At 34.3% G+C, this 277,363-nt stretch overlaps 23 protein-coding genes across 24 annotated transcripts; 10 read left to right on the forward strand and 13 right to left on the reverse strand.

The window, feature by feature from the left end:
* Window positions 1-2,723: 2,723 nt before the first annotated feature.
* Window positions 2,724-7,282, reverse strand: LOC146730127 (uncharacterized). The gene is made up of 6 exons (XM_085494442.1): window positions 7,135-7,282; window positions 6,519-6,701; window positions 5,889-5,987; window positions 5,623-5,706; window positions 5,106-5,208; window positions 2,724-4,961 (listed from the first exon to the last, which is right to left on the reverse strand). Exons 1-6 carry the CDS (start codon window positions 7,280-7,282, stop codon window positions 4,025-4,027), a joined length of 1,554 nt encoding a protein of 517 aa, XP_085350568.1. The 3' UTR covers window positions 2,724-4,024.
* Window positions 7,283-15,784: 8,502 nt separating this feature from the next.
* On the reverse strand, window positions 15,785-16,970 carry LOC146730128 (kremen protein 1-like). The gene is made up of 2 exons (XM_085494443.1): window positions 16,665-16,970; window positions 15,785-16,119 (listed from the first exon to the last, which is right to left on the reverse strand). Exons 1-2 carry the CDS (start codon window positions 16,930-16,932, stop codon window positions 15,785-15,787), a joined length of 603 nt encoding a protein of 200 aa, XP_085350569.1. The 5' UTR covers window positions 16,933-16,970.
* Window positions 16,971-20,316: 3,346 nt separating this feature from the next.
* LOC144355705 (uncharacterized) lies at window positions 20,317-29,678 on the forward strand. The gene is made up of 11 exons (XM_085494444.1): window positions 20,317-20,435; window positions 21,518-21,661; window positions 21,822-21,998; window positions 22,727-23,059; window positions 24,543-24,863; window positions 25,730-25,921; window positions 26,783-26,965; window positions 27,409-27,504; window positions 27,686-27,814; window positions 28,526-28,619; window positions 29,095-29,678. The coding sequence occupies exons 1-11, from the start codon at window positions 20,357-20,359 to the stop codon at window positions 29,471-29,473; spliced, it is 2,127 nt and encodes a 708-aa protein (XP_085350570.1). The 5' UTR covers window positions 20,317-20,356; the 3' UTR covers window positions 29,474-29,678.
* A 1,277-nt stretch (window positions 29,679-30,955) lies between these two features.
* On the reverse strand, window positions 30,956-33,106 carry LOC102804394 (uncharacterized). The gene is made up of 4 exons (XM_085494727.1): window positions 32,972-33,106; window positions 32,651-32,785; window positions 32,400-32,502; window positions 30,956-31,828 (listed from the first exon to the last, which is right to left on the reverse strand). Exons 1-4 carry the CDS (start codon window positions 33,015-33,017, stop codon window positions 31,525-31,527), a joined length of 588 nt encoding a protein of 195 aa, XP_085350853.1. The 5' UTR covers window positions 33,018-33,106; the 3' UTR covers window positions 30,956-31,524.
* A 1,960-nt stretch (window positions 33,107-35,066) lies between these two features.
* On the reverse strand, window positions 35,067-40,337 carry LOC146730129 (scavenger receptor cysteine-rich domain-containing protein DMBT1-like). Its single transcript, XM_085494726.1, has 6 exons — window positions 40,234-40,337; window positions 38,907-39,050; window positions 38,572-38,748; window positions 37,834-38,166; window positions 36,408-36,728; window positions 35,067-35,311 (listed from the first exon to the last, which is right to left on the reverse strand). The coding sequence occupies exons 1-6, from the start codon at window positions 40,310-40,312 to the stop codon at window positions 35,067-35,069; spliced, it is 1,299 nt and encodes a 432-aa protein (XP_085350852.1). The 5' UTR covers window positions 40,313-40,337.
* Window positions 40,338-42,295: 1,958 nt separating this feature from the next.
* LOC146730130 (scavenger receptor cysteine-rich domain-containing protein DMBT1-like) lies at window positions 42,296-48,116 on the forward strand. The gene is made up of 6 exons (XM_085494445.1): window positions 42,296-42,397; window positions 43,485-43,628; window positions 43,783-43,959; window positions 44,677-45,009; window positions 46,486-46,806; window positions 47,800-48,116. Exons 1-6 carry the CDS (start codon window positions 42,319-42,321, stop codon window positions 48,042-48,044), a joined length of 1,299 nt encoding a protein of 432 aa, XP_085350571.1. The 5' UTR covers window positions 42,296-42,318; the 3' UTR covers window positions 48,045-48,116.
* Window positions 48,117-48,140: 24 nt separating this feature from the next.
* LOC102802358 (uncharacterized) lies at window positions 48,141-90,126 on the forward strand. Its single transcript, XM_085494446.1, has 6 exons — window positions 48,141-48,168; window positions 49,231-49,413; window positions 49,858-49,953; window positions 50,135-50,263; window positions 50,969-51,062; window positions 89,574-90,126. The coding sequence occupies exons 1-6, from the start codon at window positions 48,141-48,143 to the stop codon at window positions 89,959-89,961; spliced, it is 918 nt and encodes a 305-aa protein (XP_085350572.1). The 3' UTR covers window positions 89,962-90,126.
* LOC144355706 (uncharacterized) lies at window positions 55,082-62,626 on the reverse strand. Its single transcript, XM_085494686.1, has 9 exons — window positions 62,520-62,626; window positions 61,296-61,439; window positions 60,843-61,019; window positions 59,677-60,006; window positions 58,759-59,079; window positions 57,062-57,151; window positions 56,749-56,883; window positions 56,497-56,599; window positions 55,082-55,961 (listed from the first exon to the last, which is right to left on the reverse strand). Exons 1-9 carry the CDS (start codon window positions 62,596-62,598, stop codon window positions 55,472-55,474), a joined length of 1,869 nt encoding a protein of 622 aa, XP_085350812.1. The 5' UTR covers window positions 62,599-62,626; the 3' UTR covers window positions 55,082-55,471.
* LOC146730131 (uncharacterized) lies at window positions 86,255-89,211 on the forward strand. The gene is made up of 5 exons (XM_085494687.1): window positions 86,255-86,282; window positions 87,345-87,527; window positions 87,971-88,066; window positions 88,245-88,373; window positions 89,078-89,211. The coding sequence occupies exons 1-5, from the start codon at window positions 86,255-86,257 to the stop codon at window positions 89,209-89,211; spliced, it is 570 nt and encodes a 189-aa protein (XP_085350813.1).
* Window positions 90,127-95,846: 5,720 nt separating the features above from the next.
* On the reverse strand, window positions 95,847-103,466 carry LOC146730132 (uncharacterized). Its single transcript, XM_085494234.1, has 6 exons — window positions 103,324-103,466; window positions 102,189-102,377; window positions 99,284-99,406; window positions 98,833-98,931; window positions 98,426-98,525; window positions 95,847-98,287 (listed from the first exon to the last, which is right to left on the reverse strand). Exons 5-6 carry the CDS (start codon window positions 98,476-98,478, stop codon window positions 97,345-97,347), a joined length of 996 nt encoding a protein of 331 aa, XP_085350360.1. The 5' UTR covers window positions 98,479-98,525; window positions 98,833-98,931; window positions 99,284-99,406; window positions 102,189-102,377; window positions 103,324-103,466; the 3' UTR covers window positions 95,847-97,344.
* Window positions 103,310-106,058, reverse strand: LOC146730133 (kremen protein 1-like). The gene is made up of 5 exons (XM_085494447.1): window positions 105,926-106,058; window positions 105,690-105,833; window positions 105,357-105,533; window positions 104,764-105,096; window positions 103,310-103,644 (listed from the first exon to the last, which is right to left on the reverse strand). The coding sequence occupies exons 1-5, from the start codon at window positions 106,056-106,058 to the stop codon at window positions 103,310-103,312; spliced, it is 1,122 nt and encodes a 373-aa protein (XP_085350573.1).
* A 4,280-nt stretch (window positions 106,059-110,338) lies between these two features.
* LOC146730134 (kremen protein 1-like) lies at window positions 110,339-120,742 on the forward strand. Of its 2 annotated transcripts, none has more exons than XM_085494183.1 (8): window positions 110,339-110,420; window positions 113,867-114,010; window positions 114,156-114,332; window positions 115,054-115,386; window positions 116,826-118,400; window positions 119,585-119,642; window positions 120,373-120,462; window positions 120,639-120,742. In XM_085494183.1, the coding sequence occupies exons 1-5, from the start codon at window positions 110,342-110,344 to the stop codon at window positions 117,209-117,211; spliced, it is 1,119 nt and encodes a 372-aa protein (XP_085350309.1). In that variant the 5' UTR covers window positions 110,339-110,341; the 3' UTR covers window positions 117,212-118,400; window positions 119,585-119,642; window positions 120,373-120,462; window positions 120,639-120,742. The 2 variants fall into 2 exon arrangements, with proteins under 2 accessions (XP_085350309.1, XP_085350310.1); XM_085494184.1 differs by lacking the exon at window positions 110,339-110,420 and adding an exon at window positions 112,676-112,778.
* A 4,764-nt stretch (window positions 120,743-125,506) lies between these two features.
* LOC146730135 (uncharacterized) lies at window positions 125,507-130,175 on the reverse strand. The gene is made up of 5 exons (XM_085494212.1): window positions 129,998-130,175; window positions 129,006-129,143; window positions 128,503-128,649; window positions 128,168-128,270; window positions 125,507-128,029 (listed from the first exon to the last, which is right to left on the reverse strand). Exons 3-5 carry the CDS (start codon window positions 128,555-128,557, stop codon window positions 127,084-127,086), a joined length of 1,104 nt encoding a protein of 367 aa, XP_085350338.1. The 5' UTR covers window positions 128,558-128,649; window positions 129,006-129,143; window positions 129,998-130,175; the 3' UTR covers window positions 125,507-127,083.
* Window positions 128,861-177,946, reverse strand: LOC144346275 (kremen protein 1-like). The gene is made up of 8 exons (XM_085494448.1): window positions 177,813-177,946; window positions 176,945-177,087; window positions 176,614-176,790; window positions 171,434-171,778; window positions 170,557-170,877; window positions 129,998-130,180; window positions 129,006-129,128; window positions 128,861-128,886 (listed from the first exon to the last, which is right to left on the reverse strand). Exons 3-8 carry the CDS (start codon window positions 176,774-176,776, stop codon window positions 128,861-128,863), a joined length of 1,161 nt encoding a protein of 386 aa, XP_085350574.1. The 5' UTR covers window positions 176,777-176,790; window positions 176,945-177,087; window positions 177,813-177,946.
* Window positions 177,947-181,404: 3,458 nt separating this feature from the next.
* LOC144346287 (kremen protein 1-like) lies at window positions 181,405-183,662 on the forward strand. Its single transcript, XM_085494232.1, has 2 exons — window positions 181,405-181,723; window positions 183,298-183,662. Exons 1-2 carry the CDS (start codon window positions 181,456-181,458, stop codon window positions 183,630-183,632), a joined length of 603 nt encoding a protein of 200 aa, XP_085350358.1. The 5' UTR covers window positions 181,405-181,455; the 3' UTR covers window positions 183,633-183,662.
* Window positions 183,663-183,770: 108 nt separating this feature from the next.
* Window positions 183,771-189,587, forward strand: LOC144348768 (uncharacterized). Its single transcript, XM_085494231.1, has 6 exons — window positions 183,771-184,878; window positions 185,206-185,388; window positions 185,894-185,995; window positions 186,177-186,305; window positions 187,031-187,127; window positions 187,608-189,587. Exons 1-6 carry the CDS (start codon window positions 184,629-184,631, stop codon window positions 188,023-188,025), a joined length of 1,179 nt encoding a protein of 392 aa, XP_085350357.1. The 5' UTR covers window positions 183,771-184,628; the 3' UTR covers window positions 188,026-189,587.
* A 2,858-nt stretch (window positions 189,588-192,445) lies between these two features.
* LOC146730136 (uncharacterized) lies at window positions 192,446-196,287 on the reverse strand. The gene is made up of 4 exons (XM_085494450.1): window positions 196,182-196,287; window positions 195,916-195,999; window positions 195,401-195,503; window positions 192,446-195,247 (listed from the first exon to the last, which is right to left on the reverse strand). Exons 1-4 carry the CDS (start codon window positions 196,285-196,287, stop codon window positions 194,314-194,316), a joined length of 1,227 nt encoding a protein of 408 aa, XP_085350576.1. The 3' UTR covers window positions 192,446-194,313.
* A 1,961-nt stretch (window positions 196,288-198,248) lies between these two features.
* On the reverse strand, window positions 198,249-204,920 carry LOC144355704 (scavenger receptor cysteine-rich domain-containing protein DMBT1-like). The gene is made up of 6 exons (XM_085494451.1): window positions 204,791-204,920; window positions 203,623-203,766; window positions 203,300-203,476; window positions 201,508-201,840; window positions 200,076-200,396; window positions 198,249-198,702 (listed from the first exon to the last, which is right to left on the reverse strand). The coding sequence occupies exons 1-6, from the start codon at window positions 204,861-204,863 to the stop codon at window positions 198,458-198,460; spliced, it is 1,293 nt and encodes a 430-aa protein (XP_085350577.1). The 5' UTR covers window positions 204,864-204,920; the 3' UTR covers window positions 198,249-198,457.
* Window positions 204,921-215,551: 10,631 nt separating this feature from the next.
* Window positions 215,552-217,370, forward strand: LOC146730137 (uncharacterized). Its single transcript, XM_085494327.1, has 2 exons — window positions 215,552-215,641; window positions 216,110-217,370. Exons 1-2 carry the CDS (start codon window positions 215,595-215,597, stop codon window positions 216,519-216,521), a joined length of 459 nt encoding a protein of 152 aa, XP_085350453.1. The 5' UTR covers window positions 215,552-215,594; the 3' UTR covers window positions 216,522-217,370.
* A 1,077-nt stretch (window positions 217,371-218,447) lies between these two features.
* Window positions 218,448-220,390, forward strand: LOC146730138 (40-kDa huntingtin-associated protein-like). Its single transcript, XM_085494648.1, has one exon. It carries the CDS (start codon window positions 218,465-218,467, stop codon window positions 219,416-219,418), a length of 954 nt encoding a protein of 317 aa, XP_085350774.1. The 5' UTR covers window positions 218,448-218,464; the 3' UTR covers window positions 219,419-220,390.
* Window positions 220,391-223,369: 2,979 nt separating this feature from the next.
* On the reverse strand, window positions 223,370-245,303 carry LOC102809484 (uncharacterized). The gene is made up of 6 exons (XM_085494321.1): window positions 244,851-245,303; window positions 242,882-242,938; window positions 230,609-230,810; window positions 229,638-229,813; window positions 228,711-228,801; window positions 223,370-227,496 (listed from the first exon to the last, which is right to left on the reverse strand). The coding sequence occupies exons 1-6, from the start codon at window positions 245,031-245,033 to the stop codon at window positions 226,397-226,399; spliced, it is 1,809 nt and encodes a 602-aa protein (XP_085350447.1). The 5' UTR covers window positions 245,034-245,303; the 3' UTR covers window positions 223,370-226,396.
* A 3,617-nt stretch (window positions 245,304-248,920) lies between these two features.
* Window positions 248,921-251,597, reverse strand: LOC102802284 (uncharacterized). The gene is made up of 2 exons (XM_078012166.2): window positions 251,302-251,597; window positions 248,921-249,681 (listed from the first exon to the last, which is right to left on the reverse strand). Exon 2 carries the CDS (start codon window positions 249,532-249,534, stop codon window positions 249,031-249,033), a length of 504 nt encoding a protein of 167 aa, XP_077868292.2. The 5' UTR covers window positions 249,535-249,681; window positions 251,302-251,597; the 3' UTR covers window positions 248,921-249,030.
* Window positions 251,598-257,599: 6,002 nt separating this feature from the next.
* Window positions 257,600-269,133, forward strand: LOC102802596 (uncharacterized). The gene is made up of 2 exons (XM_085494452.1): window positions 257,600-257,674; window positions 265,672-269,133. Exon 2 carries the CDS (start codon window positions 265,691-265,693, stop codon window positions 268,808-268,810), a length of 3,120 nt encoding a protein of 1,039 aa, XP_085350578.1. The 5' UTR covers window positions 257,600-257,674; window positions 265,672-265,690; the 3' UTR covers window positions 268,811-269,133.
* Window positions 269,134-277,363: the final 8,230 nt, after the last annotated feature.

Below are 277,363 nucleotides of genomic sequence, written 5' to 3' on the forward strand. Positions count from 1 at the left end.
GCCTAATATGTCATACAAAGTATTTGTGTATCTTTTCATTACAAAATAGCCATTGTCCGAGAAAAAATCGCAGCATAATTTGTCCTTTCCTGAAAAGAAACACTGAAGGGAATGAATATTTCAACATAATACCAACACAATTTTGTTGAGTCTAAGTGGCCTTTATCACAAGCATGATGAAGATTAGTAGCAATAGCTGATATGTCACCATGTCTTGTATGCTCTTTGATAATATTTGCTACAAAGTGCGCTTGGAATCTGACCGGGCAAGTTTAGAGAATAATCACAATATCATTAAACGTTGTTGTATACAATTAATCTTATATTCTGTTTTTGCTTGTTTGGTAAAATTTAAATATCTGTTGTTTACAGTGTTTGAAGATATTAGAGTAGATCCAAATAGTGATCTTTTCTTGGTAGAAATGGACTGCACCTTTTTGGGTTTTGAACTACGCCAAACAAGATAACGAAATATTTTAAGTTTTGGTAAACCTAAGCATTTTTTTACATTGTATTATTTATCATTGTATGCCACAGTAATTCTATGAAATTCATAGCATGGAAATATAGGCGATCCTTGTCCCATTTTACTACTAGTCTTCGTATGTTCTGACAGGTTAGAACTTGAAGGTGATACAATACTCTCATCAAATAATGGTGTCACCGATTCTTGTAATTTTGTTGATGTCTGTGTGTCTTCTGGGCGATTATTATTACCTAAACATAAACAATCACAGTGGTAAAAAAATTAAAAAATAAATTTTTCTAACTAAGGCTAATCACAGACCCTGGCTTGAACTATGGTACTGTAAAATAACAATCACATAGAACCTTTTGTTCCCAATTCTGTATATTATATACTTGTTTTTGTCGAATTTTAAATGAGGCCAATGAATGAATGTTTGTTTGTTTTTGTTTTTTTTTGTGCGTGTATTGAATTTATGTAACATTTGCTCTAGGATATAACTATAAAATGACTGAGCATCGAGTATTTATCACTATTTCCTTATAATTGATATTTTAGCCAAAAATACTGTAGACAATTTTATTTAACAAATAGTTATTTCTTAATTGCATTCTTGCTGAACACCAGGTTTCAGTGCTGTGGCACAATGAACATTACATAAAAACTAGGAACCAAAAAATGTATTTAACCAAATCAACAAAATGTATATTCATTCAGGAATAACACGTTTTTCTAAAAAAAATACTTGTTTTGCAGTGTGATTTTATTATGTTTTCTGGAGGCTAACACGATCATGGCCTAAAAATATGCGTCAGTCAAAGCTGCGAAATTATTGTAGGTTACCATGTGGTACCAATATTAATTTCTGAGTTACTACTATGATATTACTCACAGCATAATCTTAAAAATAATTAAATATTTGGGTCCTGTACAATCAAAATTTATATGTGTCAATCATATTTGATTACATGAGAAAATCATCAGCCCACACTAATTGATTTTTCTCGGACGTTTTGCATGCAAAATAACCTCCTCGTAATTATACATTGCATCGATATTACGTCTCTATTTAAATCCATGATCGTAGAGAGAGTGGGAAATTAATAATTCGAAAGTCCGCGTGCCGAAAGTACTTGCTGTCTGCAAGAGTCGCTGGGATCATCAACGCCGGCGACCAAAAATTCGACGGATTGCATTTTGGCAATTTTACCGGAGAAAACTCGCAATATGCACAACACATTCTGTCATCATCCATCTCGAACTTCTCGCATTCATTAAATTTGAAGCATGCACGACGTAAAACTTCTCTTTTGTCCAGCCCCATTTTGTCCAGTAATCCCGCAGAATAATAACGAACGTATTCGGAACCCGGAAGCACGCCCGATGGAAGAACAATTGGAAACAGTTGTCGAAACACGCAAACTTTTTGTCACCACTTTTTTTTTATTTTCTTTCGTTTTTCGTTTGTTTATTGTGGGGAAAAATGTGAGTTGACAGCCCGAGAAATATCCCATTTTTATTAGACGCGTTGCATCTCCAAGACAAGTGAAAGTAGACCTTTTATTTATAAATTTTAAAATATTCGACCCTAAACACAGTACACTCGTATAAGCGTAAATTAACTAAATAACACCCCCTTTACGCGTTTTTTTTACTTCAGCTTGCGTACCATATTTTTTTAAGAAAGCCCCCCCCCCCCCACCTGGAAGAGTATCAACAATATTAAAAATTACATTCTACATCTGGAGTATTGGGAATTTTACTCAAATCTTCAAATGAATCTATAGAAATCCGTTACTGAGACATACATTGCAATCAATTGACTATGTTGTCCCACACAACGATAGAAATCACATAAGCTGATGTATTTTTTCTCTTTAAACAATATTTAGTCTGTCTATGTCCTCCTTAATTGTATAGAACCTGGAAATATCGACAACGCAGATGACTTCATTAAAATGGTCTTTATTAGGCTGGGGAGTTTATATGAAGCATGAATAACTAGTATGTTTTTATTGATTGATAACTCTAACCTTTGACATAATACTTGTCCAGAAAATAATGAGGGGGTACTGTTGCAATAAAAACACATTCATTTTGCCCCATTAGGTTTTGTAAATCAGTCAGATGCAATTAACATCTAATGTTATTATACATTGTAATATAACAAGATAATACTAAATCAGCAGTCATAATGTACAAAGATGTAGTCAACTGTGTAATACAAAGTACTCAACTGTGTAATACGAAATGCCAACTGTGTAATACGAAATACACAACTGTGTAATACGAAATACTGCTGACTCGTCACAACAAAAACAGAATAAATATTAGCATTTACTTCTACTGACAACAAGTCGGGAATGTTGTAAAAATGAAAGATATAAAAACATTTTTCCAATCTTTTGGAACCTAGTAAAATACAATAATTACATTATACTTGTTTAATCTTTAACAGACTAAAACTGCATATATTTATTGCAAATGTCGATTAATACCGACAAAAAATAGGAAATTATTTTCATTTCGTTCAAAACTATAACAAAATTCATGAAAATAGGCAAAATGTTTTCAAAATTTTTGGTGGGAAAATTATGGCACCCAAATTATTAACAATGAGCGTTATGGATTGAAAATCGTCGAATATATTCATTTCAGAGATTTAAAACGGTATATGTCAACTTTACAAATCTATCCATGAAAAATACAATACATATAATTTAAATAAACCCAAAGGTTATACACCCGCATTAACAATTGCTATATAGGATTTAGGTAGCAATGCACAGGTTTCCAGCACAAAATATATATCGGAAAGACCAAGTCATGTGTGGCATCGTGGGAAGCATGACCACAAATTAATGTGATGCTATGATGAAATAAGTACAGATTAAAACATCATGTGTACCAGATCGTGTTAAATGTGTATATAGTTAAATGTACAACATATATAAACAGATTTTTACACGAAATACGTGCATCATGGCGAGCACTATCTTTGTAACTCTTAGAATAATATAATATATTTCGAATTTCGTTCAAATGACATACTATAATATTTTTAATTTATTCATTTGGTAATGAAATCGATTAAATTATTAGGCATATTATTACTTTAAATTGAAAAATTGGCTTCGTTTCGATGGTAGCGAGACCACTCTCTGTCTCTCCCTGTTATATCATCTAATGCATCGTTGCACAGTATTTTCTCGATAACATCCATATTTTACTCCATTCAGCCAGACATTGAATTTACATGAGTGAAATACCACAATAGAGCCGTTTAATCTCCATAAAGATACAACGGACCATGACGTAAATACTGCGAGGACAGTCATAGATAGTTCTCACTCCTCTTCCCCAACACTGTCACAAGGCAAAACCCACAACTTGTTACTTTCTTGATTCTAATTATTTTGAAGAAATTTGCTAACATATCATAAGCTAAAAACAAATAGAAGCCGAAATTGTAAAACATTACCATATGTCATCATGAATCATCACACATAAGTTGAACCTATTTTAAAAGTTATTCAAGCACTCGGTGCAAACTAATGTCTACATTGACTCATAGATGACATTGTCAACAAAACCCTCCTGTGATTGGCTGTTATTTGCATCATGGTCGGCACCCTCAGCTGACTGGTAAATAGCACATTCTACAAATCCTTCATAATCGTCTGTCGTCTTCTCAGTGATGCGTGCGCCTCTATTTCCATCCTTCAGTGGGTTTGGTAGGAATAAAACGGCATCATCAACATCGGACTCCCCAGTGGACTGGTAAATGTCATTTTCTACAAAACCTTCTTGCTGATTGTTCCCTTCAGATTCTACCAATGACATTCTCCTAGGGGGTACTACAGGCACGTTGTTATCATCATAAACTGACTCGGCATCAACCGGTCTATCTGTTGGCATCGTACGAGATCTCGCAGAATTTCGCTTGTCAACGAATGCATACATGTCACTTACTTGCGTGGTCGGAATTTCGTCACCAACACGACTTACTTCCCTTGTGGTCGGACGTGGATTTACAGTAAAATCGACACTCAGTCTGATAGGAATCAGTTGTTCTATTTGAACATCATCGTATGCAGATACGCTTTCTACCTCAACATTACGATTTCGTGTCAGTCTTGTCTTGGGTTTATTCACACACGCATACATGTTAGCCAGCGTGGCTTCAGCTTCCATATTATTAATTTCTTCAATTCCAGGATCGCACTGTTTTTGAACACTAGTTGCAGGTTTCCCATCGTCTGTTACATTTATATCTCGAGAGAAAGGTTCAACAACAGCGATGGTAGGAGTGATATTTCTTTTGTAATTTTTGTCGATCACATCATAGTCAGCCGTGTCCTCAGATGCAAATTCATTCATACCTGGACTATGATCTGCATCTGCACATCCTTCTGTGACGTCAATGTTTCTGTGAGATGTACCATGGGTGTTTTCACCAACCTCGATCAGTTCATGGTCTCTGCTTGTTTTAATTCTGTAAAACGAAATGAAGTTATGTTTTAAAATAACCCTATTATTAACCAAGGTGTAATATATATCCCAATGCGATATTTTGGTCATACAACACCGATATGTATTTTGTTGTCATTTGGATCTTAGAATGATACAGTGATATTACCTCTTTCGCCGACAAAGTATCACTGATATCAAAATTAATATGATTATTGTCATGGTAACAAATGCAGCAACGCCTATACCAATGTACATAGCCATGTTGGTATCTGTAAAAGATTGTCACAGTTATAGAACAATACGATCTGTTGTTTAAAATATCAGAAATCATTGCAGCGCAATAACCAATGCCTTTAAATGTGTACACTGTAAAAGAACAACACATGTCATGAACATTATCGGAACAAGTAAATATATAAATGAATTGATCTACTTTACGCAATATATTAATTGCTAGGACAATGAGTCAATATACTGTTCGTAAAACATATGAGAATGACCATCATTGTATCTCAATATATTTCACATAATATTTAAGTAACGTTAGAGAGGCACACATATATGGTGGAAAAAGACATGTTAGTTGCCTTGGCGTGAAAATGTCAGTTTTCCGATTCAATTTAAACTATAATTATTCATCAGATAAATTCATTGCGTAGAGTAAATAACAATTTCAAAATCACCTTTTTTGATTTGTTGCTTTCTATTTGGGTTCTGCATACCACCACTTGTGGACTCACTCGAGTTGGGAGTATTATCGTGACTGCCTGTAAATTCCATACTTGAAGTCTGAATATATTTGTAATGATAGGAAGTACCTATTGGGGCTTGAATTACGTTTTCACAAATTAATGGGATAAAGAAAGAAATATTAAATACATTTATTAATTTTATAAGAATACATGAATTACAAAAACAATGAACGAATATTCCTTATTTTTTCACTCACCAGTTGACTGCAATGTCGTGAGTGAATACTCTTTATGACTCGTAGAATGAGTTACATCAATTGTTCTGTCGAGAATTGTAGAGCTCACCGTTGATATAGCTACCATATATGATGTGGTTGTGATTTAAATAAAACATTTTAATAAAATTAATACTAGTATATCAGATGCATACATGTTAGGTTTTCTCTGTCTTAACACATCATCAATTATGAATTACAACTTTAAACAAATGCATTCCAATATGTGTGGCAATATGTATAACGTACGTTTAAAGTTTGAAAGCAATCATTTAAGAGACATGTAACAGAAGTACTTAAATAATATGACCTCCAGTGGGCCATTTTTAATCAAATTCACAAATACATTCCCAGATCGACACCATATATTCAAATGACATCTCTTTGTATTTGTGTTTTAGCTGTTGTCACAAAACATTCAACTACTTTGGACTCTGCCCGATTACTTTAATATGACATATTAATAATACCTACTGCAAACCATTAACACTTAAATGAATTCAGCTACATAATTTGGTTGATTGAATTGCTTCAATTTAAACCGGGAAATTATAAACTGCATTGTGATTTTATGCTTGATTACTATGTTAAGTGAATTAAAATCAAACCAACCTGTACATTGTGGTTCTATTCCAACTGACCATCTACCAGAATCTAGACATTGTTTATATGGTGTACCATCACCACTATGATAGTAACCATCATTGCAATAATAGTACACCATATTTGGATAGATATTTGCAGTATTCGTATGGTAGGCATTTGGAAATGATGGTGGAACACCACAAGATACAGCTGAAAATAAACACAAGGTTTAGTTCTAAGTATATTCATTTCACACGTGGACTAAATTACCCGATTATAGGGTAAACAAATACATTTTTACCATTTACCATTTTAATTTCCACCTGTGAATAACGTCATTAATGTAATATGGCGATAAAAATAAATTAGATAGTGTGACATAAGAAATCTGATTATATAGAGTGTAGAGAACTACAGATTACAATGTTAGCGGTTGGGTTAATTTAAGCTCGTCGAAACTACATGCATGTGTTGTAGGAAAATCAGCCTAGTTTTCTGCTATGTAAATGCGAGCTAAATCTATAAATAAAATTGGCCCGACCCATGGTCGAGCTTAACCAAGCCAAGTGTTGCATTTGCTTTGTACAGCGTATGATGTGGATATTTGCGTATGAATGGGAATGTAAGGTTGCATGCGTCTTGCAGGTGGCTTTGTTATGTAAATTCATGTGAGTTGTGTGGTGGACGTGGTAAGTCAGTACACCACGAGCCGTCGAAGTGTGAGCACCGTATTCAGCTCTGCCTAGCAGCAGTTTGTAAGGGCATTTCAGGCTCTTCGTCACCTTGCTCATGCTGCAGAACCAGACTAATAGTCAACCAGCGGTACGTTTATACCTGTGTACAGACAGGGCGAGATGTTGGTTTCAGTGGTTCTGTCCTTTGCTGAATGGGACAGGGGGGAGTGACGGCATATCAACCTTGGCTTGGTAATTGTGAACTGGTGTATCGTGGTCGTGTGGACATACGTTAATGTTGGCAACTGGTGGTGAATGGTTTCTATTGTATCAACCCGGATCGGTTACTGGTGGCACAGGCAGTGTTAGAAGCTCTATGGATTTGATGCGGATGGTAGCTGAAGTATTGTCGATGCAAAGATTTGAGGAGCATAACAGAACACTGCAGGACTACAATAAGACACTGATACTGTAAACTTTATCAAAGTTTTGCTTTGCCTTAATTCCCTGACCCGAAGGCCTTGTATGGCTCAACTTGGTTTTACGTAACTGTGTATTAAGCATATTGTTGTATTTCGCATAAATGGATAATAGATTGAAGTCGTTGATTTGTTGATTAACGTGATTTATTAGTGATAAGTTCTTGTGCACAAGTTTCATGTTAATTTCTGAGTATGAATATCTGTTGATGAGGTTTAGAGAATAAAATAGCTTAGTTAACTGTATGCACTTTGTCATCACCATTCATTGTGTGCTCCCGCGTGCTTAGCCAATCCTCGGATCTTTGACATATTGGCGAGCGTGCCAGGATTGGCTTATACAAAAAAAAATCGAGCACGTGCATCTTAACGGGTGACCCGCACTGATTGGCGTTGTCTCACGGTGCTTATAACTTTTCCTTTTGCTGCATAAGTAATTTTGTAACTTTTCATTTACTAATATATTGTCTGGTTTTATCTTAGCTTAGCTTATTTCAGATATCCGTTCTCCTGGCTATCCACTCGGCAAGGGACAGTGCCGTCTTCATGTATACAGGCGTGGGCGATCTGGTTTGGTAGATGCTCCCATCGTATTTCAGTTTAGATTTGCAGGCTGAATCCGGCGCCTGATATGGAGAAGTGGCTAGACTTTGGAAGAGAGACAGGACTGACAGGGGCGGATTTGCTTGAGTTTGCTAGAGAGAGGGAGAGAGATGCTAGAGGTGAACGAGCGGAGTTGTTAGAATTGAGGAAGCGTGAGCTGGAGATAAAGAAAAAGGAAAGAATGTTGATGGAGCTACGGGTAAAAAGTGATGTGTTGAGGAAAGGTGAGAGTGATGAAAGTGGCAGTGAGAGTGATGAGGATGAGCACAAGCATAGGCCAGCCTATAATGTAAAAGCCCCCAAACTCCCCATGTTTCAGGATATTAAGGATGATTTGGATTCATATATACAGCGATTTGAAAGATATGCTGTGTCAGTCAGATGGAAGAAGGTAGATTGGGCTACTAACTTGAGCACATTGCTCACAGGTAAAGCTCTTGATGTTTACTGTCGTCTAGCAGTTACAGAGATAAATGATTATGAAGTAGTAAAAACGGCGTTGTTCAAACAATACAACCTAACAGAGGAAGGGTTTCGTACCAGATTTCGAATGGCTAAACCAGACCGTGTTGAATCAGCAATTCAGTTTGCAGCCAGAATAGAGAATTTGTTTACTCGGTGGGTTGATCTATCAGAGATTGACAAAGATTTTGATAGTCTAAAGAACCTTCTCTTGCAGGAACAGTTTTTGAACAGTTGTGGTCAAGACCTGGCTATTTTTGTGAAGGAGCGATCCCCTAAGACACTGACTGAGATGGCAAGGTTGTCAGAGCAGTTCGTTGAGGCGAGAGGTTCCTTATTCGGGCGTTCCACACAAAAGCAGTCGTGGAGTGGTGGAAAGGCACCACAAGCTGCAGTAGGTAAGCCAGAGACTCCTACTCCACCATCGCAATTGAGTTCAGCAGCTGGAACTAGGAAGAGCCAGCTTATTAAAGATTTGACCTGTTATGTTTGTCATCGCAAAGGCCACATGGCTAAGGATTGTAACCACAGAGCGCCTGCTAGTCTGAAGGCATCCAGCATGGTTTCAAGTAAGTTCAACCAATCTGCACCACAGGGTAATGGTTTCAGACATGTGCCACTAAAGACAGGGGACACGGTCAAGGGGACTGTTAAGGGTAAACCGATGAAACGGGGCAAACAGCCTGCCAAAGGGCTGGGAAGTGGTACAGTATCAGGCCCTCTGCAGTCGCCAGCCACAAGTATGTCATCTCATAAGCACACCACAGGAGCTATGCCAGTGCTAAGTGGGTTTGTTGGTAAGACAAAGGTGTTGGTTCTTAGGGACAGTGGGTGTAGTGGTGTTGTTGTTCGCAGGGATTTGGTATTTGACAGCCAACTTACAGGCGAGCATCAGTCATGTGTTCTGATAGATGGAACAATTAGAAGGGCTCCAGTAGCCACAATATACATTAACACACCATTCTATGTTGGTACTGTAGATGCCCTATGTATGGAGAAGCCAGTATACGACCTAGTGTTGGGGAATATTTAAGGAAGTAGAGGACCTGAAGACTCTGACCCCAAGTGGACTGAAGTGGGTGTGGACACTGAGTGTGCGAGGAAAGTTAAGGTCACATCTTCAATGCAGACACGAGCACAAAAAAGGGCAGAAGGTAGGCTGACCAAACCATTGAAGGTACCAGATGACTTCGCTGAGGTCATTACACCACAGAAGCTTAGGGACGAACAAGGAGATGATGAAACCCTCAAGAGATGTAGGTATTTGGCAGATCAGGGGCATGAGAGGATAGACAGAAACGGCCGCAAGTCCAAGTTCATTGTTCTCAAGAATGTGTTGTACAGGGAATTCCAGTCTCCAAAGGTTGGGAGCAGTGACTGCATTCACCAAGTTGTAGTTCCCTGCAGGCTTCGTCCTATGGTTATGAAGATAGCCCATAAGTCACTATTAGGAGGACACCAAGGAGTTCAAAGAACTGTGGATAAGGTACTCACTAGTTTCTTCTGGCCTGGTGTTCAGTCTGATGTGAAGCGTTATGTCCAGTCGTGTGATATTTGTCAGCGAACAAGTCCAAAGGGTAGAGTAGTAAGGGTACCCTTGGGATGCATGCCATGTATTGACATGCCATTCAGGAGAGTGGCAGTAGATATTGTGGGACCCATCTTCCAGATAACTGACAAGGGTAATAGGTACATACTCACCGTAGTAGATTATGCTACAAGATATCCGGAGGCAGTGGCAATGAAGAATATTGAGACTACTACAGTAGCAGAGGCACTGGTGGATGTTTTTTGTAGGGTTGGTGTACCAAGGGAGATCTTGAGTGACCAAGGCTCCCAATTTACATCGGGTATCATGCAGGAGGTGAGCAGATTACTTTCAATAAAACAGTTGACTACAACACCCTACCATCCTGCCTGTAACGGACTGGTGGAGCGTTTCAACGGCACACTGAAGCAAATGTTGAAGAGAATGAGTTCCGAGAGACCCAAAGATTGGGATCGCTACCTAGCACCACTTTTATTTGCATATCGTGAGGTGCCACAAGCTAGTCTTGGGTTTTCACCATTTGATCTGATATATGGGAGGAGTGTTAGAGGTCCAATATCCATACTTAAAGAGCTGTGGACTGGCGAGGTAGAAGAGACAGAGGTAAGGACCACCTACCAGTATGTTATCGATCTGAGGGACAGATTGGAAAAGACGTGTGAACTCGCACATGAGAATCTAAAGAAGGCACAGATGAGACAAGAGAAGTTTTACAATAGAAAGAGTAAACCACGTCAGTTTAAGGTGGGTGATTATGTTCTGCTACTACTTCCCTCTGATAGTAACAAGCTGTTGCTGCAGTGGAAGGGCCCATTTCCAGTGGTGGCAAAGCTCGGTAATGTGGATTATCAGATTGACATGGGTGGTAAAGTAAAAACATTCCATTCAAATTTACTAAAGTTGTATGTTTGCAGGAAAGCAGAGGATGTAGTTGGCTCAACGGCCCCCAATGAGAAGGATGATGTGGAGGTGACGGCGTCCTCAGCACTTCTTGACTCAGAACCAGACCCGGAACAAGGGCACGAGGCTGTACAACCACATGGCGACTTGTTGACAGTGCCAGTCTTACAGCAAACGCAGACTGCTAATGATGTGAAGGTGAGTGACAGCCTTACTTTGGAGCAAGGTGTTGCAGTGAGGCGGCTACTTGCCCAGTACAGCGAAGTACTCACAGATTTGCCAGGGAGGACATCACTATATGAACATGAGATAAAGTTGACTACATGTGGGCCAATCAGACAGAGACCCTACCCCATAGCACATGCTTTAAAATATACAGTGAGAGATATTTGTATGGCCGTATGTTTACTCTTCAGACAGACCACCGATCTCTTATATACATGCAGAGGGCCAAAATGGTAAATGCAAGGGTGATGCGTTGGGCTTTGGCATTGCAGTCCTACAGGTTTCGTATTGAAGGTATTAAAGGTTCTGAGAATGTTGGGGTCGACTATCTCAGTAGAGTTGAATAGGTACATTTGTGAGGCTCTGATTCCCCTGTGGAAAGTGTATCATGAGTAGATACATTTCTAGAAGGGGAGTCAATGTTGTAGGAAAATCAGCCTAGTTTTCTGCTATGTAAATGCGAGCTAAATCTATAAATAAAATTGGCCCGACCCATGGTCGAGCTTAACCAAGCCAAGTGTTGCATTTGCTTTGTACAGCGTATGATGTGGATATTTGCGTATGAATGGGAATGTAAGGTTGCATGCGTCTTGCAGGTGGCTTTGTTATGTAAATTCATGTGAGTTGTGTGGTGGACGTGGCAAGTCAGTACACCACGAGCCGTCGAAGTGTGAGCACCGTATTCAGCTCTGCCTAGCAGCAGTTTGTAAGGGCATTTCAGGCTCTTCGTCACCTTGCTCATGCTGCAGAACCAGACTAATAGTCAACCAGCGGTACGTTTATACCTGTGTACAGACAGGGCGAGATGTTGGTTTCAGTGGTTCTGTCCTTTGCTGAATGGGACAGGGGGGAGTGACGGCATATCAACCTTGGCTTGGTAATTGTGAACTGGTGTATCGTGGTCGTGTGGACATACGTTAATGTTGGCAACTGGTGGTGAATGGTTTCTATTGTATCAACCCGGATCGGTTACTGGTGGTACAGGCAGTGTTAGAAGCTCTATGGATTTGATGCGGATGGTAGCTGAAGTATTGTCGATGCAAAGATTTGAGGAGCATAACAGAACACTGCAGGACTACAATAAGACACTGATACTGTAAACTTTATCAAAGTTTTGCTTTGCCTTAATTCCCTGACCCGAAGGCCTTGTATGGCTCAACTTGGTTTTACGTAACTGTGTATTAAGCATATTGTTGTATTTCGCATAAATGGATAATAGATTGAAGTCGTTGATTTGTTGATTAACGTGATTTATTAGTGATAAGTTCTTGTGCACAAGTTTCATGTTAATTTCTGAGTATGAATATCTGTTGATGAGGTTTAGAGAATAAAATAGCTTAGTTAACTGTATGCACTTTGTCATCACCATTCATTGTGTGCTCCCGCGTGCTTAGCCAATCCTCGGATCTGTGACAGCATGTAATACAATTCTGTCCAGTAAAAGACATGTTAGACAGCTCAAACTCATACAAAATGAATGTAAACAAAACACAGATTTGTCGGGCTATATACTTTCGATTTCTCAGAAAATCAGCAGTAGTTCGGAAGTGGCTAAACGAGAGTTGTCTGGATCCATCGGTACTAATAACCAATAGACAAAGCTACACACACATGCCGAACAGCTGGCATAGTCGAAGTATGCCCTCACACGTCACGTTCAGATAAAACTCGGTCAGAGGAAACATCCATTGGTTAATAACAACTATAAAATTTAAATGTTATGAATTTTGATAGGCTAATTGGTGGAATGAGACCTGTAGCCTTTTTTTCAAGGAACTTGTATACTTTGTTCTAGCATCAGCCGACGTGAACTTGAAGTAAAGGAGCTTGTCAATCTTTCCAAAGGAAATCGATATACTAATTCAATTCGGCAAATATTAAGGCTGGTGTCATTTTTATCTCTAATTGACACTTTTGACATGAAACATTTGACTAAAACCTTTGATATGCGAAATCAACTCATGACACTCAAAATGATGTTACATATGTTTGAACTGGAATACAGTATAAATGGCAATACTGGTGTTTGATGATGTTTATGTTCTTTTACAGCATAATAGATTTGGGAAAATTCAAGTATTTACGTGTAATAGCATTGCCGGAAACAATGAGTTGTCATAATTTTAGATCAGCGAGGAAACAAGTATCTTAATTATTTTTATCTAACTGTATGTCCATATCAGGGTGAACGAAGTAATGTGCATATATGAAACATTACACGAATAATAAATTATACTGTACATCGAAATGTAAATGCTATATTTATCATCTCACCTGTACATGTAGGTAGGTACACTACTATTCCACTGTCCATCATCTTGACATGTTATAACACTTACTCCATTCAATATATAACCAGTTGTACATCTAAATGTAATGATATATTTATCATCTCACCTGTACATGTAGGTACACTACTATTCCACTGTCCATTATCTTGACATGTTATAACACTTACTCCATTCAATATGTAACCAGTTGTACATCTAAATGTAATGCTATATTTATCATCTCACCTGTACATGTAGGTACACTACTATTCCACTGTCCATTATCTTGACATGTTATAACACTTACTCCATTCAATATATAACCAGTTGTACATCTAAATGTAATGCTATCTCCAGGATTGGAATGATTATGAAGTGGAGATGGAGTCGTTATCACGTTGGAGTACGATGGCTGTGGTTTACTGCACTGAGGTAAGGCTGTGGAAAATACACATTGATATGTTACCAAAAATAACTGTTTAGCAAATGTTTAGATTAATTCAGATGTAGAAGAAAGAACAAGTACAAGCAAAACTCGTTAGATATTCCCTGCAGTGCAACGTGAGTGTACCAATTTTTTTAAATGCCAGTTATATTAACAAAAATGTTGTTAAAGTCGTTCACTGCATCGCGTAGTTCATGGTTTGCGTAAGCAAATGCGGTGTAAAATAAACTTGAACTATTATGGAATACAATTATTTCAGTAGTTGTGTTGTAAAATGACACTGTAAATTGGCCTTTACTTTTACACACGTGACCGGGACAGTATCGCCGCCTACATCGTATAATCACGTGAACTGTGACAGATTAGACACACTGCACAGATTGACGGGCTGCATGGATACCAGGATTAATTCAAAGTAAGTAGAGAACAGGAATTGTAGTTCCATGACAAATATATCAATGGTAAATAGTTTAGTGGGTGTACTGTAGGTCAATTGGAATTACTATACAATGATTTAATTTTAACAGCTGAACAGATAATATGACACAAGCGACACATTACATTATTTGCTAATATCTAGGGGAAGTGATACAGCGTTTACTAGTATGCCTTTACATCATGTCCATGTAAAACGTACATAGGCATACTGGATATATACAAACATCTGACGTATACAAGTAATAAATTGCCTACAAATAATCCTTTTTTATTTAGCTTTACATGATATTCTGCACTGAAACAAATCGTTAAAATATTAAGATTATTCATGGCGATTTGTTGATTTTAGGCTCACAGAAGCCCCATTTGACAATAACTACTACGCTAGACAATAGTGGAAATTATTCAGCACATATAAGTAAAACATTGCAGGAACATTCGAGACTCATATGAGTAGTTTCGATTTAAATTTACTCTGTGAATGGACAACACCCAACTCCATAAATCACGCATGCCACTCCGTTTTTCACACGCGGATATTTTTAGGTGACGTGTACCGTTTGGATCACACTCCAGTTTAGGATGCCGGGATTAATTCAGGACAGGTTCATATAACCTCTGAACTTGTTTACTATACCTGCTATCCAGAAACATTTAGATTATACATTTTATTTTTTAATGATTACCTAGTATTATTTGAACCATGTAAAAAAGGGGACACTTTATATAGTTGTATAATAAGGTCGAAGATTGTATACATTCATTGAATTTATCAAAACTATTTCCACTGTATTGTTTATTATTAGTATTATCGAGTGGTATACATGACAGCTCATTGCTATTTTAATAATTACGTTTCCACATGACAGTTTGTTGACCGACGTACACACTTCAATTTTAAATGCTGTTATTTGAATAATAACTAACATTCAACAAAACATTAACAAACAAACATTATTGCAATACATATTTCATGTAAATGTTTCATACATGGTTTCAGTTAACATTAAAATGAATTCATTCCGGACTTGCAAACATTGAAATTGTAATATGATACGCTCTCCGGTAAAATAATCAGTTTAATCCTGTCATTGTTATGACTCAGCCTTGCAGAACATTAGTATTTATCAACGATCCCTAGCTATTGCGATTATCGATTGGGTTAAATTTGCAGAAAGGATAACAGGCGAGAATACAGGAATGGAACTTATTTTCATTTGCATTTCAAGTGATTGAAAACAAACATGGTCAAAATGATTTACCTTTGTATGTCAACGCAAATCCCAAATCTGTGTTCGTTTCTGAATTTGAATAAAATTGTAACCACAATACATATCCAGTACTGTACACTGTCATGCTGTCCCACGTAATTTTTGGTGCAGTTACGTCATCACCATCTCTTATATCCAGGTAATCACCTGTACTTATCTTATACATCAATATACTAATCTGAATTATATGGTTGTCTTCAACTGTAATCGTCCATATACAATTATGGTCAAGTGGATACTTGCCAGGGAAGTTTGGGGAATATATATAACCACTATGACCAGTGAACTGCCCTCCACATGCACCGATAGTAGCTGTAAAGGGATTGATGTTGACATACATTTAATATTACAATAATTTTCAGGTGTTAAGTAGCCAAAAAGAAATTCGTACAATTCACATGTATAAGTCATAACTAAACAAAAAGATGGATTTTAATTTTAAACGAAAGAAATGTGATATGAATTAAAATCAAGTAACTGTGTGAGCCGCTACTCTAAAAAACATTGTACAAGTACGATGGACTGTCAGTCCTACATGTCAACAAATAAACAATGGAGGGGTTACAGTTGTACCGAATTATATGTTAGTAATAATATAACATTTTTACGCAAGGAAATATATTTCGAATACTCTAATTTGAATAACCCAGAGTGACATTAGTGAAGTTGATAATGAAAGAGAGTTTAAACATTTGTTTGTCATTTACCTCATAATTAACATATCTTGCATTAAATGGCAATACATACATTGTCTACACATTTGTGAACAAAAACCTTGAGGAATTTCGGACTTAACTAAGTACCCAAATAATAAATTGAATTTATTTCCATTGGTGTTCATTCAAAAATAAACTTACTATCATATACATCTAATTGGCAATCACCACCACATCCTTGTATGTAAGGTTCAGTACCGGTATCTCCACTACATTGTTGAGTACCATAGGATACAAATTCGTTGATCATCTCCCCAGGTACAGCTTCACCGTATTGCTGGTAATCAGTGTCGTCATCACCACAGTAACATTCATCTTTACTGGCAAGTACTGCTATTGGTTTAGAGTTGTCTCTACATGTCTGGATGCATCCTTGAATTGTGGTAATAGAGTTTCCAAAAGTGTACATCTTTGACGATGGTGGGAATATTCTGTTTGGATCTATTCCTTCTTTGTAACGACCTAGAAAACCTGGAACTAAAATGTAATTGTATGTTGTGTTAGCGATCTATGCGGTTAAATTTATTAATGCATATACCGTGACCTCACTTGTTGAATGGCAGTTGAACTATATATTGAGATTTGCCTGTGTTGAGATGTAAACACACATTTATTTATATTTATTTTGATTTTGCAAAAATGAGGTTGTCAATCGATAATGAAACACTTCCATAAAAGAGAAATATGTAGTTTTGAGCAGATGTTGAACTGTCCTGTTATTTTAGCTCCCATGTTATAATAGTGGTATTTTTTAAATATGTACTCCAAAAATCAAAAACTGACAACGTGGCATATAGAGCACAACTATGAATCCAGAGATAAAGTTAAGATTTCGCAACCTTGCCAGTGTTAATTACTAAAAGCGAAGTCTACGGGATGACGTTTAGACGATTCTATTCTCAAATGTTGATATTCTATATATGACCATTCAAAATTATTCTTATTTACAAAAATGAATCAAAATCATATCCTTATTACTTGCAAGATATCAGAAATAGTTTATCATTCGTTAGTTGTTCGACCATAATCAACACGTCAAATATTTGCGTATTCCACAACAATAACAAGTACGTTTTCTGAAGTACATGCACCGGTGATACCGGAGCTAATGTGTGGCAATGTGTTTGGAGCAATATTGATATTTTTTCTCACACTACTACTCATAATGCCAGTATTTACCGTTCACTACGAGATACCGCGTTATGTCTGATGATGGTCAACTTTAATGAAATGAAAAACAAATTTCTCCATCTCTCTGACAGATGAAAATTTCGACATTAAAATTTAGGAATTCAAGTTTGTGGCAGACGTTCGAACCGCGTCTTTCACAAATTATGTGAGATCTGACAGTGAACGAAATATTACCTATTAGAGAGGTTTAACAGACTGAGCGTAATACGCAGATTAAAACGTCAAAAATTGTTGTTACAAGGTGAGTAAAACATTACGATGCAATGGATTTTAAGTTATTCGTAAATAACCTTAAATGTCACCCACAGTTCAACTCGTCAAAATATCTCACAATGATATTAAATATTAACACTCTCCTGTTGTGGGTATGCGTAGGCTGGAAACCGTGTATTTTTCTTGTACTGGAGGACAAGAAGACACTATTTAATATTTGTCTTCGATAATTCCTTAAAAGGGAAGACTTTTTATTCATACAATATGACATTGTCATAAATACAGCCAAGGGATATCTGTTTTGATTTTATAGCTCAAATATTTCCAACACGTAAATATGATTTTCAATTTCCTACTCAACATACAATCAATTTATAATACTCAGAATATATAATATACTCGTGACATAAATCATACCATCGGAACAATTATAAAAACTACACGTTTCTGATTGTGACATATTTAGTCCATTTAGTCCTTCCGTCATCCTCACTCAACTACAAATTATAATTACTGTTTTATTCACGGAATTCTAGAAAACTGGAAGTAGTGAAACTTATAGACACAAATACATATGACATTGCGTTCAAGCAATCTTAAATCAAATCGTGTAAAATGACCCATACATTTATTTAAAATTTAAAAATACTTACAATAGCAGGTAACACCAGCTTGATTATCTTGACAATTATTACAAGACCCAGTACTAGATATTGTACAATCATTAAGTGACGTGGCTGATACGTCACAACTGATATCACATACACTCACTGGTAGATTACTGACACCATATTCACTGTTACTCCACTTCCGCATTACATCAACAAAACCTAGAATCAAACACACATGATATTGCCGAGTTAACACAATTAAATGTCTGAGTATGAAATCAATTATACAATAGATAAAATAACAGTATCTGTATGTCTAAGGAGGCATATACCAAATATTCAGTTCATCATATTACCTAATTGTTTACAAACAACCCGTGCCTCCATCAAATCCCAGTTTTGTGCACTCTGTGCACATACCAATCGCCATTCACCATTGTCTCTTTTTATCTCTACTCTCCCTTCAAATGGTGTAACACCTCCTGATAGTCTCACGTCAACTGAAACATAAAAAGTGGAGTATTAATATAAATAGTATAAAAGGAACATGTGATTACGGACTAATCACATTGGTGAGCGATTTTACGAAAGTTCATATTACCCGGAAGTGGAAACAATATTAACTGATGATGTAATTGTATGTTCACATCTCATTCAAGGTACTAAATAACAATATTTCGAGTACAGTTTCATTACCACAAGTTTTGAGAAATTGCATTGTTATGTAAGATTCTGGGATTTTAAAAGTAGTCGATATGACATGTGACCTCATTTAGGGGATAAAGTAATAGTTAAGCAGCGCGCGTGTTCGTACCTGGAATAATGTACGTTTCGTTTTTTTATATTTGGAAATATAAATAATTCGTGTCAATAAAAGTGAAATAATTACTATTGTAATGGAATTTGGAGACCACTCCTCCTTGACTTTTCATTGATATACTTAAATGCAGAAGTAAGAGAACGGTGACAAACTGAACTAATTTACACCGTGTAGTTGAGCGGGGATAAATACGGTGACTAAAAAACGTCAGCACAACATAGTTATTACTTTTACAATGTTTTAGTTTTAACAGGATAACTGCGTTTAGAAATAATGCAACAATAATTCAACAAACATTTTTACTTCCTCATGCGGATTCACGTTCGCGACGTTCCCAACAAGTTGATAAATACTGACATAATTGTAAAATACAAAGAATACATAGTATTACCTTGTGCATGTACTACAAATATACATACATATATGATGGTTAATAACAGTGAATACACACGTAATATCGTCATAATCATTACACTGTACAGTACTGAAGTCAAACCAAGGTATTATAACCACAGTTCGTATTGACTCTACAGTGTGACATACCAACAATAGAAATGGATTGGTGCTATTCATATGTTAATATATATTCTTTTTGTCATGTCTCGCCTTGCTGGCAGTGTTTCAAGGTTACGGGGTAGACGGTACATCGTCTTTATGACTCCCGACTTCGTGAATGATGATCGATGATTCAAGGAATCGAATTTCTTGTTAAAGTCTGGCAAAAGTAGCACACATTTTTATCACTAGCAATGAGTCAATCCCTATGAAAACAACCGTTCACGAACGCACATTGACCAGGATGACCAGTATTTAATACCCTAGCCATACAGTAGCCTTTTAGGAATATTGTCCCGATTAGTGAATTGTGCCGAGTAGTTTTGTCAGCTGTCGACTGTTCAGTCTTTGTGGTAGACCGCCAGGTGTCAAAGGTCAACACCTCGTCTCGATTTCATTGTATACCTATTTATATTGTATGCTGGTTAACGACACACCGCACTATGTGTTTCACGAGACTACGCTTGATTGTGTGCATATTAATCACCATGTACGTGTGTATATCCACAGTCTATGGACAAGGTATTGTTTTGTTATCTGTTTTGAGAATCATTTGTTATAATTTTAGCACCAGCTTTTGTTCAGTGACAGTACTTTCTTATTTATTGATCACAGTGTACGCAGGTATTTATTTAAGAATACACCACAAAACGTGACAATAATAGTTAAGTATGAGACGATTTTTTGTTTGGGTTGCGTCTATTTTTATAAATTGCTCGTACCACATAGCAAGTATGATATATACCTGGATCCATGGGGTCTTAAGAGTGAGTATTATTTAAATTCTGTCGCCAGTTGTCTACTGCTGCTGTTTGAGAGGCAGTCAACGACATAATGTAAATATCACCCACTTTTACAAAACCATTGATCTATGGCTAGGTATGATCGTGATAACGGTAAGCACGATGAATATGTAATAATTCATCGAGATCAAGATTTAGTATATGCCCGAAATGTTGCTGTGAAAACTTGTCAAATCTGTTAAAACACGACGTCACAAATTTATGATTACGACAGCGCATTGTTTATATTGCCGTCACCACCCCAGTAGTGTGACGCATTCTTCCTCGTCTATTTTTTTCAATTTGCTAGCATGCTCATTAACATAAATAATCTAAAATGATTTAAATTATCAGTGTTTATATATTGTGGTTCACTGATGAATCACGTGGAATCACAGTGAGATCACCAGTAACAACATGACGACTAGCGAAGCAGCTGGATTTAGAAATGGTTACTAGATAAATACATGGCTATGAAGGTCATGTGTCTTTGTCTCGTTCATGAAATAGAAATAACAAGGTATAAAATGACATTGAAAAATCTATACTCTTTGTATATGAATAATTTCTGATAAATTAAATTAAAGTACATGATATATCGGGTATCAAATTCTAAAAAAAGGCTTTAATAATTATATATAATTATTCCATTCGCACTAAAGTGAGTATTTTTCATGAGTATACATTTGATATTATGGGAAAAATTCATAAACGTAAATACAAAACACAGTCAGGATACTATTTGTATTCAAAACTTCATGAAAACACTTGATTATACTTACTTCAGGCTATTACCATATTACCATAATTTGTATCTTATAGTTGATGTGAGATTATCAGGAGGTCGGACACCATTCCAAGGAAGAGTAGAGATAAGAAGAGACAATGGTGAATGGGGATTGGTATGTGCTATGAATTCACAGACATGGGATTCGGTTGAAGCACAGGTTGTGTGCAAAGAATTAGGTAATATGATAAAGGTAAACTGAATATATATATGCAATACTGTTACATTATTTATTTATATATATAGTATATATTATTTATGTTATATAAACTTGTGAACCTGTTTTCATTATTTTCTATTATTATTATCAATCAAAAATTAATATGTATTCGATTTCAGGTTTTGTAGATGTAATGTGGACGTGGAGTAACAGTGAATATGGTGTCAGTAATTTACCAGTGACTTTTTGTGATATCAGTTGTGACGTATCAGCCACGTCACTTAATGATTGTACAATATCTAGTACCGGGTCTTGTAATAATTGTCAAGATAATCAAGCTGGAGTTACCTGCTATTGTGAGTATTTTCAAATTGTAAATATTGCTTCTGGATCGTAAAAACATTTATTCGATTTGAGTTACGATTGGTTAAACTCAATGTCATATGTATTTGTGGTAGTAATTACTATAATACAGTAACTATGTGAACTACGATTTCCAACTAACCCAAATGGAGAGACCAATAATACTAATATATAGTTGATGATGTGAGGGAAGATGGCTGGAATCAGACTTAGCCTTTTACAGAATATTATATATCGTTTGTAAGATGTTTTTCCTCATTTGTTTCCAGAAGTTGAATGATATATTATTGTTTTGTATCGTATTAATGTACCTTGCAAACCTTAAGCGATATGCGAATTGCATATTCCTCCACATATTTAGTATATAAGTGTGTCATCGATCGATCCCGCCATTTACGATATCGACACTGTCACCCCCTACTGTAACCAAATAGCCTATTTTACTCAAAGTTTTTAACACATTTATGTTATAGCTTATATACACTTTTTGGCTGTAGTGGATAATGATAACATTCTATTTTTTTTAATAGATGCAGAATTTGCATATTCATTCAGCAGGATTCCAACAAAATCGTTTTAAAATGAAAACAGACAAATCTTAATTTATATGAGTAAAGTAACGATATATGTGTAAATATATTTGCTTAATGCGCTAAAACAATATTATTCATAAACTGTAAAGTTACTGAAATTAAATTGATCACATACTATTACATTATAGTTCCAGGTTTTCTAGGTCGCTACAAAGAAGGAAATCCAAACAGAATATTCCAAACATCATCAAACATGTACACTCTTGGAAACTCCATTACCACAATTCAAGGATGCATCCAGACATGTAGAGATATCTCTAAACCAATAGCAGTACTTGCCAGTGAAGATGAATGTTACTGTGGTGATGACGACACTGATTACCAGCAATACGGTGAAGCTGTACCTGGGGAGACTATCAACGAATATGCATACTACGGTACCCAACAATGTAGTGGAGATAATGGTACTGAACCTTACATACAAGGATGTGGTGGTGAATACCAATTTGATGTCTATGATAGTAAGTTCATTTGCTTTTATTTTTTGTAAGATGAGCACACTGATGGAAACAAAATTAAATTTCCGACAAGAATAACAAATAGACATGTTGCTATTTGACTATCATCTCCTTAGTTTCGTTCTAGATTCCCCAGTTTCCTTTTCTTGTTAAAATTACAGTAAACAATGTACATTACACAAACGTATACTAACAATACAACCAAGTTGAAATTGAGATGCCATACATATCTCACAGAATACACAATTTCAAAATCTTTAATTATCAACTATATCTGTGAGTTATCACTATCTATTATTCAAATTGGAGCATTAGAAAATCACATTTTCCTGCGAAAACATTGAACAGTTATAAACTATAAACTGAACTGATGGGTATTTAATATTTGTCTCCCGATGTACTGATTATTCATAGAAACACAGCCAATATTAATAAGTGTAACATCGGGAGGGAAAATCTTTATATACCCCGAATTTTACAGTTAATAAATGTATTATCATCTCAAAATCGGGAGGGTACCTGTACATCAGAATGTCTATAGTTTCTGTTGCAAGGACTGCAGACGTGACGTCCAACTATTTGGCACAATAGTCGAGACAATATCACTATACAAGATATTTATCCTACTAGTATTTTCAATGTATCTCGGTTGTCAAATATTCATATACTGCCTCAAATTCAACCTGGCTGCGTTTTTTTACATGTTCACTTTAAGATCGATTGAAGATGATGCGACATTGTGGTTTTCAGCATCTTTATTTACACTATTGTTTCGACTATTGCAGTAATCGAGTTTACCGAACCTGTCCGTATTTGGACTTTCATCATTTTGCACGTGGAGAACAGTACATTGGTAATAGTGATTATAGCGACACATATCTGCATACACTATTCACTGTTTAGCATCTTGGTCTTGGTGGTGTTTGGAATAAATAACTCAAAGATTTCGAACACTGTCTCAAAATATAGAACTGGTCAAGTTTCGACTTCACTGTTTACTTAATAATTCGATGACAGTTCTTATGCTGTGATTGCATTGTCATTTGTGTCGTTTTAGATATTTATATTATAGGACTTTTTTATGGATTTGATATGTTACTTTCACTTTTCCGAGGATTAGTGTCAGTTTATTCCGAAATTACTCAAATAAATTATTTCACTAATGATTTATCAATCCCATTTATTAAACAAAGAGATCTTAAACTTCCAGATTGCATATACAAGTTTAATTCAGACCCCCTACTGACAAATTATAAATAGTGTTTAAAGCGCAAATCAAGGAGTCTGCATAATTTAGTGGTTTGACCTACATCATTAACATAACCCAACTCTTGAGACATAATTTATATAAAAAAAATCGGTTTAGAAATCAATTTTTAAAGATAATTGTTAATGGTACAATTGAAACAAAGTTATAAGTTGCGTATCAGTTGAAGACAAGTGGAGTGTCAACATTGACAGCTTATTAATATTGATACATTGACAGCTACCATTGGTGCATGTGGAGGACAGTACACTGGTAACACTGGTTATATATATTCCCCAAACTTTCCTGGCAACTATTCAGATGACCAAAATTGTATATGGACGATTACAGTTGAAGACAACCATATAATTCAGCTTAGTCTATTGATGTATAAGATAAGTATTGGTGATCATCTGGATATAAGAGATGGTGATGACGTAATGGCACCAAAGATTACATGGAACAGCATGACAGTGTACAGTACTGGAAATATATTGTGGTTACAATTTTATTCAAATTCAGATATGAACACAGATTTGGGATTTGCGTTGACATACCAAGGTAAATCAGTGTTAGTTGTGTTGCTTCCTAATAATTCATTTTATATCAAATAATCAGTCAGGTTAGGTCAAACTGACTTACTACAGGTAAAATGTATCCTCGTACTACCTGCCCCCTAGCCCTGTTGTCCAAGCGACTGAGCAGCAGGCAACTCACCAACCCACACGGTTCAACATAATGACGCTGTTGGGGAGGCCACACACCAGCAGTGGCGTAAAAAACTGAAATGATGATGATGATAATGATGATGATGATGATGATGATGATGATGATGATGATGATGATGATGATGATGATGATGATGATGAAGAACAGATGAAAGCAAACATTATGAACTTATAAACTTGTGGTGGTCTGTTCAATTACAATCGCTTATATTTGTATTTGTTAGTGTCATTGCTTACTTGCAAATCGTTCTCTAATACCGTAGGTTAGAGATGCGTTCGATTGTTGCTCGCATAGAAATTGCAAAATCGTTAGATCTTTATCACATATCAACGTGACAAGATATAAAGTTGAATATCATAAACTTATAAATAAATTGTTTACATCGAAGTTCGTGTAATACGATGTAAGAACTGCTAAGAGTATTGACTGAAGTTGGAAGACCTCAATAAGAATTTACATAACCTTTACAGGTATTGTAATAGGGGGATTTATAACCCGACGCTCAATTTGATGATGATAGTAATTCACTTTAAATTTTGAATCCATATTATGACGGGTATATATAAGAAGATATACAAATATCGTGTAATAACATGCTGATGGTAATGTCATTGCGATTTTCTCACACTATTTGCGGTGTGATACTCTGAGACATCTCTACTTACCGTTTTTTTCAATCTTGGTATTGTGTATTTTAGCTCTACCTCAGTGCAGTAAACCACAGCCAGAGTATTCACATGTGAAAACAACACCATTTACACTTCTTGATCATTTCAATCCTGGAGACATCATTACATTTGAATGTGAAACTGGGTATATATTGAATGGAGTAAGTGTTATAACATGTCAAGATGATGGACAGTGGAATAGTAGTGTACCTACATGTACAGGTTAGATGATAAATATAGCATTACATTTAGATGTACAACTGTATACAGGTGAGATGATATGATGAACACTAGAACATATGCATTTCTATGCTTATAAAACAACAGTTAGAGTTACATAGTAATTTGAATCCATGTTTGTTTCTTCATATAACTTGGTTATTTATAATGAATATTTCAATTGTCAAATGGAAATATTTACCAACGAACAATTTGTTGGGTTAGGTTGTGCTATGTTATTTGCCTGTACTACTTTTCAGTCAGTGTGATTTTTGTCCATAATAAGGTAAATGGTACATCATTTGTTGTACGGGGAATACTAACCTAATACCATCTCGCAATCATCTTCATAAAAAACTTCGGATAATATTTTAGGCTTTGTTTGAACAGCGGTACATTGTTTGAGACCTTGACACATACAAAAATCACAATTCTTCATTTCTTTAAATTGCACAAACTACTAATTGTTTACAATAACTTTAAAATAACAGTATTTAATTGAAAAACAACCAGAATCACGCAGCCGATCCCTTTAGCCCTTTGATTAATTTTAGTAGTGAGTTTCTGAATTATGCCTTGAAAAAGTATCATGAGACTACTAGTTTATCTGAGGGCGTACACTAAGACAATGTTTACGGAATTACTGAGATAAAGTTGTTCTTTTTTCAACTTAATTTGATATACAACATTGAAAACATTAGCGTATGCCTTATCAATGAATATTGCTTGAATTCTGTGTTGTGTAAATTTAGGATTTGTTCCATGAAGGCGTATAAAGGGAGGATTGTAGTTGTAGATGTATTAGGTAAGACAAATGATAAATTCGATAGTGTAAAATTGACTGTAACTTCTGTGTATTCTCAGCTGTGTCTTGTGGTATTCCACCATCATTTCCAAATGCCTATCACACGAATACTGAATATATCTTTCCAAATACTGTATATTATTATTGCAATACTGGTTACTATCCCAGTGGTGGTGGAACACCACATAAACAATGTCTGGATTCTGGTAAATGGTCAGTTGGAATTGAACCACAATCTACAGGTTGGTTTAATTTTAACTATGTATGAATCGGAATTGATTTTTATTGTTTTATGTAGTCCATATATTATGCAAATTATTAGATAATTTCAGATAACATGCAGTTGACAATTGCGATAATTCCTCACTATACATGCATAATAGTTTTTTTACATAAATGTACATTATTTTACATATATGAAGTTACTGCAAGTATTTTATCCCTGGTCACGTGTTGAACAAGAATGACCTTCCATTACGTTCGCAGTGTTCTTAGCTGTGACCAAACACGACTCATGTTTTCTGTTTTAAATGTTGCCTTTGATAATAATTAGTTTTGATCTTCACATATTTCAGTGACTATTTACCCAAAGTATATAGTGTCCAATGATTTCCTCTAGGATTTATATTTTTATGTATATTAGAAAATATTCATATTGTCTATAAAAATGTTTACTGCATTTCAGGTATAACCAGTATATCTACGTCCAGTACAAAAACTCCTGATAGATCTGAGATAACTAAAACGACTCGACAAAACGTACTCAGTGATGAACCCACTGGTAAGACAATATCCTTACTCCTCTCATTTTGCAAGTTTCAGCTTTTATAAAAACTATTTACTGGTATATCGCATGTATTTCGTTGTTGACAAAGTAAACATGGAAACAATGAGTTCATTGTTTTGTATGTAACTTACATGGAAATAAATAACATTCTAATGATTTTTCTATATAATCTTAGGTACTGGAGATACACTAAAGTACAGTTCGACAACCAGTGAGGGCTGCACAGTTATTTGTGATTCTACATTAAAACCAAGTGTATCGTCAAATGGAAATGAGGAGAAGATAGAACAATGCAATCAGAAAGGTAAAACGACTATCAAATCTAAACGAGAGATTTACATACATACAATATGTTTATGATATACATGTATGTCTTTATGCCAGTATTTGTTAAATCCGGGTTCACCAAATATTACGAAAAGAGCGTAGTGATAGGGACATCGACCCACATGGCTGTTGACGATTACACTGTAAAGATAACTTGTTACACCCAAGGCAATACATCTTAGTTCATTACAGATAGTTTATTCATCTAAACGGTCGGCTGAGGTCGCGCTACGCTGTCTATTCTCTTCAATAAAACTTTACGGCGTGGTAGAGTAAACATGCAATCAGCTAATGCCTGCATTACCAGGTGCATTAAGTGATTACCGGGAATGTGTCTCAAAAAATACAGAATTGTATTTATAAAATTCTATCATAAACCTGCAAATTGTTTATCTTAAATAATACTGGAATGTCATGTGATTCAAACGTGCATACGTGATGTGATTGTGATAACAATATGATGTGGCATTGGTGGACCATTTGAAATCATAGGGCTGGCTTGAAGATTTGAAAAATCCCAAGCTAGACACAGAGAGAGAAAACAATTCATGCATGGTGTTGCAGAAAAATGTACAGACGAGACAACGCGAATAAAAACAATTACTGGTCACACTCTTTTAGTCTCCCCTAAATCCAAACGTTTGACCGCTTACACTTATTCGACAATACCATATCTAAAATATTGCAGGTGCTAATCCGGGTGTGTATGTAGGTTTTGGTATTGTTATTGTCGTCATGGCAGTAGTCATAGTAACGTTGGTATTGTTGTATAGAAGAGCAAGGTAAGTTGCATTGTTGAGTCAATCATACCAATTATAACAGACAATTTGTGAGTTTCTGTGTGACGTGGAATTATTGTCTAAATACGTCATAATTATCCGCCATGTTGTCATCCTCGTTCGCAATTGGTTATTATACAAACAACTAAAATATTCTTCCACGTATCCAATTGGATAAAGCCGATAAACGTGAACTCTTGGAAACTTGTAGTCCCTTTGAATAAATTTGATTAAACATGAGTCATTGACGGTGCGCAACTTGCAAGAACTTTGAACGAACCTGCACTGCTACTGACGTAATCAAACAACATTTTGTTACTGTAAACAACATTTGACCCTGTATCTATCAAGTACATGTTCATCTTGAAGAAACTATCAGTATTAGAATGAAAGGATCCCTATATGTCTAAATATAAACAAATTGGAACGTCATACAATGAACTTACTTTCAGTTCATCATTGTTACTTTATCCAACAGACTCAAATCTACCCAGACCGAGGAAAGAGAAATTACAAACTTGGATAAAAGTAATGATCGTACATATCAGGACCTTATCACAACTGACGGCGTTAACAATGCATACCAGGCTTTAAATTATCACGACGAGAAAAATAAAAAAGAGATGGATTATGTTAATACTCCTAGACCTGGTTGTTATGAGGAGATTGAATTAGGACAAGATGTATCGAAACAAAAGAACGTTGTGCAGCAACAAGCAGATGACTCTACTCTAAACATGTCGGAAATTCAGGAAGCATTGATCGTGTTGCAGCAATGTGTTACTGCCTATGACGTAACAACTGATAACGAGAAAAAGGGGGAAATGTCAGATACACGGAAGGCAATGACAAAGTGAGTCAATTACGTAAATGCGCGTAAAACAAAGTGAATATGAAGAAATTGAACGGAAGTTTTCACAATAGTAGTTTGTTCAGCACTACGTCGATGATCTCTTGTCAACATATGATAGTTGTTTGGGCTAACCTCATTATACCACGCTTATATTCAATATTGTGCTCATTTATGGAATTTAATAACAATTATATTACATTAACGAGAAAGATGAGCCATAATATTACATACAGAATGGTTTTTAGTTTAATGTGTGGTGTTGCGGTGTTGTGGAGCTAATCTCGTGTAGGTGTAAACAATATTGATATACAATTTGTTTACGTTTACAATATTAGAACAAGTACGAATGACATGCTACAAATTACATGAAGGCGAAACAAGGTAATACTGTAATTTTGATATATTCTACGTAAATCGTTGAATATTCTAAAACGTATTTCGCCATAACTCGCAATTTCTTGCTGTAAATATGGAGAGAGAAGTCTACTTTCTTGGAAAATGTCGCGCAGTTTCTAGTAAGTTGAAAAAAACGTTTTTTTAAGAAAGCCAAATGTAGCGGAAGCGAGCGAGCAGTTTAGAACACTTGCGAGGACCCTTGAAAACCAAGAGTGTTCCCAATATGCTGGTCTGTGTCGCTTAGCTCAGGCGAGATGCAAACAGACGCTGGCGAATTCACCCGGGGAGGCACACGCATTATTTCTACATACTGCCGAGAATGATGACTGCTTGTACTGCACTCATTTTGATTACAATCTTACGGCCGTCATCAACTGCCATAACCACACAGTACGAGTTCTGACTGAACAGAAACAACCCGCCCTAGCAGCTGTTCACATAATATAAAAGATGATAGCAGACTGTACAACTCAAACGTACATTATGACTGTCTGAAGTTTACAGTAAGCTCTGGTAGTCTCTAAAAATGTATGTCCACCGCTGTTGGCGTGTACATTTGTATTATTATAAATCTGGAGCACGTGGAATGTTACTGAAAATGTATGGGAAATAATGATGGCGAAATCGAAATATTTTTTTTGTCATATAGTCTAGTAGAGATGTGACCTTTGGAAATTAGTTTCGTATGTTCATGGACGTTTGTGTTTGCCGAGACACCGACCGACTAGATATTATTATATTTAAATTAAATGAATACAATCGTGGCTGGTCAATGGTGTAATTCTCACGTCATCATACGGGTACCAACATGCAAACTAGTAAGTACAACAATTGAGAATCAATCACCTGATGTCATTTTTCTTGTTCTCAAATATGGCCTGATAATGTTATCTAGAACTATGAATTCCCTATAATGCCATCTTTGTGATTACTTTTTCTTAGAAAAAAATATTTAGAAAGTCACTTGTTTATTATTAGTATTTGCAATTCATATTCCGGTTCGGAATACTAACGATGATCATGCTATATCACAAAAAACATGTTAAACACACCGCTATGTAAATCAAATCACTACAAAACAAATTACATCTTCTGGCAACCAAACTCCTTTATTTCGCAATACAGTTCTGCATATACAGAGGTATTGTTACATAATAAATGCCATGAATCTCAATGAGGTAACTGATTAATAATTATGTAAAAAAATAAAGGAGTACAATTATATATTACGTGAAGTTCGTGTTCTTATAATCTTCTCCTGTCAATTATGGTAATTATTTATGATATAAAATTAAAAAATAAGCTTTGTTCGATGTACACAAAATTATAGAGTGAATCTTGCATTAAAACACACAGAGCACGTTAAAAAGACGCTGCTTCAAAATCGCAATTGTGTCATATTGAAATGATCAGTATTTGATTGGGTCGGGTTGTACATGTAACTCCTATTCTTGTCCGGTAAACTCTGCTTCATTTTAATTTCTTAATATCAATCTTTATTAGGCGTGTTTACATGGTGGACCAATGTTTGAATTGCCTGTTGTATTTCAGACATATCCCACGTAGTCTTGTCATCAGTAGATGTAGGATTGGTTACATCATATACGTCCAACCATTGTCTTAAAGTGATCACTGCCTTCTGTACATCGGCCACTCTACTTATCTCACCTTGTTTGGTGTTGATAGAAGTGTTAACGTAATGGCCCACTGCACGTTGCCTACATCCTTCTTTTGTTCTATTACCTCTGATCGTATTGCCAACTCCTCATAAGCACCAGGTTTCGGTGTATTAACGTATTCCATCTCTGTCTTATTTTGTTCGTCGTGAATATTTAAAGACTGGTATTCATTTTTGTCCAAATTATCGTTGTCATTAGGATGTACATCTGTGATAAGGTCTTGATATGTACGATTACTTGTTTCTCCCAAGTTTGTCATTTCCCTCTCATCTGCAGATTTGAGTCTGTTTGGTAAAACAACAAGAGAAAATTGTTTAACGTGTGTAAATAGGTGGTTTACCGTTCACTGCAAGATCACGAGTAATACATGAAAGACACGGATCGAATGTTTGATTTTGAACTTGAATTTCTCATTTTTTATAGTTCAATGTCGAAATGTCCATTGAAAAACCCTTACATCATCATAATTGAACATCATCAAATATGTACACCAAATTATTAAGCGGGAAAATTGTTTCTCGTTTGTCGAATTCCACGCGATGTTTTGACGCCACTACGAAGTTATGACTTTTGTTTGTCCTGATTTCACGTTCACACATAACACGGGATCGCACAGTGAACGGAAAAGATTTGACAGTATGTTCACATATTAATGAACTTTTCATCCAAGTAATGAGGGTCCATATATACTGCGGAAATACAGATCAGACCAATGATATACACAAAAGTGTCTAAGGCGGAAGCACTGATCACACCAGTGACATGCACTGGACTGTTCTATATTTTCTGTATCATATGAACATACATGTTGCCATGTCACCATTTATTTATGATTGAATCAACAATTCAACTTACCTTACCCTTCTGCACAGAAATATAGACATCAATACGACTATTGGTATGATAACAATAATAATAAGAGCAAAACTAACACCCACGTATACACTCAGACTCGTACCTGTAATAAAAATACAAAATGTATTGAGTATCACAGTGGAAGAAGAAATATATCTAATCACAAACATTGCATGATATATGCCAGATAACGCAGAATTAACAAATACAGACATATAAAACATGAATTCAATTTATGTTTTAACAATCACCTGTCTGATTGAATTGCTTCTCACACATATCTTCATTGCTCTCACTTGACGAAACACTCGGTTTGAAAGTGGTATCATGAACAAATGAGTTGTCTCCACTCGGTGTCGAACTGTACTTGGAAGTATCATCAGTACCTTATTAGATGACATGGAAGAATTGTTTCAAACAACAGCATAAAAACAAATCAATAGATTTCGCGGTAAGTAACATAAAAAATAAATAAGTTGTTGAAATATTAACATTCTCAAGAATGAAAACACGATATTACAACAAAAACAGGTCTGAAATTTGCAAAAGGAGAAATGCTGTTGCATACTTACTTTTGGATTCACCATTCAGTTCGCTTTTGTGAGTAGTGTCAGTCATTTTAAGTATAGTAATTGATGAAGGTGTAGATACACTGGTTATAACTAAAATTCACGATTAAATTACATTATGGGTCATTTACGAATTTTATAATTAGCACAGTCTAATATATGTAGAATTGTGTGATATAAAATATAACAATGTATAAAAAAGGAGCAATGTATATTGTGGTGGTATTAACTCAACTATCGGAAATTCGTACAATGATTCACTCAATTACAATGTGAAACATAAATGCACATTGTTATATTCCGCCAAACTAAAAAATCTAACTAACTAAAATTCTTAACTAAATGACAAGAATGCAAATAAAAATAAAAAGATGTTACAATTAAAATGATAAAATGGAATTCATTACGTTCACAGTCGGCATGATATTATAACATATTGTATAAAATTAAAATATCGCACTGGATACTTAAATCGTAGTAGTCGTAACCCTAGCGTGTCAGTATTTACAAACAGGCCTTTTTGTTTTTAGCATGCGCTGGTATTGTCGCTTGGTACTCAATTCCCACGTGTGTGCAAGTGACGACCTCTCCGCTTTAATAGAGAATATCATAATTTTCTTTTATTGGGACACTATAATTGACAACTGTTGGTGTTTTGTATATGAATTTCATAAGTTTGACCTTTCAACTGAATAATGTAACATTGAATAGATTAATGAATTTTATTTTCGACTCAAAAGGAATTGTGACACATAAATAAGGATTTTATTTATATAACTCATTACCTTGCCATACAATCAAATCCAGCTTTAGTATTGAAAACATATCTCGCCTGCACATGTAGGTACACTACTATTCCACTCTCCATAATCTTGAAATGTTATAACACTTACTCCATTCAATATATAACCAGTTGTACATCTAAATGTGATGCTATATTTATCATCTCACCTGTACATGTAGGTACACTACTATTCCACTGTCCATCATCTTGACATGTTATAACACTTACTCCATTCATTATATAACCAGTTGTACATCTAAATGTAATGCTATATTTATCATCTCACTTGTACATGTAGGTACACTACTATTCCACTGTCCATCATCTTGACATGTTATAACACTTACTCCATTCATTATATAACCAGTTGTACATCTAAATGTAATGCTATATTTATCATCTCACTTGTACATGTAGGTACACTACTATTCCACTGTCCATCATCTTGACATGTTGTAACACTTACTCCATTCATTATATAACCAGTTGCACATCTAAATGTAATGCTATATTTATCATCTCACCTGTACATGTAGGTACACTACTAGTCCACTGTCCATCATCTTGACATAGTATAACACTTACTCCATTCAATATATAACCAGTTGTACATCTAAATGTAATGCTATATTTATCATCTCACCTGTACATATAGGTACACTACTAATCCACTGTCCATCATCTTGACATAGTATAACACTTACTCCATTCAATATATAACCAGTTGTACATCTAAATGTAATGCTATATTTATCATCTCACCTGTACATGTACGTAAACTACTGTTCTACTGTCCATCATCTTGACATGTTATAACACTTACTCCATTCAATATACAGTTTTGTATAACCAGTTGTACATCTAAATGTAATGTTATATTTATCATCTCACCTGTACATGTAGGTACACTACTATTCCACTGTCCATCATCTTGACATGTTATAACACTTACTCCATTCAATATATAACCAGTTGTACATCCAAATGTAATGCTTTATTTATCGTCTCACCTGTACATGTAGGTACATTACTATTCCACTGTCCATCATCTTGACATGTTATAACACTTACCCCATTCAATATATAACCAGTTGTACATCTAAATGTAATGCTATATTTATCATATCACCTGTACATGTAGGCACACTACTATTCCACTGTCCGTCATTTTGACATGTTATAACATTTACCCCATTCAATATATAACCAGTTGTACATCTAAATGTAATGCTATATTTATCATATCACCTGTACATGTAGGTACACTACTATTCCACTGTCCATCATCTTGACATGTTATAACACTTACCCCATTCAATATATAACCAGTTGTACATCTAAATGTAATGCTATATTTATCATATCACCTGTACATGTAGGTACACTACTATTCCACTGTCCATCATCTTGACATGTTATAACACTTACTCCATTCAATATATAACCAGTTGAACATCTATATGTAATGCTGTCGCCAGGATTGAAATAATCAGGAAGTGGAGATGGAGCCGTTAGTACATTGGCATACACTGGCTGTGGTTTACTGCACTGAGGTAAGGCTGTGGAAAATATAAAAAAAACAGAATTGAAATGATCAGCATGTGGAATTGAAGTCACCAGTCGATATGAGTGTATCGCGTGTTTACTACACTGTAATATAGCTGTGGGGAATTCAAACTTACATGTGACCAGGTAAATGTAAATATGAAATGGTTTATCAAGGATTGAAAAGATCATGAAGTGAACATGGACTTGTTATCACCGGATACATTGAATATGATACTGTACTGAAACACAGCTGTCAAAAATACACATGCTAGCAACAAATAAATGTCATAAACATGTACATTAAGGAGACTGCTATGAAATGGTTATGTTTCAGTAGTTTCGACGAGACTATCAAAATCATGCATGTTATCCCTGTTTTCAATTACGTGGATATTCGTAGGTGACAGTATATTCACCGATGACAGTTAACACACTGCATAAACATTCTGACCAACTAATAACATCATAATATACTATTCGTGTAATAAATAATCTATCACACATATTTCCAGTTGGTTGCAACGTGGTGAAAATTTTAAATAATTCACGTGTGAAACTTTGAAATTGTAACACGAAAGACCGGCTTGTACACTCTCCAGTCAAATGTTGCGTTTAATTACGGCTATATTTTGGCTCTAACCGAAATAATCTGACATTACGCACAATATATGCTATATTCACTGACTATCATTGCAGGGTATTAGTATTTATCGACGGTCTAATTGTGCGTTAATTAGTCATTTTCATTCCATAATCTCATTTTCTGTGTTAATCACATAATCAAAGTCACATTGAATCATTTGCGACTCGTTTGAGGACCATGCTTTGTATGTGGTTTAGCAAACTACGTATAGAATCAGGGAGAAAGGCGGAGGTATAAAAGGAATACCCATACACACCACTGAAATGTGTTATTTCCCATGAAGAATCCCAGATTGAAATTTGGAAACATTTTAAATGATGTTTGACAGACAGATCGCAAGCTAATGCGATTGTCATTTGAGTAAAATGTTCTGTAACATTAGCAGGGAAGAATACACAACTTTATCAGCATTTTCTATAAATAATCAATCACTAATCAATACAAAAATGTTTAAAATGATTTACCTTGGTATGTCAACGCAAATCCAAAATCTGTGTTCATATCTGAGTTGGAATAAAATTGTAACCGCAATATATTTCCAGAACTGTACACTTTCATGCCGTGCCATGTAATTGTTGGTGCCGTTACGTTTTCACCATCTCTTATATCCAGGTAATCACCAATACTTATCTTAACCATCAATATACTAAGCTTAATTATATGGTTGTCTTCAACTGTAATCGTCCATATACAATTCCGGTCAACTGGATACTCGTCAGGAAAGTTTGGGGAATACATATAACCACTGTTACCAGTGTACTGGTCGCCACATGCACCGGTCGTAGCTAGAAATAACAGAATATACGGGAACATACATTTAATATTCACTATTTGCAGACATCAATTATTCAAAAAGAAATAATTTATAGGTATAACACATAGTTAAACAAATATGATAGATCAATTCTAATTTGAAAACAAAACAAAAAAACTTTATTGGGTACCATTTCAGACTCAGCAATTTACAGTGTATTGTGAAAGGAACAAGTGCTGCGAATTGTCATGTAATTAAAGGTACATAGACATGGCATGGGGCACTATTGACTGGCATTTTATGTGTTTGAAGGACAGATTCTCTCAACTAATGAGAAATTTTCCCTGCGGTTGGATGAGGATTGCAGCTGTTGATTTTTATAATAACTTTTGTCATTTCTCATGTTCTAGTACTTCAAGCTGATTGGAGTCGGTCACATGGAATGGAATAAATCACAGTTTATCTCTCAATTTAATGAAATCATGCCGTCATTCATCTAATGAACGTCTGTATTTAGACGAACCACGCGACCACACCGAGCGGGCTGCCGAATTTAGAGCGCATTTGGATATCAAAATAACAAAATTTTGAAAGTCCAAATACGTTACTGCGATAATCAAAACAATATTGTTTACACGGATGCTGAAAACTACAATATTATCTTACTTGCGAGCCGCTGACCAGTCGTGGTCCACTCTAATCGATCTGATTGAATACGAAAACATATGCAGCCAAGTTGATTGTGGGGCAACAAATGAGTGTATGTCAATAAACACGTTGAAAATACTAGTAGGTTAAAATTCTCCTAGTAAAATGATATTGTCTAGACTATTTTGCCAGATCGTTGGACGTCGCATGCTTTTCTAGTGCTCTAATTTGAATAATGGGCAGTCATGACTCTCTGGTATACTTACTAAGATCATTTTAGATTATGATAATTTGCGTTTGTGAGATGTAAATTTTCTGTCGTTTGATTTGTTTTACAAATAAAGAGAAATTGGAATCCAAGACGAAACTAAAGTAGTCTCACAAGATGATAGTCAAACAGCCACATGTACATTTGTCTTTTCGAAAATTTAATTTAGTTCCCATCAGTGTGCTCATCTTGCAAATAGAGATACACCAAATAAACTTACTATCATAGACATCTAATTGGTAATGACCACCACATCCTTGTATGTAAGGTTCAGTATCATTATCTCCACTACATTGTTGGGTACCATAGGATACATATTCGTTGATCATCTCTCCAGGCACAGCTTCACCGTATTGCTGGTAATCAGTGTCGTCATCACCACAGTAACATTCATCTGCACTGGCAAGTACTGCTATTGGTTTAGAGTTCTCTCTACATGTCTGGATACATCCTTGAATTGTGGTAATAGAGTTTCCAATAGTGTAGATGTTTGATGATGACGGGAATATTCTATTTGGATACACTTCTTTGTAACGACCTAGAAAACCTGGAACTAAAATGTAATATTATGTGATTAATTTCATTTTAATAACTTTGACATTTATGAATAATATTGTTTTAGCTCATTAAGCATATATGTTTACACATGTACCATTACTTTTATTTATTTATTTATTTATTTATTTATTTATTTATTTATTTATTTATTTATTTATTTATTTATTTATTTATTTATCAAGTATTAATCAAGTAACAATAATGCGTTTTATCACTCAAATATTTCAAATGTTGGTATTATTGATCTCTCCATTGAATTTAGGAGAGCTGGAAATCGTATATCATATAGTTACTGTAATATAGTTATTACGAACACAAATACATATGACATTGCGTTTAAAAAATCGTATAATTGTTTTTCACGGTCCAGAAGCAATATTTACAATTTAAAAATACTCACAATAGCAGGTAACTCCAGCTTGATTATCTTGACAATTATTACAAGACCCAGTACTAGATATTGTACAATCATTAAGTGATGTGTGTGATACGTCACAGCTGATATCACATACACTCACTGGTAGATTACTGACACCATATTCACTGTTACTCCACGTCCACATTACATCAACAAAACCTAGAATCAAACAAACATTAAATTGCTGATTGAGAATAAAACAAAATTTATATGCATATGAGTATGAAATAAATTTTACAATAAATAAAATAACAGTATCTGTTTACCAATATGTCTAAAAATAAAGCGTATAACAAATATTCTGTTCATCATATTACCTAATTGTTTACACACAACCCGTGCTTCCATCAAATCCCATGTCTGTGAATTCATTGCACATACCAATCCCCATTCACCATTGTCTTTTCGTATCTCTACTCTTCCTTCAAATGGCGTGTAACCTCCTAATAGTCTTACATCAACTGAAACATGGTGATTATTATATAAATAGTTATAACACAGGAGTGGAGTTGTGGCATGGAAGAATAATATATATCTGTTTTTTAAAGACCCACGCTTAGTGTAACTAGAACACACCCTATCGTAGTATATTAAACAAAAGTCGTATGGGTCCAAAACACAAAACAAATGACGACAAAAATATCCAACCCAGGCGAGGTCGTAGCTGTATGCTGTATGTTTTGCTATAAGCCATGTTTAATTATAGTTTTGAAACCATCAAGCTCGTAGTGCACACGGGGTCATAATCCACCACCAGTGAAAACCAAAACAGAGAACTGAAAAAAAACAGTTCATTTTAAACATAGCCTGTGCTTTCGGTCCTTGGGGTTATTGGTAACATTAATCGCTCGTATTGTTAAACAGAGACATGTCTCTTCAACTGCACCCATTGTATGTGTTGTGCCTCCATTTATGCTATCGATTTTGTGTTGCGAATTTAAAAAAACCCTATAAAGTATACCTGCAAATATCAAAGTTAATAGTATGTGGGGCACGATCACAACACGTGAATTGTTATGGAATCTACACTTTGTTCAAAAGCTTGGCGTTTGCCCTCAACTCAGTCATAATTTAAGTCAGTGTCTGTGTCGACATATTATTGTCTATTGTCCATCTCGTTCAGTTTTACAAAATTCCATTGTTATCTGAGATTCTGGGATCGAACAGATAGGCGACATTAAAAGTAGTTCACATGACATGTGATCTCATTCGGGGGATAAGGGCGTAGTTACACAGCGCGAGTGTTCGTACGTGAAAGAGTGTACGGTGCGGGTTTTTTTTAATTTGGGATTGTAAATAATTCGTGTCAATAAAAGTGAAATAATGGAATGTGGAGACCACTCCTCGTTGTATTTTCATTGATATACTTAAATGCGGACGTAAGAGAACGGTGAAAAACTGAACTAATTTACACCGTGTAGTTCGGCGGGGATAAATACGGTGACTAAAAAAACCTCAGCACAACATAGTTATTACTGTCACAATGTTTTAGTTTTAACAGCGATACTGCGTTTAGAAATAGTGCAACAATAATTCAACAAACATTTTTACATTTTTACCTCATGTAGATTCACGTTCGCGAAATCCTCAACAAATTGATAAATACTGACACGATTGTAAAATACAAAGAATACATAGTATTACCTTGTGCATGTACTACAGATATACATACATATATGATGGTTAATAACAGTGAATACACACGGAATATCGTCATAATCATTACACTGTACAGTACTGAAGTCACACCAAGGTATTATAACCACAGTTCGTATTGACTCTACAGTGTGACATATCAACAATAGAAAATGGATTAGTGCTATTAATATGTTAATATACATTCTCTTTGTCATGCCTTGCCTTGTTGGCAGGGTTTCAAGGTTACGGGGTAGACCGTACGTCATCTCTATGACTCCCGGCGTCGGGTAAACACATACTTATTGTGTTGTATGTTTGTCTTAACTTTCTCACATATCTTTGACATTTAAAATGTTCCTTTCCTATGTCGAAGCTGATCAGAACGATACAATATTTATAAGAAAGTATACATTTATTTATTTATTTTGGAAGAAAATAATTTCTCATCGTTGATATTTGTCTACTGATGTGTCACACAACGCTGTACTATAGACATTGTTATATAGAATTGCACCGTCATCGACCGTGAGATACTGTACAATGTTGGAATTAGTGTATGTCATTACAGACAATATTATGTAAATGTTATTATTATATTTTAACTATGGTCGTTTGAAGAATGACAAAATGAAACAAAATGTACGATTCAACACGCAGGTATTAGTACGGATATAAATAACAATACTCACTATCAAATAAACTACTGTTATAGATATAGTTGAATTTATCATAAAGAAAAGATTAGTAACGTTTTAACATATTCCGCTATCACAATTCAGTTTGGCTTTGCCACAATAGTCGTTACAATCGACTTAACAAACGCCGCCCATATGCATCTCTTAGCAACCTGCTGTTTATCATTGGTTGAGACTTCAACATGTAGGGGTAGCGGATTATTGACGCTAACTTTGGAATCGACATATAATTTCACGATGTGTTTTTTTATGATTTTTATGATTTGTTAGGATTACCTGAGGTTACCAAAAAAATGTTTGTTTTTTTCATTTCAAACATCCATACAAAAAATCAATATTTTCGTCTGTTCCAGGCAATTTATGTAACTTAAACATTTTTTACATGTTACCCTGTCTGTTGACTGTATACACATACACACGTATATGGTAATTAATGTGTTTGCAATCCAGAAGTGTCTTGTAAAACGTATAGTGTGATGTGACGTCAACCAGCATACAATATGGAAAAGTGTACAATGGAAAGTGAGTTGTTGACTTTTGTCCCTTGGAGGTATGCCACACACACAAGAAATGCAACACAAAACAAGCTACGCAGAGTGCGATGACACTCTGAGAGCTGGTGGTGGCTGGTGATATGTCTCGTGTATAACCCTTGCATGACCTCACACTCATCCATTCAATGTAATTGTGACTGAAACAAACCATCAGTTTAAATGTAAGAAGTGTTTATTGACGTTAAATAGTGTTTTTAAATCTTATTTGTCAACCAGCAGGGCCACCCTTCGTAAAACTTTAAATCCATTTGATAATTTGTGATTACGCATATGGAAGAGTGCTTTGATTGATATTGAATTAATAATATTAATAAACTTCTACATTTGTATTGTTACAAACTGAGATTGCTAATTTCAATGGCAGCTACAAAAAGTTAAGGGGATAGGGGGTCGACCTTGCGGATCTCTATATTTACATATAAATTATTAGTTGTGAACCCAAAGTTCTTGTCACAAGACATGGCCCCATTTTAGAACTTTCTCGTCCAACTAGGCCCCAAAATTCAAAACTCTGAATGATGATCGATAATTCAAGAAATAGAATTTTTTGTTAAAGTCTGGCGAAAGTAGCACACATTTTCATCACAAGCAAAGCGTCAACCCTTATGAAACCACCGTTCGCGAATGCACATTGACCGGGATGAAATACAGTATTTAATAGCCTATAGCTATAAAGTAGCCTTGTAGGGATATTGTCCTATTATTGACTTGTCTGAGTAGTTTTGTCAACTGTCGACTGTTCAGTCTGTGTGGTAGACCGCCAGGTGTCAAAGGTCAACACCTCGTCTCGATTTCATTGTATACCTATTTATATTGTATGCTGGTTAACGACACACCGCACTATGTGTTTCACGAGACTACGCTTGATTGTGTGCATATTAATCACCATGCATATGTGTATATCCACAGTCTATGGACAAGGTATTGTTTTGTTATCTGTTTTGAGAATCAATTGTTATAATTTTAGCACCAGCTTTTGTTCAGTGACAGTACTTTCTTATTTATTGATCACAGTGTACGCAGTTATTTATTTAAGAATACACCACAAAACGTGACAATAATAGTTAAGTACGAGACGATTGTTTGTATGGGTTGCATATAACTATATAGATTGCTCGTACCATGTACCAAGTATGATTTAGACCTTGATCCATGACGTTTTACTAGTGGGTATTATTTAAATTCTGTCGTCGGTTGTCTACTGCTGCTGTTTGAGAGGCAGTCAACGACATAATGTAAATATCACCCACTTTTACAAAACCATTGATCTATGGCTAGGTATGATCGTGATAACGGTAAGCACGATGAATATGTAATAATTCATCGAGATCGAGATTTAGTATATGCCCGAAATGTTGCTGTGAAAACTTGTCAAATCTGTTAAAACACGACGTCACAAATTAATGATTACGACAGCGCATTGTTTATATTGCCGTCACCACCCCAGTAGTGTGACGCATTCTTCCTCATCTATTTTTTTCAATTTGCTAGCATGCTCATTAACTAACATAAAGAATCTAAAATGATTTAAATTATCAGTGTTTATATATTGTGGTTCACTGATGAACCACGTGGAATCACAGTGAGATCACCAGTAACAACATGACGACTAGCGAAGCAGCTGGATTTAGAAATAGTTACTAGATAAATACATGGCTATGAAGGTCATGTGTCTTTGTCTCGTTCATGAAATAGAAATAACAAGGTATAAAATGACATTGAAAAATCTATACTCTTTGTATATGAATAATTTCCGATAAATTAAATTAAAGTACATGATATATCGGGTATTAAATTCTAAAAAAAAGGCTTTAATAATTATATATAATTATTCCATTCGCACTAAAGTGAGTATTTTTCATGAGTATACATTTGATATTATGGGAAAAATTCATAAACGTAAATACAAAACACAGTCAGGATACTATTTGTATTCAAAACTTCATGAAAACACTTGATTATACTTACTTCAGGCTATTACCATATTACCATAATTTGTATCTTATAGTTGATGTGAGATTATCAGGAGGTCGGACACCATTCCAAGGAAGAGTAGAGATAAGAAGAGACAATGGTGAATGGGGATTGGTATGTGCTATGAATTCACAGACATGGGATTCGGTTGAAGCACAGGTTGTGTGTAAAGAATTAGGTAATATGATAAACTGAATATATATATGCAATACTGTTACATTATTTATTTATATATATAGTATATATTATTTATGTTATATAAACTTGTGAACCTGTTTTCATTATTTTCTATTATTATTATCAATCAAAAATTAATATGTATTCGATTTCAGGTTTTGTAGATGTAATGTGGACGTGGAGTAACAGTGAATATGGTGTCAGTAATTTACCAGTGAGTTTTTGTGATATCAGTTGTGACGTATCAGCCACGTCACTTAATGATTGTACAATATCTAGTACCGGGTTTTGTAATAATTGTCAAGATAATCAAGCTGGAGTTACCTGCTATTGTGAGTATTTTCAAATTGTAAATATTGCTTCTGGATCGTAAAAACATTTATTCGATTTGAGTTACGATTGGTTAAACTCAATGTCATATGTATTTGTGGTAGTAATTACTATAATACAGTAACTATGTGAACTACGATTTCCAACTAACCCAAATGGAGAGACCAATAATACTAATATATAGTTGATGATGTGAGGGAAGATGGCTGGAATCAGACTTAGCCTTTCACAGAATATTATATATCGTTTGTAAGATGTTTTTCCTCATTTGTTTCCAGAAGTTGAATGATATATTATTGTTTTGTATCGTATTAATGTACCTTGCAAACCTTAAGCGATATGCGAATTGCATATTCCTCCACATATTTAGTATATAAGTGTGTCATCGATCGATCCCGCCATTTACGATATCGACACTGTCACCCCCTACTGTAACCAAATAGCCTATTTTACTCAAAGTTTTTAACACATTTATGTTATAGCTTATATACACTTTTTGGCTGTAGTGGATAATGGTAACATTCTATTTTTTAAATAGATGCAGAATTTGCATATTCATTCCAACAAAATCGTTTTAAAATGAAAACAGACAAATCTTAATTTATATGAGTAAAGTAACGATATATGTGTAAATATATTTGCTTAATGCGCTAAAACAATATTATTCATAAACTGTAAAGTTACTGAAATTAAATTGATCACATACTATTACATTATAGTTCCAGGTTTTCTAGGTCGCTACACAGAAGGAAATCCAAACAGAATATTCCAAACATCATCAAACATGTACACTCTTGGAAACTCCATTACCACAATTCAAGGATGCATCCAGACATGTAGAGATAACTCTAAACCAATAGCAGTACTTGCCAGTGAAGATGAATGTTACTGTGGTGATGACGACACTGATTACCAGCAATACGGTGAAGCTGTACCTGGGGAGACTATCAACGAATATGCATACTACGGTACCCAACAATGTAGTGGAGATAATGGTACTGAACCTTACATACAAGGATGTGGTGGTGAATACCAATTTGATGTCTATGATAGTAAGTTCATTTGCTTTTATTTTTTGTAAGATGAGCACACTGATGGAAACAAAATTAAATTTCCGACAAGAATAACAAATAGACATGTTGCTATTTGACTATCATCTCCTTAGTTTCGTTCTAGATTCCCCAGTTTCCTTTTCTTGTTAAAATTACAGTAAACAATGTACATTACACAAACGTATACTAACAATACAACCAAGTTGAAATTGAGATGCCATACATATCTCACAGAATACACAATTTCAAAATCTTTAATTATCAACTATATCTGTGAGTTATCACTATCTATTATTCAAATTGGAGCATTAGAAAATCACATTTTCCTGCGAAAACATTGAACAGTTATAAACTGAACTGATGGGTATTTAATATTTGTCTCCCGATGTACTGATTATTCATAGAAACACAGCCAATATTAATAAGTGTAACATCGGGAGGGAAAATCTTTATATACCCCGAATTTTACAGTTAATAAATGTATTATCATCTCAAAATCGGGAGGGTACCTGTACATCAGAATGTCTATAGTTTCTGTTGCAAGGACTGCAGACGTGACGTCCAACTATTTGGCACAATAGTCGAGACAATATCACTATACAAGATATTTATCCTACTAGTATTTTCAATGTATCTCGGTTGTCAAATATTCATATACTGCCTCAAATTCGACCTGGCTGCGTTTTTTTACATGTTCACTTTAAGATCGATTGAAGATGATGCGACATTGTGGTTTTCAGCATCTTTATTTACACTATTGTTTCGACTATTGCAGTAATCGAGTTTACCGAACCTGTCCGTATTTGGACTTTCATCATTTTGCACGTGGAGAACAGTACATTGGTAATAGTGATTATAGCGACGCATATCTGCATACACTATTCACTGTTTAGCATCTTGGTCTTGGTGGTGTTTGGAATAAATAACTCAAAGATTTCGAACACTGTCTCAAAATATAGAACTGGTCAAGTTTCGACTTCACTGTTTACTTAATAATTCGATGACAGTTCTTATGCTGTGATTGCATTGTCATTTGTGTCGTTTTAGATATTTATATTATAGGACTTTTTTATGGATTTGATATGTTACTTTCACTTTTCCGAGGATTAGTGTCAGTTTATTCCGAAATTACTCAAATAAATTATTTCACTAATGATTTATCAATCCCATTTATTAAACAAAGAGATCTTAAACTTCCAGATTGCATATACAAGTTTAATTCAGACCCCCCACTGACAAATTATAAATAGTGTTTAAAGCGCAAATCAAGGAGTCTGCATAATTTAGTGGTTTGACCTACATCATTAACATAACCCAACTCTTGAGACATAATTTATATAAAAAAAATCGGTTTAGAAATCAATTTTTAAAGATAATTGTTAATGGTACAATTGAAACAAAGTTATAAGTTTCGTATCAGTTGAAGACAAGTGGAGTGTCAACATTGACAGCTTATTAATATTGATACATTGACAGCTACCATTGGTGCATGTGGAGGACAGTACACTGGTAACACTGGTTATATATATTCCCCAAACTTTCCTGGCAACTATTCAAATGACCAAAATTGTATATGGACGATTACAGTTGAAGACAACCATATAATTCAGCTTAGTATATTGATGTATAAGATAAGTATTGGTGACCATCTGGATATAAGAGATGGTGATGACGTAACGGCACCAAAGATTACATGGAACAGCATGACAGTGTACAGTACTGGAAATATATTGTGGTTACAATTTTATTCAAATTCAGATATGAACACAGATTTGGGATTTGCGTTGACATACCAAGGTAAATCAGTGTTAGTTGTGTTGCTACCTAATAATTCATTTTATACCAAATAATCAGTCAGGTTAGGTCAAACTGACTTACTACAGGTAAAATGTATCCTCGTACTACCTGTCGCCTAGCCCTGTTGTCCAAGCGACTGAGCAGTATGCAACTCACCAACCCGCACGGTTCAACCCCACAACATAATGAAGCTGTTGGGGAGGCCACACACCAGCAGTGGCGTAAAAAACTGAGATGATGATGATGATGATGATGATGATGATGATGATGATGATGATGATGATGATGATGATGATGATGATGATGATGATGATGATGATGATGATCAATATAATGCAGATTACTATCATTCCATGGATGGTATCCAGAAGCGAGGGAGCAATGATGAAGAACAGATGAAAGCAAACATTATGAACTTATAAACTTGTGGTGGTCTGTTCAATTACAATCGCTCATATTTGTATTTGTTAGTGTCATCGCTTATTTGCAAACCGTGTATTACTCAGAGTTTGTGTTTTGGCATATGTTTGGCTTTCAAAGCGTTCTCTAATACCGTAGGTTAGAGATGCGTTCGATTGTTGCTTGCATAGAAATTGCAAAATCGTTAGATCTTTATCACATATCAACGTGACAAGATATAAAGTTGAATATCATGAACTTATAAATAAATTGTTTACATCGAAGTTCGTGTAATACGATGTAAGAACTGCTAAGAGTATTGACTGGAGTTGGAAGACCCCAATAAGAATTTACATAACCTTTACAGGTATTGTAATAGGGGGATTTATAACCCGACGCTCAATTTGATGATGATAGTAATTCACTTTAAATTTTGAATCCATATTATGACGGGTATATATAAGAAGATATACAAATATCGTGTAATAATATGCTGATGGTAATGTAATTGCGATTTGCTCACACTATTTGCGGTGTGATACTCTGAGACATCTCTACTTACCGTTTTTTCAATCTTGGTATTGTGTATTTTAGCTCTACCTCAGTGCAGTAAACCACAGCCAGTGTATTCACTTGTGAAAACGACACCATCTACACTTCTTGATCATTTCAATCCTGGAGACATCATTACATTTGAATGTGAAACTGGTTATATATTGAATGGAGTAAGTGTTATAACATGTCAAGATGATGGACAGTGGAATAGTAGTGTACCTACATGTACAGGTGAGATGATAAATATAGCATTACATTTAGATGTACAACTGGTTATATATTGAATGGAGTAAGTGTTATAACATGTCAAGATGATGGACAGTGGAATAGTAGTGTACCTACATGTACAGGTGAGATGATAAATACAGCATTACATTTAGATGTACAACTGGCTATATATTGAATTGAGTAAGTGTTATAACATGTCAAGATGATGGACAGTGGAATAGTAATGTACCTACATGTACAGGTGAGATGATAAATATAGCATTACATTTAGATGTACAACTGGTTATATATTGAATGGAGTAAGTTTTATAACATATCAAGATGATGGACAGTGGAATAGTAGTGTACCTACATGTACAGGTGAGATGATAAATATACCATTACATTTAGATGTACAACTGTATACAGGTGAGATGATATGACGAACACTAGAACATATGCATTTCTATGCTTATAAAACAACATTTAGTGTTACATAGTAATTTGAATCCATGTTTGTTTCTTCATATAACTTGGTTATTTATAATGAATATTTCAATTGTCAAATGGAAATATTTACCAACGAACAATTTGTTGGGTTAGGTTGCGCTATGTTATTTGCCTGTACTACTTTTCAGTCAGTGTGATTTGTGTCCATGATAGGGTAAATGGTACATCATTTGTTGTACGGGGACTACAGCGAATACTAACCTAACACCATCTCGCAATCATCTTCATAAAAAACTTCGGATAATATTTTAGGCTTTGTTTAAACAGCGGTACATTGTTTGGGAACCTTGGCACATACAAAAATCACAATTCTTTATTTCTTTGAATTGCACAAACTACTAACTGTTTACAATAACTTTAAAATAACAGTATTTAATTGGAAAACAACCAGAATCACGCAGCAGATCCCTTTAGCCCTTTGATTAATTTTAGTAGTGAGTTTCTGAATTATGCCTTGAAAAAGTATCATGAGACTTTCTCTACTAGTTTATCAGAGGGCGTACACTAAGACAATGTTTATGGAATTACTGAGATAAAGTTGTTCTTTTTTCAACTTGATTTGATATACAACATTGAAAACATTAGCGTATGCTTTATCAATGAATATTGCTTGAATTCTGTGTTGTGTAAATTTAGGATTTGTTCCATGAAGGTGTATAAAGGGAAGATTGTAGTTGTAGATGTCAAGTATTAGGTAAGACAAATGATAAATTCGATAGTGTAAAATTGACTGTAACTTCTTTGTATTCTCAGCTGTGTCTTGTGGTATTCCACCATCATTTCCAAATGCCTATCACACGAATACTGAATATATCTTTCCAAATACTGTATATTATTATTGCAATACTGGTTACTATCCCAGTGGTGGTGGAACACCACATAAACAATGTCTGGATTCTGGTAAATGGTCAGTTGGAATTGAACCACAATGTACAGGTTGGTTTAATTTTAACTATGTATGAATCGGAATTGATTTTTTATGTTTTATGTAGTCCATATATTATGCAAATTATTAGATAATTTCCAGATAACATGCAGTTGAGAATTGCGATAATTCCTCACTATACATGCATAATAGTTTTTTTTACATAAATGTACATTATTTTCCATATATGAAGTTACTACAAGTATTTTATCCCTGGTCACGTGTTGAACAGGAATGACCTTCCATTACGTTCGCAGTGTTCTCGCTGTGACCAAACACGACTCATGTTTTCTGTTTTAAATGTTGCCTTTGATAATAATTAGTTTTGATCTTCACATATTTCAGTCACTATTTACCCAAAGTATATAGTGTCCAATGATTTCCTTTAGGATTTATATTTTTATGTATATTAGAAAATATTCATATTGTCTATAAAAATGTTTACTGCATTTCAGGTATAACCAGTATATCTACGTCCAGTCCAAAAACTCCTGATAGATCTGAGATAACTCAAACGACTCGACAAAACGTACTCAGTGATGAACCCACTGGTAAGACAATATCCTTACTCCTCTCATTTCGCAATTTTCAGCTTTTTTAAAAACTATTTACTGGTATATCGCATGTATTTCTTTGTTGACAAAGTAAACATAGGAACAATGTGTTCATTGTTTTGTATGTAACTTACATGGAAATAAATAACATTCTAATGATTTTTCTATATAATCTTAGGTACTGGAGATACACTAAAGTACAGTTCGACAAACAGTGAGGGCTGCACAGTTATGTGTGATTCTACATTAAAACCAAGTGTATCGTCAAATGGAAATGAGGAGAAGATAGAACAATGCAATCAGAAAGGTAAAACGACTATCAAATCTAAACGAGAGATTTACATACATACAATATGTTTATGATATACATGCATGTCTTTATGCCAGTATTTGTTAAATCCGGGTTCACCAAATATTACGAAAAGAGCGTAGTGATAGGGACATCGACCCACATGGCTGTTGACGATTACACTGTAAAGATAACTTGTTACACCCAAGGCAATACATCTTAGTTCATTACAGATAGTTTATTCATCTAAACGGTCGGCTGAGGTCGCGCTACGCTGTCTATTCTCTTCAATAAAACTTTACGGCGTGGTAGAGTAAACATGCTAATGCCTGCATTACCAGGTGCATTACGTGATTACCAGGAATGTGTCTCAAAAAATACAGAATTGTATTTATAAAATTCTATCATAAACCTGCAAATTGTTTATCTTAAATAATACTGGAATGTCATGTGATTCAAACGTGCATACGTGATGTGATTATGATAACAATATGACGTGGCATTGGTGGACCATTTGAAATCATAGGGCTGGCTTGAAGATTTGAAAAATTCCAAGCTAGACACAGAGAGAGAAAACAATTCATGCATGGTGTTGCAGAAAAATGTACAGACGAGACAACGCGAATAAAAACAATTACTGGTCACACTCTTTTAGTCTGCCCCTAAATCCAAACGTTTGACCGCTTACACTTATTTGACAATACCATATCTAAAATATTGCAGGTGCTAATCCGGGTGTGTATGTTGGCTTTGGTATTGTTGTTGTCGTCATGGCAGTAGTCATAGTAACGTTGGTATTGTTGTATAGAAGAGCAAGGTAAGTTGCATTGTTGAGTCAATCATACCAATTATAACAGACAATTTGTGAGTATCTGTGTGACGTGGAATTATTGTCTAAATACGTCATAATTATCCGCCATGTTGTCATCCTCGTTCGCAATTGGTTATTATACAAACACCTAAAATATTCTTCCACGTATCCAATTGGTATAAAGCCGATAAACGTGAACTCTTGGAAACTTGTAGTCCCTTTGAATAAATTTGATTAAACATGAGTCATTGACGGTGCGCAACTTGCAAGAACTTTGAACGAACCTGCACTGCTACTGACGTAATCAAACAACATTTTGTTACTGTAAACAAAATTTGACTCTGTATCTATCAAGTACATGTTCATCTTGAAGAAACTATCAGTATTAGAATGAATGGATCCCTATATATGTCTAAATATAAACAAATTGGAACTTCATACAATGAACTTACTGTCAGTTCCTCATTGTCACTTTATCCAACAGACTCAAATCTACCGGGACCGAAGAAAGAAATGAACAATAAATGTAATGATCGTACATATCAGGACATTATCACAACTGGCGGCGTTGACAATGCATACCAGGCTTTAAATTATCAAAACGAGCAAAATAAAACAGAGTCGGACTATGTCAATACTCCTAAACCTGGTTGTTATGAGGATATTGAATTAGGACAAGATGTATCGAAACAAGCAAATCAAGACGAGTTAGGTAACGTGTCGAAAATACAGGAAGCATTGATCGTCTTGCAGCAATATTTTACTGCCCATGACGTAGCAACTGATAGTGGGAAGAAGGGGGAAATGTCAGATGTGCAGAAGGCAATGACAACGTTAGTCAATTACGTAAACGCGCGTAAGTGAATATGAAGAAATTGAACGGAAGTATTCAAAACAGTAGTCTGTTCAGCACTACGTCGATGACTTCTTGTCAACATATCATAGTTGTTTAGAATAACATCATTTTACCACGCTTATATTCAATATTGTGCTCATGTATGGAATTTAATAACAATTATATTACCTTAACGAAAAAGATGAGCCATAATATTACTAATATTACACACAGAATGGTTTTAAGTTCAATGTGTGGTGTTGCGGTGTGGAGCTAGGCTAGTGTTTTAACGCGATTAAGCGACAACAATCCCCGCAAACAAATTTATTTTCAATATATTTGGCTATTATTCAAACTAGGTTAATCTTTGGAAAAGCGTTCACATTTGTTATGAAACTGTAGCGTAATGGCAATGTGGTTACTTTTCGACAACACAGGCTGCTTGGGACGAAAATGGAACATTGATTTGCCACGCCATGCTGAGTTCAGTAAAAAAAACTATTCTAGATCAATAAACCATTTCGATTAATGGCGCTATTAGCGGTGGTGCGTTTTCCTGGCTTCAAAATTAGTAGTGTAAACGTTCATCATTTAGAATATAGTCAAATCTTTCAAAATATATTCTTTGATGATGTACGACTGAAGATCAGAGAGGTATTAGACTTTTAAATGGCTTTTGTGTCATACGTCATAGAAACGCTTCGTCGCCAGAGGGCGCGACTTATAGGAAAGGTGTATTGACGAACATTTTTGATTTTCGTAACAGTAGAACAAATATAACCATGGCACCATTTATATATTTCACCATCTGTTGTTTAGCTACAAACACAGAACATGTCAAAAATTAGGTATCACGCACTTGGCGCGTTCTATTATATATCTTACTTATTTTTGGCGGTAGTCACCATCCCGGTTCGCCTTACATACGGGGTTTGTAGGTCAATGCATACATACGGCTTTTAGTCTATAAAAGCGTTGTGGTAATAAAACAATAACAATGTTGAGTGCCTGGTATTGGCACAAGTTAGTAGATCAGACACTGGGCGACAAACACTTTCATCTGCAAACGCCACAATATGACATAACGTGACGAAATAGAGAAATAATGAAATGAATATTCTAGAAAATAACATAACCGTATTCAATTTTTTCACAAATAAGTAATACATCTCGCTTATTTATCGAGATGCGGTGTATTCTGCTGTACTTTCACTCGCTTCGCTCGTGAAAGTACGGCCGCAGGATACACCGCATCACTCGTGAAAATAACTTCCATACGCAACGAAAGCCACGGGGAGGGTGTGGGGTTCTGTCATATTATTATTAATAATTGTCATGTAAAAAAATATAGTATATAATTTGTATTGGTTTAGAAAAATACGTATTGTTTTGTTTTTGTAAGTTGCATTCCCACTTTGCAAAATACATTCTGAATACGGAGACTTTTTCCCTTGAAAGTCAGTTATATTAGATATGTTCACCCGAGGGATAAGACGCTCAACTACTCTCAAAACAAAATAGACGGGAAAATAGGAGACAGTTTTTTTATTATATCATATAATTTTTAGCTAAACCAGCATAGTTTTTATCACATTTTTATCTTCTTTTCATGTTTTTGCGGAGTGTAAATTAAATTTAAATCTTAGAAAATAAATATGTCATTTTAAACATGTCTTTAAATATTCTATATAGAATTTATAAAAATATCCGTACAGTGAAGCATATTTTTCAAAATAATCTTCTTCTCGTGAGAAAATGCCTTGTTAGTAAAGAAAAAAAAATTGCTGATTTGACCATTTTACTCACCCTCCCACAAATATATTATGTATATTCCCTAACTCGATATGCAGTCGCGTGTGACTAGCGCCACCAACGCCTGTCGCCGACAATGACTAGCAATTTTATAAACTGGCCATTCGTCCGAAACATTTTGTATATTTACATGTTATACCTACATTAAAATATTTAAAAATAAATTAAAATACCTAATAAATTGAATATCTGAGTATTTGTATATTTAAACTTGTCATAGACTTAGTTTTTTTGTAATATTAGAACAAGTACAAATGACAAGCTACAAATTACATAAAGGCGAAACAAGGTAATACTGTAATTTCGATATATTCTACGTAAATCGCTGAATATTCTAAAACGTATTTCACCGTAACTCGCAATTTCTTGCTGTAAATATGGAGAGAGAAGTCGAATTTCTTGGAAAATATCGCGCAGTTTCTAGTACTAGTAACTTGAAGAAACGTTTTTAAGAAAGCCAAATGTAGCGGAAGCGAGCGAGCAGTTTGGAACACTTGCGAGGACCCTTGAAAACCAGGAGTGTCCCCAATATGCCGGCCTGTGTTGCTTAGCTCAGGCGAGATGCAAACAGACGCTGGCGAATTCACTGGGGGAGGCACACGCATTATTTCTACATACTGACGAGAATGATGACAGCTTGTACTGCACTCATTTTGATTACCATCTTACGGCCGTCATCAACTGCCATAACCACACATTACGAGTTCTGACTGAACAGAAACAACCCGCCCTGGCAGCTGTTCACATAATATAAAAGATGATAGCAGACTGTACAACTCAAACGTACATTATGACTGTCTGAGATTTACAGTAAGCTCTGGTGGTCTCTAAAAATGTATTTCCACCGCTGTTGGCGTGTACATTTGTATTATTATGCCGAATAAATCTGGAGCACGTGGAATGTTACTGGAAATGTATGGAAAATAATGATGGCGAAATCGAAATCATTTCTTTTGTCGTATAGTCTAGTGGAGATGTGATCTTTGGAAATTAGTTTCGTATGTCCATGAACGTTTGTTTTTGCCGAGACTCCGACCGACGAGATATCATTATATTTAAATTAAATGAATGCAATCGTGGCTGGTCAATGCTGTAATTCTCACGTCATCATACTGGTAACTTGCAAACCAGTACGTACAACTAGGATTCAATTACCTAGTGTCAGTTTCCTTTTTCTAAAATGAGACCTTATAATGTTATCTATGCCACCTTTGTGATTTCGTTTTCTTAGAACAAAATATTTAGAAATATACTAGTGTAATATTGGTATTTGCTATTCGTATTTCTGTTCTGAATAAGAACCATAACCATGCTATATCACAAAAACATGTTAAACACGGCGTTATGTAAATCCAATCACTACGAAACAAATTGCATCTTCTGGCAACCAAAATCCTTTATTTCGTAATACAGTTCGGCATATACAGGATTATTATTACATAATAAATGCCACGAATCCCAATAAAGTAACTGATTAATAATGATATATAAAAACAAAAGGCCACGTTTATCTGTCTCTAGAGTAAAATTATTCATTACGTGAGATTCGTGTTCTTATGATGTTCTCCTGTCAATTATGGTAATTATTTATTCAAGAATAAACTCTGTTCGAATGTACACACACATATAGAGTGAATCCTGCTTTAAAAGACACAGGGCACATAAAGAAAACACTGCTTCAAAATCGTAAATGTCATATTGAAATGATCAGTGCTTGATTGGGACGGGTTTTTAAGGTAACTCCTAATCTTGTCTGGTAAATTATGCTTCACTTTAATCTCTTAATGTCAATTTTATTAGGCGTGTTTACATGGTGTGCCAATGTTTGAATTGCCTGCTGTATTTCAGACATATCCCACGTAGTCTTGTCGTCAGTGGATGTAGGGTTGGTTACGTCATATACGTCCAACCATTGTCGTAAAGTGGTCACTGCCTTCTGAACATCGGCCACTCTACCTATCTCACCTTGTTTGGTGTTAGAAGTGTTCACGTAATGGCCCACTGCACGTTGCCGTACATCCTTCTTTTGTTCCACAACCTCTGGTCGTATTGCCAACTCCTCATAAGCGCCTGATTTCGGTGTATTGACGTAGTCCGTCTCTGTCTTATTATGCTCACCGTGAAAGTTTAAAGACTGGTATTCATTTTTGCCCGCATTGTCTTGGTCATTAGCATGAACATTTGTGATAAGGTCTTGATATGTACGATTACTTGTTTCTTCCAAGTTTGTCATTTCTTTCTCTTCTACAGATTTGAATCTGTTTGGTAAAACAACAAGAGTAATTGTTTTAACGTGTGTAAATAGGTAATTTTCCGTTCACTGCGAGTTCTCGCGTAATGCATGAAAAACGCGGAATCTCTCTCCTTTCAGTTTTTAGTTCAATGTCAAAAATAGCCTTACTTCATCAAAATTGAACATCATCAAATGTTTACACCAAATTATATGAGCGTGAAAATTGTTTCGCGTTTGTCGAATCCCACGCGATGTTTTGACGCCACTACGAGGTTATGATTTTTGTTTGTTCTGTTTTCACGTTTGATTTCACACATAACACGGGATCGCACGCTGAACGGAAAATGTTTGCCGGCATGTTCAGATATTAATAAAATTGTCGTACAAGTAATGTGGGCCCATATATAAGGCGGAAATACAGATCACACCAATTACATGCACAAGACTGTGTTCTATATTTTCTATATTATATGATAAACATACGTATTTTCATGTTGGTAGCATATATTTCAGACAATGACATCATAAATATTAATGATTGAATCAACAATCCAACTTACCTTACTCTTCTGCACAGAAATATAGACATCAATACGATTAGTGGTGTGACAACAATAAGGGTAACAGCAACACTAACCCCTACACATACACCTAGACTCGTCTCTGTAATAACAATTCTAAAATGTGTTGAGTATCACAGAGGGATTAGAAATGCATCTAATCACAGACATTGCATGATATATGCCAGATAACGCAGAAATAACAAATACTGACATATACATCATGAATACAATTTATGCTTTACTAATCACCTGTCTGATTGAATTGCTTTCCACACATCTCTTCCTTGCTCTCACTTGACGGGAAACTAGATTTGAAAGTGGTATCATACACAAATGTGTTGTCTCCACTAAGTGTCGAGCTGTACTTAGAAGTATCGTCAGTACCTTATAAGATGAAATGGTAGAATTGTTTCAATTGTTTTAAATACAAAACAACACTTTTCATGACAAGTTACAGAACAATATTGCAGTTGTTTACATGGTACTAAAAACACACAATAAAATAGAACATATTTTTCAAAAGTGAAAAACATAAAAAAATGTCTGAATGTGAAATACTTACCTGTGGATTCCACACTCAGCTTATTTTGGTGAGTACTGTGAGTCATTTTCTGTATAGTACTAGATGAAGGTGTTGATGAACTGGCTATAACTGAAATACACATAAAATCACATTATGGGTAATGTATGCATTTTATAATTTATACAGTTGTATCAGTCAATAATTCGTGCATATATAGTCGCTGTCGTTGATTAAAAAAACGCAAAATTTTGTAATATGAAAAATATAACAAAACGCAACAGGAAACTTTGGTAACTATTGTACAACTTTTCTTGGCTAATATAAATTTTATGCTGTCATGTTGCTATGAATTACTTGGAATTTGTTATACTGTATGGTCATCATACTAGTTTAGAAGACACTGTCCAAGTGAACAGTGAATACATTATGGCATCATGTAGTGCCTTAATAGAATGTGATTAGAAATTTTGCATATAAACTGTTTCAGACAATTTCATTCATTAGATTCTTATAACTCTTTGTATACGGCTGTCAAGACTAGTACCGAAACAATTGATCTCGACACACAGTTGGTGTGAAATTGTATACAAGAGCAATATACAACAGTTGTAAATCAGACGACCCTCCAGTATCATGTATTTTTGATCAAATAATACACTGAAAGAATGCACATCAACACTCCCGATATCAAGTGCAAATTTTTGAAACGAAAAAGAAGTAAACCTTTAAAAACGCCTGTAAAAGTGAAACAAAGAAAACCAAAACTCGTACGCAGCGCCCTCACTGTCAGATTTGGTATCTTGAGGTGTGTGCAGCCATTTTTGATCCAAATTGATTCGAGTCTCTTCGTTGCAGATCGCCTGGTATATTTATGTTGATATGTTTATGGATGATATGTCGTTTATTGTGTGGTAGGCGATATTGGAATATATAGCTATTGGTGTGTCTTGATTTAGTCTAGAATGATGTCAGGCCTGTAATGTTTGTTGTAAATTTATCCGTAAACTCGCCACACTCGTGTCAGTAGTTTACAAGATTAATCAACCGTTGATGTATATAATATAATGTATGTTATGTTATAAAGGTATGTAACTTTATTATCTATTACCAATGAACGCTCTGAACAATACGATTGCAAAATTATAGGTGTGTAATAGGTGTGTACAACAACGCAAACCCGATTACGCGGATAAGTAAATAAACTTGTTCTCCCAGAATCACTCATTTGCATCACTAACAAAACCAATTGTAACAATCACAGCATTATGATGTTGTGGTCAGCGCAAAATTCTCCACTCCACTTGCAAACCATTTGTGAAATGTAAATGTTTGATTCTATATATCTAATGTGCAAACTGAAATAATGGAAATACAATTTAAACTTGCCTTTATCCACACTATAATATGTGTATAATATGTACCTATTAATTGGTATTGCTTGATTGAGTTTACATTGTCAGAAAATATCCTCTTTCTCATATTACATGCTAGGTGCTGAAACGTCTTGTTTACTTTTAATCTCCTTACATTGTTTTTTTCAAGACATACCACCTTTAGAACAGAATTCTTGTGAAACTGATAGTACACGTATTTCAACGCAATGTTGATGGTATTCGGCATTATTTACATTTGACAGTTTGTTGTAGAAGGAATAGTACTAGATAATAATTGCACATGTGTATGCACCTAAATGAGTTATTTTTCATGGCGAAGTACAAATGTCAACATCGATTTACCTTGGTATGTCAATGCAAATCCCAAATCTGTGTTTATATCTGAATTAGAATAAAATTGTAACCACAATATATTTCCAGAACAGTACACTGTCATGTTGTGCCATGTAATATGTGGTGCCATTACGTCATCACCATCTCTTATATCCAGGTAATCACCAGTACTTATCATAATCATCAATAAACTAAGCTGAATTATATGGTTGTCTTCAACTGTAATCGTCCATATACAATTCTGGTCACGTGGATACTTGCCAGGAAAGTTCGGGGAATATATATAACCACTGTCATCAGTGTACTGTCCTCCACATGCACCGATAGTAGCTGTAACATAATTGATATTGAAATTAATCATTCACTATTTTCAAATATTTTCAGGCATTAATTATTCAACGAGATGATGTTTAGTTATAACAGATAGTTTAACAAATAAGGTAGATGATTCTAATTTGATGAACATAACAGAAAAGCCATCATTATTTGGAGAATTGTCACCAAATTTACATCAGACAAAAGTTAAATGTTGTATGAAATTGAATCGAATACATGTGTGAGTCGCTTTTTAAATGTATAGAATTGTATATGTGTGATTGACTTCCGTGTGTCCCATAGAACATAACAAAGCTGTGCTGAATTAGATGTAGTAAAAAATAAGGGAGTTACAACTCCCTTTTTCATTCGTGAAAATGGTAATTATAGAAAATCTATTTTTTGAACAGTTACTTTTTAACATAACATATTGTTCATTACAATTCAGACACAAGTGTATTGTCTATAAATTCACAACCAAGAACATCGGGGAATACAGACCTAACTAAACTAAGGAGTTTCAACGGGTATACAAGTTTGTTTGTATCATAATAAGCCTTACCTGACTTCATGGGCTACATTCACATAGAGAGGTTCTACAAATAAACTTACTATCATAGACATCTAATTGGTAATCACCACCACATCCTTGTATGTAAGGTTCAGTACCAGTATCTCCACTACATTGTTGGGTACCATAGAATACATATTCGTTGATCATCTCTCCAGGCACAGCTTCACCGTATTGCTGGTAATCAGTGTCATCATCACCACAGTAACATCCATCTGCACTGACAAGTACTGCTATTGGTTTAGAGTTGTCTCTACATGTCTGAATACATCCTTGAATTGTGGTAATTGAGTTTCCATAATTGTACATATTTGATGAAAATATTCTGTTTGGATCTACTCCTTCTTTGTAACGACCTAGAAAACCTGGAACTAGAATCAGAGTTGAACTATAAAGTGAGGATTGTCTGTTTCGCGTTGTGCAAAAACTGTTCAAATATAATTTTATGGAATACATCTGATTGATGCAAATTCTGTATCCAGTGAATATTACAAAAAAATGTTCAGAAAAGCTGTATATTAATGTTACCGTCGAGTTTTGACATGAATTCGGTGGATATTGCTACATAAATCTGGATGCGCGATATTATTTTATGTTTATCGTTATTTCGAGTATTTAGTGAGTAAAGAAGATGTAAACTATGAAATTGACATATGAAAACGCTTAAGGACAAAGAGTGAATAGAATAGTCGAGGTTCGATTTTTTGGCTACAATGTTGGCGCGACAATGTTGATTTCGCACAACCCTTTCTTTCTGTCGTGGGTATGCGCTCTTGTAAACAACAACCCACGGTCCCGAAATTGGTCTATTGACAGCCAAGGGGTATTTGTTTTGTTATCGTTTACATCTCGTCAATATGATTTTCAATTTGCTAATCAACATATACATAAATGTTATTAAATACTCAAAATACAGACATTTGTGATAACAACCATATCACTGGATCATTTATATATACCTCAAGTTTCTTATTGTGTCATGTTCAGTCTAATTCTAGTCACCCTCACTCAGTTTAGTCAACTTTAACGTTAAATTAATATTATTGTTCACTTTGGATTTCGAGCAAGCAGGAATTTTAAATCCCATAACTAATGTAATGTAGTTTGTGACAGAAATACATATGACATTGAGTTAACCAATCGTAAATTAAATCGTGTAAATGTCCCAAACATTTTAGAAGCATATTTGTCATTTAAAAATACTCACAATAGCAGGTAACGCCAGCTTGATTATCTGGACAATTACTACAAGTCTCAGTACTAGATATTGTACAATCATTAAGTGACGTGGCTGATACGTCACAACTGATATCACATACACTAACTGGTAGATCACTGACACCAAATTCACTGTTACTCCACGTCCACATTACATCTACAAAACCTATTTGTCGATTGAGAATAAATTAAGCTATATAATTGAATTATCAATACTGCACAAATAAGTTATGATCGTGATCAATAGTGGTAAACATTTGTCTCGAGATTTTATTTGTATGTAATCGGATAAAATATTAATGACATATAACCATGTATATAACAAGCCAAATTTGAAATTACGACCATGACTTTAAACCATACACACAGTCTTACACACAGTATTTCATGACCAGCATGGCCTACCCCGTAACAAATAGAGAAATATCAATATTCATATTACCTAATTGTTTACACACAACCCGTGCTTCAATCGAATCCCATTTCTCTGCAGTCATTGCACATACCAATCCCCATTCACCATTGTCTCTTCTTATTTCTACTCTACCCTGGAATGGTGTCACACCTCCTGATAGTCTTACATTAACTGAAACATAAAAAGTGTAGTATTTATTTAAATAATACATGTATATAGCAAATAAAATATAAAACTAACAGGTGATTACGGATTCATCACATTGGTGTGTCATTTTACGAATGTTCATACACCCGGACGCGTATGCAAACAATATTGACTGATGATTTTATGTCCACAACTCATTCAAGGTACAAAATAATCATAATATGAGTCGTGTTTCATTGCGATAGGTAGAGTCGCGGCACGGAAGAATAGTATATATTGGGTTTTGAAAGACTCAAGCTTAGAGTAGTTGAGTCGTATGCGAAAGTCAAAAACAAATCACTGACAAATCCAACCCGGACAAAGTCGCAGCCGCTATGTAGTGTGTTGTGTTATCAGTCATGTTTAATTATTTTAATGTAAAAATCATCAAGCTCGTGGCGCACCCGGAGGTCACAATCCAACAGCAGTGAAACCCAAGACACAGAACTGAAAAAGAATCAGTTAATTCCAAACATGGTCTCAGCATTCGGTCCTTGAGGTTATTGGTAACATTAATCACGCGTATTGTTAAATAGAGACACGTCTCGTTCAGGTTTGCTAAATTTCATTGTTAACGGAGATTCTGGGATCGAACACATAGGCGCTATTAAGAGTAGTCGACATGACATGTGACCTCATTCATAGGCGTAGTTACACAGCGTGAGTGTTCGTACCTGAAATAGTGTATGTTGCGTTTTTTAAATTTGTGAAGAAAAATAATTCATGTCAATAATAATGAAATAATTACTAGTAAAATGGAATGTGGAGACCACTCCTCATTGAGTATTCATTTATACACTTGAATGCGGAAGTAAGGAAACGGTGCAAAACTGAACTAATTTACACACCGTGTAGTTGGGCGGGTATAAATACGGTGACTAAAACACTTCAGCACAACATAGTTTTTATTTGCACAATGATCTAGTTTTAACAGAGTTACTGCGTTTAGAAATAGTGCACTATAATAATTCAACAAACATTTTTACTTCCTCGTACGGAATCACATTCCAAACAAATTGATAAATACTAACACGATTGTAAAATACAAAGAATACAAAGTATTACCTTGTCCATGTACTACAGATTTACATACATATATGATGGTAAATAACAGTGAATACACACGTAATATCGTCATAATCATTACACTGTACAGTACTGAAGTCACACCAAGGTATTATAACTACAGTTTGTATTGACTCTACAGTGGGACATACCAACAATAGAAAATGGATTGGTGTTATTCATATGTTAATATACATTCTCTTTGACTTGTCTCACCTTGCTGGCAGTGTGCCGAATTACGGAATAGTAAATCGTCTCTGTTACTGAACTCTTGACTTTAGCTAAACACTGTCTAGCTGTATACAGTGATTATTTTAGTTATTCGACATTTAAAATGCCAGCTTTCGTGGGTCGGTCCTGGCAGAATAGATAGATATAATAGAGAATTATTCAAAGAGTTGCTGATTCGTGCCTTCCTGGGATGTGTTTACATGCAAGGTTCGCTACCAGAGGGAGTTGGGAATACATCATATATGAAGTTGATTACCTACCTTCATTTGTGCATTTATTTGGGTGAATCCCGTTGCACTATGTCAGGTCAGTTATATTCAGTCAGTTCTCTCATGAAAAATTCTGCTGTTCATGTGTATTTAAACCATGGAGATTTGTACAATGCTGCGCGCTTGCGCATAATGTGTGACATGACGTCAACAAACCGGAAAGTAGGATTGAATTTCGGATGTTCTAAATGCGCAAAGCTGCAATATACCGCTTCTTCGTGTTTCCAACAAGCAGTTAGAATCACGTATATATTTTTTTTTGTGTACCCCACGCAATATGATTGTCAATAATAGTCCAGAGCATCACGAATTTGTGTACCACGCTAGACTGTCGACAGTCCCTCTGGCCTTACGTGTGTGTGTTTTTTTTTATTAATATTAATATTAATCAAATGCCGTAGGCGTTTGCGAAATGCCGAAGGCATTTCAAGCGAGGGCCGTAAGGCCCGAGAGACTGTTATAGCCTGCTGCGCCACCACTCGCCACTGTAGAGAAATTCTCCTGTAGCGTACCATCATGATTGACAGGCAGAGTGATGTCATAAAAATGCTAACCAATCACAAGTCACGCAGTCCCAGGTCAACAGGAAGTAAAAAAAATTGAGCCACCAGACGACGCAATAGTTTATAAACTTCGTTCAGTGCACTGCTTTGAAGATGGCTTGTGACGATGCAGTTTCGCTGGCGTTGAAGAAACTTGGGTATGAAAGTATTCGACCAATCCAGCGACAAGTCATTGATGGCTATTTGCAGAAGAAAGATGTTTTTCTCACAGCGCCGACTGGCAGTGGCAAGTCGCTGACTTATGAAATGGCGCCATTCCTGCTGGACAGTATCGGTGACTTTGCAGAAAACGATCTATACTCGGCGAGACGATCAAAGTCATGCGTGAAATAAAAAAAAAACGCGATTTGACCTTTGCATAACAGTTTAACTCCGCCCATATGCAAATTATTACTACGTCATCGAGATGCATGCATAATTAATAGCAAGGCCAGTCCTGCAGGCTATAACAGTCTCTCGGGCCTTACGGCCCTCGCTTGAAATGCCTTCGGCATTTCGCAAACGACTACGGCGTTTGATTAATATTAATAATAAAAAAAACACACACACACACGTAAGGCCAGAGGGACTGTCGACAGTCTATACCACGCCTGAGCGTCGTTTGCATACTGAGATTTGGCGACCATCCTTCCTTCCATACACCTGGTGACGCGTTTTAACAATATAGGGTTAACTAAGCAATTGTGCATGCAATGTATTACACTGATGATGAAATGTTGAATTATGGGCACTATATGCTTGACACTTCCAAATAAAATAAGTGGCGATAGAGGGCGCGTTGCCACGAAGTTTTGTAGATGAAAGTGGTGATAGAGGGCGCTGTACTTTCGACAGTTATTAATTGTGTTGAATGTTTCATCTCGCTAGGTGTTTTATTCCGACCTTGTGGACATCCCTTATGATGGGTGATTCATTCAAAATTCACATGGACATGTCACATTTTTATAAATTAAAACAAACGAACTTTTTTCAAAGGCAAATTCGTGAAGTTGATAGCCAATCGATATGCTCAAAATATTGAAATTAAATGCCTTTGAAATTGAATGGTTTTTCAGTATACTAAATACGAAAAATGGTTATCTGACATGGATTGTTATAATCCCAAAAGATTTAGCTTTCTGAAAATATACTCGATCTCGCCATGCAATGTTATTTGAATTATCTTCCAATGATGGATTAATACATCTTATGCACCAATCATTGATTTCTGCCGGGGGGGGCTAAGTCGGAATATAAAACATGTCAACTATCAATAGATTGGTCGAGGAACGGGGTCAGGAGTACAATGCTGATTGTAAGAGAACATGTTCAGTATTAATGTTTGACACTGTATATCGATGAATATATTTGACTATTAGATATCATGACATGGAAAAGCTGTTTTTGTAGCACACATCGAGATTTCTATCGATGAAATGACACACATGTGTATCGGTTTTTTAGTACGTACAATGCCTTTCCTGTTAACGTAAGATTTGTAGTTCATGATAATTCTGAAATGTATTTATCTCAAGTATAGAGTATCAGAAATATTAAAAATTGAGAATTTTACTCAAATCTTCCATTCAATCTATAAAAATCATTAACAGAGATATCAGATAGTTGCAATCAATTGACGCTGTTGTCCGACACAAAGTTAGTCTAGGTATTTGACATAATTGTCCAGAAAATAATGAGATGGTACTGTTGCAACAAAACACATTTGAGTTGATAAACACAGCAAGTGACCATTTTTATCGTGACACTAAAGCCACATTACATTTTGAAAATTAGTCAGTTAGCTAATAACAACAATATATGATTATTATTACTAAATCATCAGTCACAATGTACACGTGTAATACGATGTACTCAATTGTATAATACGAAATCTACATACTGCTGATTCGTCACATGAAACAAATTACTAGCACAAGCAATTTTGTATGAAAAATATAAAAACATAACATAACAATAATAACATTAAATCTATATGTCAAAATCAACTTTTGTCATCTTTCACAGAATAAACTGACAGAATTATTTGAATTATAGTTGTGTATTCAGGCATGAGTACTACATGAGTCTGGAAATTCCGCAAGTTAATGGTACAATTTTTCACAGCACCATATTGCATTCAAAATATTATCACATCGTCAGTGGTGGTTTTGAGCGCAGGACTGCATATCGAGTTGATCCCAGCCCTTGACACATAGTCCTGTAGACTGTCGAATGACGATATGCTCTTCATTCCGGCACATCAAAGTGATGAAAGCAAATTACAACCAAATTTGTATCGTGCCATACTCGACATAAACCCATAGTGACCTGTGCAACGTATGTAAACAATAGATTTTGTACACGAAATTCGAATACGTACTGGGTGACGAGAACTACCTTTTAATTTAATTAAATTAACATACACTGTATTTCTAATTTCTTTCAAATGACAGACTAGACTATTTCTAACCTTTGAAATGATGTCGATATAATTATATACATTTTTGATCCTATTATTACATTAAATTTTAAAAAATTGCATTCGTTTAGCAGGTGATGAGAGTATTTTCTGTCTGTCCCTGTTATATCCCACAATGCATTGCTACTCGGCGTTCTTTTGGCAATATCCATATTTTACTTCTTTCAGCTGGACATTGAATTTACATGAGTGAAAGACCATACCAGAGCCGTTTAATGAACTTACAACGTTCCATGAAGTAAATACTGCGAAGACAATTTAGGTTATGCCATTTGAGAGCTTGATTACACTCTTGATTCTGGTTATTTTGAAGAAATTTTCTAACATATCATCTCTAATCACTCAAGTTAATGTGTTCAAAAGAGCTATTTTTTGCTCACTACCCTTCTTGGAAAGATGAAAAGTAAGACGTATAAAGCAAGTATCAGTTGAAGCATCACACATAAGCAATCCTAAAATGTGCGTAAGCACTCGGTGCAAACCAGAGTCTACATTGATTCATAGATAACATTGTCAACAAAGCCCTCCTGTGGTTGGCTGTTATTTTCATCATCGTCGGCACCCCCAGCTGACTGGTAAATAGCACATTCTACGAATCCTTCATAATCGTCTGTCGTCTTCTCAGTGGTGCGTGCGCCTCTATCTCCATCCTTTAGTGGGATTGGTGGAGATAAAACTGCATCGCCAACGTCGGACTCCCTAGGGGACTGATAAATGTAATTATCTACAAAACCTTCTTGCTGATTGTTCCCTTCAGATTCTACCAATGACATTCTCCTAGGTGGTACTACAGGCACGTTGTTATCATCATCAACAGACTCGGCAACCACTGGTCTATCTGTTGGCATCTTTCGAGATCGCGCAGAATTTCGCATGTCAACGATTGCATACATGTCACTAACTTGCGTGGTCGGAATTTCATCATCATCATGATTTACCTCATTTGTGGTCGGACGTGGATTTACAGTCAAATCGACTCTCAGTCTGATAGGAACCAGTAGTTCTGTTTGGACATCATCGTATGGAAATGTGCTTTCTACCTCAACATTACGATTTCGTGTCGACCTTGTCTTGGGTTTTTTCACACACGCATACATGTTAGTCAGCGTGTCGTCAGCTTCCATATTATTACTTTCGACAATTTCAAGATCGCGCTGTTTCTGGACACTAGTTGCAGGTTTTCCATGATGTTTTCCATCGTCTGTTACGTTTATATCCCGGTAGAAAGGTTCAACAACAGCGATGGTAGGAGTGATATTTCTTTTGTAATTTTTATCGATCACATCATAGTCAACCGTGTCGTCAAATGCAAATTCATTCATCCCTGGACCATGTTCTTCATTTGCATGTCCATCTGTGACGCCACTGTTCCTGTGAGCAGTGTGAGCTGCATCATGCGTGTTTTCACCAACCTCCACCATTTCATGGTCTAAGCTGGTTTTAATTCTGTGAAATGAAGTTTTAAAATATCTTAATTATTATTCAAGGTATAATATGTGTCATGCGATATTTTGATTTTACAACAATCATATGTAATTTGTGAAGATGTATAATTTATATCTAATAATAATACTGTGATATTACCTCTTTCTCCTGCAAAGTATCACTGATATCACAAGTAGTATGATTATCGTCATGGTAACAAATGCAGCTACACCGACACCAATATATATCACCACGTTATCTGTAAGACAAGCATGGTTACACAAGTTAGAGAACAAGATATTATTATGAGCTGCTTTTTTAAAGGTTAACAGTACGAAGTCAGTGTGTTATACAGCACGTACCGTGGAAAAATATCGGAGCAAGTAAATAAGCAAATGAATTGATCTACTTTATACCAAATATTAATATACGAACATACGTGTTGGTGAAAGGCGTTATTTGGAGCGGATATGTAATTAAATTGTAATGGTTCATAAGCCAAATTCATTTCAGAAGAGTAAAACGACCTGTTTTGCTCTTTAACCCGATATTCAGGTTATGCTTACCTCCACTTGTAGATACATATGGGTTTAGAGTGATATCTTGACTCTCTGTAAATTCTCCACTTGAAGTCTGAATATATGTGTGATGTTTGTAGGTAACTACAGTAAAAACGTTTTTAACTTTTCTTAAGAATATATTTATGCATTATCTGTTTCTGGTAAATTGTGGTCGGTATAAGGCAAAGTAATGACAATAACAGTGAAATCGACATTATAATCGACAGTAACAATGTTTTTAACTTTTACATAAATTTATCTATACATTGTCTGGTTTCCTTATATAACTCATACGTTATGTGTTTGGAGCTTAAATTACGTTAATATGAAATACGAAAAGATATAAGTGAGACAAAATTTACCGATATGTATCAAACAATCTCCATTCACCTTAACAAATAAATGATGAAAATCAATTCGAAGTCTGAGAAAACATATTTTCTAACTTTATACTTACTAGTGGCCCGTGTTTCGAGGAGTGTGGAGTCTCCGTGTCTTGTAGCACGAGTTACTTCAGTCGATCTGCCAAGCGTTGTAGTGCTCGGTGTTGATATAGCTACCACAGTTGATGTAGTTATGCCTTGAATATAGAGTAATAATATAGTTAGTATTTCGGAATTTACCTTGACGACCCCGTTGTGCAATTAAAAATCAAGATTAATTAAATCAGAAAATTCAAATTACAACATGTCATGTCAATAAAGATGACATTTGTATCGTTTATGTACTGTTTGACTGGAATCAATCAATATGTATAGGAATGTGCATGACTTCAGATCAGCATTATTTAAAAGAAAACATCAGTATGTCAACCAATTTTGATCCGATTTGTCGAACAAAATGACGGCAATAAGAATTCGTTATGTATGGATTCCTATATATGTGCCAGCACTTAGGTAAATCTGTTCATATTGCACTTATGAAAATGTTTAATATATGTATCAAGTTTGTGCGAAACACACAAACTAGTAATGCTTCCGAAATGAGAGAAATGCTTTGTTTTTCTATAGGTTGTTACCTATGTCAGTTTTCCAACAATTGTTCAGTGTATGCAGTTTCCTGCATGAAGCAGCTAATCAAAGTTGTCAGTTTTGAACAGGAAATATTTATATATCAGGTTGTTATAATATTATTCTGTTATTACCGACTATTTTTTAATGACAGAGCCATTATATAACACTATTTAAATCATTGGTACCGGAATTGATACCATGTATTCTAACGACACCTTTGTATTTGTGTTTTTATATTACAAATAAACTTCAACTTCATCATACACAATCAAAAATAACATACTCACATAAGAACACCTACTGTAAACATTAAAACTTTAGTTAATTAGCTACATGAATGTACATATTGAATTGCGAGTAACAAACAATGATGTTGGCAGTAGTTTATAAGAAATAAAATCAAACAAACCTGTACATTGTGGTTCTATTCCAACTGACCATCTACCAGAATCCAAACATTGTTTATATGGTGTACCTTTACCATCACCATTATTATAGTAACCATCATTGCAATAATAGTATACCATATTTGGATAGATATATTCATTATTTATATGGTAGGCATTTGGAAATGATGGTGGGATACCACAAGGTACAGCTGGAAATAAACAACAGGTTCAGACATAACTTTATATTATTATAACATGGTTAGGCTGTCCCAAAACTTAAATATATAACTGAATCAAAGACTGAGAGCGCTGGTGATTGTCGGTGAATAACCAACTGACAAATACAGTGAAACCTAGTACAAGTATTAGTTTAAATTATTATTGCTAAAAATCTTATCTTGTGCATTCATCTTCGTTCATTTATACGTATGTTCGTATGTTCTACGGTATGGGTTTTAGCCCTGGAATTTGAACACGAAATCTAGAACATGCACTACTCTGTGGTAAACTCCGGGTCTAACCCTCCAAAATGAACCAGAATGCCAGTTTACAAAACAATCCACGTGAAAATCATTATATAACAAGAACAGTTAAAATCGAGGTTTTATGTTTTCAGCTTTTCATTATCCATTAAAATAATAGTATAATTAATGAAAAACACGTTTGGAGAATTGGAAATGTACTCATTTTGTAATGTATTTGCTTGTTAGAGCATTACATGAGAGGTTACATACCGTAACGGTACGCACGGGTATTTGGTTGTAGATATACGATCTATCTCGGTAAAATTAGCTTACGCTCGGTTATTATCTCCAGCTAATTATCAAGAGAGATTTTATATTCGCTACCAAATACCTTCGCCTGCCATTTATGAAGTATTATTATAATTACTACACACGTGGATATGTTACCACTTTAAAACCTATTGTGGGTTAACTTGTACTTGAACGTAACAACATAAATGTACATTGGTTGTAAACATGAAGCAGATAGTGAGACATAAAACATTCTTACTGCATGGTTCTGGATATGCTTTCAATATGCAGGGGATATGACATAGATCAACCAACCAGAAAATAAACAACGGCGACAACGTAGTACTCACCCAGTCGCTATTTGGATTTTAGAAAACTTAGATTTTAGGAAATGAAGAAAACGACATTTTTGATAATCTGTAATTTCGGCAAGACTATCTTTTATTTTAACATTTGCATACATTACCATGAAATGATTATGCGGTTTTTCGTTGATATTTCAGTTTAACTGTGTTTCTGGCCGATTTCCTCCTCCGTTGTAAATATATATCGTTTGTATTTTATATATAGGTGATTTTAATTGACCTACATAGGAACTAATGCCATTTCCCACGTCGCACCAAACTTGCGATTCTTGTAGTTATGTTTGACAATCATGAATTTAAATGAGGCAGTATTTATGCAGTGTACCATGAGTTAACAAAAACGTTAAGAAAGAAAAACACATATTTTTTCCAACAAAATAAAAAAAAAAAAAAAAAGCCCTACCAACGATTATCCTCCTACCTTAATTAATCATTTTTTGAAACGACTACGTCTAGGTACATGTACATGTTAAATATAGAAACCTATAATTATGTTTATACATTCAAAAACATGTTTAATAACATTGCGTTCCCCAATTAAAATGAACATCTTTGCATCAGCACAGACGGTTATGTTGTTAGGAAGGTGTTACTGAAAGAGGACGAGGAGACCATCTGCCATGTATGTTGTTGTTTTCCAAACGAAATATTTATAATTGGGGATTTGAATAGCACTTAGAGAGTTTGGATATCAATATATATGTTTATAGCACTAATAATAATAAGGCGTCACAATTCTACATCAGGTGAAAATTAGTTTATATAATATTTTTGGGATTTTTTTTATTTTGCATCATCTCACCTGTACATGTAGGTACTATACTATTCCACTGTCCATTATCTTGGCATGTTATAACACTTACTCCATTCAATATATAACCAGTGTCACATCTAAATGTAAGTGTTTCTCCAGGATTGAATTGATCAAGAAATGGAGATGGAGTCGTCAGTCTATGCGAGTGTATCTCGGGTTTACTACACTGTAATATAGCTGTATAGATGTTGCCAGTTAAATATAAAGATGAAATGGTTAGTCAAGGATTGAAAAGATCATGAAGTGAAAATGGAGTCGTTATCACGGGATATATTGAATATATTACTGCACAGAAACACATATGTCAAAATTACACATGCTACCAACAAAATGAAGGTTACAAACATGTAAATTGAGGAGAAATGAGAAACCCGGACTGCTATGGAATGATAACGTTTCAGTAGTTTCGAGGAGACCACCAAAATCATGCATGTTACCTCGTTTTCAATTACGTGGATATTTTTAAGTTACAGTATATTCACCGATGACAGTTGACACACTGCATAAACATTCTAGCCAACTAATAACGTCATAATATACTATTCGTGTAATTATTAATCTATCACATATAGTTCCAGTTGGGTGCAACGTGGTGAAAATTTTCAATAATTCACGTGTGAAACAATGAAATGTAATACGAAAGACCGGCTGTACACTCTCCAGTCAAATGTTGCGCTCAATTGTGGCAATGGTTTGGCTCTAAACGAAATAATCTGACATTACGCACAATATATGCTCTATTCACTGACTATTGTGCGTTAATTAATCATTTTCATTTAATAATCTCATTTTCTGTGTTAATCACATAATAAAAGTCACATTTAATCATATGCGACTCGTTTGGGGACCATGCTTTGTATGTGGTTTAGCAAACTACGTATAGAATCCTGGACAAAGGCGAAGGTAGAAAAGGAATACCCATACACACGACTGAAAAATGTTATTTTCCATGAAGAACCCCAGATTAAAATTTGAAAACATTTTAAATGATGTAAGTGCGACAGACAGATCTATAACATTAGCAGGGAAGAATACATCAATCTAACACAACTTTTTCAGCATTTCTTATAAATAATAAATACATACAAGTTTAAACTGATTTACCTTGATATGTCAACGCAAATCCCAAATCTGTGTTCATATCTGAGTTGGAATAAAATTGTAACCGCAATATATTTCCAGAACTGTATACTGTCATGCTGTTCCATGTAATCTGTGGTGCAGTTACGTCATCACTATCTCTTATATCCAGGTAATCACCATTACTTATCTTAGCCATCATTATACTAAGCTGAATTATATGGTTGTCTTCAACTGTAATCGTCCATATACATTTCTGGTCTACTGGATACTTGCCGGGAAAGTTTGGGGAATACATATAACCACTGTTACCAGTATACTGTCCTCCACATGCACCGATCGTAGCTAGAAACAACAGAATTTACGGGAACATGCATTAATATTCACTATTTGCAGACATCGATTATTCAAAAAGAAATAATTTATAGGTATAACACATAAACAAATATGACAGATCAATTTGAAAACAAAACAAAAAACCTTATTGGGTACCATTTCAGACTCAGCAATTTACAGTGCATAGTGAAAAGATCAAGTGCTGCGAATTGTCATGTAATTAAAGGTACATAGACATGGCATGGGGCACTATTGACTGGCATTGTATGTGTTTGAAGGACTCCAGATTCTCTTAATCAATGGGAAATTTTCCCTGCGGTTGGATGAGGATTGCAGCTGTTAGATTTTTATAATAACATTTGTAATTTCTCATGTTCTAGTACTTCAAGCTGATTGGAGTCGGTCACGTGGAATGGAATAAATCACAGTTTATCTCTCAATTTAATGAAATCATGCCGTCATTCATCTAATGAACGTCTGTATGTAGGAGGAACCACGCGACCACATAACAAAATTGTGTTCAATTACGGTAATGCGATCATCAAAACAATATTGTTTATACGGATGCTGAAAACCACAATGTTATCCGACTTGCGAGCAGCTGATCAGTCGTGGTCCACTCTAATCTATCTGATTGAATACGTAAACACATGCAGCCAAGTTAATTGTGGGGCAACAAATGAGTGTATGACAATAAACACGTTGAAAACACTAGTAAGTTAAAATTCTCCTAGTAAAGTGATATTTTCCAGACTATTTTGCCAGATCGTTGGACGTCGCATGCTTTTCTAGTGCTCTAATTTGAATAATGGACAGTCATGACTCTCTGGTATACTTACTAAGATCATTTTAGATTATGATAATTTGCGTTTGTGAGATGTAAATTTTCTGTCGTTTGATTTTTTTTACAAATAAAGAGAAATTGGAATCCAAGACGAAACTAAAGTAGTCTCACGAGATGATAGTCAAACAGCCACATGTACATTTGTCTTTTCGAAAATTTAATTTAGTTCCCATCAGTGTGCTCATCTTGCAAATAGAGATACACCAAATAAACTTACTATCATAGACATCTAATTGGTAATCACCACCACATCCTTGTATGTAAGGTTCAGTACCAGTATCTCCACTACATTGTTGAGTACCATAGAATGCATATTCGTTGATCATCTCTCCAGGCACTGCTTCACCGTATTGCTGGTAATCAGTGTCATCATCACCACAGTAACATTCATCTGCACTGGCAAGTACTGCTATTGGTTTAGAGTTCTCTCTACATGTCTGGATACATCCTTGAATTGTGGTAATAGAGTTTCCAATAGTGTAGATGTTTGATGATGACGGGAATATTCTATTTGGATACACTTCTTTGTAACGACCTAGAAAACCTGGAACTATAATGTAATATTATGTGATTAATTTCATTTTAATAACTTTGACGTTTATGAATAATATTGTTTTAGCTCATTAAGCATATATGTTTACACATGTACCATTACTTTTATTTATTTATTTATTTATTGATTTATTTATTTATTTATTTATTTATTTATTTATTTATTTATTTATCAAGTATTAATCAAGTAACAATAATGCGTTTTAACACTCAAATATTTCAAATGTTGGTATTATTGATCTCTCCATTGAATTTAGGAGAGCTGGAAATCGTATATCATATAGTTACTGTAATACAGTTATTACGAACACAAATACATATGACATTGCGTTTAAAAAATCGTATAATTGTTTTTCACGGTCCAGAAGCAATATTTACAATTTAAAAATACTCACAATAGCAGGTAACTCCAGCTTGATTATCTTGACAATTATTACAAGACCCAGTACTAGATATTGTACAATCATAAAGTGACGTGGCTGATACGTCACAACTGATATCACATACACTCACTGGTAGATTACTGACACCAAATTCACTGTTACTCCACGTCCACATTACATCTACAAAACCTAGAATCAAACAAACATTAAATTGCTGATTGAGAATAAAACAAAATTTATATGTATATGAGTATGAAATAAATTTTACAATATATAAAATAACAGTATCTGTTAACCAATATGTCTAAAAATAAAGCGTATAACAAATATTCAGTTTATCATATTACATAATTGTTTACATACAACCCGTGCTTCAATCAAATCCCATTTCTGTGCATTCATTGCACATACCAATCCCCATTCACCATTGTCTCTTCTTATCTCTACTCTTCCTTCAAATGGCGTGTGACCTCCTAATAGTCTTACATCAACTGAAACATGGTGATTATTATATAAATAGTTATAACACAAGGGTGGAGTTGTGGCATGGAAGAATAATATATATCTGTTTTTAAAGACCCACGCTTAGTGTAACTAGAACACACCCTATCGTAGTCTATTAAACACAAGTTGTATGGGTCCAAAACACAAAACAAATGACGACAAAAATATCCAACCCAGGCGAGCTCGTAGCTGTATGCTGTATGTTTTGCTATAAGCCATGTTTAATTATAGTTTTGAAACCATCAAGCTCGTAGTGCACACGGGGTCATAATCCACCACCAGTGAAAACCAAAACAGAGAACTAAAAAAAAACAGTTCATTTTAAACGTAGCCTGTGCTTTCGGTCCTTGGGGTTATTGGTAACATTAATCGCTCGTATTGTTAAACAGAGACACGTCTCTTCAACTGCACCCATTGTATGTGTTGTGCCTCCATTTATGCTATCGATTTTGTGTTGCGAATTTAAAACAAAACCTATAAAGTATACCTGCAAATATCAAAGTTAATAGTATGTGGGGCACGATTACAACACGTGAATTGTTATGGAATCTACACTTTGTTCAAAAGCTTGGCGTTTGCCCTCAACTCAGTCATAATTTGAAATGTATGTTCAAGTAAAGTCAGTGTCTGTGTCGACATATTATTGTCTATTGTTCATCTCGTTCAGTTTTACAAAATTCCATTGTTATCTGAGATTCTGGGATCGAACAGATAGGCGACATTAAAAGTAGTTCACATGACATGTGATCTCATTCGGAGGATAAGGGCGCAGTTACACAGCGCGAGTGTTCGTACGTGAAAGAGTGTACGGTGCGGGTTTTTTTTTAATTTGGAATTGTAAATAATTCGTGTCAATAAAAGTGAAATAATGGAATGTGGAGACCACTCCTCGTTGTATTTTCATTGATATACTTAAATGCGGACGTAAGAGAACGGTGAAAAACTGAACTAATTTACACCATGTAGTTCGGCGGGGATAAATACGGTGACTAAAATAAAACCTCAGCACAACATAGTTATTACTGTCACAATGTTTTAGTTTTAACAGCGATACTGCGTTTAGAAATAGTGCAACAATAATTCAACAAACATTTTTACTTCCTCATGTAGATTCACGTTCGCGAAATCCTCAACAAATTGATGAATACTGACACGATTGTAAAATACACCTTGTGCATGTACTACAGATATACATACATATATGATGGTTAATAACAGTGAATACACACGTAATATCGTCATAATCATTACACTGTAAAGTACTGAAGTCACACCAAGGTATTATAACCACAGTTCGTATTGACTCTACAGTGTGACATATCAACAATAGAAAATGGATTAGTGCTATTAATATGTTAATATACATTCTCTTTGTCATGTCTTGCCTTGTTGGCAGGGTTTCAAGGTTACGGGGTAGACCGTACGTCATCTCTATGACTCCCGGCGTCGGGTAAACACATACTTATCGTGTTGTATGTTTGTCTTAACTTTCTCACATATCTTTGACATTTAAAAGCTGATCAGAACGATACAATATTAATAAGAAAGTATACATGTATTTATTTATTTTGGAAGAAAATAATTTCTCATCGTTGATATTTGTCTACTGATGTGTCACACAACGCTGTACTATAGACATTGTTACATAGAATTGCACCGTCATCGACCGTGAGATACTGTACAATGTTGGAATTAGTGTATGTCATTACAGACAATATTATGTAAATGTTATTATTATATTTTAACTAAGGTCGTTTGAAGAATGACAAAATGAAACAAAATGTACGATTCAACACGCAGGTATTAGTACCGATATAAATAACAATACTCACTATCAAATAAACTACTGTCATAGATATAGTTGAATTTATCATAAAGAAAAGATTAGTAACGTTTTAACATATTCCGCTATCACAATTCAGTTTGGCTTTGCCACAATAGTCGTTACAATCGACTTAACAAACGCCGCCCATATGCATCTCTTAGCAACCTGCTGTTTATCATTGGTTGAGACTTCAACATGTAGGGGTAGCGGATTATTGACGCTAACTTTGGAATCGACATATAATTTCACGATGTGTTTTTTATGATTTGTTAGGATTACCTGAGGTTACCAAAAAAATGTTTGTTTTTTTCATTTCAAACATCCATACAAAAAATCAATATTTTCGTCTGTTCCGGGCAATTTATGTAACTTAAACATTTTTTACATGTTACCCTGTCTGTTGACTGTATACACATACACACGTATATGGTAATTAATGTGTTTGCAATCCAGAAGTGTCTTGTAAAACGTATAGTGTGATGTGACGTCAACCAGCATACAATATGGAAAAGTGTACAATGGAAAGTGAGTTGTTGACTTTTGTCCCTTGGAGGTATGCCACACACACAAGAAATGCAACACAAAACAAGCTACGCAGAGTGCGATGACACTCTGAGAGCTGGTGGTGGCTGGTGATATGTCTCGTGTATAACCCTTGCATGACCACACACCCATCCATTCAATGTAATTGTGACTGAAACAAACCACCAGTTTAAATGTAAGAAGTGTTTATTGACGTTAAACAGTGTTTTTAAATCTTATTTGTCAACCAGTAGGGCCACCCTTTGTAAAACTTTAAATCCATTTGATAATTTGTGATTACGCATATGGAAGAGTGCTTTGATTGGTGTTGAATTAATAATATTAATAAACTTCTACATTTGTATTGTTACAAACTGAGATTGCTAATTTCAATGGCAGCTACAAAAAGTTAAGGGGATAGGGGGTCGACCTTGCGGATCTCTATCTTTACATATAAATTATCAGTTGTGAACCCAAAGTTCTTGTCACAAGACATGGCCCCATTTTAGAACTTTCTCGTCCAACTAGTCCCCAAAATTCAAAACTCTGAATGATGATCGATAATTCAAGAAATCGAATTTTTTGTTAAAGTCTGGCGAAAGTAGCACACATTTTCATCACAAGCAAAGCGTCAACCCTTATGAAACCACCGTTCACGAATGCACATTGACCGGGATGAAATACAGTATTTAATAGCCTATAGCTATAAAGTAGCCTTGTAGGGATATTGTCCTATTATTGACTTGTCTGAGTAGTTTTGTCAACTGTCGACTGTTCAGTCTGTGTGGTAGACCGCCAGGTGTCAAAGGTCAACACCTCGTCTCGATTTCATTGTATACCTATTTATATTGTATGCTGGTTAACGACACACCGCACTATGTGTTTCACGAGACTACGCTTGATTGTGTGCATATTAATCACCATGCATATGTGTATATCCACAGTCTATGGACAAGGTATTGTTTTCATTGAGAAATATCTGTTTTGAGAATCATTTGTTATAATTTTAGCACCAGCTTTTGTTTAGTGACAGTACTTTTTTATTTATTGATCACAGTGTACGTAGGTATTTATTTAAAAATACACCACAAAACGTGACAATAATAGTTAAGTATGAGACGATTTTTTGTTTGGGTTGCGTATATTTTTATAAATTGCTCGTACCACATAGCAAGTATGATATATACCTGGATCCATGGGGTCTTAAGAGTGAGTATTATTTAAATTCTGTCGTCAGTTGTCTACTGCTGCTGTCTGTGAGGCAGCCAACAACATAACGTAAATATCACCCACTTTTACAAAGCCGTTGATCCATGGCTAGGCATGACCGTGTTAATGGTAAGCACAATGAACATGTAATAATTCATCTGAATTATCCAGCATCATTTAAAACTGGTTTTAAAAAAATCGAGATTTAGAATATGCCTGAAATGTGTAATACATAGCCATTATATATATACATACAATTCATAAGAGTTGTTGCTGTGACAACTTGTCAAAAGTGTTAAAACACGACGTCAAAATTGATGATTGCGACAGCCCATTATTTTTTATTGCAGTCACCAACTTCAATAGTGTCTCAATCTAGTATTTCTAATTTTGTCAATTTGCTAACATACTCATTAGCATAATGAATCTAAAATGATTTCAAATTAGCAATATTTATATATTGTGATTCACTAATCTATCACGTGATCACATTGACATCACCATTAATAACATGACCAATAGGGAAGCAGCTAAATTTAGAAATCAAATAGTAACACATGTAAAAATCTGTTATACTTTTGTAATGTTGTGGATGAATGCAGCTCTTGTTTAGTCATGACACTCACCAAGCATGGTGAAAAATATTCGTTTCAACACACATTTTCTAGTACTTGTCGAAATAAATAAATACTATCGCTACTCACTATCAAATAATCTACACTGTGAATAATATAGTTGAATTATCATCAATAAAAGTTGGGTAACGTTTTCACATATTCCACTATCACAATTCTAAAAAATTTGCCCATATGTATCTCTAAGCAACCTGTATTGGTTTATCATTGGTTGAGACTATTTAACAAATATAGGAATAACACATTATTGAAGCTACATTCTAATTATGTGTATTTTTTCATTTCAAAATTCCGTTAAACAAACCAATATTTTCGCATGTTTATGTAAAACAATTACCTTGTCTATTGCACACACATACACACGTGTATGGTAATTAATGTGTTTGCAATCCAGTTGTGTCTTGTAAAACATATAGTGCGATGTGACGTCAACCAGCATACAATGAGGTAAAGTGTACAATGGAAAGTGAGTTTCTGACCCTTTACCCTTGCAGGTATGCCACACACACGAAAAACCCAAAACAAGCTACGCAGAGTGCGATGACAGTCTGAAAGCTGGTGGTGGCTTGAATATGCCAATGGTTTTGTAAAAGTTTAAATCAATTTGATATTTTGTGATTTGTGATTACGCATATGGAAGAGTGCTTTGATTGAGGTTGAATTAATGATACTAATAAACTTCTATATTTGTATTGTTACGAGCAGAGATTTCTAGTTTCAATTGCTGCTGCAAAAAGTCATGTGGATAGGGGGTAGGCCTGGCGAACCCATATCTCTACATATAAAATAGCAGTTGTGAACCCTTATGTATTTCACAAGACATGGCCCCATTATAGAACTTTCTCGCCCAGTTAATAGTTAACTAGACTCCAAAATTCAAAACCCTGAATGACGATCGATGATCCAAGGAATCGATTTACTTTGTAAAGTCTGGTGAGAGTAGCACGCATTTATTTTTGTTGAGAATACCACAATGCGTCAACCCCAATGAAACCACCATTCTACACATTTACCACGAATACACATTTTCCGGGATTAATATTTAATACAGTAGCCTTATAAGTAATCTTAACATCTACCTTAATCAGGAATATTGTCCCGATTAGTGAATTCCCCGATTTGTTTTGTCGACTGTTGAGTCTGTGCGGTAGACCACCAGGTGTTAAATGTCAGCACCTCGTCTCACTTTCATTGCACACCTATCCCCATTGTATGTGGGTTAACGTCGCATCGCACTATGTGTTTCAACAGGCAGCGCTTGATTGCAACAATAGTAATCACCATGCATGTATGTATATCCACTGTGAATGGACAAGGTATTGTTTTCATTGAGAATTATCTGTTTTGAGAATCATTTGTTGTAATTTTAGCACCAGCTCATGTACAGTGACAGTACTTCCTTATTTATTGATCACTGAATACGCAGTTATTTATTTAAGAATACACCACAAAACGTGACAATAATAGTTAAGTACGAGACGATTGTTTGTATGGGTTGCATATAACTATATAGATTGCTCGTACCATGTACCAAGTATGATTTAGACCTTGATCCATGACGTTTTACTAGTGGGTATTATTTAAATTCTGTCGTCGGTTGTCTACTGCTGCTGTTTGAGAGGCAGTCAACGACATAATGTAAATATCACCCACTTTTACAAAACCATTGATCTATGGCTAGGTATGATCGTGATAACGGTAAGCACGATGAATATGTAATAATTCATCGAGATCGAGATTAGTATATGCCCGAAATGTTGCTGTGAAAACTTGTCAAATCTGTTAAAACACGACGTCACAAATTAATGATTACGACAGCGCTTTGTTTATATTGCCGTCACCACCCCAGTAGTGTGACGCATTCTTCCTCATCTATTTTTTTTCAATTTGCTAGCATGCTCATTAACATAAAGAATCTAAAATGATTTAAATTATCAGTGTTTATATATTGTGGTTCACTGATGAATCACGTGGAATCACAGTGAGATCACCAGTAACAACATGACGACTAGCGAAGCAGCTGGATTTAGAAATAGTTACTAGATAAATACATGGCTATGAAGGTCATGTGTCTTTGTCTCGTTCATGAAATAGAAATAACAAGGTATAAAATGACATTGAAAAATCTATACTTTTTGTATATGAATAATTTCTGATAAATTAAAGTACATGATATATCGGGTATCAAATTCCAAAAAAAGGCTTTAATAATTATATATAATTATTCCATTCGCACTAAAGTGAGTATTTTTCATGAGTATACATTTGATATTATGGGAAAAATTCATAAACGTAAATACAAAACACAGTCAGGATACTATTTGTATTCAAAACTTCATGAAAACACTTGATTATACTTACTTCAGACTATTACCATATTACCATAATTTGTATCTTATAGTTGATGTGAGATTATCAGGAGGTCGGACACCATTCCAAGGAAGAGTAGAGATAAGAAGAGACAATGGTGAATGGGGATTGGTATGTGCTATGAATTCACAGACATGGGATTCGGTTGAAGCACAGGTTGTGTGTAAAGAATTAGGTAATATGATAAACTGAATATATATATGCAATACTGTTACATTATTTATTTATATATATAGTATATATTATTTATGTTATATAAACTTGTGAACCTGTTTTCATTATTTGCTATTATTATTATCAATCAAAAATTAATGTATTCGATTTCAGGTTTTGTAGATGTAATGTGGACGTGGAGTAACAGTGAATATGGAGTCAGTAATTTACCAGTGAGTTTTTGTGATATCAGTTGTGACGTATCAGCCACGTCACTTAATGATTGTACAATATCTAGTACCGGGTCTTGTAATAATTGTCAAGATAATCAAGATGGAGTTACCTGCTATTGTGAGTATTTTCAAATTGTAAATATTGCTTCTGGATCGTAAAAACATTTATTCGATTTGAGTTACGATTGGTTAAACTCAATGTCATATGTATTTGTGGTAGTAATTACTATAATACAGTAACTATGTGAACTACGATTTCCAACTAAACCAAATGGAGAGACCAATAATACTAATATATAGTTGATGATGTGAGGGAAGATGGCTGGAATCAGACTTAGCCTTTTACAGAATATTATATATCGTTTGTAAGATGTTTTTTCTCATTTGTTTCCAGAAGTTGAATGATATATTATTGTTTTGTATCGTATTAATGTACCTTGCGAACCTTAAGCGATATGCGAATTGCATATTCCTCCACATATTTAGTATATAAGTGTGTCATCGATCGATCCCGCCATTTACGATATCGACACTGTCACCCCCTACTGTAACCAAATAGCCTATTTTACTCAAAGTTTTTAACACATTTATGTTATAGCTTATATACACTTTTTGGCTGTAGTGGATAATGGTAACATTCTATTTTTTTAAATAGATGCAGAATTTGCATATTCATTCAGCAGGATTCCAACAAAATCGTTTTAAAATGAAAACAGACAAATCTTAATTTATATGAGTAAAGTAACGATATATGTGTAAATATATTTGCTTAATGCGCTAAAACAATATTATTCATAAACTGTAAAGTTACTGAAATTAAATTGATCACATACTATTACATTATAGTTCCAGGTTTTCTAGGTCGCTACAAAGAAGGAAATCCAAACAGAATATTCCAAACATCATCAAACATGTACACTCTTGGAAACTCCATTACCACAATTCAAGGATGCATCCAGACATGTAGAGATAACTCTAAACCAATAGCAGTACTTGCCAGTGAAGATGAATGTTACTGTGGTGATGACGACACTGATTACCAGCAATACGGTGAAGCTGTACCTGGGGAGACTATCAACGAATATGCATACTATGGTACCCAACAATGTAGTCGAGATAATGGTACTGAACCTTACATACAAGGATGTGGTGGTGAATACCAATTTGATGTCTATGATAGTAAGTTCATTTGCTTTTATTTTTTGTAAGATGAGCACACTGATGGAAACAAAATTAAATTTCCGACAAGAATAACAAATAGACATGTTGCTATTTGACTATCATCTCCTTAGTTTCGTTCTAGATTCCCCAGTTTCCTTTTCTTGTTAAAATTACAGTAAACAATGTACATTACACAAACGTATACTAACAATACAACCAAGTTGAAATTGAGATGCCATACATATCTCACAGAATACACAATTTCAAAATCTTTAATTATCAACTATATCTGTGAGTTATCACTATCTATTATTCAAATTGGAGCATTAGAAAATCACATTTTCCTGCGAAAACATTGAACAGTTATAAACTGAACTGATGGGTATTTAATATTTGTCTCCCGATGTACTGATTATTCATAGAAACACAGCCAATATTAATAAGTGTAACATCGGGAGGGAAAATCTTTATATACCCCGAATTTACAGTTAATAAATGTATTATCATCTCAAAATCGGGAGGGTACCTGTACATCAGAATGTCTATAGTTTCTGCGGCAAGGACTGCAGACGTGACGTCCAACTATTTGGCACAATAGTCGAGACAATATCACTATACAAGATATTTATCCTACTAGTATTTTCAATGTATCTCGGTTGTCAAATATTCATATACTGCCTCAAATTCGACCTGGCTGCGTTTTTTTACATGTTCACTTTAAGATCGATTGAAGATGATGCGACATTGTGGTTTTCAGTATCTTTATTTACAATATTGTTTCGACTATTGCAGTAATCGAGTTTACCGAACCTGTCCGTATTTGGACTTTCATCATTTTGCACGTGGAGAACAGTACATTGGTAATATTGATTATAGCGACGCATATCTGCATACACTATTCACTGTTTAGCATCTTGGTCTTGGTGGTGTTTGGAATAAATAACTCAAAGATTTCGAACACTGTCTCAAAATATAGAACTGGTCAAGTTTCGACTTCACTGTTTACTTAATAATTCGATGACAGTTCTTATGCTGTGATTGCATTGTCATTTGTGTCGTTTTAGATATTTATATTATAGGACTTTTTTAAGGATTTGATATGTTACTTTCACTTTTCCGAGGATTAGTGTCAGTTAATTCCGAAATTACTCAAATAAATTATTTCACTAATGATTTATCAATCCCATTTATTAAACAAAGAGATCTTAAACTTCCAGATTGCATATACAAGTTTAATTCAGACCCCCCACTGACAAATTATAAATAGTGTTTAAAGCGCAAATCAAGGAGTCTGCATAATTTAGTGGTTTGACCTACATCATTAACATAACCCAACTCTTGAGACATAATTTATATAAAAAAAATCGGTTTAGAAATCAATTTTTAAAGATAATTGTTAATGGTACAATTGAAACAAAGTTATAAGTTGCGTATCAGTTGAAGACAAGTGGAGTGTCAACATTGACAGCTTATTAATATTGATACATTGACAGCTACCATTGGTGCATGTGGAGGACAGTACACTGGTAACACTGGTTATATATATTCCCCAAACTTTCCTGGCAACTATTCAAATGACCAAAATTGTATATGGACGATTACAGTTGAAGACAACCATATAATTCAGCTTAGTATATTGATGTATAAGATAAGTATTGGTGACCATCTGGATATAAGAGATGGTGATGACGTAACGGCACCAAAGATTACATGGAACAGCATGACAGTGTACAGTACTGGAAATATATTGTGGTTACAATTTTATTCAAATTCAGATATGAACACAGATTTGGGATTTGCATTGACATACCAAGGTAAATCAGTGTTAGTTGTGTTGCTACCTAATAATTCATTTTATATCAAATAATCAGTCAGGTTAGGTCAAACTGACTTACTACAGGTAAAATGTATCCTCGTACTACCTGTCGCCTAGCCCTGTTGTCCAAGCGACTGAGCAGTAGGCAACTCACCAACCCGCACGGTTCAACCCCACAACATAATGAAGCTGTTGGGGAGGCCACACACCAGCAGTGGCGTAAAAAACTGAGATGATGATGATGATGATGATGATGATGATCAATATAATGCAGATTACTATCATTCCATGGATGGTATCCAGAAGCGAGGGAGCAATGATGAAGAACAGATGAAAGCAAACATTATGAACTTATAAACTTGTGGTGGTCTGTTCAATTACAATCGCTCATATTTGTATTTGTTAGTGTCATCGCTTATTTGCAAACCGTGTATTACTCGGAGTTTGTGTTTTGGCATATGTTTGGCTTTCAAAGCGTTCTCTAATACCGTAGGTTAGAGATGCGTTCGATTGTTGCTTGCATAGAAATTGCAAAATCGTTAGATCTTTATCACATATCAACGTGACAAGATATAAAGTTAAATATCATAAACTTATAAATAAATTGTTTACATCGAAGTTCGTGTAATACGATGTAAGAACTGCTAAGAGTATTGACTGGAGTTGGAAGACCCCAATAAGAATTTACATAACCTTTACAGGTATTGTAATAGGGGGATTTATAACCCGACGCTCAATTTGATGATGATAGTAATTCACTTTAAATTTTGAATCCATATTATGACGGGTATATATACGAAGATATACAAATATCGTGTAATAACATGCTGATGGTAATGTAATTGCGATTTGCTCACACTATTTGCGGTGTGATACTCTGAGACATCTCTACTTACCGTTTTTTTCAATCTTGGTATTGTGTATTTTAGCTCTACCTCAGTGCAGTAAACCACAGCCAGTGTATTCACTTGTGAAAACGACACCATCTACACTTCTTGATCATTTCAATCCTGGAGACATCATTACATTTGAATGTGAAACTGGTTATATATTGAATGGAGTAAGTGTTATAACATGTCAAGATGATGGACAGTGGAATAGTAATGTACCTACATGTACAGGTGAGACGATAAATATAGCATTACATTTAGATGTACAACTGGTTATATATTGAATTGAGTAAGTGTTATAACATGTCAAGATGATGGACAGTGGAATAGTAGTGTACCTACATGTACAGGTGAGATGATAAATACAGCATTACATTTAGATGTACAACTGGCTATATATTGAATTGAGTAAGTGTTATAACATGGCAAGATGATGGACAGTGGAATAGTAATGTACCTACATGTACAGGTGAGATGATAAATATAGCATTACATTTAGATGTACAACTGGTTATATATTGAATGGAGTAAGTTTTATATCATGTCAAGATGATGGACAGTGGAATAGTAGTGTACCTACATGTACAGGTGAGATGATAAATATACCATTACATTTAGATGTACAACTGTTTACAGGTGAGATGATATGACGAACACTAGAACATATGCATTTCTATGCTTATAAAACAACAGTTAGAGTTACATAGTAATTTGAATCCATGTTTGTTTCTTCATATAACTTGGTTATTTATAATGAATATTTCAATTGTCAAATGGAAATATTTACCAACGAACAATTTGTTGGGTTAGGTTGTGCTATGTTATTTGCCTGTACTACTTTTCAGTCTGTGTGATTTTTGTCCATGATAGGGTAAATGGTACATCATTTGTTGTACGGGGACTACAGCGAATACTAACCTAACACCATCTCGCAATCATCTTCATAAAAAACTTCGGGTAATATTTTAGGCTTTGTTTAAACAGCGGTACATTGTTTGGGAACCTTGGCAAATACAAAAATCACAATTCTTTATTTCTTTGAATTGCACAAACTACTAACTGTTTACAATAACTTTAAAATAACAGTATTTAATTGGAAAATAACCAGAATCACGCAGCAGATCCCTTTAGCCCTTTGATTAATTTTAGTAGTGAGTTTCTGAATTATGCCTTGAAAAAGTATCATGAGACTTTCTCTACCAGTTTATCAGAGGGCGTACACTAAGACAATGTTTATGGAATTACTGAGATAAAGTTGTTCTTTTTTCAACTTGATTTGATATACAACATTGAAAACATTAGCGTATGCTTTATCAATGAATATTGCTTGAATTCTGTGTTGTGTAAATTTAGGATTTGTTCCATGAAGGTGTATAAAGGGAAGATTGTAGTTGCAGATGTCAAGTATTAGGTAAGACAAATGATAAATTCGATAGTGTAAAATTGACTGTAACTTCTTTGTATTCTCAGCTGTGTCTGGTGGTATTCCACCATCATTTCCAAATGCCTATCACACGAATACTGAATATATCTTTCCAAATACTGTATATTATTATTGCAATACTGGTTACTATCCCAGTGGTGGTGGAACACCACATAAACAATGTCTGGATTCTGGTAAATGGTCAGTTGGAATTGAACCACAATGTACAGGTTGGTTTAATTTTAACTATGTATGAATCGGAATTGATTTTTTTTGTTTTATGTAGTCCATGTATTATGCAAATTATTAGATAATTTCCAGATAACATGCAGTTGACAATCGCGATAAATCCTCACTATACATGCATAATAGTTTTTTTACATAAATGTACATTATTTTACATATATGAAGTTACTGCAAGTATTTTATCCCTGGTCACGTGTTGAACAGGAATGACTTTCCATTACGTTCGCAGTGCTCTCGCTGTGACCAAACACGACTCATGTTTTCTGTTTTAAATGTTGCCTTTGATAATAATTAGTTTTGATCTTCACATATTTCAGTCACTATTTACCCAAAGTATATAGTGTCCAATGATTTCCTTTAGGATTTATATTTTTATGTATATTAGAAAATATTCATATTGTCTATAAAAATGTTTACTGCATTTCAGGTATAACCAGTATATCTACGTCCAGTACAAAAACTCCTGATAAATCTGAGATAACTCAAACGACTCGACAAAACGTACTCAGTGATGAACCCACTGGTAAGACAATATCCTTACTCTCATTTCGCAATTTTCAGCTTTCATAAAAACTATTTACTGGTATATCGCATGTATTTCTTTGTTGACAAAATAAACATGGAAACAATGTGTTCATTGTTTTGTATGTAACTTACATGGAAATAAATAACATTCTAATGATTTTTCTATATAATCTTAGGTACTGGGGATACATTACAGTACAGTTCGACAACCAGTGAGGGCTGCACAGTTATTTGTGATTCTACATTAAAACCAAGTGTATCGTCAAATGGAAATGAGGAGAAGATAGAACAATGCAATCAGAAAGGTAAAACGACTATCAAATCTAAACGAGAGATTTACATACATACAATGTGTTTATGATATACATGTATGTCTTTATGCCAGTATTTGTTAAATCCGGGTTCAACAAATATTACGAAAAGAGCGTAGTGATAGGGACATCGACCCACATGACTGTTGACGATTACACTGTAAAGATAACTGGTTACACCCAAGGAAATACACCTTAGTTCATTACAGATAGTTTATTCATCTAAACGGTCAGCTGAGGTCGCGCTACGCTGTCTATTCTCTCCAATAAAACTTTACGGCGTGGCAGAGTAAACATGCTAATGCCTGCAATCGTTGCATTATAACGTGATTACCAGGAATGTGTCTCAAAAAATAGAGAAATGTATTTATAAAATTCCTGTAATATGTGTTTATTACGTCTATCATAATACTGGAATTTCATGTGATTCCAACGTGCATACGTGATATGATTATAATAACAATATGACGTGGCATTGGTGGACCATTTGAAATCATAGGACTGGCTTGAAAATTTGAAAAATTCCAGGCTAGACACAGAGAGAGAAAACAATTCATGCATGGTGTTGCAGAAAAAAATGTACAGACGAGACAACGCGAATAAAAACAATTACTGGTCTCACTCTTTTAGCCTCCCCCTAAATCCAAACGTTTGACCGCTTACACTTATTCTACAATACCATATCTAAAATATTGCAGGTGCTAATCCGGGTGTGTATGTAGTAGGCTTTGGTATTGTTATTGTCGTCATGGCAGTAGCCATAGTAACGTTGGTATTGCTGTATAGAAGAGCAATGTATGTCACATTGTTGAGTCAATCATACCAATTATAAAAGACAATTTGTGAGTTACTGTGTGACGTGGAATTGTTGTCTGAATACGTCATCATTATCCGCCATTGTTTCGTCCTCGTTCGCAATTGGTTATTATAAAAACAACTAAAATATTCTTCCACGTATCCAATTGGCATAAAGCCATGTGTTTGCAGATAAACGTACACTCTTGGAAACGTTTAGTCCCTTTGAATAAATTTGATTAAACATGAGCCATTGACGGTGCGCAACTTGCACGAACTTGTACCTATCAAGTACATGTTCACCTTGAAGAAACTGTCAGTACATCTCTAAATATAAACAAATTGGAACTTCATACAATGAACTTACTGTCAGTTCCTCATTGTCACTTTATCCAACAGACTCAAATCTACCGGGACCGAAGAAAGAGAAATGACAAACTTGGATAAAAGTAATGATCGTACATATCAGGACCTTATCACAACTGACGGCGTTGACAATGCATACCAGGCTTTAAATTATCACGACGAGCAAAATAAAACAGAGTCGGACTATGTCAATACTCCTAAACCTGGTTGTCATGAGGAGATTGAATTAGGACAAGATGTATCGAAACACGCAAATCAAGACGAGTTAGGTAACGTGTCGAAAATACAGGAAGCATTGATCGTCTTGCAGCAATATTTTACTGCCTATGACATAGCAACTGATAAGGGGAAGAAGGGGGAAATGTCAGATGCGCAGAAGGCAATGACAACGTTAGTCAATTACGTAAACGCGCGTAAGTGAATATGAAGAAATTTTCACAACAGTGGTCTGTTCAGTTCTACGTCGATGACCTCTTGTCAACATATATATCATAGTTGTTTAGAATAACATCATTTTACCACGCTTATATTCAATATTGTGCTCATGTATGGAATTTAATAACAATTATATTACATTAACGAGAAAGATGAGCCATAATATTACTAATATTACATACAGAATGGTTTTTAGTTTAATGTGTGGTGTTCCGGTGTTGTGGAGCTAATCTCGTGTAGGTGTAAATAATATTGATATACAATTTGTTTACGTTTACAATACGTTTAACAGAGATGTTTAACATTGATTAAACGACAACAATCCCCGCAAATAAACTTATTTTCAATATATTCGGCTATTATTCAAACTAGGTTAATTTTTGAAAAACGTTCACATTTGTTATGAAACTGTAGCGTAATGGCAATGTGGTTAGTTTTCGACAACACAGGCTGCTTGGGACGAAAATGGAACATTGATTTGCCACACCATGCTGAGTTCAGTAAAAAAAACTATTCTAGATCAATAAACCATTTCGATTAATGGCGCTATTAGCAGTGGTGCGTTTTCCTGGCTTCAAAATTAGTATTGTAAACGTTCATCATCTAGAATATAATGAAATCTTTCAAAATATATTCTTTGATGATGTACTACTGAAGATCAGAGAGGTATTTGACTTTTAAATTGCTTTTGTGTCATATGTCATGGAAACGCTTCGTCGCCAGAGGGCGCGACTTATAGGAAAGGTGTATTGACGAACATTTTTGATCTTCGTGACAGTAGAACAAATATAACCATGGCACCATTTATATATTTCACCATCTGTTGTTTAGCCATAAACACAGAACATTTCAAAAATTAAGTATCGCGCACTTGGCGCGTTCTGTCATATATTTTACTCATTTTTGGCGGTAGTCGCCATCCCGGTTCGCCTTACATACGGGGTTTGTAGGTGAATACACACATTTGCACCCGAACAGCTTTTAGTCTATAAAGGCGATGTTGTAATAACACAATAACAGTGTTGAGTGCCTTGCGAGGACATTCCATCAAAATTAAACACAACCTGGTATTGACACAAATTAGTAGATCAGACGTTAAGCGGCAAACACCTTTATCTGCAAACGCCACAATATGACATAACATAGCGAAATAGAGAAATAATGGAATGAATATTCTAGAAAATAACATAACCGTATTCAATTTTTTTCACAAATAAGTAATACATCTCGCTTATTTTTGTCTATGGTATGTGAAGTGGAATATATTGTTTTTAAGCAAAAATTAAATAAATTATGGGCCATCAGAAGCTCAGAGGATGACGGCAAAAAAAGTGTGCAAAATATTTGTTTTCCTTTATGTAGATTTCTGATATGTGTTACATGATGAATTTTTTTCGAAGATTTAGGTGTGCAAATGTGTTTCCATTATTGATCCCTGCAAGATTTGTTTCCAATTCTGAACTCCACCTTCAGAATTTCAACTCACCATCATACAATTATTACCAGTATATCAGCAATTCTCGTAAACCACAATAGGCAAGAGACATCTACAATGATGTTATTTTATAATATGTATTATTATTAATAATTGTCATGTAAAAAATTATAGTATATAATTTGTATTGGTTTAGAAAAATACGTATTGTTTTGTTTTTGTAAGTTGCATTCCCACTTTGCAAAATACACTCTGAATACAGAGACTTTTTCCCTTGAAATTCAGTTATATTAGATGTGTTCGCCCGAGGGATAAGACGCTCAAGTACTCTCAAAATAAAATAGACGGGAAAATAGGAGACAGTTTTTTTATTATATCATATAATTTTTAGCTAAACCAGCATAGTTGTTATCACATTTTTATCTTCTTTTCATGTTTTTGCGGAGTGAAAATTAAATTTAAATCTTAGCAAAATTAATATGTCATTTTAAACATGTCTTTAAATATTCTATATAGAATTTATAAAAATATCCGTACAGTGAAGCATATTTTTCAAAATAATCTTCTTCTCGTGAAAAAATATCTTGTTAGTAAAGAAAAAAAAAATTGCTGATTTGACCATTTTACTCACCCTCCCACAAATATATTATGTATATTCCCTAACTCGATATGCCGTCGCGTGTGACTAGCGCCACCAACGCCTGTTGCCGACAATGACTAGCAATTTTATAAACTGGCCATTCGTCCAAAACATTTTGTATATTTACATGTTATTCTTACATTAAATTATTTAAAAATAAATTAAAATACCTAATAAATTGAATATCTGAGTATTTGTATATTTAAACGTGTCATAGACTAGCTTTTTTGTAATATTAGAACAAATACGAATGACAAGCTACAAATTTCATGAAGGCAAAACAAGGTAATACTGCAATTTCGATATATTCTACGTAAATCGCTGAATATTATAAAACGTATTTCGCCATAACTCGCAATTTCTTGCTGTAAATATGGAGAGAGAAGTCGACTTTCTTGGAAAATATCGCGCAGTTTCTAGTAAGTTGAAGAAACGTTTTTTTAAGAAAGCCAAATGTAGCGGAAGCGAGCGAGCAGTTTGGAACACTTGCGAGGACCCTTGAAAACCAGGAGTGTCCCCAATATGCTGGTCTGTGTTGCTTAGCTCAGGCGAGATTCGAATAAACGCTGGCGAATTCACCGGGAGAGGCACATGCATTGACGGAAGCAGCAAGGTGTTTCTACATGCTGCTGAGAATGGTGAAAGCTTGTACTGCGCTCATTTTGATGAACATCTCACGGCCGCAATCAACTGTCATAACCACGCAGTACGAGTTCTGACTGAACAGAAACAATCCGCCCTGCATGGGGTGGGGTGGTGAAGTATAGCTTTTCAAAAAAGCCTCTAAACACGTACTTATTTGTGTGAAATTGTACCCTTTTTCAAGTGCAGTAACTTGAAATAGATATCCTATATACATACTAAAATTATACTGTTTCCAAGTTGAGGTAACATGAATTCATGAGATTCTTATTTTTACACTTTATTACTATATTGTAAGTTACATCCGGCTTCCAATAGGATTTACAAGCAACCTATCCAACAACAGAACCAAAAAAAAGGATAACATTACAATGTATGCTACATCAGAGACCAACATTTTTATCTTAACTGTGCATTTTTGCAAGATCGTTGTGAACTTGATTAAACTGAAATTGCAGTAAATACCCAATTTTCTGCATTTTTGTTGTGCCATGTGTAGTCCTGCCTCCCTTCTTCGTCTTTCTAAGGTTAGGAATATTTTCTGGACGTGGACGATTATTTCCCTTATCCCAAATATTTTCTTGTTTTTTGTGTTTCTGCGAATTACTTTGAGCATCAGGATTGACTCTGAGCTCACTTGGGCTCACTTCATATTATCACTTTGCCAAATACGTCATACAAAGTATCTGTGTATCTTTTCATTACAAAACAGCCATTGTCCGAGAAAAAATCGAGGCATAATTTGTCCTTTCCTGAAAAGAAACGCTGAAAGAAATGAAGATTTCAACATAATACCAACACAATTTTGTTGAGTCTAAGTGGTCTTTATCATAAGAATGATGAAGATTAGTAGCAATAGCTGATATGTCACCACGTCTTGCATGTTCTTTGATATTATTTCCTACAAAGTGCGTTTGTAATCTGACCGGGCAAGTTTAGAGAATAATCACAATATCATTAAACGTTGTTGTATACAATTGATCTTATATTCTGTTTTTGCTTGCTTGGTAAAATTTAAATATCTGTTGTTTACAGTGTTTGAAGATATCAGAGTAGATCCAAATAGTGATCTTTTCTTGGTAGAAATGGACTGCACATTTTTGGGTTTTGAATTACGCCAAACAAGATAACGAGATGCTTTGTGCTTTGGTAAATATAAGCATTTTTTTACATTGCATGGTTTATTATTGTATGCCACAGTAATTCTATGAAATCCATAGCATAGAACTATAGGAAATCCTTGTACCAGTTTACTCTACTAGTCTTTGTATGCTCTGACTGGTTAGGTTGCTGGGAACTTGAAGGTGATACACTACTCTCGTCAAATAATGGTGTCCCTGATTCTTGTAATTTTGTTGATGTCAGAGTGGTAATTTTTTTTTTAAATAACCTTTTCTGACTAAGGCTAATCACAGACCCTGGCTTGAACCATGGTACTGTAAATTAACAATTACAGAGCACCTTTTGTTTCCAATTCTGTATATTATATACGTGTTTTTGTTGAATTTTAAATGAGGCCAATGAATAAAAGTTTCTTGTTTTTGTTTTTTGTGTGTGTATTGAATTCATGTAACATTTTCTCTAGAATATAACAATAAAAATGACTGAGGATCGAGTATTTATCACTATTTGATGTTTCCACATAATTGATATTTCAGCCAAACAAACAAATAGTTATTTCTTAATTACATTCTTGCTGAACACCACGTTTCAGTGCTATGGCACAATGAACATTACATGAAAACTAGGAACCAGAAAATGTATTTAACCAAATCAACACAATGTATATTCATTCAGGAATAACACGTTTTTCTAAAAAAAATACTTGTTTTGCAGTGTGATTTTATTATGTTTTCTGGAGACTAACACGAACATGGCCTAAAAATATGCGTCAGTCAAAGCTGCGAAATTATTGTAGGTTACCATGTGGTGCCAATATTAATTTCTGAGTTACTACTATGATATTACTCACAGCATAATCTTAAAAATAATTAAATATTTGGGTCCTGTACAATCAAAATTTATATGTGTCAATCATATTTGATTACATGAAAAAATCATCATCCCACACTAATTGATTTTTCTCGGACGTTTTGCATAAAGTAACCTCCTCGTAGTTACACCTTGCATCGATATTACGTCCCTATTTAAATCCATGGTCGTAGAGAGAGTGGGAAATTAATAATTCGAAAGTCCGTGTGCCGAAAGTTCTTGCTGTTTGCAAGAGTCGCTGGGATCATCAACGCCGGCGACCAAAAATTCGACGGATTGCATTTTGGCAATTTTACCGGAATTTCTACTTACCAAATGTCTTTAATAAGGCCTTGTACTTTTTCGGAGAAAACTCGCAATATGCACAAGACATTCTGTCATCATCCATCTCGAACTCCTCACATTCATTGAATTTGAAGCATGCACCGCCTAAAACTTCTCTATTGTCCAGCCCCATTTTGTCGAGTAATCCCGCAGAATAATACCGAACGCATTCGGAACCCGGAAGCACTCCCGATGGAAGAACAATTGGAAACAGTCGTCGAAACACGCAAATTTTTTGTCACCACTTTTTTTATTTTCAGTCGTTTTTTTGTTTGTTTATTGTGGGGAAAAGTGTGAGTTGACAGCCCGAGAAATATCCCATTTTTATAGACGCGTTGTATCTCCAAGACAAATGAATGTAGACATTTTATTTATAAATTTTAAAATATTCGACACAGTACACGCGTATACGCGTAAATTAACTAAATACCATACCATATATTTTTTAAGAAAGCCCCCCTCCACCTGGAAGAGTATCAACAATATTAAAAATTACATTCTACATCTGGAGTATTGGGAATTTTACTCAAATCTTCAAATGGATCTATAGAAATCCGTTACTGAAACATACATTGCAATCAATTGACTACGTTGTCCCACACAACGATAGAAATCACATAAGCTGATGTATTTTTTCTCTTTAAACAATATTTAGTCTTTCTAGGTCCTGCTTAATTGTATACAACCTGGAAATATCGACAACGCAGATGACTTCATTAAAATGGTCTTTATTAGGCTGGGGAGTTTATATGAAGTATGAATAACTAGTATGTTTTTATTAATTGTTAACTCAAACCTTTGACATAATACTTGTCCAGAAAATAATGAGGGGGTACTGTTGCAATAAAAACACATTTATTTGGCCCCATTAGATTTTGTAAATCAGTCAGATGCAAATAACATCAAATGTTATTATAAATTGTAATGTAACAAGATAATACTAAATCAGCAGTCATAATGTACAAAGATGAGTAATACTATGTAGTCAACTGTGTAATACAAAGTACTCAACTGTGTAATACGAAGTGCCAACTGTGTAATACGAAATACACAACTGTGTAATACGAAATACTGCTGACTCGTCACAACAAAAACAGAATAAATATTAGCATTTACTTCTACTGACAACAAATCGGGAATGTTGTAAAAATGAAAGATATAAAAACATTTTTTTCAATATTTTTGAACCTAATAAAATACAATAATTACATTATACTCGTTTAATCTTTATCATAATAAAACTGCATATATTTTTTTGCAAATGTCGATTAATACCGACAGAAAATATGAAATTATTTTCATTTCGTTCAAAACTATAACAAAATTCATGCAAATGGGCAAAATGTTTTCAAAATTGTTGGTGGGAAAATTATGGCACGCAAAATATTAACAATGAGCGTAATGGATTGAAAATCATATATTATATTCATTTCAGCGATTTAAAACGGTATATGTCAACTTTACAAATCTATCCATGAAAAAGACAATACATATAATTTAAATAAACCCAAAGGTTATACACCCGCATTAACAATTGCTATATAGGATATAGGTAGCAATGCACAGGTTTCCAGCACAAAATATATATCGAAAAGACCAAGTCATGTGTGGCATCGTGGGAAGCATGACCACAAATCAATGTGATTCTATGATGAAATAAGTAAAAATTAAAACATAATATGTACCATATTGTGTTAAATGTGTATATAGTTAAATGTACAACTTATATAAACAGATTATTTACACGAAATACGTGCATCATGACGAGCACTATCTTTGTAACTCTTAGAACAATATAATATATTTCGAATTTCGTTCAAATGACATACTATAATATTTTTAATTCATTCATTTGGTAATGAAATCGATATAATTATTAGGCATATTATTACTTTAAATTGAAAAATTGGCTTCGTTTCGATGGTAGCGAGAGCACTCTCTGTCTCTCCCTGTTATATCCTCTAATGTATCGTTGCACAGTATTTTCTCGATAACATCCATATTTTACTCCATTCAGCTGGACATTGAATTTACATGAGTGAAATACCACAATAGAGCCGTTTAATCTCCATGAAGATACAACGGACCATGACGGAAATACTGCGAGGACAGTCATAGATAGTTCTCACTCCTCTTCCCCAACACTGTCACAAGGCAAAACCCACAACTTGTTACTTTCTTGATTCTAATTATTTTGAAGAAATTTGCTAACATATCATAATCTAAAAACAAATAGAAGCCGAAATTGTAAAACATTACCATATGTCATAATGAATCATCACACATAAGTTGAACCTATTTTAAAAGTTATTCAAGCACTCGGTGCAAACAAATGTCTACATTGACTCATAGATGACATTGTCTACAAAACCCTTCTGTGATTGGCTGTTATTTTCATCATCGTCGGCACCCCCAGCTGACCGGTAAATAGCACATTCTACAAATCCTTCATAATTGTCTGGCGTTTTCTCAGTGGTGCGTGCGCCTCTATTTCCATCCTTTAGTGGGATTGGTAGAGATAAAACTGCATCGTCAACGTCGGACTCCCCAATGGACTGGTAAATGTCATTTTCTACAAAACCTTCTTGCTTATTGTTTCCTTCAGAAACTACTATTGACATTCTCTTAGGTGGTACTACAGGCACGTTGTCATCATCATCAACTGACTCAGGATCCACTGATCTATCTGTTGGCACCTTTCGTGGTCTCCCAGAATTTCGCTTGTCAACGACTGCATACATGTCACTTACTTGCGTTTTCGGAATTTCATCACCAGCATGATTTACTTCCCTTGTGGTCGGACGTGGATTTACAGTCAAATCGACTCTCAGTCTGATAGGAACACTCAGTTCAGTTTGGACATCATCGTATGCAGATGCGCTTTCTGCCTCAACATTACGATTTCGTGTCAGTCTTGTCTTGGCTTTATTCACACACGCATACATGTTAGCCAGCGTGTCGTCAGCTCCCATATTAATTTCTGCAATTCCAGGATCGCACTGTTTCTGGACACTAGTTGCAGGTTTCCTTTTGTATGTTGCATTTATATCTCGAGAGAAAGGTTCAACAACAGCGATGGTAGGAGTGATATTTCTTTTGTAATTTTTATCGATCACATCATAGTCAGCCGTGTCATTAGATGCAAATTCATTCATCCCTGGACCATGTTCTTCATTTGCATATCCATCTGTGACGCCACTGTTCCTGTGAGCAGTGTGAGCTGTATCATGCGTGTTTTCACCAACCTCCACCATTTCATGGTCTAAGCTGGTTTTAATTCTGTGAAATGAAGTTTTAAAATATCTTAATTATTATTCAAGGTATAATATGTGTCATGCGATATTTTGATTTTACAACAATGATATGTAATTTGTGAAGATGTATAATTCGCATCAAATAATGATACTGTGATATTACCTCTTTCTCCTACAAAGTATTACTGATATCAAAATTAGTATGATTATCGTCATGGTAACAAATGCAGCTACACCGACACCAATATATATCACCACGTTATCTGTAAGACAAGCATGGTTGCACAAGTTAGAGAACAAGATATTAATATGAGCTGCTTTTTAAAAGGTTCACAGTACGAAGTCAGTGTGTTATACAGCACGTACCGTGGAAAATAATCGGAGCAAGTAAATAAGCAAATGAATTGATCTACTTTATACCAAATATTAATATACGAACATACATGTTGGTGAAAGGCGTTATTTGGAGCGGATATGTATTTAAATTGTAATGGTTCATAAGCCAAATTCATTTCAGAAGAGTAAAACGACCTGTTTTGCTCTTTAACCCGATATTCAGGTTATGCTTACCTCCACTTGTAGATACATATGGGTTTGGAGTGATATCTTAACTCTCTGTAAATTCTCCACTTGAAGTCTGAATATATGTGTGATGTTTGTAGGTAACTACTGTAAAAACGTTTTTAATTTTTCTTAGGAATATATTTATGCATCATCTGTTTCTGGTAAATTGTGGTCGGTAGAAGGCAAAGCAATAACAATAACAGTGAAATCGACATTATAATCGACAGTAACAATGTTTTTAACTTTTACATAAATTTATCTATACATTGTCTGGTTTCCTTATATAACTCATACGTTATGTGTTTGGAGCTTAAATTACGTTAATATGAAATACAAAAAGATGTAAGTGAGACAAAATTTACCGATATGTATCAAACAATCCCCATTCACCTTAACAAATAAATGATGAAAATCAATTCGAAGTCTGAGAAAACATATTTTCTAACTTTATACTTACTAGTGGCCTGTGTTTCGAGGAGTGTGGAGTCTCCGTGTCTTGTAGCACGAGTTACTTCAGTCGATCTGCCAAGAGTTGTAGTGCTCGGTGTTGATATAGCTACCACAATTGATGTAGTTATGCCTTGAATATAGAGTAATAATATAGTTAGTATTTCGAAACTTACCTTGACGACTCCGTTGTGCAATTACAAATCAAGATTAATTAAATCAGAAAATTCAAATTACAACATGTCATGTCAATAAAGATGACATTTGTATCGTTTATGTACAGTTTGACTGGAAGCAATCAGTATGTATAGGAATGTGCATGACTTCAGATCAGCATTATTTAAAAGAAAACATCAGTATGTCAACCAATTTTGATCCGATTTGTCGAACAAAATGACGGCGATAAGAATTCGTTATGTATGGATTCCTATATATGTGCCAGCACTTAGGTGAATCTGTTCATATTGCACTTATGAAAATGTTTAATATATGTATCAAGTTTGTGCGAAACACACAAACTAGTAATGCTTCCGAAATGAGAGAAATGCTCTGTTTTTCTTTAGGTTGTTACCTATGTCAGTTTTCCATTATAATAATTAAGAACAATTGTTCAGTGTATGCAGTTTCCTGCATGAAACAGCTAATCAGAGTTGTCAGTTTTGAACAGGAAATATTTTATGTCAGGTTGTTATAATATTATTATGTTATTACCGACTAGGTTTTAATAACAGAACCACTATATAACACTATTGGAGCTATTGGTGACGAAATTGATACCATGTATTCTAACGACACCTTTGTATTTGTGTTTTATGTTACAAATAATCTTCAACTTTTTCATACACAATCTAAAATAACAAACTCACAGAAGATCAACAACTGTAAACATTACTGTAAACTTTAGTTAATTAGCTACATAAATGTACAGATTGAATTGCCAATAGCAAACAATAATATCGGCATTAGATTATAAGAATTAAAATCAAAATAACCTATACAGTGTGGTTGTTTTCCAACAGACCATCTACCAGAATCCAGACATGTTTTATATGGTGTATCCTCACCAATATTATAGTAACCTTCATTACAATAATAGTATACAGTATTTGGATAGATATATTCAATATTCGTATGGTAGGCATTTGGAAATGACAGTGGGACACCACAATATACAGCTGGAAATAAACAACGGGTTCAGACATAACTTATATTATAACATGATTAGGCTGTCGCAAAACTAAATAAAGTAAACTGGCTTAAATATATAACTGAATCGAAATTACAAGACTGAGAGCGCTGGTCATGGTGATTGTCGATGAATAATCAACTGACAAATACAGTGAAATTTAGCACAAGTATTAATAAGAATTATTATTACTAAAAATCTTATACTGTGCATTCCTCCTCGTTCATTTATACGCACTCCGCGGCGGGTGAACTCTTGGTCTAACCCTCCAAAATGAACCAGAATGCCAGTTTACACAACAATCCACGTGAAAATCATTATATAACGCAATAACAGTGAAAATCGATGTTTTATGTTTTCATCTATTCATCATCCTTTAAAATAGCAGTATAATCAAAGAAAAACGCTTGGAGAATTTGAAATGTACTCAGAGCAACGTGATAAACAGCGATTTTGTAGTGTATTTGCTTATGTGAGCATTACATGAAAGGTTACATACTGTAACGGTACGCACGGGTATTTGGTGGTAGATATACGATCTCTCTCGGTAAAATTAGCTTACGCTCGGTTATAATCTACAGCTAATTATCAAGAGAGATTTTATATTCGCTACTAAATACCTAAATTACACACGTGGATATGTTACCACATTAAAACCTATTGTGGGTTAACTTGTACTTGAACGTAACATCATAAATGTACATTGGCTGTAAACATGAAGCAGATAGCGAGACATTATTACTGTATGGTTCTAGATATGCTTTCAATATGCAGGGGATATGACGTAGATCAACCAACCAGAAAATAAACAACGGCGACAACATAGTACTTACCCAGTCGCTATTTGGATTTTAGCAAACTTAGATTTTAGGAAATGAAGAAAACGACATTTTTGATTTGCAAACATTACCATGAAAGGATTATGCGGTTTTCCGTTGATATTTCAGTTGAACTGTGTTTCTGGCCGATTTTAAGAGATTTTCTCCTCCGTTGTAAATAACCATCATTTGTATTTTATATATAGGTGATTGTAATTGACCTACATAGGAACTAATGCCCTTTCACACCCAAATTATAATTCTTGTAGTTATGTTTGACAATCAAGGATTTAAATGAGGCAGTATGTATGCAGTGTACCATGAGTTAACAAAAACGTTATGAAAGAGAAAAACATATCATTTTTTGAAACGACTACATCTAGGTACATGTACATGCTAAATATAGAAACCCATAATTATGTTTATATATTCAAAAATACAGAAAAAAATACAAGTAAACATGTTTACTGACAATAACATTGCTTGCCCTAATTAAAATGAACATGATGTATCATTTTATCTCCAAACATTGTGCTGCACATCTTTGCATCAGCACAGACGGTTATTTTGTTAGGAAGGTGTTACTGAAAGAGGACGAGGAGACCATCTGCCATGTATGTTGTTGTTTTCCAAACGAAATATTTATAATTGGGGATTTGAATAGCACTTAGAGAGTTTGGATATCAATGTATATGTTTTATAGCACTAACATTGAGGCGTCAGAATTCTACATCAAATGAAAATTAGTTTATAGAATATTTTTGGGATTTTTTTTATTTTGCATCATCTCACCTGTACATGTAGGTACTATACTATTCCACTGTCCATTATCTTGACATGTTATAACATTTACTCCATTCAATATATAACCAGTTGTACATCTAAATGTAATGCTATATCAATCATCTCACCTGTACATGTAGGTACACTACTATTCCACTGTCCATCATCTTGACATATTATTTCACTTACTCTATTCATTATATAACCAGTTGTACATCTAAATGTAACGATGTCTCCGGGATTGAAATAATCAGGAAGTGGAGATGGAGTCATCAGTCGATGTGAGTGTATCTCGGGTTTACTACACTGTGATATAGCTGTGGAAAATTTATATTGACATGTCACCAGTTAAATGTAAAGATGAATCGGTTAATGATTGAAATGATCGAAAAGATCATGAAGTGAAAATGGAGTCGTTACCACGGGATACATTGAATATGCTACTGCACTGAAACACAACTGTCAAAAATACACATGCTGGAAACAAAATAAATCTCATAAACATGTACATTAAGGAGAAATGAGAAACCCGGACTGCTATGGAATGGTTATGTTTCAGTAGTTTCGACAAGACCATCAAAATCATGCATGTTACCTCGTTTTCAATTACGTGGATATTTTTAAGTGACAGTATATTCATCGATGACAGTTGACACACTGCATAAACATTCTGGCCAACCAATAACGTCATAATATACTATTCGTGTAATAATTAATCTATCACACATATTTCCAGTTGGGTGCAACGTGGTGAAAATTTTCAATAATTCACGTGTGAAACAATGAAATTGTATTACGAAAGACCGGCTGTACACTCTCCAGTCAAATGTTGCGCTTAATTGTGGCAATGTTTTGGCTCTAAACGAAATAATCTGACATTACGCACAATATATGCTCTATTCACTGACTATTGTGCGTTAATTAATCATTTTCATTTAATAATCTCATTTTCTGTGTTAATCACATAATAAAAGTCACATTGAATCATTTGCGACTCGTTTGGGGACCATGCTTTGTATGTGGTTTAGCAAACTACGTATAGAATCCTGGACAAAGGCGGAGGTAGAAAAGGAATACCCATACACACGACTGAAATGTGTTATTTTCCATGAAGAACCCCAGATTAAAATTTGAAAACATTTTAAATGATGTAAGTGCGACAGACAGATCTGTAACATTAGCAGGGAAGGATACATCAATTTAACACAACTTTTTCAGCATTTCCTATAAATAATAAATACAAACAAGTTTAAAATGATTTACCTTGATATGTCAATGCAAATCCCAAATCTGTGTTCATATCTGAGTTGGAATAAAATTGTAACCGCAATATATTTCCAGAACTGTATACTGTCATGCTGTTCCATGTGATCTGTGGTGCCGTTACGTTACTACCGTCTTTTATATCCAGATAATCACCAGTACTTATCTTAGCCATCATTATACTAAGCTGAATTATATGGTTGTCTTCAACTGTAATCGTCCATATACAATTCTGGTCTACTGGATACTCGTCAGGAAAGTTTGGCGAATACATATAACCACTGTTACCAGTATACTGTCCTCCACATGCACCGATCGTAGCTAGAAACAACGGAATTTACGGGAACATGCATTTAATATTCACTATTTGCAGACATCGATTATTCAAAAAGAAATAATTTATAGGTATAACACATAAACAAATATGATAGATCAATTTGAAAACAACACAAAAAACCTTATTGGGTACCATTTCAAACTTCTTATTGCTTTCATCAGACTCAGCAATTTACAGTGCATTGTGAAAAGATCAAGTGCTGCGAATTGTCATGTAATTAAAGGTACATAGACATGGCATGGGGCACTATTGACTGGCATTGTATGTGTTTGAAGGACTCTAGATTCTCTCAATCAATGGGAAATTTTCCATGCGGTTGGATGAGGATTGCAGCTGTTAGATTTTTATAATAACATTTGTAATTTCTCATGTTCTAGTACTTCAAGCTGATTGGAGTCGGTCACATGGAATGGAATAAATCACAGTTTATCTCTCAATTTAATGAAATCATGCCGTCATTCATCTAATGAACGTCTGTATTTGGACGAACCACGCGACCACACCGAGCAGGCTGCCGAATTTGGAGCGCATTTGGATATCAAAATAACAAAATTTTGAAAGTCCAAATACGGTACTGCGATAATCAAAACAATATTGTTTACACGGATGCTGAAAACTACAATATTATCTTACTTGCGAGCCGCTGACCAGTCGTGGTCCACTCTAATCGATCTGATTGAATACGAAAACATATGCAGCCAAGTTGATTGTGGGGCAACAAATGAGTGTATGTCAATAAACACGTTGAAAATACTAGTAGGTTAAAATTCTCCTAGTAAAATGATATTGTCTAGACTATTTTGCCAGATCGTTGGACGTCGCATGCTTTTCTAGTGCTCTAATTTGAATAATGGACAGTCATGACTCTCTGGTATACTTACTAAGATCATTTTAGATTATGATAATTTGCGTTTGTGAGATGTAAATTTTCTGTCGTTTGATTTTTTTTACAAATAAAGCGAAATTGGAATCCCAGACGAAACTAAAGTAGTCTGACGAGATGATAGTCAAACAGCCACATGTACATTTGTCTTTTAGAAAATTTAATTTAGTTCCCATCAGTGTGCTCATCTTGCAAATAGAGATACACCAAATAAACTTACTATCATAGACATCTAATTGGTAATCACCACCACATCCTTGTATGCAAGGTTCAGTATCATTATCTCCACTACATTGTTGGGTACCATAGGATACATATTCGTTGATCATCTCTCCAGGCACAGCTTCACCATATTGCTGGTAATCAGTGTCGTTATCACCACAGTAACATTCATCTGCACTGGCAAGTACTGCTATTGGTTTAGAGTTCTCTCTACATGTCTGGATGCATCCTTGAATTGTGGTAATGGAGTTTCCAAGAGTGTACATGTTTGATGATGACGGGAATATTCTATTTGGATACCCTTCTTTGTAACGACCTAGAAAACCTGGAACTAAAATGTAATATTATTTGATTTATTTATTTATTTATCAAGTATTAATTAAGTAACAATAATGCGTTTTATCACTCAAATATTTCAAATGTTGATATTATTGATCTCTCCATTGAATTTAGGAGAGCTGGAAATCGTATATCATATAGTTACTGTAATATAGTTATTACGAACACAAATATATATGACATTCCGTTTAAAAAATCGTATAATTGTTTTTCACGGTCAAGAAGCAATATTTACAATTTAAAAATACTCACAATAGCAGGTAACTCCAGCTTGATTATCTTGACAATTATTACAAGACCCAGTACTAGATATTGTACAATCATTAAGTGACGTGGCTGATACGTCACAACTGATATCACATACACTGACTGGCAGATTACTGACACCATATTCACTGTTACTCCACGTCCACATGGCATCTACAAAACCTAGAATCAAACAAACATTAAATTGCTAATTGAGAATAAAACAAAATTTATATGTCCGAGTATGAAATAAATTGTACAATGTATAAAATAACAGTATCTGTTTACCCATATGTCTAAAAATAAAGCGTATAACAAATATTCTGTTCATCATATTACCTAATTGTTTACACACAACACGTGCTTCAATCAAATCCCATTTCTGTGCAATCATTGCACATACCAATCCCCATTCACCATTGTCTCTTCTTATCTCTACTCTTCCTTCAAATGGCGTGTGACCTCCTAATAGTCTTACATCAACTGAAACATGGTGATTATTATATAAATAGTTATAACACAGGAGTGGAGTTGTGGCATGGAAGAATAATATATATCTGTTTTTAAAGACCCACGCTTAGTGTAACTAGAACACACCCTATCGTAGTCTATTAAACACAAGTTGTATGGGTCCAAAACACAAAACAAATGACGACAAAAATATCCAACCCAGGCGAGCTCGTAGCTGTATGCTTTGCTATAAGCCATGTTTAATTATAGTTTTGAAACCATCAAGCTCGTAGTGCACACGGGGTCATAATCCACCACCAGTGGAAACCAAAACAGAACTAAAAAAAAACAGTTCATTTTAAACATAGCCTGTGCTTTCGGTCCTTGGGGTTATTGGTAACATTAATCGCTCGTATTGTTAAACAGAGACGTCTCTTCAACTGCACCCATTGTATGTGTTGTGCCTCCATTTATGCTATCGATTTTGTGTTGCGAATTTAAAACAAAACCTATAAAGTATACCTGCAAATATCAAAGTTAATAGTATGTGGGGCACGATCACAACACGTCAATTGTTATGGAATCTACACTTTGTTCAAAAGCTTGGCGTTTGCCCTCAACTCAGTCATAATTTGAAATGTATGTTCAAGTCAAGTCAGTGTCTGTGTCTGTGTCGACATATTATTGTCTATTGTCCATCTCGTTCAGTTTTACAAAATTCCATTGTTATCTGAGATTCTGGGATCGAACAGATAGGCGACATTAAAAGTAGTTCACATGACATGTGATCTCATTCGGGGGATAAGGGCGCAGTTACACAGCGCGAGTGTTCGTACGTGAAAGAGTGTACGGTGCGGGTTTTTTTTTAATTTGGAATTGTAAATAATTCGTGTCAATAAAAGTGAAATAATGGAATGTGGAGACCACTCCTCGTTGTATTTTCATTGATATACTTAAATGCGGACGTAAGAGAACGGTGAAAAACTGAACTAATTTACACCATGTAGTTCGGCGGGGATAAATACGGTGACTAAAATAAAACCTCAGCACAACATAGTTATTACTGTCACAATGTTTTAGTTTTAACAGCGATACTGCGTTTAGAAATAGTGCAACAATAATTCAACAAACATTTTTACTTCCTCATGTAGATTCACGTTCGCGAAATCCTCAACAAATTGATGAATACTGACACGATTGTAAAATACAAAGAATACATAGTATTACCTTCTGCATGTACTACAGATATACATACATATATGATGGTTAATAACAGTGAATACACACGTAATATCGTCATAATCATTACACTGTACAGTACTGAAGTCACACCAAGGTATTATAACCACAGTTCGTATTGACTCTACAGTGTGACATATCAACAATAGAAAATGGATTAGTGCTATTAATATGTTAATATACATTCTCTTTGTCATGTCTTGCCTTGTTGGCAGGGTTTCAAGGTTACGGGGGTAGACCGTACGTCATCTCTGACTCCCGGCGTCGGGTAAACACATACTTATCGTGTTGTATGTTTGTCTTAACTTTCTCACATATCTTTGACATTTAAAAGCTGATCAGAACGATACAATATTAATAAGAAAGTATACATGTATTTATTTTGGAAGAAAATAATTTCTCATCGTTGATATTTGTCTACTGATGTGTCACACAACGCTGTACTATAGACATTGTTACATAGAATTGCACCGTCATCGACCGTGAGATACTGTACAATGTTGGAATTAGTGTATGTCATTACAGACAATATTATGTAAATGTTATTATATTTTAACTAAGGTCGTTTGAAGAATGACAAAATGAAACAAAATGTACGATTCAACACGCAGGTATTAGTACCGGTATAAATAACAATACTCACTATCAAATAAACTACTGTCATAGATATAGTTGAATTTATCATAAAGAAAAGATTAGTAACGTTTTAACATATTCCGCTATCACAATTCAGTTTGGCTTTGCCACAATAGTCGTTACAATCGACTTAAACGCCGCCCATATGCATCTCTTAGCAACCTGCTGTTTATCATTGGTTGAGACTTCAATATGTAGGGGTAGCGGATTATTGACGCTAACTTTGGAATCGACATATAATTTCACGATGTGTTTTTTTATGATTTGTTAGGATTACCTGAGGTTACCAAAAAAATCTTTGTTTTTTTCATTTCAAACATCCATACAAAAAATCAACATTTTCGTCTGTTCCGGGCAATTTATGTAACTTAAACATTTTTTACATGTTACCCTGTCTGTTGACTGTATACACATACACACTGTCACAGGGTGCTAGTTGGGTTGAGCTAAGGTTTCAAATTGTCCCAAACAAATGACACCCATAACACCCCTGTGAACTGGGTCCTTTAATAATTCGAAACTTAAGACACGAGTAAGGCTTAAACAACGTACTTTATTCCACACACCTAAAAGATGGGCAGGAAATGCCTGACCCGTTACAAGGGGTAGTGGGGTACACGTTGTTTTGTTACACAAAAATATAACACTAGAAATATAATTCAGTAATAATATTGTAATATTTCCACACGGGAAAAGGGTAGGCAAGAAATGCCAAACCCTCTATAAAGGGGTAGTGGATTACGTTATACTATTACGGGGAAAAGCCTAAATCGATAACGTAAATAATTGTCTAACATAGAATCTTGCATGCATGCATAAAACTAAGAGACAAACGTACATAACAAACAACGGACGCAAATAATATACTGGCGATCGGACACAGCCCTACCTACATACAGTTTCTTCAAACTAGATGAAAACGGGTCTTTGCGTGATAACGGTGTATTTTCCAGCGAGTCTCTGCTAACGGTGGCGACGACGGTAATTACAAAACGCAGTCAGAAGCACTGTAGTCGTAGAATACACGCTGCACACTCAGTCGAGTACGATACCAATCAATTACAGAGTTTATCTGTCCAATATTCGTAACTTGTAGAAGGAGAGTGGTCCGGGTGGATTCCCTTGCACCGCAGTACACCTCCGTAGCCAGTAACATAAATTAGAAGGCACATCCAGTTCAGAACCAAAATCGGGAATGTCATTCACTGGCGAGTTTCCCCACTCGTTAACTGCAGTAGGCCGGAATTGGCCAATAGAATTATCTTTATGATGCACATTCCGTAGATCACAATACATTAATTTGTATGACAATACACAGTGTATTGTTCTAACGTTACTTGCAAACGCGTGATTAGTAGACACGTAAAAAATGGTATACTGCCAGCAACGGCGAACCGACGTCCTCCAGAATAGATCACAAACTCCCATGATGCAATATTACTCAATGGCTTACTGTGGTACCTACAAGATCGGACATCCACATTTGATCACATGAACGTTCAGATCGGGTTCTATCAAAGTCCGCTTCCCTAGTGCTGACTAAAAGAAACATCTTGCCACTCTATATTTAACAATTATCTATCGCCAAAAACAACATTGCCTATCTATCGCCGTAAGACAAACGCAAAACGCCACCATCACGACATACAACATAAACATGATTTAATGTTTGACATTCGTGACACACACGTATATGGTAATTAATGTGTTTGCAATCCAGAAGTGTCTTGTAAAACGTATAGTGTGATGTGACGTCAACCAGCATACAATATGGAAAAGTGTACAATGGAAAGTGAGTTGTTGACTTTTGTCCCTTGGAGGTATGCCACACACACAAGAAATGCAACACAAAACAAGCTACGCAGAGTGCGATGACACTCTGAGAGCTGCTGGTGGCTGGTGATATGTCTCGTGTATAACCCTTGCATCACCACACACCCATCCATTCAATGTAAATGTGACTGAAACAAACCACCAGTTTAAATGTAAGAAGTGTTTATTGACTTTAAACAGTGTTTTTAAATCTTATTTGTCAACCAGCAGGGCCACCCTTTGTAAAACTTTAAATCCATTTGATAATTTGTGATTACGCATATGGAAGAGTGCTTTGATTGATATTGAATTAATAATATTAATAAACTTCTACATTTGTATTGTTACAAACTGAGATTGCTAATTTCAATGGCAGCTACAACAAGTTAAGGGGATAGGGGGTCGACCTTGCGGATCTCTATCTTTACATATAAATTATCAGTTGTGAACCCAAAGTTCTTGTCACAAGACATGGCCCCATTTTAGAACTTTCTCGTCCAACTAGTCCCCAAAATTCAAAACTCTGAATGATGATCGATAATTCAAGAAATCGAATTTTTTGTTAAAGTCTGGCGAAAGTAGCACACATTTTCATCACAAGCAAAGCGTCAACCCTTATGAAACCACCGTTCACGAATGCACATTGACCGGGATGAAATACAGTATTTAATAGCCTATAGCTATAAAGTAGCCTTGTAGGGATATTGTCCTATTATTGACTTGTCTGAGTAGTTTTGTCAACTGTCGACTGTTCAGTCTGTGTGGCAGACCGCCAGGTGTCAAGGGTCAACACCTCGTCTCGATTTCATTGTATACATATTTATATTGTATGCTGGTTAACGACACCCCGCACTATGTGTTTCACGAGACTACGCTTGATTGTGTGCATATTAATCACCATGCATATGTGTATATCCACAGTCTATGGACAAGGTATTGTTTTCATTGGGAAATATCTGTTTTGAGAATCATTTGTTATAATTTTAGCACCAGCTTTTGTTCAGTGACAGTACTTTCTTATTTATTGATCACAGTGTACGTAGGTATTTATTTAAAAATACACCACAAAACGTGACAATAATAGTTAAGTATGAGACGATTTTTTGTTTGGGTTGCGTATATTTTTATAAATTGCTCGTACCACATAGCAATTATGATATATACCTGGATCCATGGGGTCTTAAGAATGAGTATTATTTAAATTCTGTCGTCAGTTGTCTACTGCTGCTGTCTGTGAGGCAGCCAACAACATAACGTAAATATCACCCACTTTTACAAAGCCGTTGATCCATGGCTAGGCATGACCGTGTTAATGGTAAGCACAATGAACATGTAATAATTCATCTGAATTATCCAGCATCATTTAAAACTGGTTTTAAAAAAATCGAGATTTAGTATATGCCTGAAATGTGTAATACATAGCCATTATATATATATATACAATTCATAAGAGTTGTTGCTGTGACAACTTGTCAAAAGTGTTAAAACATGACGTCAAAAATTGATGATTGCGACAGCACATTGTTTTTTATTGCAGTCACCAACCTCAATAGTGTGTCTCAATCTAGTATTTCTAATTTTGTCAATTTGCTAACATACTCATTAGCATAATGAATCTAAAATGATTTCAAATTAGCAATATTTATATATTGTGATTCACTAATCTATCACGTGATCACATTGACATCACCATTAATAACATGACCAATAGGGAAGCAGCTAAATTTAGAAATCAAATAGTAACACATGTAAAAATCTGTTATACTTTTGTAATGTTGTGGATGAATGCAGCTCTTGTTTAGTCATGACACTCACCAAGCATGGTGAAAAATATTCGTTTCAACACACATTGTCTAGTACTTGTCGAAATAAATAAATACTATCGCTACTCACTATCAAATAATCTACACTGTGAATAATATAGTTGAATTATCATCAATAAAAGTTGGGTAACGTTTTCACATATTCCACTATCACAATTCTAACAAATTTGGGGCTAATCTGCACTGGCTCGGAAGGTTGTAAATGATTAGCTAGTTTGAATTTGCATAACAATACTGACAATGAACGTGCATTCAACGCCACAAGTTTTTTTGTTTTTTTAGCCAATCAGAATTCATCTTCCAAGCCAGTGCAGATCAGCCGCAAATTTGCCCATATGTATCTCTTAGCAACCTGTATTGGTTTATCATTGGTTGAGACTATTTAACAAATATAGGAATAACACATTATTGAAGCTACATTCTAATTATGTGTATTTTTTAATTTCAAAATTCCGTTAAACAAACCAATATTTTCGCCTGTTTATGTAAAAAATTTCTCTTGTCTATTGCACACACATACACACGTGTATGGTAATTAATGTGTTTGCAATCCAGTTGTGTCTTGTAAAACATATAGTGCGATGTGACGTCAACCAGCATACAATGAGGTAAAGTGTACAATGGAAAGTGAGTTTCTGACCCTTGACCCTTGCAGGTATGCCACACACACGAAAAACTCAAAACAAGTTACGCAGAGTGCGATGACAGTCTGAAAGCTGGTGGTGGCTTGAATATGCCAATGGTTTTGTAAAAGTTTAAATCAATTTGACATTTTGTGATTTGTGATTACGCATATGGAAGAGTGATTTAATCGAGGCTGAATTAATAATACAAATAAACTTCTATATTTGTATTGTTACGAGCAGAGATTTCTAGTTTCAATGGCTGCTGCAAAAAGTCATGGGGATAGGGGGCCGGCCTGGCGAACCCCTATCTATACATATAAATTAGCAGTTGTGAACCCTTAGTCCATGTCACAAGACATGGCCCCATTCTCGCCCAGTTAATAGTTAACTAGACTCCAAAATTCAAAACCCTGAATGACGATCGATGATCCAAGGAATCGATTTACTTTGTAAAGTCTGGTGAGAGTAGCACGCATTTATTTTTGTTGAGAATACCACAATGCGTCAACCCCAATGAAACCACCATTCTACACATTTACCACGAATACACATTTTCCGGGATTAATATTTAATACAGTAGCCTTATAAGTAATCTTAACATCTACCTTAATCAGGAATATTGTCCCGATTAGTGAATTGCCCGATTTGTTTTGTCGACTGTTGAGTCTGTGCGGTAGACCACCAGGTGTTAAATGTCAGAACCTCGTCTCACTTTCATTGCACACCTATCCCCATTGTATGTGGGTTAACGTCGCATCGCACTATGTGTTTCAACAGGCAGCGCTTGATTGCATCAATACTAATCACCATGCATGTATGTATATCCACTGTGAATGGACAAGGTATTGTTTTCATTGAGAATTATCTGTTTTGAGAATCATTTGTTGTAATGTTAGCACCAGCTCATGTACAGTGACAGTACTTCCTTATTTATTGATCACTGAATACGCAGTTATTTATTTAAGAATACACCACAAAACGTGACAATAATAGTTAAGTACGAGACGATTGTTTGTATGGGTTGCATATAACTATATAGATTGCTCGTACCATGTACCAAGTATGATTTAGACCTTGATCCATGACGTTTTACTAGTGGGTATTATTTAAATTCTGTCGTCGGTTGTCTACTGCTGCTGTTTGAGAGGCAGTCAACGACATAATGTAAATATCACCCACTTTTACAAAACCATTGATCTATGGCTAGGTATGATCGTGATAACGGTAAGCACGATGAATATGTAATAATTCATCGAGATCGAGATTTAGTATATGCCCGAAATGTTGCTGTGAAAACTTGTCAAATCTGTTAAAACACGACGTCACAAATTAATGATTACGACAGCGCATTGTTTATATTGCCGTCACCACCCCAGTAGTGTGACGCATTCTTCCTCATCTATTTTTTTTTCAATTTGCTAGCATGCTCATTAACATAAAGAATCTAAAATGATTTAAATTATCAGTGTTTATATATTGTGGTTCACTGATGAATCACGTGGAATCACAGTGAGATCACCAGTAACAACATGACGACTAGCGAAGCAGCTGGATTTAGAAATAGTTACTAGATAAATACATGGCTATGAAGGTCGTGTGTCTTTGTCTTGTTCATGAAATAGAAATAACAAGGTATAAAATGACATTGAAAAATCTATACTCTTTGTATATGAATAATTTCTGATAAATTAAAGTACATGATATATCGGATATCAAATTCTAAAAAAAAGGCTTTAATAATTATATATAATTATTCCATTCGCACTAAAGTGAGTATTTTTCATGAGTATACATTTGATATTATGGGAAAAATTCATAAACGTAAATACAAAACACAGTCAGGATACTATTTGTATTCAAAACTTCATGAAAACACTTGATTATACTTACTTCAGGCTATTACCAAATTACCATAATTTTTATCTTATAGTTGATGTGAGATTATCAGGAGGTCGGACACCATTCCAAGGAAGAGTAGAGATAAGAAGAGACAATGGTGAATGGAGATTGGTATGTGCTATGAATTCACAGACATGGGATTCGGTTGAAGCACAGGTTGTGTGTAAAGAATTAGGTAATATGATAAACTGAATATATATATGCAATACTGTTACATTATTTATATATATAGTATATATTATTTATGTTATATAAACTTGTGAACCTGTTTATGTTCTATTATTATTATCAATCAAAAATTAATATGTATTCGATTTCAGGTTTTGTAGATGTAATGTGGACGTGGAGTAACAGTGAATATGGTGTCAGTAATCTGCCAGTGAGTTTTTGTGATATCAGTTGTGACGTATCAGCCACGTCACTTAATGATTGTACAATATTTAGTACTGGGTTTTGTAATAATTGTCAAAATAATCAAGCTGGAGTTACCTGCTATTGTGAGTATTTTCAAATTGTAAATATTGCTTCTGGATCGTAAAAACATTTATTCGATTTGAGTTACGATTGGTTAAACTCAATGTCATATGTATTTGTGGTAGTAATTACTATAATACAGTAACTATGTGAACTACGATTTCCAACTAACCCAAATGGAGAGACCACTAATACTAATATATAGTTGATGATGTGAGGGAAGATGGCTGGAATCAGACTTAGCCTTTTACAGAATATTATATATCGTTTGTGAGATATTTTTCTTCATTTGTTTCCAGAAGTTGAATGATAACCACATTATTGTTTTTATCGTATTAATGTACCTTGCAAACTTTAAGTGATATGCGAATTGCATATTCCTCCACATATTTAGTATAAGTGCGTCATCGATCGATCCCGCCATTTACGATATCGACACTGTCACCCCTAACTGTAACCAAATAGCCTATTTTACTCAAACTTTTTAACACATTTATGTTATAGCTTATATACACTTTTTGGCTGTAGTGGATAATGGTAACATTCTATTTTTTAAATAGATGCAGAATTTGCATTCAGCAGGATTCCATCAAAATCGTTTTCAAATGAAAACAGACAAATCTTAATTTATATGAGTAAAGTAACGGTATATTGTAAATATATTTGCTTAATGCGCTAAAACAATATTATTCATGAACTATAAAGTTATTAAAATGAAATTAATCACATACAATTACGTTTTAGTTCCAGGTTTTCTAGGTCGTTACAAAGAAGGCAGTCCAAACAGAATATTCCAAACATCATCAAACATGTACCCTCATGGAAACTCTATTACCACAATTCAAGGTTGCATCCAGATATGTAGAGACAACTCTAAACCAATAGCAGTACTTTCTGGTGCAGATGAATGTTACTGTGGTGATGACGACACTGATTACCAGCAATACGGTGAAGCTGTGCCTGGAGAGATGATCAACGAATATGCATTCTATGGTACCCAACAATGTAGTGAAGATACTGGTATTGAACCTTACATACAAGGATGTGGTGGTGATTACCAATTAGATGTCTATGATAGTAAGTTTATTTGGTTTTATCTTTTTTGTAAGATGAGCACACTGATGGAAACGAAATTAAATTTCCGACAAGAATAACAAATAGACATGTTGCTATTTGAAAAATCACGCACTTTGCGATGCCATCTTGGTTACCTTAATCGGAAACCCGATTGTCAGCTAGCATGCATCTGTAGCGATGGCGCAAAGTACGTTGTACGGCCGTGCTCGGCGACCTCTGGTACTAAGGCACTCTATGAATGAGCTATTTCCAGAGGTCAGGGTTGGTTTTAATTGTTATCGACCCGTCTCGTCTGCTCGTTGTTGAATGAAACCTGTTTCGATTTACAATAGTTGTCTTCCATTTCGACTTTTTCTCACCGGCGTTTGAACGATTGAGTACTAAAACTGAGAATAGCCGTTGTGTAGCAAAATATTACGGTCTATTTCAACCTGGCCGTCTAACTTCGCACGCTTCATTTCACCGGAGATCTGAAAAACTGCGTCATTTTTTTAAAGGTTTGAGGAAAGGTAAATTTAGATTCAACCCACCCAATGGCGAACATTATGTTTATATAACTGTTCCGATCTTTGAATAGGAGCATAATATGTTGAGATCTTACAGGGAACAGAAAACTTCCTATTTTACCGTCCAAAGTGCATCTGCGGCTAATGTAAGTTCTTTCTCATAAATGTCGACTGTGGATCATGAATCCCATTTATTCACCGCGGCTTTCAACTGTACTTATTTTTGGTAATGTACAAATGTAACCATCATACTCATTGTCACACATGTTATTATTTACTCCATTGAAACGTCTCGCCGCTTTCTGTCACAATGAGAGTGTTATCACGAATATATACATATTGTTTTTGTGTGCGATATGAACATGACTTTCAATATCCCTATTCTCGACCCAGGATTGAAGTTAAAATGTCCATCATACGATTACTCTAGTAGTAGTGGTGATTTTAAATCTGATATGGTGGTTTGCTATCACATTTGGTAGGGGAAACATCTGTCCTCAGTTTACCAATATTTGTAGTCACAGTGTTCCATACGAACAATGTCATCTCGTCTGGGCAGTCGTATGTAAACCATGCTGTCGTTTGATTCGTTTACTTCAAGTGAAGTTTAATTTCTATTATATACCGCGTTGAAAAAGAATTGGGCAAGGAAAATGCTATTTATTTGACAGATTATTAATTATATAATTAATGAAGTGAAAGCCGAAGTGTTTAAAGCGCAAATCAAGGAGTCTGCATAATTTAGTGGTTTGACCTACATCATTAACATAACCCAACTCTTGAGACATAATTTATAAAAAAAAATCGGTTTAGAAATCAATTTTTAAAGATAATTGTTAATGGTACAATTGAAAAAAAGTTATGAGTTGCGTATCAGTCGAAGACAAGTGGAGTGTCAACATTGACAGCTTATTAATATTGATACATTGACAGCTACCATTGGTGCATGTGGAGGACAGTACACTGGTAACACTGGTTATATATATTCCCCAAACTTTCCTGGCAACTATTCAGATGACCAAAATTGTATATGGACGATTACAGTTGAAGACAACCATATAATTAAGCTTAGTATATTGATGTATAAGGTAAGTATTGGTGATCATCTGGATATAAGAGATGGTGATGACGTAACGGCACCACAGATTACATGGAACAGCATGACAGTGTACAGTACTGGAAATATATTGTGGTTACAATTTTATTCAAATTCAGATATGAACACAGATTTGGGATTTGCGTTGACATACCAAGGTAAATCAGTGTTAGTTGTGTTGCTTCTTATTATTCATAGTATATCAAATAATCAGTCAGGTTAGGTCAAACTGACTTACTACAGGTAAAATGTATCCTCGTACTACCTGCCCCATAGCCCTGTTGTCCAAGCGACTGAGCAGTAGGCAACTCACCAAGCCGCACTGTTCAACCCCACAACATAATGAAGCTGTTGGGGAGGCCACACACCAGCAGTGGAGTAAAAAACTGAGATGATGATGATGATGATGATGATGATGATGATGATGATGATGATGATGATGATGATGATGATGATGATGATGATGATGATGATGATGATGATCAATATAATGCAGATTACTATCATTCCATGGATGGTATCCAAAAGCGAGGGAGCAATGATGAAGAACAGATGAAAGCAAACATTATGAACTTATAAACTGGTGGTGGTCTGTTAAATTACAATCGCTCATATTTGTATTTGTTAGTGTCATCGCTTATTTGTAAACCGTGTATTACTCGGAGTTTGTGTTTTTGGCATATGCTTTGCTTTCAAATCGTTCTCTAATACGGTAGGTTAGAGATGCGTTCGATTGTTGCTCGCATAGAAATTGCAAAATCATTAGATCTTTATCACATATCAACGTGACAATATATAAAGTTGAATTCCATAAACTTATACATGAATTGTTTACATCGACGTTCGTGCAATCTAGTGAAAGGACTGCTAAGATTATTGAAGGGAGTTGTCAGATTTCAGTATAAATTTACATAAACCTTGCAGGTATTGTATCAGGGTTATTTTTAACCCGTCGCTCAATCCGATGAAGATAGTAATTCACTTTCAAGTTTGGATCTATATTATGACGGGTGTTAATTAATTACAAAATTCAAATGATACTGAAATGCGTATATTTTTTAATATAAATTACAGACACGTTTACGAACATGTACAAATATTGTGTAATAACATGTTGATGGTAATGTCATTGCGATTTGTTCACATTATTTACGGTGTAATAAGCTAATACATCTCTACTTACTATTTCTTTCAATCCTGGTATTGTGTATTTTCCATAGCTCTACCTCAGTGCAGTAAACCACAGCCAGTGTATTCCAACGTGATAACGACTCCATCTCCACTTCCTGATTATTTCAATCTTGCCGACAGCATTACATTTAGATGTACAACTGGTTACATATTGACTGGATTAAGTGTTATAACATGTCAAGATGATGGACAGTGTAATAGTAGTGTACCTACATGTACAGGTGAGATGATAAATATAGCATTACATTTAGATGTACAACTGGTTATATATTGAATGGAGTAAGTGTTATAACATGTCAAGATAATGGACAGTGGAATAGTAGTGTACCTAAATGTACAGGTGAGATGATAAATATAGCATTACATTTAGATGTACAACTGATTATATATTGAATGCATTAAGTGTTATAACATGTCAAGATGATGGACAGTGGAATAGTAGTGTACCTACATGTACAGGTGAGATAATAAATATAGCATTACATTTAGATGAACAACTGGTTATATATTGAATGGAGCAAGTGTTATAACATGTCGAGATGATGGACAGTGGAATAGTAGTGTACCTACATATACAGGTGAGATGATAAATATAGCATTACATTTAGATGTACAACTGGTTATATATTGAATGGAGCAAGTGTTATAACATGTCAAGATGATGGACAGTGGAATAGTAGTGTACATACATGTACAGGTGAGATGATATGATGAACACTAGAACATATGCATTTATATGCTTATAAAACAACAGTTAGTAATTTGAAATTGCTCACTTGAGTCCATGTTCGTTTCTTCATATAACTTGGCTATTTATAATGAATATTTCAATTGTCAAATAGAAATATGTTACAACGAACAATATGTTGGGTTAGGTTGTGCTATGTTATTTGCCTGTCGGTGTTATTTTTGTCCTTGATAGGGTAAATGGCACATCATTTGTTGAACGGGGACTACAGTGAATACTTACCTAAAACCATTTTCGCAATCATCTTCATAAAAAACTTCAGATCAACTTTAGGCTTTGTTTGAACAGCGGTACATTGTTTGGGAACCTTGGCACATACAAAAATCACAATTCTTTATTTCTTTGAATTGCACAAACTACTAATTGTTTACAATAACTTTAAAATAACAGTATTTAATTGGAAAACAACCAGAATCACACAGCCGATCCCTTTAGCCCTTTGATTAATTTTAGTAGTGAGTTTCTGAATTATGCCTTGAAAAAGTATCATGAGACTTTCTCTACTAGTTTATCAGAGGGCGTACGCTAAGACAATGTTTATGGAATTACTGAGATAAAGTTGTTCTTTTTTCAACTTGATTTGATATACAACATTGAAAACATTAGCGTATGTTTTATTAATGAATATTGCTTGAATTCTGTGTTGTGTAAATTTAGGATTTGTTCCATGAAGGTGTATAAAGGGAAGATTGTAGTTGTGGATGTCAAGTATTAGGTAAGACAAATGATAATTTCGATAGTGTCAACTTGACTGTAACATCTTTGTATTTTCAGTTGTGTCTTGTGGTGATCCACCATCATTTCCAAATGCCTACCATACGAATATTGAATATACCTATCCAAATATTGTATATTATTATTGTAATGATGGTTACCATCATAGTGGTGGTGGTATACCATATACACGATGTATGGATTCTGGTATATGGTCAGTTGGAATGGAACCACAATGTACAGGTTAATTTAGCTATGTATGAATCGCAATTAATTTTTATTGTTTTTATGTAGTCCATAATAACTGATTTTTGAAACACAAACAACTGTATTTCTATATGACGTCACATATTATGCAAATTATTAGATAATTTGCAGATAACATGCAGTTGACAATTGTGATAATTCCTCACTATACATGCATAATAGCTTTTTACATAAGTGTAAATTATTTTACATATATGACGTTACTGCAAGTATTTCATCCCTAGTCACGTGTTGAATATTAATGACCTTCGATTGTTTTTGCAAAGTTTTTTGCTGTGATCAAACACGATTCATGTTTCCTGTTTTAAATGTTACCTTTGATAATAATTATTTTTGTCTGCACATATTTCAGTGACTATTTGCCTACAGTGTATAGTGTCACATGATTCCCCCTAAGATTTATATTTGTATGTATATTATAGTATGTATATATATTGTTCATAAACATGTACATTGTATTTTAGTGAAAACAAGTGTACCGATAATCACTACCCCTGGTAGATCTGAGATAATTCGAACTACTCGACAAAACCAGCTCAGTGATGAATCTACTGGTAAGACAATATCCTTACTCCTCTCATTTCGCAATTTATAGCTTTTATGAAAACTATTTACTGGTATATCGCATGTATTTCTTTGTTGACAGGGTAAACTTGTGACCATGTTTACTGTTTTATAACTGCATGTAAATAAATAAATAAATTTATTTACGGTTTATATATTATCTTAGGTACTGGGGATACATTAAAGTACAGAACGATAATGAGTGAGGGCTGCAACGTTATTTGTGACACCACATTGAAACCAAGTGTATCGTCATGTAGGAATGAGAAGGAGAAAGGTAATACGAATATCAAACCTAAAAGAGAGATGTAGTCATCAATATACAATGTACTTATAACATACATGTTATACTCTAAGCCCAACTCAAATTTGATTTCATCACGTTACAAAAAGCAAGGAAATATACCTTAGTTCATTAGTTCATTCATTCTAAACAATCTTACAAATTCTCCAATAATACTCTTAGGGGTGGTAGAGTTTACATGTGATCACCCAATGTCCGCAATCGTTCAATACAAGAAAGGTGCTGCAGAAAAATGTACCGACTGGACACCGTGAATAAAAACAATGCGACGGTCACACTATTCCTGAATTGAAATGTTTGACACCTTACACTGATTCTTAACACATATCTACAATATTACAGGTGCTAATCCGGGTGTATGTATGCTTTGGTATTGTTATTGTCATCATTACAGTAGCCATAGTAACGTTGGTATTGCTGTATAGAAGAACAAGGTAAGTTGCATTGTTGAGTAAATCATACCAATTATAACAGACAATTTTTGAGTTGTCCCAATACGTCATAATTATCCGCCATGTTGTCATCCTCGTTCGCAATTAAAAGAACTAAAATATTCTTCCACGTATCCAATTGGTATAACACCAAGTGTTTGCAGATAAACGTGTAGTCCATTTGAATAAATTTTGATATACATGAGCCATCTCGCACGAACTTTGAACGAGTCTGTAGTACTACTGACGTAATCAAACAACATTTTGTTACTTCAACAACATTTGACCCTGTATCTATCAAGTACATGCTCGCCTTGAAGAAACTATCAGTATTAGAATGAAAGGATTTCTATATGTCTAAATATAAACAAATTGGAACGTCATACACTGAATTTACTGTCAGTTCCTCATTGTCACTTTATCCAACAGACTCAAATCTACCGGGACCGAAGAAAGAGAAATGACAAACTTGGATAAAAGTAATGATCGTACATATCAGGACCTTATCACAATTGACGGCGTTGACAATGCATACCAGACTTTAAATTATCACGACGAGAAAAATAAAACAGACGTGGATTATGTCAATACTCCTAGACCTAGTTGTTATGAGGAGATTGAATTAGGACAAGATGTATCGAAACAAAAGAAACAAGCAGATGACCATTACACAAATCAAGACGAGTTAGGTGACGTGTCTAAAATACAGGAAGCATTGATCGTCTTGCAGCAATATTTTACTGCTTATGACGTAGCAACTGATAGCGGGAAGAAGGGGGAAATGCCAGATGTGCAGAAGGCAATGACAACGTTAGTCAATTACGTAAACGCGCGTAAGTGAATATGAAGAATTGAACGGAAGTTTTCACAACAGTAGTCTGTTCAGCAATACGTACGTCGATGACTTCTTGTCAACATATAATAGTTGTTTGGGCTAACATCATTTTACTACCCTTATATTCAATATTGTGCTAATGTATGAAATTTAATAACAATTGTATTACGAGAAAGATGGGCCATGATATTACTAATAATGTATGCAGAATGTTTTCAATGCGTTGTGTTGCGGTGTTGTGGAGCTGTTCCAGTGTAGGTATAAACAATATTGACATGCAATGTGTTACGTTTGACAGAGAAGTTCAACATTGATTAAACGACAAGAATCACTGTAAACAAACTTATTTTCATTATATTTGACTATTATTTAAACTTGGGTAAGTTTTAGGAAAGCTTTAACATTTTCATGAAACTGTAGCACAATGGCAATGTGGTTAGTTTTCATCAACACAGGCTGCTTGATACGAGAATGGAACATTGATTTGACACGCCAAGGCATGCTGAAATCAGTGAAAAAAAAACGATTCTGGATCAATAAACCATTTCCATTAATAACGCCCTGTAGCGGCGGTGCGTTTCTGTAGCTTCAAAATAAGTTGTGTAAACGCTCATCATCTAGAATATAGTCAAATCTTACAAAATACAATCTTTGATGATGAACGACTGATGATCAGAGAGATATTGGACGCTTTACTGCATTTGTGTCATACGTCATAGAAGCGCTTCGTCGCCAGAGGGCGCGATTCATAGGAAAGGTGTATTGACGAACACTTTTGATTTTCGAAACAGTAGAACAAATATAACTATGGCACCATTTCTATATTTCACCATTTCACCATGCCTCGTGTTGTTTAGCTACAAATATATAACATGCCAGAAATTAGGCATACATACGGGGTTTGTAGGTCGCTGACTTGGACCAAGTAGGTTTGAGTTTACTAAATTAGCAACTCTGGAACCTCCAAGTATACACAAGATTTCATAAAACCTTTGGTATAATTGCCATTTTTTTGCTTATGTCGATGAGAAAAACTTCAACATTTTTGTTGAGTCTAAGTGGCCTTTATCATAAGCATGATGAAGATTAGAAGCAATAGCTGATATGCCACCATGTCTTGCATTTTCTTTGATAATATTTGCTAACGAAGTGCGTTTGGAATCTGACCGGGCAAGTTTACAGCATAGTAACAATATCATTAAACGTTGTTGTTTACAATTTATCCTATATTCTGATAATTTTTGTGCCTGCTTGGTAAAATTTAAATGTCTGTCGTTTACAGTTTTTGCAGATATCAGATACGGCAAACAAGAACTACGGTAAATCTATTATTTATTACATATTCTACTTATAGTTCGTGTGATTATGGAACATTTAATACTTCTCAGTGTGCTAGTGTGACATACAGTACTGAAGCGGAAAGGAACAATGATGTCGTTCTTATACGTCCACAGTATGTTCCACTTCTTGTCTTTTGTCCAAGAGATTTTGTTTACATTGTATTATTTATCATTGTACGCCACAGTAATTCTATAAAATTCATAGCATGGAAATATAGGCGATACTTGTTCCATTTGACTACTAGTCTAGACTACTAGTATGTTCTGACTGGTTAGAACTTGAAGGTGATACAATACTCTCATCAAATAATGGTGTCATCGATTCTTGTAATTTTGTTGATGTCTGTGTGTCTTCTGGGCGATTATTATTACCTAAACATAAAGGTAGAAGTGCTATTGAAACAATCACAGTGGTAAAAAAAATGTAAAAATAACTTTTTTCTAACTAAGGCTAATCACAGCCCCTGGCTTGAACCATTGCACTGTAAAATAACAATCGCATATAACCTTTTGTTCCCAATTCTGTATACTATATACTTGTTTTTGTCGAATTTTAAATGAAGCCAATGAATGAATGTTTGTTTGTTTTTGTTTTTTGTGCGTGTATTGAATTTATGTAACATTTGCTCTAAAATATAACTATAAAATGACTGAGCATCGAGTATTTATCACTAGTTGATGTTTCCTTATAATTGATATTTTAGCCAAAAAATACTGTAGAACATTTTATTTAACAAACAAATAGTTATTTCTTAATTGCATTCTTGCTGAACACCAGGTTTCAGTGCTGTGGCACAATGAACATTACATAAAAACTAGGAACCAGAAAATGTATTTAACCAAATTAAAAAAAAATTATATTGATTCAGGAATAACACGTTTTTCTAAAAAAAAATACTTGTTTTGCAGTGTGATTTTATTATGTTTTCTGGAGACTAACACGAACATGGCCTAAAAATATGCGTCAGTCAAAGCTGCGAAATTATTGTAGGTTACCATGTGGTACCAATATTAATTTCTGAGTTACTACTATGATATTACTCACAGCATAATCTTAAAAATAATTAAATATTCGGGTCCTGTACAATCAAAATTTATATGTGTCAATCATATTTGATTACATGAGAAAATCATCAGCCCACACTAATTGATTTTTCTCTGACGTTTTGCATGCAAAGTAACCTCCTCGTAGTTTCACATTGCATCGATAATACGTCCCTATTTAAATCCATGATCGTAATTCGAAAGTCCGCGTGCCGAAAGTACTTTCTGTCTGCAAGAGTCGCTGGGATTATCAACGCCGGCGACCAAAAATTCCACGGATTGCATTTTGTCAATTTTACCGGAATTTCTACTTACCAAATGTCTTTAATAAGGCCTTGTACTTTTTCAGAGAAAACTCGCAATATGCACAACACATTCTGTCATCTATCTCAAACTCCTCGCATTCATTAAATTTGAAGCATGCACCGCCTAAAACTTCGCTATAGTCCAGTCCCATTTTGTCGAGTAATCCCGCAGAATAATACCGAACGCATTCGGAATCCAAAAGCACGCCCGATGGAAGAACAATTGGAAACGGTCGTCGAAACACTCAAACTTTTTGTCACCACTTTATTTTATTTTATTTCGTTTTTCGTTTGTTTATTGTGGGGAAAAATGTGAGTTGACAGCCCGAGAAATATCCCATTTTTATAGACGCGTTGCATCTCCAAGACAAATGAATGTAGACCTTTTATTTATAAACTTTAAAATATTCGACCCTAAACACAGTACACTCGTATACGCGTAAATTAACTAAATAACACCCCCTTTACGGGTTTTTTTTTACTTCAGCTTGCGTACCATATTTTTTTAAGAAAGCTCCCCCCCCCCACCTGGAAGAATATCAACAATATTAAAAATTACATTCTACATCTGGAGTATTGGGAATTTTACTCAAATCTTCAAATGAATCTATAGAAATCCGTTACTGAGACATACATTGCAATCAATTGACTATGTTGTCCCACACAACGATAGAAATCACATAAGCTGATGTATTTTTTCTCTTTAAACAATATTTAGTCTGTCTTTGTCCTCCTTAATTGTATACAACCTGGAAATATCGACAACGCAGATGACTTCATTAAAATGGTCTTTATTAGGCTGGGGAGTTTATATGAAGCATGAATAACTAGTATGTTTTTATTGATTGATAACTCCAACCTTTGACATAATACTTGTCCAGAAAATAATGAGGGGGTACTGTTGCAATAAAAACACATTCATTTGGCCCCATTAGATTTTGTAAATCAGTCAGATGCAATTAACATCTAATGTTATTATAAATTGTAATGTAACAAGATAATACTAAATCAGCAGTCATAATGTAGTCAACTGTGTAATACAAAGTACTCAACTGTGTAATACGAAATGCCAACTGTGTAATACGAAATACTGCTGATTCGTCACAACAAAAACAGAATAAATATTAGCATTTACTTCTACTGACAACAAATCGGGAATGTTGTAAAAATGAAAGATATAAAAACATTTTTCCAATCTTTTGGAACCTAGTAAAATACAATTATTACATTATACTTGTTTAATCTTTAACAGAATAAAACTGCATATATTTTTTGCAAATGTCGATTAATATCGACAGAAAATATGAAATTATTTTCATTTCGTTCAAAACTATAACAAAATTCATGAAAATAGGCAAAATGTTTTCAAAATTTTTGGTGGGAAAATTATGGCACCCAAATTATTAACAATGAGCGTTATGGATTGAAAATCGTCGAATATATTCATTTCAGAGATTTAAAACGGTATATGTCAACTTTACAAATCTATCCATGAAAAAGACAATACATATAATTTAAATAAACCCAAAGGTTATACACCCGCATTAACAATTGCTATATAGGATATAGGTAGCAATGCACAGGTTTCCAGCACAAAATATATATCGGAAAGACCAAGTCATGTGTGGCATCGTGGGAAGCATGACCACAAATCAATGTGATTCTATGATGAAATAAGTACAAATTAAAACATAATGTGTACCATATCGTGTTAAATGTGTATATAGTTAAATGTACAACTTATATAAACAGATTTTTACACGAAATACGTGCATCATGGCGATCACTATCTTTGTAACTCTTAGAACAATATAATATATTTCGACTTTTGTTCAAATGACATACTATATTATTTTTAATTTATTCATTTGGTAATGAAATCGATATAATTATTAGACATATTATTACTTTAAATTGAAAAATTGGCTTCGTTTCGATGGTAGCGAGAGCACTCTCTGTCTCTCCCTGTTATATCCTCTAATGCATCGTTGCACAGTATTTTCTCGATAACATCCATATTTTACTCCATTCAGCTGGACATTGAATTTACATGAGTGAAATACCACAATAGAGCCGTTTAATCTCCATAAAGATACAACGGACCATGACGTAAATACTGCGAAGACAGTCATAGATAGTTCTCACTCCTCTTCCCCAACACTGTCACAAGGCAAAACCCACAACTTGTTACTTTCTTGTTTCTAATTATTTTGAAGAAATTTGCTAACATATCATAATCTAAAAACAAATAGAAGCCGAAATTGTAAAACATTACCATATGTCATCATGAATCATCACACATAAGTTGAACCTATTTTAAAAGTTATTCAAGCACTCGGTGCAAACTAATGTCTACATTGACTCATAGATGACATTGTCAACAAAACCCTCCTGTGATTGGCTGTTATTTTCATCATCGTCGGCACCCTCAGCTGACTGGTAAATAGCACAATCTACAAATCCTTCATAATTGTCTGCCGTCTTCTCAGTGGTGCGTGCGCCTCTATTTCCATCCTTCAGTGGGTTTGGTAGGAATAAAACAGCATCGTCAACGTCGGACTCTCCAGGCGACTGATAAATGTAATTTTCTACAAAACTTTCTTGCTGATTGCTCCCTTCAGATTCTACTATTGACATTCTCTTAGGTGGTAGTACAGGCACGTTGTCATCATCATCATCAACTGACTCAGGATCCAATGATCTATCTGTTGGCACCTTTCGAGGTCTCCCAGAATTTCGTTTGTCAACGACTGCATACATGTCACTTACTTGCGTGGTCGTAATTTCATCACCATCATGATTTACTTCCCTTGTGGTCAGACGTGGATTTACAGTCAAATCGACTCTCAGTCTGATAGGAACCCTCAGTTCAGTTTGGACATCATCGTATGCAGATGCGCTTTCTACCTCAACATTACGATTTCGTGTCAGTCTTGTCTTGGGTTTATTCACGCACGCATACATGTTAGCCAGCGTGTCGTCAGCTCCCATATTAATTTCTGCAATTCCAGGATCGCACTGTTTCTGGACACTAGTTGCAGGTTTCCCATCGTATGTTACATTTATATCTCGAGAGAAAGGTTCAACAACAGCGATGGTAGGAGTGATATTTCTTTTGTAATTTTTATCGATCACATCATAGTCAGCCGTGTCGTCAGATGCAAATTCATTCATCCCTGGACCATGTTCTTCATTTGCATGTCCATCTGTGACGCCACTGTTCCTGTGAGCAGTGTGAGCTGCATCATGCGTGTTTTCACCAACCTCCGTCATTTCATGGTCTAAGCTGGTTTTAATTCTGTGAAATGAAGTTTTAAAATATCTTAATTATTATTCAAGGTATAATATGTGTCATGCGATATTTTGATTTTACAACAATCATATGTAATTTGTGAAGATGTATAATTTGTATCAAATAATAATACTGTGATATTACCTCTTTCCCCTACAAAGTATCACTGATATCACAATTAGTATGATTATTGCCATGGTAACAAATGCAGCTACACCGACACCAATATATAACCCCATGTTATTATCTGTAAGACAATGACGGTTACATAGGTCTTATAACAAGTTATCAAAATGTACTGTTGTTTAAAGGCAGAAGTTAACAGTATGAAGGTAGTGTGGTGTACAACACGTATCATTATCGAAGCAAGTCTACTTTATACTTTTTTGGAGCGGATAGATTGTTTGATTTACAACTTGCCAATCCATTTTTAAACAATTATAATCCACCAAAATCATTCATTAAAATTTTAAAATCACCTGTTGTGCTGTGTAGCCTCCTATCCAAATTCTGTGTACCCCTGTTTGTAGACATACTCGGGTTGGGAGTGATGTCTTGTTGTTGTTGTTGACTGCCTTTAAATTTTGTACTTGAAGTTGGAATATATGTGTGATGCTTGTCGGTACCTGCAGTAAAACGTAAAAACTTTTCCTAAAAATATATCAATGCATTATTTATTTCTTATGAATTTTGATCGGCAAAACATACGTTCAAAACTACAATCGGCGCTAACAGTAACACAGTTTTCAACCTTTACATAAATTTATGGTTATTGTATGGTTTCCTGGTAACATATACAACTCATATTTTATGTATTTGAGGCATTAATAAATTACATTAATAGGAATTGAGAAAGGGAATAACTGAGAGAAAATGGATCAATTTACATATAAGTATCAAACAACCACAATTCGCCTAAACAAATAAATGGTGTAAAACAATGAGAAATCTCAGAGAAAATATTTTCTATGTTTACACTTACCTGTTGCCTGCGTTTTAGGAAGTGTAGATGCTTTGTGGCTCGTTGAATGAGTTGCAGCAGTCGTTCTGCCAAGATTTGTAGTGCTCGGTGTTGATATAGCTACAACAGCTGATGTAGTTGGGGCTTAAATAAAGCATACTATTAATATATCAGTTACTAAATGGTCCGGTTGGACAAATACAAAAAGTCAGCTTGTCGAACAAAATGACGGTGTCAAAGATGTCTTTATGTATGTACTAGCATACATAAGTCTGTTTGAACATGATTGCTCAAGGCATATCAGAGTTAACCCATTCTTTGATTCATGAAAGCAAAGTAACAGATCATTTCGAAATTTACCCCAAAACTAAATTGCATGTATACAATTCCCATTATGTTTAATATGAACCAAGTTTGCACAAAAAATGCAAACTGTGAATGGTTTCGGTATGGCAGAAATGCATTATTTTGATGCACTGTTAGCTATAAAATGGCCATTGTGAAGGAAACTAAACTGGCCCTGTGAAGTAAAATTAGCAGAGATGGGTAAAATCAACTCCGTCGTCAACGTCCGTTTTCTGTACGAAAAGCGTCTAAAATATATCATTTCTTTCTTTTGGTTGTTCAGGTTTTCTATTATAATTAATTATGATCAGGTAAATGTAACTGAGTGATCAACAATAGTACAGTGTGTCACGAAACACATTTATCTATTTGATGCAAATACAGTAACTTAATTCTAAATCGCGATGAACAATTCGAAAATGGAATAGTTAATCTAAGTTGTTTTTATTTTTTATAACACTATATGGAGCTTTGGGTGACAGAATTGATGCCATGTATTCTAACGACACCTTGGTATTTGTGTTTTCTATGTAACAAATAAACTTCATCTTCTTTATACTCAGTAAGTCAAAATTAACAAACTCGCAAGAGAACACCTATTGTAAATTGAATTGCCATTACAAACAATAATATTGGAATTAGTTTATAAAGATTAAAATCAAACTAACCTGTACATTGTGGTTCTATTCCAACTGACCATCTACCAGAATCCAGACATTGTTTATATGGTGTACCACCACCACTATGATAGTAACCATCAATACAATAATAGTATACAATATTTGGATAGGTATATGCAATATTCGTATGGTAGGAATTTGGAAAGGATGGCGGGACACCACAAGGTACAGCTGGAAATAATCATCAGGTTCAGACATAAGTTATATTATAACATGGTTAGGCTGAATCTAGCCATCTGATTCGCTGTGTTTCTGTCTCGAAACTAAATAAAATAAACTGGCTTAATTAACTAACTGAATCGAGATAATACAACTGTGCGCTGTTCAGAGTGATTGTTGGTATGTAATCAACTGATAAAAACAGGGAAATTCAGTACAAGTTGTAATACATCTTATTATTTCCAAAAATGTCAATATATTGTGCATGGCTTTTCGTCCATCTGTGAGTTTATCCTATGGTGTTCGTTGTATCCCAGAAATTTGAATACGAAATCTGGAACACGCCTTACACAAATGATAAACTCCAATTTTAACCCTCCCAAATGAACGAGAATGCCAATTTACACAAATAAAACAAAATATCCACGTGGAAATCAATACATAAAACAATAACAGTAAAAATCGAGACATTATGTTTACAGGAAAAAAACATAACGCTTCATCACCCTTCACAATAGTAGTATAAACAGCGATTTCTCGTGCAAACATGTTATAATGAGGCTATAAACAGTGTTTAGATTTTAGCAAACTGAAGTCGTTCAGAGTCGAAAATGAAGAAAACGACACTTTCGGCAAGACTGTATTTTATCAATTGCAGCCAGTTAGATGAACGGCAAATAAATAATTTCAAACTTTACCATAAAAAGAATATGTTTTTTTTCGTTGATATTTCAGTTGAACCTTTGGCCCTTGTAAATAACCATTGTTTATATTTTATTTATATATACGAGTAATCATGTTTAATGACAATAACATTGCTTGCTCCAATTAAAGTGAACATGATAAACCATTTTATTTTACCAGAGGGTAATATTTTTGGGAGGATGTTACTGAAAGAGGACGAGGAGATTATCTGCTGTATGTTGTTGAATTCCAAAAAAAACATTGGGATATTTGGAATTTGAATTTGAATAGCGCTTAGAGAGTTTGAGTATCAATGTATAGGTTTTATAACAGTGTTGGACATAACGAGGGGTCACAATTCTAGATCACATTAAGATATAGAATATTTTTGTAATTTTTCTACGTTCGCATCAGGATGAATGAATGAAGTAACGTGAAATGCTTCTACCTATACATATATACGCTAAATGTATATGTTTTCACCTGTACATGTAGGTACACTACTATTCCACTGTCCATCATCTTAACATGCTATAACACTTACTCCATTCAATATATAACCAGTTGTACATCTAAATGTAATGCTATATTTATCATCTCACCTGTACATGTAGGTACACTACTATTCCACTGTCCATCATCTTGACATGTTATAACACTTACTCCATTCAATATATAACCAGTTGTACATCTAAATGTAATGCTATATTCATCATCTCACCTGTACATGCAGATACACTACTATTCCATTGTCCATCATCTTGACATGTTATAACACTTACTCCATTTAATATATAACCAGTGTCACATCTAAATGTAATGCTATATTTATCATATCACCTGTACATGTAGATACACTACTATTCCACTGTCCATCATCTTGACATGTTTTATCACTTACTCCATTTAATATATAACCAGTGTCACATCTAAATGTAATGCTATATTTATCATCTCACCTGTACATGTAGGTACACTACTATTCCACTGTCCATCATCTTGACATGCTTTAACACTTATTCCATTCAATATATAACCAGTTGTACATCTAAATGTAATGCTAGATTTATCATCTCACCTGTACATGTAGGTACACTACTATTCCACTGTCCATCAACTTGACATGTTATAACACTTACTCCATTCAATATATAACCAGTTGTACATCTAAATGTAATGCTATATTTATCATCTCACCTGTACATGTAGGTACATTACTATTCCACTGTCCATCGTCTTGACATGTTATAACACTTACTCCATTCAATATATAACCAGTTGTACATCTAAATATAATGCTATATTTATCATCTCACCTGTACATGCAGATACACTACTATTCCATTGTCCATCATCTTGACATGTTATAACACTTACTCCATTCAATATATAACCAGTTGTACATCTAAATGTAATGCTATATTTATCATATCACCTGTACATGTAGATACACTACTATTCCACTGTCCATCATCTTGACATGTTATAACACTTACTCCATTTAATATATAACCAGTGTCACATCTAAATGTAATGCTATATTTATCATCTCACCTGTACATGTAGGTACACTACTATTTCACTGTCCATCATCTTGACATGCTTTAACACTTACTCCATTCAATATATAACCAGTTGTACATCCAAATGTAATGCTATATTTATCATCTCACCTGTACATGTAGGTACACTACTATTCCACTGTCCATCATCTTGACATGTTATAACACTTACTCCATTCAATATATAACCAGTTGTACATCTAAATGTAATGCTATATTTATCATCTCACCTGTACATGTAGGTACATTACTATTCCACTGTCCATCATCTTGACATGTTATAACACTTACTCCATTCAATATATAACCAGTTGTACATCTAAATGTAATGCTATATTTATCATCTCACCTGTACATGTAGGTACACTACTATTCCACTGTCCATCATCTTGACATGTTATAACACTTACTCCATTCAATATATAACCAGTTGTACATCTAAATGTAATGCTATATTTATCATCTCACCTGTACATGTAGGTACATTACTATTCCACTGTCCATCATCTTGACATGTTATAACACTTACTCATTCAATATATAACCAGTTGCACATCTAAATGTAATGCTATATTTATCATCTCACCTGTACATGTAGGTACACTACTATTCTACTGTCCATCATCTTGACATGCTATAACACTTACTCCATTCAATATATAACCAGTTGTACATCTAAATGTAATGCTATATTTATCATCTCACCTGTACATGTAGGTACACTACTATTCCACTGTCCATCATCTTGACATGCTTTAACACTTACTCCATTCAATATATAACCAGTTGTACATCTAAATGTAATGCTATATTTATCATCTCACCTGTACATGTAGGTACACTACTATTCCACTGTCCATCATTTTGACATGTTATAACACTTATTCCATTCAATATATAACCAGTTGTACATCTAAATGTAATGCTATATTTATCATCTCACCTGTACATGTAGGTACATTACTATTCCACTGTCCATCATCTTGACATGTTATAACACTTACTCCATTCAATATATAACCAGTTGTACATCTAAATGTAATGCTATATTTATCATCTCACCTGTACATGTAGGTACACTACTATTCCACTGTCCATCATCTTGACATGTTATAACACTTACTCCATTCAATATATAACCAGTTGTACATCTAAATGTAATGCTATATTTATCATCTCACCTGTACATGTAGGTACACTACTATTCCACTGTCCATCATCTTGACATGTTATAACACTTACTCCATTCAATATATAACCAGTTGTACATCTAAATGTAATGCTACATTTATCATCTCACCTGTACATGTAGGTACATTACTATTCCACTGTCCATCATCTTGTCATGTTATAACACTTACTTCATTCAATATATAACCAGTTGTATATCTAAATGTAATGCTATATTTATCATCTCACCTGTACATGTAGATACACTACTATTCCACTGTCCATCATCTTGACATGCTATAACACTTACTCCATTCAATATATAACCAGTTGTACATCTAAATGTAATGCTATATTTATCATCTCACCTGTACATGTAGGTACACAACTATTCCACTGTCCATCATCTTGACATGCTATAACACTTACTCCATTCAATATATAACCAGTTGTACATCTAAATGTAATGCTATATTTATCATCTCACCTGTACATGTTGGTACATTACTATTCCACTGTCCATCATCTTGACATGTTATAACACTTACTCCATTCAATATATAACCAGTTGTACATCTAAATGTAATGCTGTATTTATCATCTCGCTGTACATGTAGGTACACTACTATTCCACTGTCTATCATCTTGACATGTTATAACACTTACTCCATTCAATATATAACCAGTTGTACATCTAAATGTAATGCTATATTTATCATCTCACCTGTACATGTAGGTACACTACTATCCCACTGTCCATCATCTTGACATGTTATAACACTTACTCCATTCAATATATAACCAGTTGTACATCTAAATGTAATGCTATATTTATCATCTCACCTGTACATGTAGGTACACTACTATTCCACTGTCCATCATCTTGACATGTTATAACACTTACTCTATTCAATATATAACCATTTGTACATCTAAATGTAATGATATATTTATCATCTCACCTGTACATGTAGGTACACTACTATTCCACTGTCCATCATCTTGACATGCTATAACACTTACTCCATTCAATATATAACCAGTTGTACATCTAAATGTAATCCTATATTTATCATCTCACCTGTACATGTTGGTACATTACTATTCCACTGTCCATCATCTTGACATGTTATAACACTTACTCCATTCAATATATAACCAGTTGTACATCTAAATGTAATGGTATATTTATCATCTCACCTGTACATGTAGGTACACTACTATTCCACTGTCCATCATCTTGACATGTTATAACACTTACTCTATTCAATATATAACCATTTGTACATCTAAATGTAATGATATATTTATCATCTCACCTGCACATGTAGGTACACTACTATTCCACTGTCCATCATCTTGACATGTTATAACACTTACTCCATTCAATATAGAACCAGTGTCACATCTAAATGTAATGCTATATTTATCATCTCACCTGTACATGTAGATACACTACTATTACACTGTCCATCATCTTGACATGTTATAACACTTACTCCATTCAATATATAACCAGTTGTACATCTAAATGTAATGCTATATTTATCATATCACCTGTACATGTAGATACACTACTATTCCACTGTCCATCATCTTGACATGTTATAACACTTACTCCATTCAATATATAACCAGTTGTACATCTAAATGTAATGCTATATTTATCATCTCACCTGTACATGTAGGTACATTATTATTCCACTGTCCATCATCTTGACATGTTATAACACTTACTCCATTCAATATATAACCAGTTGTACATCTAAATGTAATGCTATATTTATCATCTCACCTGTACATGTAGGTACACTACTATTCCACTGTCCATCATCTTGACATGTTATAACACTTACTCCATTCAATATATAACCAGTTGTACATCTAAATGTAATACTATATTTATCATCTCACCTGTACATGTAGATACACTACTATTCCACTGTCCATCATCTTGACATGTTATAACACTTACTCCATTCAATATATAACCAGTTGTACATCTAAATGTAATGCTATATTTATCATCTCACCTGTACATGCAGATACACTACTATTCCATTGTCCATCATCTTGACATGTTATAACACTTACTCCATTCAATATATAACCAGTTGTACATCTAAATGTAATGCTATATTTATCATATCACCTGTACATGTAGATACACTACTATTCCACTGTCCATCATCTTGACATGTTATAACACTTACTCCATTTAATATATAACCAGTGTCACATCTAAATGTAATGCTATATTTATCATCTCACCTGTACATGTAGGTACACTACTATTCCACTGTCCATCATCTTGACTTGCTTTAACACTTACTCCATTCAATATATAACCAGTTGTACATCTAAATGTAATGCTATATTTATCATCTCACCTGTACATGTAGGTACACTACTATTCCACTGTCCATCATCTTGACATGTTATAACACTTACTCCATTCAATATATAACCAGTTGTACATCTAAATGTAATGCTATATTTATCATCTCACCTGTACATGTAGGTACATTATTATTCCACTGTCCATCATCTTGACATGTTATAACACTTACTCCATTCAATATATAACCAGTTGTACATCTAAATGTAATGCTATATTTATCATCTCACCTGTACATGTAGGTACACTACTATTCCACTGTCCATCATCTTGACATGGTATAACACTTACTCCATTCAATATATAACCAGTTGTACATCTAAATGTAATGCAATATTTATCATCTCACCTGTACATGTAGATACACTACTATTCCACTGTCCATCATCTTGACATGTTATAACACATACTCCATTCAATATATAACCAGTTGTACATCTAAATGTAATGCTATATTTATCATCTCACCTGTACATGCAGATACACTACTATTCCATTGTCCATCATCTTGACATGTTATAACACTTACTCCATTCAATATATAACCAGTTGTACATCTAAATGTAATGCTATATTTATCATATCACCTGTACATGTAGATACACTACTATTCCACTGTCCATCATTTTGACATGTTATAACACTTACTCCATTTAATATATAACCAGTGTCACATCTAAATGTAATGCTATATTTATCATCTCACCTGTACATGTAGGTACACTACTATTCCACTGTCCATCATCTTGACTTGCTTTAACACATACTCCATTCAATATATAATCAGTTGTACATCTAAATGTAATGCTATATTTATCATCTCACCTGTACATGTAGGTACACTACTATTCCACTGTCCATCATCTTGACATGTTATAACACTTACTCCATTCAATATATAACCAGTTGTACATCTAAATGTAATGCTATATTTATCATCTCACCTGTACATGTAGGTACACTACTATTCCACTGTCCATCATCTTGACATGGTATAACACTTACTCCATTCAATATATAACCAGTTGTACATCTAAATGTAATGCTATATTTATCATCTCACATGTACATGTAGATACACTACTATTCCACTGTCCATCATCTTGACATGTTATAACACTTACTCCATTCAATATATAACCAGTTGTACATCTAAATGTAATGCTATATTTATCATCTCACCTGTACATGCAGATACACTACTATTCCATTGTCCATCATCTTGACATGTTATAACACTTACTCCATTCAATATATAACCAGTTGTACATCTAAATGTAATGCTATATTTATCATATCACCTGTACATGTAGATACACTACTATTCCACTGTCCATCATCTTGACATGTTATAACACTTACTCCATTTAATATATAACCAGTGTCACATCTAAATGTAATGCTATATTTATCATCTCACCTGTACATGTAGGTACACTACTATTCCACTGTCCATCATCTTGACTTGCTTTAACACTTACTCCATTCAATATATAACCAGTTGTACATCTAAATGTAATGCTATATTTATCATCTCACCTGTACATGCAGATACACTACTATTCCATTGTCCATCATCTTGACATGTTATAACACTTACTCCATTCAATATATAACCAGTTGTACATCTAAATGTAATGCTATATTTATCATCTTACCTGTACATGTATGTACACTACTATTCCACTGTCCATCATCTTGACATGCTATAACACTTACTCCATTCAATATATAACCAGTTGTACATCTAAATGTAATGCTATATTTATCATCTCACCTGTACATGTAGGTACACTACTATTCCACTGTCCATCATCTTGACATGTTATAACACTTACTCCATTCAATATATAACCAGTTGTACATCTAAATGTAATGTATATTTATCATCTCACCTGTACATGTAGGTACATTACTATTCCACTGTCCATCATCTTGACATGTTATAACACTTACTCCATTCAATATATAACCAGTTGTACATCTAATTGTAATGCTGTATTTATCATCTCACCTGTACATGTAGGTTCACTACTATTCCACTGTCCATCATCTTGACATGTTATAACACTTACTCCATTCAATATATAACCAGTTGTACATCTAAATGTAATGCTATATTTATCATCTCACCTGTACATGTAGGTACACTACTATTCCACTGTCCATCATCTTGACATGTTATAACACTTACTCTATTCAATATATAACCAGTGTCACATCTAAATGTAATGCTATATTTATCATCTCACCTGTACATGTAGGTACATTATTATTCCACTGTCCATCATCTTGACATGTTTTAACACTTACTCCATTCAATATATAACCAGTTGTACATCTAAATGTAATGCTGTATTTATCATCTCGCCTGTACATGTAGGTACACTACTATTCCACTGTCCATCATCTTGACATGTTATAACACTTACTCCATTCAATATATAACCAGTTGTACATCTAAATGTAATGCTATATTTATCATCTCACCTGTACATGTAGGTACACTACTATTCCACTGTCCATCATCTTGACATGTTATAACACTTACTCCATTCAATATATAACCAGTTGTACATCTAAATGTAATGCTACATTTATCATCTCACCTGTACATGTAGGTACACTACTATTCCACTGTCCATCATCTTGACTTGCTTTAACACATACTCCATTCAATATATAACCAGTTGTACATCTAAATGTAATGCTATATTTATCATCTCACCTGTACATGTAGGTACACTACTATTCCACTGTCCATCATCTTGACATGTTATAACACTTACTCCATTCAATATATAACCAGTTGTACATCTAAATGTAATGCTATATTTATCATCTCACCTGTACATGTAGGTACACTACTATTCCACTGTCCATCATCTTGACATGGTATAACACTTACTCCATTCAATATATAACCAGTTGTACATCTAAATGTAATGCTATATTTATCATCTCACATGTACATGTAGATACACTACTATTCCACTGTCCATCATCTTGACATGTTATAACACTTACTCCATTCAATATATAACCAGTTGTACATCTAAATGTAATGCTATATTTATCATCTCACCTGTACATGCAGATACACTACTATTCCATTGTCCATCATCTTGACATGTTATAACACTTACTCCATTCAATATATAACCAGTTGTACATCTAAATGTAATGCTATATTTATCATATCACCTGTACATGTAGATACACTACTATTCCACTGTCCATCATCTTGACATGTTATAACACTTACTCCATTTAATATATAACCAGTGTCACATCTAAATGTAATGCTATATTTATCATCTCACCTGTACATGTAGGTACACTACTATTCCACTGTCCATCATCTTGACTTGCTTTAACACTTACTCCATTCAATATATAACCAGTTGTACATCTAAATGTAATGCTATATTTATCATCTCACCTGTACATGTAGGTACACTACTATTCCACTGTCCATCATCTTGACATGTTATAACACTTACTCCATTCAATATATAACCAGTTGTACATCTAAATGTAATGCTATATTTATCATCTTACCTGTACATGTATGTACACTACTATTCCACTGTCCATCATCTTGACATGCTATAACACTTACTCCATTCAATATATAACCAGTTGTACATCTAAATGTAATGCTATATTTATCATCTCACCTGTACATGTAGGTACACTACTATTCCACTGTCCATCATCTTGACATGTTATAACACTTACTCCATTCAATATATAACCAGTTGTACATCTAAATGTAATGTATATTTATCATCTCACCTGTACATGTAGGTACATTACTATTCCACTGTCCATCATCTTGACATGTTATAACACTTACTCCATTCAATATATAACCAGTTGTACATCTAATTGTAATGCTGTATTTATCATCTCACCTGTACATGTAGGTTCACTACTATTCCACTGTCCATCATCTTGACATGTTATAACACTTACTCCATTCAATATATAACCAGTTGTACATCTAAATGTAATGCTATATTTATCATCTCACCTGTACATGTAGGTACACTACTATTCCACTGTCCATCATCTTGACATGTTATAACACTTACTCTATTCAATATATAACCAGTGTCACATCTAAATGTAATGCTATATTTATCATCTCACCTGTACATGTAGGTACATTATTATTCCACTGTCCATCATCTTGACATGTTTTAACACTTACTCCATTCAATATATAACCAGTTGTACATCTAAATATAATGCTGTATTTATCATCTCGCCTGTACATGTAGGTACACTACTATTCCACTGTCCATCATCTTGACATGTTATAACACTTACTCCATTCAATATATAACCAGTTGTACATCTAAATGTAATGCTATATTTATCATCTCACCTGTACATGTAGGTACACTACTATTCCACTGTCCATCATCTTGACATGTTATAACACTTACTCCATTCAATATATAACCAGTTGTACATCTAAATGTAATGCTACATTTATCATCTCACCTGTACATGTAGGTACACTACTATTCCACTGTCCATCATCTTGACTTGCTTTAACACATACTCCATTCAATATATAACCAGTTGTACATCTAAATGTAATGCTATATTTATCATCTCACCTGTACATGTAGGTACACTACTATTCCACTGTCCATCATCTTGACATGTTATAACACTTACTCCATTCAATATATAACCAGTTGTACATCTAAATGTAATGCTATATTTATCATCTCACCTGTACATGTAGGTACACTACTATTCCACTGTCCATCATCTTGACATGGTATAACACTTACTCCATTCAATATATAACCAGTTGTACATCTAAATGTAATGCTATATTTATCATCTCACCTGTACATGTAGATACACTACTATTCCACTGTCCATCATCTTGACATGTTATAACACTTACTCCATTCAATATATAACCAGTTGTACATCTAAATGTAATGCTATATTTATCATCTCACCTGTACATGCAGATACACTACTATTCCATTGTCCATCATCTTGACATGTTATAACACTTACTCCATTCAATATATAACCAGTTGTACATCTAAATGTAATGCTATATTTATCATATCACCTGTACATGTAGATACACTACTATTCCACTGTCCATCATCTTGACATGTTATAACACTTACTCCATTTAATATATAACCAGTGTCACATCTAAATGTAATGCTATATTTATCATCTCACCTGTACATGTAGGTACACTACTATTCCACTGTCCATCATCTTGACTTGCTTTAACACTTACTCCATTCAATATATAACCAGTTGTACATCTAAATGTAATGCTATATTTATCATCTCACCTGTACATGTAGGTACACTACTATTCCACTGTCCATCATCTTGACATGTTATAACACTTACTCCATTCAATATATAACCAGTTGTACATCTAAATGTAATGCTATATTTATCATCTTACCTGTACATGTATGTACACTACTATTCCACTGTCCATCATCTTGACATGCTATAACACTTACTCCATTCAATATATAACCAGTTGTACATCTAAATGTAATGCTATATTTATCATCTCACCTGTACATGTAGGTACACTACTATTCCACTGTCCATCATCTTGACATGTTATAACACTTACTCCATTCAATATATAACCAGTTGTACATCTAAATGTAATGTATATTTATCATCTCACCTGTACATGTAGGTACATTACTATTCCACTGTCCATCATCTTGACATGTTATAACACTTACTCCATTCAATATATAACCAGTTGTACATCTAATTGTAATGCTGTATTTATCATCTCACCTGTACATGTAGATACACTACTATTCCACTGTCCATCATCTTGACATGTTATAACACTTACTCCATTCAATATATAACCAGTTGTACATCTAAATGTAATGCTATATTTATCATCTCACCTGTACATGTAGATACACTACTATTCCACTGTCCATCATCTTGACATGTTATAACACTTACTCCATTCAATATATAACCAGTGTCACATCTAAATGTTATGCTATATTTATCATCTCACCTGTACATGTTGGTACATTACTATTCCACTGTCCATCATCTTGACATGTTTTAACACTTACTCCATTCAATATATAACCAGTTGTACATCTAAATGTAATGCTATATTTATCATCTCACCTGTACATGTAGGTACACTACTATTCCACTGTCCATCATCTTGACATGTTATAACACTTACTCCATTCAATATATAACCAGTTTTACATCTAAATGTAATGGTATATTTATCATCTCACCTGTACATGTAGGTACACTACTATTCCACTGTCCATCATCTTGACATGTTATAACACTTACTCTATTCAATATATAACCATTTGTACATCTAAATGTAATGATATATTTATCATCTCACCTGTACATGTAGGTACACTACTATTCCACTGTCCATCATCTTGACATGTTATAACACTTACTCCATTCAATATATAACCAGTGTCACATCTAAATGTAATGCTATATTTATCATCTCACCTGTACATGTAGGTACACTGCTATTCCACTGTCCATCATCTTGACATGTTATAACACTTACTCCATTCAATATATAACCAGCTGTACATCTAAATGTAATGCTATATTTATCATCTCTTCTGTACATGTAGGTACACTACTATTCCACTGTCCATCATCTTGACATGTTATAATACTTATTCCATTCAATATATAACCAGTTGTACATCTAAATGTAATGCTATATTTATCATCTCACCTGTACATGTAGGTACATTATTATTCCACTGTCCATCATCTTGACATGTTATAACACTTACTCCATTCAATATATAACCAGTTGTACATCTAAATGTAATGCTATATTTATCATCTCACCTGTACATGTTGGTATACTACTATTCCACTGTCCATCATCTTGACATGTTATAACACTTACTCCATTCAATATATAACCAGTTGTACATCTAAATGTAATGCTACATTTATCATCTCACCTGTACATGTAGGTACACTACTATTCCACTGTCCATCATCTTGACTTGCTTTAACACATACTCCATTCAATATATAACCAGTTGTACATCTAAATGTAATGCTATATTTATCATCTCACCTGTACATGTAGGTACACTACTATTCCACTGTCCATCATCTTGACATGTTATAACACTTACTCCATTCAATATATAACCAGTTGTACATCTAAATGTAATGCTATATTTATCATCTCACCTGTACATGTAGGTACACTACTATTCCACTGTCCATCATCTTGACATGGTATAACACTTACTCCATTCAATATATAACCAGTTGTACATCTAAATGTAATGCTATATTTATCATCTCACCTGTACATGTAGATACACTACTATTCCACTGTCCATCATCTTGACATGTTATAACACTTACTCCATTCAATATATAACCAGTTGTACATCTAAATGTAATGCTATATTTATCATCTCACCTGTACATGCAGATACACTACTATTCCATTGTCCATCATCTTGACATGTTATAACACTTACTCCATTCAATATATAACCAGTTGTACATCTAAATGTAATGCTATATTTATCATATCACCTGTACATGTAGATACACTACTATTCCACTGTCCATCATCTTGACATGTTATAACACTTACTCCATTTAATATATAACCAGTGTCACATCTAAATGTAATGCTATATTTATCATCTCACCTGTACATGTAGGTACACTACTATTCCACTGTCCATCATCTTGACTTGCTTTAACACTTACTCCATTCAATATATAACCAGTTGTACATCTAAATGTAATGCTATATTTATCATCTCACCTGTACATGTAGGTACACTACTATTCCACTGTCCATCATCTTGACATGTTATAACACTTACTCCATTCAATATATAACCAGTTGTACATCTAAATGTAATGCTATATTTATCATCTCACCTGTACATGCAGATACACTACTATTCCATTGTCCATCATCTTGACATGTTATAACACTTACTCCATTCAATATATAACCAGTTGTACATCTAAATGTAATGCTATATTTATCATATCACCTGTACATGTAGATACACTACTATTCCACTGTCCATCATCTTGACATGTTATAACACTTACTCCATTTAATATATAACCAGTGTCACATCTAAATGTAATGCTATATTTATCATCTCACCTGTACATGTAGGTACACTACTATTCCACTGTCCATCATCTTGACATGTTATAACACTTACTCCATTCAATATATAACCAGTTGTACATCTAAATGTAATGCTACATTTATCATCTCACCTGTACATGTAGGTACACTACTATTCCACTGTCCATCATCTTGACTTGCTTTAACACATACTCCATTCAATATATAACCAGTTGTACATCTAAATGTAATGCTATATTTATCATCTCACCTGTACATGTAGGTACACTACTATTCCACTGTCCATCATCTTGACATGTTATAACACTTACTCCATTCAATATATAACCAGTTGTACATCTAAATGTAATGCTATATTTATCATCTCACCTGTACATGTAGGTACATTACTATTCCACTGTCCATCATCTTGACATGGTATAACACTTACTCCATTCAATATATAACCAGTTGTACATCTAAATGTAATGCTATATTTATCATCTCACCTGTACATGTAGATACACTACTATTCCACTGTCCATCATCTTGACATGTTATAACACTTACTCCATTCAATATATAACCAGTTGTACATCTAAATGTAATGCTATATTTATCATCTCACCTGTACATGCAGATACACTACTATTCCATTGTCCATCATCTTGACATGTTATAACACTTACTCCATTCAATATATAACCAGTTGTACATCTAAATGTAATGCTATATTTATCATATCACCTGTACATGTAGATACACTACTATTCCACTGTCCATCATCTTGACATGTTATAACACTTACTCCATTTAATATATAACCAGTGTCACATCTAAATGTAATGCTATATTTATCATCTCACCTGTACATGTAGGTACACTACTATTCCACTGTCCATCATCTTGACTTGCTTTAACACTTACTCCATTCAATATATAACCAGTTGTACATCTAAATGTAATGCTATATTTATCATCTCACCTGTACATGTAGGTACACTACTATTCCACTGTCCATCATCTTGACATGTTATAACACTTACTCCATTCAATATATAACCAGTTGTACATCTAAATGTAATGCTACATTTATCATCTCACCTGTACATGTAGGTACACTACTATTCCACTGTCCATCATCTTGACTTGCTTTAACACATACTCCATTCAATATATAACCAGTTGTACATCTAAATGTAATGCTATATTTATCATCTCACCTGTACATGTAGGTACACTACTATTCCACTGTCCATCATCTTGACATGTTATAACACTTACTCCATTCAATATATAACCAGTTGTACATCTAAATGTAATGCTATATTTATCATCTCACCTGTACATGTAGGTACACTACTATTCCACTGTCCATCATCTTGACATGGTATAACACTTACTCCATTCAATATATAACCAGTTGTACATCTAAATGTAATGCTATATTTATCATCTCACCTGTACATGTAGATACACTACTATTCCACTGTCCATCATCTTGACATGTTATAACACTTACTCCATTCAATATATAACCAGTTGTACATCTAAATGTAATGCTATATTTATCATCTCACCTGTACATGCAGATACACTACTATTCCATTGTCCATCATCTTGACATGTTATAACACTTACTCCATTCAATATATAACCAGTTGTACATCTAAATGTAATGCTATATTTATCATATCACCTGTACATGTAGATACACTACTATTCCACTGTCCATCATCTTGACATGTTATAACACTTACTCCATTTAATATATAACCAGTGTCACATCTAAATGTAATGCTATATTTATCATCTCACCTGTACATGTAGGTACACTACTATTCCACTGTCCATCATCTTGACTTGCTTTAACACTTACTCCATTCAATATATAACCAGTTGTACATCTAAATGTAATGCTATATTTATCATCTCACCTGTACATGTAGGTACACTACTATTCCACTGTCCATCATCTTGACATGTTATAACACTTACTCCATTCAATATATAACCAGTTGTACATCTAAATGTAATGCTATATTTATCATCTTACCTGTACATGTATGTACACTACTATTCCACTGTCCATCATCTTGACATGCTATAACACTTACTCCATTCAATATATAACCAGTTGTACATCTAAATGTAATGCTATATTTATCATCTCACCTGTACATGTAGGTACACTACTATTCCACTGTCCATCATCTTGACATGTTATAACACTTACTCCATTCAATATATAACCAGTTGTACATCTAAATGTAATGTATATTTATCATCTCACCTGTACATGTAGGTACATTACTATTCCACTGTCCATCATCTTGACATGTTATAACACTTACTCCATTCAATATATAACCAGTTGTACATCTAATTGTAATGCTGTATTTATCATCTCACCTGTACATGTAGGTTCACTACTATTCCACTGTCCATCATCTTGACATGTTATAACACTTGCTCCATTCAATATATAACCAGTTGTACATCTAAATGTAATGCTATATTTATCATCTCACCTGTACATGTAGATACACTACTATTCCACTGTCCATCATCTTGACATGTTATAACACTTACTCCATTCAATATATAACCAGTGTCACATCTAAATGTTATGCTATATTTATCATCTCACCTGTACATGTTGGTACATTACTATTCCACTGTCCATCATCTTGACATGTTTTAACACTTACTCCATTCAATATATAACCAGTTGTACATCTAAATGTAATGCTATATTTATCATCTCACCTGTACATGTAGGTACACTACTATTCCACTGTCCATCATCTTGACATGTTATAACACTTACTCCATTGAATATATAACCAGTTTTACATCTAAATGTAATGGTATATTTATCATCTCACCTGTACATGTAGGTACACTACTATTCCACTGTCCATCATCTTGACATGTTATAACACTTACTCTATTCAATATATAACCATTTGTACATCTAAATGTAATGATATATTTATCATCTCACCTGTACATGTAGGTACACTACTATTCCACTGTCCATCATCTTGACATGTTATAACACTTACTCCATTCAATATATAACCAGTGTCACATCTAAATGTAATGCTATATTTATCATCTCACCTGTACATGTAGGTTCACTGCTATTCCACTGTCCATCATCTTGACATGTTATAACACTTACTCCATTCAATATATAACCAGCTGTACATCTAAATGTAATGCTATATTTATCATCTCTTCTGTACATGTAGGTACACTACTATTCCACTGTCCATCATCTTGACATGTTATAATACTTATTCCATTCAATATATAACCAGTTGTACATCTAAATGTAATGCTATATTTATCATCTCACCTGTACATGTAGGTACATTATTATTCCACTGTCCATCATCTTGACATGTTATAACACTTACTCCATTCAATATATAACCAGTTGTACATCTAAATGTAATGCTATATTTATCATCTCACCTGTACATGTTGGTATACTACTATTCCACTGTCCATCATCTTGACATGTTATAACACTTACTCCATTCAATATATAACCAGTTGTACATCTAAATGTAATACTATATTTATCATCTCACCTGTACATGTAGATACACTACTATTCCACTGTCCATCATCTTGACATGTTATAACACTTACTCCATTCAATATAGAACCAGTGTCACATCTAAATGTAATGCTATATTTATCATCTCACCTGTACATGTAGATACACTACTATTACACTGTCCATCATCTTGACATGTTATAACACTTACTCCATTCAATATATAACCAGTTGTACATCTAAATGTAATGCTATATTTATCATATCACCTGTACATGTAGATACACTACTATTCCACTGTCCATCATCTTGACATGTTATAACACTTACTCCATTCAATATATAACCAGTGTCACATCTAAATGTAATGCTATATTTATCATCTCACCTGTACATGTAGGTACACTGCTATTCCACTGTCCATCATCTTGACATGTTATAACACTTACTCCATTCAATATATAACCAGCTGTACATCTAAATGTAATGCTATATTTATCATCTCTTCTGTACATGTAGGTACACTACTATTCCACTGTCCATCATCTTGACATGTTATAATACTTATTCCATTCAATATATAACCAGTTGTACATCTAAATGTAATGCTATATTTATCATCTCACCTGTACATGTAGGTACATTATTATTCCACTGTCCATCATCTTGACATGTTATAACACTTACTCCATTCAATATATAACCAGTTGTACATCTAAATGTAATGCTATATTTATCATCTCACCTGTACATGTAGATACACTACTATTCCACTGTCCATCATCTTGACATGTTATAACACTTACTCCATTCAATATAGAACCAGTGTCACATCTAAATGTAATGCTATATTTATCATCTCACCTGTACATGTAGATACACTACTATTACACTGTCCATCATCTTGACATGTTATAACACTTACTCCATTCAATATATAACCAGTTGTACATCTAAATGTAATGCTATATTTATCATATCACCTGTACATGTAGATACACTACTATTCCACTGTCCATCATCTTGACATGTTATAACACTTACTCCATTCAATATATAACCAGTGTCACATCTAAATGTAATGCTATATTTATCATCTCACCTGTACATGTAGGTACACTGCTATTCCACTGTCCATCATCTTGACATGTTATAACACTTACTCCATTCAATATATAACCAGCTGTACATCTAAATGTAATGCTATATTTATCATCTCTTCTGTACATGTAGGTACACTACTATTCCACTGTCCATCATCTTGACATGTTATAATACTTATTCCATTCAATATATAACCAGTTGTACATCTAAATGTAATGCTATATTTATCATCTCACCTGTACATGTAGGTACACTACTATTCCACTGTCCATCATCTTGACATGTTATAATACTTATTCCATTCAATATATAACCAGTTGTACATCTAAATGTAATGCTATATTTATCATATCACCTGTACATGTAGATACACTACTATTCCACTGTCCATCATCTTGACATGTTATAACACTTACTCCATTCAATATATAACCAGTGTCACATCTAAATGTAATGCTATATTTATCATCTCACCTGTACATGTAGGTACACTGCTATTCCACTGTCCATCATCTTGACATGGTATAACACTTACTCCATTCAATATATAACCAGTTGTACATCTAAATGTAATGCTATATTTATCATCTCTTCTGTACATGTAGATACACTGCTATTCCACTGTCCATCATCTTGACATGGTATAACACTTACTCCATTCAATATATAACCAGTTGTACATCTAAATGTAATGCTATATTTATCATCTCTTCTGTACATGTAGGTACACTACTATTCCACTGTCCATCATCTTGACATGTTATAATACTTATTCCATTCAATATATAACCAGTTGTACATCTAAATGTAATGCTATATTTATCATCTCACCTGTACATGTTGGTACACTACTATTCCACTGTCCATCATCTTGACATGTTATAACACTTACTCCATTCAATATATAACCAGTTGTACATCTAAATGTAATACTATATTTATCATCTCACCTGTACATGTAGATACACTACTATTCCACTGTCCATCATCTTGACATGTTATAACACTTACTCCATTCAATATAGAACCAGTGTCACATCTAAATGTAATGCTATATTTATCATCTCACCTGTACATGTAGATACACTACTATTACACTGTCCATCATCTTGACATGTTATAACACTTACTCCATTCAATATATAACCAGTTGTACATCTAAATGTAATGCTATATTTATCATATCACCTGTACATGTAGATACACTACTATTCCACTGTCCATCATCTTGACATGTTATAACACTTACTCCATTCAATATATAACCAGTGTCACATCTAAATGTAATGCTATATTTATCATCTCACCTGTACATGTAGGTACACTGCTATTCCACTGTCCATCATCTTGACATGTTATAACACTTACTCCATTCAATATATAACCAGCTGTACATCTAAATGTAATGCTATATTTATCATCTCTTCTGTACATGTAGGTACACTACTATTCCACTGTCCATCATCTTGACATGTTATAATACTTATTCCATTCAATATATAACCAGTTGTACATCTAAATGTAATGCTATATTTATTATCTCACCTGTACATGTAGGTACATTATTATTCCACTGTCCATCATCTTGACATGTTATAACACTTACTCCATTCAATATATAACCAGTTGTACATCTAAATGTAATGCTATATTTATCATCTCACCTGTACATGTTGGTACACTACTATTCCACTGTCCATCATCTTGACATGTTATAACACTTACTCCATTCAATATATAACCAGTTGTACATCTTAATGTAATACTATATTTATCATCTCACCTGTACAAGTAGATACACTACTATTCCACTGTCCATCATCTTGACATGTTATAACACTTACTCCATTCAATATATAACCAGTTGTACATCTAAATGTAATGCTATATTTATCATCTCACCTGTACATGTAGGTACACTACTATTCCACTGTCCATCATCTTGACATGTTATTACACTTACTCCATTCAATATATAACCAGTTGTACATCTAAATGTAATGTATATTTATCATCTCACCTGTACATGTAGGTACATTACTATTCCACTGTCCATCATCTTGACATGTTATAACACTTACTCCATTCAATATATAACCAGTTGTACATCTAATTGTAATGCTGTATTTATCATCTCACCTGTACATGTAGGTTCACTACTATTCCACTGTCCATCATCTTGACATGTTATAACACTTACTCCATTCAATATATAACCAGTTGTACATCTAAATGTAATGCTATATTTATCATCTCACCTGTACATGTAGATACACTACTATTCCACTGTCCATCATCTTGACATGTTATAACACTTACTCCATTCAATATAGAACCAGTGTCACATCTAAATGTAATGCTATATTTATCATCTCACCTGTACATGTAGATACACTACTATTACACTGTCCATCATCTTGACATGTTATAACACTTACTCCATTCAATATATAACCAGTTGTACATCTAAATGTAATGCTATATTTATCATATCACCTGTACATGTAGATACACTACTATTCCACTGTCCATCATCTTGACATGTTATAACACTTACTCCATTCAATATATAACCAGTGTCACATCTAAATGTAATGCTATATTTATCATCTCACCTGTACATGTAGGTACACTGCTATTCCACTGTCCATCATCTTGACATGTTATAACACTTACTCCATTCAATATATAACCAGCTGTACATCTAAATGTAATGCTATATTTATCATCTCTTCTGTACATGTAGGTACACTACTATTCCACTGTCCATCATCTTGACATGTTATAATACTTATTCCATTCAATATATAACCAGTTGTACATCTAAATGTAATGCTATATTTATCATCTCACCTGTACATGTAGGTACACTACTATTCCACTGTCCATCATCTTGACATGTTATAATACTTATTCCATTCAATATATAACCAGTTGTACATCTAAATGTAATGCTATATTTATCATATCACCTGTACATGTAGATACACTACTATTCCACTGTCCATCATCTTGACATGTTATAACACTTACTCCATTCAATATATAACCAGTGTCACATCTAAATGTAATGCTATATTTATCATCTCACCTGTACATGTAGGTACACTGCTATTCCACTGTCCATCATCTTGACATGTTATAACACTTACTCCATTCAATATATAACCAGCTGTACATCTAAATGTAATGCTATATTTATCATCTCTTCTGTACATGTAGGTACACTACTATTCCACTGTCCATCATCTTGACATGTTATAATACTTATTCCATTCAATATATAACCAGTTGTACATCTAAATGTAATGCTATATTTATCATCTCACCTGTACATGTTGGTACACTACTATTCCACTGTCCATCATCTTGACATGTTATAACACTTACTCCATTCAATATATAACCAGTTGTACATCTAAATGTAATACTATATTTATCATCTCACCTGTACATGTAGATACACTACTATTCCACTGTCCATCATCTTGACATGTTATAACACTTACTCCATTCAATATAGAACCAGTGTCACATCTAAATGTAATGCTATATTTATCATCTCACCTGTACATGTAGATACACTACTATTACACTGTCCATCATCTTGACATGTTATAACACTTACTCCATTCAATATATAACCAGTTGTACATCTAAATGTAATGCTATATTTATCATATCACCTGTACATGTAGATACACTACTATTCCACTGTCCATCATCTTGACATGTTATAACACTTACTCCATTCAATATATAACCAGTGTCACATCTAAATGTAATGCTATATTTATCATCTCACCTGTACATGTAGGTACACTGCTATTCCACTGTCCATCATCTTGACATGTTATAACACTTACTCCATTCAATATATAACCAGCTGTACATCTAAATGTAATGCTATATTTATCATCTCTTCTGTACATGTAGGTACACTACTATTCCACTGTCCATCATCTTGACATGTTATAATACTTATTCCATTCAATATATAACCAGTTGTACATCTAAATGTAATGCTATATTTATTATCTCACCTGTACATGTAGGTACATTATTATTCCACTGTCCATCATCTTGACATGTTATAACACTTACTCCATTCAATATATAACCAGTTGTACATCTAAATGTAATGCTATATTTATCATCTCACCTGTACATGTTGGTACACTACTATTCCACTGTCCATCATCTTGACATGTTATAACACTTACTCCATTCAATATATAACCAGTTGTACATCTAAATGTAATACTATATTTATCATCTCACCTGTACAAGTAGATACACTACTATTCCACTGTCCATCATCTTGACATGTTATAACACTTACTCCATTCAATATATAACCAGTTGTACATCTAAATGTAATGCTATATTTATCATATCACCTGTACATGTAGATACACTACTATTCCACTGTCCATCATCTTGACATGTTATAACACTTACTCCATTCAATATATAACCAGTGTCACATCTAAATGTAATGCTATATTTATCATCTCACCTGTACATGTAGGTACACTGCTATTCCACTGTCCATCATCTTGACATGTTATAACACTTACTCCATTCAATATATAACCAGCTGTACATCTAAACGTAATGCTATATTTATCATCTCTTCTGTACATGTAGGTACACTACTATTCCACTGTCCATCATCTTGACATGTTATAATACTTATTCCATTCAATATATAACCAGTTGTACATCTAAATGTAATGCTATATTTATCATCTCACCTGTACATGTAGGTACATTATTATTCCACTGTCCATCATCTTGACATGTTATAACACTTACTCCATTCAATATATAACCAGTTGTACATCTAAATGTAATGCTATATTTATCATCTCACCTGTACATGTAGATACACTACTATTCCACTGTCCATCATCTTGACATGTTATAACACTTACTCCATTCAATATAGAACCAGTGTCACATCTAAATGTAATGCTATATTTATCATCTCACCTGTACATGTAGATACACTACTATTACACTGTCCATCATCTTGACATGTTATAACACTTACTCCATTCAATATATAACCAGTTGTACATCTAAATGTAATGCTATATTTATCATATCACCTGTACATGTAGATACACTACTATTCCACTGTCCATCATCTTGACATGTTATAACACTTACTCCATTCAATATATAACCAGTGTCACATCTAAATGTAATGCTATATTTATCATCTCACCTGTACATGTAGGTACACTGCTATTCCACTGTCCATCATCTTGACATGTTATAACACTTACTCCATTCAATATATAACCAGCTGTACATCTAAATGCAATGCTATATTTATCATCTCTTCTGTACATGTAGGTACACTACTATTCCACTGTCCATCATCTTGACATGTTATAATACTTATTCCATTCAATATATAACCAGTTGTACATCTAAATGTAATGCTATATTTATCATCTCACCTGTACATGTAGGTACATTATTATTCCACTGTCCATCATCTTGACATGTTATAACACTTACACCATTCAATATATAACCAGTTGTACATCTAAATGTAATGCTATATTTATCATCTCACCTGTACATGTTGGTACACTACTATTCCACTGTCCATCATCTTGACATGTTATAACACTTACTCCATTCAATATATAACCAGTTGTACATCTAAATGTAATACTATATTTATCATCTCACCTGTACATGTAGATACACTACTATTCCACTGTCCATCATCTTGACATGTTATAACACTTACTCCATTCAATATAGAACCAGTGTCACATCTAAATGTAATGCTATATTTATCATCTCACCTGTACATGTAGATACACTACTATTACACTGTCCATCATCTTGACATGTTATAACACTTACTCCATTCAATATAGAACCAGTGTCACATCTAAATGTAATGCTATATTTATCATCTCACCTGTACATGTAGATACACTACTATTACACTGTCCATCATCTTGACATGTTATAACACTTACTCCATTCAATATATAACCAGTTGTACATCTAAATGTAATGCTATATTTATCATATCACCTGTACATGTAGATACACTACTATTCCACTGTCCATCATCTTGACATGTTATAACACTTACTCCATTCAATATATAACCAGTGTCACATCTAAATGTAATGCTATATTTATCATCTCACCTGTACATGTAGGTACACTGCTATTCCACTGTCCATCATCTTGACATGTTATAACACTTACTCCATTCAATATATAACCAGCTGTACATCTAAATGTAATGCTATATTTATCATCTCTTCTGTACATGTAGGTACACTACTATTCCACTGTCCATCATCTTGACATGTTATAATACTTATTCCATTCAATATATAACCAGTTGTACATCTAAATGTAATGCTATATTTATTATCTCACCTGTACATGTAGGTACATTATTATTCCACTGTCCATCATCTTGACATGTTATAACACTTACTCCATTCAATATATAACCAGTTGTACATCTAAATGTAATGCTATATTTATCATCTCACCTGTACATGTTGGTACACTACTATTCCACTGTCCATCATCTTGACATGTTATAACACTTACTCCATTCAATATATAACCAGTTGTACATCTAAATGTAATACTATATTTATCATCTCACCTGTACAAGTAGATACACTACTATTCCACTGTCCATCATCTTGACATGTTATAACACTTACTCCATTCAATATATAACCAGTTGTACATCTAAATGTAATGCTATATTTATCATATCACCTGTACATGTAGATACACTACTATTCCACTGTCCATCATCTTGACATGTTATAACACTTACTCCATTCAATATATAACCAGTGTCACATCTAAATGTAATGCTATATTTATCATCTCACCTGTACATGTAGGTACACTGCTATTCCACTGTCCATCATCTTGACATGTTATAACACTTACTCCATTCAATATATAACCAGCTGTACATCTAAACGTAATGCTATATTTATCATCTCTTCTGTACATGTAGGTACACTACTATTCCACTGTCCATCATCTTGACATGTTATAATACTTATTCCATTCAATATATAACCAGTTGTACATCTAAATGTAATGCTATATTTATCATCTCACCTGTACATGTAGGTACATTATTATTCCACTGTCCATCATCTTGACATGTTATAACACTTACTCCATTCAATATATAACCAGTTGTACATCTAAATGTAATGCTATATTTATCATCTCACCTGTACATGTAGATACACTACTATTCCACTGTCCATCATCTTGACATGTTATAACACTTACTCCATTCAATATAGAACCAGTGTCACATCTAAATGTAATGCTATATTTATCATCTCACCTGTACATGTAGATACACTACTATTACACTGTCCATCATCTTGACATGTTATAACACTTACTCCATTCAATATATAACCAGTTGTACATCTAAATGTAATGCTATATTTATCATATCACCTGTACATGTAGATACACTACTATTCCACTGTCCATCATCTTGACATGTTATAACACTTACTCCATTCAATATATAACCAGTGTCACATCTAAATGTAATGCTATATTTATCATCTCACCTGTACATGTAGGTACACTGCTATTCCACTGTCCATCATCTTGACATGTTATAACACTTACTCCATTCAATATATAACCAGCTGTACATCTAAATGCAATGCTATATTTATCATCTCTTCTGTACATGTAGGTACACTACTATTCCACTGTCCATCATCTTGACATGTTATAATACTTATTCCATTCAATATATAACCAGTTGTACATCTAAATGTAATGCTATATTTATCATCTCACCTGTACATGTAGGTACATTATTATTCCACTGTCCATCATCTTGACATGTTATAACACTTACTCCATTCAATATATAACCAGTTGTACATCTAAATGTAATGCTATATTTATCATCTCACCTGTACATGTTGGTACACTACTATTCCACTGTCCATCATCTTGACATGTTATAACACTTACTCCATTCAATATATAACCAGTTGTACATCTAAATGTAATACTATATTTATCATCTCACCTGTACATGTAGATACACTACTATTCCACTGTCCATCATCTTGACATGTTATAACACTTACTCCATTCAATATAGAACCAGTGTCACATCTAAATGTAATGCTATATTTATCATCTCACCTGTACATGTAGATACACTACTATTACACTGTCCATCATCTTGACATGTTATAACACTTACTCCATTCAATATATAACCAGTTGTACATCTAAATGTAATGCTATATTTATCATATCACCTGTACATGTAGATACACTACTATTCCACTGTCCATCATCTTGACATGTTATAACACTTACTCCATTCAATATATAACCAGTGTCACATCTAAATGTAATGCTATATTTATCATCTCACCTGTACATGTAGGTACACTGCTATTCCACTGTCCATCATCTTGACATGTTATAACACTTACTCCATTCAATATATAACCAGCTGTACATCTAAATGTAATGCTATATTTATCATCTCTTCTGTACATGTAGGTACACTACTATTCCACTGTCCATCATCTTGACATGTTATAATACTTATTCCATTCAATATATAACCAGTTGTACATCTAAATGTAATGCTATATTTATTATCTCACCTGTACATGTAGGTACATTATTATTCCACTGTCCATCATCTTGACATGTTATAACACTTACTCCATTCAATATATAACCAGTTGTACATCTAAATGTAATGCTTTATTTATCATCTCACCTGTACATGTTGGTACACTACTATTCCACTGTCCATCATCTTGACATGTTATAACACTTACTCCATTCAATATATAACCAGTTGTACATCTAAATGTAATACTATATTTATCATCTCACCTGTACATGTAGATACACTACTATTCCACTGTCCATCATCTTGACATGTTATAACACTTACTCCATTCAATATATAACCAGTTGTACATCTAAATGTAATGCTATATTTATCATCTCACCTGTACATGCAGATACACTACTATTCCATTGTCCATCATCTTGACATGTTATAACACTTACTCCATTCAATATATAACCAGTTGTACATCTAAATGTAATGCTATATTTATCATATCACCTGTACATGTAGATACACTACTATTCCACTGTCCATCATCTTGACATGTTGTAACACTTACTCCATTTAATATATAACCAGTGTCACATCTAAATGTAATGCTATATTTATCATCTCACCTGTACATGTAGGTACACTACTATTCCACTGTCCATCATCTTGACTTGCTTTAACACTTACTCCATTCAATATATAACCAGTTGTACATCTAAATGTAATGCTATATTTATCATCTCACCTGTACATGTAGGTACACTACTATTCCACTGTCCATCATCTTGACATGTTATAACACTTACTCCATTCAATATATAACCAGTTGTACATCTAAATGTAATGCTATATTTATCATCTCACCTGTACATGTAGGTACATTATTATTCCACTGTCCATCATCTTGACATGTTATAACACTTACTCCATTCAATATATAACCAGTTGTACATCTAAATGTAATGCTATATTTATCATCTCACCTGTACATGTAGGTACACTACTATTCCACTGTCCATCATCTTGACATGGTATAACACTTACTCCATTCAATATATAACCAGTTGTACATCTAAATGTAATGCAATATTTATCATCTCACCTGTACATGTAGATACACTACTATTCCACTGTCCATCATCTTGACATGTTATAACACTTACTCCATTCAATATATAACCAGTTGTACATCTAAATGTAATGCTATATTTATCATCTCACCTGTACATGCAGATACACTACTATTCCATTGTCCATCATCTTGACATGTTATAACACTTACTCCATTCAATATATAACCAGTTGTACATCTAAATGTAATGCTATATTTATCATATCACCTGTACATGTAGATACACTACTATTCCACTGTCCATCATCTTGACATGTTATAACACTTACTCCATTTAATATATAACCAGTGTCACATCTAAATGTAATGCTATATTTATCATCTCACCTGTACATGTAGGTACACTACTATTCCACTGTCCATCATCTTGACTTGCTTTAACACATACTCCATTCAATATATAACCAGTTGTACATCTAAATGTAATGCTATATTTATCATCTCACCTGTACATGTAGGTACACTACTATTCCACTGTCCATCATCTTGACATGTTATAACACTTCCTCCATTCAATATATAACCAGTTGTACATCTAAATGTAATGCTATATTTATCATCTCACCTTTACATGTAGGTACACTACTATTCCACTGTCCATCATCTTGACATGGTATAACACTTACTCCATTCAATATATAACCAGTTGTACATCTAAATGTAATGCTATATTTATCATCTCACCTGTACATGTAGATACACTACTATTCCACTGTCCATCATCTTGACATGTTATAACACTTACTCCATTCAATATATAACCAGTTGTACATCTAAATGTAATGCTATATTTATCATCTCACCTGTACATGCAGATACACTACTATTCCATTGTCCATCATCTTGACATGTTATAACACTTACTCCATTCAATATATAACCAGTTGTACATCTAAATGTAATGCTATATTTATCATATCACCTGTACATGTAGATACACTACTATTCCACTGTCCATCATCTTGACATGTTATAACACTTACTCCATTTAATATATAACCAGTGTTACATCTAAATGTAATGCTATATTTATCATCTCACCTGTACATGTAGGTACACTACTATTCCACTGTCCATCATCTTGACATGTTATAACACTTACTCCATTCAATATATAACCAGTTGTACATCTAAATGTAATGCTATATTTATCATCTCACCTGTACATGTAGATACACTACTATTCCACTGTAGATCATCTGACATGTTATAACACTTACTCCATTCAATATATAACCAGTTGTACATCTAAATGTAATGCTATATTTATCATCTCACCTGTACATGCAGATACACTACTATTCCATTGTCCATCATCTTGACATGTTATAACACTTACTCCATTCAATATATAACCAGTTGTACATCTAAATGTAATGCTATATTTATCATATCACCTGTACATGTAGATACACTACTATTCCACTGTCCATCATCTTGACATGTTATAACACTTACTCCATTTAATATATAACCAGTGTCACATCTAAATGTAATGCTATATTTATCATCTCACCTGTACATGTAGGTACACTACTATTCCACTGTCCATCATCTTGACTTGCTTTAACACTTACTCCATTCAATATATAACCAGTTGTACATCTAAATGTAATGCTATATTTATCATCTCACCTGTACATGTAGGTACACTACTATTCCACTGTCCATCATCTTGACATGTTATAACACTTACTCCATTCAATATATAACCAGTTGTACATCTAAATGTAATGCTATATTTATCATCTTACCTGTACATGTATGTACACTACTATTCCACTGTCCATCATCTTGACATGCTATAACACTTACTCCATTCAATATATAACCAGTTGTACATCTAAATGTAATGCTATATTTATCATCTCACCTGTACATGTAGGTACACTACTATTCCACTGTCCATCATCTTGACATGTTATAACACTTACTCCATTCAATATATAACCAGTTGTACATCTAAATGTAATGTATATTTATCATCTCACCTGTACATGTAGGTACATTACTATTCCACTGTCCATCATCTTGACATGTTATAACACTTACTCCATTCAATATATAACCAGTTGTACATCTAATTGTAATGCTGTATTTATCATCTCACCTGTACATGTAGGTTCACTACTATTCCACTGTCCATCATCTTGACATGTTATAACACTTACTCCATTCAATATATAACCAGTTGTACATCTAAATGTAATGCTATATTTATCATCTCACCTGTACATGTAGGTACACTACTATTCCACTGTCCATCATCTTGACATGTTATAACACTTACTCCATTCAATATATAACCAGTGTCACATCTAAATGTAATGCTATATTTATCATCTCACCTGTACATGTAGATACACTACTATTACACTGTCCATCATCTTGACATGTTATAACACTTACTCCATTCAATATATAACCAGTTGTACATCTAAATGTAATGCTATATTTATCATATCACCTGTACATGTAGATACACTACTATTCCACTGTCCATCATCTTGACATGTTATAACACTTACTCCATTCAATATATAACCAGTGTCACATCTAAATGTAATGCTATATTTATCATCTCACCTGTACATGTAGGTACACTACTATTCCACTGTCCATCATCTTGACATGTTATTACACTTACTCCATTCAATATATAACCAGTTGTACATCTAAATGTAATGTATATTTATCATCTCACCTGTACATGTAGGTACATTACTATTCCACTGTCCATCATCTTGACATGTTATAACACTTACTCCATTCAATATATAACCAGTTGTACATCTAATTGTAATGCTGTATTTATCATCTCACCTGTACATGTAGGTTCACTACTATTCCACTGTCCATCATCTTGACATGTTATAACACTTACTCCATTCAATATATAACCAGTTGTACATCTAAATGTAATGCTATATTTATCATCTCACCTGTACATGTAGATACACTACTATTCCACTGTCCATCATCTTGACATGTTATAACACTTACTCCATTCAATATATAACCAGTGTCACATCTAAATGTAATGCTATATTTATCATCTCACCTGTACATGTAGGTACACTACTATTCCTCTGTCCATCATCTTGACATGTTATAACACTTACTCCATTCAATATATAACCAGTTGTACATCTAAATGTAATGCTATATTTATCATATCACCTGTACATATAGGTACACTACTATTCCACTGTCCATCATCTTGACATGTTATAACACTTACTCCATTCAATATATAACCAGTTGTACATCTAAATGTAATGCTATATTTATCATCTCACCTGTACATGTAGGTACATTATTATTCCACTGTCCATCATCTTGACATGTTATAACACTTACTCCATTCAATATATAACCAGTGTCACATCTAAATGTAATGCTATATTTATCATCTCACCTGTACATGTAGGTACACTACTATTCCACTGTCCATCATCTTGACATGTTATAACACTTACTCCATTCAATATATAACCAGTTGTACATCTAAATGTAATGCTATATTTATCATATCACCTGTACATATAGGTACACTACTATTCCACTGTCCATCATCTTGACATGTTATAACACTTACTCCATTCAATATATAACCAGCTGTACATCTAAATGTAATGCTATATTTATCATCTCACCTGTACATGTAGGTAAACTACTATTCCACTGTCCATCATCTTGACATGTTATAATACTTACTCCATTCAATATATAACCAGTTGTACATCTAAATGTAATGCTATATTTATCATCTCACCTGCACATGTAGGTACATTATTATTCCACTGTCCATCATCTTGACATGTTATAACACTTACTCCATTCAATATATAACCAGTTGTACATCTAAATGTAATGCTATATTTATCATCTCACCTGTACATGTAGGTACACTACTATTCCACTGTCCATCATCTTGACATGCTATAACACTTACTCCATTCAATATATAACCAGTTGTACATCTAAATGTAATGCTGTATTTATAATCTCACCTGTACATGTAGGTACATTACTATTCCACTGTCCATCATCTTGACATGTTATAACACTTACTCCATTCAATATATAACCAGTTGTACATCTAAATGTAATGCTATATTTATCATCTCACCTGTACATGTAGGTACACTACTATTCCACTGTCCATCATCTTGACATGTTATAACACTTACTCCATTCAATATATAACCAGTTGTACATCTAAATGTAATGCTATATTTATCATCTCACCTGTACATGTAGGTACATTACTATTCCACTGTCCATCATCTTGACATGTTATTACACTTACTCCATTCAATATATAACCAGTTGTACATCTAAATGTAATGCTATATTTATCATCTCACCTGTACATGTAGGTACACTACTATTCCACTGTCCATCATCTTGACATGTTATAACACTTACTCCATTCAATATATAACCAGTTGTACATCTAAATGTAATGCTATATTTATCATCTCACCTGTACATGTAGGTACACTACTATTCCACTGTCCATCATCTTGACATGCTATAACACTTACTCTATTCAATATATAACCATTTGTACATCTAAATGTAATGATATATTTATCATCTCACCTGTACATGTAGGTACACTACTATTCCACTGTCCATCATCTTGACATGTTATAACACTTACTCCATTCAATATATAACCAGTTGTACATCTAAATGCAATGCTATATTTATCATCTCACCTGTACATGTAGGTACACTACTATTCCACTGTCCATCATCTTGACATGTTATAACACTTACTCCATTCAATATATAACCAGTGTCACATCTAAATGTAATGCTATATTCATCATCTCACCTGTACATGTAGATACACTACTATTACACTGTCCATCATCTTGACATGTTATAACACTTACTCCATTCAATATATAACCAGTTGTACATCTAAATGTAATGCTATATTTATCATATCACCTGTACATGTAGATACACTACTATTCCACTGTCCATCATCTTGACATGTTATAATACTTACTCCATTCAATATATAACCAGTTGTACATCTAAATGTAATGCTATATTTATCATCTCACCTGTACATGTAGGTACATTATTATTCCACTGTCCATCATCTTGACATGTTATAACACTTACTCCATTCAATATATAACCAGTTGTACATCTAAATGTAATGCTATATTTATCATCTCACCTGTACATGTAGGTACACTACTATTCCACTGTCCATCATCTTGACATGTTATAACACTTACTCCATTCAATATATAACCAGTTGTACATCTAAATGTAATGCTATATTTATCATCTCACCTGTACATGTAGGTACACTACTATTCCACTGTCCATCATCTTGACATGCTATAACACTTACTCCATTCAATATATAACCAGTTGTACATCTAAATGTAATGCTGTATTTATCATCTCACCTGTACATGTAGGTACATTACTATTCCACTGTCCATCATCTTGACATGTTATAACACTTACTCCATTCAATATATAACCAGTTGTACATCTAAATGTAATGCTATATTTATCATCTCACCTGTACATGTAGGTACACTACTATTCCACTGTCCATCATCTTGACATGTTATAACACTTACTCCATTCAATATATAACCAGTTGTACATCTAAATGTAATGCTATATTTATCATCTCACCTGTACATGTAGGTACATTACTATTCCACTGTCCATCATCTTGACATATTATTACACTTACTCCATTCAATATATAACCAGTTGTACATCTAAATGTAATGCTATATTTATCATCTCACCTGTACATGTAGGTACACTACTATTCCACTGTCCATCATCTTGACATGTTATAACACTTACTCCATTCAATATATAACCAGTTGTACATCTAAATGTAATGCTATATTTATCATCTCACCTGTACTTGTAGGTACACTACTATTCCACTGTCCATCATCTTGACATGCTATAACACTTACTCCATTCAATATATAACCAGTTGTACATCTAAATGTAATGCTGTATTTATCATCTCACCTGTACATGTAGGTACACTACTATTCCACTGTCCATCATCTTGACATGTTATAACACTTACTCCATTCAATATATAACCAGTTGTACATCTAAATGTAATGCTATATTTATCATCTCACCTGTACATGTAGGTACACTACTATTCCACTGTCCATCATCTTGACATGCTATAACACTTACTCCATTCAATATATAACCAGTTGTACATCTAAATGTAATGCTATATTTATCATCTCACCTGTACATGTAGGTACATTACTATTCCACTGTCCATCAACTTGACATGTTATAACACTTACTCCATTCAATATATAACCAGTTGTACATCTAAATGTAATGCTATATTTATCATCTCACCTGTACATGTAGGTACATTACTATTCCACTGTCCATCATCTTGACATGTTATAATACTTACTGCATTCAATATATAACCAGTTGTACATCAAAATGTAATGCTATATTTATCATCTCACCTGTACATGTAGGTTTACTACTATTCCACTGTCCATCATCTTGACATGCTATAACACTTACTCCATTCAATATATAACCAGTTGTACATCTAAATGTAATGCTATATTTATCATCTCACCTGTACATGTAGGTACACTACGACTCCACTGTCCATCATCTTGACATGTTATAACACTTACTCCATTCAATATATAACCAGTTGTACATCTAAATGTAATGCTATATTTATCATCTCACCTGTACATGTAGGTACATTACTATTCCACTCTCCATCATCTTGACATGTTATAACACTTACTCCATTCAATATATAACCAGTTGTACATCTAAATGTAATGCTATATTTATCATCTCACCTGTACATGTAGGTACACTACTATTCCACTGTCCATCATCTTGACATGTTATAACACTTACTCCATTCAATATATAACCAGTTGTACATCTAAATGTAATGCTATATTTATCATATCACCTGTACATGTAGGTACACGACTATTCCACTGTCCATCATCTTGACATGTTATAACACTTACTCTATTCAATACATCACCAGTTGTACATCTAAATGTAATGCTATATTTATCATCTCACCTGTACATGTAGGTACACTACTATTCCACTGTCCATCATCTTGACATGTTATAACACTTACTCCATTCAATATATAACCAGCTGTACATCTAAATGTAATGCTATATTTATCATCTCACCTGTACATGTAGGTACACTACTATTCCACTGTCCATCATCTTGACATGTTATAATACTTACTCCATTCAATATATAACCAGTTGTACATCTAAATGTAATGCTATATTTATCATCTCACCTGTACATGTAGGTACATTATTATTCCACTGTCCATCATCTTGACATGTTATAACACTTACTCCATTCAATATATAACCAGTTGTACATCTAAATGTAATGCTATATTTATCATCTCACCTGTACATGTAGGTACACTACTATTCCACTGTCCATCATCTTGACATGTTATAACACTTACTCCATTCAATATATAACCAGTTGTACATCTAAATGTAATGCTATATTTATCATCTCACCTGTACATGTAGGTACACTACTATTCCACTGTCCATCATCTTGACATGCTATAACACTTACTCCATTCAATATATAACCAGTTGTACATCTAAATGTAATGCAGTATTTATCATCTCACCTGTACATGTAGGTACATTACTATTCCACTGTCCATCATCTTGACATGTTATAACACTTACTCCATTCAATATATAACCAGTTGTACATCTAAATGTAATGCTATATTTATCATCTCACCTGTACATGTAGGTACACTACTATTCCACTGTCCATCATCTTGACATGTTATAACACTTACTCCATTCAATATATAACCAGTTGTACATCTAAATGTAATGCTATATTTATCATCTCACCTGTACATATAGGTACATTACTATTCCACTGTCCATCATCTTGACATGTTATTACACTTACTCCATTCAATATGTAACCAGTTGTACATCTAAATGTAATGCTATATTTATCATCTCACCTGTACATGTAGGTACACTACTATTCCACTGTCCATCATCTTGACATGTTATAATACTTACTGCATTCAATATATAACCAGTTGTACATCAAAATGTAATGCTATATTTATCATCTCACCTGTACATGTAGGTTTACTACTATTCCACTGTCCATCATCTTGACATGCTATAACACTTACTCCATTCAATATATAACCAGTTGTACATCTAAATGTAATGCTATATTTATCATCTCACCTGTACATGTAGGTACACTACGACTCCACTGTCCATCATCTTGACATGTTATAACACTTACTCCATTCAATATATAACCAGTTGTACATCTAAATGTAATGCTATATTTATCATCTCACCTGTACATGTAGGTACATTACTATTCCACTGTCCATCATCTTGACATGTTATAACACTTACTCCATTCAATATATAACCAGTTGTACATCTAAATGTAATGCTATATTTATCATCTCACCTGTACATGTAGGTACACTACTATTCCACTGTCCATCATCTTGACATGTTATAACACTTACTCCATTCAATATATAACCAGTTGTACATCTAAATGTAATGCTATATTTATCATATCACCTGTACATGTAGGTACACGACTATTCCACTGTCCATCATCTTGACATGTTATAACACTTACTCTATTCAATACATCACCAGTTGTACATCTAAATGTAATGCTATATTTATCATCTCACCTGTACATGTAGGTACACTACTATTCCACTGTCCATCATCTTGACATGTTATAACACTTACTCCATTCAATATATAACCAGCTGTACATCTAAATGTAATGCTATATTTATCATCTCACCTGTACATGTAGGTACACTACTATTCCACTGTCCATCATCTTGACATGTTATAATACTTACTCCATTCAATATATAACCAGTTGTACATCTAAATGTAATGCTATATTTATCATCTCACCTGTACATGTAGGTACACTACTATTCCACTGTCCAACATCTTGACATGTTATAACACTTACTCCATTCAATATATAACCAGTTGTACATCTAAATGTAATGCTATATTTATCATCTCACCTGTACATGTAGGTACATTACTATTCCACTGTCCATCATCTTGACATGTTATTACACTTACTCCATTCAATATGTAACCAGTTGTACATCTAAATGTAATGCTATATTTATCACCTCACCTGTACATGTAGGTACACTACTATTCCACTGTCCATCATCTTGACATGTTATAACACTTACTCCATTCAATATATAACCAGTTGTACATCTAAATGTAATGCTATATTTATCATCTCACCTGTACATGTAGGTACACTACTATTCCACTGTCCATCATCTTGACATGCTATAACACTTACTCCATTCAATATATAACCAGTTGTACATCTAAATGTAATGCTGTATTTATCATCTCACCTGTACATGTAGGTACACTACTATTCCACTGTCCATCATCTTGACATGTTATAACACTTACTCCATTCAATATATAACCAGTTGACATCTAAATGTAATGCTATATTTATCATCTCACCTGTACATGTAGGTACACTACTATTCCACTGTCCATCATCTTGACACGCTATAACACTTACTCCATTCAATATATAACCAGTTGTACATCTAAATGTAATGCTATATTTATCATCTCACCTGTACATGTATGTACATTACTATTCCACTGTCCATCAACTTGACATGTTATAACACTTACTCCATTCAATATATAACCAGTGCCACATCTAAATGTAATGCTATATTTATCATCTCACCTGTACATGTAGGTACACTACTATTCCACTGTCCATCATATTGACATGTTATAACACTTACTCCATTCAATATATAACCAGTTGTACATCTAAATGTAATGCTATATTTATCATCTCACCTGTACATGTAGGTACATTACTATTCCACTGTCCATCATCTTGACATGTTATAATACTTACTGCATTCAATATATAACCAGTTGTACATCAAAATGTAATGCTATATTTATCATCTCACCAGTACATGTAGGTTTACTACTATTCCACTGTCCATCATCTTGACATGCTATAACACTTACTCCATTCAATATATAACCAGTTGTACATCTAAATGTAATGCTATATTTATCATCTCACCTGTACATGTAGGTACACTACGACTCCACTGTCCATCATCTTGACATGTTATAACACTTACTCCATTCAATATATAACCAGTTGTACATCTAAATGTAATGCTATATTTATCATCTCACCTGTACATGTAGGTACACTACGACTCCACTGTCCATCATCTTGACATGTTATAACACTTACTCCATTCAATATATAACCAGTTGTACATCTAAATGTAATGCTATATTTATCATCTCACCTGTACATGTAGGTACATTACTATTCCACTCTCCATCATCTTGACATGTTATAACACTTACTCCATTCAATATATAACCAGTTGTACATCTAAATGTAATGCTATATTTATCATCTCACCTGTACATGTAGGTACACTACTATTCCACTGTCCATCATCTTGACATGTTATAACACTTACTCCATTCAATATATAACCAGTTGTACATCTAAATGTAATGCTATATTTATCATATCACCTGTACATGTAGGTACACTACTATTCCACTGTCCATCATCTTGACATGTTATAACACTTACTCTATTCAATACATCACCAGTTGTACATCTAAATGTAATGCTATATTTATCATCTCACCTGTACATGTAGGTACACTACTATTCCACTGTCCATCATCTTGACATGTTATAACACTTACTCCATTCAATATATAACCAGTGTCACATCTAAATGTAATGCTGTCTCCAGGATTGAAATGATCAAAAAGTGTAGATGGTGTCGTATTCACATGGAAATACACTGACTGTGGTTTATTGCACTGAAGTAGAACTGTGGAAAATAAACATGACTGTTACCAGAATAAATAAATGTCACTGAATTCCATTTGTTCAAAACGTATGTAAATATATTTGCTGAAAAGGTGCCCAGACTAGTATGGAATGCTAACATTTCTGTAATTTCGTGGCAATATAAATGTAAAATCACGCACGTTACCCCGTTTTACACACGTCGATATAATTAGGTGACCAATTATATTTACTGTGAATGATGGCAGATAGAACACACTGCATAAATGCACACATTACTTATTGGATGCTTTGATTAATTCAAAGCAAGTTATTATCGCTGATCTTGTCATGCAATTTCAATTCTACAAACAATCAAGTCACATCTTTATTCCAATTATTTATTCTACATTGTATAAATATGCTTGCATGCATGGCAAATAGTTGTATACATTCGTTTTGAATATATGAAAAATAATTGTATTGTTAAGCAGTATCAAGTATCGCTATTCCGGTTTGTTGCATGGTCCAACCCATCATAGCATAATAAGTTTTTGTGAAATCTAGCTGGGTGTGATGTGGTGGCAAGGAAAATGAATTCGCTCCACACCTCGTGTTCTTTGCAAATACTGATATAATACTATGATCGACAGGCTCGCAGCTCAAAACTTCAGTTCAATTTAGTCAATGCTGTTGTCAAGTCAAATCGAAATTAAATTGTATTTAATCTGACAGCCATTCACTAAATGTTACAGCAGGTCAGTTATTTGGCGGTGCTTTAATTAATAAGTTTTATTCCCAACAGAATATGCGTTACTTGTTACAGAGAAACTTTGAATATCGAATAATAAATATTCAAAAACATTTACCGGAAATTTACATAAATTTGATAGCCATCTTTGTTTTGAGATTATCGGTTGTGTGATATTTCCGAAATCAAAAGAACCCATCTTTATATGCATTCCTTTTCATAATACAAAACAATAGGGTTAAAATGAATTACCTTGATATGTCAATGCAAATCCTAAATCTGTGTTCATATCTAAATTGGAATAAAATTGTAACCATAATATATTTCCAGTACTGTACACTGTCATGCTGTTCCATGTAATCTTTGGTGCCGTTACGTCATCGCCATCTCTTATATCCAGGTGATCACCAGTAATTATCTTATACATCAATATACTAAGCTGAATTATATGGTTGTCTTCAACTGTAATCGTCCATATACAATTCTGGTCACGTGGATACTTGCCGGGGAAGTTTGGGGAATATATATAACCACTGTCATCAGTGTACTGTCCTCCACATGCACCGATAGTAGCTGTAACAGAATTGATGTTGACATACATTTAATATTAAAATAATTTTCAGACATCATTTTTCAAAAATAAATTCAAACAATTCACATTCATAACTCATAACTAAACAAAGAAGATAGATTTTAATTTGAAACAAAACAATGTGCTATGAATTAAAATCAAGTAACTGTGTGAGCCACTACTGTAAAACATTGTACATCTACGATGAATCGTCAGTCCTGCAGGTCATAAAAATCAACAAATAATCAATATTCTACTCTGGAGGGATTGCATATTATCCCTCTGTTGATGCTTAGCATATGCTACTGGTGTGTTACACAAGGAAATTATTTGTGAAAATGATAATTACAGTGAATCTACACATGTGTTAAACATTTATCTCATAATTAACAAATCTTGCAAGACCATTGCATTGTCTACACATTTGTGAAAAATAATATAATTTCGGACTTAACTAAGGAGTACCCGCGGTAAGACAGTCAGCACGTTTTCTTATATTAATCATTATGAGAATTAAATTTATTTTCATTGGTGTTCTACATTAAAAAAACAACTTACTATCATAGACATCTAATTGGTAATCACCAGCACATCCTTTTATGTAAGGTTCAGTACCAGTATCTCCACTACATTGTAGAGTACCATAGTATGCAAATTCGTTGATCATCTCTCCAGGCACAGCTTCACCATATCGCCAGTAATCAGTGTCGTCATCACCACAGTAACATTCATCTGCACTCTCAAGTACTGCTATTAGTTTAGAGTTGTCTCTACATATCTGGATGCATCCTTGAATTGTGGTAATAGAGTTTCCAATAGTGTACATGTTTGATGATGTTGGGAATATTCTTTTTGAACCACCTGCATCTACTCCTTCTTTGTATCGACCTAAAAAACCTGGAACTAATATGTAATTGTATGTGATTAATTTCAATTTAGTGAATGTACAAAACGTACAGGGAGATGGGCCGGTGTTTTTTGAAAGACGCGTACATAAGAATATATGACCCATCACAAACATTTGCATGAAATTTGCTGACCCCTTGAATGGTGCATTAAGAAATTGTGACCCTCCCCTTTCTAAGTGTAAGGACAGTACATGTATTAAAACTATATATACATACTAAGTGGTATTCTACTACACAGCTTATAACTTTACTACTTCAATCAGTTAGCCCAGCTCTCATTGAGAAGAGAACAATGTATTAAGGCTTGTTGGAAGACTTGCCCGCCACAGTATAAATATGTGAATGAGAAAAGGAATCTTATTCTTTTGAATCAGTGTGAAGTTAATGAAATAAGATATATGATTCAAAACGAACTTAAACAATTAAACCTATAAAAATGCACAAGATACCAAGATATAAATAAGTTTGGATAATCATGGACTGCCAGCTTTATTAGTACCCGTTCTAACAAAGTTCGAAACGAGGACTTATAATTCGGTCTCATTCATCTGTTCATTCTTTGCATGTATCTAGTACTTTACCTGGGACATGTCCACATGCAGTGGTTTACTGATTGTTTAAATTTAGTACACACATTGTACATCTTAGGACACGTGTCTATAATGATTCTTTTTGTGATTGGATCAAAGATGGCCGACTAGTAGCCATCTTGGTTTTTTAAAATATGCATGCTTTGTCAGTTTTTGTTCAAATTTGGTACATACATTATACATGTAAAATACATGTCTATGACAATTCGTTTTATGATCGGATCAATGGTGCCGACTGGCAGCCACTTTGTTTTTTGAAAATGTGGTATCTTATGCATGCTTTGTCAGTTTTTGTTCATGCATTGTACGTTTTAGATAACGTTTTGACCATACAACTAGATCACCAAGGTTTTTATACCATTTTCATTCATGTTTGGCACATACATCATAAATATAGGAATACACGTTCATATCAGTTTGTTCCATAATCAGACCAAAGATGAACGACTGGCATCCATCTTGTTTTTTGAAAAATGTGGATTCTTTGACAGGATTTGTCGTTTTTTGTTCAAATTTGATAAAAACATTGTTTATGTTGAGATACGTGTCCTTGATGATTTGTTTCATCTTTAAATTCAAAATGACCAACTGGCAGCCATCTTTTTTACAAATTGTTGACATGTTTGGATAAAAAATGGTTGACTGCATATAATTTTGCTTTTTGACCATGCTATTATATCTCTGTATATGAGCAAAGACAAATGAAATTTAGTTGGATACAAAAAATGCATGAATAGATTATCCTGTTTAATTTCTGACCATAAATATAATTTCTGTTGATACTAGACCAGCCATTTATTCACTCTAAATTACTAACTGTACTTTTGGCCCGCAACTTTATTTCTGGCAGGAATAACATTTCCCCTAATTCCAACGAGGACTATGTCATTCACAATGACTTGTTAAATAGGCAGGCTTGTGGCTGCATGCCAGCACAGCCGTCATACCAACAAAAGTTTCCCCTAGCTTTGGGTAAATACATCCCTGCAAAGAAAATTATACAATCATACTATACAACCTACACATAAAAGATAAAAATTATAACAAAAAAATCCAAATATACTGTGAAGGGAAGGGTGGGTGGGGAAGAAAGATCTGCCTTGTAGCCAAACATTGCAGTGGATTGAGAAAGGAGAACCATGTGTGTACCTTTATAGTATAAAGGTGCTAGCCACACCACTGTTAGATATAATATTATTCATAGTTATGGCTTGAGATAATTACATTTCAAAGATCACATTTAGAATAATCAGCGTATTAAGTAATGTAGTGGAAAATTGCATTTGCATATCAATTACAATCTGCTGAAATGCATGTAAACACACAGTGGCCTTTGGTATTGTAAACACATATTATATCATAATATTACACTACAATAAATCAGTATGTTTTACTCCAGCAGTACTCGTTCATAAATAATATTTTTCTCCAGTGGTGAATTGCTAGTCACCAAATAACTTAAGTTTTTAACATGTCATTCAACGTAGATACAACTGCTGAATGAGTAATGAGAATAAGTGTTTGTTGAGGCAACCAGACTGTGCATAAAATCGTGGTTACGTTTACTGTGTTTACTTGCATTGCAAAAAAAAATTGCGACCCTCCCCTTTACACAGATTACTGTAACCCTTGCACGAAAATCAGTGACCACCCCTAAAAACACCGACCTACCCCCTCCTGTCCTTTCTGTCCAGTCCCTTAAATGTCCCCAACGTTAATGAATAACATTGATTTTGGTGTTATATGTAGCCAAATATATTTATAGATTTACCTCACACGTTGAATGGCAATTAACTATAAATTGAAATTTGTCTGTGTTGCAAACTGTTTAATAACATTTAATTCGATAAAATATGGCTGATCGCTCCAATTTCTTTATCCGGTGCTAAAAAGGTTTATGATATGTAAGTTGTGACATGGAATTAGTGGGTATTGTTATATCAATCTTGATATTTTGTGTATTTTATTTATATTTATTTCAAGTATTAATGTTATCCATATCAACTCCCGTTTATTGTCTTATTTCGCCCAGTGACTGAACTATTCACAACTCAAAATGTCCATCCTCCCACAGAAAGATTTTAGCCACATTCATCAGCCACGGGGACGGTATAACCAATTAAATTGTTTATTTTAAACCCTCGAAAAGGAAAAGTGAAAATGTAGTCGAGAATCCCTTTCTTATCTACAGTTCGTAAACATGATGATGAAACACTGTAAACACCGAAATATGTAGCTTGAAGCACATAAGACGTACTTAAGGTAGCGAGACTATTATTTGTGTTGAAAATTACGATTGTCACATTTATTTATTAATTGATGAAATGCACTATAAACTTTCATGTGATAAAGTCAACATAACATAGAATGTCATGTAAGTTGGTTAAAATGTAGATTTTCTGAAGGGAAGCAAGGCAGCCTCAGTAGTGTTTTCCAAAATCAACAACACAGGTTTAATCTGTGTGCCTATAAGTTTCAAAGATAAACTCAAGACAAAGCAATGTTAGGAAGTGTTATCAGTAGCTATCTGACACACAATGAGTGTTTCCAAACATTTGAGTGGTTTGTCTCCGCCCCTGTTTGTTTCACAGATTAGTCATTTGCATATGAATGTGTCAGACACAAGGTCATACAGCCACTGAAAAAAAATCATTGATTTTGGTGTTTTCATATGCCGAATTCATCCAATTATAGCTGTCCCATTCTTTTATTTTTTTGGTTTCCAATAGCCTTACACATTTGGATGTCCCTACACATGTTAAAACAGACCTTGATGGGGAAACAAATTGATTGTGCCGATAAACAAGTTTGAAAATCTTTGCTGTTACTTCATGGACGTTTTCTAGGAGTTTCTGTTTTTCAAAATACAAGGTCTTTAACAAAAAATAACGTATACTTATTGTCGTCGGATTAACACAAAATTTTCACAGCTTTAAGGTGACAGTGAGTGGAACTTGAATGTGTCCAGACAAACTATTTCATCGATTATTTACCAACGAGTTGTGGTTTAAGTTGGGGACAATGCGACTAAAACAGTAATTGAAATTCAGCACACTATTTTTTAAAACGCGTTGCTTGAATAAAACTGACCAGACACATTCAATTTACCAGACTATTGAACAACTAGGAAAAGTGAAATAATACTTCTTATCACCAGCATAAATGCGTAATTATTTTTTTTACAGAAAAAGTAATTTTTCACCTTTGATTGAGTAACACGTCGTAGAACGCAGATACCGGCATGCAAAATACACTTGTGAAAAGCTTGAAATCTGGCGATTCTAAAAATATATACTTTCCCGGGTCTATTTGTAGTCATTTAGTCACAATTAGAAGATGAAAACAAGTATGCAAATAATAGTCCCGCTACCTTAATCACGTGGGCAACTGTGATATACATGACGCCCTATTGTATTGACTGCCGTAATATTCAGCGGTATTCGATTTGTTGACACGGGGTCAAATAGTAACAACATACAGAGCACAACTAGGAATGCATGGATAGAATGACTATTTTTCTAAAATTTCCTGTGTCGATTACTTCTCAGTAACGTACGTGACCATTGTCGACATTAACAAAGAAACTACCGTTTCAACATCTGATATTTTACTTGTTTTTGCCAAAGAACCAATGCTCAAAAACAAATCAATGAAATGACGTCATGTTTACTTTATAACGTTTTATAACAACTCTATTTGGCAATTCTATTTTCGAATTTAAATACTAGTTATATGCGATTTATTTGTTGATACAGTTACACATATGAGGTCAGTCGCGGATAATACCTAGATAACGTGTGACATTGCGATATTTTTCTTACTGTACGTGGTCGAACAAATATAAATTGATGAAAAGATAGCAATGCTTATGGAATATTTATTCCATGAAAGGTATGATGATTTTCAATTCATATAATGATATTGGCATATAAAAAACAACTAAGGGATATTTGTTTTGATAGCTCCATCATTTCCAACTCGTCAATATAATTTTCAATTTGGTACTAAACAAATTAAATGGCCAAAATACATACAGTAACATAAATCATAACATCAGGTCATTTATCATATGATCATCCTCTACTTTAACTATACTATAAAATAATATTATGTTTTTCTACATGGATTCCACGAGAGTTGGAAATCGTGAATCCCATAGTCCCATAATGGTGTTATCACAGACACAAATTCATTGATTGAACAAATCTTAACACAATCGTATTTAATGTGCCTTACTCACAATAGCAGGTAACTCCAGCTTGATTGTCTTGACAATTATTACAAGATACAGTACTAGATATTGTACAATCATTAAGTGACGTGGCTGATACGTCACAACTGATATCACATACACTCACTGGCAGATTACTGGCACCATATTCACTGTTACTCCACGTCCACATTACATCTACAAAACCTAGAATCGAACAAACATTAAAGTGCCGATTGAAAATAAAAAAAAATTATATGTATATGAGTATGAAATGTTTGTACAATAGATAAAATAACAGTATATGTTAACCCATATTTCTAATAAAGGAAGCATGTAACACATATTCAGTTCCTATTACCTAATTGTTTACACACAACCCTGCTTCAATCGAATCCCATTTCTGTGCATTCATTGCACATACCAATCCCCATTCACCATTGTCTCTTCTTATCTCTACTCTTCCTTCAAATGGTGTGTGACCTCCTGATAGTCTCACATCAACTGAAACATAAAAAAGTTGTGTATTTATATAAAATATATAAAACCAGCATGTGATAACGAACTAATTACATTTTTTTACGAAAATTCATATTTCTGACGATGTAAGTTTATGTTCACATCTCATTCAATGTACTAAATAATAATAATTCGATTCGAGTTTCATTACCACAACTAGAATGGTGGCATGGAAGCTTTGAGAAAATGCACTGTTAAGTTAGATTCTGGAATTGAAAATTCTGGAATGTGATATTAATAGTAGTCGATATGGCATGTGACGTCATTTAGGGAATAATGGAGTAGTTAAGCAGCACGAGTGTCCGTACCTGAAATAATCTACGTTTCGTTTTTTTATTAATTTGGAAAGATAATTAATTCAAGTCAATACGAATCAAATAATTACTAGTATAATAGAATGTGGAGACCACTCCTCATTGACTATTCGTTGATATACTTGAATACGGAAGTAAGGGAACGGTGCAAAACTCAACTAATTTACACACAGTGTAGTTGGGCGGGTATAAATACGGTGACTAAACACTTCAGCCCAACATAGTTATTACTATCACAATGATTTAGCTTTAACAAGGTTACTGCGTTTAGAAATAGTGCACTATAATAATTCAACAAACATTTTTACTTCCTCATACGGATTCACGGTCGCGACGTTCCCAACAAGTTGGTAAATACTGACACGATTGTAATATACAAATAATACATAGTATTACCTTGTGCATGTACTACAGATATACATACATATATGATGGTTAATAACAGTGAATACACACGTAATATCGTCATAATCATTACACTGTACAGTACTGAAGTCACACCAAGGTATTATAACCACAGTTCGTATTGACTCTACAGTGTGACATACCAACAATAGAAATGGATTGGTGCTACTGATATGTTAATATATATTCTTTTTGTCATGTCTCGCCTTGCTGGCAAGGTTACGGGGTAGACGGTACATCGTCTTTATGACTCCCGACTTCGTGAATGATGATCGATGATTCAAGGAATCGAATTTCTTGTTAAAGTCTGGCAAAAGTAGCACACATTTTTATCACTAGCAATGAGTCAATCCCTATGAAAACAACCGTTCACGAACGCACATTGACCAGGATGACCAGTATTTAATACCCTAGCCATACAGTAGCCTTTTAGGAATATTGTCCCGATTAGTGAATTGTGCCGAGTAGTTTTGTCAACTGTCGACTGTTCAGTCTTTGTGGTAGACCGCCAGGTGTCAAAGGTCAACACCTCGTCTCGATTTCATTGTATACCTATTTCTATTGTATGCGGGTTACCGATACATCGCATTATGTGTTTCAAAGGACAACGCTTGAATGTGTGCATATTAATCACCATGTACGTGTGTATATCCACAGTCTATGGACAAGGTATTGTTTTCATTGAGAATTTTCTGTTTTTAGAATCATTCGTCATAATTTTAGCACCAGCTCTTGTTCAGCGACAGTACTTCCTTATTTATTGATCACAGTGTACGCAGGTATTTATTTAAGAATACACCACAAAACGTGACAATAATAGTTAAGTATGAGACGATTTTTTGTTTGGGTTGCGTATAACTTTATAAATTGCTCGTACCACATAGCAAGTATGATATATACCTGGATCCATGGTGTGAGTATTATTTAAATTCTGTCGCCAGTTGTCTACTGCTGCTGTTTGTGAGGCAGCCAACAACATAACGTAAATATCACTCACTTTTACAAAGCCGTTGATCCATGGCTAGGCATGACCGTGTTAATGGTAAGCACAATGAACATGTAATAATTTATCTGAATTATCCAGCATCATTTAAAACTGGTTTTAAAAAATCGAGATTTAGTATATGCCTGAAATGGGTAATACATATATATACATACAATTCATAAAGAGTTGTTGCTGTGGCAACTTGTCAAAAGTGTTAAAACACGACGTCAAAAATTGATGATTGCGACAGCACATTGTTTTTTATTGCAGTCACCAACCTCAATAGTGTGTCTCAATCTAGTATTTCTAATTTTGTCAATTTGCTAACATACTCATTAGCATAATGAATCTAAAATGATTTCAAATTAGCAATATTTATATATTGTGATTCACTAATCTATCACGTGATCACATTGACATCACCATTAATAACATGACCAATAGGGAAGCAGCTAAATTTAGAAATCAAATAGTAACACGATAAAAGTGATAATCACAAAAGTTCTGTAATGCCTGTCTATATCGGAATACTTGTTTTTAAAATAACCCTTGCAAAATAGTATTATAGAATAGAAAAATTCATTTAAAGTATGTTACTGTTTGATTGCATTAAATCGTTCATAAAATAGAAATAACAAAGTATCACATTATTCATTGGTTAATAGCAATCATATCACTGCCGTGAAAAGTAACTTTGTATATGAATTATTTCTGATAAATCAAAGTACATAATAGATCGGGTTCACATTACAAAAAAGGAAAATTAGCGAAGACTACTGCAACAAGCGTTTTTCAGTAATATACATTTGACATTACGGAAATGATTCATACAGGTTCCAAAAAATCAGTCGGGATACTATTTGTATTTGAACAGTTGATTACACTGACTTCAGGCTATTACTATATCAATACAGCAATAATTAAACATTCTGTGTGACTGGTAACACTAGATTATATAATAATCACCAGTTTTTATGTTATAGTTGATGTGAGACTAGCAGGAGGTCTTACACCATTTGAAGGGAGAGTGGAGATACTACGAGATAATGGTGAATGGGGATTGGTGTGTGCAATGAATGCACAGAAATGGGATTCGATGGAAGCACGGGTTGTGTGTAAACAATTAGGTAATATGATAAACTGAATATATATATATGCAATACTGTTACTTTATTTATATATTTAGTATATATTATTTATGTTATATTCTAGACATGTGAACTTGTTTTTATTATCAATTGATAATTAATATGCATTCGATTTCAGGTTTTGTAGATGTAATGTGGACGTGGAGTAACAGTGAATATGGTGCCAGTAATCTACCAGTGAGTGTATGTGATATCAGTTGTGACGTATCAGCCACGTCACTCACTGACTGTACAATATTTAGTACTGAGTCTTGTAATAATTGTCAAGATAATCAAGCTGGAGTGACCTGCTATTGTAAGTATGTTTAAATTGTAAATATTACTTCTCGACCGTGAAAAACATTTATATGATTTGAGTTACGGATGGAATAATCTCAATGTCATATGTATTTGTGTAAGTAATAACTACAGTAACCATGGGAGCTACGATTTCCAGCTCTCCCAAATTCAATGGAGCCAACAATAATACTATTATATAGTTGACGATGAGAGTGAAGATGGTTATAATCAGACTTAACATGTAACAAAATATTATATGTCGTTTGTGAGATGTTTTTTCCTCATTTGTTTCCTTAAGTTGAATGTTAAAACACATTATTGTTTTTTTTTGTCTTGTTAATGCACCTTAAAAACTCGGCTGATCTGCACTGGCTCGGAAGATGAATTCTGATTGGCTAAAAAAACAAAAAAAACTTGTGGCGTTGAATGCACGTTCATTGTCAGTATTGTTATGCAAATTCAAACTAGCTAATCATTTACAACCTTCCGAGCCAGTGCAGATTAGCCCTAAAAACTTTATGCGATATATCTGCTTAGTATTGCATATTTAGTAGAAGTGTTTCATCGATCGACCCGATATCGACACTGTCACCCTACTTTAGCAAAATATCGTTTTTTCTAAACCTTTTAACCCATTTATGTTATAGGTTATACACTTTTGGCTGTGGTGAATAATGGTGACATTTTATTTCTTTAAACAAATGAGATCAATCACAGGACATTTGCGCCAAAAATAGTTGACTTACAGTCCGTCATATTAGACGATAAACGGGAGTTAAAATGAGTAGTATTTATTAAATATTTTCAGTACCTATTTATACTTGAAATAAAGATAAATGAAACACACAAAAATATAGGACAACCAGATTAATATAGGAATATACTCTGAGTCAATGTCATATCATACATCTTAAAACATAAATAATATATAATCTTTACAAACTTTTTCGTTTTATAATTCAACAGATGCAGAATTTGAAACAATCAGCAGTATTCCATCAAATTTATTTTCAAACGAAAACAGTCAAATCTTAATTTACACGAATAAAGTAAAGATATATGTGTATATATATTTTCTTAATGCGCTAAAACAATATTATTAATAAACGTTAAAGTCATTAAAATAAAATTAATCACATACTATTACATTATAGTTCCAGGTTTTCTAGGTCGTTACAAAGAAGGAGTTGGTTTAAACAGAATATTCCCACCGCCATCTAACATGTACACTCTTGGAAACTATATTACCACAATTCAAGGATGTATCCAGACATGTAGAGACAACTCTAAACCAATAGCAGTACTTGCCAGTGCAGATGAATGTTACTGTGGTGACAATGACACTGATTACTGGCGATATGGTGAAGCTGTGCCTGGAGAGATAATCAACGAATATGTATCCTATGGTACCCAACAATGTAGTGGAGATACTGGTACTGAACCTTACATACAAGGATGTGGTGGTGGTTATCAATTAGACGTCTATGATAGTAAGTTTATTCATTGAACCTCTCTTTGTAAATGTAGTAAACTGATGGGAACTAATTTCATAAAAAGTGTTAATTACAAGACAATATACGCAGTCACGTGTTTCCATTTCTGTCATATGTTGCCTAGTTATCTACCCAAAGTGACAGGAATTGTCCAAATAAGGAAAGATAGAAATATATCCGCTCGAATAATTAGTCGGTGTCTGAATAGTGTCAAAATATGACTGATATACAAATATATTATGCAAGCCTTGTCAAGTTTAGCAAATACGTGAAACAACAACTTTAATGACGACAACACATGTTTAATGTAGAATCGATATTTAGTTTTAAAACAAATTATATTATACCATTATTTCGATTGCCTGAATAATTCGTCGAAAGCGCGTTTTGAAATTTTACAAACGGTGAAAAATAGGCGAAACACCACTTTTCCGTGTTTAAAAAAGGCTCCAAACGAGAATCATTTTGTCGAAGGAAACAGAAATTGGCAAAAATAAAATTTTGTGCTACGGACGTAGCACGTACTGAATAAAAATGCATGATAATTTCAGAATTGCGAAATCACGCTTAGTGGTCGCCGTCCCCCAGGGAACGGCTAGTGAACCCGTTACGTCAATGCTCAAAACGCAATCGTACAACGTCATGTGGCATCTGTATTTTACCTATGCAAACCTTACTGCAGACTACACGAGTAAATCTCGCAAAATTCTGAAATAATTATTTATTTATTTATTTATTTTTGTTTCTACATTAAACATGTGCTGTAGTCATAAAGTTGTAGTCAATTACAGTTGCTATAATGTTTTTAAGCAATCGATTTTTGAAATTGTGGATGCATGAGTTGGCAATCTTGAATAATAATGTTTTTGCGATCCTGTAATTTATTACATCTGATCATCTTCTGGCTGGTCTGATAACTCATGTCACAGATTCAGTCACTCTGTAAATTTTTGTGGTGCCCAACTTTAGAGCATGGTCACTTAGACGGAGTTTGGAAAGGTAACCCCCAAATCGCGTTTTACAGCTACTATCAGTGCATGTGGAGGATATTACATTGGTGTAGTTACATTAGTTTGTTTGGTGTCGCATATCTGCATAAATTAATTTGGTTAGCACCAAAAGTGGTTGGAATAAATAGCTCAAAGATTTCGAGCACAGTCTCAAAATATAGAAGTGCTTATTTTTTGACTGCACTGAATTTAAATTCCTTATTGTAGGTCAATGTCGAAATGCCGATCTTTGAATAGAGGAATATTGCAATTTTATTACACGTTGAAATATATTTGGGCAATGATAATGTCATTGATTGGAAATGCTATAACTTTAATTGACCTGTATAACAATTTAAATAAAAAATAAATAGGCAGGGTTAGGGAACAACTCCTTAAAAAGTTATACACTAATTTGCATATCATTAGAATAGTATATCTACACGAAACACGAAAACGTCTACATTATTCGTAAGACAGAATCCGTCCCATAATGCGCTGTAAAATCAAATTACTTGCCTATAGTTCAACAGAATTGTAATCGTAATGTATGTTAATCATGTCAGCATCATTTCTTTACAGCTACTATCGGTGCATGTGGTGGACTGTACACAGATGACAGTGGTTATATATATTCCCCAAACTTTCCTGGCAAGTATCCAAGTGACCAGAATTGTATATGGACGATTACAGTTGAAGACAGCCATATAATTCAGCTTAGAATATTGATGGATAAGATAAGTACTGGTGATTACATGGATATAAGAGATGGTAATGACGTAACGGCAACACTGATTACATGGCACAGCATGACAGTGTACAGTTCTGGAAATATATTGCGGTTACAATTTTATTCTAACTCAGATATGAACACAGATTTTGGATTTGCGTTGACATATCAAAGTAAATCATTTTAAACATTTTTGTATCGATCATTTATAGAAAATGCTGATAAAGTTTTTTTGAATTTATGTATTCACACCTGCTAATGTTTCTGAAAATTTTACTCGACAGATAACTGCAATATATAGGGGTCTGTCTGTCAAATTTACGTCATTTTAAATTTAATCGATATTCAAGGAATTCTCCATGGGAAATAACGCATTTCAGTGGAGTGTATGGGTATTCTTTTTCTAGCCCGGCTTTCGTCCGGGTTCTATACGTCGCAATTGATTCAATGTAACTTTGATTATCTAAGTAACTCTAAACTCAGAAAATAAGATTATGAAATGGAAATGATTAATTAACGCCCACCGTTGACAAACATTGATATCCTGTCACGATATTTAGTGAAAAAAGCATATATTGTTCATAATGTCAGATTATTAAATTTTCATTTCGGTTAGACTGGCCCAAACCATTACCAGACCAGAGTTAAACGCAATATTTGAGTGGAGAGCGTACAAACCGGTCCATCATATTACAATTTCAATGTTTGCAAATAACACGGCAAGGATTGAGTTATTTTTAATTTTCACCATGTTGCACCAAACTTGAACCATGTGTGATCAATTAATTATTACACGAATCATTATATTATGATGTAATTGGTTGATACTATGTAAATATGGCAAGCTTTAATTGATGAAATTGACTTAATTGTTTGTAGACAGCAGAAATTCACTAACATAGACGAGATATTTGCTTTTAAAAGCTTACTCGAAATGTATATCTAGTGTGTCAACTCTGTCATCTGTGAATATACTGTCACCTAAAAATATCCACGTAATTGAAAACAGGGTATCATGCATGATTTTGATGGTATCGTTGAAACTACTGAAACGTTACCATTCAATGACAGTCTGTTTTTCTCGTTTCCCTTTTAACTTACATGTTTATTTTGGTGTTATCATGTGTATTTTTGACAGCTGTATCTCAGTGGAGTATTATATCCCCATATCCATTTTCAATTCATGATCTTTTCAATCCGTGAGAAAACATTTCTGATGACTTGTCAATGTAAATTCTTTACAGCTATATCACAGTGTAGTAAACCCAATATACACTCAAATCGACTGATGACTCCATCTCCACTTTCTAATCATTTCAATCCTGGAGACACCATTACATTTAGATGTATAACTGGTTATATATTGAACGGAGTAAGTGTTATAACATGTCAAGATGATGGACAGTGGAATAGTAGTGGGCTTACATGTACAGGTGAGATGATAAATATAGCATTAAATTTAGATGTACAATTGGTTATATATTGAATGGAGTCAGTTGTCAAGATAATGAAAGTATATATGTCTGTACAGGTGGGGTGATATAATGAATATTTATTATGCTAAAAAATTAAATGTTGAATGACAAATTTAATACGAAAGGGGTAATTCTGAATTATGTGTTGTGTGAATTTAGAATTTTTCTTTATTGTTCCATGAATGTGTGTTGAGAAAACATTATAGTTATAAATACCAGGAACTAATTAATGCAATAGATAAATTCGATAGTGTAAACTTGACAGCAACCTATTTGTATTCTCAGCTGTGTCCTGTGGTGTTCCACCATCATTTCCAAATGCTTACCATACGAATACTGCATATATCTATCCAAATACTGTATTCTATTATTGCAATGATGGTTACTATCATAGTGGTAGTGGTACACCATATAAACAATGTCTGGATTCTGGCAGATGGTTAGTTGGAATAGAACCACAATGTACAGGTTGGTTTATTTTATTTTTGCTATTTAAATTGAAAAATATTTAGTAGACACATTATGTACGTGCACGCAATTAATTTTCTATGTTTTTTATGTAGCCCATAATAACTTATTTTGTGGAACACAAATAACTGCATTTCCATATGACGTCATATATTATGCAAATTAATAGATAATTTCCAGATAACATGCAATTGAAAATTGTGATAATTCCTCACTATATATACATAATAGCTTTTTACATAAATGTACTTTATTTTACATATATAACGGTACTGCCAGTATTTTATCTCTAGTCACGTGGTGAACAAGAATGACCTTCCATTACGTTCGCAGTGTTCTTAGCTGTGATCAAACACGATTCATGATTTCTGTTTTAAATGTTGCTTCTGATAATAATTAGTTTTGATCTTCACATATTTCAGAGACTATTTACCCAAAGTATATATATTTTTATGTATATTATAAAATATTAATATTGTCTATAAAAATGTTTACTGCATTTTAGTTATAACCAGTATACCGACTTTAACGCCCAGTACAAAAACTCCTGATAAATCTGAGATAACTCAAACGACTCGGCAAAACGGACTCAGTGATGGATCCACTGGTAAGACAATATCCTTACTCCTCTCATTTCGCAATTTTCAGCTTTTATAAAATCTATTTACTGGTATATCGCATGTATTTCTTTGTTGACAAAGTAAACATGGGAACAATGTGTTCATTGTTTTGTATGTAACTTGCATGGAAATAAATAACATTCTAATGATTTTTCTATATAATCTTAGGTACTGGGGATACCCTAAAGTATAGTTCGACAACCAATGAGGGCTGCACAGTTATTTGTGATTCTACATTAAAACCAAATTTATCGTCAAACTGGAATGAGGAGAAGATAGAACAATTCAATCAGAAAGGTAAAACGACTATCAAATATAAACGAGAGAGTTACATACATACAATGTGTTTATGATATACATGTATGTCTTTATGCCGGTATTTGTTAAATCCGGGTTCACCAAATATTACGAAAAAAGCGTAGTGATAGGGACATCGACCCACATAGTTGTTGACAATTACACTGCAAAGATAACTGGTTTCACCCAAGGAAATACACCTTAGTTCATTACAGATAGTTTATTCATCTAAACGGTCAGCTGAGGTCGCACTACGCTGTCTATTCTCTCCAATAAAACTTTACGGCGTGGTAGAGTAAACATGCTAATGCCTGCATTACCAGGTGCATTACGTGATTACCAGGAATGTGTCTCAAAAAATAAAGAATTGTATTTGTAAAATTCCTGTAATATGTGTTTATTACGTCTATCATAAACCTGCAAATTGTTTATCTTAAATAATACTGGAATGTCATGTGATTCAAATGTGCATATGTGATATGATTATAATAACAATATGACGTGGCACTGGTGGACCATTTGAAATCATAGGGCTGGAAGATTTGAAAAATTGCAAGCTAGACACAGAGAGAGAAAAAAAATTCATGCATGGTGTTGCAGAAAAATGTACAGACGAGACAACGCGAATAAAAACAATTACTGGTCACACTCTTTTAGCCTCCCCCTAAATCCAAACGTTTGACCGCTTACACTTATTCTACAATACCATATCTAAAATATTGCAGGTGCTAATCCGGGTTTGTATGTAGTAGGCTTTGGTATTGTTATTGTCGTCATGGCAGTAGCCATAGTAACGTTGGTATTGCTGTATAGAAGAGCAAGGTAAGTTACATTGTTGAGTCAATCATACCAATTATAAAAGACAATTTGTGAGTTACTGTGTGACGTGGAATTGTCTGAATACGTCATCATTATCCGCCATTGTTTCGTCCTCGTTCGCAATTGGTTATTATAAAAACAACTAAAATATTCTTCCACGTATCCAATTGGTATAAAGCCATGTGTTTGCAGATAAACGTGAACTCTTGGAAACATGTAGTCCCTTTGAATAAATTTGATTAAACATGAGCCATTGACGGTGCGCAACTTGCACGAACTTTGAACGAACCTGCACTGCCGTAATCAAACAACATTTTGTTACTGTAAACAACATTTGACCCTGTATCTATCAAGTACATGTTCACCTTGAAGAAACTATCAGTATTAGAATGAAAGGATCCCTATATATGTCTAAATATAATCAAATTAGAACTTCATACAATTAACTTACTGTCAGTTGCTCATTGTCACTTTATCCAACAGTCTCAAATCTACCGGGACCGAGGAAAGAGAAATGACAAACATGGATAAAAGTAATGATCGTACATATCAAGACCTTATCACAACTGACCGCGTTGACAATGCTTACCAGACTTTAAATTATCACGACGAGAAAAATAAAACAGACGTGGATTATGTCAATACTCCTAGACCTGGTTGTTACGAGGAGATTGAATTGGGACAAGATGTATCGAAACAAAAGAAACAAGCAGATGACCATTACGCAGATCAAGACGAGTTAGGTAACGTGTCGAAAATACAGGAAGCATTGATCGTCTTGCAGCAATATGTTACTACCCATGACGTAGCAACTGATAGCGGGAAGAAAAGGGAAATGTCAGATGCGCAGAAGGCAATGACAACGTTAGTCAATTACGTAAACGCGCGTAAGGGAATATGAAGAAATTGAACGAAAGTTTTCACAACAGTAGTCTGTTCAGCGCTACGTTGATGACAATCTAAACATAAAATAGTTGTTTAGGCTAACATCATTTTACCACGCTTATATTCAATATTGTGCTAATGTATGAAATTTAATAACAATTGTATTACGAGAAAGATGGGCCATGATATTACTAACAATGCATGCAAAATGTTTGTTCTTTAATTCAATGCGGTGTTGTGGAGCTGTTCCAGTATAGTATAAACAATATTGACATGCAATGTGTTACGTTTGACAGAGACGTTCAACATTGATTAAACGACAACAATCACTGCAAATAAACTTATTTTCATTATAGTTGACTATTATTTAAACTTGGGTAAGTTTTAGGAAAGCTTTAACATTTTCATGAAACTGTAGCACAATGGCAATGTGGTTAGTTTTCATCAACACAGGCTGCTTCATACGAGAATAGAATATTGATTTGACACGCCATGCTGAAATCAGTGTGAAAAAAAACGATTCTGTATCAATAAACCATTCCCATTAATGGCGCCCTATAGCGGTAGGGCGTTTCTGTGGCTTCAAAATTAGTGGTGTAAATTTTCATCATCTAGAATATAGTCAAATCTTACAAAATATCATCTTTGATGATGGACGACTGAAGATCAGAAAGATATTGGACGCTTTACGGCATTTGTGTCATGCGTCATAGAAGCGCTTCGTCGCCAGAGGACGCGATTTAAAAGAAAGGTGTATTGACGAACACTTTTGAGAAATAATAGAATGAATAATCTAGAAAATAACATAACCGTATACTATTTTTTCACAAATGAGTAATACATCTCGCTTATTTTGGTCTATGGTATGTGAGTGAAATATATTGTGTTTAAGCAGAAATTAAATAAAATATGGGCCATTAGAATCTCGGATGATGACGGCAGAAACAGTGTGCAAAATAGTTGTTTTCCTTCATGTAGATTTCTGATATGTTTTACTTGATAAATTTACATTTTTTTGTTTTTAATTTGAAATTATTTTTTTCGAAGATTTGGGTGTGCAAATTTGTTTCCATTATTGATCCCTGCAAGATTTGTTCCCAATTCTGACCTCCACCTCCACCATCATTGTTTCAACTCACCATTATGCAATTATTACCAATATATCAGCAGTTCTCGTAAACCACAATAGGCAAGAGACATCTACAATGATATTATTTTAAAACATGTATTTTTATTAATAACTGGCATGTGTGAAACTATAGAATATAATTTGTATTGGTTTAGAAAATACGTATTATTTTGTTTTTGTAAGTTGCATTCCCACTTTGCAAAATACACTCTGATTTCAGAGACTTTTTCCCTTGAAAGTCAGTTATATTAGATGTGTTTGCCCGAGAGATAAGACTCTCAAGTACTCTCAAAATATAATAGACAGGGAAATAAGAGACAGTTATTTTATTATATCATATATTTTTTAGCTAAACCAACATAGTTTTTATCACATTTTTATCTTCTTTTCATGTTTTTGCGGAGTGTAAATTAAATTTAAATCTTAGAAAATAAATATGTCATTTTAAACATGTCTTTAAATATTCTATATAGAATTTATAAAAAATATCCGTACAGTGAAGCATATTTTTCAAAATAATCTTCTTCTGAGAAAATGTCTTGTTAGTAAAGAAAAAAAAATTGCTGATTTGACCATTTTACTCACCCTCCCACAAATATATTATGTATATTCCCTAACTCGATATGCCGTCGCGTGTGACTAGCGCCACCAACGCCTGTCGCCGACAATGACTAGCAATATTATAAACTGACCATTCGTTCAAAACATTTTGTATATTTACATGTTATTCTTACATTAAATTATTTAAAAATAAATTAAAATATCTGAATATCTGAATATATGTATATTTGAACGTGTCGTGGACTAGCTTTTTTGTAATATTAGAACAAGTACGAATGACAAGCTACAAATTACATAAGGCGAAACAAGGTAGTACTGTAATTTTGATATATTCTACGTAAATCGTTGAATATTATAAAACGTATTTCGCCATAACTCGCAATTTCTTGCTGTAAATATGGAGAGAGAAGTCGACTTTCTTGGATAATATTGCGCAGTTTCTAGTAAGTTGACAAAACGTTTTTTTAAGAAAGCCAAATGTAGCGGAAGCGAGGACCTACGAGGACCCTTGAAAACCAGGAGTGTCCCCAATATGCTGGTCTGTGTTGCTTAGCTCAGGTGAGATGTGAAAAGACGCTGGCGAATGCACCGGGAGAGGCACATGCATTAACGGAAGCAGCAAGGTTGTTTCTACATGCTGCCGAGAATGATGAAAGCTTGTACTGTGCTCATTTTGATGAACATCTCACGGCAGCCATCAACTGCCATAACCACGCAGTACGTGTGCTGACTGAACAGAAACAACCCGCCCTGCCCTACCCATGCTGAAGTATAGCTTTTTTAAAAATCTACTAAACACGTACTTATTTTTGTGAAATTGTACCCTTTTCAAGTGCAGTAACTTAAAATAGATACCCTGTATACATACTAAAATCATACTGTTTCCAAATTGAGGTGGTATGAATTCATGAGATTCTTATTTTCACACTTTATTTCTATATTCTAAGTTTTCATCTGGCTTCAAGTTCTAATAGGATTGACAAGCAAGCTATCCAACAACCAGATAAGGTAAAAAAAGGATAACATTACAACATGCATGCTACATCAAATGTAATTATTCTACATTGCCGACTTGAGCATCGACAAACATATTAAATATATTTTCAGGTAAAGATGGGTGTTGATCACTGCCATCTGCTACTTTCTCAGAACTCTGACATGCTGTAGTTGTTGATATGCCTGTATGCTCTGACTGGTTAGGTTGCCGGGAAGGCGATACACTACTCTCAGCAAATAATGTGTCAAATAATGTCTGTGTTTTCTTTGGTGGTTACTATTGCCTAAACATAAATGTAGAAGTGCTATTGAAACAATCATAGTGTGCCTGAGATTTTTTTTCTAACTAAGGCTAATTAATCACAGACTGTATTACCCTGGCTTGAACCGTGATGCTGTAAAATAACAATTACAGAGCACATTTTGTTCCCACTTCTGTATATTATATACTTGTTTTTGTCGATTTTTTTGTGCGTGTCCATATATCAAATTTTAGACAGTTAAGGTGCATTGTATAAAATGATTAAGCATCAAGTATTTATCACTATCACTATTTGATGTTTTCTTGTAGTTGATATGTTAGCCAAAAATACTGTAGCAAATTTGATTTAACAAATAAATAGTTATTTCGTAATTACATTTTTGATTACATGAGATAATCAAATTGTAGCAGAATATTATATTTATACATTACACATCTAATTGTTTTTCTCCACACTAATTGTTTTTTCTCGGACGTTTTGCATGCAAAGTACACATTGCATCGTTATTACGTCCCCATTAAATCCAAGGTTTAATTTTGGCCGATAAATAAACACAATGGTCGTAGAGAGAGTGGGCAATTAATAATCCGAAAGTCCGCGGACCATAAGTACTTGTTGTCTGCTGGAGTGTCTGTGGTCATCAACAATTTTGATTCTGTGATTTTGGCAATTTTACCGGAATTTCTACTCACCAAATGTCTTTAATATGTCTTTAAAATGTGCTTTGCCAGAGGACAGACGCAATATGCACAACACATTCTGTCATCACCCACCTCGAATTTCCTCACATTCATTGAATTTGAAGCATGCGCGACGCATGTCCAGCCCCATTTTGTCGAGTAATTCCGCCGAATAATACCGAACACATTCGGAATCCGGAAGCACGCCCGATGGGAAATCGGAACAATCGGAAACAATCGTCGAAACACGATACAAACTTGCCGATTCTCCGGCGATTTTTATTTTCTGTCGTTTTTGTTTGTTTGTTGCGGGGGGAAATGTGAGGTGACAGTCCGATAAATATCCCTATTTGTAGACGCGTTGTATCTCCAAGACAAGTGAAAATGGACCCTTTATTTATATATTTTAAAATATTCGACCCTAAACACGGTACACGTTAATTAAGTAAATAACACCCTTTTTATGCGTCTTTTTTACTTCAGCTTGAGTACCATAGTTTATTCAGAGCCCCTCCCCCGGGAGAGTATCAGCAATATTAAAAATTACATTCTACCCCAGGTATTGAGAATTTTACTCAATTCTTCCAATAAATCTATAACGATCCTTACTGAGATATACATTGCAATCAATTAACCATGTTGTCTCACACAAAAAATAGAAATCACATAAGCAGGTGTATTGTTTTTCTTCAAATAATATTTAGTCTGTCTAGATCCTCCTTAATTGTATACAACCTGGGAATATTGACAACGCAGCTGACTTCATTAAAATGGTCTTTATAGCCTGGGGTTTATATGAAACATGAATTACTAATATTTTTTTATTGATTGATAACTCAAACCTTTGACATGATACTTGACCAGAAAATAATGAGGGTGGTACAAAAACACATTTATTTGGCCCATTTTATCGTGACATGAAAAGCTCCATTACATTTTATAAGTTAGTCATGCAAATAACAATAAAATTTTATTATAAATTGTAATGTTAAAAATTGTTGTAATTGTTAAAAATAATACTAAATCAGCAGTCATAATGTACAAAGATGAGTAATACGAAGTACATAACTGTGTAATACAAAGTACATAACTGTTTAATACGAAATCCACAAATTTTAGCATTTACTTCTACTGACAAAAAATCTTAAATGTTGTAAAAATGAAAGATATAAAAACATTTTTCCAATCTGTTTTATCCCAGTAAAATTCAATAATTACATTAAACTCTAGTAACCTTTCACAGAATAAACCTGCATATATTTTTCCAAATGTCGATTAAAACCGACAAAAAATATGAAATTATGTTCATTTCGTTCAAAACTACAACAAAATTCATGAAAATAGACAAAATGTTGCAAAAGATTTGGTGAGAAAATTATGGCACCCGAATTATTAATTATGAGCATAATGGATTGAAAATCTTCTAATATATTCATTTCAGAAATTAAGAAATTCAAATTCATTACTATAACCTTTTTAAATTTTGCAAACGAATTTTCATTTGCGATGATGCCTGATAATCTAATAAAAATGTGAATTTCGAATGTTGAAAAAAATGATGACTACTTTAATTAATATATGAAGCCTTATGTGCATGACCCATGATGCAATTCGTATATATACTATATTAATTATAAGTTACTTATAATGATTAGTCTGTAGATTCTGCATAAAAAAAGGAAATGTCTACACAAGCAAAGTATATGGAGGATATAGGTAGCAATGCACAGGTTTCAAGCAAAAAATATAACCGGAAAAACCAAGTCATGTGTGGCATTGTGGGAAACATGATCACACATCAATGTGACGGTATGATGAAAGCAAGTAAAAATTAAAACATAATGTGCACCATATCATATTCAATGTGGAACCAATAGTGACATGTACAACTTATGTAAACAGATTTGTTTACACGAAATACTTTCTTCATGACGAGCACTATCTTTTAACTGTTGGAAAAATATAATATACTTCGAATTTCGTTAAAATTACATACTATAATATTTTTAACTTTTTAATTTTGTCATGAAATCGATATAATTATAATAATTATTGGGTATATTACTACTTTAAATTGAAAAATGGGTTTTGTTTAGAAGGTTGTGAGAGCACGTCTGTCTGTCCCTCGGTGTTTCCCACCAACGTCCACATGTTACTTTATTCAGCTGGACATTTACATGAGTGAGTGACTGAAAGATCACAACAAACCTGTTTAATCTCTATGAAATCGCAACAAACCATGAAGTAAATACTGCAATGATAATTCAGGTCATGCTATTTGAGGAGAGCTCTCACTCCTCCCCCTAACACTGTCACAAGACAAAAGCCACAACTTGTTACTCGCTGGATTCTGATATTTTGAAGAAATTTACTAACATAATCCTAATCACGTGATTAGGTAATGTGTTCACGAGAGCCATTTCTCACTCACTATCCTTTTGGAAAATAAGGTTTTATTTGTTTGCACTGATTTGTATACGGCTATCCTGTCATAGACTATTATGACGTCGACGAACATAAATATAAGATGTACAAGAAAGTAGCAGTTGAAGCGTTCTTATCCTAAAAAATAGAAGCCCAAAATTGTGAAACACTGCTACCTAGTCTTCATGAATCAAGACGCATATGTTTAACCAATTTTAAAAGTTATGTAAGCACTTGATGCACACCAATGACTACATTGATTCATACATGGCATTGTCAACAAAACCCTCCTGTGGTTGGCTGCTATTTTCATAATCATCGGCACCCCCAGCTGACTGGTAAATAGTACACTCTACAAATCCTTCATAATCGCCTGCCGTTTTCTCAGTGGTGCGTGCGCCTCTATTTCCATCCTTTAGTGGGATTGGTGAAGATAAAGCGGCATCATCAACATCGGACTCCCCAGTTGACTGGTAAATGACATTCTCTACAAAACCTTCTTGCTGATTGTTCCCTTCAGATTCTACCAATGACATTCTCCTAGGTGGTACTACAGGCACTTTGTTATCATCATCAACTGACTCGGCATCCACCGGTCCATCTGTTGGCATCGTTTGCGATCTCGCAGAATTTCGCTTGTCAACGAATGCATACATGTCACTTACTTGCGTGGTCGAAATTTCCTCACCAACACGACTTACTTCCATTGTGGTCGGACGTGGATTTACAGTAAAATCGACACTCAGTCTGATAGGAATCAGTTGTTCTATTTGAACATCATCGTATGCAGATACGCTTTCTACCTCAACATTACGATTTCGTGTCAGTCTTGTCTTGGGTTTATTCACACACGCATACATGTTAGCCAGCGTGTCGTCAGCTACAATAATAAGTTCTTCAATTCCAGGATTCCGCTGTTTCTGTACACCAGTTGCAGGTTTCCCATCGTCTGTTACATTTATATCTCGAGAGAAAGGTTCAATAACAGCGATGGTAGGAGTGATATTTTTTTTGTAATTTTTGTCGATCACATCATAGTCAGCCGTGTCGTCAGATGCAAATTCATTCATACCTGGACCATGATCTGCATCTGCACATCCTTCTGTGACGTCAATGTTTCTGTGAGATGTACCATGGGTGTTTTCACCAACCTCCACCAGTTCATGGTCTCTGCTTGTTTTACTTCTGTAAAACGAAATGAAGTTATGTTTTAATAATAACCTTATTATTATCCAAGGTATAATATATATCCTAATGCGATATTTTGATTATACAGCACCGATATGTATTTTTGTTAAATTATATCATTTGGATCTAAGCATGATATAGTGATATTACCTATTTCGCTGACAACGCATCAGTGATATCAAAATTAATATGATTATTGTCATGGTAACAAATGCAGCAACGCCTATACCAATGTACATAGCCATGTTATTATCTGTAAAAGATTGTCACAGTTATAGAACAATACGATCTGTTGTTTAAGGGATTTAACATTAAAATATCAGAAGTCATTGTAGCACAACGACAAATGCCTTTAAATGTGTACACAAAACAACACATATCATGAACATTATCGGAACAAGTAAATATATAAATGAATTGATCTACTTTACGCAATATATTAATTGCTTGGACAATGAGTCAATATACAGTAAATGACCGTCATTGTATCTCATTATATTTCACATAATATTTAAGTAACGTTAGAGAGGCACACGAATATGGTGGAAAATGACATTATGTTAGTTGCCTTGGCGTGAAAATGTCAGTTTTCCGATTCAATTTAAACTATAATTATTCATCAGATAAATTCATTGCAGTAGAGTAAATAACAATTTCAAAATCACCTTTTTTGATTTGTTGCTTTCTATTTGGGTTCTGCATACCACCACTTGTAGACTCACTCGGGTTGGGAGTATTATCGTGACTGCCTGTAAATTCTATACTTGAAGTCTGAATATATTTGTAATGATAGGAAGTACCTATTGGGGCTTGAATTACGTTTTCACAAATTAATGGGATAAAGAAAGAAATATTAAATACATTTATTAATTTTATAAGAATACATGAATGACAAAAACAATGAACGAATATTCCTTATTGTTTCACTCACCAGTTGACTGCAATGTCGTGAGTGAATACTCTTTATGACTTGTAGAATGAGTTACATCAACTGTTCTGTCGAGAATTGTAGTGCTCACCGTGGATATAGCTACCATATATGATGTGGTTGTGATTTAAATAAAACATTTTAATAAAGTTAGTACTAGTATATCACATGCATACATGTTATTCGCATGGTTTAGGTAAATTAAGTTATTAAATTGCTTCAGTTAAGATCAGTGGAATTATAAACTGCATTTTGATATTGTGATTATTATGTTATTGGAATTAAAATCAAACTAACCGGTACATTGTGGTTCTATTCCAACTGACCATGTACCAGAATCCATACATTGTTTAGTTGGTGTACCACCACCACTATGATAGTAACCATTATTGCAATAATAATATACACTATGTGGATAGATGTATGCAGTATTCGTATGGTAGGCATTTAGAAATGATGGTGGTGAACCACAGGGTACAGTTGGAAATAAACACAAGGTTTAGTTCTAAGTACATTCATTTCACACGTGGACTAAATTGCCCGATTATAGGGTAAACAAAAATATAACCATTTTAATTTCCACCTGTGAATAATGTATGTCATTAATGTAATATGGCGGTAAAAATAAATTAGATAGTGTGACATAAGAAATCTGATTATATTTTAATTGTGTAAAGAACTACCGATTACAATGTTAGCGGTTGGGTTAATTTAAACTCGTCGAAACTACATGCATGTAATACAATTCTGTCCAGTAAAAGCTCAAACTCCTAAAAAAATGAATGTAAACAAAACACAGATTTGTCAGGCTTTATACTTTCGATTTCCCAGAAAATCAGCAGTTTGGAAGTGGCTAAACGAGAGTTGTCTGGATCTACCGGTACTAATAACAATTAAACAAAGCTACACACATATGCCGAACAGCTGGCATAGTCGAAGTATGCCCTCACACGTCACGTTTTCTAATTGACACTTTTGACATGAAACATTTGACTACAACCTTTGATATGCGAAATCAACTCATGACACTCGAAATGATGTTACAAATGTTTGCACTGGAATACAGTATAACTGGCAATACTGGTGTTTGATGATGTTGATTTTACGGCATAGTTGATTTGGGAAAATTTAAGTATTTAAGTGTAATAGCATTGCCGGAAACAATGAGTTGTCATAATTTTAGATCAGCGAGGAAACAAGTATCTAAATTATTTTTTTTCTAACTGTATGTCTATATCAGGATGAACGACGCAATGTGCATATGTGAAACATTACACGAATAATAAAATATATTGTACATCTAAATGTAAATGCTATATTTATCATCTCACCTGTACATATAGGTACAATACTATTCCACTGTCCATCATCTTGACATGTTATAACACTTACTCCATTTAATATATAACCAGTTGTACATCTAAATGTAAATGCTATATTTATCATCTCACCTGTACATGTAGGTGCACCACTATTCCACTGTCCATCATCTTGACATGTTATAACACTTACTCCATTCAATATATAACCAGTTGTACATCTAAATGTAATGCTATATTTATCATCTCATCTGTACATGTAGGTACACTACTATTCCACTGGCCATCATCTTGACATGTTATAACACTTACTCCATTAAATATATAACCAGTTGTACATGTAAATGTAATGCTATATTTATCATCTCATCTGTACATGTAGGTACACTACTATTCCACTGTCCATCATCTTGACATGTTATAACACTTACTCCATTCAATATATAATCAGTTGTACATCTAAATGTAATGCTATATTTATCATCTCACCTGTCCATGTAGGTACACTACTATTCCATAGTCCATCATCTTGACATGTTATAACACTTACTTCATTCAATATATAACCAGTTGTACATCGAAATGTAATGTTATATTTATCATCTCACCTGTACATGTAGCTACACTACTATTCCACTGTCCATCATCTTGACATGTTATAACACTAACTCCATTCAATATATAACCATTTGGACATTTAAATGTAATACTGTCGCCAGGATTGAAATAATCAGGAAGTAGAGATGGAGTATTTATCACGTCGGTATACACTGGCTGTCGTTTACTGGTACACTACTATTCCACTGTCCATCATCTTGACATGTTATAACACTTACTCCATTCAATATATAACCAGTTGTATATCTAAATGTAATGCTATATTTATCATCTCACCTGTACATGTAGGTATATTACTATTCCACTGTCCATCATCTTGACATGTTATAACACTTACTCCATTCAATATACAACCAGTTGTACATCTAAATGTAATGCTATATTTATCATCTCACCTGTACATATAGCTACATTACTATTCCACTGTCCATCATCTTGGCATGTTATAACACTTACTCCATTCAATATATAACCAGTCATGCATCTAAATGTAATGGTGTCTCCAGGATTGAAATGATCAAGAAGTGTAGATGGTGCCATTTTCACATGGGAATACACTGGCTGTGGTTTACTGCACTGAGGTAGAGCTAAAATACGCAATACCAGGATTGAAAGAAACGGTAAGTAGAGATGTCTCAGAGTATCACACCGCAAATAGTGTGAGCAAATCGCAATGACACTGCCATCAGCATGTTATTACACGATATTTGTATATCTTCTTATATATACCCGTCATAATATGGAACGTCGGGTTAAGTGGAGATGAAGTCGTCAGCCGATTTGAGTGTATCTCGGGTTTACTACACTGTGATATAGCTGTAGAAACTTCATATTGACAAGTTAAATGTAAAGATGACTTGGTTTCTCAATGATTGAAAAGATCATGAAGTGAAACTGTATTCGTTATCACGGGGGATACATTGAATATCACACTCCAAACACTGGCGGCGCTCTCACATCTATTCCATTCGTTCGGGTTTCACCACTATCACTGTGTTTGCATATCGACGTACAGAATGTAATCAAAGATATTCGAACGAGAGGAACGGAAGTGAGAGCGCCGCATGTATTTGGAGTATAATTGAATATGTTACTGCACTGAAACACAGCTGTCGAAAATACACGTCACCAAGAAAATAAATGTCACGAACATGTATATTAAGGAGAAATATGAAACCCAGACTGCTATGTAATGATAACGGTTTAGTAGTTTCGACGATACCATAACAACCATGCATGTTACCCTGTTTTCAATTACGTGGATATTTATAGGTGACAGTATATTCATTTATTATACTGTATATTAATTTACTGTATATTCAGTATTTAGTACCAACCAATAACATGATAATATATGATTTGTGTAATAATTAATTTATTAAACATGGTTCTATTCAGGCGCAACATAGTGAAAATTAAATAGTATTCACTCTACGCCGTGTTCTTTGCAAACATTAAAATTGTAATATGGTAGACCGGCTTGTATGCTCTCGAGTCAAATACTGTGTTTAATTCTGTCAATGTTTTGGCTCAGTCCAACAAAAATGAAAATTCTAATAATCTGAATAATTACGGACAATATATGCTCTATTCATTAAATATTATTACAGTGCATTACTTAATTGTGCGTTAACTATTGATTTTCATAATCTCATTTTCTGTGCTTAGAGTTAATTACATAATCAATGTCACATTGAATCATTTGCGACTCGATTGAGGACCATGCTTTGTATGTGGTTTAGCAAGTATAGAATCCGATAAAAGGCCAAAGATAGGATACCCATATACAACACTTCAATAGAATATCGATTACATTTTGACGTAAATTCGACAGATAGATAACGATTACTATTTGAGTAAAATTTTCGGAAACATTAGCAGGGGTGAATACATAAATATAACACAACTTTATCAGCATTTCCTATGAATACCCAATACAAAAATGTTCAAAATGATTTACCTTGATATGTCAACGCAAATCCCAAATCTGTGTTCATATCTGAGTTAGAATAAAATTGTAACCATAATATATTTCCAGAACTGTACACTGTCATGCTGGTCCATGCAATCTGTGGCGCCGTCACGTCACTACCGTCTCTTATATCCAGGTGATCACCAGTACTCATCTTAGCCATCAATATACTAAGCTGAATTATATGGTTGTCTTCAACTGTAATCGTCCATAAACAATTCTGGTCACGTGGATACTTGCTGGGGAAGTTTGGGGAATATATATAACCACTATAACCTGTGTGTTGTCCTCCACATGCACCGATAGTAGCTGTAATAATAGAATTGTCGTTGACAAATATTTAATATTCACTATATGCAGGCATCAAACTCAGACAATTTAAAGATATAACACATAGTTAAACAAATAAAATAGATCAATTTGAATTTGAATACAGACAATAAAGCCTTCCTCATTGAAAGAAACGTTCCATTTTGAACGTCCCTTTCCTTACATCAGACTCAGCAGCATTGTAATATGAAAGGGTAAAGTGGCTCAGTGCTCCGAATTGTCATGTAATACATACTTGATGCATACATTATGGCATAGGCCACTTTTTATTGGCATTGTATGTGTCTGAAGGACTACAGATTCCCTAACCCAATGAAAATTGTTTTCTGTTGTGGGGTGACGATTACAGCTGTTAGATTTTAAAAATAACATTTGTCACCTCTCATATTTAAGCTGATCGGAGGTAAGTTGGTCACGTGGAATGGAATAAATCACAGTTTATCTCTGAAATCACGCCGACATTCCTCTAATGGCGTCTGTACATAGGACGAACCACGTGAACACATCGAGCAGGCTGCCGAATTATAAACACATTTGGATTACTGCGATAATCAAAACGATAATGACAGATGCTGAAAACCACGATGTTATTTTACTGCGAGCAGCTGACAAGTCGCGTCCTCTCTAATCGATCTTAATATTTAATTGAATACGTAAATAAACGCACTCAGGTCAACCGAGATATACTTGTCAATGAACACATTGAAAATACTAGTAAGATAAATATCTCCTTGTACAGTGATATTGTCTCGACTATTTTGACAGGTTGTTGAACGTCGCATGTTTTTCTAATGCTCTAATTTGAATATTAAAGAGTGATAACTCTCAGTTATAGTTACTATGATCATTTTAGATTATGCAAATTTTGTTCAAGAGAACATGTATAGCATCTTAGCAATTATTAATATCAATGCAATCAAATTGTTCATACGTGTGTGTAGTGTAAATTTTATATTGTTTAAATTTCAGCAAGTAACGCAAAACGGGAATCACAGACGAAACTAAAGTAGCCGCACGAGATCAAACAGCCACATGTTCATATGCTATTCTTTTTGGAAATTTAATTTGGAAATTCACTAAATAAACTTACTATCATAGACATCTAATTGATAATCACCACCACATCCTTGTATGTAAGGGGCGGTACCAGTATCTCCACTACATTGTTGGGTACCGTAGGATACATATTCGTTGATCATCTCACCAGGCACAGCTTCGCCGTTTTGTTGATAATCAGTGTCGTCATCACCACAGTAACATTCATCTGCACTGGCAAGTACTGCTACTAGTTTAGAGTTGTCTCTACATATCTGGATGCATCCTTGAATTGTGGTAATTGAGTTTCCAATAGTGTACATGTTTGATGTTGTTTGGAATATTCTGTTTGGATTTCCTTCTTTGTAACGACCTAGAAAACCTGGAACTAAAATGAAATAGTATGGAATTTATTTCATTTCAATGACCTCATTGTTAATGAATAATAATTTTTTCACTGATATATGTAACCAAATGTGTTTACATTTATATTGTAACCTCACTCGTTGAATGACAGTTGTAATATAAATTTGTCTGTGTTGAGTTGTGAACAAACTGTTCACATTTAATACCTTTAGTACATATCAGAAATAGTTTAGCATTTGCTAATTCCAGACATATTTCGAGGAAATAACTTGGAAAAAAAATACTTAGATGTTCGACCGTAATTTATTTGTTTGCATATTCCACAGCTGTAGCAAGTACAATTTCTGAAGTACGTGCACCATTGATACCTGAGATACCGGGTAATACCGGAGATAACATGTGGCATTGATTAAAGCAATATTAATATTTGTTCTCACAATGTTCTGACATTGCCGATATAGTCTATCTTCCGTTCACCGTAAAGTCACGCGTTATAAGAGAAACCAAACGTACAACAAACAGGAAAACTAATGTCATAGCGGCGTAGTTGCGTCAAAACATCGCCTATTTTAGATGTATTTTCACTCTTAATAGTGTGATATATACATTTTATAATGGTCAACTTTGATGAAGTAAGAGATGTCGGAACGCAATATTCCTCTTAATCTCTGACAGATTGAAATTTTGCCATTACAAAAATAGGAATTCATTTTCAAAATCAAATCATTCGAACCGCATCTTTCATAAATTATGTGAGACCTGACAGTGAAAGAAGTATTACCTATTAGAAAAATTTAGTAGCGCTTATTACGCCAACGCGTACTATAATGTATCAATGACGTCGCGGTTCGGCGTAAATACGCAAATTAGAACGTCAAACATGGCTGCTACAGGGTGAGTAAAAACATTACGCTGCAGTGGTTTTTAAATTATTCCGAGTAACCTGTAAATATCACCCACAGTTCAACTTTTAAAATATCTCACAATGATATTTGATATTAACACCCCTTCTATTGTGGGCATGCGTAGGTTGGCAACTGTGTATTTTTCTCGTATTGGAGAATAAAAAGACAATATTTTTCTTTGATAATTCCTTGAAAAGGAAGATTTTTAATTCATACAATATGACATTGGCTTAAAAACAGCCAAGAAATAAATGTTTTGATTTTTAGTTCGTAAATATGATTTTCAATTTCCTACTCAACGTACAATCAATTTATAATACTTAGAATACATAATACACTCTTAACATAAATCATACCATCAGAACAATTATAAAAGCCACACGTTTCTGATTGTGACATATTTAGTCAACCTCACTCAAATTAACTCCAAATTATTAAGTTTTCCCCCACAGATTTCGAGAGAACTGGAAGTCGTAAATCCCATAGAAAACAAATAGTTCAAGCAATCTTAAATCAAATCGTGTAAAATGCCCCATACAGTTCAGAGGCGTTTATTTACAATTTATAAGTACTTACAATAGCAGGTAACTCCAGCATATTTATCTTGACAATTATTACAAGACCCAGTACTAGGTATTGTACAATTATTAAGTGACGTGTCTGATACGTCACAACTGATATCACATACACTCACTGGTAGATTACTGACACCATATTCACTGTTACTCCACGTCCACATTACATCTACAAAACCTAGAATCGAACAAACATTACATTGCCAATGGAGAATAAACAACATGATATGTCTATGGGAATGGAATAATTGTACAATAGATAAAGTAACAGTATCTGTTAACCCATCTTTCTAAAAAGAAAGCATACACAAATATTCAGTTTACCTAATTGTTTACACACAACCCGTGCTTCCATCGAATCCCATTTCTGTACATTCATTGCACATACCAATCCCCATTCACCATTGTCTCTTCGTACCTCTACTCTTCCTTCAAATGGTGTCACACCTCCTGATAGTCTTACATCAACTGAAACATAGAAAACTTGTGTAATAAAATAACATATACATAACTCATATAATATAACTGTATAACGCAACAAACAGGAAATTACGGACTCATGACATTGGTGTGCGATTTTCAGAATGTTCTTAGACCCGGAAGCGCATGCAAGCAATATTGACTGACGATTTAAGTTTATGTTCACATCTAATTCAAGGTACTAAATAATAGTAATATAAGTTTCATTAACACAAGTGTGGTGGCAAGGAAGAACAGTATATATCTTGTTCTCAAAGTCTTAAACATAGTGTAGTTGAAATAATATAACCAATCATACAAAAAAGTTCAAAGGACCGATAACAATTGACAAAACTATACAACCCGTGTGTTGTGTTGTGTAGATTCCTCGGGAATATAAGCCACCAGCAGTGAAGACCAAAACAGTGAACTAAAAAGATCAGTTAATTCCAAACATCGGCATTCTGTGTCGACATATTATTGTCCATTGTTACGAGTGATGTCTAGTTCAGTTTTGAGAAATTCCAATGTTAACTGAAATTCTGGGATCAATAACAATGTGATATTAAAAGTAGTCGACATGACATGTGACCTCATTTAGGGGATAGTAGCGTAGTTACAGAGCGCGAGGATTCGTACCTGAAATAGTCTACGTTGCGGGTTTTTTTCAAATTTGGAAATATAAATAGTTCATGTCAATAAAAGTGAAATCATTACTAGTGTAATGGAATGTGGAGACCACTCCCCGTTGAATATTCATTGATATACTTGAATGCGGAAGTGAGGAAACGGTGAAAAACTTAACTAATTTACACACCGTGTAGTTGGGTGGGTATAAATACGGTAACTAAAACACTTCAGCACAACATAGTTATTACTTTCACAATGTTTTAGCTTTAACAGCGATACTGCGTTTAGAAATAGTGCACCATAATAATTCAACAAATATTTTACTTCCTCATACGGATTCACGTTCCCAACAAAGTGAAAAATACTAACACGATTGTAAAATATAAATAATACAAAGTATTACCTTGTGCATGTACTACAGATATACATACATATATGACGGTTAATAAAAGTGAATACACACGTAATATCGTCATAATTATTACACTGTACAGTACTGAAGTCACACCAAGGTATTATAACCACAGTTCGTATTTACTCTACCAACAATAGAAAATGGATTGGTGCTATTCTTATGTTAATATACATTCTCTTTGACATGTCTCGCCTTGCTGGCAGTTTTTCAAGGTTATGGGGTAGACGGTACATCGTCTTTATGACTCCCGGCTTCGGGTAAACACGTACGTGTTGTATGCAGTGTTAATTTTAGTTATCTGACATATCGTTGACAATTTAAAATGTTCCGTCAGCTTTCCTGATCAGAACGATATAATATTTATAAGGAAATATACATTTATTTATTATTGAATTTTTGTAGGAAATTTTTTTTCATCGTTGATACTTGTCTACTGATGTCACTCTAAATAAAAGTGATTGCCGCTACCTTCATTGAAAACTTGGTTGGGGAATCTCTTTGTGTCATCTAACGCTGTACGATAAACGATGTTATGTGTTTCATCATCATCGACCATGGAATACTGTACAATGCTGGAATTAGTGTATATCATTACATACAATATCATGTAAATATCTGTTTGTCATTTTGTGGATGAATGCAGCCTTGTTTAGTCATGACACTCACCAAGCATTGTAAAAAAAATGTCTGTTTCAACACACATGTTTTAGTAATTGTCGAAATAAATAAATATCATCGCTACTCACTATCAAATAATCTACGCGGTGAATGATATAGTTGAATTATCATCAATAAAAGTTGGGTAACGTTTTCACATATTTTGCTATAACAATTCTAGAAGCTCTTCGTTGTTACAATAGTCGTTACATTAGACTTAAAAAACGCCGCCCATATGCGTCTCTTAGCAACCTGTATTGGTTTATCATTGGTTGAGACTATTTAACATATAGGAAAAACAGATTATTGACGCTACATTTTGAATCGACATAGAATTTCACGATATGTGTTTATGATTTGTTATGATTCGTTACCTGAAAGAACTAATTATGTATTTTTTTTTTCATTTCAAACTTCTGTTCAACAAATCAGTAATTTCGCCTGTTCCAGGCAATTTATGTAACATAAAACAAATATACCCTGCCTATTGACTGTACACACATACACACGTGTATGGTAATTAATTAATGTGATTGCAATCCAGTCGTGTCTTGAAAAACATATAATGTGATATGACGTGAACCAGCGTACATTGGGTAAAAGTGTACAATGGAAAGTGAGACGAGGTGTTGACCTTTGACACTTGGCTATATGCCACATACACGAGGTACGAAATACTGAACAAACTATTCAGAGTTCGATGACACTACGTGAAAGCTGGTGGTGCCTCGTGTAAAATCCTTGAAAGTCACACATACTCGTAATACGGGGGTAATTCAATATAAATTAATTAATTTAGTGTTTATTGCCCTTGAACAGTGTTTTTAATTATCTGCCAACCAGGAAGGCCGCCCATTGTAAAACTTTGAATCCTTTGATATTTTGTGATTTGTGATTACGCATATGGAAGAGTGCTGTAATTGGGATTGAATTAATAATATTAATTAATCATACTCATTTCTGAAGCAGTAATAAACTTCCATATTTGTATAATTATGAACAGAGATTGCTATTTTCAATGCAGCTACAAAAGGTTATTTGAATAGGGGGTCGGCCTGGCGGACCCCCTATCTCTACATATAAATTAGCAGTTGTGAAGCCTTAGTCCCTGTCACAAGACATGGCCCCATTATAGAACTTTCTCACCCAGTTAATAGTTAATTAGGCCCTAAAATTAACATCCGTCTTAATCAGGATTATTGTCCTATTAGTGACTTGTCCTGAGTAGTTTTGCCAACTTTCGACTGTTCAGTTTGTGCGGTAGACCGCCAGGTGTCAAAGGTACACCGATTATATTGTATGCGTATTGTATGCGATTATATTGTACACCGATTATATTGTATGCGGGTTAACAATACATCGCACTATGTGTTTCACGAGACAACGCTTGATTGCAAACATATTAATCACCATGCATGTGTGTATATCCACAGTCTATGGACAAGGTATTGTTTTCATTGAGAATTATCTGTTTTGAGAATCATTTGTTGTAATTATAGCACCAGCTCTTGTACAGTGACAGTACTTCCTTATTTATTTTTCACTGAATATGCAGGTATTTATTTAAGAATACGACCTAATGTAATACAAAAGTCATTGACCCATGGCTAGGTATGTCCGTGAAAACGCCAACCACGATGTACGTATAATTGTTCATATAAATTATCCAATAACATTCAAAACTGCTTTTCAAAAAAATCAAATAGGAAGATAGTTCTTTGACCTCTAAAAAGATGTGAAAAACTGTTAAAACAGAAAGTCTCGACCTTATGATTACGACAGACCATTGACATATGTATTGGCTCCACTCGCCCTAATAGTGTGTCTTATTCTACATATTTTCATTTTGCGAACATACTCATCTGCATAATGAATCCATAATGACTTATATTACGTTGAATCACATTGAGGATGGTCGACAAGGGCTATTTTCGTAAGTTGTAAACAATTGTTTTTATTTTCGTAATAATGTAATTTAAAAAAGTTAAAAATAACGTAAATTTGTAGACATGGGCAAGGTGTGAAATATTATCAGCTATTTTATTCGTTCGTAATTTGTGCAAAGATATTATTATGTTTTAAATAAAAAAGAGCCTGCTTCAAGGTTAAAAGAAATACAGGACTGGGCGGCCTTGTTTTATCGATTATCTTAGGTTTCAGTTGGGATTTTAATGACTAACATATTTAGGAAAACAAGTTACTACACTGACTACATGCTATTACCATATTAATATCTGAATGCGCATGTAATGTTTGACCATTTAAATAAGGAACAATTTTACACACATGCAATGAAGCCATTCAACCATACGTGTGTTCTATGTTTCAGTTGACGTGAGACTATCAGGAGGTCACACACCATTTGAAGGGAGAATAGAGATAAGAAGAGATAATGGTGAATGGGGATTGGTATGTGCAATGAATTCACAGAAATGGGATTCGATTGAAGCACGGGTTGTATGTAAACAGTTAGGTAATATGATAAATTGAATATATATATGCAATATTGTCACTTTATTTTTCTATATAGTAGAATATTATTCATGTTATATTCTAGACATGTGAACTTGCTTTTGTTATCAATCGATAATTAATATGCATTCGATTATAGGTTTTGTAGATGTAATGTGGACGTGGAGTAACAGTGAATATGGTGTTAGTAATCTAACAGTGAGTGTTTGTGATATCAGTTGTGACGTATCAGCCACGTCACTTAATGATTGTACAATATCTAGTACTGAGTCTTGTAATAATTGTCAAGATACACAAGCTGGAATTACCTGCTATTGTGAGTATTTATAAATTGTAATTATTGCTCCTGTCATATGATTGGTGATAATATTGGTTAAAATCAGTGGTTGGTGTAATAGTGTCATTATACATCAACAATGGCATTGCAGATGGTGATTTCTTGAAATAATACAAGACAAGTTGTGGTGTAGCTGGCCACAATTCCTTGCGGCAAACTTTAAAGCAGACGGCTCAAAAGTATATAAAGTGGAATGGAGATAACTAAATTGAGATTAAGCACGTTATGTTTTTTTTTATATAAATTATTCATATGTATTGATTCATGAATATTCTAAATCGATTATAAGTTGAGGAATGGCAATTTACATAAAAACATACATTACATGGCCTTTTTCGCAATGCCATGCTATGTGAATTAAATTTGTTGTGGACATTAAATATAAGATATATTGAAAAATGTCACTCTGTCCTTCGACATTCATTCAACACGTGCCTAGTGTCTATTTACGTTTCAATGATGTGTACATAACAAAGTAAGACTAATTCAGCAAAATGCTCCTACATATTTACTTTTTTCAATGTGTACAAGTTCATCTTTGACATTTTGGGACTACAAGGTCATAGATGATAAAATAAATCCGAAAATCGGTCAACCAACTAATTGAAGTTCAAAACCAATTACTCGCTCTAATTTCACATTACAAGGTAACAATAACATACTTAACCATGGTCCATGCAAAAGTCGTATAGCGAATATATATTTTGTGAACACAAAACAACTACACCTAAAATACATAGATACAAATCACAAAACATGGTCAAACCAGTAGAAGAAATACTACATGAACCCCAAAGTATAAAACCAAAAGATGATGTATCGGAAAGAGCAAACATATGTGACATCCGTCATCTACTATTTGAAATAATAATCTGCATCCGCTGAGTGACATTGATGTCATCCAAAATAATCTGTGTAATAATGTTATTATATTCAACCACAAGCTCATTATAATATAAACGCCACCCAGTCACATTAGTATGACAACGTCAACTTATTCCTTATAATATCAACAATTTCTGATCGTCCATTGACTTTTCATAAATTAAACTAACTGAATTTACATTTTTGGATTAAATTAACCATTCGTACATTCTAACACTGGAATATTTTAACTGATATACTACCTGTGCCGAATATTAAGTCTCAAGTCTATTGAGTTTATATCTACCACGCTGAATTGTATTATAGTTCCAGGTTCTCTATGTCGCTACAAAGACGGTATAGAACTAAACAGAACATTCCAACCATCATCAGACATGTACACTTATGGAAACTCTATTCATCAATCAACACAATTACGACAATGTCACCCACACTGAAGCTAAGAAACCTTAGTCATTAAAATTAAATTAATCACATACTATTACATTTTAGTTCCAGGTTTTCTAGGACGTTATAAAGAAGGAGATTCAAACAGAATATTCCAACCATCATCAAACATGTACACTCATGGAAACTCTATTACCACAATTCAAGGATGCATCCAGACATGTAGAGACAACTCTAAAACAATAGCAGTACTTGTCAGTGCAGATGAATGTTACTGTGGTGATGACGACACTGATTACTGGCAATACGGTGAAGCTGTGCCTGGAGAGATGATCAACGAATATGCATCCTATGGTACCCAACAATGTAGTGGAGATACTGGTACTGAACCTTACATACAAGGATGTGGTGGAGATTACCAATTAGATGTCTATGATAGTAAGTTATTTTTTTGGATCTCTATTTGTAAAAGGGGCAAATGTATGAATTAATTTCATGAAAACAATGTTAATTAAATGTAAAGACAATTAACAAACTACGCAGGCATTGGTCACTTGTGCTGCCAATCACTCAGCCGGTATATAATGACACAATAACACTGATTGTATCCAATCTTATCACCAATCATACTAAACTCCTTCCACGTTTGTCGAATCCAAAGCGATGTTTCAACGTCATTGCGACGTCATTCTCCTTTCTTTGTCTTGTCACGGGAAGAGTGACATAAGTTAATTAGAAATAAATAGGCAGGTTTAGGGTTCAACTTCTTTAAATATATGAGTTGATGGTAGAATTAGAACAAAGTTATACACTCATTTGCATATCAGTAGAATAGTGGTATGTCTACAGTGATTTTTTCCCATTTTGATCAACACAAAAACGTCTACATTATTCGTAATACATAATCCGTTCCTTAACACGTTGTAAATCGAATTACGTGCCTATAGTTTAACTGTATGGTAATCGTAAATTAAGTTAAATATGTTAAAATTAATTCTGTTAAAGCTACCATTGGTGCTTGTGAAGGACAGTACACTGGTAACAGTGGTTATATATATTCCCCAAACTTTCCTGGCAAGTATCCAAGAGACCAGAATTGTATATGGACGATTACAGTTGGAGACAACCATACAATTCAGCTTGGTATATTGATGGCTAAGATACGTATTGGTGATTACCTGGATATAAGAGATGGTGATGAAGTAACGGCACCACAGATTACATGGCACAGCATGATAGTGTACAGTTCTGGAAATATATTACGGTTACAATTTTATTCTAATTCAGATATGAACACAGACTTGGGATTTGCGTTTACATATCAAGGTAAATCATATTGAACCCATTTGTAATGTACCATTTATAAGAAATGCTGATATAGTTGCGTTAAATTTGTGTATTCACCCATGCTAATGTTTCAGTTTTACTCGACTGATAATTGATATAGCTAGGTATCTGTCAAATTTACGTCATTTTAAATTTAATCGACATTCAAGGATCCTTCATTTTCAATCCCCGCATTTCTCCCGGACCATATACGTTGCAAATGATTCTTTGTAACTTTGATTATCTAATTAACTCCACGCATAGAAAATGAGATTATTAAATGACAATGATTAATTAACGCCCAATTAGACCGTTGATAAACATTGATACCGTCATGATATGTCAGATTATTAATTTTTTATTACGGTTAGACTGCGCCAACATATTGCCAGAGTTTAAACGCAATATTTGACTGGAGAGCGTTCAAACCGGTCTATTATATTATAATTTCAATATTTGCAAATAACATGGCGAAGAGTTTTAATTTTTAATTATTATTAATTTTCACCACGTTGCACCCAACTGGAACCATGTGTGACAAATTAATTATTACACGAATCTATTATATTTTGTTTATTGGTTGGTACTTTGTGAATAATTTATATAGCATGCCATTATAAGCAATCGAAAGTAAGTTTGAACCTCGATCATGAAACTGGCACGTGTTAACTGTATTTTCATAATAGTAATAAGCCACTCATTACTATCAATAGTAATAAATATCAATCGATTGTTGTTATGTTCAATACGAATGTGTATAACTGTGTATCAAGATTCTTCGGCATGGTACATACAATATAGATTGATGAAATTGAATTAATTGTTTGTAGACAGCAGGAATTGTACTAACATGGACGAGATCTTTGCTTTTATGAGCTTACTCAGAATGTATTTGCACTGTGTCAACTCTGTCATCGGTGAATATACTGTCACCTAAAAAATATCCACGTAATTGAAAACGGGGTACTATGCATGATTTTGATGGTCTCGTTGAAACTACTGAAACATTACCATTCCATAGCAGTCTGTTTTACATTTTTATTTTGTTGCTATCATGTGTATTTTTGACATCCCTATCTCAGTGCAGTACCATATTCAATGTATCCCGTATCAATTTTCAATTCATGATCTTTTCAATCAGTGAGAAACCATTTCTGGTGACATGTCAATGTGAATTCTCCACAGCTATATCACAGTGTAGTAAAGCCGAGATACACTCAAATCGACTGATTACGGTGTAATAATCTGAGACATCTCTACTTACTGTTTCTTTCAATCCTGGTTTTGTGTATTTTGAAAAGCTCAACCTCAGTGCAGTAAACCACAACCAGTGTATTCCTATGTGATAACGACTCCATCTCCACTTCTTGATCATTACAATCCTGGAGACAGCATTACATTTAGATGTACAACTGGTTATATATTGAATGGAGTAAGTGTTATAACATGTCAAGATGATGGACAGTGGAATAGTATTGTACCTACATGTACAGGTGAGATGATAAATATAGCATTACATTTAGATGTACAACTGGTTATATATTGAATGGAGTAAGTGTTATAACATGTCAAGATGATGGACAGTGGAATAATTAAACATATCTCAGTTAAAAATACATAGTGATTTAAATTTGCCCACATCTTGTGTCCATGCACCACGCTTGTCTCCCCATATAATCTGGTTATTTGCAGTGAATATTTCAATTGTAAAATTGAAATGTTCATCAAATGAACTATTTGTTGGGTTATCTTGTTTTATGTTATTTGTCTGTGCTACAGTCAGTGTGTTTCTGGTCTATTATATGGTATATGGCGCTTCATTTGTTAAACGGGGACTACAGCGAATACTACACAAAACTAATTTTCGCAATCATCTTCCTAAACAACTTCGGATCATATATTAGGCGTTGTTTTATATTTAACGCGTTGCATTGTTTAGAATCTTGACACACACATAAATCGACATTCTTCATTTCTTTCAATTGTACGAATTAATATCAGTATTTAATTGAAAAACAGTATTTAATTGGAAAACTAGAATCACGCAGCCTTCTTAGCCCTTTAATAAATGTTAGTGTCGAGATTTAAAATTATGCTTTGAAAAAGTATTATGAGGCCTTCTCTACTATTTTAGTAGAATACGTAAACTAAAACAAAGTTCATGATACTACCAGGATAAAATTGTTCTTCTGTTTAATTCATATTTACTAAGTGTTAAACATTCAATGCATGTTTTGATATACAACACCATGAAGCCATTGGGGCATGGTTTATCAATAAATAGTGTTGTTGGGTGATTAAAATATCGAGTACATGATTTTGTAATTACACGTACATATAGTGCTTCCATAAAATAGGTTTTATTTTAACATACTTTAATATGCTAAAGAATGAAATGCTGAATGCTCAATATAATACAAAGGGGTTGATTTACTAACATTTATGGTGTATTGGGGGACGATATAGTTACCAGGTAATACGTAACACTAAAGATGAATTCCATAGTGTAAACTTGACTGTAACTTTTTTGTATTTTCAGCTGTGTCTTGTGGTGTCCCACCATCATTTCCAAATGCCTACCATACGAATACTGAATATACCTATCCAAATACTGTATACTATTATTGCAATGATGGTTACTATCATAGTGGTGGTGGTACACCATATAAACAATGTCTGAATTCTGGTAGATGGTCAGTTGGAATGAAACCACAATGTACAGGTTAGTTTAATTTTTGATATTCAATTTGTGAAGGGGTGGTGGTCGTCGCGCATAGCGTGTTAGAATTTCGTGTAAACAAATGTATTCTACACACGCTGTATAAGTCCCCTATTACATGAAAGGCGGCACGGCGACCCCTGCCTTTAAGTTGAAACACTTAGTACGCACAATATGTATGTGTATAAATCAAAAGTTTTTCATAGTTTTAAAGAGGGTGTCATCATAATGTAAGTCATATAAATTTTTGTTGTGTAACACAGTAAAGTGTATTTCTATATGACGTCAAAATTGATGCAAATTATGTATAATTTCCAAATAACATGTAGCTGACAATTTTGATAATTTCTCACTAAGGCGTTTTACATCAATGTACAAAAGCTTGTCATTTGCAGTGCAGTGTGACGCATTACTGACGCAAACAAATGTTTTGTGACGAAACTGTTTGTCAGCTGAGTTTTGCAAATTCACTTGTGTGTTATTGACACAACAGAAAATCCTACATTGATAAAGTGACCTTGAAAACATCTTACTATAGTTTATATAGGAATTTGTAATTAAACAAAATAAGTGTAAAAACGAAGAAACTCATGGACAAAATTTTTGTTTAGGCTGGCTGACTCAACTTGGGATTCCAAGTAACAATACAAAATCAGTCCTGTCCTGCGCTGATCTTAGCTGTGGTCAATCATCATTCAGTATTTCTGTTTTAAATGTTACCATTGATGATAATTATATTTGATATTCACATATTGCATGAAGAAAGTGACTATTTACGTTCAGTGTCCCATGGTTTCCTTTTGTATGTAAATTATAAAATATATATATTCTCCATAAACATGTTTATTGTGTTTTAGCTATAACCAGTAAACCTACTTCTCCGCCCAGTACTGCTGATAGAAATGAGATAATTCGAACTACTCGACAAAACGAGCTCAGTGATGAATCTACAGGTAAGACAATTTCCTCACTCCACTCATTTCGTAATTTGCAGATTTTATGAAAACTATTTACTTGTATATTGCGTGTATTTTCCTTGTTGACAATGTAAAAATGTGAACATGATTTGTAACTTACATGGAAATAAATAACACATCGACTTGATTTGCAAAAAATATTCTTACGACTTTATCTTAGGTACTGTAGGAACTGGGGATACAATAAAAAACAGTTCGACACCGAGCGAGGAAAGCACAGTTATTCGTGATACTACATTCAAACCAAATGTATCATTAGGTGAGAATGCGGAAGAGATATACATAAGTGATCAGTGTAATCAGAAAGGTAATACGACTATCAAATCTAAAAGAGAGATTTAGTCATCAACATACCATGTATTTATAATATACATGTATGTCTCTATGTCGGTGTTAAATCTGGGTATACGACATGTTACGAAAGAAGCGTAGTGGAAGGGACGATTACACTGTAGAGATACCTGGTTCGACCCAATGAAATATACAGTACATTACAGATAGTCGAGTTTTATTCATCCAAACGGTCAACTGAAGTCACGCTACGCTGTCCTCTTCTAGAAAATCTTAACAATTCTCCAATAATACTGTAATCGTTGTCATAATAACGTCATTACCAGGGATATGTCTCGAAAGTTAAAGCATTTCGAAATTGCTACAACTGAATGCAATTAGTTAGCAATGTATTTATAAAATTCTTGTAATATGTGTTTATTATAGTTAGCATGAACCTGCAAATTGTTGTACCTAAATAATGCTGCAAAGTCATGTGAACAAAATGTGCATACGTGATGGGATAATATAATAACAATGTGGCGTGGCATTGGTGAACTATTTGTAATCATGGAATACTTAAATTATTGCAAGCTATGCACGGAGAAAAAAAATACATGCAAGGTGTTGCAGAAAAAATGTACAGACTGGACCGGCGAATAAAAACCACCAGCCACCTCACACTGATTTTGAACACATATCTACAATATTATAGGTGCTAATCCGGGTGTATACGTAGGCTTTGGTATTGTTATTGTCGTCATGGCAGTAGTCATAGTAACGTTGGTATTGTTGTATAGAAGAGCAAGGTAAGTTGCATTGAGTCAATCATACCAATTATAACAGACAATTTGCGAGTTTCTGTGTGACGTGGAATTGTTGTCCCAATACGTCATAATTATCCGCCATGTTGTCGTCCTCGTTCGCAATTGGTTATTATAAAAACAAGTAAAATATTCGTCCTCGTATCCAATTAATATAACACAATGTGTTTGCAGATAAACGTGTAGTCCCTTTGAATAAATTTGGATAAACATGACCCATTGATGGTACGCATCTTCCACGAACTTTGAACGAGCCTATAGTACGGCTGACGTAATCAAACAACATTTTGTTACTTCAACAACATTTGACCCTGTATCTATCAAGTACATGCTCGCCTTGAAGAAACTATCAGTATTAGAATGAAAAGATTCCTATATATGTCAAATATAAACAAATTGGAACTTCATACAATGAACTTACTGTCAGTTTCTCATTATCATTTTATCAAACAGACTCAAATCTACCGGGACCGAGGAAAGAGAAATTACAAGCTTGGATAAAAGTAATGATCGTACATATCAGGACCTTATCACAACTGATGGCGTTGACAGTGCATACCAGGCTTTAAATTATCACGACGAGAAAAATAAAACAGAGATGGATTATGTTAACACTCCTAAACCTGGTTGTTATGAGGAGATTGAATTGAGAAAAGATGTATCGAAACAAAAGAACGTTGTGCAGCAACAAATAGGTGACTCTGCTCTCAACATGTCGGAAATACAGAAAGGATTGATCACCTTGCAGCAATTGGTCGATGCATATGACGTAACAACTGATAGCGAGAAGAAGGGGGAAATGTCAGATGCACAGAAGGCAATGACAGCGTTAGTCAATTACGTAAATGCGCGTAAAACAAAGTGAATATGAAGAAATTGAACGGAAGTTTTCACAATAGTAGTCTGTTCAGCAGTACGTCGATGATCTCCTATCAACATATATATCATAGTTGTTTAGAATAACATCATTTTACCACGCTTATATTCAATATTGTGCTCATGTATGGAATTTAATAACAATTGTATTACATTAACGAGAAAGATGAGCCATAATATTACTAATATTACATACAGAATGTTTTTTAGTTTAATGTGTGGTGTTGCGGTGTTGTGGGGCTAATCTCGTGTAGGTGTAAACAATATTGATATACAATTTGTTTACGTTTACAATACGTTTAACAGAGATGTTTAACATTGATTAAACGACAACAATCCCCGCAAATATACTTATTTTCAATATATTTGGCTATTATTTAAACTAGGTTAATTTTTGAAAAACGTTCACATTTGTTATGAAACTGTAGCGTAATGGCAATGTGGTTAGTTTTCGACAACACAGGCTGCTTGACACGAGAATGGAACATTGATTTCCCACGGCATGCTGAGCTCAGTGAAAAAAAAAACGATTCTGGATCAGTAAACTATTTCCATTAATGACGCCATTAGTGGCGGTGCGTTTTCCTGGCTTAGCAGTGTAAACTCTCGTCATCTAGAATATAGTCAAATCTTTCAAAATATGATCTTTGATGATGGACGACTGGAGATCAGAGATATTTCGGACCTGATACAAGCGCTTCGTCGCCAAAGGGCGAGATTTATAGGAAAGGTGTATTGACAAACACATTTGAGAAATAATGGAATGAATAATCCCGAAAATAACATAACCGTATACATTTTTTTTACAAACAAGTAATACGTCTCACTTATTTTGAAATATATTGTGTTTAAGCAAAAATTAAATAAAGTATGGGGCCATCAGAAAACATTTTCACAACATTTTTAGTTTTCACTTATTATTATTTTTTCCGAATATTTAGGTGTGCATTTGTTTCCATTATTGATCCCTGCATAATTTGTTCCCAATTCTGACCTCCACCCTCAGAGTTTCAACTCACCATTATGCAATTATTATCTACAATAATGTCATTTTAAAATATGTATTGTTATTAATAATTGTCATGTATGAAACTATAGAAAATAATTTGTATTGCTTCAGAAAAATACGTATTTTTTGTTTTTGTAAGAATGCATTAAAGTTGCAATCCCACTTTGCTAAATACACTCTCTGAATACAGAGACTTTTTCCCTTGAAAGTCAGTTATATTAGATGTGTTTGCCCGAGGGATAAGACCCTCAAGTAATTTCAAAATAAAATAGATGGTGAAATAGGAGACAGTTATCTAATTTTATTATATCATATATTGTTTTAGCTAAACCAGCATAAGTTGTTAACACATTATTATCTTATTCTTGTCTTCCTGCAGAGTGTAAATCAACTTTAAACCTTAGACAATATATATATCGTTTTAAACACGTCTTTAAACCTTCTTTATAGAATTTATAGAAATATCCGTACATTGAAGCATATTTTCTCGTGAAAAAATGTCTTGTTAGTAAAGAAAATTTGCTGATTTGATCCTCTTATTCACCCTCCCACAAATATATAGGTATATTCCCTAACTCGATGTGCCGTCCATGTGACTAGCGCCACCAACGCCTGTTGCCGACAATGAATAGCAATTTTATAAACTGGCCATTCGTCTAAACATTTTGTATATTTACATGTTATTCTTACATTAAATTATTTAAAAATAAATTAAAATACCTAATAAATTGAATATCTGAATATTTGTATATTTGAATGTGTCGTAGACTTAGCTTTTTTGTAATATTAGAACAAGTACGAATGACAAGCTACAAATTACATAAAGGCGAAACAAGGTAGTACTGTAATTCGATATATTCTACGTAAATCGCTGAATATTCTCAAACGTATTACACCGTAACTCGCAATTTCTTGCTGTAAATATGGAGAGAGAAGTCGACTTTCTTGGAAAATATCGCGCAGTTTCTAGTAAGTTGAAGAAACGTTTTTTAAGAAAGCCAAATGTAGCGGAAGCGAGCGAGCAGTTTGGAACCCTTGCGAGGACCCTTGAAAACCAGGAGTGTCCCCAATATGCCGGCCTGTGTTGCTTAGCTCAGGCGAGATGCGAACAGACGCTGGCGAATTCACCGGGGGAGGCACACGCTTTGACGGAAGCAGCAAGGTTGTTTCTGCATGCTGCCGAGAACGATGAAAGCTTGTACTGCGCTCATTTCGATGAACATCTCACGGCAGCCATCAACTGCCATAACCACGCAGTACGAGTGCTGACTGAACAGAAACAACCCGCCCTGGCAGCTACACTGAGTCTACAACTAGGAAATTATCTGAGATCTATGGGAAAACCTGGAGAAGCTATGGGACATTTCCAAAGAGCCGCTGAGTTGCAATTCCAAAATCCGTTAGATTGTCTTGCTTCATTAGGCTTGGTTGCATCATGTAAAATTGAAACTCGCGATTATGAAGGGTCGCTGACTGTGTTAACAGAGATGGAATATTTGGCCCAAGAACGTGGGATTTGTCCAAATAGCCCACACCTCATTGGTGCATTCTCTGACACGGTAGCGAGATGTGAAATCACGCGAGTTCTACTTCTAATGTTGTTGCAACCGACACCGCATCGTATTCGTCCGGAGCACGGACAGACATTGGAACGATATTCCTGGCAGTCAGTGGAAGACACAGACACTGCCATCAGTTGTCTAAGTGAGGAAATGTTTCTTCTTCTCCAGTCTGTTGTGATGGCGTGCCAGTCTAAGGACATAGAGTCTTTGAAGCAGTTACAGTCGGATCTTTGGCTGCATCTTTCTGCAGAACAAAATCATATTTTACATTTAGTTATCAAGGAACTGACAAGTCCGTCTGGTGAAGGTGTATAAATTAAGAGTGTTTCTTGGAATGCATCACTTTATTTGTAAAAATTATGTATCTATAAAATGTTAACAATGTGTGTCAACATTTTCGTTCTGGGTAACAGTTAGGCTACCATTTTTTGAAGATCTGGTAGTTCTGTCGTGATATTGGGTTGTGCCAAATAGATTGTAAATTGATTAGTGCAAATTTTTATTAATTTTTATTCCTGATTTTTTTCTATTGTTATTACTAGTATTACTATAGTAATAGTGATTGAAAATCAAGAAAAATAAATTAATAAAAAAGTAATGATGTTTGTTTATTTATACATACCAAAATGCACAAAATTGTGAACATAAATAAATACGAAGGATGTAATATCCCCCACAATCTGTCACATGGTGAATTAAAATTGTCATTTGCACTCCTTTCCAAGAGGGTGCTTGGGTCACTAACAAGTCTGATACAGTATACTGTAGAATACTTTATTTTCGCTTGGAATATATTTTCGCTATTTTCGCTGAAAGAATGATTCCGCGAATATACTTTTTTTCTATATTTCGCATTAAACTCATCAAAAAACAGTGAAAATAAATTCCATACAAAACGCCAAAAAAGCCTTTTCAGCGAAAATTAATTCCAGCGAAAATAAAGTATTCCACAGTATGCTGTTGATCAATTTGTGTGGGACACTGATAAATTTTTATAACTGGTATAGCAAATTGAAAACCAAGAAAATTTCTTGCAATTTCTAGTCAAATGAATCTTGGAAAATTGCAGTCCAAGGATACGGTTGGTAGTGTATATGCCCTGGACTACTGTTAATTTGGTACAGTGCAACCATGTATGAAAATGATACATTGAAAATATTTTTTTGTTGTCATTACATTCAATGAATCATCTCTTTCAGATTTGAATTTTATTGTCATAATGGTCATTCAGTAGTTTACATATGTTGGATGGGACCCAAATAAAAAAATGACATGCTTTTAAAGGAGGATATTGCTTATCAGTTTTATCTGGAAGGAACTGTGTATACAACATGTACTGTGAAAAACTCATTATTTTGCACTGGGTTTTATTTAAATAAAATCGGCTAAATTAAATCACAAATTACAATCATAACTCATTGTTTTACTGGACATTTATGAATTCAAAATCCAGTGGATATGCCCTATATACGCATATCAAAATAAAGAAATTAAATCCCAGGGTAAATTATTGTTCTTTACAGTAATATATGGAAATTTCAAAGACCGACAAATAATAGTGTAAATCGATGTAATGTACTGTAAATCACTTAATTTTCGCTGCTATAAATTTCACAATTTGATTTGATAATGTTATAGCATTTGTAACAAAAAAAATTGGAATCGTTCAGTGATAAAACGCTTGCATGCCTGTTAATGTTTTCTTTTGCTATCATGCATGATGTGATTGGCTGAAAAAAATCTCCTCAGAAAACTAAAATGCATTCAGATAGCCAACATGGTATTTCTGAGAAAATAAATAAAATAATGGTGTAGATCGATGTAATGTACTGTAAATCGCTCAATTTTCACTGATATAAATTTCAAAATTTGATTTGATAATGTTATGGCATTTGTGACAAAAATAATTTGCAAAAGTCAGTAAAATTATTCTTGCAGGTCCCCAGGAAATTGTTTGTAATTTTCACAGTATGTAACAGTCAAGCTGGTTACAATAGATCTCCTGGGGTGATAATAAATATTGTCCATAGCAACCAGTAACCAAGTCTATTTTCAATTTAGACTTTAAGTTTACTCACTTTTCTGTGTAAAACTGTTTGACTGTTATTGGAAATAAACTTTAATGGCTACCAAGATCAGGTTGAGGGAGAGAAAACTTGTTTTTTGCCCTCAAATAGTGTTTTATTCGCTCCATCATGACGTATACTGTTCCACAGATCTATGTAACCATGGTATTTTCGTCTCAGGATTATATGGTCAGACAAGTTAGAGGATGGGGGACAGCAATTATGCTGTTGAGAAAATTCTGTCGGGGAGTGCAACCATATGCAAATGAAGTCAATACTAAATATGGCTTGGTAGCTTGAACATGCACCATGTTATGAATGTGATATGAAATATCTGCGCAATAGTACATATTCAAAAATCAGTGTCACCAATTTGTTGTGCAATTGCTATCACTGATTAGCCAACCCTACTAAACGTCAACGAAAATCAGGTCGTCGGAGAGAAAACGCTTGCACGCTAATGTTTTCTTTTGCTATCATGCATGATGTGATTGGCTGAAAAAAATCATCTCCTCAGAAAACTAAAATGCATTCAGATAGCCAACTTGGTATTTCTGAGAAAATAAATAAAAACTGTAGGTGTTCTCTTTAACTAATTAAGAAATTCATTGAGAATGTAGAGGCGTGTTGATACTTTGCTCTAGTACTATTGCTCAAAATTGTGCATAAACTATTTAATAACTTGTACCAGTGACCAACTTACTGTAAAATACTTTATTTCAGCTGGAATTAATTTTTGCTGAAAAGACTTTTTGGGTGTTTTGTATAGAATTTATTTTCACTGATTTTTGACAAGTTGAATGTAAAATATAGGAAATTACATTTTTATAATATACTTGATAAATTCCATACAAAAAGTCTTTTCAGCGAAAATTAATTCCAGCTAAAATAAAGTATTTTACCAGTATGTGAACTCTCTAGTGACTAACTGCTAGTGTGACATAGATAGTTGTCAAGAATTCTGTTCACAGTGCTGATAATATTTATAAACATGCATTTTTTATAAATTGTGAATAATTACACAAAATTGTTGATTAAAACAATAATCATTTATCCATCTATGTTACTTTGATATCACAGAAACACTTGATCTCATGAGGGCGCTATTGATAAAAAACAAAGTTGTGTGTAGCTTGAAATGGGAGAAGCTTGATGAGGTCGCGCAAGTTGCACCATCTGCTGTGCAGTGAGTGAGATCTGATGCCATTCCGCCTGCGAGGGCCTACTCATGCCTACATGTCAGGCTAGAAATGAGAGCAGCTGGAGCCATCACATTGAATTGATGATCAGGTTTGCTGGAGGAGGGGGGTTATTTTGGAAAATACACCTTTCCTATAAATTTCCACGCTAGTGACGGAGCACATATATGATATAAATTGGTGACGAAAAGTCCCCAAGGCTGTTTGAATTATTGTCGTACTTGCTGAGATCTGATTTCACTATTTTGAGCATATTCTTTGGCTTTTAAATTAACAGTTTCGCCAGTGTGATTAGTTGACTTGTAATTTCATATGTCCCCATTTAATTTGGCGAATTAACTATCAATAACATTTTTAAAATATTGAATAATTAATACATTTCACAAACTGTTGTGTCAGCCAGATTGCCATTGCCCTGACAAAGGATGCCCTCTATGACCACTTTGTGTCTTAGCAAGTGCGCCCTCTAACAGTACTGATTTTTCTTTTAAGGACCCTCAAGATCAGTCAAATCCTAGAGAAAGTACTTCAAGGAAAAAATCCAGATTTAATATGCCTGGAGGTGAATTCTAAAAGCGCAAACAAAAAAATTCTAATACCAAACTGTAAATTCCTCAACTGTAGTATGATAATTTTTTCTGGTAATTTTCCCAATTTTTTTTTTATTGCAAAAATGAAACACAAGGAAAAGAACATAAGTAGTAGCACCATAACAATTGGTGATCAGTGATGTCATATAAACTGAAAGGACATACTAGGTATAGCACGTCTTGTGTTCATTCCAATACACGATTCAACCCAAGATCAAATCGTGATAAACCTGCAAGCTACAGCTAAGTAGCAATGTCACTGAGATCATGCAGTAATTAGTATCTCATTGCGGCAAGAGTGCAAATTGAAGTTAAATGTCCATGATTTGCAGCGTTTGAATCCAATGCATTACAAATGCATTCATATGTCAGCGTTGTTAAACTCTATTTAAACATACACATACACTACAGTTATATTTGGAATTCGTTTATTAAAATTCAATAATTTAAAAAGGATCTTTCACAATAAAAACTAATTTACATAATAGTTATCTGGATAAAGCTTCAAAACAATGAAAATAGTTCTTAGAAGCAAATGACCGTCGAGCCCAATGTTCTTATTACCATGGTTACACAAGTCAGGGTAACAGCAGACGTGATTACAGGAGAGAATGAAACAGTATTTTGATTGCAAAAACAAGTCATGTGACTTTCTCACTCTAAATGAGATTTTGGCGGCCATTCACAAATAAGGTCTATATTGACAATAACACGCATTTTATAAATCCCACAATTCAACAATTCCAACTCACAAAAGTCTGTTATAAGATTGAGAGAAAAGGATACTTTATGAAAGGGGGGCAAGAAGGATAGCTGGTACAGGTTACAGTAAATGAAAAAAATGCATTTTACGTTTTTAAAAGAAATAAGACTTTACAAATAAAGCAAATTCCTAATTACATTTTTTTAATATACTTGATAATTTGTGTTTAAGAATCAAAATTTGAAATTGCGTACGAAATACGGCATTAAATGTGGAAAATGCTTCACACGCTTACAAAAACAAAGATCATTGCACAAATTACGGATGAATAAAATATCGAATTACATTTTACACCTTGCCCATGTCTATGAATTTACGTTTTTTAATTTATTTAAATTACATTATTATGAAAATAAAAACAATTGATTACAGCTTACGAAAATACCCCTTGTCGATCCTCTTTATGAACAAGATATTTGATATGTACGCCTTCACATTCAGGTTTTCAAAAAAAAAGCGGAATCATCTGGTAATTCACACTGAGATATTACTAGCATTGTACCTAGGACAGTGTAATAATATTATCACATATATTCCAGTTGTGTTTTTTAACCTTTTCACCATCTATTCCCTCTTTTCATCACAAATTAAAATAGTCCCATTTATAGTCTGCAATTTCCTGCAGAAGATTGGGACAAAAATAGCCAATTTTTTTGAGTAAAAAACTGAAAATTGAAATTTTGTCAGTTGGCTTCAAAATCAGGGTTTATTTCCAGAAATATTGAAGAACATAAAAAAGTGCAGAAAATGTAGGTGAGAAAGTCTGGTGGTGAAAAGGTTAAAGCAGGGGAGTAGTCACCTTTGCATGCGACAGGCAGTCATATTATATTGCAATTTACAATCACGCGTCTACCCATAAGCCTTTGCATTATTAGCCTGCATTGTTAATCAATTGGGACTCAGTACATGCCCAGGGTATAACCCCTCTGATTTAACATTTGATTATGCAATCTATGTAATACAAAGATTTGTGGCTCCAAATAAAAATTGTAAACAGTTTTTTGCTGGTGGGAGAAATTTTCCCAATTTGTCGAGTGACCAAGTACCTGCTATTTATAGAGATTGAAATAATAGTGTACAATAGGTAGAAAGAAAGACATTTATGGAATGTTGTTTAAAATACAAATCTGCAGCATATGTACAATGTACATATGAACCTCTTTTCTAGAAAATAGAAATTTTAATTCAAATGTGTACTCCATTTTGGGGAAAGTGTATGTCTCTATAGCAACCTGAAAAGCTTCCCATTGATCGTTTGACGATAATTTGAAAGGTTTCAAAATTTCAGGAGTGAACTTTACCCAGAGTTCATTGCACAGACACACAGACTGCAGTGTATTTACCAGGCTTCACATTCACTTATTCATTTACATAAATATTACAAGTATTAAAACATTGAGAAAGTGACAAAAGAGCTCAAATAAAATGTCAACTTCACAAAAATACATAAAAATTAAATAAAATTATCTGTTTCTGCTCACGCTGTTTTTTTTTTCTGGTTTTGGCCAAAATACTGTAAAAGCATAACTTTTTACTTGTACTTTGTGGATACTCATTATATTTAATTTTAATGGCTTTTACTTATCAGCGAAAATAGTGAGATAAAAACCCAATGAATAATTAATACTTTTACAGTATTTTAAAAATGAAGGTAACAAAAAATGGTGCCAGGACCAAAAACAAAGCTTTTTTATTCTTACAGTCAACATTACTACGTAAACTGCTTTAATTTAATTTTAATTTAAAAATCACAAAATTTTGTAGAAATAAAAATTTATCTGGCATCTTACGTTGTGAAGTGTCATGTGACTTTTGTGAGAATGTCATTATAAAGTCCTGAAATTGTGAACATTTATAGCCATGAAAATTAAGCAGTTTCCAATCTATCATCGGGGGCAGAGCTACGTCACAAGACGTTCCACGTTGCTAAGAGGCGCACCACTGTACCACGTATTTCTATGGGCTCTGTGCGCACTGCTGTGGAACGCCGAGCGAAGAGCCGGTGAAAATTCAAGAAAACAGAAACTCAACTTTGAAGTAATCCTGAACAATAAAATGCGTTACACATGCAGCGGTTATCTTGTTACACTGTTCAACAACCATCCTGTACTGTTTTCTGAGAGTTTTCGGCCTTTGTTTTCACCGTGATGGTTGCCATGCGGTGAAAATGCCTGGATGTACGCCCCCGAGAATACAGAAAACTAATATGTGTAGTAAATGTCTTAAATTATCTCTAAGTTTTTATATAAATTGTAAAATTATACATTATTTTGTCCATGGAAAGTGTTTGTTTAATACTTTATGATTGGTTGAAATTCAGGTACATGTGAATTGTCAACCAATTAGAATTGATTTTACTGAAACATTTAGTACATTACTATGCTTGCTACCAGTGGTTGTTTCAAAATACCGTATATTTACCCATGTCAGTTTAATACTGCTTTCTAGCACCTTTATACATGTACATACTAATACTGTACTATGGTACGAAATCTTATAAATTTGTAATGTCACTGAATGGGGTAAATTAATCTGTTAAAAACCTGTGATGTCACTGAATGGAATTCAATTAATCTGTTAAAACCTGTGATGTCACTGAATGGGGTCAAATAATCTGTTAAAAACCTGTGACATCACTGAATGAGAGTCAATTAATTTGTTATAAACCTGTGATGTCACTGAATGGGGTCAATAACAGTTACTGGGATGTTACTCCTGCCATTGCTTTCAGTGTTCTCTGTAGCATTATTCCGCTGTTCTAACAACTCTGCACTGTCTCGTCGTATTGTAGGGCTACTCTGATCTACAATATTTCTTGTAATTGGTTGCCGTGGACATGCAATGTGTCTAGGAGTTCGTGATAGATTATTTAGTCTGACTGTTTCTGTCGCATTCTCTGATTGGTTGGTTCTAAGAGTGGCACATTGTAAACCATCCAATAATGGGAATGCACTATTTGTTGATGAATTACGTCCACAGCGGTTGCCATGATAACCTGGAAATGTCTGTGTTGACCACAGCCCCCCTGTGGTATCTTCTGTCGGTGAATACGGTGGGGGTTCCTCAACATAACTAGGAGCTGTTATCAGATATGAGGGTGCTGGTTCGTATGGATACGAAAGCGGCATCTGAAATGCATAAATATCACGCATATTGACGAAAACTTCATCACTACCAGGAACTGTATACACGGGTAACATGCTCCCATCATAGGCTGGCACAAATCTTTCTTGCAGGGGATTTGGTTCACTAATACGATTCCTACTACGAGGTCTTCTCTGTCTTCGCACATCATCAACTACTGAATTACTTGCACTTCGCCGTACATTCCGTCTTTCATTTCGTGGCTGTTGAAGTCCAACGAGGGTGCTAAAATTAACTCGATCTGCATTGTCGTCTTGTATTGGATGAACACGTCTTTCAAATACTTGAGAATGTGGCCTTGTGACTGCAGAACGTGTTCGAGACTCCCTGTTCGGTGTCGCCGTTTCCTCGGATTCTACACTTGTGCTATTTTGTGTCAATTGTGGTTGCGCCATTGAAATATTTTCTCTTCTACTTGTCTCGTTTGACCCACTGGCCTCTGACCTTCCATTTGACCTCTGCATAGTTGTCATAACAACTGATTCATACTGCGGCAACAGATTGCTGTGATTTTCATGTTCAATATCGCTACTGAGAAGACACGTATTGTCGCGTTCACGTAAGTAGCTAGCATATGGAGGTCGCAAAAAATTATGTCCTTGTCGCCGACCCAAAGTGTAGGAATGATTTCCTGGTGAGAAAAAAGTAAAAATTAAATAAAATTTGCTAAAGAATAGGTTTAGTCACGTACATCTTTTTAAACCTGTGACTCAAACATTTTGTTGTTGTTGCAACATTGCATATTGGTGCACCATGCATGACAGATTTGAAAAATGTTTGTTTTCTGTGTCAGAGAAAGATTTTTACCCAAATACACTTTTTATTCATGTAGTCAAAAGCACTATTTAGAAATGTTAATCGTTGAACATATATATTACTGTAATGGTATTGAATAAATCTTATTCCGAAAAAAACTACTTTTTTTCCCAAAAGTAGAAGTTGTGTACCATAAAATATTTTATTTTAGCTAAAGTTATTTTTTGACAAAATGACTTTTTGGGTGTTTTGTATGGAATTTATTTTCACTAATTTTTGGCAAGTTGAATGTACAAGCAGCCTGTTGGCTGAGATAGCTCTGCTGTTAGCAATGCACATTGCAGTTAAAGAACAAAAGATATCATTAGAAAATGAACAATATGTATAGTATTAAAGCAATGGGACTTGCTGTTTTCAACAAAAATTCAAAAATATCACTTTTCACCAAAAGTGACAAAAATATTCATCAAAATTATATAATTGAAGATATCGCCACTAAATGAACAAATCTGAAAGAGGTCCACATGTAGTACCTATATATGTAATATCAAAGCAATTGGACTTGCGGTTTTTAACAAGAAGTCGAAAATATCACATTTTACCAAAAATGACAAAAATATTCACCAAAATTAGAGAATTGAAGATATCATCATGAAATGAACAAACCTAAGAGAGGTCTACCCAAGGTACATATACACCAAGTATCAAAAAGCATTCAGGGTTGTAGTATTCAAGAAGAAGTCGAAAAATTAAAACATTGACACGGATGATGGACGTTGACGGACAATCACTCATATGATAAGCTCAGCTCGACAAAGTTGACAGCGAAGCTAAAAAAAGTATATTTGTGGATTTTATTTTCACTGAATCATTCATTCAACAAAAATAGCAAAAAATAATTCCAAGCGAAAATATTTTACAGTAAATAAACAAATCAGTGAAAAATAAATGCTGACATAGTGTTTTTTTTTCAAATTATGACTAAATCTACACCGGGATATATAGATAATGAATCCTGTAATCTGATTGGTGGAAATTATCCAGCCATGCTATAGGAATAAACTATAAACAAAATTGCATATGACTGACCAGGTATAAGAATTCTCCGACTGAACGTTCTCCCAATAGCTGAACTCGTAACACTTGGATCGTCAGATAATGCGTCTATTTCATGATGTACCTGTTTGAAATAAATATCAAATTAATGACAGACATGCCTGACTTTTCAGAAATTTGGTAAGAGAAGTTATTTTCCTGTGACTTATAATTTTAAATTTTTAAAAATAAACATAAGGTATTTTCATAATCATAAATGACATACATAATGAATTTATATGCTGAAAATGAGAAGAGAAATCTGTCTAAATGTCTCATATTAGTAAAAAGATCAATGTCGGATAAAAAACTTAATTCTTTTAGTTTTTTCCCCAAAACCCCCCACCCCCCACTGAAACTTAATTGATAAATATTGATCGTGGCATCAGACTACATTAACCATTAAATACAAATTGATAATCGGACAGTAGTATGGCATAGTTGGTTGTAATAATGAAGCGGAATATACGCATGCGCAAACTAATTTTCAGGGTTCTGCGCATGCTCTAGTTTCATGACCTGAAATTGACCTCATTTGACGCACATATTTACACTTGGACCAAACCATTTTCTCGTCTTGGATGTTTTTTTCATTTTCTGATATTTTTGTCAATGATCCCACCCCCACACTAAAGCAAATACGTTTTTTATCCGACATCGATCTTTTGACCTCGTCCCTAACGTAAAGTACATTTGGGGCATATCTTCCAACTTCCAAGCAAGTTAGTTCTGCTAGTATAAAATATTTCAAGATATTTCTTTGTAATATTTACCAACATTATTGATATAAGACAGATTAATTACTTGATCTGCATAATTTACATATGTGGCAGTTTCAAAGCAATCCGAGCTAGCTTTACAATACCCCCCCTCCAACTGTCTATTTAGCTGGCAATGTTGACAGAAATTGTTAAAACTTACATAGTGTTTTGTAGCTTGGTGTTCACTGCATAGCAGCAATATAGTAAATACCATAGCCATTAAAGATGATAGCGTGCCTATAGCGTAGACAACACACTGTGTGTAGGTGATATCTAGTATCGCCGTGGAGATCAACGAACACTGCAACGTGCCATGAAATGTCACTTGTTCACTTCCTAATAGAAATAAACAGCAACATATATATAATACAAAGTCATATATTTGTTAATATTGTTGTCCTATATGTACTTAATAATCAAATTTGCATTTGTAGGACACACAATAATATTCATTTAAAGCGGGGGAGTCTTCACCTGCACATGCGTCAGATGGCCATAGCGTGTCATTATTTACAAACAAGCGTCTACCCATGAGCCTTTGAGCTTTTAGCATGTGAAGTTATCGTCGCTTGGGACTCAATTCCAGCGTGTGCACAGGTGACGACCCTCCCACCCACTTTAACAAATCAAAACTGCTAACAGATGTACGCACATGATTGTTATTGTACATATGCATATGAATACGGCATGAAACTAAATAAATAGACAAGTTGTGAAACACGTTTTTCAGATTTCTACAAATCAGAAAAAAATACAATCTTTCACAGCCAAACAATCCATTTGGATAATATTAAGCCAACCGCTCGTCGTTTTATGTGGAAAAATCACTTGCATACGAATGCCTAATTACACAAAGAACATGGAACACTTTCCTGGGGTATTTGAAGCCAAAAATTGTCATTCCAACTCGGCAGCAAATCAGCAACGGCCTTACAGTTTAGAAGACAATTTTGGTTAGATGACAGTTAGATGACAACCTGAAAAAAACGCACAACTAGTCTATTTATTCAGTTTCATGCCGTATTCAAGATGCCTGTCCCCATATAGTAAATATTGTGTGCTAGCTGACTGTGCTTAAAATTTAAGTTAGGCCCAGACTTTACAGAGTACCACTTTAAAGTTGAATCTCACCTCCAGCGTCTAGAATACTTGACGACGAATTCTGATGCGGCGTGTGATTCTCAATAACATAACACTGACATTCTTTGAGAGTTTTTCTACTAACGCAGTGTGTGAAACTCTCTAGGAATGGAATAACTTGTACAGCCAACAGTGCTGCGCTGGATAGACATAGGGATATGCAAACCACTGTCAGTAAAAGAGAAACAGCAATCTGAAAAAGAAGAATCAAGAAGAAGAGTGTTAAAACTTTCTTTTTTTCAAAGTGTTTTTTACCAGGTGACATTTCCAAACTAAGAATTAAGTCACTGCAACTCTCCTGATGTTTGGAAAGCCAGGCACTCTGCTAAGTAAACAGTCTGTTCAGGAAATCAAACCCAGAATTTTTCTGATGTGAAGCGCGTACACTTACCAATGAAGTACCATCAGTCAATGTTTAGTAAATATTTCCTAATGATTTTCACTCTACAAATTGCAAACCATTACTGCTACAAATTTGGTAAATTGAGAACTTGAAGGCACTACTCATGACATAATATGATTAATTATTATAAAGTCAGACAAAAAAAATAGAATAACGACAGTTGTTTTGTTTAAATAATTTCACAGAATGGCTGTAAACTGTCTAGAATTCACAATGAACCACTGAAAAGCCACACTGAATATTGTTGTGACCTCTGATTATCCTTTGTTTTTAAACTTGTTTCGTTTATAAAATGTGAATTTCAGTTTACCAATTTATAAATTTAATAACTATGGTAAAATGTTTTTCTTATTTTGTTTATGAAATGTGAATTTCAGTTTACCAAATTACAAATTTTATAACTATGGTAAAATGTGTTTTTTTTATTTTGTTTATGAAATGTGAATTTCAGTTTACCAAATTACAAATTTCATAGCTATAGTAAAATGTTTTTTATGATTACTATATCTATGTATGATTTTATGTTGTGTCAATGACACACAAGTGAATTAGCATAATTTGTTGCGTCACAGCAAGTCTGTTTGTGTCAGTGGTTAGCAGGGTGTTAGCCAGCCACCAGTCCACCCTCCAAAACAGACTGGCAACTTTTTCACATTTTTTGTTTTTTTTCTATTGTTCTTACATAGTTTTACCAATTTGAAAATATATTGAATCTACATTTTCATGAAGTTGAATTGTTTTGGACTTGTAGTTGCAAATTCCTGGTCAATAGCCTGAGGGTTAAAGGCATGATACCATGTTTATGCCTTATTATTGGACTACTGTAAAATACTTTAATTTCACTTGGAATTAATTTTCGCTATTTTCGCTAGAAAAATGATTCAGTGAAAATAAAATCCAGCAAATATACCTTTTTACTATATTTTACATAAAATTCATCAAAAATCAGTGAAAATAAATTCAAAACACCAAAATGTCTTTTCAGCGAAAATTAATTCTAGCTAAAATAAAGTATTTTACAGTATATAGTTTGTCATATTTTTGTCAATGCTATTCATTTACATATAGTGTAATCACATTATGGGAATAACGAGCTCATTAATTTCCCACCAAGTAACTAAATTCAGACAGTCCACTATGACTAATAGTTCTATTATGTATTTACAACGTAATGTTATATCAATAGAAACACATGGCGGCCACACCTAATAATGTTATGACTCACATTTCAATATTTGCATCAGAATTTTTTGCTACCGGTAAATATGTCGGACGACAATTGTGAATATTTAAGTTTTCCCAAAATAAATGTTAACATTTTGTACGACTTAACATACTACTTCTTGTACATGCAATGCATTATGGGAGCAAACTTCCAATTTCATATAATGAAAAAATATTATTCTGAAAACTCGCTAAATTAAATATAATTTTTTTAATGTTTTAACATTTTTTTCAATTTGATAATTTTATGTGACTTTTTAATCCCTGGTGTCACAGAAAAAATTGACATTATAAATAAAAAAAAAGAAATAATTTCACCATGGAAACCAGTGCAAAAATTTTCCCCAAGATATTTTGCATGGCCAGGGTTCTCCCCAGAACATTATAAAATAGGAGTTCCCAGCAATTTTTAGATAGAGATATTTAGCATAACATTGAATACAATAGATATACTCTATTGTTATATGCTATGTTTTAATAGGGATAACATTGCCACCAGGCCTAGTTATAAAACAAAAGCATGCAATGGGCCATTCCAGTTTATATCTGCACCCCCCCCCCTGTTGATGAGCTTGTGTGTTTACTTCATACAGGGTATAATTTCCATGAGTTTCTAAGTCATACAAAGTTTTATTTCCAAATCACCATTCACCATACAGTAATGGAAATCCAAAACTATAGTTCCTACTTATGGTGTTGATGAGTTCCATTGTGCCACCATACAGAGTAGGATTTCCAAATACACCGGTAACTCTCATCATATGCTAATTTACCAAGTTCAAAATTTTATATCTGATAATGGAAATCCAAACTAGTCTTGATTCACGGTGTTGATGAGCTCATTCGTCCCACTATCATTATCTAATTTCAGAAATAACTATTTCGTACTGGCCCAATACAGTCAGAATTCCAAATTTTTTTAGTCATACAGTGTTGGAAATCCAACATCATCAACCGGTATGTGGTGAGATAAACTAGGCCATATTTTATTTAGTAGCCATAACTGCCTGGATTTCCAGAATTTTTTTTTTTCCATACTCGTCTGGATTTCCAGATTCTGTTTCTCCATATACAGTTGGAATTCCGGGGTATTTTCCCCATCATACAGTGCTGGAAATCCGACCTCATCAACAGGGGGGTGCAGATATTAACTGGAATGGCCCAATGATGTTTTGCCTACAGGACTTGAAATACCAGAATGCACACTGATACTAATGGAAACACATACAAATTTGCAAAATTTCGCTACAAAGTTTTCAGTTTCAGTTGATTAAATCAGACGTTCAAATTGTTTTCCACCAATTCGGTATTTAATTACACACAAAATATGTGCATACAGCATCAGCCAATAATACAGAAATCACTGATGTGGCATACTGAATGTTTTTTCCCTGTTGTTGTATGTAAAAAAGACATCATACAATACTACAGTATGGTCTGAGCATAGCTCAACTCCAAAGCTGGCTATCAGTTGACTTTGGCTTTCATAAAAAAATTATAATTTCTAAAGTGAGCATCATTGTCATCATATTCTCAATTTAATTATTGTAGTGTTTACTCTGCATAATTTAGATTTGTGGGGTTTTGAAAGAAAGCTAAACTAGCTATCCAGTTTAAAACTAACTTATGTTAAGTTACCCTCCAAGCTTACTGTTCGTAAATATATAGTCCTAAAAAAACAACCAAAAATTGATGAAGCAGCAATGTCTGATGATGACAAAAATAAAACTGTTTTTGTTTTTTTTATATTTGATGCTCTAAGATTGTGGTGCATAACAAACTAATGCAACCATTTTATTAACCTTTTCACCACCAGACTTTCTCACCCAAATTTTTTGCACGTTTTTCTTATATTCTTCAATATTTCTGGAAATGAATCCTAATTTTGGAGCCACCAGACAAAATCTGAGTTAATTTTTATTTTTCACTCAAAAAATTTGGCTATTTTAGTCATAATTTTCTGAAGGAAGGTGCAGACTATAAAATGGGACTATTTTGTGAATTTGCGAAAAAAAAGATGGAACTGGTAGTGAAAAGGTTAATGCAAAGTATGTCTGAGTCATACATAACTCAGTATTTTAACATTCCTACCAGGTACCAACCTGATGAGATTAAAATCCACTCAGTTGTAAACACATTTACATATACAGTAAACCCTAATACTACGAGAGTCAATACTTTTGCAATTTTCATGAATCTGGAAAAATCACAAAATACATGTATTACAGTGAAGTTTTCATTAGAATCCTTGAACAAAAGAATAACAGTGACATCAAATGTTGTCCTCAAATATGCTCTCATGTTATGAAATAATAAAATTACTAGCAGTGCAAATATAACTTTGGGAGAAAAAACAGTCAATTTGATTTTTATTTTGTCTAAAAATCAACATCATTATGACTGATCAGATCTAGTAGATTAATGTTAAAAAAAATAGACAAGCAGATATTTAGTCATAAGACTAGCAATGATGAAAATTTGAATAAAAAGATTTTTAAACATATTTTCCCTAAAAATTAAGTGCCTTCATAACATTGAAATTCAAACCCTTAAGTGTATGCATTTTTAAAAACTTAAAAACTGACAAAAAATAAGATTTGTACCATTCCTTGCCTAAATGTTTGATCAATATTAGTTTGATCATTAGTTAGGCCAAATTATAATTTTTTTTCATGAAAATGGGTGCTCAGTCTATGTCACCAAGTCAAATTTCAAGACATGAAGACAATTACACATTATCTTTAATTTCACCCAAATTTCCTCATGTAGTGATTATATTGAACTACATGTATTACAGATATGCTCCTGATGTCAGAAAAAACAAGAATTTGGAACGCATAACATAAAGTTCAATTGAGATGGCCTATGTAAACCTTTTAATAATTCTTCCAAAGAGTGCTGGTATTATCCATTTCTGAGTCATTGTATACGAGTTCAATACATGAATTAAATGATACACCGGAATTTAATTCTAAATCCAGAAAATAAGTCATCTGATCTAGAGATAAAAATACATCTAGGTTCTGTAAAAGCCTATTTCATTCTTTAATTAAAATTAAAATCACATGAGGTTTTGTCGGTATGTTTGTCATGGAGCTTAAGTAGAAAAGTCCCCTTGAGAATTAAATTAATATAACCCCTTGATTGCACTCCAAGTGATGACATCGATATTGTTAATACTAGTATATCATATCACAGGTGTAGATGACAACGCTGCACGCCACACAACTAGTAGAATACTATGGATCCCACATGTTACTTTAATAATATATATTAGAGGTTATTACAGGAATATCACCAGTGTTCCCTCTAAGCCTTATTTTCGCTCATTTTTCTCAGATTCAATTGTAGTTTCTTAGTGAAATTTTGTTTTTTGATTTTGTATGCAAAAAAAAACATTTCAAGGGGAAAATGGACAAATTTTCTCAGTATTTTCAAGATTCAAAAAAATTAAAAGGAACAGTGCATATCACAAATAATGCACAAAGGCAGTATGTTGATTGCATCGAGCAACATGTAGTGGACATTGATGTACACCCATACTGTCCACTTTCAAACACATCCATATGGCATTTTATAAACAGACGAATTCCATTGTTTTCAGTGTCAGATTTACAATATTGTTTGATTTGTTAAATATGTCACCATTTTACTTGTTTACGGAAGCCACTCATCAGAAGCATTGATACATTGAAGTTTTGTTTAAAACGTTAGAATATCATACAAAAAGCGTTATCTGCAAGAGTTCTGAAATTTGCATTTGCAGTCATTTGCACTGGATCGCACATTCACATTTTCCATTAATATCATTGGATTAGATATTTATCACATGCATTTTATAACCAAAAAAAAAAGGAAAGCAGCAGAGCCTTGAAAGTGGAATTATTGCTGATATATTACAAATACATCATTATGTGGATATTATCATATTTCTTTGTTGCAATGGTGTATATTACATGTGAATGTACTGTAGAATACTTTATTTTCGCTTGGAATTTATTTTCGCTATTTTCACTGAGGGGGTGACTGCCTTCATGTGCTTTAAAATCTAGCGTTAAAATATGTGAAGAAAAACAAATTATTTGTTGAGTAGTTATCACCCCTCTGAAATTTGCTATGTATATTACATGTGAATGTACTGTAGAATACTTTATTTTCGCTTGGAATTTATTTTCGCTATTTTTCACTGAAGGGATGATTCCGTGAAAATAAAATCCAGTCAATATACTTTTTTTCCTATATTTCCCATTAAACTCATCAAAAAACAGTGAAAATAAATTCCATACAAAACGCCCCAAAAGTCTTTTCAGCGAAAATTAATTCCAGCGAAAATAAAGTATTCCACAGTATTATCGGTATGTACATGTGTGTGTATGTATGTATGCTATGTACCCGGTAATGATTATGCTTGTTAGTGGCATTTGATTTTTTTCAAAATTTAATAAGCTTTTTTTGGGGAGCAACAGAATAATCCTTCTGAAAATAAACACATGAGCTTGCCATCATATGGAACAATTTTTACCATAATCCGTAGTACCATATTCATACTGTATATGAACCCAGAAGATTTGGCTAACCTATTGATAGTGTGTATAATGAAAAGGTTTCATAGCCTACGGTATGTACATGTACACGTAATCACATTAATTATTCACTGGGTTTTAATTTTGCTTATTTCGCTGACTGGAAAATGTACTAAATGAAAAACCAGTGAATATGTAAAATTTAGCATATAACACATTATCTAAATGATAAAACCGTGAATTTAAAAATTCACTGAATATGCCTGAAATGGTAAATCAGCGAAATTTAAACCCAGTGAAAATTAGTCATTTTACATTAAAGTGATATGCATTTTTTATTTGTCATATGTTATGTTACACTGTGGAAATATGCATGCATGTATGTGACAGTTAAACTTCTTTCACAGAACTTCTCAATGCTAATGTTGTTGCAACAGTGTTGTTACAAGTGAATGTCTTGCTTACACTGTGTGACTATTCTTCTACTTTGTGATAATTGCTCTAATTTGATTCTTTTGAGCGGCTGAATAATCATTCTAAAATAAACTTGTATACTGATAAGCTCTTTGAACCTTTTCAAAACCAGACTTGCTTGGCCACAATTTGTTTGTCCCTTTTTTCATATATTTTTCAATATTTCTAGAAATTAACCCCTCATTTTTGGCACCAACAGACAAAATTTGAGTTAAATATCAGTTTTTACACACAAAAATTGGCTATTTTTATCCCAATCTTCTGAAGGAAAGTGCAGACTATAAACAGGACTATTTTGTGAATTTGTGATGAAAAGATGGAACTGATGCTGAAAAGATTAATATGTACTTATTGGACTGTATGTGAACCCTGAAGGTCAAGACAATTTTCTGGTGTGATATATAAATTTTATCTGTCCTGTGTTATACTATGGAGATATGCATGTAATAATGTTGCTAACGTCATGGCAACCATAAGATTAAACATTAATTCAGGACTTGAAATTCACAGTGGGCACCAAAAAAAACAACAATAAATGAATGACTTATGAACTTTAAAATTTAGCATAAACCTACTTATTATTATTTGCTTAGTTCTTATAACCACTCTGAAATTTACTACATGTAATGTCAACCAAGCTAGACATATTACTATTGACACAACAAACACATTCATTTCATTTTTAAAAATATTCATAAATTTTAATGGCAGTTGAATCCAACCAGCCAATCAGTGACATGGTCTGCTTCTATGTCAAATTCTATTGGTATTCCACTGACCAATAGAAATCCGGTATCAGTTTGAATTGTGAAATGTATAAATATTTATAATAATTTCGGGAATGGGTTTATTGTGTTGATAGTACAAAGACAAACTACGTAATGTTGTACATTTCCTGTAGTAAAACATTACCATAAATAAATTATAATTCACATCCTGTTTGACAATCACAACATTTATGCATGAAATTTTAGTATTTGTAGAACGTGAAAAGTAAAAAATTATGATTTATTCAAAACTTTTTTGAAAGAATTTGTTCAAATCGAATGAGATGGCAATATTTTTTAAAAAATGTTTAATATGCATTATTGTATTATTCTACTACATGTATTTGGTACAAAACAATATTTTTGACAAATTTAATAATAGTGTTTGTCATAATTACGAGCTCTTACTAAAAATAGAAATGACGTCATCATAAAATGTGGTAGAGTGCATGAAATAAATCAAATGTAAACATACGCAGACAAAAAATGAATTTTCAAATCCAACTGCATTATTTTAATACGGCTTTCCTCGTAAGTTGTTGTGAATATTACTTTAAAGTGCCTGTGAAATGGCTGCTATTTTCACGCCTAAAATTATCCATTGATACATAAATATTATTAATTTATATGTTTCTAAGCATGAATTATTTTTTTAAGTGAAAAAATGTGTTTTAAACTCAATCAACGGCAACTTTGTTTTTGTGTATTTTAATACGAGGCTCCTCATTAGCTTCTTATTTGCATACAGAAATTCCCCTTGTGACGTCAGAAGGGGAAGTCGCATGGCAGCTTGCATTGCCAATACGTGTAAATAAGGCAAATTTCTTGTGCAGTTTTCTCGTCTTTGACTAAATTTTCACTTATGTACTTGTTCGTCGAGGAGGAATGGACCATAATGAACACATAGTATCAATTTTTGTTGCATGGGGTTGAGTTAGATGCGAAATATGTCCGTTCTGGTGTAGCTGGTCACCGTGATCGTCACCGGCGCACGTTTGTACACTGTCCACTGTCGCTGGACAAAATAGGTTACTAGGCACGTCACTACACTGTTTTATTTCATCTGAGTAAAACTTTCAAAATTAAACTAAAAGAGAACATATTTATAGTCTAAACATTAGACTATAGTGATCACTATAAAATAATTAAAAAAAAATGACAAATCACAATTACTAAATAAATGACAGCCGCGTGGAAATAAATTGAAATTTTGTTGAAATAGGTGAACGCGTCGGGTCACGACGAGGACAAGTGCGTTAAAAGCGGTGTTTAATTGGATAACAAAAATAATGGAGATCGACACACATACAGATAAATTCAGAGTGGATTCGAGTTAGCGTGATCCATGGCGTGATTGTCATAATTATAACATCATATTAAAACTTTATTTAGTGGAAACACATTGACCAAGCCCGGATTCTTATTTCATAAATTATTACGCGGATCAAGCTGCAAGCATGGAGGTAAAAAAAGAACAGAGGTGTGAATTCGACATTCAACACAAACCACCAAACAATTCAGAAACTTTTAGCCTTCGAAAATGAAAACAATTAGCAGTGTGTAAGGGCTGTGTAATTTCCTGTTCGTCCGACGCTTCGTTTTCATGTCACTGTCAAAATTATTGCTACTTTTTACTTAACAGGGACTAAATGGTCTCTATAAAACGATAATCAGGATCGCAAAAAAAAGTCAACTCATTTGAAACACTTGCCGTCTCTCTCTCTCTTCTGAAATCTGCCTCGGTGATCATGGTCCGGAATCTATTTCTTTCAAAAGTGTTGCGCCAGGTTTATGTTGTCGGCGTTTCTCTTTAAACCTAGTTGTGTTTTTTTCATGGACGAGGACAGTTTTTCCAAAAAAAAGAAGCTGAGGTTAAGTGGCTTTTGTCCACTGATGTCGCACTTTCGGATCGATTAGAAACGTGTGAATACTTACACTATTACTATACGTTTCACTGCAACTGCCCATAACACAACATCTAAAAACTCTCTCGAAAAAAAAATAAAATAAAGTAGACAAAAAAAAAAAAAAGAAAAAAAAAACGCCGACCGAAAAATGTATATCGTTCAAAAGTATACTGAATGACCAGTGTTATTACGGCTCAGGGGTATGACTTTTTGGCATTTGGTGGCGCACTTCCGGCGAGAGTCGGAAATACGGAAACAGTCGACCGTTTCAGGATAGGTGGGCGTGGCTACAACACGAGAAATATCCCAAATTAACTTGGATACGAGTAATCATTTTCAGCAAAAAAATCAATAACTGCCCATTTCAGTGGGACACAGATCTAAAATGGGAAAAGTGAGGGTGGGCATTGCACAGGCACTTTAACGTCACTATTATCGCTATTTTAGTTGTACTCGTTTAATTCACTCATTTTTTTTTCGCAAACGAATGTCTTTATGAATAATTAAGCATACAGCGTAATGCATAGTGACGTTCTTTAAACAATCAACATTGGTTTGAGTTTGCAGAGCGAAGTTTGGTTAAACTCTGTAAGTGCTCTGACATCTCAAGATGCTTGGTTGATAATATATTATGATAGGGAAACGATCACACAGTGTTGCAAGCAGCTAGATCATAGGTGCATTTTCAGCCCTAACTGTGGAACTTCATGATTTGTTGTGAATCCTAATTATTGTGAATTATTTGTCTGAACAAATAACAAATAGTTAAAACTATTTCAGCATTCAATTGTTTAGACTAAAAATAGGCTTTCAGTCCAAGTGTTGTATCAGTTATTAATTATTCACTGGGTTTTAATTTTGCTTATTTCGCTGACTGAAAAATGCACTAAATTAAAACCCAGTGAATATGTAAAATTTAGCATAGAACACATTGTCTAAATGATAAAACCGTAAATGTAAAACCCACTGAATATGCCTGAAATGGTAAATCAGCGAAATTTAAACCCAGTGAAAATTAGTCATTTTACAGTATTATTAATAATATTTCAACACAGGTATAATTATATGTTAGGTGTACTTAATTGCTAGACTTATTTGTTTGTCCGAATAGAACGTCTCCATGAATAATTTAACATATGATGTAATAGTGATGTTATTTGAAACCAATACTATTGATGTGATTGTCGAAATGCAGCTTGGGTGAGGTCCACTGGAGCGTGGGTTTGAGAGGCCTGGTTGACAAGGAAATGGTGAATTCAGATGTTATCATGATAGAAAAACATTGCTAGAACATCAGGAACATGGAATATGGTTTCTTGGGCAAAATACATGTACACTGTATCCTCAAATAACACATGCAATTACAAAAGTCAGGAGAGACATCAGTGAAAATCAAAGTTAGGAACTGTTGTTTATTTTAAATTTAACCTTTTTACCAACAAACACTCTCGCCAAATTTATTCTGCACTTTTTTTTCCTAAATTCTTCAATATTTCTGGAAATGAAAGCTAATTTTGGAGCCAACGAACAAAATTTGAGTTAAATCCCCAGCTTTTACATGTACAATGTACTCCACAAATTTGGCTCTATTTGTCCCAATCTTCAGAAGAAAAGTGCAGACTATAAACAGGACTATTTTGTGATGAAAAGAGGGAACTGGTAGTGAAAAGGTTAATGAACTATCCCATCATCAATGAAACAACAAACACCTGCATATCTTCATTTCCTGGTCAATTTATACAAAAAACATAGTTCCATCAAAATATATTAAAAACAACCTGAATACAAGATTTCGCTCATTAATGAAAATTAAATTATTAATAACATTTATTCCAAAGGAAACCATATAAGTTATAACTATAAAGACAACAAAGTCAATCATTACCATGGCAACAATCATATGCACACGAGAAGCCATATTTGAGTTTGGTGCCTACTATTAAAATATGATGGAAGGTTTAACAAGTTGTTTGTTTGTTAAAAGTTTACTCGTACATGAGTTTATTGATACATACTGTATGTGCATTAATTAGACATGCAAATTAACCATTTTCCGTTCACTGCGAGAATCACGTGTTATGCGTGAAATCGAACGTAAAAACAGGACAAACAAAGGTCATAGCATCGTAGTGGCATCAAACATCGCGTGGGATTCGACAAACGCGAAAGTATTTTGGGGGATATTTCCGTGCTTAATAATGTGCTGTCCACATTTGATGATGGTCAATTTCGATAAAGTAAGGGTTTTCGAAAGCAATATTCCTCTATCGAAGATCTGAAGGTCGATGTGAGCTACGAAATAGAGAAATTTGAATTCCAAATCAAATTGTTCGATTTTTGCGACAGACGTTAGACGTGCGTCTTTCTTGCAACTCGCGAGATCTCGCAGTTGAACGGAAAATCACCTATTAGCCACCATGCCTCAACTTTTGAAACATTTTGCAGATTTTTATGTACAAGTACATTGTATATCTCTATAATTAATTTATTAATTTTGGATAAATGAATATAATTTCATAATATTGGCAACATGTTTTGAAAAATATTAAAAAAAACACAGGATAATTTCATAAAAGTTGATAAAATTAACATTAAAGGTTATCAATTTAAAAAAATTTCTTTAAAATCTGAATTTGAGGTCCCTTTACAAAACTACATATGTCCTGATAGGTATTTACAAATAAACTGGGGGAGGGCCATTAAAGTTACAGGTGATAGGGTTTTAAGGAACTATTTGTATCTAGGGTCAAAGGTCAATTTTCAGCGCTCTTATTCTCAATACAGGATAACTGTATGGCATTGGAGGAAACAAACGTTCATGAAATCTGCTATGACCCAATAACAGACCTGAATAAAATGTTTACTACATGTTCTACGAAATTTTATGTTTCCCTGATTTATAAACTTTGGGAAAGTTTGCATCTCATGAAAATAAAATGGTTTACATTATAAAAAGATGTACTCACCAAGGGACGATTTCTTTTCCTGAACAATATCAGAACCAGCATACCTGACACAATTAGCTGTAAAATCAAACAACAATAGAATACAACAATAGAACAACAGAATACAACAATAGAATACAACAATAGAACAATACAATACAATACAACAATATAAGACTAGAAAAGAACAATGAACAGCTGACTTTGAATTTTTATGACTGTTACTGGGACATTATTTTTATTGTACACACACAGTAGGGAAGTTTTTTTCCAACTTGAGATAGTAAAACTTGAGAAGGTCATACACATCCTGGTATTTGCAGGACTACTGCAACTAGCCAGATTCAAACATTTTCAAGCAAGAAAATATTTTAAATTTAAACCACAGCACACATTTTTTTACTTTCAAAACTGTTCTCTCAAGGTCATCTTAGCATGACAGTTTTACTGAACTTGGCCGCTGACATGATGTACTTGAACTTTCAAGAAACATTAAAACGAATTGATATGTTAAGTTGCTGCTACAATATAGATATGCAAATGAGATTGTAGTATTATGCAAAATAGCCATAATGCTGGGATAACACTATAAACTATTGTTGTTTCTAGTCGAATTATTGAACCTATTATTGCCTACATCCAAAGATAATGTTTCAAGAAGAAGTATTCAGAGATAGGCAGCCAGCAGGTCATTAAAAGTTATAATTTTTTATGGCCAAGATAAAGTGTTACTGAAATAGTGACTACTGTAAAATCTGTATTAGAAACCGCGACTTCTATTAAAATGGTACAATGCAACAGAGGGAATGCGGTTTCTATTAGAGTATCTACACATATGAGGAATAATGAATTTTTGGTTCTCAATTATTCAAAAAGAATGGGTGTGACTTCTTTTAGGGATGCGGCTTCTAATACAGATTTTACGGTAGTAAATAGTGATTTGACAATCAATTCATGCCAACTATCATCTACAGTATTGGTAGAAACCAAAGAATGCAGAATCCTGGGTACGGAGCCTAAAACTTCGCAGTAGGGCTGCAAATTTAAGACCATACTGGCCTTCACTGCTTTTTGAGTCTATTGATGACCATAAAAATGTCAAATACGGTGCAAGATAACAAATATTTATGGAAACAAATTTCTATGCGAGTCACCAAAATCAGAGGCGGTGACACGGAACTTTGCATGGGAGGGCGAGATCTGCTCAGTTTTGAAATCCAGACCCTCTGAAACGCTATTTCCTGCATTTTGAGTGGCAAATACCTCGGTACAAAGGTTTCTGCTTGATTCGGGGCTGGGTGGGTGACGGCCCCCTAGCATTTTTTCCGATAGGGAGACTGTCCCCCTCCTTGCCGTCGCCACTGGAAATTACATATTACCCCAGAATGCATATATCTATTTCTATTTTGTGTTCATATAATTTTTTATGGTTGCTAAAAGCATTCAAGCAGGCTTGTAAACAATGACCTACTGGCCGGAAGACTTATTAGAGGGTAAAAATTGCAAAAAATCTCTAAACGTACAATTTAAAATAACAAAAAATGTATGCATACATGAATTTCTGGGCCTTATAATGTCAAGCCCACTACACAGTGAGGAACCCAGAAGGGGTCAAACATTTTAAATCTATTTTTTTGGCGATTATATGAACATTTTTCTTTTTCTTCAGTATGCCAACACGTATTCCTGCAGCACCTTGCATACATTATTTTATCTGTTTCTAGCTTGCAATTTTTTTTTAACAAATCTGTCAGACACCCTCCCCTGAATTCCTAACGTGGATACTGATAAAATTGTGCCACAAGGTTTTAACCTTTGCCCAAACAAACTAGTAATTGAAATCGATAGCTTTGTTTGTGAGCTCCACCCTGATATGAACCGGGTCTGAAATTACCGAACCCTTTTGCATTATTTGAATATCATATTAATATTGTCTCATCTATTTTAATATTTTAAGATATATAATTTTACGTGATGGAACAGTACTTACCGCTGAAGCCACCACATACGTGGGAATGGCACTCTCCGTGTGTTCGATGGAATCAGTAATACTACGTAGACTGAAATACAAAATACCGAGAACCAACCCCAGTAGTGTCAGAAAGACGCCGGTTACTGGAAACAACATCACATTGTCCGTACAACAAAGTATATAATTATTGTTGTCAACCATAATGAATTGTTATTCTCGTTGTTTACATGAACAACATGCGTGGTTCGGTTTTTCTGACGGGAGTTCTTGAAAATGAAACGTCCGATTTTAATATCGTAGTTGATTGGCATTACGGAACGGTCTCCGTAGATGACACGTCCCCGGATTCGGTTCCGCGATAGAAACTGACATTCTGGTGAAAGTCCGATCGTGAATAACAGCCTGTATTGTCTCCGTTACGTCACTTGTACGATCGTGAAATGTCCGCATCACTAGTTATCCAGGTGACCAGCCGGTTGTCATACTGTCGACGGCATAAAAGTCGTAAAATGAACAACCACTCTCACTTTCGATCACAACACTACTCTAATTGAACTCCCTAACTTGGCAAAAATTATCAATAAATATAATTTATATATAAACGTTAATTAAATCATTCATGTTCAAGTTCGTAAAAAACGTATTATGCAAAGCGTATTTTGTATGAATATATTATATTCGAGCATTTTGCTCATAAAAAAGCATATTTTGTTCTCGTTAGTTGACAAATAAAATTAAAAATACATCAACGTTCGAACCTTTTCTTTTTAACTTACATGGTCTTTATTTAAAAGTCAAGTACTGACTATGAGGGCGCTGTGTAATGTTTACTTTTGCTGACAGACAGATGGGAGCAGATTTTTGCTAATCAATGTTGTATTAAAAAGCATCCTAAACTTGTAATCTAAACATAAAATTTGTTATCATTACTTCAATAATTTGATGTTTCAAGAAACCAAAAGGTAAGGAAAGATGGAAATAGAAAATACACAAAAGTCTCTTCGAAGGAAAAAAAATTGCCCCACCCTTGATATTTTTATTTGTACATGTAGTAATATAATTCTCATCAAGTCATGTGACCACAGCCTCATCAATTATGAATAATTTGTAATCAAAATAAACTACCAACTGTATTTATTACCAAATGATCAGAATGAGATCTAGTTTGTGTGTTTTCTATTATTTTTTTATATATTTATTTTAATTTTATTTTATGTTGATCTATTATTTGATGATTTGTTCAAAGTGGAAATAGTTAAATACCAAATATTGAGTTTGTAATAAAAAAAAAATAAAAGCATATATTAAAAATAAAATACGTAAGACTTTAATCATATTGCATTGAGTGAAAAAACTCAAAAAAGCCTATTTTCGAGAGAAACACACATACACTTCACTAGTTTTAGAAAAAAACTATATTTTCACACAATTCACACACAGAGCTAACTAAAGTATATAACATGTGGGTGTTCAAATGCCATCTTCACTGTGAAATATAGGTTTGAATATAAGAGACCATGAACCTGGGTCTCATCCTTAAATGCTGAATTATTTATGTAAACATTAATAGGAAATAAATTATTCACATACATATAACATACAGATGCTCTTTTGTTTGGCTTGCAATGTGATTTCCATACACTAGTAAATGCATTTTGATTTATAAATAAATCATTGGGTCACTAGTTTAGCAAAACTAGTGGTGGAGGGGGGCAGTACAATATTCCTTAATATAATAGCCCCTCAAATTTGATTAATATTTATTATTTAATATATTATTTGGTAACTTTATGTTTTTTAATCACATACATATTATTTTGTACTATTTAAAATAATATCTAAAAAAATAATAAATTTAAAAACACCAAAACTGAGACTTTTTTAATCAGAATGAGGACATACCCGTCCAATTTGTGTTTTTCTGACACATAGCAGACCCATTTCTTTCCAACAATATTCCCAGAATTGTTCACTCTTCTCAACTACAGTGTCACTAAATGCAGATTATCTATCGTCCTGAATTTGTGTAGTTTTGGAAATGGAAATAGCGCCCTCAACATTGTTGAAAGTTGTATGGCTTGTTACCCCCAGGCGCTGGAGGTTGTAATATTCTGCCCGCCCGGTAGGATAATGTTGGCTGGTTCCCGCCTCAAGTGTCATGGCGTACCAAGCCACAAGAGGCCGGTAACTAGTAACGGTTCCGGCATTCTGATTGGTACATCACTTTCTCGTTGCTTGTTCCATTTCCCTTAGTTACCTGACGTCAGCGCTTACGCTCGTGGCCGTTCAGGGGTTTCCTTTTGCTTTCGAAAGTTGAGCGAATAAAAAGAATTGTTTCTTTTGTTATAAATTTGCACAGAACATATCAAATCTGTAAATCTAAGCAGGCAGTATGTATGAGCATGGCTTTATTGTAGCATTACAGACACGTTTACGCAAAACGGAACTTGGAATGTTTTCAAATTACGTCACCCAGTCGCGTTCCTTCCGGCCGGAAAACCGGCCCAAATGGGACAATATGGCGATTACTAGTTACCTGCGTCCTACCTGCCATTCGCAAAGGACGCCGGGAACCAGCGAATAGGATAATGCTACACAAACAACATTGTGTAGCATTATCCTACCAGGCGGGCTGAACATTACAACCTCCAGCGCCTTGGGTATATGGCTTGCTACATATCAACCAAACGCGTTACAAATTGTCTAGTTTACTCTTTGTATTCTGAATTGTGTTGGTTGTGTCAGAGACTTTTGCAAAATTTGGTGTTCACTATAATAGTGAAAATTCAAAGCAGCATAAAATTAAATGATTTACAGTGTATGAATCACTAAAATGTTACTTATTTTGGCCACAGATATTATCTGTTATTCATGTGCCCAACCAATGGAGCAAATACAGCATAGGTCGTTGCACCACACCTTAAAATTGTATTAACCTATATATACATAAATACTAGTATGCTGTATACATGACCATCAATATTATCTGAGAGTATGTGATTTTTATGGGGAATTTTTGTTACCGTTCATTTTTTATTTCTGATATATTTCTCCCAGTGTGATGTTTACATCAGACAGATGATAATCCAGGCATACATACACACATTTACATCCTTGTTATATGATTAATTAACTAATTCATGCTACCTATAATAGATATATTTATTCATTCTGAAATTCATGACAACTCTAATGTTGCATCATGCACTTCTCTGGTGTCCTCCGACATTTAATTTTTTTTTTAACCAAATAATTATCATTTATATACCAAAACAGGAATGTCAATATTCTGAAGAACAGTGATAATAGTCTATTCATATGGGAACCCCCCCCCCAAAAAAAGACCGCACATGATTAATGCTAATTTCTCAATTATAACCACCACCACTCCCAAATGGTGTCATTGAAGTTCAGAGACAATTAAACAATGTAAAAATCTGCATATATTGCAATTAACTGCTGTTACAACACACTGTCTTCTTGACTTCTTTGTTCTCGGGCGGTCGGGTCATTACGGTATCTGTATGATGCATCCCTAAGAGTGCATCAACTATATATTGCACTACCACAGCCATTTAGATACAAAGTCACAAGTCTTGGTTTAGAAACATTCGCTCACGTTATATAATTATATAAGCAGGGCCAATGGTTGGGTTCAAACACCTTGTGCCTTAGTCTACCAGAAATTTGACGTCAGCAGTCGGATTTTGTACAGTGTCACGTTCACAATGTAGTACTAGTAATTCATAAGATGATTATGCAGTATAACTCATCAACCTACAATGACTTTAACATGTAAATGTGTATGAACAATTGAAACACATGGTTGTGAAACCAACGTTGTTCAATATCTAAATGAGTGCACTCTCATTTGTACATTGTTCTATACATACAAGGGAACAATACAGTCAGAAAGTACCAGGATGTGTGACCTTTTGGGGTCATGCAAAGTACAAGAATGTGCGACCTTTGGGGTCACAAAGGAAGTCAATTGCAACTAAAGTATTCAATCTCTGTTGTTTTCGATGTGGATACGACATGATGTTCACAGTATGTATGGGATTCAAATGCATAAATAATGATTGCAATTTTTTTTGTCAGGAACTTTTTATTTTTTGTACATGAAATATGTAAACATTTACAATGAACTAAAAAAAAAACATTTTGCAATGAAAATAAGCTTTATACTCAATGACTCCTACGTTTGATGCATATCGGTTATGACCGGTTGGTAACCAAGATGATCAAGAAAACGAATTAAATCATCAAATGAAATCAACGAGGTTTCTTTGGAATCTAGCGGGTGAAAGTTTAATGAGTTGTTATAAAGTTGTAAATTTCTATCGATAATGACTTGTACGTCACGTCGGGTGTTATTTATCAAAGCGAAGGGGCTTACACTTCCAGGATTAATATGAAGTTGTGCGTACAGGTCATCAGCTGAAGCGAAAGAGAAGTTACGAGCGGCGTTGAGGTGACGTTTCAACCACTTCAAATCTACTTTGCAGTCTTCTTCACAGATTACGAGATAGAAAGTCCCTTTTCGATCTTTTAGAAAAAGGTTTTTACAGAAGACGCCGCGCATACCATCCCGTTCACCAGCCTCATGATATGCAACAGTAGACAAGGTAATACCAAGGTTTTGCAGGGTGGCAAGGAGATAATCTCTCCCGCCGACCCCGCCTTTCCTGTCTGTCGCCATTTTGATGGTTGCCTTGACAACACCAGTCCAATAGGGTCAGGTGACCCTTTAATGTCATGTTTATTTCCATGATCACAGCCGTTGTCAAGCAGATTTTCCTGGTCAGTGTCCAGTTAAAATATACCCGTAATAAAGTTATGCAAAACTCTGTTTGGGAAAAAAAAGAAAGATGCAAAGTAAAATTGTGAATCATAAAAATCCCTCTCATATAACATTACATTTATGACTAGACCAAGTAGCAACAATAAAGTTTTTATTCTTTCAATGCCATGCCATAACTTTTCTCACAAACATTATGGTGCAACATTTTCCCTATTTGTATGCATTTCTGTGAAAAAATATTGAGAAATTTTAAAGCAAATGGGCATTACAAACTTGAAAATGTCATGAAATCATATGTTTTGTAAACTATTTGCAATCACAGTATTAATTTTAGTAACAGCCTGTGGTTGTTATAGCATTAGCTGTGATAAATTTATTTGAATAACCACTGATTTCAGCCACTGATTCTGATACGAGTTTATGAAAAATATTTTTCGTATTTTATCAGATTGAAGGCAAAATTAACAACTGATTTTGATTGGCCTACAGTTCAGAACAGTCTTCCATCTGAAACAAAACATGTTTTATTTGTCTTGACAACTGTCGTCGTGGTGATATCAATCAGTTATCAGCTGCCGACATTGCCACGGATCCACCTAAATAGAGATGAACTATAACATTTGTTTTGAAGTACTTCCCTATCTACACAGTTGTAGTTGCTAGGCAATATCGGAATGTTTTATGTCGGCAACCTGTATTTTTATCTTTACTATCAGCGGTGATATATAAATAACAGTCTAGGTGTTGTCTAAGACAAGTTACCCAATGGAAAACTTGGAGAGGGGTTAGAAGACTGTAAAAACAATAGTATTGTTGTTATTTTCTTGTTCCCACAAATTGTTTTGCTTATGCATAATAACTGTATTGAGTAAAAAAAGAAATGGAAAAAAAAAAATCAGTGTTCTTCATGAAAAAAATTTTAAGAAATAGACTTGCTATATGCATAAAACACAACAACCTGGTGATTAAGGTGGGGTGGTTTTGGTATACTCACTATCTGATAATTTCCACAAAAAGACAAAACAGTTTTTACTGTGTTTTAACAAGGACAGATATTGAGGCAAAATATTTTAATTATTTTTTTTATATGTAAAAACAGAAAACCAAAACATCTGAAAGGGATATACACAAAGCACATCTCTCCAATACCACAAATGATAACCCCTAAAAGAAATGCGTCATGGCAACCATTTTGATTTCAACATTAGAAAAAAATAATCAACTATCAACGAACAAAATTGGACAATAGCAATACATTTTCTTTAAATCCAATTACAGTCGATGTGAAACTGATTGCATTTTACTGCCATTCACTGGGTGTTATTGTTGCAGCTGCAGTCACGTGACTGTGGTGGCAGCGATATTTTCTTTTCCAGGGTTTTAAAAATGGTACAATTGCGTGTTGTGAAACACACTTTATTCGGCTAATTGCAGATGAAACAGGATTATTGTTACTCGAAATTACGATCTAGAATCGTTCCCGACAAATACAGAAGCAAACACAAACGAGTTTAATTGGGCCAGGATTGTTTTCCCTTCGGGTGAGACAGCCAATATGAAGGTCATCTTAGATTTAAATATGATTATTGTCGCAAGGACAACAACGAAAAGACTGGCTCATTTCGAATCGCTGACATCTTTTCAACCAATAAAGTGAATACATACCTTCAGTACTTTGTCATTTTTTTGAGTTTTTCCTTTTTCTTGATTTCTGTATTTCTGTATTTTGTCACGGTCGTACGAACGTCAAAATTGGGATCATATCTTTGGTTCTGCGCAACCTCCTTCTTCGATCTACCCTTTCCACTGGAATGGCTATGAAGCTCATCGAAGTTGTAGAAATCGTACTCATCAAAATATGCATCCATGATTGTAATTTGAACGTTTAAACGCGTAAAAACGAGACGGGCAGTTTGATACAATAGCAGCAACAGCAATTCGTTTTCTGAAATGGCGATCTGTATGTTATGACTAGTTATTTATGCATGCCTTGACGTCACCGTGAAGCAATGTGATTGGCTAGCTGTCATATTAAATTTGCATATGGTAACGAAAATAGCCATGACGTTTGGGTGAAAGGCTAATGTCCGCTGTTGTCAACATACCTAAAAAAACACGAATTCATCGAAATAAACTAAATTTCGCAAAATATAAGTAGTACGCAGTAATTATCAGAATAAATGCGCCAAAGAACACATCAATGCAATACAGCGCAATTGAAAACAAAATAAATATTTGGGGGTCACAGTGGCTGTGATGATGCAACTTGTTAGTTTTGTTATTTCTTTCCATTTGCGCGTTTCGTGTTCCAAATATCGATGAATGAAAAGGCGTTTCTGACATGACACACACATCAATGGAAATGGTGACATGTCCGACTATTTCGAAACATTGAGAAATTGGGCTCTTTTATTTATTGCAAAATTCTTGCGAAACAGTGACGGTAGAGTCGAGGAATGTATGCAAATCAAGCAGATCGATAACGTCGAATGTTGGAGTTTTGGTTCCGTTTAGTTGATTTAAAGCTTCGTTTTATTGCTATATGGAGTTAAATGTGTTGTATTTGGGTCAGGGCCAAACTGTTAGGTACATGGACTGATATTTAGGGATGTGCCATTATTTTTAATGGGTATATTTACTAAATTATAGCTTCTTTTTTTTAAAGTATTGCCTAGTCTCACCCTATGTACATGGTACGTGTGTCGGGAATTACGACCATAATAATATGGGGCGAACCATTAGAAACTCGGGGATGTCAGAAAAACAGTGTATAATAATAACAAGAATCTCTGTTGACTCGCGCCCTCAGCGCTCATTAGGATCTTGATAAAGAACACAAGAATAACAAAACAAAACACACACGCTTGGATTACAAAACAAATATGGAAAATTAAAATGACCTACAATTTGAATATTACCCTCAATTCTGTCACCGCCAATTACTGGTAATATCTAAAAATATTATTTTGAATGCGTTTGTGAGGTTTTAAAAGTACTGAGGTGTATTGATAACAATGGTTCAATCTACTTAATCGAAATCAAAGTTGTCAGCATTTAAGTAGCAAGTTTGCTAACTTACAGCTCAATACTTCTGAATACTAGTATTGCAAATTATTTTCTCTACACTTAGTTTTGAAGAAGAAAAAAACTATGATCAGTATTGCATTTTATTTGTTCGTTTTTTCTCTTTCAAATGTGTATGCAGGTTTTTATTTTGGACGTAATCTGTTTTCTATATCTTGCACCATTTCAGAGACACCGTAATCCCTACAGTGATGATTTCGACACATTTATTAGTATTAATTAGTCAATGCTCAAACAACTAACGCCCAGGAAAATATGCCGTTTAACAGGTGTGTGCGTGTGACGTCACTGATACCATTATCTGTTGTTATAAGTACACTGGGATGTTTTGGCTCGTCCTACGATTCCAGTATCTCCCTAACACCGAATTAGTAATATATTTGTTCTGTTGGGTGTCAACATCCAGTTGAGTCGTATATCAGTCTCGTGATATACAGGGCAGAATGTGATACATCAAGAAAAAAAACTGTTAACAAACAAGCTGCTGTCTGATTGCTTCAACTGTTAAATGTTAAGGTTGGGTAGCCAATCAGGCACAGTGGTGCAAGTCGCATCGCATTGACTCTCAACATCACCCATCAATACAGCCAGCTCAGCCACTAGCTTTGTGGTAAAACGGCGACACCGGTGGTTAAAGCGGGAGGGTCGTCACCTGCGCATGCGCGGGAATTGAGTCCCAAGCGACGATCACAACACATGCTAAAAGCGCAAAGGCTCATGGGCAGACGCTTGTTTGTAAACAATGACACGCTGTGGCCATCTGACGCATGCGCAGGTGACGACTCCCTGCTTTAAACAAAGCGGTGCGTTGATACATCCATATATCTTCCCCGTCTTTGATATTTAAATGGTCAGCATACTAGTATACATACTCACATCCCCCATCAATTCGCGTAGACATTTTGATATTGTCAACACTAAATTCATGACGTCATCGACAAGGTCATCAAACATCCCCGATAGCGGCTATATTTGTTTTCTATTTTGTCTCTGCTGACATTACTCAGTTTCAGTCATTGTTTAATAACGTCAATGCCACGTACAAGTATTCAAAAATGACTAATGACTTAAAACGCAATGGAGAAAAAAATGGCAATAGTAGTACTAATATCCAGAAAGGCGAAAAATAAACCAATCTATGATAAACTTCCTTACATTATCAAATTTAGAACTTCGTGAGTGTCTCACTAGATTTCGCCTCAGTACGAGAACTCCCAAACCAAAAAAGAAAAAGAACGTTTGAAGTATGTTCGGGGATGAAGTTTCGGTGTACAGAATACAGCGGAAAATTTTACTCTGAAAAACAAATAAAACATATAAATAATTTTATAAATTTAATCGTAGGAAGCTCCTAATTTCAAAAATAATAAACACTATGATCCATATATATATATATATATATATATATATATATATATATATATATCAATATATCAATGGCCGCGCTCAAACATTAACAAAATGTTTTCAAAAAAGTTGACACAGAGCATAATTAAACAATGGAGATATAGAGACTGTTGTTATCGCGTAGTACACAGGGCAATGTTTTGAGTCGTGACCCTGAAAAAAGCCGTTTGGTTTGTGTTTTCAGGCCCCCAATGATAAAAACTTTTTCAGGTACTACTTAATCTGTCACAATGTGTTTATGAAGGCACTCGCCTTAAAATTAAGGCGGCAATTGATATGAAGTACGCTGTAAAGGTAGTTTTCTTCAAAGACAGCAACAGCTCTATCTAACTTAACTGCTATTATTTATGTTTTTTTTTTTTTATTTTATTTTATTATTCTGCTTATTGCAGTGTTATTACTTGGGTTCTGTAAAATATCTAGATTCCATCACCATAAGTGTTTTTAGAAAATCTCTCACTTGTTTTAGGATATCTGCTCATGATCTCATGATTGAAAAGGGTAGGGCATTGAGAATACCACTTGACCAAAGATTGTGTTCTTTTGGTCGTCATCACATTGAAAACGTGTTCCACTTTCTATTACAATGTCCCAAATTTGAGGAAATTAGAACTCGTTTTATACACAAGTTTTACTATTTCCCAGCGCGTAAATGGAAATTTGTTTTGCTACTGCAATCTGAAAATACACACATAATACAAAATCCTGCAATATACGTATTCTACTCTTTACAAAAACGTCATAGTTTGTTGGAAGAAAATTTAACTGAAATATAAATTTAATTTGGTATTCATATGTGAAGTATAAGTTTGTATTATCCAGACAAGTAGTAGCAGTGGTTATTCTTGTCAAACGATCTATTTATTTATTTGTGTTACATTTAAGTGTGTACATTATGGCCTATGGCCAATGGTACTGAATAAAATATATTTCTGTGCATTTTTTGTTAGCGAGTGCAAGTTTCACTATGTTATGTAACCATATGTCAGAAAAGAAAAACGGCAAATAATACAATGATTTAAGGCGGGAGGGTCGTCACCTGCGCAAGCGCGGGAATTGAGACTCAAGCGATGATAGCAACACACGCTAAGAACACAAAGGCCCATGAGTAGACGCTTGTTTGTAAACAATGACACGCTAAGGCCACCTGACGCATGCGCAGGTGACGACCCTCCCGCTTTAATATTTATATCTATATGTATATGTATATCATATTTTAATGAGACTGCACTGCAGATATATTGACCTTGGTCTTGATGGCAATAAAACATTAAGCGAGTACCGTAACCTTGAAAGAATAATAAAAATGCGTAATTAGGTCAGGGTGATTGTTTTGCCCGGGTCGTCACGAGATTTTAATAAATCTGACCATTATAAAAAGGTAGATGGTACAATAACTGTGGAAATGTTTTTTTTTACTGAATTCTCATGTAATTTTTTTTCTTCTAACATGTATTTAATAATTGGTGATTGTCCGTTTACTGCGAGATCTCGCATAATGCGTGAAGGGCGCGGACCGAACGAATCCTGGAAAAATCGAATGATTTGTTTTGAACATTTTTTGTAGTTTAATGTCACAATGTCGAGTTTCCAGAGAGGAATTAGGCGTTGAAAAAAACTTACTACAGCCAAGTTATCGATCATCAAATGTATTTTGCCGCACTACGACGGGTGTCGGCAAGGGGTATTTCCGTATACTGTAATCAATTGTTTTTATTTTCGTAATAATGTAATTTAAATAAATAAAAAAACGTAAATTCGTAGACATGGGCAAGTTGTAAAATGTAATCAGCTATTTTATTCGTCCGTAATTTGTACAAAGATATTATTTTTTGTAAGCGCATGAAGCATATTCCACATTAAATGCCGCCATAATTCGTAAGCAATTTCAAATTTTGATGGTCTTTGGTTTCCCTGTTTTTACATACGATTTCACGCATAACGCGGGATCTCGCAGTAAACGGAAAATACTGCAGACAATGAAAAGTCAGTGCCGGAGTGACGGGCATGTAAATTTTACCAGCACGACTGAAAAGTTACCCGTCGAGGGCGTGCAGTAACAACGCCGCAAAATCATTTAAATCCAGGTACGGCCTGTGAGGGCACTGCACTGCAGCAATAGGGAAAGCCAGTTTGGGAGGTCAAAGAACACACACACTCACATACATTTCTTGGATTCATATAGGGGGTAGTTTATTACTAAAACACTACTAATTAAGAAAACAGTGTTTTCACAAAGAATATGCATATTTATGCAAATGTTATGTAAAAGTAAACATGCTGACTTTGAAAACACTTGTAACGTACATATCTGAAAATTACAGACTAGACTAATGGACTAAAGTCCCCCTTGGAATCAAAAAGAAATAAAGCAGCATGCAATCAACTTGTGATGAGCCTTATAGTAAGAGGTTGTAAATAATTTGTAAATAAAGTAATAACAACAGTATTGCATTCAACGTGTTTTGAGTATTGCAGACACACTAATCAATCTGTAAAAGACTGCATTCAATCTGTGTTGATTATTGGTGAAGTAAGAAAGAGCAATCAACCGGCGTTGACTTTTCAAGATTTGAAAATAAAAGGAGTCGCACACCCATGGTAAAATTTCATATTCTATCCGTTTTGAAAGAGGGTGGGGTGGGTGGGAGAGTAAAACACGATATCTGTGACTGGCTTGGCACTACCATGGAGGTATTTATCTGGTATTTTTACCTCCATGGCAATACGAACTGAATACTGAATTAAAAAATGCAGACAAACATATGTTTATTTATTTATGATAACAGGGCAGCATAGTCAATATGTTTGGTCACAATTGAAACTTTGCCCAAAATCTTTCCAGTTGTTTTGTTTTTTATCTACAAATGCTTTCCCGAATTCATTTTTGTCAATTTGTATAATCACAATTTCTGAAAATTATTCTGGGACACACCTTCAGCTGGTAATGCGAATACTTTTTGATATTCTGAACTATTCAAATCTGGATTTTATTTAAATAGGTTAAAAAGGTGCAATGAATTATAAAAAAATCTTAACAGAGCACTATTTAAAACATTTTACAATTTTTTTACAGCCGCACACCACGATGTTATTAAAATCTTATGAAGAATAAAATAAAAAAGTTAAGTTCCTTGTCAAGTTTTTTTCCGAACTTATTTATCTCAGTGACCAGAACACTGATTTGGCCTGGACTTTTTGCTTTATTCTCACGTCCAAGTTAAATAGCGCCCTCAGTATCGAAATATTAATGACAAAATCTTGTCCTTTCGTAGACTGTAAATTCGCTTTATATTTTCTTTTGTAAAAAGTCAAATAATTGTCTTAAACAAATTCGATTTTCGTACTACATTTGTCATATTATTGATATAATATCCAAATTAGAAGTCTTTGTCGGTCATTTTTATTTCAAAAAATGATTTTCGGCGAATCGGCAGTTGTTAACTCAGCCATTCATTCGTCTGATTGGTAACAAAAAACGACAAAGCGAAGAAATATTGCAAGAACAGACTGGAAAAATAGCGTTATTGGACACGGGAGTCGGCAGGTAAGTCTGTAGTGGCTGTCTGGTCGATCGGTTTGCTGTCTGCTAAATGTAGGCTTCCCCGATCAATTCAACGGGACAGATAGCCCCGGCACGGGTCGACCTGATCACTCCATTTGATTCAGTGCAACCACTCGCTTATATTTAAATCGTCAATATATCGTTGTTTTCTCGACAACTAGTTAGTTATGCATGGGAATTAACGTTACAAGCATTGCTCATCTCTGAAATTAAATATTAATAATGGCTCGATTTATAACTGCTAAATATCGGAATGGTTTTGGACCGTTCGACCTCTGTTGACCCTTTTCCCTGAGGCCTTGCGTCGGCTGCTCGGGACTCCCACCTTATTAAAACGTACCATGGATAAAAATAGTAATCGTATAATCGCGGATATACTAAATGTTATACTATATTTAATAATGATTAAAAACACTGCCGCCATATACCAGTGATAGTCGGAAGTCATTGAGATATCCTATCCACTGCAGAAAATTTTCATCAAAAGATTCAAGCAGGAAATTCGGCCGCGTTTTCTTAGCTCTTAGCATAAATGGCAGAGTGGAGCTGTTCAAATCAGTGATTGTCCATCATTCATCCATCAACATTACATCTTCTTCTTGAAAACTGCCAACTTTGATACTTGGTATATAATAATAATAATAATGTTTTATTGCATCTTTGGATCAGTGTACAGCAATAAAGTGTAATATAAAAAAAATAAAAAATAGTCTATATAAATAAATTTTAAGTCATACTCATGGTAAATGTTGGTAATTCAGGGTTCCTTAATTGATAGTGTTCCTACATTCGTTTGTGCGCTTGCGCATATCGCGTGACCTGGGGGGTCAACAATCAGGAAGGTAGGACAGATTTTGAACATTTTGAACGTGCAGAGTCGCAGTGCACTGAACATCAATGTTTCCAACTTGCAACGTAAAAATTCACCTGAAATGAAACTGTCATCATCTTTCAACTAACTCGTGATAGTCTCTGAAAATTTACACACTAGTCTGCCGAGGCATGAATAATGAGCAGTGTTCTCCCAAGGAATTTAAACCAGTGTGGCGGCCTAATTTGCATATAATTTGCATATCATTTACATAATAATACAAATTGACCAAAGCACATTTACACCCACACATACACACATATATTTTCAAAAACAAAGTGGCAGATATTTATTTGCTTCACACAGTGCTATAAACACTGTTTTATTTTGTAATATTAATGAGCTCGGTCACAGTGCAAATATTTTTTTTATTGGAGTCAAAATATTACGATTCACAATTTAGAAGAGTTTGAATTTAAAAATGAAACATGCAAATGCTGCAGACTAAAAATAAATAAATAAATTGTAAAAGGTTAAAAGAAACCAATTTGAAACGTTTCAGCCAGGATTATGTTCACGACGAGATCCCCAATGAAAAATGCACTGTGGCGGTCTTGCTAATCACCGTGGCGGTGTCAGACCGGTGTGGCAGCAAATCGAAGCACTGGGGCGGGACCGCCACGCTGTTTACATCCTGGGGAGAACAATGATGAGCATACAAATATTATTTGGCTGTAGCGTAATATTTGGGTATTTTGAGAGTTGAAAAACTGTCACGATCATATTTTACTCTTTGAAACACACACGTACCATCTCTATTTTAGTCTATTTTCTCTAAAAAAATCATCTTTTTTAACTGAAAATAGTTCTTCTAGCTGCCCTCGTTTGTACCTACCCACACTCACTCCGCTTTCTTTAAAAAAAAATGTTTTACCGATGCTCTTTCGACTTTTTATATTTTTGTCCTATCCTGACCCGTTGCTAGGTAGGTTACACATGCGCTAATTCGGGAATTCGGAATTGGATGGCCCTCTATTATATTTGTTCATTTCATGGCGATATCTTCATCTTCATTTCTCTATTTTTGGCAAATATTGTTGCCATTTTTTGGGGGAAAATGATATTTTTGACCTCTTTATTGAAAACTACTAGCTCTATTGCTTTGATACTTGCTTTGATGTAGTTTTTTCTAGAAAAACCCCTGTCTGCACTTCCCTTTAGAGGATTGGGACAAAAATAGCCAAAATTTTTGAGTGAAAATTGACTCAAATTTAGTCTGTTGGCTGTAAAATTAGGGTTCATTGTCAGAAATTTTGAAGAATATCAGAAAAAATTTAGATGAGAATGTCTGGTGGTGAAACAGTTAAAGGACTACTACTAGTAATTTATAGTCGTATAAACCAGGACTACTGTAGAATACTGTAAAATCTGTATTAGAAGCCGCGGCTTCTATTAAAATTGGTACAAAGCAACAGAGGGGATGCGGCTTATATTAGAGCATCTACACATATGAGAAATGATGAATTTTTGGTTCTCAATTGTACAAAAAGATTGGGTGCGACTTCTATTAGGGATGCGGCTTCTAATACAGATTTTACTTTATTTTCGCTTGGAATTTATTTTCGCTGAAGGGATGATTCCGTGAAAATAAAATCCAGCGAATATACTTTTTTTCCTATATTTCACATTAAACTCATCAAAAATCAGTGAAAATAAATTCTAAGCAAAACGCCCAAAAAGCCTTTTCAGTGAAAATTAATTCCAGCGAAAATAAAGTATTCCACAGTATCTCGATAATAGCAACTCACAGTATTTAGAAAATTTGCAGCCACTTTCTAAAGAAACCCTAGACTGGTTTCAATCTCGCGTATTTTGTTGTTGCTCGAATATTCTCAAGAGTAGAAGAAATTAAACTAAATTTTGTAAAAAAAAATGCTATGGAAAAGAAGTAAAAAAAAATCATTTCATCCTAAATTGTGAATGATATAAAGGGGAAAAAAGTCTTGTTTAAAGAATTTGATACTAAGACAGACCAGAAAGTCTGAGAAAATACTGAACAAATAGAAATATTGTATCTGTTCAGATAAGCATCCATGCCCGGGCAAACACTTATTTTACAATACAGAAATTGAGGTCATGTCCGGGCATACGCCCAGGGGGTCTTTTTCTACACTTGTAATAAAAAAAAATTAAAAAAAAAATTTTTTTGTTCTTTGTATTAACAGTTGACTTCCTTGCAGTCTTGAAAAATAAATGTCAATTGCATAAAACAAGGGGTGAACGCGAATTACTGTAAAGGGGGTAATTATTCACTGGGTTTTAATTCAGCTTATTTCGCTGACTGGAAAAATGCGCTAAATTAAAATCCAGTGAATATGTAAAATTTAGCATAGAACGCATTATCTAAATGACGAAACCGTGAATTTAAAACCAACTGAATATGCCTGAAATGGTAAATCAGTGAAATTTAAACCCAGTGAAAATTAGTCATTTTACAGTAACTGTGACAGCAAAATAGGTAATTTCATGTTATGCCTAGGCAGCATGTTCATCACTGTTTAGGAAATACTAATTCAAATGATTCCTCACTGTCGATATTTATTATTTCTGGTTTATTTGTCACATAATAAGCAATAAATTATTTTTGTTATAATTCTAATGTTGCATATTGTTCATTTATTTCTGTTGCATGTTTTTTTCTCTCCATTCTATTCCCTAGTGTAGTTTTGTCATGTTCAGGACCCTGGGCTCTTACCCGCACAACTATGGTATAAGCAAATTGCAGTATTGCACTGGATAAATGTTTAAATTTTCAAATTTGAATAAATAAAAAAAACGGGGGTGGGTGACATTACTGTGTACTTGTCTTTTTAGGCAAAATAAAAAAAAAATGTTGTTCACAAAATTGTTTTGTGGCCCTCAACAACTGACCCAAAAATATGAAATATCAGGTCGCGTTTTTTTTTTTTTTTTTTTTTTTTTTTTTAACAGGCCCAAATATTAAAAACTCACCATTTTAAGCAGTAAAAAAGTGTTTCCTCTAAAAATTAAGGATCCTGGACCGTAGTTTGATCCCCAGAGTCCCCGTAAGTGGCGACTTTGAACCGCGGGTTGATCTGTATTTGTCTGACATGTTCCGAATACTATGAAGTCCATATACATGTACCTTGGCTATTTACAATACTCTTAGTTTTCACGAATTTAAAAAAACAAATCCGACCGACTGACCGACAAAATTTTTTGCCATGAGGTTCTGTAATATTGTTTCTTTTATGAATTATTTATTATTTTATTTTTAGATTTTTCATTTTGACCCACGATACGTGTACACTATAGTAACAGTTGGATGAATATTGTTTTAGATTTCTCTTCCCAGGTAATTTAAACTCAACAAACCAAGAATGAACATGCATCATGGTTTTTAATCAGGACGGACTATTGTTCTCTGTAAATCCCTAGAGTTCTAATAAACAAGTCCCAAAATAGATATTTTAATTATTGCAGTGGTCCCTAGATTAATCCTTTTATCACCAACATTTTTTCTAGTTAAATTTTTGTGCAATGTTTGGACTGTTTTTATGTATTTTTTTGTAATTTTATTAATAATTTTAGACCAAATGGTTACAGATCATTATCAAACTTAAAATAAAAAAAATGTTCATTTGATTAGTAAAACAAGGAGTTCTATTGTAAATTTTCTTTTGAAATTAAATCCATCTGCAAAAGTAAACAATTACTGGTACAATGAACATTGTATTAATTCGCATTAGTAAAAATAAGTATGAATTTATAGGATACAAATGGAAGTAATTTTTTTTTTGTGCATGAATTAATAGAATAATTTTCAGTTGATTGAATAAATAGTGATTAATTTTTTTCGAATAAAGACGTAACATTTCCCATGATATGATCTAGCATCAGCAGGTTCCCATGGAGCTTTGTAAAAAGTACACAACTCTGACAAAAAATATACCCATTATAGACATTCAAAATTCTAGGTAATCTTGTTTTTGCAAAACAAATGTATAATACATGTTGATTGTTAGATTAATGTAGACGCAACCAATATTACAAAATTACTTGGCTGAGAGTTTGTCGATCTGGCAAGTTACAGTCCCAAGCTTAACTAAATATTTAGCTAGCTTTAAAGGGGCACTTCCAGTTAGGCCTAATCTCACAACAAATTTACTTTCTGGATTAAAATTACAATGGATAACAAAAGATAGATTAACTTTGTAAACAACATAAACAATAGTGTCCCAAGATTCTTTGGTGCAATCCCTGAGCTTGGAAGGTTCCCCTTTAAGGATGTAGTAGACATAACAGTCACTATTTTATACATTTTTTGTTTATTGTCTATTTCGGTGGCATTTGTCTATCTGCATGCAATGGATGTGTTTCCCACTCAAAATAGTAACCAGTACACCTAAAAAAGGCATTTTTAACAAAAAAGTTAGGATATGTGTTTATAACAGCAGACCGCTCACTTTGATTTCAGGATAATCGGCTTTGAGCGCAAACAATAAATATTGACCTAATTTGCATAAGTTGGCCTACTTAGCAACGGAAACAACGCACGCACGCCCCGTCTCTGTGATCGTTCTATATTAGTACACCGTGTGTGACACATCAAAAAATTAGCGCTCCTTAAAATTGTTATCAGAATTATGATTAGAAATTACGAGAAGGAAGGGACAAAAAAGGAAGAATTTGACTCCAATGTCCGAAGAAGCAAAACTTCATCTCAGAAAAAATAACATCCATCGCGGTTCGGAAAGTTCGGACTCCGACGATACTGCTGTGACGGTGCAACATTTATCTACATGTAGCTCAGAATTGAAGAACTAGAAAAAGTGTCAAAAAGTGCATAAGAAAGGAAATTATCGTCACATGGTGACGATGATGGGGGTGGCTGACGCTGAGCCTGATCGATGTCTGCATTTTAAATAGCGAACTTTTTTGGCGCCATTGCGGTGCTCAAGTTGCAACATAGGGATTTGACATTGGGGGAAGACACACGGCACGGCTGGGGACCCCACTTCCAAATTAAATGTTCAAATTCCGAATGTTATTTGTCCTCAGCCGAGAGAATTTTCACGTCTTTTGAAAAACAAGAAAAAGAGTTCCAAGTAAACAGGAAAATGGTGATCGCCGGAAGAGTGATCGGTAAAGGCCGACGTGTGATGGCAAAATTTGCCAAGTTCATGGGTTTACCGGCACCGATCCACTGGGGACCATATAAAAAAACACGTCGTTGAAGTGGCAAACGGGGTCGAGAACGAACTTGAGAAGGAATTCGTAGAAGCGGCGTCAGTAGAGCTCCGACAAATAAAATTCAAATCAAGAAACGTGTCAATCACCTCACTCCTTATACGGAGTGTCCCCGCCCAATTATGATGTCAAATGTTCAGAGCTGAACTGTACTGCATGTTTACTTCATGCATGGAGCTCCATGATTCCTGTATACCAGGCAGGCATCTTTTTACGGGCCGGCTTTGGGTATAGCAGGTACTTTTTTCACACGTTGTCCCAAACGACAAATTATTTATCACAACTAAATTTTAATATCCAGTTATAAGAAACTGAGATATAAATACAATTGAATAATCGTTACGCCAGTCCCGGTTGCCGCTCGATCGAACAGCGAAGCACATGCTCTGTGGGGCCGAGCTGTTTCTATCTCTCGTCTCCAGCTAGCACGCCTGCATCTACATTAACAATGCACATTTCATTTTATTTTATTATATATATATTTTTTTTTCTAAGGGGGGTGACCGATATGATCGTTGTCGGCAACTTGGACATTGTTTAGAAAACACGCGGCGATTCACACTGATCACAGTTGGCCTACATTAAAAATTGCAGTAGCTGTCACAATAACCCCAGTCGTGCGGTTCCCGGTTACTAAGGAAGTAATCATAATCTCTCACTTATGTCCAGTCAATAAACAACCTTTGTATGCGCATAGGATTACGTAATTTATCTTTTGTAACTGTACAACGCTATCTCGATGAACGAGTCTCGCCAGTGCTTTGGAGCCTGTTTTACGTTGAATATCGACAATACGCTTGATCACTTTGTAACTTGAACCACATAATCTATAAAATAGAAGTATATCCTTCGCCCGAGTGTAACAGTTTTCTCAAACGACGTCCCAAACTGAAAATATTGGCCAATTTGTTCAGTGGAAAGGTTATTTGCCGTTTCTGCCAAATGAAAACGGACTAATTAGTGAACTACATTATCGAGTATGCTGCGTTCCCTGAGTATCGCATTGGCTTGAATTTTACATGGGCTGTTCTACCGAAAGTGTCAAACATGCGGGTGAGAGCGTTTTATCCTAACGATAATCGTTGGCGAGAAATCTTGTTATATACTAAAAGTAAATTGAGTGTAATTCAGTGACCGTGGTCCAACATTTCAAGCTGGTCTCATGAAATAAACGCATCTCGCTGGGCAAAAATCTTGTCACCTGATTGGATGGGACACCCTGTGGTTAACATTACGATGTTTGTTACTCATCTAACTAGTTCCAGTTTCACGCAGTACTCGTTTTTTTAAAATAACATTTTTGTTTGTTTACTTAGCAGTCACGTGATAACCATTAAATTCTATCCAAAATTACCCAGAATTTCAGAAAGTGTGAGATAAGAGGTTTCATAAAATATATGGTTTACTATAGTTCAGGACAATTCTTATATGAAAATATCAAGCCTAACTAAAACATACTTGTTATGTCTACTACATCCTTAAGCTGGCTACTGCTACATATCCAAATTGAGCAAAGTAATCTGCCAAGTAACATAGGTAAATACTGTAGAATACTCTATTTTCGTTTGGAATTAATTTTCACTGAAAGAATGATTCAGTGAAAATCAGTGAAAATAAATTCCATACAAAACACCCAAAAAATCTATTCAGCGAAAATAAAGTATTTTACAGTAATATAAAAAATAAATTGAATTTATTGGTGACAGTAATACTTGCTTTATAAACTAAAAAATCAAATCAAACTCAGTTGATAGCCATCATGGAAGTTGAGCTATGCTCAGATTCTAAGATAATGCCGGGAACTTTCCCTTGGCATAATTTTGTTTTTAAATCACATAAATGTCTGCTCTATACTGTTGCATATTGAACTGATGAAATGTTTTATTCTTTTTGACAGCTTCAGAAATTTTGCGAAGATGATCAAGACTGAAATGGCTGATAGTATCAACTATAATACACCTAGTGGTTTTAGAGATGTATTCAATTGTCAAGCCCCCGTGACTACACAGAATGGCGAATGTTTATATCTGTGCGTCTACTGCGGTAAAAGTTTTGACTGTGGAGACACGCTGAAACAGCACATGGTAGCGCACAGTGGGAGAGGTCCTCACACTTGTGAGCAGTGCGGCAAAAGTTTCTCAACACGAGATGATTGGTCGCAGCATATGCGAATCCATACGGGTGAAGCGAATCACGAATGCGAGCTGTGTGGTCGGACGTTCACGCTACGAACAAACTTAACTAAACATATGAAGCTTCACACTGGCAAGAAAACCTTCCACTGTGAACACTGTACAAAGAGCTTTACTGAGAAGTATAATCTTGACATGCATCGTAGAACACACACTGGTGAAAGACCACATCAATGTGAAACTTGTGGGAAAACTTTTACCCAGAAGAGTAGTCTTAATGTTCATCTGAAGACGCATACCAGCCCAGGTGAACGACCTTTTTGTTGCGAGCAGTGCGGTTTGACATTCGCTTCAGCAATCGGGTTAACGAGCCACAAGCGAGTACACACCGAAGCACAACAGGTCCTTAATGATGAATTGAATAATGATTTGCGATTGAAGAATCACACAGATATACAAGCTGCTGAAGGGTTAGATGATGCTGTACACAACGTTTCCACCCATGGCCTGAGAAACGGAGAAATTGGTCATACCGATGTGCCGATTGGTCAACCTTTGTATAAGTGTGATCTGTGTAATGAGTTCTTTTTTGAGAAGATATTGCTGGATCAACATGTTATAACGCACAGCGTTGTGAATGACGATATGAATGCAATGAAGAGTTCTTCGGAAGCGACAATTCCAAGCACGCATGAAGGTGTAAATGACTACTTTACATGCAAACAGTGTGGATCAAATTTCACGCTGATGAACGATTTAATTGAACACATGAACATGCATGCCGTGGAGAAAACACACCTGTGTGAACACTGCAACGAACGCTTTACTCGATTGCAAGACTTGGAAGAACATTTAAGAACACATGTTATGGAGATGGTACATACTTGCGAGGTCTGTGGGAAACAGTATACAGACGTGAATGACTTAAATGAGCATATCAAAACACATGCACGAGATGTGTTGTACACGTGTAGACAATGTGGAATAAGTACGTCATCTGTTAACGATCTTGAAGCGCATATGATGACGCATAACACTCAAACGCAGTTCGTCTGTGAAGATTGCGGTAAATATTTCGATCGACAATCGGAGCTTGAAAAACATCAGATGATTCATAGTGAGGAACTGCTGTACATGTGCAAAGTGTGCAGACGGGTGTGCACAGACAGTGACTTGAACGATCATATGCGCACACATGTGGAGGAGATTTTGTACACGTGCAGTGTGTGCGGTAACAGTTTTAAGCGGTCTGGGGAGTTGCGCGAACATATGGACGATCATACTAAGGATGCAACCCACACATGTGAAGTCTGTGGAAAGGTGTTTAAGAAAGCGACAGATTTGGATACGCATCGTAAAACTCATGTGTATCCGTGCGAGACTTGTGGAATTACTTACAGTCAAATCAGTGAACTTTCTGAACACATGAAAACGCACCTCGCTGCGACTCCCTTCAAGTGCGACCTATGTGATAAGCAGTTCACGTTGAGGGCGCACTTGAAAAGACACATGATGATGCACTCGGGTGCGAAACCATTCCAGTGTAACCAGTGCCACAAAAGATTTGCACAGAAATACAACTTGGAGCTGCACCTTCGAACTCATACTGGTGAGAAACCATATCAGTGCGGGCACTGTAAGAAGAAGTTTACTCAGCAGAGCAGTTTGAATGTCCATTACCGAATACATACAGGTGAACGCCCATATCAATGTAGCAAATGTGACGACCGTTTCACGTATAAAAGTATTTTGAAGCAGCATATGAAAAGACATGACGTGGAACCAACTTCCTCTTGCAAGGATTGTGGGAAAAATTTCATGAGTGTTGAGGAGTTTACGAGTCATGTATGTTACAGCATGGATGAGACGGTAGATTGTAAAGTATGTGGGAAACATTTTACGAAGCGGAGTAATTTTACTCGTCATATGGCCTTGCACTCTGGACAGCGGCCGTATCAGTGCGAATTCTGCGATAAGAATTTTTTGCAGCGATACAACTTGGAAATGCATCGTCGAACACACACTGGTGAGAAACCTCACCAGTGCCCTTACTGCGGGCGGCGGTTCAGTCAGACGAGTAGTTTGAACGTGCATGTGAGAATTCACACAGGTCAACACGAGTACAAGTGTAAGGAATGTGGTAAGGGGTTTACGAAAAGGATCGCATTTCGGGATCATATGCGAACACATACCGGAGAACTGCCGTACCAATGTGAGCACTGTGACAAGACGTTCACGTACCAGAACAGTTTGAAACATCACATGAAGATTCACCTCAAGGAGAAACCACATCGTTGCGAACTATGCGGGAAGGGCTTTACAGAGAAATTTACCTTAGCTATGCACTTGAGAACACATACTGGAGAGAAACCACACCACTGCCATATATGCAATAAGCAATTTACGCAACGAAGCAGTTTGAATTTCCATATGCGAATACACAATGGGAATATGCCATTCCGGTGCGAGGAGTGTGGAAAGACTTTTGCACGGAAGTCCACTTTGATGGATCACACACGTATCCATTCAGGAGAAAAAAATCACCAATGCAGCCATTGTGGGAAGAGTTTCTTTCATAAAAGCAGCCTAATAAAACATCTAAAGGACCACGATGATCCGTTGCTTGTTGAAACAGAACAATTGAACAACTTTCAAAATATGAACAAAACCATTGAAATGTTAGGTAACTTACAGCAAGCAAGTGTAGTGGAGTTAGGCAAAGTACAAGATGGTGGGATTGCAGAGTTAGGCAAGTTTGAGGATGGCGAGTCAAGTAGTAGTGTACAAGAAAGGGAGGAGAAATTAATTGGTCAAAATAATGTGAATAATTTTGTTGCCGTTAGTTCATGTCCTGATATTGATTTAGGAAATGTCAGAGTGAAAATGGAAAATTTTGACAACTAATAATTTAACTATAGGTCAAATAACACCTATAAAAACATGCAAAAAGTTGCATTTTTAAAAAATTTAATAAGGGTTGGAAATTTTTTACTGGTGATTCTAATAATATAAAGAAGGTTAAAGGTCACACATCCTGGTACCTTTCAAAAGTCAGGATTATTTTTTAATTTGTTTCCATAAAATTGTAAATACTTTTCAACTCGTATTGTAAATATCTAGAAGCTCAAAAGCATTTGTATTTTAATACTGCCCTCTCTGGCAAGTTTTCTTGTGGACCATGCAACAGTGAAAAATAAAACGCTTGTCATTTCAAGAATTTGAAAGTAGCATCATGAAATATTTTGGTTTGTACAAATGAATGTAGGTGATTGCACTAGACTGCATTTGCTCTATTGTAAAATACCTTATTTTCGCTTGGAATCAATTTTCAGTGAAAATAAAATCCAGTGAATATACCCTTTTTCCTATATTTAACATTCAATTCATCAAAAATCAGTGAAATTAAATTCCATACAAATCACCCAAAATATCTTTCCTGTGAAAATTAATTCCAGCTAAAATAAAGTATTTTACAGTATTAGAAGCAAGTCTAAAATACAAGCACAAAAATCACTACTGAATCATTAAAATATTACTTATGTTGACCATAGAAACACTTCTGCAATTTACAGATGTACAACTAATGGAGTAAATACAGTGTATTTGTTTAGAGTGCATTCACTTACGGTTACTAGAAACCATAATTCACTGGACTGTCAACAGTACCTCTAGCCTAATTTTTGTTTTTCAACTACTGTGGAAAACTTTATTTTTGCTGGAATTAATTTTCACTGAAAAGGCTTTTTGGGCATTTTGTATGGAATTTATTTTCACTGATTTTTGATGAGTTTAATGTAAAATATAGGAAAAAAAGTATATTTGCTGGATTTTATTTTCACGGAATCATCCCTTCAGCGAAAATAGCGAAAATAAATTCCAAGCGAAAATAAAGTATTCTACAGTAAATTGTTTTAGGCCAGAGGGATTGTTGACATTGTTCCACAGGTTACGATCAGGACATACTGCCACAAATTTGCTCATTGAGCATGTGTTGCAGTGTCGGACCGGGGGGGCAGTCAGATTGTGCCTACTATCCAGGCAATGCACAACAGTATTATAAAGCACTATTGACTGTTAAAGTGGGGGCTGCGCATGCATCAGATGGCCATAGCATGTCATTGTTTACAAACAAGTGTCAGCCCATGAGCCTTTGCGTTTTTAGCTCCGTTGCCGACTTTGTCGAGCGGAGCTTATCATATGAGTGATTGTCCGTCGTCCGTGTCAATGTTTTACCTTTTAGACTTCTTCTTAAAAACTACAAGCCTGAATGCTTTGATACTTGGTGTATATGTACCTTGGGTAGACCTCTCTCAGATTTGTTCATTTCGTGATGATATCTTAAATTCTCTAATTTTGGTGAATATTTTTGTCATTTTTGGTAAAAAGTGATATTTTTGATCTCTTGTTAAAAACCGCAAGTCCAATTGCTTTGATGTTACATATATAGGTACTACATGTGGACCTCTCTCAGATTTGTTCATTTCGTGATGATATCTTCAATTATCTAATTTTGATGAATAATTATGCCATTTTTGGTAAAAAGTGACATTTTTGAATTCTTGTTGAAAACAGCAAGTCTGATTGCTATACATACTATACATATTGTTCATTTTCTAATGATATCTTCTGTTCTTTAATTGAAATATGCATTGCTAACAGCGGAGCTATCTCAGCCGACTGGCTGCTTGTTTAGCGTGCGTTATTGTTGCTTGGGACTCCCGTGCATGCGCAGGTGACGACCTTCCCTTAAACAGATCATCAGTTGGCCTGAAAAGGTCGCATGAGTTGCGCCCACCGTGGTGCTCCAAACCCAACACACGCCTGACAGAATGATGTAGTTTTCACTTCCCTCAACGATTTTTGTCTGTACCAATCAAATTGCAGGAACATCAGATAGTGACAGCCATCAAAGAGTAACCATTTATGGCAGAGTTTATTTGTTTCTCGACATAATGTGTGATAAGGTGCTGGCAAATTTCTGCCCAATGTTTATCATCACAGTCTGTGATTTTTGCTTTGATTGACGGTGTTGCCATGACCACCAAAATGAATATTCATTGAACTCATTGCAAGAAGGCGTGAACTTTGTGAATTCACAGTATTGATCTTACTGTCGAGTTCTGTCAGGCGTTAGCGAGGTCTGATGTTGGTCGACCGGCGAGGGCGCCACTCACGCCTACATGTTAGGCTAATCATCAGTGTGCTTTATTGAACGGCCAATCAACATCATTCATCTACTTATTGTGTAAACTAGATCTTAGCAGTAACTCCAGACAATAGTGGAGAGAGGGTAACCAGAATAATGATGTCCTATAATGATGTCCCTCCCACACTAACTGTTCAGTATTACCCATATAAAAGCAGCAAATGTATAAACCTTGAAATGACCATGACTTGAGCCCACCCAGTTCATTTTCCAAGACAATGTGTACTGAGAAAGCCTAGTTTCCAACTGATACAGTTGTCTATTGGAGTCAATGCATTACATAGCCCATATATAACGTATGGGAAAGTGAAAAAAAATCCAAGAAAATCATAACTTCCACAAAAATGGAGATAACTTCACCAAATGAAAAAACTTGAGAGGATTAGTCCATGTGTGTACATTATGAATTTCAGAGTTGAATTTCAGGCTGTTTTGAAGTCGAAAATGAGCAAAAACAAATTTTTTAAAAATGCATATATAAAATAGACACTTGCATATGGTGCCATGAAAAAAATAAGTCCATATCAACATTCATGCCAAAATGCAGTCTGACAAGCTGTTGTGGAAAAAATCACTTTTAACCATAAATGACAAAATATTCACGAAAAATAGAGGTGATGTCAGGTAGGTGCGGTATGAATAGCAAGGCAATCCAGCTGACGGTTTTGGAGAAGTTGCTTGAATGAAAAGTACGAACGACGAAGGGTGTGGTCAACCCTTGAACTCCGCTTGGCCATTTTCGATGACGCAGAGCTAAAAATTCATTTCGGAGAATACAACTGAAATTGGCATTCTAGAATAAAGGTATGGATTAAAATACAAATATGACTTGCCATATATAGTAGTACAGCTATAGCCTGATATGATCTGCAATCATTATTGTGCCCTTGCCGATGGATTCACTCGGATGCAAGTTTGGTAGTTTGCCAGCTACGTCAAGCTAGTACAGCTTTTGCACAAGTTCATGCAAATATTAACCTTGCATAACCTGATTGTCACACATACCTCCCCCTACTGTATGTGTAAAATGTACGTTTAGGCCAGACTTTTTTTATTCCTTGTTTCTCGAGTTTTTATAAGGCAATTTTTTTGAGGAGGGCGGGAAAAAAAATAAAATTAATTATTTTTTCCCCACTAGATTTGTGTGATTCTCAAAGAATTATAAGTGAGATCATTGATCGGAGAGAAGAAATGAAATAAAATTTTATTCTTTGATACTTTGATCATGATACTCCCACGAAAATGCAACTTGGATTTGTTATGCGGCGAGCGGAAAAAAAATGAAGATAAAAATAAGTATTTTTTGCACTTAAAAGTCGGTGGGCGCGAGAAATTATGCTGAAATAAAATTTTATTTTTTTTCATTTTCGGCCCCTGTTCATTTGGCGGGTTCGCAAAACAAGGGATAATAAAAGTCTGGCCTTAATATATAGGTACAGACGGATTGACACACAAAGGTGAATTCACAAATTCAGGAGACATCGTCCAATGAGCAACTAAAAACACTGTTTGACCTTACTGTCTGGGCATATCTTAACTTCAAAACTGGCTACGCATGTGTTACACTCCAGACTGTGTACACAAAAAAGATTTAAATAAACAATAAGCTTTATCGTCGTACTTCCTTGATTCGGTATAATTCTGTTGTCTGGACTTGAGAACAGTTGCGACCATAGGGGGCGCTGTAATCCTAATGATAATAATTATAAAAATATAGTATGCAAAGACACATCAAATACATTGACCAAAAGCCCCGAGAAGTCAGGACGTGTCGTTTATTCGTTATTTGACACCGTCATCAATGAGCACATAGTAAATCACACAATGAAATAATTCCTATAGCAGCTGATACGTCTCAGATATTCAATTCTATTCGTCTCTATAGCAACAGTCAAATGGAGTATGTATCCACTGAACAATATAGGAACGATGGAGAACATAAAATAAAGTAGTTCAGGACTAGTTCCGTCACTAACAACTCGTAATAACGTGGACACACGGTAAAACTGACTTCACCCAGTTTGCTTAGTTACCGTATCCAAGGTCACTCAGTGTCACTGACCTCTACAGGACTAAATGATCTACTGCATAAAAATACAACACAGTTCAACAGTATTCATGTAAATCGTATAAAAGCAAAATACTGAATAAATCTGAGTAAAATATATCACTGAAAGGATGACTATATGTCGGTATACTAGGTCAATCGAACGCAAACACTCCAATTATAACGGCGCGGGGAATTGTCCGTTTTGTGGAATTCAAAAATAGCCAAACAACTAAATTGCAATACAATTCCTGATGCAACGTTATAAATCCACACTCATGCTAAACTCATCCAATGTGATAGTGTAACACAGGGGGAAAATCATATGATATAATATACTAAATAACCCACTCTCGTCGGTCGCGATTGTTTACAGTTATCGTTGAATTCAAACTACATGGAGCAGGAATACACGATCGTAGTTACAGTTAGTTTGTACAAACCTCCAGCGAATCTTCTACTTTGGTCAGTAATGAGCCACAGTTCCAGGAATACACTCGCCACAATTTCTCCGAAACGCTGGTCGGTGCTGTTGTTGCGGCAACACGTTGGTTAGCAGTTCGTCTCGGCAAATGTCGGTGAAACTTGAAGCTGGGCGACGATTTCCATGGAAGGCGGTAGAAAGTTCATCGGCGACTCTCACCTCGGGGTGTGTTTCAGCTGGTCAATCAGGTTTCTTGCAGTCGCTCTGGTGTTCGGCGGTTCCTGCAATACGGTCTGGCACTGATTTGATAGTTAATTCAGGCAGAAATTGAGATGTTTCTTGGACACCCGGGTAAGAAAGTTTTACCAATGGCGGCCTTGTGGCATTCAACTGTGCGCGCGCAGTACAAAGTCTCAACCATTCGAATTCCCGCGCTTTATCGTGATGACGCGTTGGGTACAACTATGTGATTATGAAATATGAAATAAAATACGCAATCATCCAAACCTCGCATACGTATCGAGTGACCTAATAAACTCTGTACCAAAACCCTGTAAACATGGGACAAAATACAATGTTCCAGGATAAAACAAAAGGAACAAATCTCCTAATCTGTAAAATATTAGCTAATTAAATTGGGCGTGAAAACAAGGTGTGACACATGCATATTATTAACTTGTTCAAAATATGTATAAATATGTAAATTCTATGCTATGCCTTTTCATAAAAACTTGTAATTTTCCAAGTGAGTATCATTGTCATCAGTAATGTCAAGCCAGCTCTAGCTTAAAGCTAGCTAAAAATTAAGTTACACTTGGACTGTAATGTACGCTTCTAATAAAACAAAATGTTTTTGGACACATTTTAAAAGAACTGACAAATACGTTTGCAATAGTGCATATATTTAATATCATGGCTATTAAGTATAAACTATTGAGTACTCGACATACAGTTAAAAGGTGGCAGTCATCGTGCCGTGGCATGTTCCATATGGACATATACAACGCGTGTAAAATACATTGTTTATTTACATGAAATTCGAACACTCACTGTGCGATGACCACCACGTTTAATTTTACAAAAGAAATGTTATACCATAAAAGTACATATTTTTATTTTAATTGTTTTCATCCTTCTGGCAATATATTTGTTTAACAATAAGTATTTTAGCACACAAGTTTTACGAAAAATGTTCAATAATTATGAACAAGTTTGAGCATTGCATCATGGGAGAACAGACATTACAGGGTGATGCTCATAGCAATGTGTTCGGTATTGGTTCCATGCAATATGTACTGTGCAAGTAAAATACATTGTTCTCATGAAATTTAAGCATGTGCTCCACACTGACCAATCCCCTTCAAGACACAATAATGGACTTGTATATTTAGGTTAAAGTTTGAAAGTCACATGACTTGTTGAATATCTAGATGCTTTCTATTTCCAGGGATCTGTCCACGCTGGTCGGTGCCGGTTGCTAGCGACCCGCACTCAGATAATAACAATTCCAGTTACTGGAAATTAATTAATACATGTATGCATGTACTGACTGCATGAATCCTTCTTGAAGTACATCAATGTAAACCACTTTATTTTCATTTTTGTTATTTTCACTGAAAGAATAAATCAGTGAATATACTTTTTTTTTCTATATTTTCATTCAACTCATCAAAAATCAGTGAAAATTGATCAAAAATTCATTTGCTAAGGCCAGACTTTTTTTATTCCTTGTTTCGCGAGTTTTTATAAGGCAATTTTTTTGAGGAAACCGGAAAAAAATAAAATTAATTCTTTTTTTCAATTAGATTTGTGTGATTCTCAAAGAATTGTAAGTGAGATCATTGGTCGGAGAGAAGAAATGAAATAAAATTTTATTCCATGTACATATAACATTGTTTCTCATCTGCACAAGACTTCAAAACTTTGATCATGATACTCCCATGAAAATGCAACTTGGATTTGTTATGCGGCAGGCGGTAAAAAAATGAAGATAAAAATAATATTTTTTTTAGCATTTTTTGCGCTTACAAGATGACGGGCGCGAGAAATTACGCTGAAATAAAATTATATTTTTATTTCATTTTCGGCTCCTGTGCATTCAGCGGGTTCGCGAAACAAGGGATAATAAAAGTCTGGCCTAATGTGAGCATCTCTTTCATCAATATTTTCAACTAATAAATGACATATTCAGCCAAATTACTCTGCACAATTTCGATGCATGGCAGCAGTTATGAAAGCAACCCAAGCTAGGTTTAAGTTAGCTAAAAGTTGAGTTACGCTAGGACCGTAGTAGAGGCAAATGAAAATCAATTTTACACAAATTTCTATCTAGCTATTTACCTGCTAAAATAACCTTCCATAAACATCATAATGGCCGTGCACAGTTCATGAGAAATCGTATCCAACAGAATCCTGAAATCGATCCAGAAAGCCTTTAGTGATTACATTAAACCTTATGTTTCGTTTCGTAATTAGATACCACAGCTTTCAGTACAAGTTAGCTTTATAGCACCAATATTTCATGATTTGTTGCCATACCAACTGATTTTATCATTTTTAATGGTGATCACAATAATCAATGGGGGGTGTTCTGCATATGATACAAAGTGGTTATGCAACTTTTATATTAAGTATATAAAAACAATTCTCAAAAAATGTAGCTCAGACCCATTCAAGTTTACGTATAGTTAAGTACTTTAGCTGGAATTAATTTTCACTGAAAAGACATTTTGACTGTTCTGTATGATATCAGAGGTACTTGGTTTGCAACTAGCGTCACATGATACCAAGATCCCATTTCAATCTCGCTCCTGCATAAGGTTTTCCAACTCAGAACAATGCAAATGTGCATGCCCAAGGTAACTAGGAGGTCCAGGTGGATCCAAATTTTCGATGTATTACATTTTTTCACTATGATAGTGGCAAGACGTGTTTTATTGTTTTATTACAAACCGTGAACATTGATACATGTCATGTCAGATAGTCGTAGTCTCGCTATCTATGAGATGAGACTTGAATGGGATCTTGACATGTCGCCATACAGAACTATGCGCGTTGTAAACCCAAAGTAACGAGTTTGATGAGTTGAATGTATTTTTACTGAATTTTATTTTCATCAATTCATCCCTTCTGCAAAAATAGTGAAAATAAAGTACATTACTGTATACTGTTAAACCATTTACTGTAGAAAACTTTATTTTCGCTTGGAATTTATTTTCGCTGAAGGGATGATTTCGTGAAAATAAAATCCAGCGAATATACTTTTTTTCCTATATTTCACATTAAACTCATCAAAAAACAGTGAAAATAAATTCCATAAAAAACGCTCAAAAAGCCTTTTCAGCGAAAATTAATTCCAGCAAAAATAAAGTATTCCACAGTATTTTTTAATTTTAGTTTCACTATAATGATCCTTTCAGCAACTTCACTGAAATTAAGGCTCACAAACGTGGCAGTGAAAAAGGAGTTCTGTTGTTATTTTACATGTTCGCACATTTAATTAGAAAATTTTACTTTTCAACAAATGTAGCTAAATAGGTGATTTTCCGTACAATTGCGAGATCTCGCGAGATGCATGAAAGACGCGCGTCGAACGTCTGCCGCAAAAATCGAACGATTTGATTTTGAACTAGAATTTCTTTATTTCGTAGCTTACATTGATCGGCCGATCTTCGACAGAGGAATATTGCTTTCGAATACCCTCACTTAATCGAAATTGCCTATCATCAAATGTGGACAGCACATTATTAAGCATGGAAATGTCCCCGAAATACTTTCGCG

This window comes from Saccoglossus kowalevskii, chromosome 20 (assembly GCF_978046115.1).
Source record: "Saccoglossus kowalevskii chromosome 20, keSacKowa6.1, whole genome shotgun sequence".
Classification (NCBI taxonomy): domain Eukaryota; kingdom Metazoa; phylum Hemichordata; class Enteropneusta; family Harrimaniidae; genus Saccoglossus; species Saccoglossus kowalevskii.

Bases quoted from the DNA above. Each gene is read 5' to 3' on its own strand.
- LOC146730127 (XM_085494442.1), bottom strand. From the start codon at position 7,282: ATGAGCAAGGTGACGAAGAGCCTGAAATGCCCTTACAAACTGCTGCTA. The intron at 5,988-6,518 runs GTTGGTTTGATT...CATATATGGTAG, and splicing joins AATAGAACCACAATGTACAG to CTATATCAACGGTGAGCTCT. The intron at 5,707-5,888 runs GTGAGTGAAAAA...TGGAATTTACAG, and splicing joins CACGACATTGCAGTCAACTG to GCAGTCACGATAATACTCCC.
- LOC146730128 (XM_085494443.1), bottom strand. From the start codon at position 16,932: ATGTACACTTTTGGAAACTCTATTACCACAATTCAAGGATGCATCCAG. The intron at 16,120-16,664 runs GTAAGTTTATTT...ATCCCTTTACAG, and splicing joins CCAATTAGATGTATATGATA to CTACTATCGGTGCATGTGGA.
- LOC144355705 (XM_085494444.1), top strand. From the start codon at position 20,357: ATGTGTTTCACGAGACTACGCTTGATTGTGTGCATATTAATCACCATG. The intron at 20,436-21,517 runs GTATTGTTTTGT...TGTATCTTATAG, and splicing joins ATCCACAGTCTATGGACAAG to TTGATGTGAGATTATCAGGA. The intron at 24,864-25,729 runs GTAAATCAGTGT...TGTGTATTTTAG, and splicing joins ATTTGCGTTGACATACCAAG to CTCTACCTCAGTGCAGTAAA.
- LOC102804394 (XM_085494727.1), bottom strand. From the start codon at position 33,017: ATGACTGACACTACTCACAAAAGCGAACTGAATGGTGAATCCAAAA. The intron at 32,786-32,971 runs GTAAGTATGCAA...TCATCTAATAAG, and splicing joins ACTGAATGGTGAATCCAAAA to GTACTGATGATACTTCCAAG. The intron at 31,829-32,399 runs GTAAGTTGAATT...TTTACCAAACAG, and splicing joins TTTCTGTGCAGAAGGGTAAG to ACTCAAATCTGCAGATGAGA.
- LOC146730129 (XM_085494726.1), bottom strand. From the start codon at position 40,312: ATGATTATGACGATATTCCGTGTGTATTCACTGTTATTAACCATCATA. The intron at 38,749-38,906 runs GTAATATGATGA...GTTTGATTCTAG, and splicing joins GGTTGTGTGTAAACAATTAG to GTTTTGTTGATGTAATGTGG. The intron at 38,167-38,571 runs GTGAGTATTTTT...ATTACATTTTAG, and splicing joins AGCTGGAGTTACCTGCTATT to TTCCAGGTTTTCTAGGTCGT.
- LOC146730130 (XM_085494445.1), top strand. From the start codon at position 42,319: ATGTGTTTCACGAGACTACGCTTGATTGTGTGCATATTAATCACCATG. The intron at 43,629-43,782 runs GTAATATGATAA...ATTCGATTTCAG, and splicing joins GGTTGTGTGTAAAGAATTAG to GTTTTGTAGATGTAATGTGG. The intron at 43,960-44,676 runs GTGAGTATTTTC...ATTACATTATAG, and splicing joins AGCTGGAGTTACCTGCTATT to TTCCAGGTTTTCTAGGTCGC.
- LOC102802358 (XM_085494446.1), top strand. From the start codon at position 48,141: ATGTACAACTGGCTATATATTGAATTGA. The intron at 49,414-49,857 runs GTTGGTTTAATT...ACTGCATTTCAG, and splicing joins AATTGAACCACAATGTACAG to GTATAACCAGTATATCTACG. The intron at 50,264-50,968 runs GTAAAACGACTA...AAAATATTGCAG, and splicing joins AGAACAATGCAATCAGAAAG to GTGCTAATCCGGGTGTGTAT.
- LOC144355706 (XM_085494686.1), bottom strand. From the start codon at position 62,598: ATGATTATGACGATATTACGTGTGTATTCACTGTTATTTACCATCATA. The intron at 61,020-61,295 runs GTAATATGAATA...ATCGACAAATAG, and splicing joins GGTTGTGTGTAAACAATTAG to GTTTTGTAGATGTAATGTGG. The intron at 60,007-60,842 runs GTGAGTATTTTT...CTCTGATTCTAG, and splicing joins AGCTGGCGTTACCTGCTATT to TTCCAGGTTTTCTAGGTCGT.
- LOC146730131 (XM_085494687.1), top strand. From the start codon at position 86,255: ATGTACAACTGGCTATATATTGAATTGA. The intron at 87,528-87,970 runs GTTGGTTTAATT...ACTGCATTTCAG, and splicing joins AATTGAACCACAATGTACAG to GTATAACCAGTATATCTACG. The intron at 88,067-88,244 runs GTAAGACAATAT...ATATAATCTTAG, and splicing joins ACTCAGTGATGAACCCACTG to GTACTGGGGATACATTACAG.
- LOC146730132 (XM_085494234.1), bottom strand. From the start codon at position 98,478: ATGACGATAATCATACTAATTTTGATATCAGTAATACTTTGTAGGAGA. The intron at 98,288-98,425 runs GTAATATCACAG...TTCATTTCACAG, and splicing joins ATACTTTGTAGGAGAAAGAG to AATTAAAACCAGCTTAGACC.
- LOC146730133 (XM_085494447.1), bottom strand. From the start codon at position 106,058: ATGGCTTATAGCAAAGCATACAGCTACGAGCTCGCCTGGGTTGGATAT. The intron at 105,834-105,925 runs GTGGGTCTTTAA...ACCATGTTTCAG, and splicing joins GTGTTCTAGTTACACTAAGC to TTGATGTAAGACTATTAGGA. The intron at 105,534-105,689 runs GTAATATGATGA...GTTTGATTCTAG, and splicing joins TGTTGTGTGTAAACAATTAG to GTTTTGTAGATGCCATGTGG.
- LOC146730134 (XM_085494183.1), top strand. From the start codon at position 110,342: ATGTGTTTCACGAGACTACGCTTGATTGTGTGCATATTAATCACCATG. The intron at 114,011-114,155 runs GTAATATGATAA...ATTCGATTTCAG, and splicing joins GGTTGTGTGTAAAGAATTAG to GTTTTGTAGATGTAATGTGG. The intron at 114,333-115,053 runs GTGAGTATTTTC...ATTACGTTTTAG, and splicing joins AGCTGGAGTTACCTGCTATT to TTCCAGGTTTTCTAGGTCGT.
- LOC146730135 (XM_085494212.1), bottom strand. From the start codon at position 128,557: ATGTCTACAAACAGGGGTACACAGAATTTGGATAGGAGGCTACACAGC. The intron at 128,271-128,502 runs GTGATTTTAAAA...ATTGTCTTACAG, and splicing joins GAGGCTACACAGCACAACAG to ATAATAACATGGGGTTATAT. The intron at 128,030-128,167 runs GTAATATCACAG...TTCATTTCACAG, and splicing joins ATACTTTGTAGGGGAAAGAG to AATTAAAACCAGCTTAGACC.
- LOC144346275 (XM_085494448.1), bottom strand. From the start codon at position 176,776: ATGTGGACGTGGAGTAACAGTGAATATGGTGCCAGTAATCTGCCAGTG. The intron at 170,878-171,433 runs GTAAGTTGTTTT...ATTCTGTTACAG, and splicing joins CCAATTAGATGTCTATGATA to CTACTATCGGTGCATGTGGA. The intron at 130,181-170,556 runs GTAATTCATTTT...GATTATTTCCAG, and splicing joins ATTTGCATTGACATATCAAG to CTGTACCTTGTGGTGTCCCG.
- LOC144346287 (XM_085494232.1), top strand. From the start codon at position 181,456: ATGTACACTCTTGGAAACTATATTACCACAATTCAAGGATGTATCCAG. The intron at 181,724-183,297 runs GTAAGTTTATTC...ATTTCTTTACAG, and splicing joins TCAATTAGACGTCTATGATA to CTACTATCGGTGCATGTGGT.
- LOC144348768 (XM_085494231.1), top strand. From the start codon at position 184,629: ATGATCTTTTCAATCCGTGAGAAAACATTTCTGATGACTTGTCAATGT. The intron at 184,879-185,205 runs GTGAGATGATAA...TTGTATTCTCAG, and splicing joins TAGTGGGCTTACATGTACAG to CTGTGTCCTGTGGTGTTCCA. The intron at 187,128-187,607 runs GTAAGTTACATT...TTTATCCAACAG, and splicing joins TTGCTGTATAGAAGAGCAAG to TCTCAAATCTACCGGGACCG.
- LOC146730136 (XM_085494450.1), bottom strand. From the start codon at position 196,287: ATGGTAGCTATATCCACGGTGAGCACTACAATTCTCGACAGAACAGTT. The intron at 196,000-196,181 runs GTGAGTGAAACA...TAGAATTTACAG, and splicing joins CACGACATTGCAGTCAACTG to GCAGTCACGATAATACTCCC. The intron at 195,504-195,915 runs GTGATTTTGAAA...AATCTTTTACAG, and splicing joins AAAGCAACAAATCAAAAAAG to ATAATAACATGGCTATGTAC.
- LOC144355704 (XM_085494451.1), bottom strand. From the start codon at position 204,863: ATGACGATATTACGTGTGTATTCACTTTTATTAACCGTCATATATGTA. The intron at 203,767-204,790 runs GTAATACTTTGT...TCTATGTTTCAG, and splicing joins ATCTGTAGTACATGCACAAG to TTGATGTAAGACTATCAGGA. The intron at 201,841-203,299 runs GTAAGTACTTAT...ATTTCATTTTAG, and splicing joins TGCTGGAGTTACCTGCTATT to TTCCAGGTTTTCTAGGTCGT.
- LOC146730137 (XM_085494327.1), top strand. From the start codon at position 215,595: ATGGCAGTAGTCATAGTAACGTTGGTATTGTTGTATAGAAGAGCAAG. The intron at 215,642-216,109 runs GTAAGTTGCATT...TTTATCAAACAG, and splicing joins TTGTTGTATAGAAGAGCAAG to ACTCAAATCTACCGGGACCG.
- LOC146730138 (XM_085494648.1), top strand. From the start codon at position 218,465: ATGGAGAGAGAAGTCGACTTTCTTGGAAAATATCGCGCAGTTTCTAGT.
- LOC102809484 (XM_085494321.1), bottom strand. From the start codon at position 245,033: ATGGTTGACAACAATAATTATATACTTTGTTGTACGGACAATGTGATG. The intron at 242,939-244,850 runs GTAAGTACTGTT...TTGATTTTACAG, and splicing joins CGTATGTGGTGGCTTCAGCG to CTAATTGTGTCAGGTATGCT. The intron at 227,497-228,710 runs GTCAGTCATATG...TTTTCTCACCAG, and splicing joins TCGGAGAATTCTTATACCTG to GAAATCATTCCTACACTTTG.
- LOC102802284 (XM_078012166.2), bottom strand. From the start codon at position 249,534: ATGGCGACAGACAGGAAAGGCGGGGTCGGCGGGAGAGATTATCTCCTT.
- LOC102802596 (XM_085494452.1), top strand. From the start codon at position 265,691: ATGATCAAGACTGAAATGGCTGATAGTATCAACTATAATACACCTAGT.